Source organism: Culex pipiens, chromosome 3 (genome assembly GCF_016801865.2).
Source record: "Culex pipiens pallens isolate TS chromosome 3, TS_CPP_V2, whole genome shotgun sequence".
NCBI lineage: Eukaryota > Metazoa > Arthropoda > Insecta > Diptera > Culicidae > Culex > Culex pipiens.
In genome coordinates this window covers 150,610,496-150,824,591 of record NC_068939.1, presented here as the reverse complement: position 1 = coordinate 150,824,591, position 214,096 = coordinate 150,610,496, and the positions used below count along the sequence as shown (strand labels likewise).

General features: G+C 36.7%; 4 protein-coding genes across 8 annotated transcripts; 3 read left to right on the top strand and 1 right to left on the bottom strand.

The window, feature by feature from the left end:
* Nucleotides 1–400: 400 nt before the first annotated feature.
* Nucleotides 401–125,569, top strand: LOC120422245 (FMRFamide receptor). Of its 2 annotated transcripts, none has more exons than XR_008212515.1 (3): nucleotides 401–1,494; nucleotides 9,097–10,091; nucleotides 74,825–76,479. XR_008212515.1 is itself a non-coding variant. In XM_039585638.2 (3 exons), exon 3 carries the CDS (start codon nucleotides 123,294–123,296, stop codon nucleotides 124,704–124,706), a length of 1,413 nt encoding a protein of 470 aa, XP_039441572.1. In that variant the 5' UTR covers nucleotides 591–1,494; nucleotides 9,097–10,091; nucleotides 122,753–123,293; the 3' UTR covers nucleotides 124,707–125,569. The 2 variants fall into 2 exon arrangements, 1 of the variants encoding a protein (XP_039441572.1); XM_039585638.2 differs by lacking the exon at nucleotides 74,825–76,479 and adding an exon at nucleotides 122,753–125,569 and having other exon boundaries at nucleotides 591–1,494.
* Nucleotides 125,570–131,613: 6,044 nt separating this feature from the next.
* On the top strand, nucleotides 131,614–143,863 carry LOC120422244 (cytochrome P450 4d8-like). Its single transcript, XM_039585637.2, has 6 exons — nucleotides 131,614–131,887; nucleotides 138,308–138,691; nucleotides 138,758–138,827; nucleotides 142,493–142,799; nucleotides 142,859–143,102; nucleotides 143,164–143,863. The coding sequence occupies exons 1-6, from the start codon at nucleotides 131,731–131,733 to the stop codon at nucleotides 143,502–143,504; spliced, it is 1,503 nt and encodes a 500-aa protein (XP_039441571.1). The 5' UTR covers nucleotides 131,614–131,730; the 3' UTR covers nucleotides 143,505–143,863.
* Nucleotides 143,534–148,385, bottom strand: LOC120422246 (dnaJ homolog subfamily B member 14-like). Its single transcript, XM_039585639.1, has 3 exons — nucleotides 148,225–148,385; nucleotides 147,058–147,921; nucleotides 143,534–144,205 (listed from the first exon to the last, which is right to left on the bottom strand). The coding sequence occupies exons 2-3, from the start codon at nucleotides 147,876–147,878 to the stop codon at nucleotides 143,917–143,919; spliced, it is 1,110 nt and encodes a 369-aa protein (XP_039441573.1). The 5' UTR covers nucleotides 147,879–147,921; nucleotides 148,225–148,385; the 3' UTR covers nucleotides 143,534–143,916.
* A 3,862-nt stretch (nucleotides 148,386–152,247) lies between these two features.
* On the top strand, nucleotides 152,248–206,697 carry LOC120422242 (ATP-binding cassette subfamily G member 4-like). 4 transcript variants are annotated; one of them, XM_039585632.2, is made up of 8 exons: nucleotides 152,248–152,389; nucleotides 179,686–180,331; nucleotides 200,341–200,467; nucleotides 200,801–201,015; nucleotides 201,075–201,649; nucleotides 201,705–202,472; nucleotides 202,535–202,635; nucleotides 205,312–206,697. In XM_039585632.2, exons 2-8 carry the CDS (start codon nucleotides 179,919–179,921, stop codon nucleotides 205,810–205,812), a joined length of 2,700 nt encoding a protein of 899 aa, XP_039441566.1. In that variant the 5' UTR covers nucleotides 152,248–152,389; nucleotides 179,686–179,918; the 3' UTR covers nucleotides 205,813–206,697. The 4 variants fall into 4 exon arrangements, with proteins under 4 accessions (XP_039441566.1, XP_052566315.1, XP_039441569.1 ...); XM_052710355.1 differs by lacking the exon at nucleotides 152,248–152,389 and adding an exon at nucleotides 162,566–163,762; XM_039585635.2 differs by lacking the exons at nucleotides 152,248–152,389; nucleotides 179,686–180,331 and adding an exon at nucleotides 190,679–191,004.
* Nucleotides 206,698–214,096: the final 7,399 nt, after the last annotated feature.

The following is a 214,096-nucleotide window of genomic DNA, read 5'->3' as shown; positions in this document are numbered from 1 at the left end:
GCATCTAATTCCAGCGTGCCTCTAATGTTGGCAGGTCAGAACTTTGACATTCAATTAAAGCTAATTAAAAGCGTTTCCAACTGAAATCGAGTGATAAATAGCTCAATAAGAAGTGAGCAAGCAAGTTTCTATCAAAAGTTTTGCAAAATTAGTTGTTTAAATAGTGAAAATCAGCAAATTGGATGGAGTTAGGAGCGAGAGCTTAACCTGCCAAACATACGAAAATTTCCCCTAGTACCGGTTTTTCCGAAAACCGATCTAGACGACTCTTCTGCTGTACCAGTTCGACATGCGCACTCGACATTCCGGTTCTTCTAAAAAAACGAAGGCGCCCAGCCGGCTCTTCCACAATGCGTCCAAGAGCCACAAGTGTTCTCCGTCGCACGGAAAAGACATTCGACGACGTTTGGCCAGCTGATTGCCAGCAACGCGCTAACAATGGTCCCACGACGACGGTTGCCCGACACTCAAAGCCGAATTCGGTCACTCACAGGCCAAACGCCGAATCTCGCAGCTTTCACGGTCACTCGCCGTTTGCGCTCGTTGAGTGTGTTTCTGGTTATTATTATAAAATCTAGTGAAGTTTTTTTTCTTCTTCGAGTGTCAATCCGGCCAACAGCCAAAACGGCCTGGCAGCTATGGTAGTGGCTGTTGGATAGGTCTTGGCCTGGTCGTGGCGCGTTGCATCCCTCAGTTCGGTTTCCGCTAATCGTGTGATAAGACGTTGTCCCGGTCGTACACGTTACGGGTGCGGAGTTCACTGAACGTCGAGTACGCGCGGGAGGACCTCCGTTGATGATGACGACAGTTGTGGGGCAGAGGCTGTTCAAATAGTTTCGGTGATCCGAGAAATTTTTGACGAATTACGTGCGGCTTTGTAATTTTGCGGTTTGGCGGTCACCAGAGTTTGGTTAAAAACCGCGAGAAGACGGATACCAGACGGAATGGCCTGAGAAGAACCAGTAGGAAGAGGCGTAGCGAAGGATTCGTCTTTCCGTTGAAAGTGAAGGTGATTCGGGAAATTAAAGAAGAAGGAAAACAGCCACACAGCAAAAGTTCGCACACACAAGTGAAAGTGAGATAATAAAAAAGGCAGTGTGTATTGTCACAAAAATGGGAAAACATAAATAAAAAAGTGTTTAAAAAAATGTCACTGTATTTTTCCCACGCCTCCCTGTTTTCGTCGTCGTCGACGTCCTCTGTGTTTGGTAACAGGTTCCGAATTGGTGTGTTAAGTGTGAAATAATTGTCTATTTTTAAAACATCCCGGCGTGGACACAACGCCGCAACGACTTGGCGATGGATCTGGCGGGAAAAAGTGTCGATGCTTCGTCGTATGGGATTGTGTGTGTGTGTAAACGTAAATATAATTAAAATAAAATAATAAAAAGAATCTGAGGAAAAAATAAAGCGCGAAAAAGTTTTCCCGCAAATAAAAATAAAATCGGAAAAAGGCGAAAAATGAACCAGTTGGTGTACGTAATTAAACGACCAGTAAGTTGTTTTGTTGCTTTGTTGATGTTTCCCTGTGTGCAAATTTGAGCATATGTTTTGATACAGCCCTCATGGGAAGACTAATCGTGGTTGGATCGTTTCACCGTGAATAAATTCAGAGAAAGATCAGATCATAAAACTTGTGTGACAAAAATTGGTATGTTTACCCTATACTATTTTCAATAAACAAATTTAATTTCGCTTATTATTTTCATGCGAATGAAGATCAATAGAATAATAAATTGCGCTTGCTTTAACGTTTGCTTATCAAAACGTAAATTTTCTATCATTGCTTTGGAAACGATTTTTAGTTTATCCTTAAACAAAAATGTTGCAAATATTATAATGTTTGATTTTTTAATCACTTTATACTTATTTTGACCCCTTTTCTCTCAATTTTCTTCAAAAAAATATTTTTGTTTTCAATTACCATGCTTATGAATAAATACATTTTTCAAAACGTACAAGATTACACGAGGCCTAGATTATCCAAAATTTTGGTTATCCGAAGGTTGGTTTTGAAATATATATATATAGACATTAGGGTGTTTCATCCAAACAAAAAAGTTCTCAGAATCAGGCAAACCGAGGTTCCCCTAGTAGAGGATACCCATAGGGACTCCCATGCCAAATATCAGCCCATTTGGTTGAGAATTGGCCTGTCCCCAGCGGTTTAAAGTTTACATGGAAATTACTATGGGATTTTTGTGCTTTTCGTTCAATCGTTCCTACAGGTCTGGGGACAACATGGATTCACTCGGAATAAAGACAGGTGTGTAGGGGATGGTCCAATGAACACATTCCAGATGGAATTAGGGTTGTCCATTCTATCCCCAAGGTGCGCATTGGATCGACGTCCGGTGTCTCCAAAATCAACGATTCACCCTTCAAATGTACGCAATGTCCTTAGTATGCTATGACTGCTAGCTGAAAATTACGATGCCCCATGTCAGACGGTGAACCTGTCTTTATTCCGAGTGAATCCATGTTGTCCCCAGACCTGTAGGAACGATTGAACGAAAAGCACAAAAATCCCATAGTAATTTCCATGTAAACTTTAAACCGCTGGGGACAGGCCAATTCTCAACCAAATGGGCTGATATTTGGCATGAGAGTCCCTATGGGTATCCTCTACTAGGGGAACCTCGGTTTGCCTGATTCTGAGAACTTTTTTGTTTGGATGATACACCCTAATATATATACTCCTATATTTTACATCAAAACCGACATCTGTGACCACATTTTAGTCAAATTTGTGTGCTCAATTGCCTTTTAAATTAAAATATCCTTTTTGAAATTAATTTAACATTTTTGGTAGTTAAGGGGTCATTCATATGCTCGACAATCAAAAATAATTTAAAATATTATTTTTGTGACTCGATTATCAAAACTGATTTTTTTTCTTGACTATATTCTATATATCAACACTATGATGTTGATTAATCAATTAAAACAGTCCAGATCTCTCTTATGGGGTTACGTACACGTATATCGGCAAAAATGTCTGAGGTTTGTATGAGCACACATTTCAACTTTTTTCAATTCTTATTTCAGGCATTAAAATATACATTTTCAACTACTAACAAAACCAATTTTAAGATATTTGGTTGCATCATTGCTGAGGTATATCAATTTCAAGTTAGCAGTTTAAAAAAAACGGGTGCCACGATATCTCCACACTGTCTTGACCAAATTTTGGTGAAGTCTCGTATTCCATTCATTTTAAACCAACGGTCAGGATGAATCAAACTAATTTAATTTTATTTCAAGGTAACTGAAGATATTAAGATTTTTAGTTTAGTTCAGTGTGTTTGATGTATTTTATCGTCAAGTAGAACTTAGTTTTATTGATTTAATAAATGTAAAATGTGGAAAAATTTACGTAATAATTGAAATTATCTCGCAAATATACGCAAAAGATAAAACAATCTGGCAAAAAATAATTTGGAAACGAAATTTGTTGTATTTATTTCATACGATCTTTTCAAAAACCACGCGTAAACAATATTGACAGTGCCTCTGGCGGGATCTTCAAGAAACTGCATGCGTGTCAGATCCTTGGAAGAAGCCCGATTTTCAAAAAGTTTATTTTAAAAAAAGATGAAAATAATTTTGTGTTAGTTAGTTTTTGATTTTTGTATTTTTTAAAAAAAGCTAATTTAAAAAAATTGGCTTCGTCATGCATACGGGATACATCTTGAGAGTCTTCACCTCAAATTTCAGCCAATTTGGTCCGTCCCATCTTAAGATATCGTGGCACCCGTAAATCAACTCGTGGTTTAGAGAAAAACGTCAACAAAGTTTGACAGCCCGCTTTGCACATGGCAAAATTTTGAGGTTAAATCGTCTTTTACTCAGTTTTGTCATGAAACATCATCATGGAACTTTCAGGAGTGATTTTATAATCATCTTTTTAGTGCAATTAACAAATATTCTGTAATATAAAATTTTGTGATCTTGTAAGGGGTTACAATCTTAAAAAATAACTTCGGATAATCGAATCTTTTTTTTTCGTTGTCTTATTTTTGGTTGTTGAGCTTAAGTATGACCCTAATCTGAATTATTTTAGAATTTTAAAACTCAAGATGGCGGCCAAAATTGCGTTGATGAAATATTGAAAAATTTCATTTTATAATTTTTAAGACAACCCGCCATTCATATTTGACTAAAATGGGGTCGCAGATTTTGAATTCAATGTTAGAAGAAAAAAAAATTAAATACAAAAAAAATTTTTTTTTGGTCGCCCATACCAATCTTGGGATATTCGAACTTCGGACTATCGAGTCTGGACTGCACATTTTACAGTTGAAATATTCACGTGATTTGGCATTGAGGCAATATTCTACACCTGCACAATATCAAATAAGTGTACTTCAGTTGACTTTTTCCGGGATTTCGATGTCGCATGTATGAGAGAATCATGAAAAATCGGTACTAAAATCGTTAAAAAAGCGTAACTCGAAAACTGGCCTGACAAAGATTTTCATATTTCACGCAAAGGTTATACTAATAATAATAATGGTATGTTGCATACCGTGTTAGGGGATGAATCAAAAATTAAATTGTTAATTCCTCTTCAAGATACTGTTACAATTATTTTTTCAAGTTTGTTTTTTTTTCTCACCCTTATAAATTGACCCGAAAAATCAAAGAGTGAAAAAAATTTTTTTTTTAAGAAAACATCAAAATTAAAAAAAAAAGTTAAGTTAAATCATATTTTAACACATTTTAGTTTGCTTAAAAATATGTTGAGTTTTAGTCAACTTTCAATGCTTTTTTTCACAATTTTTTTTAAAGGGTTGGGGTTTTTTGAAAACTTATGATTGCATACCAACTGTACTGTACTGTATTTTTTATTGATTTTTGCCATGTTTAGAGTTCTCCCAAGCATGCCAAAAGCTACCTCTTTTTATTTGCTACTTCTCCACAACTAGATTGCAAAGCACCACAACAATACATTTTTTTCGGAATTCCCACTTAGTTTTGCAACCTATTATCCACTGATGCAAAAGAGTTGGATGCTATGTTTCCGAAAATGAAAATTGACGCGCGTGTTTGATCGGTTGTGGGCACGCTCGTCAAATCAATGTCTAATCATCTGTCTTCCCCGAAAAAGCAAAATTAAATTTCGATCCACCACACGTTGTTTCAATCGCTCGAACGGAATTTTAATGGGTTTACACTCTCGAAGCTCGGTGATTTGAACTTTGCTTAGCCAACTTAAAAGTGACATTTCAATGAGGGTTTAATAAACGACCTATCTATAAAAAAAAGTTAGACGCATAATTTCATAGCATTGTCAAAGTTGTATGAAACAGTCATGATTGGTTAGTTTTTGCAACAAAGTAAAAATATATAATTAAATGCAAAAAAATATCAACAAATCATTCTTTTCAATTATATTGAACTGAATGGAACACATACCTACTCATACCTAGGTAAAGTTTTTCGTTTGATGTTATTAAAACAAAAAGGTAGCCAATTAATGACACAATACGATACGTAATAGGTTGATTAGTAATATTGAAGTAATCGGTATGCTTAAACATAATTGCATTTTTTTTACTCACCGAACAATGTGGCAATCAGCTTTTTTATTATTCGGTTAAAACTCTTAACATAAGTTAAATTGCATTTTATTGGAGATTTCCAGTTACGCTTTCAGTGTTCTCGATGTCGCGCGTTAAAATTAATCACTTTTCCATTGAAAACCTCGCCAGCCAGCCACCAGTGTCGGCCGCTCGTGTCGGTTCCGGGCCAAACAATATTCATCAACAACAAGCCACGTCGAGTTTGCACGGTTTAAAATTGATTAAAATAGATTTTAATTAATTCAGTGTTGATGAATGCTTTTTTTATGTACTTACAAATTTGTAGTTTTAAGCTTTAGATTGATTCTCTACTAAATTGGCCGATTTCGACCATTTTTTTTGGTTTTTTTTATCTTGCTAAAATTTTTTGGGGACCTTCCCAAAGACATAAGAAGCTAGTCTTCATACAATTTTGGCAGCTGTCCATACAAAAATGGTACGTAAATTTGCAAACACGCTGTAACTTTTGAGTGAATTTTCTGATCAATTTGGTGTCTTTGGCAAAGTTATAGGTATTGTTGAGACCCGGGCAGACGGTAATAACAAAATTAATAATATTTCATTAACAAATCCTGTTAAAATAACAAAAAGTGTTATTATTTTATCCTGAAGTTCGACTTCAAGAAGAAAAAATAATAATAGTTTCTGATAAAATAACAAAACTTGGTATTGAAGTGATATTATATTGAAAATGTTTAATAACACGCTAATAAGAGGAAATGTTATACATTTCAAAAACTCTCCTAATAACAAAATTTGTTATTCGTTCGGTATACTGACTTAGAAATAAAATTACCATAAATCGCACAAATGGAAAAGTTTCTAAGTGTCCATAACACAATCTGTTATTATTTTTTCTTTTGTTAAATATGTTTAAATCTTTGGGATAATTTTGTCTAATTTCGTCGGAGTCTTTATTTTGGCCATGAAATGGGGTGCTTAAGCTAACATTATTCTAAAAAGTTGAAATTTTGAAAGATGATTTTTTTTAATTATTTGATATACCCCTTAAGGGACCTTAAAATTGGCTAGAAATATGGGATAATTTTGACCAATTTCGTCGGGATCATTATTTTGGCCATGAAATGGGGTCCTTAAGCTAAAATTATTCTGAAAAGTTGAAATTTTGAAAGTTGATTTTTTTAATTATTTGATATACCCCCTAAGGGACTTTGCTAAAATTGGCTAGAACTATGGGATAATTTTGACCAATTTCTTCGGGGTCATTATTTTGGCCATAAAATGGGGTCCTTAAGCTAAAATTATTCTAAAAAGTTGAAATTTTGAAAGTAGATTTTTTTTAATTATTTGATATACCCCCTAAAGGACTTTCTTTAAAATGGTTAGAACTATGGGATAGTTTTGACCAATTTCGTCGGGGTCATTATTTTGGCCATAAAATGGGGTCCTTAAGCTAAAATTATTCTAAAAAGTTGAAATTTTGAAAGTTGATTTTTTTTATTATTTGACATACCCCCTAAAGGACTTTGTTTAAAATGGTTAGAACTATGGGATAGTTTTGACCAATTTCGTCAGGGTCATTATTTTGACCATGAAATGGGGTCCTTAAGCTAAAATTATTCTAAAAAGTTGAAATTTTGAAAGTTGATTTTTTAATTATTTGATATACCCCCTATGGGATTTTACAAAAATTGGCTAGAACTATGAAATAATTTTGACCAATTTTATCGGGGTCATTTATTTCACCATGAAATGGGGTTTCAAGCTAAAATTAATCCGATAAAATTAACTTTTTATAGTTCATTTTTTTAAATTTTGTTTTATTTCCTAACGGAATTGATTTATTTAATGAGAATTTTTGATGTGTGAATAACAAAAACTGTTATTATTTTCACAGAGCCAGAAAGTCGGAGCTGACGTTGAAGTTGGAGTGAGACCTCGGAGACTGCATCGGATTCAGCAAATTTTCAGCAACTTTTACTTTGAGTCGGAATCCGTGAAGTCGGGTATTTTTAGAGAGCTGAAGTCGTCGTTGACGTCATATCCTGCATCCAGAGTCGGAGTTGTCTTCAAAGTATGGATTCAAAGTCGCTTGGAGGTACCCGACTCTGCAGCCCTGACTAGTACAGAGGAGTTATGGCAACTGCAGGTTTATTTGCAAATTACAAATAAACCAAAACAATAACTTTTTTTGTTATGGAGACATACCAGTTCAATAACATTTTTTGTTATTATGCTGCTCCACCTCTCCGCACAAAATAACAAATCTTGTTATTCCTTCATGATTCCTTCTGTGTTATTGGTTTGTTATTGCAATAACAACATAATAACAGTTTAAGTTATTCTTCGAACAAATCTTTGTTATTGATTTTTGTTATTTTAGCAACTAATCCGATCATCCCAATAACATATTTCGATCTTCTCACAATATCAAAAACTGACCTTCCCAAGTTATTTCCGTCTGCTCGGGGAACCATTGAGAAAAAATAGACCCACGGAAAAAAAAAATCGCGAATATTTTTTTTACCTTTTTTTTTTGCAAAAAAATGGATTTCCCAAAATGGGTGCTTTTTGATTTTCAAGATTTTTTTCATATGTTTTAGGGTACAAAACTCCGCAACTTTTGAGCCATACAGAATTATGGGCAAAACATCTGCCGCCAAATTATGATTTTTTGAAAAAATAGTGATTTTTGGAAAAAAAAATGTCATACAAAAAAAATTAGACCTGATTTTTTTTATGTAAAATTGAGTTAGCAATCGAAAAGTACTTTAAAATTTTTTTGATAAAGAGCTCCGTTTTCAAGATACTAAGTGGCTGTTTGTTTTAGCGAAATATTTGCTGTTTTAGATTTTTTAGGTTTGCTAAAAATATTGTTTTTAAAAAGTTCAGAAAATTTGCTATAAAATTGTCTAAGAGATATTGAACATTTGCCTTCTGGTTGCTTAAATACAGCGGCTTAAAGAAACAAAAACAGGAAAATTGCAGTTTTCTAAGCCTCACCCAAAACAACCCACCTCTGATGTTCTAATTGCGATCTTTTCTAACAAAATGTTCTTAAAATTTTTAAATCAATACAAACATTTCAAAAAAGCTAAACATGCAATATTACGCCCTTTTAATATGTTTGTATTGGTTCAAATATTTATACTTAATATTATTTTCGAAGAGATCGAAACATTTCACGAATGTTTCATGCTTTAACTGTCGGATCATAAGTTGCTGAGATATCGACAAATTAAAAATCCGCCCCTATGGATATTGTATTAAAAACTCAAAAATGCAATGACTTTCTTTTTTTTAAAATTTGGTGGTTACGAATTTTGTTGTGTTAAATTGGCCATATTTTTTCTCGGTGTTCCAAAGAACAAATTAAATCAGATGTTTTTCCCGCTCTCTTATCCCCACGCCAATCAAAAACCCTCCACAGAAGACGACACAGAAGAAGTTTAATTTTTTAATTAAAAACGTTTTTTGTCTGTCCAGACCGTGTGGATGTATTTTAATCCAGCTTTTTCCTTCTTTTTCTTGACTCCCTTTTTAATTGCAGATTGGAAAAGTCCTGAAAACATACCCCGCACTCTAGTGTGGTTGACAAGATCGGGAGACCATTCGCAGCCGGTGGTACAACGACGGCGTTTTTTTAAAGGACGACACGTAATTAAAAGTCGACAATTGTGTCCGGGATCGTGGAGTAGCGTGGCGGCAGAGGGGAAAGTTCGACTAGGACGTCAATTTTAGCATCAGTTGCGGAAATTCCCACCCCCGACACAGAGCTTTGAGCTGGAAAAGTGTGAATAAGAAAAAATACCAACTGATAATGTCAGTTGGTTCCGGAGTTTTCCGAAAAGTGTGCGCCAAGAATTAGTGGCGGAACAAGAGAGAGGGCTGCCTGTTGTAAAGTGCAGTGAAGCGTCAGAAGAAAAGAGAGAAAAGTTACAGCAAGTTTAATGTAAGAAAGGAAGTGGCTAGTGATTGTGCGAAAGAAAGTTTGTTGTGGGTGTACTGGAGAATGCAAGAAGTGCACCTAGAAGAACGTGCAGCCACGTGCACCATCTTGGAAAACATCGTATGCTAATGAAGGCTGGGCGTTTCTTGTAATTGCGCCTTCGAGGGGTGAAAAAGTGGAAAAAAATAAATAGTGGAAAAGTTTTCTCCCATCGTATCTGCTGAAATTGTTGAGCTAACAACTAATTAATAAGTCAGTGCAAAGAAGCTCACGGATACATCGGATCCCTCTCGCACAGTGAAGTCAATGTCGTTTAACGAGTGAAAAGGAAAAGTTTGCCGCCAGTCAAGTGCCAGCAGAGATAGTTAATTACTTTTTCGGACCACCTCCAGGTCCGCCGCCCGAAACCTCCGGAAGTGTTAAGAAAGAGAACAGATTAAATTAAACTTGAGGAAGGAGGCTGAGGCGACCCCTTCTTATCCAGTGTGGAGCGCAGAGCAGCCTAATCGTCCCTTTTCGTCGAGTGGTGAACTTGACCGACACCAGCCATCCCAGGTTCATCGGTGAGGAGCAAAAAAAAGAAACACATAAAAAAGGTAAAAGACAATAAAATGGAAAACGGGGAAAACTCTGTTTGTTTGGCGTTTTTTGGTTGTGCTGCACCGCAGTTACGCCAAAGGGATCGGCGTCAACAATACATTAAAGCGTTTTAACCAAATAATATTTTTTAGTTTATATCGTAGATTCTTTATTGTTATTTTTTTATATAAATTATATTAAATTTCAATAATAAATTGAAAAGAAAAAAACAAAGCTATCGTTCAAATATAATTCCGTTTATTGAATTTTGCACATTTGGGTTGACCGATAATTTGATGACTTATTCTCGGAATTGACAGGAAAGCCAGACAATGTCATGGGGTGTTGTTGGCCATGGAAAAATAAAAGGCTTTTCTTGGAATATATGTCATGTGTGAAACCAAATATTTTACTTATAATTAAAACCAATAAGTTGAATTTTCATTACCACGAATTGAACTTTGACCGCTTGAACTGCCGGTTGAGGTCAAAGCTGAATTAAATACATTTCTGGAAACTTTATTTATATTTTCGTGACAAATGACCACTTGTTGGCCCAAGTTACCTTATTAAAATAAACAACAACGAACTCTTCAAATTAAGTTTTGACAAACATAATTTGTTAAACTTTTGATTTTTTTTTGAAAACTTATCCATCCATACAAGAATAAAAAATATTTTCGAACAGATCAGAAAAAATCCTTTTCTGAGTTATTGTCTATTTTTCGTATAAGAGTTTTATTTTTATTTTTTTTATTTGGTTGAAACTTTGACCATGCATTCCCTATGTAAAAAGAATACTGGCGGTGTCGGGAGTTCTGAGGAGGGGGGGGCACGACATAAAGTTTGTTCTAGATTTGTCCGGGGGTCAATCACAAGTACTGTAATCAATTTTTTTCCCATGCGAGATTTCACCCTCCCCCGCATGCGAGATTCCACCCTGCCCCAGCTTTGCGAGCTGGTCAAACAAAATAAGCATGAGAATATTCGGAAATCTGTATCTTGAGTATGGATTTCTGATAGTTCTGGTTTAATTCACTTTCCATGATCATGTTTGGCTGACAATTATGTGCATTGTCCCGAAGTTTGGTTGAAGTTGGTTGCTGGAGTCCCGAGTTATAATTACCAATGTTTACGGTAGTCTAACTTGTAAGGGCGTCAAACGCGTTCTGATCTGAAATCTCTTTGGTCACTTGTCACATTTACATCAATTTTCAGGGAGTGACAAGATAGCACGACAAGATTGAAACTACTTTCATTCGTAAAGTGACAAAAATGCATGGTATTTTAAAAAGGTGAGGCATTGCGAGCAGCACAGCACGCGTTCTTAACTCAATTTGGCCAAAATGCACGTACGACAAGTTAGCACGACGGCGACGATGTGCTGGACCAAGGTTGACTGTCACATGCGTTGCTACTCCGGTATTGACAGATCAGCAGTGGTTAAACAATGAATAAAAAAATATCAGTGAGAGCCAACCATCCGTTCACTGGTTAACCCCTGAAAACTCTACTTTATTCGTCAATACCGGCGCCTTCCCAAGAAGCCTGCAGTTCAATAAGGGGACGAAAACGTCATATTTCTTTGATTGTGACGTGAAATTAAATAAAAGTTTGAAAATGTTTTATTTTTTATTTTTTTTAAACCAAGTCGGTCATATAGAAAATGCCAAAAACCACCAAAAATCCCGTTTTTTCAACATTTTTATTTTTAAAACCGCTGTATCTTCCCAAGGATTGGACATAGGACAATGGTCAATACGGAGATTTTTATGTAAAATTGTCTGGAGAATCGATTCCTACTACCGGTTTTTAAAAATTTTGACGTTTAGACCACTTTTCAAAAAAACAGTTTTAGTAAATGATTTTTGTATTTTTTTAGAAGAGACATACCATCCTGCATTTTTCGTCAGTCTTTTAGTAACATTTTAGGCTATTTTCTCAAAAATTTTGAACGAAAAAAAAATCGTGACATTTTTTTTTTTTTTTTTTTTTTTTTAATAAAATACAGTTTTATTGGTTTCGAAAATACAAATAGGTGGATTAATTTCCCCAGTCTGTGCAGGAATTGTACTTTTTCTTGCGTGATCTTCTCTTGGCTTGGTGGCTATTGTTTCCAGGTTTTGCAAATTTCGCTTCGTCGTCGTCGTCCTCTGGAGAAATATCCATTAGATTGGACTGGAAGTTTGTTTGATCTGTTGGTTTTGTGTGGTGCTCATCGTCCGAGGTCGTTGGCTCGATTGTTGTTGTTGCTATTTTAGGTGGTGTTTTATCTGGTGCTGTTTCTGTTGCTGTTGCTGATGGTGATGGTGCTGATAGTGTTTGTGATGGTTTTGTTGTTGTTGTTGGTGGTTGTGCTGGTGGTGTTGTTGTTGTTGTTGTTGGTGAAATCGTTGAACTTTCGGCACATTTCTTTCCGTGGTGAAGTGGTTTTCCACAATGGCGGCAAGTTTTAACTTGCTGGTTGTATACCACATAGGCTAATTCCCCCTCGACCTTAATAAAGGAGGGAATTGGCTTCTCCAAGTACATCCGGACAACTCGAACTCCATTCGGAATGCCTGGGAAATATTCTCGCCAGACCTCTTTCCGAATGGAGCTGACCTGCCCGAATGCCTCGAGATGGTTGATGATTACATCGCTCGGCATCTGTGGTGGCAGATCGTGGACGCGAATTTGAACGGCGTCGTCCTCCGGGAAAATAGGTATGCGGAAGACTTTTCCTCTGCATCCTACCTTATGCCGGAGGTTGTGCTGTTCGGCTAGATCCCATGCTTCCTCCGGCGATCCTAGCTCGATGATGACGTGGTTTCGAGAGTTGTTGAGTTGGATGTTGTTAACTTTTTTAAGGTCCAGTTCGAGGTTGTTGATGATGAATTTCGAAACTGATTCGATGTCCGGTCTCACCGGCAAGACGTTGTAGTCAATAACGACGGCGTTTCGGCGATATTTCGACATTGCAACCGATTTTTAACACGGCCCCGACAAGGGGAAAAAGAACAAAGGAAATTCGCAGAGGCTAGTGTTTTACGTCCGACAGCGGCAAGAACAAGTTATCGTCTGTTGTGACATCACCTTCAAATTTAAGTTTTAGACTTAAAAATCAAAAAATCTCATAGATGTGGCGTGTATTTTTGTTTCAGTGTATTTTTTTCAGAAAGCCCGTCCAATTTCCTACAAGTTTGTTTTTGACCACTTTTTGATACAACGCAACGGCTTCGAGACACAGTAATTTTTAAATTACAGAATACAAAAATATTTAAATACCTTACGCCCATCACAAATGTTATTCTCGAGTGCTATTTGCTCCATATGCACAAAAATGGCTTGTATAGGCCTAGGATAACATGTCTACAAAGTTTCATTGAAATCGGAGAGGGTCGGGTACAAAAGTATCAGAAAAAATTCTGATTTGAGCTGGAATTGCTCAATATAGAGGTGGGCAAAACCGATCTTTTTTAGGAGCCGCTCATTAAAAAGAGTCGTTCTTTTGAACGGCTCTTTCGTTCTTTTTCAAAATTTGAATGAAAAGGTTATTTAAAAAAAAATAAAACAAATCTAAAACCAAGGAGATGCCCTTGAAAACCAAAGGTTTTGACATAAAGGATTTGTTTTAACCTGCCAAAATTGAAATATTTTGCAAACTCTTTTCTACTTTCTGATTTATTCGATAAAGTCTATAAACATTCTTTTGAACGGCTCTTTCGTTCTTTTTCAAAATTTGAATGAAAAGGTTATTTAAAAAAAAAACAAATCTAAAACCAAGGAGATGCCCTTGAAAACCATAGGTTTTGACATAAAGGGTTTTTTTAACCTGCCAAAATTGAAATATTTTGCAAACTCTTTTCTACTTTCTGATTTATTCGATAAAGTCTATAAACACTAAAGTTTAATTGCGCAGGAGTAGTATGTTTTTTTAATCTCTATGCTATTTAGTAGATTTTCTGTAATATTTTTCAAGTTAACAATTTGACATGTTCAAATTTATTTATACTTTATTGTACGATCAGTACAATGAAAAGTTTTTTTTTATTTGGTACAAGTAAGAAAATGAAAATGAGTATGGTTTTTATAGTGGTGTTTAAATATTGACATCCATGCTATTTAGAGTCTTTTAAAATATCGATGCCTCTGTGCTCTATTATGCTAACTAGATAGGAAAACCAACAATCTTAATACAAGAGATCACAGAGGCATCATATATTGATGAGAAAGTTGCAATAGATTGCAATAGACAATTATATAAGACGATTCAGCTCTCAAAATGTCGGGAAATATCCCCTCTTTAGTCTGCCGCTTTTTATCCTAAAGTACTTGAAATAGTACACCGTAGGACATTTTTTTCTAAGCAATTACAATTTTAATTCTCGAAAACAAATTTAACACTACATTTTGTTGGAAATTCAATAAATTATATTTATACAGCAATTCTCCACGGAAACAGCATGATTCGAAAAAAAATTCTGGGGTTTCCTTGGCCGAAATAATTAGACCCGTATTTTTTTTGTTTGGCCATTAGGGTGACCTACGCCGTGTTAGGGTGGTCCGAAAAATGTCAATTTTCGTCGATTTTCGCAAAAAAAAACACTTTTTCAAAAAAGCATATCTCCGCGCCATTTCATCCGATTTTAGCTGTCTTAGGCGCAAAAGAATGGTGATTAGTTTGGCTATTTGGGAAAAATAGTACGAAGTTTCAAAAATCTAGCTTAACATTTGAAAAGGTCGTATGAAAACTTAAAATGCTGTTTTGAAGGTCTCGAAACCAAAGAGCCTATGTTTAAAAATATTTTTATCATTTTCTTCGGAAAACTTTACATAGCATATCAAAAAATGGTGAAGTTATGTTTTCAATACTCTGAGATACGATTTTTTGAAAATAAAAACTGGGTTTTTAACGCGCCCCGCGCAAAAATGGAAAAAATACGAAAACCTGAAAAAACGACTTTTTTCACTAAAACTGCGATAACTTCAAAATTTCAGCGATGACCTTTACATGTTAGGGTACCAAAAATTGCGTATTTCAATTACAAAAATTTTGGTATCCTAACATGTACAGGTCATCGCTGAAATTTTGAAATTATCGCAATTTTAAGGAAAAAAGTCGATTTTTTAATATGTCATGTAAAACTTTCCAAGGAATCTGATAAAAATATTCTTAGACATAGGCTCTTTGGTCCCAAGACCTTCAAAACAGCATTTTAAGTTTTCATTCGACCTTTTCAAATGTTAAGCTAGATTTTTGAAACTTCTTACTGTTTTTCACAAATAGCCAAACTAATCAACTTTCTTTTGCGCCTAATTGTCATTTTTCGGACCACCCTAACACGGCGTAGGTCACCCTAATTGCCAAACAAAAAAATACGGGTCTAATTATTTCGGCCAAGCCCAGAAAATTTTTGAGAACTTTTTTTTCGAATCATGCTGTTTTCGTGGGGAATTGCTGTATAACAAGTTTAAAAATCATCCCTTCTTTCAAATGACCGGAGGTTAAAAAAGAACCACGGTTGTTTTAGTTTTTAGTTTCATTACAAATAGCCAATCAAATTACAAAGATAATTAAAAGTAACAAGGTGTGATATTTTAATCAAATTGGATATTGTTCTGGTTTGCTAAAATTTTCAAAGGGAATTTGAGTGCAATCAACTTAAAATTAATGCATAATGCATTCTTCAGTGATAAGAATCATGTTTAGCATCTTTGAATTAATTCCAAAATCTTTTGAATTCTGTCGAATTTGCAATGTACAAACCCGTAACTGATTTTTAACAAAGCATTTTTCATTTTTTTCTATTGGAATGTTGAAATTGTGGTTTCCCCCCGACCTCAAGCAGAGCCGATGGACAAAAACTTTAAAAAATATTTGCATCGGCCTAGTTAAAATATTTCAAGAAATCTTAAAATATGGTTTGATTTGATAAGATATTTTTGTTTTGAGGGTTTAAAAGATAAAACAAAACAATACAGTATTTTTAAATTTGAACACGTCTTTATGAATTTTCTGTTGCATATTAGGACCTTTTAAATCGCCATCTCCAAAAAAATGGGGCTTTTTGTGAAGAAGCCGTGCTCAATGAAAGAATATTCCCTTTTATTTGGGTGAAGCTAAAGTTTACTCCGGGTATTTATACTGCAAGTCGGATTCTACGCCTTTTGTCATTATGTGTGTGTGTGTGTGAGAGGGTTTTCCTTTAGGAAAAAGAAAACAAAATTGATGATAATGAAGCGGACTCACGAAAGAATTGGTGGTGTGAGAGGTACTGAAAGTCGTGAATTGTTATGTCTTTTTTTGTTCTCGGACTTTTACGCGCCTGAACCAACAGAGTTAAATCAACTTTTTGTTGTGCAGTCCAACTGACCACTGTTGATCAAAGTTTTTATTGGGCGAAGTTTTTTTTTCGTCGGAGATAAAGATAGGGCTATTTGTGAGGTTTGTGCTAATTTGTGAAGAAACGAGATAGAAAATAAAAGAGTAATTAAACAAGTTTTATAGTAATCAGCAACATATCATTAAATTACAAAAAATGATAAGAATTTAATTTGGTTACCGATTGGATCGTTTTTCTATACGATAATTTGAATAGCTGGCTTTTTTCATCAATTGAAAAGAAAATAAATTACAGCATACTCTGAACTTGCTGGTTACAACGACATTTGCGTTTGATGTATCAATTTTACTGTTTGCTCCTTGGTGACATCGAAATACATACCTGTGTGCAATGTTTTTCGTGGAATATACGTCCATAACGTGCATGAGTTCAATTAGTTGGGTGGTGACGCGCGGTCAATTATGTGGCATTGTGTGTGAAAAGAAAAGAATTTTATTTCGTGTTTCATCCTGATTGGCTTGCCCACAAGCAGAAGAAAATCAGTTCAATTAGTTGGGTGGTGACGCGCGGCCAATTATGTGGCATTGTGTGTGAAAAGAAAAGAATTTTATTTCGTGTTTCATCCTGATTGGCTTGCCCACAAGCAGAAGAAAATCAGTTCAATTAGTTGGGTGGTGACGCGCGGTCAATTATGTGGCATTGTGTGTGAAAAGAAAAGAATTTTATTTCGTGTTTCATCCTGATTGGCTTGCCCACAAGCAGAAGAAAATCAGTTCAATTAGTTGGGTGGTGACGCGCGGTCAATTATGTGGCATTGTGTGTGAAAAGAAAAGAATTTTATTTCGTGTTTCATCCTGATTGGCTTGCCCACAAGCAGAAGAAAATCAGTTCAATTAGTTGGGTGGTGACGCGCGGTCAATTATGTGGCATTGTGTGTGAAAAGAAAAGAATTTTATTTCGTGTTTCATCCTGATTGGCTTGCCCACAAGCAGAAGAAAATCAGTTCAATTAGTTGGGTGGTGACGCGCGGTCAATTATGTGGCATTGTGTGTGAAAAGAAAAGAATTTTATTTCGTGTTTCATCCTGATTGGCTTGCCCACAAGCAGAAGAAAATCAGTTCAATTAGTTGGGTGGTGACGCGCGGTCAATTATGTGGCATTGTGTGTGAAAAGAAAAGAATTTTATTTCGTGTTTCATCCTGATTGGTTTGCTCAAGTCCTTCCTATATCATCGTTGATCGGGAGGCACGACGTCGTGTGAATTGTTGCATTAAAATAAGTTTAAGTATTACTGTAAATGACTGTAAAAAAGTCCATCCTATATCATCAATGTCGTCTGGGTAATCGTGATGAAAAATTACATTTATTCAGTATTTAAATACCTGTGCGCGAGTGTTTTGGTGTGCTAATTAGAAAGACCTTCCCATAGCATCGTTGCTCGGAAGGCTCGCCGACGGGTTTGTTATGAAAGTCCTCTCCATAGCATCGTAGCTCGGGAGGCATCGAAAAGCCAATACCTTATCCTACTAACCCAAAAAAAAAAATAATCACGTGATGCTTGAAGGAGATGCTGTGGATTCAACGGTCTCAAGCGGTATCAACAAGTATATAGCGAAAAACTATGTGCTTGATGAGTCTGCAACTTCAACTATCGGACTAACATTCCTCCCTTTTGTTGAACTGCAGGCTTCTTGGGAGGGCGCCGGTATTGACTAATAAAGTCGGGATCTTCAGGGGTTAAACAGTGAACGGATGGTTGGCTCCCACTGATCATTTTTGATTCATTGTTTAACTTCAGCTGATCTGTCAATAACGGAGTAGCAGCTCATTGGCAGTCAACCATGCTCATGCTCATGCTCATGCTCAATATACGTCCATAACGTGCACGTGGAACATCGGCGGTGCCCGTTAACTGTTCTTGGAAAACACACGAAACGCTTCCCTTTGATGCAATTTGACTCTTCAACCTTATTTTGGTAGAAATGGAACAAATCTCTACGTGTTCGGTGTTTGGAATATATATGAATTTCAAAAATGCTTATCAAAAAGTTGTTCTACCACTCGCTACCAAATCACAAAGTTCAGTGTTGATTCTTTCATAAAAAACACGAAATGGCCATCACTGGGATCATCTGGACCGTATCATAGCGTCCAAAAGGATTCCCTTGGTGGTATTCCAAATTCATTATCCATTGCCTGACTCCCCATTCAAATCAATTGCAACTTATCGCGACCCATTTCATTTGACATTCGTTCGTCTCGATGCACACATCTGCTTCGGCAATATAAAGATTCCAGTGGCAAAAAATTGGAATCTTCCCTTCGTAGACGATGTGATCCCTAACTTTCGCTGGGGGATAGGAGAGTCCTTTGGAAAAATATACTTCCATCTGGTCCTGACCAGAGAAAAAAATGGGGACGCGAATGGAAATGGCACAAATATGCTTCCCCTCAATCGCATTATAATGGGACTTTTGGTGCAAAAATAATAGCGCCCCAAGTAAATGGGAAAATTTGCCCACCTCCTCATCTGAAACTTCATCTATCTTTGGCGAAGGAGGACAATGTTAGTACAGTAAATTACTTTAGGGAATGTTGGTGATTAATTTTTGTTTATCGTTGGTATAATTGGTAGAGCTTTCCAACGGGTCTGAGATATTGGAGAACTTCAAGTCCTATCATCTTGTGGAAAATTTGGTATCCATGTTTTTGTCTACTGCCCACCATTGAAAAAACGGCTAATATCCACTTTTGACAAAAACGAGATATTAGCACCAGGTGATAGAGGATGTTCCAACGCATCTTCTGGAACTTGAATTTTGCTAAAATAATGTTTGTACTTGGCTGCCGATGCGAAAAACCAAACGGCTAATATGCCACTCTAATGGGAAATTGCCTTGACGCAGATTTTGTGACAAACACAAAAACGCGTTTTTCTCGGAATACTTGATTTGGCATAATAGCCGAATTTTCAATTATGGGCAGTCTATTTACAGCATTTTTTGTCTACATGATTTGATTCAATCCCCAGCCTCTCCTATACGATACGACTTTCCCTCCATTCACTTGGCGACATTTTGCCGTGCTTTATTGCTTCGATTAAAGTTTTATGGCCTCGTGCGTAAGAACCGAGTCATATCTAGCAGCACAGCACCACAAAAAAAAACTCTTGAAAAGTTCCGATTTCGGATTGGGAAAACAGTTTTTGCTCGTATTTGTAACAATTTATTTTTTCGCTTACTTGATTTCCTTTCTAATTGGAAGCATCTACGTCAGAAATACGAACCCCGCCACGCTCATGCTGGTTGGACCTGGTTCGATAAAACTTTACGGCCCCAGCGCAGATTATGAACGAAACACACAACTGGATCGAAGCTTCGGAAGAGCCCTTTGGGAGGGAAAAGTTTTTAACAAGATTCAGCCAGGCCTCGTGGCGTGGGCTATCGATATGAGAGGATGTCTGGAACCAGACCGAAATGACATAGAGAATAACTTCGGGCTGATTTAATGCTGACCACAGGAAGACAGCTCGGTATTGAGTTACCCGGCATTAGGAAGTGGACCGTGCTCCAATAAGGTTTGGTTAAGGTCGTGTTATTTTTTGTGTGTGTAGAAAAACAAGTCCCATGGGATGACAAGTTCAAGGAGAGTTTGACAGAGAATTGATGTCAGGAACGGGTCGTTAGGAAGTTTTTAGAGGGCGGTACAGTGTTTACTATAAGAAAATCATGTTTTTTCGGTCCACTGAGGGACATAATTTATTTTCGACCAATCCAAGCATAACCTTTTTTTTCAATAAAAAACACACACACACACAATTTAATAGAACAAAATCCAACCGCAACGATGTCATGGACCCAATCAAAACGCTGTTACGCTCCCAAGAACCTCATAACATCGTTGGAATCTTTAACCTTCCAGTTTATGACCTGCTTTCTGTGGCTTTCCTTCCCTCTAACAGCACCCAAAAGGAGCAGCAGGTTGCAGGTCGTAAATTGAAAATCCAACACCTTCGGAGTCAGCAGCATTAACCATTGTTATCGGGTATGGTTTGTAGGTCGCTCGACTTGGTTTATCGACGTTGGCCAGTTCCGGTGTGTGGCCTTTTCGAAAATCCGGAGCGTAAAGAAGTGCCTTTCACTTCCGATGGAGTTCTATAAAAAATATTAAAACGGATTTTTGGCACCTGTTTTGAAATAATCTAAAAATAAAAAAAATAAATAAAATTATGTTAATATTCATATTTATAGTGCAAAATACTTGTATTATGAGCATGAGAACCTAAATTTAAAAAAAAAACCATCGCAAAATCTTTATCCTAATTGCAGTTTACACATATTTTTTTGTAAGGGCGATGATTTTATGTAAGGGCGATTGTTGATTACAAATTATATTTAATAGAATAACAATATTACAAAGAGATTAATTTTCATAAAACTTAAAAATTTGTAAGGATTTACAAAACACTCAATGTTTGCAAACAAATCCAACTCAATGCAGATTTTCATCAATAAATTCTTTAATCCTCTACTAGATCGTCCAATTTCACGACCCAAGCAACACACTTTGTCAGATAAACGTATTTCCTAACTGGTTGTATAACCGAACGGTCTCGTTACCACAACTTGTTCTACAACTCCTGTGCATTGGAAAAAGCGCACTTTTTTCTGTTGTATAACTTGCCAGAATAAGATGCAAGTTATCAGAGTAAGTTGTACAAAGGTATTTGACAACACTGTGCTAGCTAACAAGAGATTCAACGAAAAAAAGGGGGCGTGGTTAACGGCTGTGCTGTCAAATCAAAGCGCACACTGAAAAGGAAAGATAGATAGACAAATCCAGCGAAAGCTCAACGCTGCTTTTTGATGGGGAGAGATTTGACAGCTCCCATACTAAATGTCTGGATTTTCATACTTTTTGTTAATTTTCTTTTAAAATAAAGTACTTAACATATGAAAACTATATATTTTCGGTGCCCAAAATTCCTGCTGAATCGAATGGTGTACTTATTTCGATTGCAAATTTTTCGAACAGTTTTTATTTTAATAATATTCTAGACACATTTTGTGCACCTAATCAATAACTACTTTTATCATAAATAATCATTTTATTGCTTAAAATTTAGTTTTCCTGAGCTCCCATATTCAAATACATGGAAGCTGTCATTTCTAACACCATTGGCCACCTAGCGGCCATTTCAAACTGGATTCTTCTATTGAAAACAGTTGTCTAACCGTTACCCAACTTACATGTAAACAAACAGTTCTAATTAGAATTTCAATCAACGACGAAGCCAATATGAATAGTATCTCTGACTATTTTGGTACGCTTGCTTCTACCCGATTTATTTAGAAAAAAAAATTGAAATTGTATGAAAAAAAATCAATCCTTCCGCGCTCTGTAACTGTGACTCTTGTGACACCCTCTTCATGGCGAACTTTTCGATTTTCCTTTTTTGATGAACTTTGTCTTTCCCAAGATTCGATCCGATGACTTCGACGATTTGTTGTTATCTCCACGGCAGGTCCAGGCGCGCTTCCACATCTCTCCACGAGGCTTCATAGTAAACAAGCTGGCTTAAACGTCAATAAGAAGGCTGCTGTCAGCTTTGTTATACAGCAGTGAGCTATACAACTTAACTCCAGAAAAGGCTGTCATTGGAAATTAAGTTATTTAAGTTTGTTTCAAGTCAGTTTTTATAACTCCATTATGTAACTTTGTTATAACAAACCGTTTCAACTGTCATTTCGATTACCGTACCACGGAGTAACATTGAAATTTGGTATGATTTTAATTTGCTGTTTTCTCTATCATGAACTCCGTCAGCTGATATTTTTTGTAGCTTTTCACGGCGTGTTTTCTGGGCATGCTTAAGGAGAAAAAATAGTCATCGCTACTTTCAAAAGTATCTTATAGGAAATTTTCTCAGCTTTCCAATGCTCCTAAGAGCGAAATGTTTCATCGGGAAATTTCTGAGATATCTATATTTTAAGTTTTTAGTTTTAAAATCCTAAATCATTTATTGGAAACTTTTAAATAACAGTCCAGGAAACTTGTCAATTGATGTGTTTCATGTGTCATTTACTCATCAAAAAGTGTAAAATAATACAAGAAACAACTTTGTAGAAGGTGGCAAACCGCTAAACGGTTTGAAAATTTAGTTTTAACCGAATTTTTGAATATGTGGGATTTATTCAGAAATTTTAATCATAAAACCGCATTGAAATATTATTTTTACAAGAACAAATAGATTATTACATAATTGTTGTTTACAAATAACACCGGTCTGCTCTGATTCAGCTTGGAATTAGCTGATACAACCGAATTTTTTACAGGTTTGAGATTGATAGGGTATTACATGATTTTTATAAATAAATAACATATTTCCTTTATCAAACATTAACCAGTTACATGAATACAAAACATGTTTAATACACGAAATTGAACTTCAAACTACTGTTGCAAGCTTTAGGGGAAATACTTTACATTAGTAGAAAATGATTGTTTTAGTTTTTTTTGTATTAAGTGATCAAGGAATTAGCAATATCCTTCCGGTGGTGGGGCGTCCTCCAAATGCTAATGCTAATGCTAAGTGATCAAGCAATTAGCAATATTTTAGAAGTTACTAAGACTCTCATCTTCAATCTCATCTTAAAAACAAAATTCTTGATTCTTGTTCAAATAGATGGGAAAGACTTTTTTTTTGTTTTTTTTTTTTTGTGAAAATAATAAATAATATTGTTCAAACCAAAAAAAATGTGACGGTGTTTTCAGCATTCTGAATTGAAAGACTCGAGTTTTATTACTACTTTTAAGTGCATTTTCAACAGTAAACATTTTATAAAATTTTATATTTATTTCATACTCATGAAAATATGACTTTTGAAGCTTGCAACAGTAATATGTAGTAAATTTTCGATTTTAAATCATATTTGTATTTATGTTCCTGGTTTATTTTTGCTTAAGAAAATAGCAAAATTAATTAATTAAAATTCAATAATACCATTAACAAACACAAACCTGCCAAAGTTTTGGTTGAACAAGCTAAATCAGAGAAGACACGTGATATTTGTACACAACAAATATATGTAAAAATTTAATAAAAATATATTTTCACATTGTTTGATGATTTTAATTTCCGAATAATTCCATATATATTCAAACATTTGGTTAAAACTTCATTTTCAAAATGTTTAACGGTTTGCAACCTTCTATAAAATTGTTTCTTGTCTTATTTTGCACATTTTGATGAGTAAATGACAAATGAAAACATCATTTGATAAGTTTTCTGAACTGTTAGTATAAAGTTACCAATAAATAATAAAAACATTTAAAACCAAAACACTTAAAATAGAGATATCTCAGAAATTTCCCGATGAAACATTTCGCTCTTAGGCGCATTGGAAAGCTGAGAAAATTTCCTATAAGACACATTTGAAAGTAGCGATGACTATTTTTTCCTGAAAAGTTTGTTCTAGAAAACACGCCGTGTTTTACTAGCGATATGTTTATAAATAATCGGTCAACAATTAAAATTATTGCAATCTTCGATAAATAAACATTATTGAAACTCTAAATACCTCACGTACAAATTTACACCACCTAACAACACGCAATGTCAAGTTGAATATGTTTGTTGAATATCAGTTATATAACCTATTCTCCGATAACATTTTTGTAACAAAGCGAGAAAACCGAAGGTTATTTATAGAATGGTTGTCCACGCCCATTTTTCAGAAGATGCCGTCACATGACAATGTTAGATAAGCAGTGAAACAAACAGTGCAATATTATTCTTATTCAACAAACTGTTTTCGAGGAAAACATTGCAGATGACGGAACAGCATCCTGGCATATCAGCATTGTGACGTTTAATTACATCTCATTAAAAGCGTTTTCGACTGAAATCAAGTGATAAATACCTCAAACGGAAGTGAGCAAGCAAGTTTCTATCGAAGGTGTTCCAAAATAAGTTGTTTAAACAGTGTAAATCAGCAAATTGGATGGAGTTAGGAGCGAGTTCTAAACCTCCCAAATAGGTGAGAATTTATCCTATGTTGTGTTTTAAAGTTGGAAAAGAGTGAAGTTGACTGTGTTTTAACACTTTTGTGGCACAAAACACGATAGTTACATAAGTCAGTTCTACAAGCAGTGAAACAAACTGTTATTTAAGTTATGTTCAGATTTTTTCTCGTATGTTTACCAAAAACAATTGTCTAACTGTTATTCAACAGTCGACAAGTTATGAGTGCTACTTGGGGGGGTTACAAAATTCCCAAGAAACGGGAAATTTTCAACAAAATTCCCTGGAAATTCCGGAAATTCCCGGGAAATTTAAAATTTATCGAAAATTGTTCTGATCCTGCTTTTGGTTAATATTATATTTCAAAATATCAAAAAATAATTATTAGTATTTTGTATTGATAAGAAGAAGCTAGGTACCATCAGTGGGGGTGACTATGGGTCAAAAAACGATACACCTCTTGTAATTTCTTAATAACAAAAACAATTTAAATAACATCGAAAATCTTTCAACGTAGATTTGTTCTTAGACAGTTTACTAACATTTTCCCAAAAGATGGGGGATTTTTATGAACACTACCTTAAATGCCAATAGTTTGAAAATTGACTCAATCTCACCCCTTAGAGGGGGTGACATTGGGTCAAATGAAACTAAAATGATACTCAAATACAACGATATGGTGAAAACAAGTCATCCAACAGTGTTTCTTGTTCGAGGGAATCGTATTGACATGCTACAATGTTTGAAGTGGAGATTTTCAAACATTTGGGTATACTATAGTTTTCGAGCAATTCCAACAAAAATATTAGAAAAATGATTTTTTGAGAGGTCATTTTTGGCCAAAAACATACCTCAATTTTAGACAGCTGTCAAAATAACAGGATTTGTTCTAGGAACGAGATTTTTTCAGCGAAGTCTTAAGATGTCCCCTACACAACCCTTTTAGCAGAATTCAGTTTCATTGAAGAATCTGAAAAATGGTAAAATCCGTAAAAAAATCACTTTGACCCAATGTCACCCCCACTGACGGTATATTTAGTTATACCTTTATACCAGTGTTTGGAAAGTGAGTAAAATGAATCCATGCTCCAAAAAGATAAAATTGCTTTTGAATACGTCTCTGTGATCATTTTGAGAGAATAAAAAAAATCATGCAGCAAATATGTTTTTCATGCCAAAACATTGAAATGAAAAAAATATATAAAGAAAAAATGTTTTCATGGCAAATATTGTATCCAGAACAAATCTTACTGGTAAGCATTGAATTTACCTTAAAAATCTGATATTAACCCGATAATACGAATTTTTATGTAAATACAACCATTTTCATGTAAATACAAACTCACAGTTTTCAAATGTTTGGAGCGCGTATTTGAAGTATGTTTGCATTTTTTGTAGTTGTTTTTTTTTAATGATTCGGCCTAATTAAAGACTTCGGTTAAAAGAATTTTCATAAAAAAAAGTTGTTTAGTAGTTTCAGACTTAAACCTTACGCGCTTGGTAGCTCTCTAGTGCTCTATAAAATTTTAACTTTCGACTGTAATTTCTCGTACACTTTTAAACAAATTAACCTATTAATTCTAGCAAGAATCCTCTTAGAGACATCTAATGATACCAATTCAGTTTTCTTCCAATTTTTTTTTTATTATTATTATAGAGACTTTACACCATTGTGCATTCATCTCTTCAAGGTGGATAGTGAAAGAGGAAAGATTACAGAGTTTAAAATCACTTCAATAATTATTACCGTGCCTTTTTTCTAACGATTTCTGTCTATGTTTCAAATATTTAGCGGAATATTTAAAGAGTGAATTATCAAGTTCTTCAAGTTTATCTTCGTCCTCTTCTTCCAGGGATTTAGAAGTTATCTCACAGCACTTTTTCTTATAATATTTTGCTTTTGGGTCATTCCATCTCAACTGTGCACGAAAAAGTGCAAATTTGAAAATTACCCTCTCCGATCCTGCTCAAATTTGGCAGAGCTGTTGATACTATCAAAACATGTAAGAATCCCGAATTTCATCCAAATCGGACCACCCCCTCCATTTTTGTACCTCCCCAAAAAATCGACTTTTTGGCGATTTTTGACCAAACCTCCTAGTTTGAAACGGCGATAGCTCAGGAACCACAAATCTTAGAGGGTCGGTCTTAGACTCAATTTTGAAGGAAATTGGACGTAGAATCCATTTCCGTGATCAAAATTTAGATTAATTTATTTTTTCTACCTGTATTGCGCAATTGAAAACTTTAAACGGCCGTATCTCAAAACACCCCAACTTATTTTTTTTATTTGACCTCACCATCGTGTTCCCCGGCCAATTTTACATAAGAATCACTTATCGACAGAAATGAATATATTTTGTTCCAGAGATATCGAATTTTAAAGTTTTGTGTTTTCGAGATTACCTACATTAGCTTCATTCGCCGCATCTGCTAGAAGCACACAGGCTGGCTGATCAATAACTGCTACCTGGTGTTCTGGGAGATAGTTAATTTAATTTATCTTTTTATAATTTTACGCAAATATTTATTCAAATGGCTAATAGGGGAAATTCTCGTATGTTTGGCAGGTTAAGTCAAAAAGCCGTAATTGCCAATGGTAAACAAAGCCTATTTTTGCATCGGTATCCGACCTACTTACGAAAAAACAAATTTCAAAAATGCTTAAGATTGTTCATCAACTCGTCTCTCAAGTGCCCCAAACTGAAAAAAAAATTAAATCTTGTTACAATTGGGAGAAAAACAAATATTAGTGTCGGAGGTCACGGTGGCTCTTACGGCTTTTTGAAAACTCCCCCAAGATTTTCACTATTTAAACAACAAATTTTGCAAAACTTTTGATAGAAACTTGCTTGTTCACTTCTTTCTTATTGAGCTATTTATCACTCGATTTCAGTTGAAAACGCTTTTAATCAGCTGTAATTGAATGCCAAAGCGCTGATATGGCAACATTAGAAGAACGCTGGAATTAGATGCTGTTCCCCTACCTTGATCAATCTATTTTTGTGAAAAAAATATTTATTGGGTTATTTTGAATGCACCGTTTATTTACGTGTTGCTAACCGTTTTAGAGAACCTCCGAGGCCATGACTAGGGCCTTTATCATGGGCGGTAGCAAAATGGTACCATTAAGCAAAAACCCCAAAACCTGCTTTATTATTATTATAGTTTATTATTGACACTTTACCATAATTTGGCAAATCTCATTTATGGGTTAAAAGATTGATCATATCAAATCAATTTTTATATTGTGAGCCAGCTCCATTTCATTAAAAGATGATTTTGGTCAAGGTACATTTTATTTAAAAAAAAATCCTTTATACGTGAGGACAGCAGCCGTATTGTGTTCCAAGAATCCAAGAATGACAGAAGAAAAAAAAACACTGTTGTTCGGACGATGTCGAAATCATCGCAACAAAATTAGCCGCTTTGCAGCAGATCAAACTTTATGATTTTCTTACATTTTTCAGTTTTATACTTTACAGAAATCCTTTTCCTACTCCTTGTGATCGTCCTTCACTAGAGTACAACAAATCAACAAATTTTATTCATTTTAATACATATTTTTAACTCAATAATGTATCGTGCACTTATTATTCAGTGTTACTAACAAGATTAATTGCATTTTGCATCGGAATCCAATTCTGCCCTTTACTGTGTGTCGTTATTGCTCTGTCCTGTGGGTTAGCACAGAAATTCACTTCATTCATTGTTTTTAACAGATAAACAGTCGCGATTAAACTCCAGTTTCCTACAGTGTTATACAGTTAATTTTTGCCCAATTTGATAAAGATTATTTATGATGAAATATTATTTCAATAAATGACCAGGTAGCAGTTATTGATCAGCCCGCCTGTGTGCTTCTAGCAGATGCGGCGAATGAAGCTAATGTAGGTAATCTTGAAAACACAAAACTTTAAAATTCGATATCTCTGGAACAAAACATATTCATTTCTGTCAATAAGTGATTCTTATGTAAAATTGGCCGGGGAACACGATGGTGAGGTCAAATAAAAAAAAATAAGTTGGGGTGTTTTGAGATACGGCCGTTTAAAGTTTTCAATTGCGCAATACAGGTAGAAAAAATAAATTAATCTAAATTTTGATCACGGAAATGGATTCTACGTCCAATTTCCTTCAAAATTGAGTCTAAGACCGACCCTCTAAGATTTGTGGTTCCTGAGCTATCGCCGTTTCAAACTAGGAGGTTTGGTCAAAAATCGTCAAAAAGTCGATTTTTTGGGGAGGTACAAAAATGGAGGGGGTGGTCCGATTTGGATGAAATTCGGGATTCTTGCATGTTTTGATAGTATCAACAGCCCTGCCAAATTTGAGCAGGATCGGAGAGGGTAATTTTCAAATGCTGTTCCGCTTCAAATGGAATGACCCTTTTATGACATCTTCATCTTCTTCATCTGTTTCTTCTGCAGCCATCTCTCTTCGTTTTTTTGTTAGGTCGTCTTCCGCGTCCAAATATGCCTGTAAGCGCTTCCGGCGGCGGGTGTGCTTAGAAAGCACGATCTCGAATCCATCGTTGTCTTCGTCATCAATTTCACTTGTTTCCATTGCATTTTGTTCTGGTTTACTGTTGTTGCTTTTACTGCTGCTGCTGCTTGGTTCGGGTTCAATGGGTAGTGTACTGCTTTTTTGGTTCACATTTTTTCTCGAATCCGCACATTTTTTGTTCTTTGCTTTGAGTTTGCAAAGCGATTTTTTGCCTATAATCGTCACTGTTGCAGCAGCATTGTTTACAGTGATTGATTTCGGCGTTGGCTGTTTCAGCAACATCCGCAGGGTCCGAACTCCATTTGGGATTCCTGGGAAGAAGTTAATCCAGCGGTCGTTGGTGATGGTCAAAACTTCGCCGTATTTACTCATCACTTTGACTACGTCATCATTCCTTATGCCTAGAGGTAGGTCAAGCACACGAACTTCCGTAGCGTTGTTGTCCAGGTAAATCGGGATTTTGCAACCCTGATATACCAGAGGTTTGTCGATGATGGACGAGGCCACTGCTGAGTCGGCGAACTGCAACACGGCTATTTTTCTTCTATTGCATAATTGCAATGCTCGCAAGTTTTCTTGGTTTACTTGAAGGCCTGCGAGAATTTTTTTTACAAGCTTTGGGCTTGGTTGGTTTTGGAGTTGACAAAAATCCAGAACCACACTGTTTTTGTCTACGGTGCACATTTTAAAAAAAGCGGCGACGCGCACACAAACTGCGGACTGGCGTTGAGAATGCGACTTGTACTGCCGTTTTACGGCGATATGATGTATACGCCATTTTGGACATTTTCAATTTTATTGTACAGTCTGATCAAGAATCTTAAAAGCTACCTCCTGACGAAAGAATTTTTCAAAAAACTGCTCTGGGGCCCATTTTATCAAGCAAACAAACAATGATGTATACGCCAATTTTACTCATGATGATGTATGTATACATTGAGAATTGCTAGAAGTCAAATTCAATTCTGTTTGAATGTTGATTTAAGGTTTTGGGACCAAATCAAGACATGGCAATATTTTATTACATTATTTCGATTTAATTCTTAGGGGACGTCCAATAGGCGTCATCCATAAAGTACGTCACGTTCTGTGGGAAGAGGGGGGTTTTGAGTAAGCGTGACATTGCGTGTTAAAAGCATAGGGAAATCGTGACAAAGGGGGGTGGAGTAAATTTTGGCTGATTTTAATGTGACGTACTTAATGGATGACACCTTATCCACATCCACGTAGATACTTTTTTGAAAATTCTAAACCCACCCACCTCCCTTGTGGACAATTGTTTATGCAAAAAAATGTGTTTATGGAGCGTAGACAATCGCTAAGGGAGCGTTCATTTATTACGTAACGCAAAAATCGGATTTTTAGACCCCCTCCCCACTAGTAACAAAATTTCCATACAAATTTTAAAAAATTTGTATGGAGCGTAACACGGCCTCCAACCCCCCCTCCCCCCAACTTTGTTACGTAATAAAAGAACGCTCCCTAATACCCTCCCCCCCCTTAAAGTATCCACGTGGACAATGCATCAAGGGATCCGCTCAGCTGTAAAAATAGCTGGCACAAAAATATAACCAGCATAGTAGTTAGCTTTGATCAAGCAATGTATACATACATCATTGGGAAGTAAAAGTAGTGATTTTTTATTGCTATTTTTTCGGCCAAATGATGTTTGTGGTTTAAAATCGTAGAGAATAGGAAAAAACAAGAAATTTTGTAGGGGCCACATTTTCATTGTACTTTTTAACAGTTTCTACAGAGCAGACCTTGAATTAGTCATTTTAAATTGAAAAAATGAACAAAAACAGAAAATCGTGTCTACAGCAAAATCACCTCGATGGCGTATACATCATATCGCCGTAAAACGGCAGTGTAAGGTCGGCGGTTACTTTGCAACTGTTTCTTCCAATTTGATCATGTATCTAATATCTAGTATGTAAGAAAATTGTCAGTAGTCTACATAAGCTTGACGAATTAACAATGAACAATAAACAAAACGTGAAAAAACAATTTTGTTATTGGCGGGAAGAGTTACCTTATTTTGAAATGAGTTAACAAGAATTGTTGCCCAAAATCAATTCCTAGTTGTGAATGCTTCAGAAATTAATATCATCTGAAATAAATCTTGGCATGAAACTTTCAGACGAACTGACAAGTTCAATAAGAGCAGTAAAAATTGAATTTAATAAAATAAATTTTAGTTCTTTCATTATTTTTTCTGTATGTTTAAAAAAATGTATCATAAAGTTAAGATAATGTATACTTTCGCTTGAACTTCGGGAATTTTCTGCGAATTTTTTTCCCGGGACGGAAAATTGGACGCTCTACCCTCTACTGCCCAAATTTTTTTTTTTGAATTTTAGGTTTTTTCCGTGTTTATTTTGAGCTACTTTTGTTCTACGAAAAACTTTACTTCTCTTGTTTTATGTTTTATGTTATGTTAGAATGAACAATTTGCTTCTATTTTCCAAACTGTTTTAAAAAGTTCTTCTGGACTAAAACCGAATTCAATTCTCTGGCAACTTCATTCTTGTTTTTAATATCAATTTCATTCATGTTTCTTAAAAAAATAAACTTAAATTTAGATTTAAGCTTTCTTCTTACATTTATAACCTACAATCTTTGTTTTTTTCATGTTTTCAAATGGAAAATTGCAGTTTTCATAAATTGCAAAAAAACTTATCAGTTTTCTTCTTTCATTCTTCGAAACTAAAAAAGTCAAATAAAAAACGATTGCCATGATTTTTACTGAGTAGATTATTGCTTACAAACAGTGAAAGTATTTTTCTTTTAAAAAGTCTAATATTTTGGAAGACACCATGAATAAACACTAAGTATTCTTTGCTGTATTTGGAAAGTTAGTCATCTTTATTTAATAATTTATGCTTAAATTCAAGATTTAGTTTTGTTTGCTTTTTGTGTTCAGTTTATAACTATACGTAAGCGGAATTAACATTTAGTATGCTTATAAATTCATGATGAAAACTTTAACACATGTTCTAAAGTTATATATTTTAAATTAAAAAAATGTGTTTATAATTTAATTTTTATTATTGAACCAAAAACTTAAAGCTCTTTTTTGTGAAAATATATATCAAAATTTCCTATAAAAAATTCAATACAGCATGTTCTAGATTGTCTATCAGCCAAACACGTGCTCAACCTCCTTTTACCGCCCAGGTGTTGCACATTGCCGAAAGGGGAAGACCAGTATCTCGCGTGCCACAACCTCACAAAACCCGATTTATTTACGACCGCCGACCCCGGCGCTTGGAAGCCCATTTTCGCTTCACCGATCTGCCGGGGGAGCTGCCATCACGTGCCCGGGTTTGCCAGCCCGTCATAAACGTCAATGATTCAATCAACAGCAGCAGAAATCCTGACGTTACCGCAAGACACCAAAAAGGATTATCGGTCGCGGCAAACATGGAGGTTTGCTTGATGGTGATGATGCTTTCGTGTACACCTTTAACGATGTGATGGATGAAGTTGGGATCAGTTTGGGAGTATGACCTTATAAAATTTGCACCTTTTAATATTGAAGGTTTGGATTTGATGGAGATTTTTATGAAAAAAGTCAATAATTTAAAACACTGTTCGTCTAAGGGTTAATCACATCCCGAAAATGGCATAATTCTTTCACATCACGCATTTAATAATTTTTGGATGGATCACTTACCGGTGTCAGCCAGTTGGTGTTGGCACGCCTCAGTAAAGCGCCGGAGGTGTTGCTGAATTAATGATGTTTAAAGTGGAACATCAAATTTCCATCATTGAACACGACCAAACGCGTCCAACGATGTTGGGGTGGCCCCTTAGCATTAGTGCGGCACCAGGTTGCTCCCAGCAAAGGTCAGCTCATGGTAATGAGATGTGTCTTGGTTCAACTTTGAAGGCCTTCGCTTGAATTTGGATGTAAAATTCAGATTTGTTTGGACAAAGTTGCTGATGGATTTATGTTTATGCAAGTCGATTTGTACGGAGAAAGGTGAAAAGTTTTTCAATTTAAGCAATATGATTCTGCTTTTGAATAAGGGTAATTTTTCTGGTTCTGCAGAGGTGTTTAAAATGTTTTGGCTCACCAAGCTGAATTAATTGGCCGGTAGGGAAATTATGGGAAAATACAGCTTGTATCAGACTTGAACTATGCTGATAAAGCTTATCATAGTCCCGGGTATTAGAAGGTGAGCGTTACATCCAACGACCAATTTCAGAATGGCTGTAAACTTGGCAGCCAAAGGGTGTTTTGATTCTTAGGAACAATTTTAGTTGAATTTTGTTCAGAATTGGCAAATCAAATGATGTTTCAATAAATATAAATATTTTGTTTAATAATAAATAGTATCGAATACTTAAGGACATAAACTTTAAACATTGAGAGATTAATTTCTATGATACAAAAGCAAAAGCACTTCAACTATGATGCTGATGGGATACCTTGCAATCTCTTCCGCAAATAAAAACATCCTACAAACCCCATAACCCGGTGAGGATAGACCGACCATTATCGTAACTGCCCTATATTGGATGGAAACTTTCGCCACATTTCCCAGCCACGCCAGCTTTAACGACACCACTGACTCCCACGTGGGAACGGGTCCGGAAATCTCATAAAGGCGAACCAGCTGCTCTCTGACAGTTGAATGGATTTCAATATTTAGATAGCTTAAATTAAATTGGCAGCACGTCAAGATTTAGAGCCACATTCCCGTCCTTCCCTGATAATGGCTTAAGTCCTCCTCGCTCTCTCTTCTGGGCTGATGCTGATTGGATTTGTGCCCCGGCTTTTGTCATCTGGGTGAGGATCCTTAAGGGGTGTCTCCTTTCCAGATCGAACGCATCCATCCGGTAAATATTAGCGCACTTTTCTTCTGCGAAGATCGCCGGTTTCCCTGGTGAGGGAGGGTCGGTCGTCTGCCGTCCATCAGGACGCGTAAACAAGATTTATCTGATGCCGTTGCCCAGTTCTGGCTAGGAATGCAAAAAAAAAAACGAAAGAAAAGCTGCTTGATGTTGCGATTAATCAACGCTAATGTGCCTCCATTTTCCAGCACAAGGTTCCTTCCGATACCATTTCTTGGAATGGCTCATTTCTTGAGTGATTTTCAAGCTAAAGTTTTTGAATTAAAAGCAACCCAAATTAGTGCAATTCGTTCCTTTCAATAAGCACACCAATATTTCACCAAAGTGAGGCATTCATCAAATTTTATACTTTTTACGATGCCAGTGAATGTCGCCCAGCTTTGCGTTAATATTTCAAGCAAAAAAAAGATCAACCTTCGAGTTGAACTCCATGCTTCAGACAGAACAAGATGCCAAGATTCCGACAGAGTGGGGATTGCTGGCAAGGATGCATCCTTTCATTTCTCATTTCCACTGTCCCACAGCAAAGGAATAAAAAAAAAAAAACAGATTGAAATATTTTTCCAGCTGCTGGTGATAACGGCGGTATTATTTTTTGTCATTTTTCTTCCCGGTTAGCACTTTTGTCCTGTAAATTGCTACTGGCAAGGGGATTTCCACTTGTGTGTTTTTCTCTCTCTCTCTCTCATCTACAATCTTCGGTGACACTCAATGAGTAATGACGCACTGTGCGGGCTTCAATCAATCCAGGCGGTGCCCTTTTTTGATAATATTGTCTCCAGAATGTGATAATATATTTGAGATGAAAAAAAAAATGTTGGCAAAAGTTTGCAGTGTTTGTTTCCAAGCTATGGCTAAGATTTATTTTTTAAATTACAATAAAATCGGCTTCTTTTCAATAATTCCATTCTGTTTTCCACGCTTTGACTTAAAGGGTCGTTGAAAGTTAACCCCCTCCCCCCCCCCCTCTTCTGGACAATGCACTAATGTTAACCATACCAAAAGTTGCCCCAATTGACCCTGATCATTTGTCCCGAAGACACCAAAGCTCTAAATCTTAACGTGTGGCCGCTATCAATTTTGTCACGCTAGATTTCGGTTTCGGACCACTGTGCAATGGTTGGGGTTGTTAAAATATCAAAATATCAGCTCTCAGCAACTACAATTCGTCACTTGTGTGCTATATTGTGACACGTCTGCTGTAAAAAGATAGGACGTGTCACAAGATAGCACACAAGAGACGAATTATCCCGCGTGAATAATCATGCCTCAAATACAACTGCTCTTCTCTTCTCATTGAAACTCTCAGCGCCGAACATAGCCGAACTCGCACAAGCCACAACAATCGTCCAAGGGGTCATTCTTATGCAAAATTAGCTGAACCTTCCGAAAAAAAAAATACTTTCAAAAGCACACGATTGAGTTTTTAGAGTTAAAAATTCGAAAAAATGGTCAAAAAAGGTCAAAATCATAACTTTTTTAAAAAACTTTTTTAAAAAATTCTGATAACTCGTGAAGAATACATGCAAACCCCATATGTCTATACTGCTCATGATCGCATAAATGTCCCATATGCATTTTTATCATTTTTGAGATATTGATGCAGTTTGGTTCAAAATCGTGTGCTCTTTCAAAAGAGCCTATAACATCCAGTACTTTGTTCTAGAAATCAGGAGGAAATCCAGTTTTTTCGGGAAATCTTAACACGTTGCCTTATGTGTGGGACAAACTTCAAATGCGTTTTTCTCAGCTTGCTGTTTTTGCATATGGGACATTTATGCGAACATGGGCAGTATATATATTTTTGTTTTTGTCTGCTCTACAACTTTGTACAACATTGTTACACTCTAAAATGTAACCCTGCAAAGTAAAAAACATGTAGTTTTAAAAAGAAAAAATTTGCTCTAAATGAAAAAAATATCCTTCTGGATTATTTAAGATTCGAAAAGTACATTAAATTTCCCATAAAATGACATGTTTCACGTTTTTTACAGTTGAGTAACGGGAAATGGCAGCGATTTCAATACTATTTTTAACTTTTTTGATGGAAAATACGTTTTTTTCCAAATTTTGAGTACGCCATCAAAACGGGTGTTTAATTTAACACAAAAGTCCCTTTGACACCAAATTTCTATCTCTTCACGGTTGCGAGCTACAAATCACTGAAAAACGTGTCTTAGTAAAAAACCAGCAAAATGAAAGGGGTCGTACCGCCCCACCGTCATGAGATATCGAAAAATGGACCTCAGATTCGTGATCACGGAAATCGAAGAGGGGTTGGGGCAACTTATTCCAATTTTGTGTGAGTTGGTGAAGAATTACCCATGTAACTGTGCCAATGTTGTGCTAAATCGGTTTAGGTTAAGGGGTCGCTTTTATCGTTGATGTTTATATGGAAAAAATCTCGAAAATGTATGAGGAAAAATATCGTATCAGAATTTTGGCAGCATGTGGCGCAGGTCTCGGCCATTTATTTCAAGTGTGAGAATTAGCATTAGCATTAGCATTAGCATTTGGAGGACGCCCCACCACCGGAAGGCTCCACAACGCTTATCCCACTGTTTGGTGTGGTTGTGTTAGACCCTCATCCGGAACAATAATCCAACACGGGAGATACCATGTCTTCATCCTTTGATGAGTGTGTAATACAGCCCAGGGCATAAGGGGGTCCACGCCGGGTCCAAGCTATCCTCGGGGAAATGAAGGAATGTTAGTAAACACCTATCTAAAGTGCGCAGGGACCCCTACGTCACCTTAGTGGTATAGATGTTTGTAGGGAGGTTTTGGACTCAATGTTAGTAGGAGAGGTATAACCCTAGGATATACCCCGAAAGGTATTGCGGGCGAGTCAAGTAGATTTAGTTTTTTGATTATTAAACTTATACAGATGATTGTACAGTAAAAAAGATGCATGATTTATATATATTCGATTTAAAGCCACGGCAGATACAACGCGACGAAGCCGTGCATGATTAAATTGTCTGTAGTCATACTAAACCAACCATTTCCTCAGGTAAAAACAATGCCGATTAAACACAGTTTTAACATGTCTGCTGTTAAACTCAAGCTATTGACTGTAAGAGTAAAGCGAAGTTTATATATTTTTCTATAAATTATTGTGTGTTTAAGCGAAATTCGAGGTTAAAAATGATTTAACGCATAATTAGAATCTTGAATTTAAACTCTTACAGCAATGCGGAGTGAACATCAAATATTTATTTATTCATTTGTTTTATTTAAATGCGAGAGTTAGAATTTAAATTTAAACGACCGATTCAAAAAGCATTTAATTAGTTAGAATTTAATTATTTTTGTGTAATGGGATTAATCAGCATATTAATATTTAAAAAAAAATCGAATTGATCGTTCAAATCCTAAAGTTTAACCGACGCGTAAAAAACTGTACTAATAAAAAGAAAATATTTGTCATTTACGTTATCCTGAATGACAATGCATAGAAATTATAGTTTGTGGCCCACTATCCACTCTCATTCAAACACGCATTTGCACACACACAACATAGAACGAGCTCACCAATTTTGAGGGATCCTCTTGCGTCGATGTTTGTTGGCTTTAATCAATGAAGCGATTCATGTTCAAAGACTCTTGAGCTGGCATTTCTTCTCTGTTTCATTTTTCAACACTTTTTCATGTCTCACTTTCCCTTCTCAAAAAGAATACAATTTGTTTAATTTCCTCGTCATTTTTTTAAAGTTAAAAACAAAAACTATTTCCACTTGTCTGTGGCAATCATCGCATCACACACACAACTTCACCCCATGACATTTCTTTCAGCAACACCCCTCGATCAGACGTCATTCCAGGGGCACTCTCACAACCGTTCTCTCTTGATTCCTCTTTCTGCTCTTCGTCCCCTCAAAACCACTCAGAGAGTTGCCGACTCTTCCCAACACCACAACTCTAACGGCTCTTTCTTTGTTTTGTTCTCCCGCTCTTCTCTTCCAAAGCGCTCTCTCAAATCTTTTTTTAAAAACTCGCCCGCTCTTCTTCTCTTCTAAATCACTCTCACGCTCTTTTTCTCGCCTTGCCGTTCGATTCTTTCCGCGACGCGCCCGCCATCTTGAACAATTGCGTGGTTTTCACAAAATTACAACATTTTGCAGCTGTATTTTAACAATGATCACTATCTCTTCCTAAATAAAAAAACTCAGCCCCGTTCACAGATCACCTGCTTTTACTCAGCCCCCAGAAACTAGCCAGAAATCCGGCCAAGGGGGTAAAACCGCCGTGGTCTGCGTTGCATGAAGCATTCGTGATTCCTCGAGAAAAAAAATACAACTTCTCTAATAAAGATGCACTTTCACACTTTTCACACCAGAAAAAATGTTCCTTTTTCACAACACATTTTCACACTTAAAAATCAACATAAAACCGAAAAAAAAACTGCAAAAAACCACTACGACCCGAGACCGATGTTGCCAGACGTCCGCTCTCGCCCGATGCTCAACGCCATCTCCTGCTGGCTTCCACAAATTTTAACCTAAAAATCCATCGTGTACGTCTTATTTCAAGTGTGAGAATTTTGTAGAAAATCCAACTCCCAAAACTTTGTCGAAGGGAACAAAACGATCCGAGTTTTTCTTGTATATTTCCTACACAGAAAAAAACCATGGTAAAATTTCATCCAAAAAGGGGTACATTTTCTATGTCAGAAAAAAGGTTTAATTTTATCTCTAATAATGTGTAAATTTACATCTGGCAGACGCTAGAGAAAAAATATCTGAAACCCCAAAACGATATCAAACCGGCGATAGTTATATCTAGCTTACAATGTCCGCGCCCCAAACCGCACGGCCAAATCGACGCTGTGAAAACTGTTTGATCAAAGCCAATGTACCTCTACGTACCTATAATATCTTCATTAAACTTTCAGGAGTGTTTGAAAATCATCTTTTTACTGGATTCAATAAATTTTCTGTAATATGAAATTTTGTTATTTTCTACATGTATGTAACCCCTTAACTTCAGCTGACCATAACCATGCTCATGATGATGCTCAATACTGATACGGAAAACAAAATGACTTATTACAATCAAAATTGAATATTAACCTAAAGATGAGAAGTAATCCTTTTTTAACTGCTTTTGTTTTTAGAAATGCTGCTTTTTTAAGATAAACTTTGGGCTCCTATGTTTTAAGGTTGTGTTATCCAAAATAGTTATTAACATTGCCATAGAAACATGCACGACAATCTTGTTTGTTTGCTACATAAAAAATGGGAAAAAGTACGTGCGGTTTGTTCTAATGACCACGTGTGAGCAGTCGAAAGTGTTTTGCTAAAAGTCACTTTAATGTACCATAACCAACGAGGTTATAATTTTTTGTAGATTTATGAAATTAAATTACCAAAAAAGAATTCCATTTCCAGAAAACGTTATACGAAGCAGGATGAAATAAAAAGTGCATCTACGTTGGATCGTCTGTATTTTAAGTACATCTGCGATATTTATATGCAGCGCATAGAAGATGTCTTTTTGTCATTCGGTAGGTAGGGTAATTTGACAATATCTGTCGTTTTGAATCTAAAAGCGGGTAAAAAACTTTGCCTTGTAATACAATTTGGAAAACAGATTCAATTGAACGATGGCACTCTGAACTGTCAAGCCATTCCACGTATTCCCCTATCCCAGTTTAAATCTCGTGTGGCATTTTCCCTGTGACGAGCAAATACACATTTCCTACTGGCTTGGCTTGCATGTTCCGGCGCCAAGTTTTATGCACCTGTTACGGAGCAGAAATGAAAGTGCACAAAACTACACAGGCACTGCAAGAGCGAAAGAAAAACGTACAGAGTGCACAACTCTCAAGGAAATTAATAGCTCGTTGGCAGGAAATTGATCCTTAGAGGTAATAAAAGGAGTGCTCAAACCGGCGGAAGAAAGAGAAAACGTTTGTCATACTTTCCATTACGGAAATCAACTGCTGGGAGTTGGATTCGCCTTTTTTATATCGTTGCCATTTTGTAGCTCCCGAGACTTGATGCGTGTCAGTCGTAACAAAGTATTCCGAAGCATGCATCTATTTGCTGGCCTTAATTACGATTTGTCGAAACATTAAACGGAGGCGCCGCCAAGGTCTGGTGAAAACGAAGTAAAAATTACAACCATCAAGTCACGCCAGTATTGCCTGCCTGATAAATAGCCTCAATAACGTCGATAATATTTCCTACAAAAACATAATTATAAATTGAGTGTCGACACATAAATTACGTCATGTCCTCGCCCCGGACTGGCCTGCGGATCGCTTACGGCAAATAGCAGTACAACAACACCCCGGCAGCAACCATCAAATGATGAAACATTATCGGCCCGGTTCGAAAAGCTAGGACACTTTCAAACAAGAGGCAATATTTCCGTTCTATCTGACGCGGTGTTTGTCTTTGTTTCGTGAAAGGTGAGTTTCTTTGCCGCTTGATCGAAATTTGATAAGTTTAAAAGTCGAGATAAGGTTTTGAAAATCCAAACTATGAATAGTGTAGGATAACATTTATTACTTTTATGTTTCAATAGCCAAGCGCTAAACTGCGTTAAAATTAAATAGATATTAAAACTTCAATATCAAACTCAAGTGAGTCTTCGAACTGTTTTAAAACTAAGCCATTAGTTATGCTTTAGTAAAATACACGTGCAGTTGTTAATTATTCGGATAAATCTCAATAAAAAATGAATAAAGAGCTGAATTGTATCAAAAAGTTTTATATTTTGATGCTATTTTAGAGTATGACTTCTCAAAAAAATCTCAATTTTAACGCTATTGTATTGGTTTGAAAAATTTAGTGAAAAATAAAAATGATAAAAATCAAAATGTCAAAAAGAGAGTTTTTTCATACAAAATTTAAATGTAATGCGCAAAGTGTAGACGCAACCAATCGGTCCCAAATTTTAGGGGGTTGTTTTGAGATCCAAAAGGCTTAAGAAAAACTTTGCTCTGGTTTGATTTGATCATTTTTTTTAATTTTTCCATAAAACGACGAGCCAGTCTAATGTGCATAGGGCCTTTTAAAAAAATATGCGAGATTTGTTCTTAAATTTGTTTATCAATTAGGCAACCTTTTTGCCTTCCTCACTGAGGAGAAGCTATAAAACAGCTAGAGGTGATGATCATGAGCAATTCTCTGAACTGAAACTTTTTTGGTGCCTTCGGTATGCCCAAAGAAGCCATTTTGCATCAATAGTTTGTCCATTTAATTTTCCATACAAATTTGGCAGCTGGCCATACAAAAATGTTGCATGAAAATTCAAAAATCTGTATCTTTTGAAGGAATTTTTTGATCGATTTGGTGTCTTCGGCAAAGTTTTAGGTATGGATAATGATACATGATAATGATACATGGTAAAAAAATTTGGTGATATTTAATTTAACTTTTTGTCACTAAAACTTGATTTGCAAAAAGCACTATTTTAATTTTTTTATTTTTTGATATGTTTTTGGGGAAAAAATGCCAACTTTTCAGAAACTTCCATGTTGTGCAAAAAATCTTTGACCGAGATATAAATTTTCAAATCAACACTATTTAAAAAAAAATCTAAATATTGATCGCAAAAATATTTCAACTTCATTTTTCGATGTAAAATCAAATTTTCAATCAAAAAGAACTCCAGTAAAATTTTCATAAAGTGCACCGTTTTCAAAAAGTACTCCAGTGAAATTTTCATAAAGTGCACCGTTTTCAAGATATAGCCATTTTTAGGATTTTTTTAAAAATAGTTGCAGTTTTCCATTTTTTTAATTAATGCACATGTTTGCCCACTTTTGAAAAAAAATATTTTTGAAAAGCCGAGAAAATTCTCTGTATTTTGCATTTTTGAACTTTGTTGATACGACCTTTATTTGCTGAGATATTGCCATGCAAAGGTTTAAAAAGCAGGAAAATTGATGTTTTATAAGTCTCACCCACACAACCCACCATTTTCTAACGTCGATATCTCAGCAACTAATGGTTCGATTTTCAATGTTAAAATATGAAACATTCGTGAAATTTTCCGATCTTTTCGAATACAATACTTTCAAAATTTTCAAATCAAGACTAACATTTCGAAAGGGCCAAGCATTCAATATTACGACCTATCCCTCATGGGTTTCCTATGCAGATAAGACCTTTTGAAAATTTAATCTAGATATATAAATATTTTGATCCGATTACCCCTCACAGTTTCTTTGTTCAAACATCAATCTACACACAAATTTTACTCGTTTAAATGTGAGTGAAAATATTTAATTTCGTCAAAATTGTCATCAAACTTTTTTGGAAATGTATTACAATACTTTCAAATTCGACTTCAGTAGAAAAATGTAATAATAGATAAAATATTCAATTCAATTCAATTCAATTCGGTTTTATTTGTGAATAATCAATTTACAATGAGTTCATTTAGGTACACAACAGAGTTTTGGTGTTCCTTTCAGCTGTGATTTACATCGTAATTCAATCGAAAAATTATTACGTATAACTATGGAATAGACAAGAGTAAGAAAAAGTTTTCAAAAAACTTACAGAAAGTGCAATGGGAAAAGGATAGATAGAGAGAAAGCTTAAAACTAGATCACAGAAAAAAATAATATCAATTATAGATGTGCTTGATCATCAGCTCCCCGAGGGCCAGAAATTGCTCCGCCTTGTTACGGCAGCTCCGAAACCGCGTCATCATCTCCCCCGCGAGAGCAAAGAACTCCAGCAGGGTAAAGAGATCTTCTCCGGTGACACCTTGCTGGGCCGCATCGCCGCTACCAGCAGCGACCACGCTGGCAAATGAACGCCCCCATCCAGGAGGGATCGCTGGGTTGTCCGCTGGAACCGTACGCTGCCCAACTACAGGAACGGCTGCGATCGTACTTCGCTGAGGAGAGTGGGACGCTGCTGCTTTCTTCTTCCTCTTTTCCTGCTCCTCGAGGTAAGCCTTGCGCGTGACGCATCCGCGGTAGTTACCCGTATGGTTGCCGTCACAGTTCGCGCACTTTACGCGCGGCTTAGTTTGTTCTGCGTTCTGCGTAACCCTGCCAGACGACCTTAACAGGGGGCTTCTCTGGGTCGTATGTGTAGAAGTTGAAGTTGCTACGCTTCAGTTCTTCAAGCACCAGGTCGAAATCTTTTCTGTTCAGTGTGATCACTTGCACTGCCGACTTACCGGAATGCTTATTACTGCATGAAAATATTGCAATAAAAAGCGTATGAAAAAAAAAAATGTTTGGCTTTTATTTTGGTTTTTAAGATTACAATAATTTTCAAACCAATTGATTGAAACCATTTTAATTTATTTTCTAATATTTAAATGACAAAAATATAAAAAATACCTGAAATTTAAAAAAAAAACTCTTATTGATCTTATTAATAAAGTGGCAACTTTTTGTATACGTATCGACTCAGTATCAAATTCTAAGCAAATGTCTGTGCGTGTGCTGATCAAAAATAAGCATTTGATTCTCTCGGCTTTGGCTGAACAAATTTTGTCCGGTTGAGATCTACTCGGACCAGTTTTGGGTCCTACTGTTTGGAATTGAAAATCGTAATGATTCGTTTAGTTGTTTAAAAGTTATGATTTAAAACTATTTAGATGATAATAAAATCGGGTGATTTTCAACAAAACCTTAAATGGCCGGGTCTGAGCCCAACAAAAGGGCCGTGCAGAGGGTTCCCATTTTTTCAGAGTCTGTATTTTCGTGACAAATCTGCAATTTTTGGACGATAATTTCCTAAAAATATTAGGGCACCAACCACTAAAAGGTGGATTAAGTACCGTTTTGAAATAAAACTCGAAAATGTCTTATTCCATTTTGGGTTAATTTTTCTTTGGAAAAACTTGTGTTTTTTCCGTATGGCAGAAAACGTAAGAGGTCATACAGCCTTGTGGTCACGAAAATCGAAAAATTTACCTAAATTTTTTCAACCAAAGACCAAATTTACACCTTAGGAAAAAGGTTAACGAAAATCTTAAAGGGTTGATAGTGACAAGGTACAACACAGGAACCAATAGTAATGGATGATTTTCGACTGGTATATTTGTTTTAATCGGGTTATGGCTTTCTCAGATCTTAAAAAATAATCAAGCCCAGGGCAGTTTAAAAAAAACATCGCTTGATTATTTTCAACGACTGAAAAATCCATATCCGATCTTGGTTTGTGAACTTTGAAAAATCACGTTAAAAACAGAATTAGACTTTTTGACATAGTATTTCTAATTAAACTTTAAAAACTTTCAATTTCCTCTACCGCGTCCTGCCGACTTTTGCGGTGCTCCGCCCGCCTGTCGACACTCTCTGGACACGTCCGAAAAAAAAGTACGGAAAACGGAGTGATTAATGGCGCAGTTCTAGCACAGGAAATTAATTGCACCGGACTCCAGGACCAGCATCAGCCATAGTCGGTTCAATGTAAGTTTCCGCTGCTGCTGCTGGGTTGGAAAAGCTGTCTACGTGTCGGTGACCAGATAGTGCAACTGCGGCAGCGGCTTCCTCCAGGTAATGTTTTCATTGTCCGTCGAGAAGACAGAAGCTTGGGAGCTTGACCGGCACGGATGCTGGCAGGAGGTAATCAACGGCTGAATGCATGTGACTGGTTGGCATAGCGTGGCCAATTTAACAATACTTCAGGGGGCTTCAAGGTAGTTGAAGCTGTGTAGAATACAGTAGGTTAGCAACTCTTGGATCGTTTCTGTAGCTTCCATCAGGCTACATGCTTTCGAAGAACAGTGAGAAGTCCCATGGATATTGCCTTTCATGAACGTTGTTGCACGATACGGTTGATAAACAGGTTTATGTCCCCCGAAGAACAATGTTCTCATTGAATGAAGCTTATATAAGGATCCTTTCAGCACAAACATAACAGTACAAACCCAGAAAATAATATCCCTAATTGGAGGGTTAGTCGAAGCTTATTTCAAACAAGATAAAGAAGAAAACAAATACTCAACGCTAAAATGATTATTTTTTTGCAGCTTCAAATTTTTAATATCTCGTGACGGAGGGTGACCTGGAATGGAATTTTACTAAATACATTTTCAGTGATTTGAATCTCGAAACCGAGAGTGGATATTTTTTATTTAGATCAAAAATTTTCATTTTAGGCTAACGTGTTTTTTGTAACGTGGAATTTTCCAATCTCAACTCTCTACGAAATCGGCCATTTCTATTACTTTTGATTTTTGTATTTTTTAATCCGGCTGAAACTTTTTTGGTGCCTTAAGAATGCATAAAGAAGCCATTTTGCATCAATAGTTTGTCCATACAATTTTCCATACAAATTTGGCGAATGCCCATACAAAAATGATAAAAGAAAATTCAAAAATCAGTATCTTCTGTACGAATGTTATGATCGATTTGGTGTCGTCGGCAAAGTTGTAGGTATGGATAAGGACTACACTGAAAAAAAATGATACACGGTAAGAAAAAAATGGTGATTTTTAATTTAACTTTTTGTCACTAAAACTAGATTTACAAAAAAACACTATTTTTATTTTTTTTATTTTCTGATATGTTTTAGAGTACATCAAATTCCAACTTTTCAAAAATTTCTAGGATGGGCAAAAAATCTTTGACCGAGTTATGAATTTTTGAATCGATACTGATTTTTTTTCAAAATACCGAAATAAAATAGGGGAACTATACCCTTTCTCAGCCTATTTCTATTATCGGCCTATCAGCACTTTGATCATGAATTACAGCTTTCATAAAGTGTTTTTGAGTGTTCCAAAGTTACAAATAGCTCAAATTAAAGTGAGCAAGCAATTCTCCATTGTTGATACATCTGAAAATGTTGATTTAATAGCGGAAAACGGCAAAAGTGATGAGAATTGGTCGAATGGCTTAGAGTGATTAAAATGGGTATATTTCCCCTAGAAGTTAAATCGAATTTGCAATCAAAAAATACTTTGGTGAAATTTTAATAAAATGCACCGTTTTCAAGTTATAGCCATTTTTAGGTAACTTTTTTGAAAACAATCGCAGATATTTGTTTTTTTTAACTAGTTCCCATGTTTGTCCACTTAAAAAAATATTTTTGAAAGCATTCCATTTAGAAATTGTGGATCCTAAAAACATCATTTTTATTGTTTACATTTCATTTATTCGATATATTTCAGCAACCAGTGGTTCAATTTTCAATGTGTCTTAGGAAATATTTTTAAAAATTGAAATACGGGTTTTTTAGTTGAAATTAGACGTTAAGTAGCTGTATCACTTTATAAAAAAAAATGTAGAGAATTTATCGATCGCAAATTTTATTTTACATTAAAAACTTAGGTAAAACATGTTTTTACGAAATTGCCGTTTTTTATCTAAAATCAAATTGGCGGGAAAAAGTTTGTCGATGCATCTCTAGAGCTCAAAATTTCCCCATAATCATGTGAAAAAATTCAGAAATCATAAAATGTGGATTTTGGAAAAAAAATTGATAATTTGAAAATCAAACAATTTTTTTCAATATCTTTAATTTTGCCGAAGACACCAAATCGATCAGCATATTTCTGCAAATGTTACAGATTTTAGAATTTTTACCTAACAATTTTGTATGAACAGTAGGGTGCCCAGAAATAATTACCCCCTGCTCCACAAGCGAAAAACGTGTTTTTGGGCTATTTTAAGCATCTGTGTAAATTTCGAACGAAATTGAATGAGATTAACCTATTGATACCCGAGCCTAAAGCTGACGAAAAAAAGTTTTTCGTACAAAAATTATATTTTTAAATCACTATTAACTTTTCAGGATCGAGTTTTACAGCTTTATATGTTCTACATATTTGTAGAACATTAAATTTCCAATAAGAATCCCACTTTTGGAAATATTTGGATGTAAGTAGCAAACCGTGCAGATCAAACAGTAAGAAAATTGGGTTTTTCATACATTTTTTCTCTAAAATTGCTCAAGGAACAATAATCAGCTTGTGGAGCAAGGTTTTGAAAAAAAGTGCCAAATTCTGGGCACCTTAATGAACAGCTGCCGACATTGTATAGAGACTTCTATGGGTGAACCAATGACTCAAAATGGCTTCAAAGTTTGAGCCAAATAAAAAAATACAATAAACAAAAATGGTTGAAATCGGTCAATTTCGTAGAGAATTGCTCAAGAGCAGTTCTCTCAGATTTCGGTCATTCGATTTTTTTTTGTATTTTTTAATCCGGCTGAAACTTTTTTGGTGCCTTCGGTATGCCCAAAGAAGCCATTCCCAAGTAACCGCGAGGCACTAAATAGCGGCATTAAATCAGCATTATATTGGCATTTAATACCAGCAAATAATGCTTCAAAACATTAAATCACCACTTTTCCCTTGAGAAATATTTCAAGTGGCGCACAGTGATGCCGATTTAATGCCTCACCGAAAGCTCTAACAAAAAAACTGCTTTATCGACGTCAAGGCTGGGGGAAAAAAAAGGACAGCTAGCTGCTCCACACACTTCGTGTTGGGCCTCCTTTGTTTTTTTTTTTTCTCCTGTTGCGTTTCATGTGTGAGTGTGACACTTTGATGTTATTCTTGCATTTTTCTCGTCGATCTCCAGGATGCGCGCCAGCCAACTGATGTATTCTGAAATGAGTGTTTGTTTTGAAAGTTTTAATCGATGTGGTTGATGCATCGAACATAAAGGAAGACTTTCTTTCTGCTGTTTCGAGTTTCTGGTTCATGAGAAAAACCCGTTGTCATTTTGTTGGACGAAAATTATTGACGAGTCACTCAGCAAATTGCGGCCATCCAGTCAAGTACAGTACAATCAATAGGGACGTGGCGTTACATAGTGCTGCCACCTGGTTTTTTTAAGCGCAAGAGTGGAAAAGTGCTGAGTCATCGTCCAAAAATAGACGGCGTCCTATCTCGCCCAGCAAAATGAAGTCGATAAAGTAGTCGGTTTCGATGAGAAAAAGTGGAAAACGTGGTCTAAAAATAGCGACGCCATCCCCCTATTACGGAAGGCTTGGTGTTAATAGGGACAAGTAATGGCTAACGGCTAACCTAAACTGTTTTTCCGAGGTGTGCTTGGTCCACGGTTGGCAAAATTTCACAAAGTGTATCAGACTTCCGGAAAGCAGCTTTTTGCTTGCGAGAAAAGTCATTTAATTTACCAGAGGACTTTTGATAATGTCCTTTGTGCTATGGGCATATGTTTTGAAAAATTTGGCTTAATTACAGGCTGCAGTTTTCCACAAAAAAAAATAAACAAAAAAAAACACTTCAGTCAGCGGGAATTGAACCCAGTTCACGCAAAAATAAAACTGTTGCACACTGGGGGAAATGCGCCTTAGCCCGCACGCTTATTGGAACAGTATAACGGGAGAAGGATAAAAGTCAATAAGAGCGTGACTGGCTGAAATGTTTCCCGTATGGATGGGTTACTTTGTTGATAAACATCAAATGCTTTGAAGCACATTTTCAAGGTCGTAAATGGTGATTTAATGCCAGTTGTAATGCTGCAAAGTTTTGGTACTTTGAGGCATTCGCAAAGCTTATTTACTACTTCAAAGCATTCGAGTGCTGATTTAGTACTGAATAAATACTTCAATTTAGTGCTTGTGGTTACTTGGGTTATGCATCATTAGTTTGTCCATATAATTTTCCATACAAATTTGAAGCTGTCCATACAAAATGTTGTATGAAAATTCAAAAATCTATATCTTTTGAAGGAATTTTTTGATCGGGAAAGTTGTAGGTATGGATAAGGACTACACTGGAAAAAATGATACATGTTAAAAAAAATTGGTGATTTTCAATTTAACTTCTTGTCACTAAAACTTGATTTGCAAAAAAAGCACTATTTCAATTTTTTATTTCATTTTTTGATACGTTTTAGGGTACATAAAATGCCAACTTTTCAGAAATTTTTAAGTTGTTCAAAAAATCTTTTACCGAATTATGATTTTTTTAATTAATACTGTTAATACTAATCGCAAAAAATTCTCTACATCATTTTTCGATGTAAAATCGATTATGCAATCAAAAATTACATTAGTGAAATTTTGATTAAGTGCACTGTTTTCAAGTTATAGCCATCGGTCAAATTTTTCTCAGCTTTTCAAAAATATTTTTTTTTTCAAGAGTGGGCAACCATGTGCACTAATTCTAAAAAAAATAAAAAAAAATAAAAATATTTTAAACTGTGACTATTTTCAAAAAAACAAAACAAAAATTACCAAAAAATGGATATAACTTGAAAACGGTGCACTTTATCAAAAATTCACTACAGAACATGTTGATTGCAAATTCGATTTTACATTGAAAAATGAAGTTTAAATTTTTTTCGATTTTTTGAAAAAATCAGTATCCAACTTGAAAATTTCTAAAAAGTTGGCATTTTATGAACCCTAAAACATATAAAAAAAAATGAAAAAAAAATTGCTCTTAAATGTAACTACAAAACTCATATGCTCAATGGATCATCTCAGTTGATGAAATCTTAAGAATCACTTAAAAAATGTCTATTTTAATCTACCTTAAGGGGTTAAATACATGTAAATCGGCAAAAATGTCATTTGTGGGTTTGAGCACACATTTAAACCTTTTTTTAAAATCTGTTTTCAGGGCATTAAAATATTACTTTTCATCTATTAACAAAACAAATTTGAAGATATTTGGTTGTAGCTTTGCCGAGATATAGCTATTTGAAGTTAGCAGTTTCAAAAAACGGGTGCCACGATATCTCAACATTGCTTCGACCAAATCAGCTCAAAATTTTGGTGAAGACTCGTTAAACCGGTCTCGTGTGCATGACGAAGGCCGATTTTCAGAAAGTTTATTTTAAAAAAAGATAAAAATATTTTTCTGTTTTTCATACAAAAAATCGCCAGGTTTTGATTTTTGTATTTTTTGAAAATTCAAAATTTCAAAATCGGGCTTCGTCGTGCACACGAAATATGTCTTGGGAGTCTTCACCCAAAATTTCAGCCAATTTGGTCCGTCCCATCTCGAGATATCGTGGCACCCGTAAATTAACTTGGTGTTCAGAGAAAAACGCTCAGAAAGTTAGACAGTTTACTTTGCGCATGGCAAAACTCTGAGCTTAAATCGTCTCTAACTCAGTCAAATCATGAAATACCTTCATGAAACTTTCAGGAGTGTTTGAAAATCATCTTTTAAGTTGAATTAATAAATTTTCTGAAACATGAAATTTTGTGATTTTCTACATGTATACAACAAAAAAAAATCAAACCATCCACATTAACGACCCCCGGGTCTTTTGTGGTCTCTATTGCAAGTTTCTGCTCGAACCTAGGAGTCCGTAGGCTTGAATGGGGAGAGCACTCAAACCTCTTATACTCCAAGGAACCTTCCACCCCAGTGTTTGAACTGACGACCTTTGGATTGTGAGTCCAACCGCCGCCAGCGATTCCACCGGAGTAGGCTTGGTTTGGTGTGTTGTTTGTACTTATGGCATGGAGACGACTCCTACACCTGAAAGGACTTAACGGCCAAACAACCAAGGCCGGGACCGACATTTTACTTCTTCATCCGATGGAAGGTTGCAGCAGATGGGAATCGAACCCAGAATCATCCGCTTACAAAGCGGACAGCGTAACCATTCGGCCACGCACTGCCACACTTTCTACATGTATGTAACCCCTTAAGCTACCGAGGTAACAAAATCGATCAAAAAGTCCCTTTTCAAGACACAGATTTTCATTCATTGATAGAACAGCAGAAATGCCAATCTATTTTCTTTTAATTTAAAAAATTTGATTGAATTCCTGCAACTAAATTGAACTTTTTTCAGAGCTTTGCTACTTCAACAACGGTAATACCTTGCGACAGCATGGCACAACTTCTCCTTCAAATGTCGTTTTTGCGCGCTGCCGCGGCAGGAATTCCGCGTTGCCGGTGGCAAGTGAAACTTTTCAATCTTCCGCTAATCCCAGAAAAGCTAGACCAGACCAGACAGTTTGTCTCAGCGGAGGCAAAAACAACCTGGTGGAGTGACACGATGCCGGGTAGCGTGGTTCACGTTTCTATGAAAAAGACAAAAGTTGTTATTTTGTCTTGCATCAACCGGAATTTCGTTCTTTTATGTCCCCAGAAGCACTCCTGAAAATTTGAGCCCATTTGGTAAGGTCTAGGAGCTTCAGTTTTAATTTGAAATTTGTATGGGATTTTCATTTATTTTCCATGGGAAACTATCTTTTTTTACATTGTATTAGGAATTTTTTTTATAAATCGATGAAATGACTTGATTCTTATAGTAGGAGATAGGTTTTGAACTGGGCAACAACTTTGTAGAACATACCAACAAGCTAGGAAGTGACCCTTTAAAGATACAGATACTTTTAGATGGTGGCTTTTGAAGGGGCCAGCCACCATCAAAAGTATCTGTATCTTTAAAGGGTCACTTCCTAGCTTGTTGGTATGTTCTACAAAGTTGTTCCCCAGTTCAAAACCTATCTCCTACTATAAGAATCAAGTCATTTCATCGATTTATAAAAAAAAATTCCTAATACAATGTAAAAAAAGATAGTTTCCCATGGAAAATAAATGAAAATCCCATACAAATTTCAAATTAAAACTGGAGCTCCTAGACCTTACCAAATGGGCTCAAATTTTCAGGAGTGCTTCTGGAGACATAAAAGAACGAAATTCCGGTTGATGCAAGACAAAATAACAACTTTTGTCTTTTTCATAAAAACGTGAACCACGCTATCCGGGGGATCTTGACGCTAGTTTCATCAACAGCTCCGTTTGTGGAGTACGTAAGCTCTCCTTCGCCGTCATGACTGATGAGTGAGTTGGATTCCTTGCAGCTCCTCTAGAAATCATCGTTGCGTAATAATTAATGTTTGGTTGTGGCCTGTGAGTGGCAGTGGGTTGTTGGAATACATATTAGCTTGGATTACAGCTTGGCGACCTTGGGCGTAAGGCTGGTGATCCATCAACAGCTCTGCTCAATCATGTGGGTTTAGAAGAAGTCACACGTGCAAATCAACTTAAAATCTTCATGCTTCACATTTTGCGGAGAACACGAGTGGCTTGAAAGATTTATTATGAATTTAATTAACAAACTGTGGCAATAAGTTAAACGTACTTTGTATAAGCTTTTCTGCAGACTGACCCCCTTGCAATATATCACTCAATTCAAATCATACCTTTTCTATGTTCCACTTTGCTTGCGTCCATTATCGCCATTCAAAATGATATAAACTGTTTCAAAGGGGGCTTCAATTCAATTTGTCACGAGCAAACGGCCACAATGCACTATAACGTCGACACAAGCCCCTTGGGCCAACCTCCTGAACTTATATGAAGACACATCGTTTCGGAAGCCATTAACTAGCACTTGGTCACAAATCATCCACTTGTCACCCACTTCACGACCTCAAGTAAGTTTCTGTCACTCTTCTCCAATTTTTGACAAAACTGTAGATGCAACTTTGCCATTTTGATGCAGATTGGTCCTTAAGTTGCCTTTTGCTTTGCGTTTGAGGTTACTCCGAAAAGAAAAAAAAATCATAAATTGCCCTCATCAACCCATATTGCAACGTTTAAGAGCCCACCCCTCCCAAAACTCGTCGCTCGTACGAAAAGTTGGCACCAAATTGAAGCCAATCAACGTTCCTGTCCGGCAGTAGCCCTGGTCGAGCCAGAATCGGGCCTATCCCGGAGTGGACCAGTCCTGGAAAACCAAACCAAGCCTTGGGGCGATAAAACTTCTCGTTAACGTCCGTCACTCAGTTGGCAGTGTGGCAGGCAGTGAAGTTATTGACCAACCGGCTGCAAACCGGACCGCCGGGGGTGACAAACTGTCCCAGCACCCCGATATCGGGGTAATTGCCACTCGGGGGTGGACGTTGATGGACCAAGTTTTTCGTGGGTGCACACGTGTGCACTACCGGTGGCAGTTTGTGAGTTTTATCTAGCTGTAGGGAATTGCAGAACCCACCCAACTTTGGTTACAGAAAGTTTGTATTTGCGTTATTACGTTATTACAATGTAGCCTGATAACCATTACTTTTTGGAATGATAGCCTGAGAAACATTTTGTACGAACACTAGTCAGTAGCATGTTGTAGTGCATTATGATATACTCATAACATTTTTTCACAACAATTCTTTCTCACTTTCTGATTTATTTTGTAACACTCAAAAAGGATTTGAAAAATGACGCAATGCATTACATGTACCATTGCGATTTTACCTTCGGATTTTTTGCCGCGTAATAGTTTGATAAACCCTGAGAAAAACCTTCATTCCAAAAGTAAACCCTTCACCTGACAGTTGCAGACATGCTTTACGATGATGATATGCTGCACAAAAGCGCTTCATAAAGTTAAATTGCGTTGCGAAGGTAAATGAGAAGTAACACCGTTCACAATGTTGATGGAATTGGTAACCACACAGAAAAAAATAATGTAAATTTGGAAGCTATAATTTTGGAAGGTTGAATATTGCCTCTTTTATGATGTAATTTTACCTCAATTTAGACTGAAAAAGTGACATTACACCAGAAAAGCGGTAAAATGACACATTTCCAGAGGTAAAATTACACCTTTTTTCTGACATAAAAGATGTACCCCTTCCCAGATGAAATATTACCATGATTTTTTTTTCTGTGCACGTAGAAATCTATACAATTTCTAGGGCTAGTGATTTTTCGCGATTTCACGGCAGCCGCGTAAATCAAAGAACGCTTAAGATATGATAGCTATAATCATTTTTTCAAATAATTTAGAAAAATATCTAGGAATTAGTTTATTTATCTAGTTGTAAGTATTACACTGTTTTAATTTTATTCAATGAAAAATCATTGAATTTTTGAATTCAATGAAAGTTAGATAAGGTTTTAATCTAACAATTTTTTTTGAAATGATTTAACTAAAACTTAAATCCAGATTTCTTGTATTTATTTGTTTGCAATTTCAATATTTTTTTCATGTTTTTTTTAAACGTAAAACAGTATTTTTAAACGAAGAACGATTGAATGTTTTATACAAGTTTACGAATAACTGAAAATCAAGCTTTATGTAGAGTCTAGAACATGGGACGGGAGTAGGCGCCGAATTCCCATATTGACACTTAAAAAATCGAACTGGTGACCTTTGAAATGTGAGCTCAGTGCGCGGTCCAATTGATCCACACGGACGGGTTGTTTTAAATTTGATGTTCTCTCTTGTTTGATCAACATCCAATGTTTGTTAGAATTTTTAATGTATTAAAAAACCTTTTCATTCTCAAACAGATTGAAATAGTGAAAGAAACCTAAAATTTAAAGTAAGTTACTAAAGGATTGAATTAAGTGATTTAATTTATAAATTGTACAAAATAACAGGAGCGTTTGGTACGGTATGTCCACGCATCCTTCCTCCCCTGTAGATTCTGTGAAATGTGATCCGTTCTCAGAATCCTCTCTGCGGGAAACACAACGTAGTAGGGCTGGCCGCTTTAATTTTTGCAATACATTTTCGGGTGTTCTCGGATGTACTGCAATTATTAATAATGTCAAGAAAAGTGCTTGTGGCGTAATCTAATCACAAGACTTTCCAGCATGCTTTCATCGGACTGGCTGCGTTTGTGTTAGATTAGATTAGATTAGATTAATTTATAAATTGTACAAAATGTTACAACATTATTTAAGAGATGGAAAATAATGTTCATACAAGTATGCTTGGGATTCCCGGCTTTTCTGGAAATTTGAAAAAAATCACAAATTTCAGACTTTTTCCCGATTTTTTTTTCGAATTCCCAACTTTTTCCCGACTTGAGAGGCCACCCTGGCCGATTAACAACTTACATTTAATGTGAGAAAAATGAGAAAAAAAGGTTACTTAATCCACCCTTTCTTCCTGGTTCCCGTTGTCATGAACTCTGTTCACGTTTACGCGAACTAATTTTTTTTAGTGTACATACAAATTTACATGAGGCTTTAGGACCCGATTGGTTTAAAATACAATACATCTTGAAATAAAAATTATAAGCTTTTTGTAATCTATTATAATTTTCTGTAATTACCAATAAATTTAATACTGCTTTTATGAAGTCCCTGTTGCTGTTAGTTTTGGAGGTCTGCAAATTAATTTTATATAATCTCAACAAAATTGAAAAGAATGAATTTTGACATCAAACAATTTTTACAAAATCAATCCAATGCAACCTTTTTTTGAAATAAATAATTTGTGTCTGGGGGTTTTATTTTGTATATTAAAATATTGATATTTTTTTAGACATTTTCAGTTCGTAATTATTCTTAAAAACACATTTTACGTAAGTTTTGTGCAGTTTTCACAGTACCATAAGCATAAGCATAAGCATAAGCATAAGCATAGGTGCCCACCCGCAGTTGCTACTCCGTTATTGACCAGGACCTCCAGAAGTTACATCCACGAGCCGTGGAAGATAAGTGGGAGCTATCTTTCCTCGCTTCGCAACTTCTCAAAGGCCTCTATTATGCTGATCAATACCGGCGCCGGCCACGACCAGTGGTAGGGTCACGGGGAAATGGATGGGAATGTTAGTCCGATACTTGAGTGATAGAGACCGCCCAATCGACTGCATCTCCGACAAAGTATCACATGAGTTTTGAGGGGGTTAGTAGATGGGTATGAGGTCAGGATTCACGAGTGGCAGTGATGTGACCATGAGCATTTTGTTTATCGGTTGAAAATTTTAAATCTTAGGCAGCCGGCTGCAGAAAGATAGATAATTGATCATTTAAAAAGTTTTTTTTATCGAACGCGTGCCAGCCGAGCAGTAGTGCTATGGGCTGGACTTATCAGTATATTTTTAGAATTTAGATAACGCGAGCAAATTTCAAAAATAGTAAATAAATGACGCTTTACTCTTCATAAAATCGATCGATGCGAGTTGGAATAAATTTTTACGATCATTTACGATGAAAATTATCGCGAAAAGAACAGGACTGCGCGTCCCCTGAAGCACTGCACTTATGATGTCCAATAAGTTATAATAATCAATCACCCCATGCACACAAACAGCGACATAAAAGAAATGAAAAAGAGCATGCAAAAACAGGACAGCGCGTCCGCGTGGTCAGCGCACTAATCTTTTGTGCAGTTTTCACAGTACCGTGAAATAACCGTGAAATTTCAATGTTTGTAATTGGCATGTCGCGAAATTTCGATTTTTTTGCCCTGAAAAATCACTAAGCCTAACAATTTTATAACATTACATCGAATTTGCAATCAAAAAGTACTTTAGTGAAATTTTGATAAGGGCACCATTTTCAAGTTATAGCCATATATTTACACCCAGAACTGGGCATCGGCATACGAGAGGATAAAGAGCACTGTTCGGTAGTAAAATGGTACTGTGTGCGGACGGAGAGGATAAATCCTGAAATTACTAAGAGAACTTTGCTCATGGGTTCATTTCCCAAAGTTCATCTAACAAAAAAAAAGTACCGGTGCCGAGACTCGAACCCAAGACCTTTGGCGAGCTGAACCGTACCTTTGCCGTATGGGCCACCATGGTTCGGTGACTAAGTGGCGGTCAATTATCCGTATAAGCCACTCAATAGAATGAACTGTTTCAATGAACGAATGAACACGCGAGAGGTCTATGCTCTCGCAAATTGGTACTTTCCTCACGTTTCTTTTCGGGAGGACTATCTCCTCGGACTTTAACTTTGAGTGTAGGTAATTTTTAGAAAATAGTCGTAGTTATCCAATTTTGGAAGAAAATATTTTTGAAAAACTAGAAAATTCTCTATATTTTGCTTTCATGAACTTTGTTGATACGACCCTTAGTTGCTGAGATAGTGTTATGCAAATGATTAAAACAGGAAATTTGATGTTATCTAAGTCTCACTCAAACAACCCGCGATTTTCAACTGTTGATATCTCAGCAACTAATGGTCCAATTTTCAATGTTAAAATATGAAACTTTCCGAAAACAACATTTTCAGCCTAAACCAAAAAAAAAGTTCTCCGATTGGGCTCAAAATTTTTCTGGGGGTTCCTTGGCCAAAATAAATAGACCCATATCTTTTTGTTTTGCCATTAGGGTGACCTATATCGTGCTAGGGTGGTTCGAAAAATGGCAATTTTCGTCATTTTTCGCAAAAACCACTTTTTTCGAAAAATCATATCTCCACGCCATTTCATCCGATTTTAGCTGTCTTAGACGCAAAAGAAAGGTGATGAGTTTGGCTATTTGAGAAAAATAGTAAGAAGTTCCAAAAGTCTAGCTTAACTATTGAAAAAGTCGTATGAAATCTTAAAATGGCGTTTTGACCGTGTCTGGACCAAAGAGCCTATGTCTGAAAATATTTTTATCGGGTTCCTCGGAAAATTTCACATTATATATTAAAAAATTGGCGATTGAATTGTTCCAAGATATGATTTTTTGAAAATAAAAACTGAGTTTTTCGACGCGCCACGCGCAAAAACATGAAAATTACGAAATCGGCAAAAAGTCAACATTTTTCACTAAAACTGCGATACCTTAAAAATTTCAGCGATTACCTATACATGTCTGGATACCAAAAGTTGCGTCCTTCAATAACGAAAATTTTGATACCCAGACATGTATAAATTTGATTTTTTGCTGATTTCGTCATTTTCCTGTTTTTGTTTTTTCGCGTCAAAAAACGTAGTTTTTATTTTCAAAAAATCATATCTCGGAAACGTACGGTTCGACATCGCCAATTTTAAATTGAAAATGTGAAATTTTCCGAGGAATCCGATAAAAATATTTTCAGACATAGGCTCTTTGGTCCAAACACGGTCAAAACGCCATTTTAAGTTTTCATACGACTTTTTCAATAGTTAAGCTAGACTTTTGGAACTTCTTACTATTTTTCTCAAATAGCCAAACTCATCACCTTTCTTTTGCGTCTAAGACAGCTAAAATCGAATGGAATGGCGTGGAGATATGATTTTTCGAAAAAAGTGGTTTTTGCGAAAAATGACGAAAATTGCCATTTTTCGAACCACCCTAGCACGATGTAGGTCACCCTAATGGCCAAACAAAAAAATACGGGTCTAGTTATTCTGGCCAAGGAACACCCAGAAAAATGTTGAGCCCGATCGGAGAACTCTTTTTTCGGTTTAGGCTCTTTTCAAATGGAATTGCTGTATATGTATCACTCTAAGTACTGACTTTTTTATCACTGTCAATTAACATCCCAACGCCCAAGGCTCTAAAAAAGTTGGAACGGTAACTTCAACTCAATGGTTCTCGGGCATAACTCAACCAATCAAGATGATTCTTCTTTCCAGTGATCTGTTAGGATGTCTAGATGATTCTAGACCTTTGCAGAACTTAATTTGATCAAATCTGTAATTTCTGCGACCGAAAACATCGTTCCAACTTTTTTTTTCGCGTGTAAAAAAAATCGCTGAAAATTCCGCGGCGGCAGTCGTTTAAAAAAAGTTGGAACGATGTTTTCGGTCGCAGAAATAACAGATTTGTTCAAATCAAATTCTGCAAAATTTTAGGATCATCTAGACATTCTTACAAATCACTGGGAACAAGAATCGTCCCGATTGGTTGAGTTATGCCCGAGAACGGGCGTGTTGAAGTTACCGTTCCAACTTTTTTGGGAGGCTTGGGCGTCCGTGTAAGTTGGACATGCGTTGGGCGTTCCAGTGTTAAAAAAATCCCAAACAGAATAAAAAAATATCAGAAAGACATTCCTAAATTCTAATCAAAATGCATACTTTTAAACATCAATCGACGAATGCCAATCAAACAATTGAATGTCAAAAATGTCAAACTTTGACTGGGTTGTGAAATTATTCATTCACGCACACACTTGTAGCAATGTTTATTAAACATAACAGCATTTATTTGAATTGTGCATGGATGACATTAAATTTTCACAACTAATAATAAATTTCAAATTCGAAAACACATTTTGCATTCGTAGTTCTGTCATGAAATTAAATGTTAGTTTGATTTATGCAACCGCCCTAATTGGAGTGCATCCAGGTCAGCCATATAACCAACTGTTTATGGGAAGTACAAGCTATAACCACTACGTCAAGTGTTTTCTGTTTAGTTCACGTGTCACACAAACACATTTATTTGCTCCATGTGCCTCCCATGACCGACCGACAACGCTCCCCAAACATATCCTGAACTGTGCAACACCTGCCGCTGCAAACCAGCAGTATTTTATTCGTCCATTGAATTGCAACGCGGAAAATGCACGAAATTCACTCACTCATTCACACGAATCTACCGCCATTTGCCCGTCACACACACACACATCACTCCTGGGTTGGCAGCCCGCGTGAATGATGTTGACTAATCGCTACCGGAAGCCGTCACTCATTTGGTGATCGCTGCTGTAATTGCATCAACCTCGTTTCCTGTTTCGAGGTTGTTTCACTGTTCCGAAATTGCATTGCAAAGTTCTTTTTTTTGTATGTTGTTTTAAACAATTTTAATTCGCGACATTTACACAATTTCAAAGTTGGTTGCTCCATTTTGATAAAATTTTAAATAATTTAGACATTTCAACTTTGTAAATATCAAAAAAACCAAAAATACAACAAACAAAGCCACACCAAATTATTTGAACAATTAAATCAAATGGTGATCCCACAAACACACGTGCGTTCTCACACCCACACAAAAACACACATACAATGGCACTAAACAATCAACCTGAAACTCATGTCTGGTGGTAATTGCTACAGAAATTATCCATCCCATCCACAAATGGGTTGCCATTTGTACCGCGTGTGGGCGGTACATGTAATTAGGCAAAAAGGCTCTGGTGCTATCGTTGGGCTTCATCGACAATGTCATGATTTGGTTAGTTTTCTTTTTTGTTGAATCCTGTCAAATGAGACGCATAATTGAACTTGGCTTTGAAGTTTAGAACTTTTCAGAATTAAATGAGCACGCGAAGTATAAATCTCATTTTTTATATCGAAATTTACCATATGATGAAATGAAATTAAACTATTAGAATTTTGATAAGTTTTTTAAAGAAAATTTGGATTATGATATTTCAAAACAAGGTAGGGGGTTATTTTTCGCTGAGATCAAAATTAAGGATTTTTAACGTTTTTTAACAAGACCAAATTGAATGAAAATTCAATTGGTATCATTGAATATCTCAAAAAGGGGTTATTTAAAGCCAAAACATTATTTAATCTCTAAAACTGGTCACAGAGACAAATTTAAAAACAACTTATGGTTGCAGAACATTTATTTCCAAACACCATGATTTGAAAAAAAAATAACTTTTCAACAAAAAAAAAATATAATTTTTTTTAATTAAAACACGATTTTGAAAGACAGATTATAAAATAAGAAAATTATTATTTTTTCTTGGAGTTGTATGAGTTCTACAAGCTGTCAAGTCATCTGTCATCGATTCTCACATTCACATTGACCATTAAAATTACTATCCCATACAATTTTGATGCTAAATATTTATCAAAAGCAGAATCACAATAATATTCAATAAATATTGAATTTCCCGTTTCCCGGGAATTTTGTAACCCCGAGAAATTGGACGCTCTACTAAGTTGCTATGGACGCGGATTCGATTCCCGCCTTATCCTCCTGGCCTTCTATCGGATGGGGAAGTAAAACGTCGGTCCATTTGCGTAGAAGATGTTTTGGGTGACTCACCACACATAACCTTCGGACCCCTAGAAATGAGCAGAAACTTGCAACAGAGACCACAAAATACCCGGGGGTCGTTAAAGTGTATTGCTTTGCTATTATTATTCTAGGCTTGATAGGTCTTGTAAACCCAGCTGATGGAATTAAAAAATAACATGATTTGAAACATACAATACACAAATCACTTCATTAAAGTAATGTAAGCCATATATTGCTTTAACCTAAATTTATAAACATCAATATCATTACCAACATCACCTTTAAGAGACAATCTTTACCAGTATTTAAAATTGAGGTGAAAAGTCACCGATTGTGATTGGATACTCAATATTATTTTAACTGAATAAAGGTACATGGAAGAAAATCTGAATAAATATAAATTAAAAAAAAATTAAATAGATTATCTGTCTAATTTGTCATGATATCAATACCGTAAACGTTGTACCGTAAATTTAATGTAAAAAATACAATTTTTAAACAAGAATGCAATGACGGTTGACAATCCATTTCCGCATAGCAAAGCATAATATAAAAACAAAAAAAAACCGTCGCTTCCACCCAAAAGGATCGAACGCGTTTGTGGCTCAGGACGTCCATTCACTAATTGGCAATTAGCAGACATTTTGCACGCCAAATCCTTCGATTTCATGTGTGAGCACCAAAGGTTCGACCGCTTCGAACGCTCTTGCATGTTAAATAGCAGTGCAATGATCTAATTGCAGACGAGCGTTGACATGATGCGTTCGGTGATAATGCGAGAAGGGCAAAGCCATCGTCAATTTGATTTTACCTCTGAAAAATAGGGGAAATATACCTTTCTAATCAAACACCTATCTTCGTCATATGGAGAGTTTGATGCTCGATTAAAGCTCCAAAAATACTTTTCAGGCTATAAACTTACCAGCAACAGCACCGCCTCAAGTAAGCACGCAAATTCATGTAACTTACTGGCCAAAAAGATCAAATTTAATGCATTTTTGATCATAATTTCTATTTTGCGAGACCATTTCTCATCATTCTGGTGGTACACACATCCACACGCAAGATCAGAGGTTAACTGCTTAACGAAAGTCGCCATCAATATCTTTTCACTTGCGCTAACGATTTCAAAGCGCTTAAGATATAAAATTGCTACCAACTACCGGCAACATGTTCTTTTGCACATTAGTTAGTCACTCACTAGAAAAATAATCCCGAAACATGTCAATAATTAGCAAGCACCAACAAAAAAAACAAACGCGCTAGGTCTTTTGACGCTTCAATTTTGAATACCGATTCTAATCGAAGGCTGAAGGCTGAAGCAAACCGAGCGAGAAGCGAAGGCCAATAAAGAACAAAGGGTGGCCACCAACACCACCAGCAGCGCCTGTTGGAGTGAGCCAGTGATGCCAGGAAATTTTCTCTTTAAATGCTACTTTTCGTTAGTGTGCGCTTAAAATTTCATCAATTTTGGCAGCACTAAGCAGACCCAAAAGAGCGCTGGAAGAAAAAAAGAACTAAGCTGAAAATAGGAAAATGGGCGTGGCCAAATGCACTTGACTGATTAGAATGCATTTGGGAAATATTGTTTTAAATACATGTAAAAGGAATAGCAAAACTTTTAATAAAAGTGAAAATAAACAGAAATGTTCACAAAAAGTTGCTTTACTCGTTGGTGTACTTGGTTTTAGTAAATTTCAAGGAACAATCCAGATTATCCAGCATCATTCAAACCAGGAAGGTGCTGTGTCCTATCCCTCGCCTAGACCAGACCAAAATCCATGATAAAGCTGTCAGACCAAATCTGTCAGACCAAGACTGTCAGACCAAAGAGCAAAAAGTAAACAATCTTGGTCCTCGTCGTAGGTGCACACAAATCAAGAAAAAAAAACTTGAAAAAGAATTTATTTTTTTCATTTCAGTGACTGGTTTTGGACTGCAAAATTGAATGTACGTCAGAAAATGATTTTAAACGTGCGGCGGCCTGTACACCGACAATTAAATAAGCAGTTAAAAGCCTTATTCTTCTAATTTAATTTTTGATCGCGTTTTCGGTTTACACCTGAACAATCTTGAAATTATTTATACGGATTTGTGATTCCTCTCTTTCCACCATTCCCTTGATTCAAACACGACCGCTTATTAGGCTTAAAATGGGTATATTTCCTCTATTTAAATTTAGAATTTTATCCTACCGACGATCTACACGAGCTGGCCGGCGTCGACACCATCGACGCAAGCATCGAAAAGGCAACGAGAACCTTCAGGACTTCCTGTGGGATGTCCACGAATCCGCTCATCGAAGCACTCCTCCGTCAACAACTGTGATATTAGTTTTTAAGCCAAACATAGATCTAGGGTATTTTCTCAATATTTATTTTCCCTAAAAGAGCACTCAGCTAGCAAAATCTAAACGTAGAAATATGTACTCTCCCTGCAAAGGCTTATGAATTGATCTCAGTAACAGTAACTGTTGAAAGGTTCTCCAAATCTCTGAATTGCAAATGTAACATCCTGGAATAGAACTGCTAAATTCTAATAAAAACACAAATTGAAAATTGAAATTTAGAATTCAACAAAACCAATGGCGATTTTTATTTTCACACAGAATGTAATTTATATCAATTAACGAGACGTGTAGAACAGATTTTCATAATGAAAAAAACTGTTTTGAAAACTCAACTACGGATTGGAAGGTTACACAGTTCAGGCACGGCGCGCGCCTTGCATCTGACAGGTGACTTAAAGTTAAATAAACAGTTATAAATAATGTGACTGTTAATTTCATTGTCACACCACTCGCCACCGTGCAGTGTCACCGGCTGTGCTGCACCGCGGTGGAAAACCCGGCCTCCAACATAACCTCTCTGTATGTGTGTGTATTCTTGCGAATGAATAACGTGCTCTTCGTAGTTGTGGCAGATTGGTTGATCTTCAAATGGTGCGCGTAAATTAATTTTTTTTTTATTTCAGCACCGGGAGAAGGGAACCATCCACAAATTCCGAACTTGTTTCACTAAAATACACAGAAAAGATATGCTAAATCTTTTATAGCCCCAAATATACTTTTGGTAAGACTTATTTTTATCAAATCATATAACACAACAACACTCCCCATGGAAATGTGAGTGTGTGCGAGTTTTGAATTGAAAGAAATTGCGATAAGTTGATTACCACGTCATCTGCGGATGGCCCACGCATGGAAAGAGTGGAAAATTGATTTATTTTTATACTCACAACTTGAGTCTCGTGTCGTAGGTTCAGGTGGTGGATGCAGTGTATATGTGAGTTTGGGCATGCTTGTGTGTGCAACGAGTGAAGATGAGGAAATTCTAGGCTGGTCATATAGAAGGTCCTATTAAATTTTATTTTTTTAATAAAAAATCCTTTATAAATTGGTTGTTACTTAAATAAAATTTTATTTAATCATTAAAATATTTTTCTCATTTCACAGTTTACCCTTACCACATAAAACTCGTGACTCAAATTTCCACCACCCAAGCTGTTTGCCTGAACCCTGGGCAGAGTGGGGTGAATAAATAAATTAATTCGGAAATGATAAATGTTTATTTCCTCGGGCTGGGATATTCACCGGCTTCAATCACGTCTCCCCGATTGGATTGAAGGGGGTCGGAAGGGGTTTGGTTTTCCGACTGTTGAGTGTGGCGGGTCTGCTTAATTCACTGATTTAAGCTTGTTTTGTTAACAACCTCTAATGGGATTTCCATTTGCACCTCGGACAGCAACGGGTTGTAGCTGGGGCAACAGATAAATAATGAACATACATTATGATGTGCTGACCTGCGTGAGATCATTATGAAGAGTTATGTTGATAGGGAAATACTCAGTGGAAGAACTGAGAGGTGCATTTGAATGATATAATAAATTATTTATCTTTTTTTAAAATTTATCTTGCCTGATTTGGGTTCATTCTCAACGTTCATTGACTAATCACACTTTACACTTTTTTTTTATATTTTGAACCTTGTCGACAACGTTACGTTCTATTTATCCCTTTTTTTCTCGTTTTGAATATAAACAAATCAAATTGTGCGAGAAATTCTATATTGATATAAGACCAAATTTGATTGAATTACAAGCTCCGATAATTCGATGATCTCAGAAATAATTTGGCCAAAAGGCCAAAAGGCGAGAAAGTCCCAAAGGACGAAATTGTTGTTCGCTGCAAATCCTTACGGCAAACAGCAATGCTCAGCGCATGCTGCCAGAACCCGCCCACACACTATTGTGGTTTAACTACGAGCAATATATCGGATTTCATACAGCAGCAAAATGGCAAACCACACAAAGCCAGCCACGCCACGGAAATTCCGGGAAATTCCATTTTGGATTGACATGATTTCGACGATATTGTGTGTATTTCGCTTTCACAACTGGATTCGCACTGTTGGGAAATCAGCAGAAACAATATTGCTTTTCAAAAGGTGACTTTAAGCCTTCTGTGTGCTGGCGGGGCTTTCCGGTGAATTTTTCACCGTCGATTGATGCGCGCGTTGAGAAGTAATCAGGAGTGGATTTCACCTTCTTCGGAAAAATGAATTAGAATAAATTTGACACTTGAGTCGGAATTGTTTCCAAGAAAAGAGAATAATTCAATACAAAATTTTTTAATAGTTTTGGTACAAGTAAATAATGTGACCAGTAGCTTAAAACTCCATTCAGACATAAATAAATTCCTTTTGAAGAAGTTTAATTCCATTTTTTGCCATGATATTCATCAACTGCGGTTGCGGTTTGTACACAGGAAAGCTAGAACATGTTGTTCCAGTTTGCGGTAAACTCCCGGAAGAGGTCAATTCTTTGTGTCTACTGTTTGTTATTTCATAGCTGAAACATGGTTCTAGCTGTACGATGAATAGAGAGGTTTTTTCAACAGATTTTTATCAATTCAAAAACAACAATTGTCGGTAGAAAAATTTTATCATTCAATTTACAAATAATTGAGATTTTTTTCGAATATGCTTTTAAAACAAGCTTTTGCAAAATGTTGGATGAAATACGGCTTTTGAATAATATATTTTTTGTCGTGAACTTTTTAAGCAACGATTTAAACTGATTTAAGGATTAAAGGTAGAACATTTTTTCCTATTTTAAAATTAGGGGCCAAACAAAGAAAAAAAATTTAAACGTTATAAAAAAACGTGAAAATTACCTTGAATCGAGCTACACGTGAACATTTTTTGCTTCAACTTTGAATAGAAAACAGTTAGAGTCCCACTTTTTGTATTAGGTCCTGTAGAAATGTTATGCATAGTTAACATCTAATCTAATCTAATCTAACACAAACGCAGCCAGTCCGATGAAAGCATGCTGGAAAGTCTTGTGATTAGATTACGCCCCAAACACTTTTCTTGTCATTATTAATAATTGTAGTACATCCGAGAACACCCGAAAATGTATTACAAAAATTAAAGCGGCCAGCCCTACTACGTTGTGTTTACCGCAGAGAGGATTCTGAGAACGGATCACATTTCACAGAATCTACAGGGGAGGAAGGATGCGTGGACATACCGTACCAAACGCTCCGGTTCATTTTCGCATTATTGTTGTGTAAGTTGTGTTTAGTGTAACAATATATAGTTAAGTGTAATATAATAAATGAATATATAAAATAAATTTATTTTATATAGTAAATTACCTTCATAACCAGCTGAAAAATAATAAATTATTAAATGAAATAAGGTAGAGCGTATAGTACAGCGTTTTGGTTTTAGTAGAAGGAATGTAGAGATTGTAAGAAATAATGGTAAGAAAAGGTATTTTAATGAGTGTTTCGATAGCTTCAATGAAAAATAAAATTATAAACAAGAGAAGATTTAACGGAATTTAGAAACGTGAGAAAAACAGTAAAATATTTAAGAAACAAATTTTAGTAATTTCTTTGAAAAGGATACAATCTGGAAGCACTGACGCAGCAGCTTCCTTCTTCACCCCGCGTCTCTGTCGAGCCGATTGCGTTTCAAAAAGACTGCTTCGTGCTCCCGCCAGGCAGCACATCAACACCGGGGTACGGTGGAGAGGGGGAGTCATCGGCTGACCAACACCATCTTATTCCACCGCCGCTCCTGCACAATACTTGCATGCAAGTTGACCACTTCGATGTTCAGGTCAGGTCACACTACCGTGTGCAATGCTCTCACTCGCGACGGCGCTCGCAAAAAGAAAAACAAAGGTGGCCAGAAACGTCACCACCGACCGCAAAAAAACGCTCAAAACGAACGAATAATGCAGAAAAACGGGCAAACTCCACACTTTTCGCGACAAACTCTTCACGGCCGACCGAATGACACCAAATAAGAAGGTTCAATCCTTCAAATTCGCACTGAAATCGCGATTTAAATAAAGCTGCCACGACACACACGACATCTCTCAAAACGCGCCCGTAGCTCCTCTCCCTTTCTTCATAAAACTCTCAAGAAATGTTATGCATAGTTAACAAGACCTAAACTAATCAGATTGTTTCGATACTTTCTTCAAAAACCAAAAAAAAAAACTTAGGAAAATAGCTATTTTTATTTAATACCAAATCTATTGCAAATAAAAAAACGTTACTTAATACACCTTTAGGTGATTGCTGCCTTCCTCTCATTTAAAGAGTGATTCTAACCTCCCTAAAGTGTCCACATGGTTTATGGATCACCCCTAACGTGATCGCAGCACCTAAGAGGTCCTAATAAAAATAAGTGATGAGTACAAAAACAGACCACCTACAGACTTTTTGTCATGATTATACAGACACCTCTTTTGAGGAAAATGGCATCCCTGTACTGTGGGGAAACAGATTGAGGTTATGTAAATTCAGACCATTTTTTTAACTGCTTGTAATTTTAGATAGGTACACCCAAAACTGGCAGCGCTAGTCCGAGAGAATGATGGTCTCGAGTCGAGAGAATAGTGGTACCATTTACGGACGCAGAGAACACAGCTCGAGATGGGCGATAGAACTATTCTCTCGAGGTTCATTTGCAAAAAAAAGTTCATCCGTCAAACAAAAAACCAAAATTGTCGACAACGGGAATCGAACCAGAGACCTTTGACAAACCAATCCAATGACTTAGCTGCTTCGGCCACCACAGCTTGGCGACCAAGGAGAAGTCAGAAGTCGATGTATGACACTTTTTGGAGATTTATTGATTCGACTAACGAATGAACTCATTTGTTATGATGGTGTGAGTTGGTACCATTATTCTATCGATTTTGGCACTGAGCCCTCAATAAATTTTGAGAGAACGATTATCTCGACTCTGAATTTTGGGTGTAAGTCAGATCTTAAAAATTCTTAATCCACAAGAAAGGTAAATTCAGAACCTTTCTAAAAACATATAATATGGCAGGTTTTGACTTTTGATGTGCTTTACTAAATCTAATAAATTTCAATAGGGACTTATGGGACCCTAAGACGAATCGAATGAGCTCAATACGGTCAAAATCGGTTCAGCCAGTGACGAGATATTCCAGTGACGTTGATTCGGTGCACATTTCTATATACAGCCAAACACACAGACATTTGCTCAGCTGGTGATTCTGGGTCGATATGTACAAATGACGGTAGGTCTAGTAGGTCTAATTAAAAAGCTAATTTTTCGAGTGATTTTATAGCCTTCCTCACCTGGAAGGCAAAACATCATGCAAAATATTTAAAAAGCTAGACATTTTTCGGATCTGTACACTTAAAAAAAACTAACTTAATCCACCTATGTGGTTGATGCCTTCCTCACATTTAGAGGGTAATGCTATCCAAAATAGATACAAAAGAGCGGACCTTTCAGTGTTCTATCAACATAATTCATTATACGTATCATCAGTTTGGGTAGTCAGATCTTCATAATTCAGGGCACTAATGGGCTTATAACTTTTGATAGGGTTGTCAGAACTTCAATATTTTGAAATCGTTGAAAAGGTCTTTTAATTACCTATCCAACGACAGGTCGCATGATAGATCCGGACAACGTTTTCTTCGAAATATTCGAGATCCGGTCTCTAAAAAGTGCATAAAAACACTTAAGTGCGTGTAACTTTTGATAGGGTCGTCAGATCTTCAATCTTTTAAACTCGTTAAAAAGGTCTTTCTGATACCTTTTAAAAAATGTATAACATGACGGAGTTTCTTACAAAAACCACTCTTTTTACAATCTTCCAGAATTTTGTTCAAATCGTTTTTGCGTCTGCCTGTGTGGATCAATCGGACCGCGCACTGGACTCACAATCCAGAGGTCGCCGGTTCGAATCCCGGGGCGGACGCAAAAAATTCTAAGTATAAATATAGGTATTCGGTGCCCTCTCCCCGTGCCCATACCTTCACACTTAGGAGACCCGGGAGGCGGAGTCTTGTCGCAAAAAGAACGATACACGCCTGTGGATCCGTTGACGAAACCGCAAGGTTTAAGAGGGCCACATTATAAGGTGTTACGTCGATTCCGTTTTTTTCCGTTTTTGTAGATATTACTATTTTAAATTAGTTTGTGTTAATGGGTGCCACGATATCTCAACACTGCTTCGACCAAATTGGATCAAATTTTGGTGAAGACTGTAAAAGGTTTAAAAAACGGTCAAACAGTTTGTCGGTTCACTTTGCGCATGGCAAATTGGTGAGCCGATGTTTCAGTTTGATAATGAAAAGTCTTCATGATACTTTCAGGAGTGATTGAAATTCATTTTTTATGTGGATTTTAAAAAAATTCTGTAATATGAAAATTCGTGATCTTCTGTAACCTCTTAAAATAAAAAAAAAATCTGAAAAAGTTAAATTTTCTGAATCATCTTTGCCTTTAAACACCCTAATTTTCAACCATGCCAAAGATGACACTTCCTATTTGCAACAAATCCTTCAAAACTGCACAATTTTTCAGAAAATCCAGTTTCCACTCAATTTTGCCATTGATTACGAATCAAAACTTTCAGAATCTGTAACTGATTTTTCAGACGTTTTTAAAATTTATCTGTTTATTTTTACTAGTATTCATTTACATCATTTACATTTCATGCATGGAAAAATTATGAGAATTGGCAGTTATACACAATTCCAACTGTATCCAAATTGCTTTTCTTTTTTGCTTTTATCTTTCACAAAATTATCAGCTTTTCGAGGTCGTTTGTCCTCCACCCATCATGTCCATACATTATACTGCTGTCACTGCTAATCAGCATCCACTATATATTAGCCGTGTCGTCTTAATTGCCAATGAGCAAAGCATTTCGCTATGATCGTGCTATATTGTCGCACGTGACTTTCTGGTTAAATATAAATTGAGTTGCGATTCTTTTCATCAGTTTCTACTACACTCAAACCCCGATGGTTTGACACCAACTGTTGTCAAACGAACGGGGTCACTTTTTAGTTTGACACCCCGTTTACACGAAGTTCACACACACTACCAAACGTTTGTTTTGATAGTGTGTGTGAGCGCCGGGTAAAATGTGACAGTTCGTCACTTTTTAGTTTGACTTTGACCAACCAACGGGGTACAAACTAAAAAAATGTCATACGAAAAAGTGACAACTTTAAAGGTTCACAAAACACGATTGTAAATCAACTTTTTACAAAATTTCTAACTGATTTAATTTTTTCAAGGAACCTTTAACACAGGAATCTAAATCCAGCTTATTCAACTTCAAACATTTGTTCAAAACGTCAATAAGCTACGTGCGACAAGATTGCAAGATTGCAACGATATATCAAACTTCTCCCCATGGCCCCGAAGTCAGAACGATGTTATTCTGTGACAATAAAGAAACATACAGAAACCGATTTTACGTCACCCGGATCGAAAAGCTCAGAAGTTAGCCAAATCCATCAAAGATGACCTTCATTTGTTCCTGGAACAGGGACAACTTTTGCGACGACGACGACGACCATCATCGACGTCATCCCAATTCTATCCAACCAAGAGTCAAGAGCCACTTTCGGGGTGGACCCGAGAAATTATGTTTCATTCCCCAGGACGAGATAGTTCATTGTTTGTGTGTTTTTTGTTAACGTTTGTTTAAGAAAAATTCCCAGGATCCACCTCCTCACAACGGGGATGTCTGGTGAAATTTGGTCAAACACTTGGCATGCCCCATTCACCATGTGTATTATGAGAACGAAATTCTCCAGGGGAATGAACAGAGATTCTGGGACGGGCCAAAGTGGTCTCTTGGGGGAATGCTACGGATTGGCATCAAGTGTGTAGGTGTGGAAACAAGAAAATAACAGGTTCAAGATGACACACTTGGAGTAGAACTTTCTGGGGGCGAAACATTCCGAGAGCTTCGAAAGACAGGAAACTTATTGACTTTCCGAGTGTGGCATTTTGTTATGAGTCATAAGAATAGCAATGTTTATCAGCTGAAAGATGTGCGACGAGCTGAACAAAGGGGCATTGAATTTAATGAAGAATTCACCTAAAATGTTATCAGTGAAATCCTTCTGAAGTCCACTTAAACCGCTCCCGTTCAAAATAAAGCTGTGAGTTTAAGCAACGCAGCAGAAAGCCTAATCCGTGGCCTAAAACGAGTCACTAAGGAAGCCTAGAAGGTTGCTATTAGCTTTTTCAAGCTAACAACGCGCAACAAAAGACCACCCGAAATGAGATTTTATTGGATTCCATAAATTCACCATTTTGAAGGTGGACTTTGCACGGGGATAAATTTTGGAGGCGAAGACCGCACGCATAAAGTGAAGCAATTGATGGCTTTCTGTATAGCCATTTGCTTGGAAAACTCAATTTGACCTGCTCAGTAGCCAGCAGCCAGCATGTTCCCTTGCAACGATCCTTGTGTCTGGAAATCCACACCACTGGAATTTTCTCGGTTGATTGAGCAAGCATGCTTTGCTGGAATCAATAGAATAAGTGCAGTGCATTCGGTGAAATTTAGATTGGCTTAAGCAAAAACCACTTCTATGATCAGAAATGCCTTTGAAGTTAGTCCCTGGTATATTTTGTCCTGTCTATCCGGACAGTTTCTTTGAAAGAATTATTTCACGAGAGTGCCATTTTTCTACGATAAAATTTTGAGCAAATGTTTCCAATAAATCGCCAATAAAAAATTAGTTTATCGGAAATAAGGCTACCAACTCTTGCTGAGCAAAAATCCGTACACGTGTTAATTTGAAATTTGTGACTTGAAAATTATAAAAAAACGGTGTCTTAGTTTACGAATTTCACTTTGATATCAAAGTGCTTATGACTTGCACGTTTTGAAAACATTCTCATAATAAAACGTGATTATCTGTTTCAAATCTTTATATTATTAATTTTTTTTCTTTGTTAAAAGATTAAGAAATATCGAAATGGCAATTTTATTTTACGCAAAATATCGAGTTTTCGAAAATTCTAAATTTCACAGGATTCCATAAGCCTTGGATTTTTTATTGGATGAAGCTTCAAGGAATTTAAAAAGAACAATTCTCGGATTAGTTTTCAAAAAGACGAAAGAGCCAATGGTTAATAAAGCCTTTTTTGCATCGATATTCGACCTACTCACAAAAAAACCAAGTCAAAAATGCTTAAGGGGTTACATACATATAAATCAGCAAACATGTCAGAGATTGGTTTGAGCACACACTTAAAGTTTTTCCAAAAACTGTTTTCAGAGCATTAAAATATACATTTTCATCTATTAACACAACCAATTTGAAGACATTTGGTTTTATCACTGCAGAAATATAGCTATTTGATGTTAACAGTTTCAAAAAACGGGTGCCACGATATCTCAACATTGCTTCGACAAAATCTGCTCAAAATTTTGGTGAAGATTCGTTAAACCGGTCCCGTGTGCATGACGAAGCCCAAAAGTTCGTTAAAAAAAAGATAAAAATATTTTTTTGTTTTTCATATAAAAAATCGCAAATTATGTATTTTTTTTTATGTACATCGATGGCAAAAATATTTTTTTTAATACACAAAATTTTCAAAAACTACGTGATTTTGAAAAGATACACAAACATCAAAACATTGTAACATTGAAAAATGATCAGTATTTCTCTTAAACAAAATGATTAGAAAAATTATATATTTTTTTAAATACACGGAAAAAAATCAAATCCCGAATTCGTGAATTGTGTTCATAAATTTAAGAACTACGAAGGAATATACTCACGTTTATAGTGCAAATGCACCATACTTATGAATAAACTCCTTCTTGGCTTTAAAGTTTTTTAACGCAATTAACGAATTCAGGATTTGATTTTTCCGTGTATTATAAAAAATATCTTTTTTTTTGCAAATCGTACTAAAGTTAAAACTCGTAAAGTGCACAGGTACACTTTGTATTTCTTCGAATAACTGTATTTAAGGGTGCACATCAACCAAGGAAGTTTTTGTCTTCTTATTAGAAATGGTCAAACTTAAGGAGCTATTGAACTGCGGCAAACAAACAAACTCGCGCTTTTTGACAGTTTGCCTGGATTTGTTTGTACAAACGTCAGCCTGCATACATTTTGCATTGTTTGCGAGTTTGCCGGAAACAAGTTTGCGAGTTTGTCAAACTGTCAAACACGAAAAAGTGCGAGTTTGTTTGTTTGTTTGCGATAGTGTAATGGCTCCTTTACAGAACCAAACCTGTAACAAACTGTTTGTAAAAATAGTCAACCTTTGTTGTGAATTTTAAAGAAGACGGCACTTTAGGGGATGCGTCAAAATATAGCGATAGTTCTGTAAATAAGAAGATACTAAAATATCTGCAATAAAAATTCTAATGCAAAATGTCTGGTTGATGTGCACCGTCAAGAGAAATACTAAACATTATAAAAAATATTAAAAAAGATAAAGATGCTCAGATCTTACGGGAATTGTTTTTATTTTCTGTACATAAGAATATTCAAAAGGTAATATAAAATTATTAATATTAGTAAAATCAAAAGTTTAATTTTTTATAACATTTTTTTTAAATACAGTCCAGACTTGATTATCCGAAGACCTCGACAAAATTTTACTTGGAATAATCGAATCAATTAAAAAAAAATCTTTTTTTCGATGTCTTATTTTTATTTGTTGAGCTTTAGTAGGACCCCTAAACCACTCTTAAGTGATATATATTTTTTAAATCCAAGATGGCGGCCAAAACCGCCATGGTGATGAAATATTGAAAAAAAGCTTTTTTTAGTTTTCTAGTCAATCTACCATTCAAATTTGTCTAAAGTGGAGTCGCAGAACTCGAATTTGATGTTAAAAGTGAGAAAACAAAAATATACGATTATTGAACCTTCTGATAAGCGAACTTCAGATAATCGAGTAATATAAAAAAAATCTAAACAGTTGGTTTATAAAAACGTAATGAATAGGGGAAATAAACCCATTTTCACACTAAGCTTTTCTGGCTAGCTATTTATTACTTTGAAATAGCCAAAAACACTTTATGAAAGCTGTATTGTGATCATGCTCTGTTAATGATAAATTTCTCTACTACCCGGGCAGACGGTAATAACAAAATTCATGCCATTTCAATAACAAATACTGTTAAAATAACAAAAAATGTTATGGAATATTCTTGCAAAATCCATTTTTGCATAAGAGCTTAATAACAGTTTATGTTATCATAACAAAATTTGTTATTGGTCTGATATTGGTTGAAAGTCAAAACAACTTGGGAATAACATTTTTTGTTATGGAAGAATAACTCCAATTGTTATTGGGATGATCGGATTAGTTGTTAAAATAACAAAAAATAATAACAAAGATTTGTTCGAAGAATAACGCAAAATGTTATAAGTCTGTTATTACAATAACAATCCAATAACAAAAAAATCATAACGGCGAATAACAAATATTGTTATAAATAACATGAAATGTTATTGGCCTAGTATTTTCAAATAACAAAAAATGTTATTCCCACGTTATTTCCGTCTGCTCGGGTATGGACTGATAAAACTAACTCAAGTTTCTTTGTCTGGAGAGCAAACCTCGTCACTGACTCTGATTTCTGTGGCTCCCATTTGATTGAACCAAAGAAAGTGTTTATATTTCCTAATGCGATTAAGAATCTTGAAATGATCATCACAATCCAGAAACTTTCCCTTTTCAAGAAATTCCAAGTCGCCTTTCAATTCACTCCAGAAAGTGCTGCAAAGGGGGCAGTCTCAACTAATCATGGCTTAATCTTTACTAACAATATTAGCACAAAACTTCCTTCCTTTCTCCCGCTTTGTGAAAGCTCTGCCTCAATCTCGCTAAAGATAGCCGGAGGCGGCGGCTGCCGTTCCATTTCCTTCTCACCAATCCAATCCGTTTACTTAGGATTATTTGTTCCGTTGCTTCGCGCCTGAGAGGGAGGGCAAGGATGGAAGTGTGGAAGGAGCTTTTCTTCCGTCGTGTTAGGTTGGCAGAGAGCTTTGAGAGTTTGCTGAGGCTGATCCTTTTCGAGAGCAGTTGATTCGATTGAATTTGAAAGTGGGACCATGAATTCGTACTAATCTGGCACGAAAACATTTAGAGTCCGAAAGTTGCTCAATTGTGGAGTTAAATTGATTTGAACCTTTGCTTTGATTAGCTATCAATAAGTAATCAAGGGTCTGTATCTCTCTCTCTTTTAAGGTACATGCTAGTGACAGGAAGCTTTGATCAACCAAATACACACAGTAAGTAACTCTGCGATGTTTAGATTAGATGAAAGGCACAAATCGCGTTTAATTACATGCCATTAGTTCTTCACGTGTAATTAAACCTCGCAATGGATCACCTAACATCCGAAACTACAGTAGTGCTATCGATTTTCTACCAAAAACAAATCGCAGTTCAGTCAAGCAATCGTAATCACATCCGGCGCTGTTTCATTACGATTTGGCCTACCCCAAGTTCGGCACCAATGTCGTTCGATTAATGATAGGATCAGCACAAATGAAACTTGTAATTTGTACTAACGAGTTTCAAGGCTGAATCCCCTTCCCGAGAAATTCGATGTTTTAATGCTACAAATAACACAGCAGGCGCCCCCTACCCTGGTTACGGCGCACGATTGAATTTTTATAGTCCATTGAACCGCCAAAATCTAAACACTAATTGCGATGTATTTGCATAAATCGAATCCACATGGCGTTCTGCCGCGTAGGAGTCGTGCGGCCTCGACAAGTCGACGTCCAAAGTGCCGTTTGGTGCGCCTTTTGAGAAAATACCGGAAGGACTGCTTTTACGTCCCCCCCCCCCCCTCGATACTGGCCCTGGTGGTGGGAGTTCGAGGGGGTTTTACGATCACATTCCGGCATCTGGGCTAGCATATCGCAGCAGCATCAGTTCTTCCTAGAGAGAGAGAGAGAGTGATTTGCGTGTGCCAAACGCCATGGGATGATGACACCATGGCATCGAGCCTGGTCTAGCTGGTGTACTACAATGATGCCGGCGATTTGTAGCGATACTTGTTTTTATGATTTTCATAAATTTAATATTCATTTGTTCGCGTTGGCGCTGGTTTTCGACCGATGACGCCAAGAGTTAGTACTAACGAGAGATTATCGATTTTGTTTGGGCTGGTGTAGGCTCAAGCAGGGCATCACAACTTTTGTTGGTATCAGTGTATGCAATTGAAGAAAACAAATCTACGACAGATAGAGTATGTATTTTTGTAAAGCAAACTGAAAAAATGGGACCCGCGGTGAAGGTGGCATTTTTCGAGACGAGATTTGTCTGACCACGCCTTCCGTCGGATGGGGAAGTAAATGTTGGCCCCGGTCTAACCTAGAGATAAGGTCGTTAGCTTAGGCCAGGTGCAAGAGTCATCTCCGTGGGTCCTGTCTCGGTGTAGTCGCTGGTAGGCAGTTGGACTCACAATCCAAAAGTCGTCAGTTTGAATCCCGGGGCAGATGTAAAAAGATGTTTGGGTAGATGTAAAAAGAGGTTTGCAATTGCCTCAACAATCAAACCTTCGGACACCTAGTTTCGAGTAGGAATCCCGCAATCGAGAACGCCAAGGCAATGCTGTAGAACGAATAATTTGATTTTGATTTGAAACAAAAAAAAAAGTGAATTACTTGTCAATATTTACTGTATCGTTATAACATACGCCATCCCCGCTTCGTGACTGTTCCCATACTTAATTTTATTTTTTCTTGTTTTTAACGTGGGTTTTAAAAATATTTTTAGGGAACTTAAAAAGGCATTTCTAGCGCTTATGTTTAGGATGGTGCAAAAACTGTTAATGGAGAAAATTTCAAAAATATTTTGCAAATGCAAAAACCCATACGTCATTGATAGCGACTTCAGCACACATTTATTGTTTAGATATTTATTTTTAATGTTCAGTTTTTCGTAATTTAAAAATATTTGGTGAAGGCTAAACATTTTTTTTTAAGCTAAGAATTTTGGTTTTACTTAGTGATGGGACTGCTATTTGTTGAGATACAACCTCTTTAAATCTAAATTGAGAAAAATTTGTTTTTCTCAGTATCGTCTAATTATTCCTCATTTTTAAATCACGGTAACTGGAAAACTATCGGTTAAATTTTCAATATTGGAAATGTAACGTTTATTAAATTAAAAAAAAACTTTAAAATTTCCGTTCAAACAAAGACAAAGATTCTGATATACCTTAAAATGTCAAAATAAAAAAAAATATCAAAAAAATTAAAACTTTCAAGATTTGATCATTTATTTTTTATTATGCGGTTCTAAGCTGAGCAGTTCTCTCAGATTTTGCTCATTCGTTTTTTTTTTTGTACTTTTTAATCAGACTAAACTTTTTTTGGTGCCTTCGGTATGCCCAAAGAAGCTGTTTTGCATCATTAGTTTGTCCATATAATTTTCCATACAAATTTTGCAGCTGTCCATAAAAAATGATGTGTGAAATAAGGACTACACTGAAAAAAATGATACACGGTAAAAAAATGAGTGATTTTGAATTTCACTTTTTGTCACTAAAATTTGTTTTGCAAAAAACACTATTTTTTATTATCATTTTTATGTGTTAGGGGACATCAAATGCCAACATTCCAGAAATTTTCAGGTTGTGCAAAAAATCTTTGACCATGTTATGAATTTTTCAATCAATACAGATGGTTAATTCTCCGCCAACTCACACAGCAGTTGCCCCGACCCCTCTTCGATTTGCGTGAAACTTTGTCCTAAGGGGTAACTTTTGTCCCTGATCACGAATCCGAGGTCCGCTTTTTGATATCTCGTGACGGAGGGGCGGTACGACCCCTTCCATTTTTAACATGCGAAAAATGAGGTGTTTTCAATAATTTGCAGCCTGAAACGGTGATGAGATAGAAATTTGGTGTCAAAGGGACTTTTATGTAAAACACTACTCGACAAAACAAAACTTGTGTCAACGGATTCACGATATCTCATCCGTTCCTGAGAGAAAAGGCATCCCCGAATCCGATGCAATCGACAGAATTTGATTTTATGTCCACGCGGACTGATGAAAAATTGGTACATTTTTTAACATAAAAAATCGAACAATTTAAAAAAAAACCATGCGTCTCCTCCCAATTATATGAGCCATCTACAAGAATATGGAAGCGCCTGGTGCATAGCCATTTCCTTTAAGCACAACGGAAACAACCAATACAAATGTATAAAAAAGTTGTCAAGTTCTCGGGGGGTCCATTTTTTGTACGATTATAAAAAATAAATATTAAAAGTTTAAAATTAATTTATTTAAAAAACATATTTTTTGATTTATTTGTTTACTAAAATTTTATGTATCTCAAAGATCTATGGGTACTTCGGGATGTCCATGGTCATCCAAGGACTGCCTGGAGTTAAGATCTACGAGTCTACCGCCGTAACAAGCAAGAGGTCGTCGGATTTTGACCCCGGATCATTTGCGTATAGCATCAGTGCATATGGTAGACTACTGTATGAATGTGTTGGGATGTTCATGGGCATCCGAGGACTCCCTGGAGTTAAGATCTACGAGTCTACCGCCGTAACAAGCAAGAGGTCGTTGGATTTTGACCCCGGATCATGTGCGTATAGCATCAGTGCATATGGTAGACTACTATATGAATGTGTTGGGATGTTCATGGTCATCCAAGGACTCCCTGGAGTTAAGATCTACGAGTCTACCGCCGTAACAAGCAAGTGGTCGTCGGATTTTGACCCCGGATCATGTGCGTATAGCATCAGTGCATATGGTAGACTACTGTATGAATGTGTTGGGATGTTCATGGTCATCCAAGGACTCCCTGGAGTTAAGATCTACGAGTCTACCGCCGTAACAAGCAAGAGGTCGTCGGATTTTGACCCCGGATCATATGCGTATAGCATCAGTGCATATGGTAGACTACTATATGAATGTGTTGGGATGTTCATGGTCATCCAAGGACTCCCTGGAGTTAAGATCTACGAGTCTACCGCCGTAACAAGCAAGAGGTTGTCGGATTTTGACCCCGAATCTTGTGTGTATAGCATCAGTGGATATGGTAGACTACTATATGAATGTGTTGGGATGTTCATGGTCATCCGAGGACTCCCTGGAGTTAAGATCTACGAGTCTACCGCCGTAACAAGCAAGAGGTCGTCGGATTTTGACCCCGGATCATGTGCGTATAGCATCAGTGCATATGGTAGACTACTGTATGAATGTGTTGGGATGTTCATGGGCATCCGAGGACTCCCTGGAGTTAAGATCTACGAGTCTACCGCCGTAACAAGCAAGAGGTCGTTGGATTTTGACCCCGGATCATGTGCGTATAGCATCAGTGCATATGGTAGACTACTATATGAATGTGTTGGGATGTTCATGGTCATCCAAGGACTCCCTGGAGTTAAGATCTACGAGTCTACCGCCGTAACAAGCAAGTGGTCGTCGGATTTTGACCCCGGATCATGTGCGTATAGCATCAGTGCATATGGTAGACTACTGTATGAATGTGTTGGGATGTTCATGGTCATCCAAGGACTCCCTGGAGTTAAGATCTACGAGTCTACCGCCGTAACAAGCAAGAGGTCGTCGGATTTTGACCCCGGATCATATGCGTATAGCATCAGTGCATATGGTAGACTACTATATGAATGTGTTGGGATGTTCATGGTCATCCAAGGACTCCCTGGAGTTAAGATCTACGAGTCTACCGCCGTAACAAGCAAGAGGTTGTCGGATTTTGACCCCGAATCTTGTGTGTATAGCATCAGTGGATATGGTAGACTACTATATGAATGTGTTGGGATGTTCATGGTCATCCGAGGACTCCCTGGAGTTAAGATCTACGAGTCTACCGCCGTAACAAGCAAGAGGTCGTCGGATTTTGACCCCGGATCATGTGCGTATAGCATCAGTGCATATGGTAGACTACTGTATGAATGTGTTGGGATGTTCATGGGCATCCGAGGACTCCCTGGAGTTAAGATCTACGAGTCTACCGCCGTAACAAGCTAGAGGTCGTTGGATTTTGACCCCGGATCATGTGCGTATAGCATCAGTGCATATGGTAGACTACTATATGAATGTGTTGGGATGTTCATGGTCATCCAAGGACTCCCTGGAGTTAAGATCTACGAGTCTACCGCCGTAACAAGCAAGTGGTCGTCGGATTTTGACCCCGGATCATGTGCGTATAGCATCAGTGCATATGGTAGACTACTGTATGAATGTGTTGGGATGTTCATGGTCATCCAAGGACTCCCTGGAGTTAAGATCTACGAGTCTACTGCCGTAACAAGCAAGAGGTCGTCGGATTTTGACCCCGGATCATATGCGTATAGCATCAGTGCATATGGTAGACTACTATATGAATGTGTTGGGATGTTCATGGTCATCCAAGGACTCCCTGGAGTTAAGATCTACGAGTCTACCGCCGTAACAAGCAAGAGGTTGTCGGATTTTGACCCCGAATCTTGTGTGTATAGCATCAGTGGATATGGTAGACTACTATATGAATGTGTTGCATCAGTGCGTATAGCATCAGTGCATATGGTAGACTACTGTATGAATGTGTTGGGATGTTCATGGTCATCCAAGGACTCCCTGGAGTTAAGATCTACGAGTCTACCGCCGTAACAAGCAAGAGGTCGTCGGATTTTGACCCCGGATCATATGCGTATAGCATCAGTGCATATGGTAGACTACTATATGAATGTGTTGGGATGTTCATGGTCATCCAAGGACTCCCTGGAGTTAAGATCTACGAGTCTACCGCCGTAACAAGCAAGAGGTCGTTGGATTTTGACCCCGGATCATGTGCGTATAGCATCAGTGCATATGGTAGACTACTATATGAACGTGTTGGGATGTTCATGGTCATCCAAGGACTCCCTGGAGTTAAGATCTACGAGTCTACCGCCGTAACAAGCAAGAGGTCGTCGGATTTTGACCCCGGATCATGTGCGTATAGCATCAGTGCATATGGTAGACTACTATATGAATGTGTTGGGATGTTCATGGTCATCCAAGGACTCCCTGGAGTTAAGATCTACGAGTCTACCGCCGTAACAAGCAAGTGGTCGTCGGATTTTGACCCCGAATCATGTGCGTATAGCATCAGTGCATATGGTAGACTACTATATGAATGTGTTGGGATGTTCATGGTCATCCAAGGATTGTTTGACCAGCATTTAAAACCAAAAGCTCATTTTCTATGTCACTATCCTTCGACTATCAGACAGTTTGGACCGCCAAGAGGGATTTGGACGATGCGTTTCGAAGCCTTCCACCGCAAATTAAAAACTTTTGCTTTAAGTACTGCTTCTCGTAGGAATATCTGTTGGACAATTGCCATTAAGAATGAAATGGTATCATGTAATGCACTTCTAGAATGCCTTAATTTAAATAATAGAGATCTATTTATTACTGGGACTCAGGAAATGGTCAAAATCGAAGAATTTGCAAGTTGGGGATTAATAAACCCTAATGAATTTGTAGCGAAATATAATTATATTCATTTATCTAATTTAAAAATAAATAATGCACTGATGCTATACGCACATGATCCGGGGTCAAAATCCGACGACCACTTGCTTGTTACGGCGGTAGACTCGTAGATCTTAACTCCAGGGAGTCCTTGGATGACCATGAACATCCCAACACATTCATATAGTAGTCTACCATATGCACTGATGCTATACGCACATGATCCGGGGTCAAAATCCAACGACCTCTTGCTTGTTACGGCGGTAGACTCGTAGATCTTAACTCCAGGGAGTCCTCGGATGCCCATGAACATCCCAACACATTCATACAGTAGTCTACCATATGCACTGATGCTATACGCACATGATCCGGGGTCAAAATCCGACGACCTCTTGCTTGTTACGGCGGTAGACTCGTAGATCTTAACTCCAGGGAGTCCTCGGATGACCATGAACATCCCAACACATTCATATAGTAGTCTACCATATTCACTGATGCTATACGCACATGATCCGGGGTCAAAATCCGACGACCACTTGCTTGTTACGGCGGTAGACTCGTAGATCTTAACTCCAGGGAGTCCTTGGATGACCATGAACATCCCAACACATTCATATAGTAGTCTACCATATGCACTGATGCTATACGCACATGATCCGAGGTCAAAATCCGACGACCTCTTGCTTGTTACGGCGGTAGACTCGTAGATCTTAACTCCAGGGAGTCCTTGGATGACCATGAACATCCCAACACATTCATACAGTAGTCTACCATATGCACTGATGCTATACGCACATGATCCGGGGTCAAAATCCGACGACCTCTTGCTTGTTACGGCGGTAGACTCGTAGATCTTAACTCCAGGGAGTCCTTGGATGACCATGAACATCCCAACACATTCATACAGTAGTCTACCATATGCACTGATGCTATACGCACATGATCCGGGGTCAAAATCCGACGACCTCTTGCTTGTTACGGCGGTAGACTCGTAGATCTTAACTCCAGGGAGTCCTTGGATGACCATGAACATCCCAACACATTCATACAGTAGTCTACCATATGCACTGATGCTATACGCACATGATCCGGGGTCAAAATCCGACGACCTCTTGCTTGTTACGGCGGTAGACTCGTAGATCTTAACTCCAGGGAGTCCTTGGATGACCATGAACATCCCAACACACTCATACAGTAGTCTACCATATGCACTGATGCTATACGCACATGATCCGGGGTCAAAATCCGACGACCTCTTGCTTGTTACGGCGGTAGACTCGTAGATCTTAACTCCAGGGAGTCCTTGGATGACCATGAACATCCCAACACATTCATATAGTAGTCCACCATATGCACTGATGCTATACGCACATGATCCGAGGTCAAAATCCGACGACCTTTTGCTTGTTACGGCGGTAGACTCGTAGATCTTAACTCCAGGGAGTCCTTGGATGACCATGAACATCCCAACACATTCATACAGTAGTCTACCATATGCACTGATGCTATACGCACATGATCCGGGGTCAAAATCCGACGACCTCTTGCTTGTTACGGCGGTAGACTCGTAGATCTTAACTCCAGGGAGTCCTTGGATGACCATGAACATCCCAACACATTCATACAGTAGTCTACCATATGCACTGATGCTATACGCACATGATCCGGGGTCAAAATCCGACGACCTCTTGCTTGTTACGGCGGTAGACTCGTAGATCTTAACTCCAGGGAGTCCTTGGATGACCATGAACATCCCAACACATTCATACAGTAGTCTACCATATGCACTGATGCTATACGCACATGATCCGGGGTCAAAATCCGACGACCTCTTGCTTGTTACGGCGGTAGACTCGTAGATCTTAACTCCAGGCAGTCCTTGGATGACCATGGACATCCCGAAGTACCCATAGATCTTTGAGATACATAAAATTTTAGTAAACAAATAAATCAAAAAATATGTTTTTTAAATAAATTAATTTTAAACTTTTAATATTTATTTTTTATAATCGTACAAAAAAAGCTAGCTGTGGACCCCCCGAGAACTTGACAACTTTTTTATACATTTGTATTGGTTGTTTCCGTTGTGCTTAAAGGAAATGGCTATGCACCAGGCGCTTCCATATTCTTGTAGATGGCTCATATAATTGGGAGGAGACGCATGGTTTTTTTTAAATTGTTCGATTTTTTATGTTAAAAAATGTACCAATTTTTCATCAGTCCGCGTGGACATAAAATCAAATTCTGTCGATTGCATCGGATTCGGGGATGCCTTTTCTCTCAGGAACGGATGAGATATCGTGAATCCGTTGACACAAGTTTTGTTTTGTCGAGTAGTGAAATTAGACGCCGATTTGATGGCGTACTCAGAATTCCGAAAAAAACGTATTTTTCATCGAAAAAACACTAAAAAAGTTTTAAAGTTCTTCCATTTTCCGTTACTTGACTGTAATTGTTTTTGGAACATTTCATTTTATGGGAAATTTAATGTACTTTTCGAATCTACATTGACCCAGATGGGTCATTTTTTCATTTAGAACAAAATTTTTCATTTTAAAATTTCGTGTTTTTTCTAACTTTGCAGGGTTATTTTTTAGAGTGTGACAATATTCTACAAAGTTGTAGAGCAACATCACGAGTTATCGCGATTTTACGAAAAAAAAGTTTTGAAAAAGCTGGTCGTCATCGATCATGGCCGTTCGTGGTCACCCGCGACAGACATGGACGACGAAACAAAGAGAAACGCAAAAAGTAACTTTTTCAAAACTTTTTTTCGTAAAATCGCGATTACTCGTCATGTTCATAAGCAAACCCCTTATGTCTATATATCAAAATTTTTATAATTGTCTGCTCTACAACTTTGTAGAATATTAATACACTCTAAAAAATAACCCTGCAAAGTTAGAAAAAACACGAAATTTTAAAATGAAAAAATTTGTTCTAAATGAAAAAATGACCCTTCTGGGTAAATGTAGATTCGAAAAGTACATTAAATTTCCCATAAAATGACATGTTCCAAAAAATTTTACAGTCGAGTAACGGAAAATGGGAGAATTTTTAAAACTTTTTAAGTGTTTTTTTCGATGAAAAATGCGTTTTTTCGGAATTCTGAGTACGCCATCAATTCGGGCGTCTAATTTTACATAAAGTCCCTTTGACACCAAATTTCAATATCATCACCGTTTCAGGCTGCAAATTATTGAAAAATACCTCTTTTTCGCATGTTCAAAAATGGAAGGTGATCAGGGAACAATGTTACCCCTTAGGACAAAGTTTCACGCAAATCGAAGAGGGGTCGGGGCAACTTTTCCCGATTTTGTGTGAGTTGGTAGAGAATTACCCAGATTTTTTTTAAAAAAAATCGAATTATTGGTCGCACACATTTTTTAACTTCATTTTTCGATGTAAAATCAAACTTGAAATCAAAAAGTACTTTAGTGAAATCTTGGTAAAGTGCACCGTTTTCAAGTTGTAGCCATTTTTAGGTAACTTTTTTGAAAATAGTCGCAGTTTTTCATTTTTTTAATTAGTGCACATGTTTGCCCTTTTGAAAATAATATTTTTGAAAAGATGAGAAAATTCGCTATAATTTGCTTTTTTGAACATTGTTGATACGACCTTAAGTTGCTGAAATATTGCCATGCAAGTGTTTAAAAACAGGAAAATTGATGTTTTCAAAGTCTTACTCAAACAACCCGTTAGCCTTATTGATTTTTCTTAAAAACGATCAAATTTTTAGTAAAGTATTATTTTCAATTTAAAAATGAATGAAATCCATGATTTGTCTAAGTGATAACAGTTCAATTGTTAGCAAATTAACATATTTTTATGCATTGTTCGTCTTGCCCAACTAGTTGAGTAGAACGTACGGAAAGTCAATAATTAAAAAAAAATTACAGTAAAAAACAGGACTTTTTAGAAACTTGTTCTATCTAGAATAGGATGATTATTTAAAAATCAGACAGTTTTTTTTTTTCACGTTTTCAATGGGTTTTAACGAGTCTTTCCTTAGCTTGTTACACTTTCATTTTCCCCTAATCCAGATGCGTGTAAATGGTCTTAGTGTAAAATAAATTTTGCATTATTTTATGAAATTATATGTACACCCTGAAATATGAAGCCTATCAGTACGGCAAACCTACTTGACCGAAATGTCAAGCTGACATATGCGTTGTCCATTCTATTCTCCATCGGCCTAATGGTTGAGCGGGCTAAGGCGCCAGTCCTTACTGCTGATGCTGGTTTTGAATTCCGTCGGTTGCAACTTTTTTTTTTGTATTTACAAAAATGGTACATGTAGTGCAGGCCTGCCCAACGTCCGGCCCGCGACGGCTTTTCAAAATAGTTCTATGACCGGCCCTTCATAAAATATTCAATAAATAAATTGAGTATCTAAGTAAAAAAAATATCTTGAGATCAATTTTTCAGATATTATAACAAAACATTTATTTGTTTATTTTGCTTTTGACATACAATGTTGCTAATTCAACGTTTGTTAGGATTATGCCTTTGTATTTTTTGAAATGATTTTATTTCACATCTAAACATTCATTATGTTTGAATTTGATTCATATCATTTCAATACTGATGTTATAAGAAATTATTATTTAACTTGAAAAATATGCAAAAAGATTGCAAAAGACACTGAATTCTAATTTCTTAAAGTTTTGGCTGTTTTTATTTCTAATTCAGTTGTTTCTTTTCAGAGAATTTTGATTAATAATTTTTTTTCAGAGCAACTTTTCTATGATAAAGTTTTGCTGAAAAAAAGCTTAAAAAAGGCAAATTAATCATATTGAAAATAAAGATCGCTGCAAATATTAAAAACCCGATTTAATATCACCAGAGGTGAAATAGAGCCTTTCTTACAAAATGATGAAACTCCGAGAAATGTATTGGTGCAATTATTTTTTCAAAAACATAATGATACCATCCAGTGAGAATTTTACCTAAAGCTTCGAATCTTTTAAGGCTAAACCTCAAATGCCATTTTTTTTAATTTCAGAAGTACATTATTTGTCGCAAGACATAAAAAATAAAATTAAGAAAAACATATTGGATTGACATTATTAGAAAAATAATAAAGGGTACTCAGTCTATAATGTTAGTCTATGATTAACTTAAAAAAAATATGTATCGCTATTGCACTTTGTCGCTCAATTATGAGAAGCCAGAAAGAACACTTTCACGCGCAGTGTAAAACGCGCAAGCGTAAAAGCGCTGGCGTTGTAGCTTCGACTTGACGACTTTCGAGCTTTCGAGCGAGAACGAGCCGGGAAAAATCATACAGCTATAACTTTTGAACCAACCGTCTGATCAATACCAAAATTTACTCGAATACAATTCATACCAAATGCTTTCGATCGAGAATGGGCTGGGACTTTGAATTTGATGTTCAGTATATGATTTTGTATATATCCAAAAATTTAATAGGAAAAAATAGGGTAAAAATAAGACGAAAAACACTAAAATCGCTATATCTCTGGAAATAAATTTTGGAAAAGCTTCAAATTTTGGACCCAAACAGTTTATGGCGCATGTTTTCGAATGGCTTTTTGTTTGAAACTGAATTCTTTAAATTTGATAGTGTTATCTGTAAAATAGTCCAAAAAATACCTCTAAAATAAAAATGGCTTTGACCACATTTACTGGTCGAAAATTGTGAATCGAAAAATAAAATGTTCGTCTCCGACCCCACGGCTACAGATCTGGCTTTTCAAAATTGTGGGTTTTACGAGCGGTTTTCCAGTGATGGAAGACACAAATTTTTAAGAGCGGATACAGACATCGGCCATGTATTTCAGAAAAAGCTCTCAAAAATCAGACTTTGAGTTCCGGGTTTCGGGCCAAAATTCAATCGAAAGAGCGCATCTAAACCTTCAATTTAGTAATAGGATTTTTTCCTGGGACGAATCCTCGCCGTGCACGTTTTTTTTTAGATTTCTGAAAAAAGCGTTTTTCCAAAAGCAGAGAAGAAAGGCAAAAAAGTTAAAAAAAAACAATCTCAAGAAGTTATGAAATCAGATAGCATTTTTTTTCATAATCTTCAATAATTCTAAGAAATTTGAAGAATGACGAATCAGATATATATTTTATCATGTCTCGTTGATTTTTCTAACTTGAATAAAAACTTGCAACGACGAAATTTTGATATTTTTTTAAGTTAATGATGGCAGGGAACTCAATTTCAATCGACAAAAACAATTACAATACAGTTTTGTCCAAAACAAAAAAAAAGTAAATCAAATAAACACATTTTTGAAAGTAATCTTTGTACTTCTTTCTTCAAAACAATTTTTTTGAATCTTTTTTGCAACACTTGTTTATGTATTTGTTTACTTGAAATAACCTAGTAAAATAAATTTTATGAAAAAAATGTTTGCTGTTTTTTTACTTTCACCAACATTAGTTCCGGTTCCGGCTTCTGTTTTAGAAAAATCAGATCTGGCCCGCAGGGCCAAAAGGTTGGGCACCCATGATGTAGTGTGTAATATAAAGTGTCTTTTTCACAAAGATGATGTGCATGCTTTTGCATGCGATTTTACCATCGGATTTTACTTCTGACCAATCTTTGATTTCACGAAAAAGCCGGATTTGATCCCCTAATAAAGGGGCTTTGTACAAGAAATATTCGTGGATTGTTTTTAGTTTTAAGCATTGAAAGGGAAAATTGTTTAATTCCACAAAATATCCAAACTCCACGAATGTCACGCTGTTCGCGAAATCGTGAAAATTCACTAACCCTACTGTTGTCATATCCATCTGCCAATTCAGAGTCAACTTGCTTGCAGTGCAGAAACGAGAAATCAGTTTTCCACCAAAGAGCAAATTGACTTTCAGATCATGTTCGCACAGTTGCAGCAAAACAGCTGCTGGGGGTTTTCCACCACTTTACGGATTAGAAGAATCTGAGCAAATACAATTGAGACCAGCGCTGGGCAAACTGTAGAGCGTTGTAAGTTTGAACATAAATTTATTTCATTCAGATTCAATTACGATGCGAGTTTAATATATTTAGCTTTAATCATGACTATCAGCCACCGTCACCGATAAGCAGCAGTAAATCTTTCACGACCTCAACGGTGGCCGTCACGGGAGCCGGCATCGATTCCATCACTATCTGCCGGACCCGGTTGCCATCAGCAATGCGACAGATCATCGGAACGCAGGTCGGATCCCCTTTTTTTTCTTTTCATTGGAGGGGTGCGCGCTCTGAGTAGGGTCAAACCAAGTGGAAATCCTTTTTTATTTCGCTATCATCGATGAAGGATGCCCGATTGGAATTCTTGGATCATCGCGCTGTGATCCGTCCGGTTCAAGTGGTGAGGACTATACGGATACGCATATTCAAATTACGAACCGAACGACTGGGACTGGCAGCTCGGAATTCGTAATCGTTTGTAAGAAGGGACGAGCGAAGAAAGCTGAAGCTGGTAAAGTTACGCGCTTGAAGAATTTCACTGCTGTTTAAATAGGGAGCTTACATTGTTGTTTGACATAAAAACTTTCGTTTCTCAAATAGTTCATTTTTTCAGTTATCATAGGAGTCCAACATTAGCTTGAACACAAAAAAAAACGATTCAAATGAATAGCAACGATTAAGGAAATCATCAGAATAAACAGCGCTTTTCCTTGTCAGCAAAAATTTCCAATTTGTCGAGTGCTGGATTACACCACGGCTGCTGCAGCTCGATCGGCAGTAATTAAGCATTTGAGCCAAAAAGTTCATTTCGCTTGAAACAGTTTTCCCCCGAACACACAGTTTTTGGCATTTCGTGAGCATCCATGAGCCGGGATGAGGGAAATTAATTAAATTAAGTCTCAACCCCGGCCGCGCGCTTTTGCCGAGTTGGTCGCTAAACCCTCATCACTGCTGCTGGGTATAGGCGCAGACACTGTTTGCAGAGGGGCACAAATATTTAGGATTGCTTTTTTATGTTTCCTCTACAGTTTTGAATTTTTTCTCATGTTTTGCTCGACTGTTTGTGACAGAAAACGTTACCACTGTTGTGATGGCCCGCGGCAGAACATGAACGCCGACTAATCTATTTGCGGTAGGATAACTAAAACTCCCAAAATAAACAACTCCACGTGGGCTTATAGCTTCTCTTTTAAATTCTTATGTGTAGAACTTTTTAGTAAAGCATATTTTCAAAGTTAAGGGAAATTCTCGTATGTTTGGCTTAATAAGCTCTCGCTCCTAACTCCATCCAATTTGATGATTAACACTAGAGCAACTCTCTACCAAAACCGGAAATGGATTTTATTTGCCTTCCCTATGACCAAATAAGCTATTTTGCGTCATTGATTCACCCATACAAGTCTCCATACAATTTTGGCTGCTGTCCATACAAAAATTGTATGTAAATATTCAAATAACTGTAACTTTTGAGTGAATTTTCTGATCAATTTGGTGTCTTCGGCAAAGTTATAGGTATTGTTGAGGACTATTGAGAAAAAAATAGGTACACGGGAAAAAAAAATGCCTATTTTTTATTAATTTTTTTTACAAAAGCTCAATTTCCCAAAATACATATTTTTTGATTTTCGAGATTATTTGATATGTTTTAGGGGACAAAAATCCGCAACTTTTGAGCCATAGAGAAACATGGTCAAATAATCTTCCACTGAGTTATGATTTTTTGAAAAAAATAGTGATTTTTGGAAAAAAATAAGTTTCATGCAAAAACAAGTTTGACATTACTTTTTAATGCAAAATTGAATTTGCAATCGAAAAGTACTTCACAGATTTTTTGATAAAGGGCTCTTTCAAGATATAGCCACCGAAAGATTGATTCAATCGAAATATTTGCAGTTTTTCGATTTTTAAAAATAGTGACCATGAGTGACCATTTCTAAAAATAAACTTCAGAATTTTTTTTATAAAATTGTCCAAGAAACATTGAAGATTGGACCTCTGGTTGCTGAGATGTAGTGGCTTAAAGAAAAAGAAATAGGAAAATTTAAGTTTTTTAAGTCTCACCCAAACAGCCGATCATTTTCTAATGTCGATATCTCCGCAACTAATGGTCCGATTTTCAATGTTAAAATATGAAACATTCTTAAAATTTTCCGATCTTTTCGAAAAAATATTAAAAAATAAATAAATCAAGACTAACATTTTAAAAGGGCCCAACAATAAATATTACACCCCTTTGAAATATTAGTCTTGATTTTAAAAAAATGTTTAATTTTTTTATTTTGCTCAACATTTTTAAATTTGGGAACCTGACTATCTGATTTTCAAAAATTCAGAGAGAGAATTTTAGGAAATTTTCTGAGTTTTTATTTTTTTATGGTGCTTTATTTCGAGAAGTATTTTCAAAATGCACAGGTATAACAACTTTAACTTGATTGATTGTAAATTAAATTTTGCTATGAAAAAAAATATTAATAATTTGTCCATCCTGGTTTTTGAATATTTTTCATTTTATTAACCATAAATTTGCACCATCACACATTATGGCTCAGAAGATTTCGTCACATTCGAAAATAAAAAAAAATGACATTACGCCAGAAAAGTGGTAAAATTACTTACTGTCAAAGGTAAAATTACATTTTTACAATTACATTACATTACATTTATTCTGGCATAAAAGATGTACCTCTTCCAAGATGTATTGTCCGTTTCTCTCGAAGGTACACGCCGCGCGGCATTTCAGAATGTGCCGCAGACACTGTTGCCAGCGATTTTCTGCACTTTTGGTGCAATAAAAAACATTCCCGGCAACAATGCCATGCAATTCGAAGAAGAAGATCAACAAAAACAAAACGTACAGTATGGGATTTGACAGCGCGCATTTGCCGAAAGTGCGGCGCGTCGTTTCGAGGCTGGTATGCCGCGTGTCTTTTTCAGGAATACGCGCAATAACATAGCCTTGATTTTTTACTGTGTTCCATCTGAGAGTGTAGACATTTTTTTTGTCAGAAAAATTGTGTGAATTCACATCTGTGAAGTGTAATGTCACCTTTTTTTACAAAATTGAGCTAAAATTACATTGATTTTTTTTAAACTAATTTCAATGCTTTAGAAATAATAATTACACATTTAAGCTTTTAACATGCTCCACTCAAAATAAAATTGTAACATAAACTACACAATCTAGCATTTTTTATAGCTGAAAAAATGTCTCTAGGGCATTTTCAAATATGAGTGTGTTTAATGTCACAATTTTTGTTTAGCAATTGCTGCTCTAACTGTAGCATAAGAAATTTGTTTAATTTGAAATTAAAAGAAACTGGTACAGCAGAGAGTTAATAAACAAAAAAAAAAACAATACCAAGAAAAGCTCCAGACCAGTGTTCATTATTTACCACTCCTGGAAGATGAATGGATAATTGCTAAGGCAACGGGATGGTGATTACGTCGGTTTTTGGTCGGTCCTAATCAAGTATTTCAGACAGTGCATGACAAAAGAAGGCCTTTTTCGTCTCGACAGGCTGGACAAACAAGGCCTAATGAAGCACATCTGAGGAATTTTGTAGACTTTTTGTACCTTTGTTTGATTAATTTCAGATAGTGCTGGAAGGGACAGGTGTGTTGAAGTATGAAACAAATTATTGTTATCAAAAAAAAAAACGTTAACTTTAAAAAACTTTTTTATGTTGTAATAAGCATTAGTGGCTCTCTAAGAAATGTCTTCCACCATCACCACAAGAAATTTCAATTTACCTCAGCAAGGATTAAAAAATCATACCCAACTCAACCGGCAAATGAATTCCTGTAGACAAGCAGAAACACGACGTGATTTCATCACCTGTGAGCCCAATCCCGCCAACAGGTCTCTTAATGGTACTCTAGCAAATGGGCACAGCTTTCAGCTTTTCAACGTCGTCGTTTCAAAATGACTTAATTCTCCCGGTCTCCCAAGCAACGTACGCCCAAATCTGACCTATCTCAGTGCCAACGTTTTTTTTTTCTACATTTGTTGAAAGCCATTTTCACAGGTGGGTAATTGGAGGGAGAATTGGTTGAGTCAGGTGGTTCAAATGGGGTGTTTCTGGAGGGTGGAGGTAAAGGCCCAAGAGTCGAGAGGATATTTATTACACCCTCGGGGTGAGAATAAGAATTAGGATGGCGTATTTTTCCTTCTTTTTTCCATCTGGTTTCAATTTGTAAGGACGAATGGTTCTTAATCCATATCGTCGCCGTCGTGCTAACTTGTCGGACGTGCATGTTAGGCCAAATTGTGTTAAGCACACCATTTTGTGCAGCTCACAATGTCTCACCTTTTGACTTTCACAGATCCCCAAAATTCGATTACAATTCTGAGATATTCTCTAAAAACTGAAAAAACTTCATGCATTTTTGTCACTTTTCATTTGAAAGGAATTTCAACCCTGTTGTGCTAGCTTGACACAGCCTGGAAATTGATGTAAGTGCGACAATTGGCCAAAGGGATTTCAGGTCAGAACGCGTTTGACACATGCACGAGCTCGTCTACCGTTAACATTTTCAATTATATTTCGGGACTCCGGTAACCAAATTCAACCAAACTTCGAGACAATACACAGAATGGTCAACAAAAAAAAACGTGTTTGTTATTGTTTACATTGCGTGCTCTTGTTTTTGTTTATTCAAGGTCAAACATTAAGACGCGTTTTCTCGGAACGTCAAAAAGCGACGTACGACAAGTTAGCACGACAGCGTCGGTATACCCGTTCATTGCTTAGGTTCGGAGAAAAAAAAAAAAACAAACAGCGGGTAAGAAAAGCGTCACTTGAAGGAAAGGTGAGCTGTGAACAAGTGTTGTCATCATAAATTATGCGGCTGTTGTTTTGGCAATTTCTCAAAAATGATGTTTCAAACGGAGTGAGTGAAAAGACGCACTCTGTGGGCAAAGTCGTTGACGTCATGCTTTTGGCAACAAGGCAGGGAAGCGTTCATAGAATCATTGTACACGTGATATTATATGTGATTAGTGAATAGTGATAAGGGATGGAATAATTGCAAAAAATCTATTGCGCTTGCGAACTTTCTTCACCAGCGAAACAGAGGAGGTAAATCACGCAAAAGTTAATCGATCCCGAACTTCTCGATTGAAATCAATCCGTAGCAACCAAGGAAATTGTTGTCTTCTTGTTCCAAAATTGTCAAACTTACGAACTCAATCCTGCAACAATCTGATTGTAAAAATAGTCATACTTTACTGTAAATAATTTTGTAGACAGTGCTTTAGGATATGAATGCAAAATTATATCGATAGTTTCTTTGTGAAAAAGCACTGGTTGATGTGCACGTGAAGACTTCCATCATTGTCATGATTTTTTGTTCAAAGATATAAATTTTGCGTCGCTTTCAATATTTTGACAAAATTCTTTCAACAAGTTGTTTTGAATAGTGCCCTACACATGGTGATTCCTTTTGGTAACGATTATCCCATTCCTTGTAATGATATGGAAATCGTCATTAATCAATGATTGCCAACTAGGACGTCAATGACTTTACCACAAAATTTTATAGATTTTGAAGCACAATTTATTTAGATCAAAAATTCTTTCAGTGGTTTCAAGAAGGCAATAACCGGCACATGCTGATTCTTTTTGGTGCTGAAATTCGTCAAATTGAATTTAATATAGAATATTTTGTAGTGATGAACAATTTTCTTCGAAAATGATCAACGGCTTCACCTTAATGATTTTCCATGCGCGAGAGAGGAGAGCCATATTTCCTTCCGATTGTGTTTCTGGATGAGTGACAAATGATTTTCTGTTGATGATTTTTCTCCAATGCAAAACCAATTTAATTTTTTTTTATTTCTAGGAGCTTTTACATGCTGCATCTAGATTTGAGATAGAATTTTTGAAAAATGTGGTTTGGTATTTGAGAAAGTAAACTTTATGAGAAAATTTATTGATTTTGCTTGCCAGTATAGATAAACATAAATGATATTTCAAAACTGAACCATATCTACATATAACTCGTCAACTTCGTAAACAATGTTCATCACGTAATTATTGAGGCCAATCTAGAATCCTTTGAGCGTTTCATATGCGTGGGATTCGTATGTTACTGAGCAGCGTTATTCATACTTTGTTTACCATGAAAATGCATATATTGACTTTTTTGCTCAAAATATGCTTTTAAGCTGACCACTGATTTGATTTACTTCGTAGAATTTGATGTTGCAGCCAGTTTCAATTCAATTTAATCTGAAAAGAAAAAAATAAATTGTTTTATTATCCCTCACCTCCAGCTTCCACCGTATTTCCGTAAAATGCCTGTACAGAGCTTAATCTTTATAACTCATTCGCACTGGCCAGATTTAAAAAAGGCAGAAAATTAAAAACCCTTTTGGCTGAAAAATCTGGATAAATGCCTTGATGAATGCAAAAAATACATTCTTTTAAATGTAAAAAGTAAAAATTACATGCGAAACGTCGTGAAGTTGAAATAGCTACCTTTTGTCAGTTTATTTTTAAATTTTATCCAGCAATGTTCATACTCCAAGTGAATCGTGCGTTACCAGCTCCAGCGGGAAAATTCTGCTGACACATGGTACATTAGGGTGACCAAAATACGAGTTTTGCATTTCGTGTAAAATATTCGATTTCCATAAAACTTTAATCCTTCATTCTGCAACATGAGATCAACGAGGTTATTTTATGATTTGATGTAAATTTACTACCCTAAGGGCACACCCACAGGAGGATGACCCTCGCCAGCTCGCTAAACATAGGTTCATGAATCACGGTACGGTTCGGTTCGGCCACCAACGTTACCGTAGGGCATCGGATAAAAATGGCTAGCTCCAGACTGGGATTTTTTTCCTTTGTCGTTACCTGATAGAATGGTTCATTGCAAAGCTAGGATGACGACAGGTGCCGGGTAAATCGTGCGGAAAATGTGGTTGGTCAGTCGATTTCGTTTTTTTTTTCGTTTAGGGCTGACTGGATTTGTTGGATTCCAGGAATGTGTCCAGGCAGGATTTTAAATCATTTAGGGCAAAATCTGCTTGATTGGTTTGAAACTGCTTTGAAACGGATTTATTTAACCGATTAAGTTATAATTCGATTCAATGTATAATTCGTCACATTCAAACACTTGAGGACCTAAACACGGTGTTGAAATGAAAAAGAGTCACCTGGAAAAAAATCGTAAAAAAGATCCAAATTTCCTCACGAAAAGTAGATTCGCCTTTATGCACTACTTGTTATTCAAATTGCTCCGATGCAAACAGATTGGCCAACAAGTTCGAGGATCGCAAACCGGTCTCTATATGGTAATACCGTGTGCCTTCAGCTACGGATGAAATGGCAGCGGTATTGGCAATATGTTCAGAAATTTCATTTCAGACATTAGCATGATTGAACAGCGGACTGGAAACCGTGAAGCTCCTCTACTCGTACAAATTTGAGTTGATGATTTTGTTGAGAGAAAAAAAAAATCACGAGCCACGTTTAATTTTGAATTAGCTGTGCCTATTCAACGCCTGAAATTCCCAGATTGTCTGATTCTAAAAAGTAACTGATTGCAAATTGTTTGTAGCAAATTTTTTGCTACGAAAGGTTCTGATTGATGTTTTACATTCATTTCTTTCATTTTTAAAGGTTTCCGAAATGTTGAACTTGATTTCAATTTTTAATTTTTCCAACAACTTTACTAATGTGTCATGTATAGCGTCCAATTTTCCGGGGTTACAAAATTCCCGGGAAACGCGAAATTTTTCAACAAACATCCCGGGAAATCCCAGAAATTCCGAGGAAATTTTAAATTTATCGAAAATTGTTCTAGTCGTGGTTCTGATTATATTTTGGAACAAAATGTATAGAATAGCAACTTTAATTAACATAATAAGTGTGCAGATCAACCTTGACAGCAAAAAAAATTTAATAACAACTCAACGTTTTCAAATTTTTGGAGCGAGTTTTTGAAATATAATTGTCGGTTTTGGGTACCTTTTAAATAATACGGAGAAGTTTCCTAATGATTTTTGCCAGATAAATGACTTAGGTAAAGATAAGATTCATAGCAAAACAAAATGTTTAGTAGCTTCATATTCAAACCTCTTGGTCCTTGGTCGCTCTAGTGCGCTACCAATTTTCAAACATAAAACTGTAATTTTTCGAACACTTTTAAACAAATTAACATTATTCTTCTTGCACAACCCTCATTGAGACATTTGATGATACCAATCCAAATTTCATCCAATTTGGTCATGGCAAAAAAAAAACGTAAATTAAACTCAATTTTGATCTTGGCGGGAAGAGAGTCTCCATTTTCAAATGATTGAACAACAATTTTCGTTTAAATAACTTACCCAAAATTAAAATAGTTTTTTTTCGTTCCACAATATCGTAATTTTGTTGCATGACAAATAAACAAATTTTATCTAGGAAAAAATATCATAAAGTCGGAAATTCCCGGGAAATAAACAAGTTTCCTAGGAAACGGGAAATATATTTTTTCGGAAATTCCCGAGATTTGTTTTCCCTGGACGGGAAATTGGATGCTCTAGTGTAATGTTTCGGACCAATACAGTCATGCCTAAGTTTAGCAACGCATACGAGGGATTCAAAACCAAGTCGTACATAACTGACGCACAGAGCTTATGGGATTCTGGCTATATGGCTATTGGCTAAAATCCTATGAAAAATCATCCAAACAATTCAGTTTCCAGTTAATCACACGAAAATACTTACAAAAATACGTTTTTTCTTGAATCTTGAAAAAAAAAATTTTCCTCGAAGAAAATCTAAAAATTATTATTATGCAAAATGCGTATCAAATGATCGGGATTTTTTTCATAAATTCGAAAGTTATAACCAGAGCTGAAAATGTCAGGGGTCCTGACGCGAAAATCGGCGACGCATACACGATTTTTTCAGATCCATTCACTGAACCGCAAAACCGTGACATAAACAAACCCGACTCAGTCGTGAGTGCCCTAGCTCACTGAGCAGCTGCAATTTGGCATTTTGGCTTGCTTCATGTGTACGCTGGGTTGGAAACATTTTGCAGGACTGGTTATAACGCTATTTTTGAAAATACTCAACATTTTCACAAAACTACGTTTTTTGGAAAATAATCTTATAATTAGAGTTTTTTACAATATGTGTATAAATGATCGGGATTTTGTCACACATTTCGATCGTAATAATATTTTTCGTGAAATCCTCAAAATTTTCACAAAACTATCCTGCCCCTGATCACATAAATTTCATAAATGTGTTTTTTCGTGTAAACTTACCACGTAGCCTTATGTGTTGGGCAAATTTGTTTTGCATATTTTTCGGCTTGCTGTTTTTGCATATGGGAAATTTTTGCGTAGTACGTATTTCCGAAGAAATACTATAAATTAGATGGAAAAAAAAGAAAACTGAAAACTGAATACGAAGTTTTGTGATAATATTTAGTGTTTAAAAAAATGTTTTATTACATTTGAAACAAATGAAAAAATCCCGATCATTTGGTACCCATACAGTAAAAATCTAAATATTTTAGTTTTTTCCAAAAAAAGATGTTTCACAAAAAAATATTACTAAAGAAATTCATGAAATATCCCAAAAATTTGATACCCGTGTTGTAAAAACTAAAAATTTTATTTATTTTTTTCAAAAATACGTACTTTTGTCAACATTTTGAGTATGTTGCCTTTCTCTTTTAAATTTTGACGAGGAAAGGTTCCCGTGGTTCTGATCGAGCTTAAATTTGGAATTTAAGCGACAAAGAACTTTTTAAAAACTTTTTTTACCCCTGAGTAATTCTCCACCAACTCACACGAAATCGAAAAAAGTTGCCCCAAACTCCTCTTCGATTTTCGTGAAACTTTGCTCTAAGGGGTAATTTTGGTCCCTGATCATGTATCCGATATCTTGTGACGGTGGGGCAGTACGACCCCTTTCATTTTTCTGGTTTTTTACTAAGACACGGTTTTCAATGATTTGTAGCTCGCAACCGTGAAGGGATAGAAATTTGGTGTCAAAGGGACTTTTGTGTAAAATAAGACGCCCAATTTGATGGCGTACTCAAAATTCCAAAAAAACGGAGCGAGTTGTGGCGCTATAACCACGGCAAAAAGGGCCAGGGCACCTGTGGAAATACAGTGTTCCATCCTCGAGGGTCCCGGGGCACCAAAACTTCTTAGCGTGGTGCTCCCAACGATTCATTGCTTTAATAACCAGGAACGTGAGCGGGGGATCCCCACGTTTCTTCCTCCCCTGTAGATTCATTAAATGTTTTGTTGTTTGAACATTCGTGCTCAAGCGCAATACATTTTAGCGAATCATCTTTGCGGTTAACTTTACGCAGTTGGCCTGGCCGCTTCGACGTTTGTGATGTTTCAATGCATTCTAATGCAATGGCGCACTGCAAACGTTGATAATGACAAGAAGATGCTAGGCGTCAATCAACCTAAGGCATTCTCCAGGATGCCCTCGAAAGACTGGCTGCGATAGGGTTAGATTAGATTAGATTAGATTAGTACCATTTCGCTGCCATTTCCCGTTACTCAACTGTCAAAAATCGTGAGACATGTCATGGGGAATGAATGTACTTTTCGAATCTGAAATAACCCAGGAGGATGGCTTGTGCACTGCTTGTATGTGGGGATTTTTCGAAAATAAAAAAAAAACAAACCGGATACACTCACTCACCACAAAAAAATGTTTTTGAAAAAATATCTGATTCTCGCAATGCTCTACTCTACATCTTTATAGAACATTGTTACACTCTAAAATGTAACCCTGCAAAGTTAGAAAAAACACGTAATTTTAAAATGAAAAGTTTTGTTCTAAATGAAAAGGTGACCCTTCTGGGTTATTTCAGATTCAAAAAGTACATTAAATTTCACATAAAATGACAGATCTCACGATTTTTGACAGTTGAGTAACGGGAAATGGCAGCGATTTTAAAACTATTTTTTTAACTTTTTCTGTTGTAAAAAAAATTTTTTTCGGAATTTTGAGTACGCCATCAAATCGGGTATCTAATTTTACACAAAAGTCCCTTTGGCACCAAACTTTTATCTCTTCACGGTTGCGAGCTACAAATCACTGAAAAACGTGTCTTAGTAAAAAACCAGAAAAATGAACCGTCCCACTGTCACGACCAAAATTACCCCTTAGAGCAAAGTTTCACGCAAATCGAAGAGGGGTCGAGGCAAATGCTGTGTGAGTTGGTGGATAATTACTCATTTATGGTTACTTCTTTTTTACACAGCAGGTTAAAAACATGTTTATTGCTTGTCCTGATATTTATCATAATTGATTTTCGTTCTTGATCAAATTTTCCAAAATCGAGCTTCCATGAATTCTCAAAAAAAAAAACAATTGCCAAATCCAGTAAACTGCAAAAGCAAGGCAAAGCTTTTCAGTCCTTCAGGGAGTAAAAAAAACCCTCCGAATCCATTATTCATAGCGCGTAAGCATGTTTGGCGGAAATTGGCCGTGCAAAAGGTCCGTGCAAAATCCGCCCAGCTTTTGATAGAGTATTTTCTGTTCCTCTGAGGCAGAACTTCATCAGTTTCAAAGGGGGCTTTTCTTTGGCCGATTCTGGGAAGTGCGTGTCAGTCGACACTGACCTGAGGAGCCCGCTCTATGGGTGCCAAATGTAGAGTTGAAGGAAGGACACCACCACCAGCCAACACAGCCATCGAGGGAAGACAAATTTGTCCTCTGGGCTGTGGAGTGTTTTATTTTTTGTCGTGTACTGCTTGGAGGAAATCTAAGAAGAATTGCTGATGGGAATGAGTAATGTGCGTGCATGAGACAAAGTAAGTGGGTTAGAATTTTTGGGAAATCGTGAGGTAATGGACTCGCAACATTTCAACATGTGAAGCATGTGAGTTGGCTGAGCATATTTGAACACGGAGAAAAACATGGTTTTAACGAAGATTTGAAAAAAACGCCATTGGTTTCAACATTCAAGCTATCAACTCATTGTTAACTTCTATCAAAGATGTCCCATCCCTGAAAGATCTCAAGAATGTGACCCTCATTTAGTGCGCAATCCGAAAGGGTCGTCCTTAACCGCCTCGCAACGATTTTTCTGCAACAGTTCATTTGAGTGTCTGTTTTTTTACCCCTCTTCACTTCCGGTCCAAATGGCATATCTCACTCGAAAGGGAGGACAGGGCGATGCTGCTGAAAATTGCTTTCCATTAGACTTGGGGACAAACTGGAAACGAGGAGGATCAACGATATCAAGATGGCTTAGAACGAGTTGGCAGCACCGCCCAAGGTAGTTTGAGAAATGGTTGATTCGTACGGCTGATTAACGAAGGGGTTGAACGATTGCTGATGAACAGTGGATATGGTAGGCCAGAAGTTTCACAGTACATATTTGTGCGGAGAAAGCAGTAAAACACAAAAAAAAACATGAAGTCGTTCAAATAAAAACAGTTTGCAACGTAAACTGGTTTGCTCTTCATTGCAACCCATTGTACTCATGAATCAATTGTGTAAAATGCTGGAAAAATGCAATATGATTATTTTTAACCACCACTATTCGTTGGGACTCTTTATGGATGAATAAAACCCAGCAGAACAATGCATTGCAATGCTTCCTGCAAAAATGTAAAGTATGAAAATCATCCTCCAGTGGAATGCTAATAGCTTTACTTGCCAGAAAAATTACTCCATAATGACCATGGAGATCAAAGCAACCGAAACGCGTGGGTTTGGGATTAGGGCAGGTCGAAAAGGTCAGCATATTTTCGTTTCATTATTCATCAATAGGGTCCTGTTATGCTATAATATTCCCCAAAATATGTTGCCCTCAATTCGCTATAGTTTTATTAAATATTTTTGACAGAAAATGGCTTCTCCCTAGAGTTGGTGTGTATGTTTGCAACCAAACAAACGGGACCACGCGGCCGCTTCTTACCAATTGAGTTGTTTCCATGTATTTTTAGATCTACATTCTATACATGCAAATAACTCGCATAGGCATTTAGATGGTGAGCTTCGGTGACCCATTTCTACGCAGGCTAGCCGTGCGCGAGGTACCTCAGCTTGAATCGACAAGCCCCGCCCTAAAGAACGTTTGTATCCACTGAACTCGAACGTTATTTAGAACTTCCGAACCCAGCGCATATATAGTTAGTAGTAAAAGTATTCCTAATTCCAGTCATAGCTTACCAAACCGTGACGGTCTAGTGGTTAGCATTTTTGCTTACCAATCCAAAGGGCTCAAGCAACTTTGATTTTTCGTTAGAATTCAGCACTTCAAGATTTTATATTTTATTAACATTCTCGTTGGGAGCCATCTTGTTATACATTTTTAGAAAATTATTTAAATGACCTTTCTAGCGAGTCCAAAACATTGAAGATCTGACAAACCTATCAAAAGTTAAAAGCACTTAAGTGTTATTTACACACTTTTTGTTGGCCGGATCTCAGAAATTTCGATGAAAATGATGGCCGTCGTTAATAAGATAATGGAAAGACCATTCAAATGAGTCTAAAACAATGACAACCTGACAACTCTATCGGAAGTTATTGGCACTTAAGTGTTAATTATACATTTTTTGAAACCAGAGCTCAGATATATTTTGATAAAAAAAAATATGTCCGAATCAATCATGCGAAACATCCTTGAATGCGGAATCAAAAGACATTTCCAAAAAGTTTCAAAGATTGAAGATCTGATAGCCCTGTCGATACTTATTGTTATATGAAGTTATATTTAGAGATCATTTGTAAGTTGGACATTTTTTTTTTAAACCTTTATCAATGTGAGATGATGTTTTCCCGTTTTCGTCATTTTCCCGTTTTTGCGCGGCGCGTCTAAAAACTCAGTTTTTATTTTCAAAAAATCATATCTCGGAATATTGAAAGCATCACTTCACCATTTTTTGATATGTTATGTAAAATTTTACGAGGAATCAGGTTAAAAATATTTTCAGACATAGGCTCTTTGGTCCCACGACGTTCAAAACAGCATTTTTAGTTTTCATACGACCTTTTAAAATGTGAAGCTAGATTTTTGAAACTTCTTACTATTTTTCCCAAATAGCCAGACTAATCACCTTCTTTTGCGCTCAAGACAGCTAAAAACGATTGAAATGGTGCGGAGTTTTGATTTAAAAAAAATAATGTCGTTTTTGCAAAAATCGACAAAAATTGCCATTTTTTGGGCCACCCCAACACGGCGTAGATTATCCTAATGGCCAAACAAAAAAATACGATTAATACGGGTCGAATTATTTTGGCCTAGGAACCCCCAAAAAAAATTGGAGCCCGATCGGAGAACTTTTTTTTCGAATCATGCTGTTTTCGCGGAGAATTGCTGTACATGCGAAAACAATTATTTAAACAATTTAATTGCGCTATATGGGACCTTTTACGAGTCGAACGCGCCCAGTTTTGATTGAAATCGGTTCAGCCAGTGCTGCGAAAAACTGTGAGACACTATTATACGCGCACCACCAAACCGAAGTGCGCATCTCTTCTGTGGCGCGAAAAGATCTGTTGCGCCGTACAAAAATTAAGCAGTTTGTCGTAAGCGTGTAACAGGCTTTGACAGGTTGCGCTCGTTATTTGGTTTTTGTCTGCTTTCACAATATTGGCGACACGCATTGTGCAGTTTGCAATTTTGAGTCAGCATAGGACTTACCTGAGCGAAAAAAAATAATGATGGTAAATAAAATAATTAGGAAACCGAACTTCCCCTTTGAACCCCATTGACCATACCAAGTTCATGACACCGAGTACGCCAAAGTTTAGCAAATCCTTTCAACAAGGCGGATAATAAGATGGGATATCTTTCTCCTCACCCTCCTGCGCCAAAGACCCGAGGCTTTCGACCATAAAACATCACGTTACTCCGCCACGAACAAACAAACCCCGAAAAATAAATATGACTAGAAAAAATTGCGAAACAACGCGCACCCTTAACATGGGGCGTCATAAATTTGTGCAGATTTTTGCCGCCAAAATCTTGTTATCGAATGTTTTCAGGCGGTTTTTTCAAGATTAGACTTTTTCCTTTTTTTGGCATTGTTTCAGCGAGTGGTTTTTCTCGCTTTTGTTTTTCCTCCTCATTGCATTTTCCCTTCTGGACCTGGAGGACACTTTGATGGCAAAGTTCGGAGGAACGGACGACACGGGAGGGGGAGGGGGTTTGACATAAAACAAACTTTTATATCGAATTTTCGGTGAGTTTTATTAATCACGTCGGGTGGGGGTGGTGGAGGCGCCAGGCTGCTTATTGCGATCCTCAGTGGGAGGTGATGATGAATCGGTTCTGATGTCGGTCAACGAAGCTGGATAGATGATGATGTATGATGTTCAGACTGGTAAAGGAGTGCGTTAATTTCGAAAGTCTACGCCAGAGTCAGCAATAAGTGAGCACTCAGATCACCAGAAACTAAAGGTAACGTTGAAAGTGCAAGTGTTTTAATTTGACTCTTTTTTATCGATCTCTACATTTGTTTTTTTTAATAATATTGCAAAGCTAAAACTTTTTTCCACGAATCGCTAAAGTTGATACCACCGAATTTGCTGGCATTGGTAACGAGTTCCTGAAACATCAACATTAATATTTCGTCCAAAATGACAAACAGTCAAACCGACTAATTTATCATCCCAATGACATATTGCAGAATCGCAATAGAAAGTTCATTAGCCGTTATTGTTACTTCCAAGAAGACATCAATTTCAACACACATGTCATCCTTTCGTGCAGGATTCCACCGAAAACCACAACGAGTCATGCTCCTTTTTTTCTGTTCTTTATAGAGAGTATATGAGTTGACAAAAAAATCACAATACAGTTGAAAAAACTCAACCGCTAATTGTTTGATTTGCCCCAATTAAGATAATTAGTGCTAACAAATGCCTAGAGAGCGCATTCAAACACCGCTAATCACTTAGAATTGGTAGCTTTTTCCGAAAGTCACTCCCCGCTGAACCGGAAAGCGGTCATTGGCCGAAAATTGGCATCAGTCCTCAGTCCCGAAAGAGGATCCCGCGTTGCTCACGCCAGGCAATGACGCCATAAATTTCTTAATCAAAACGATGATGATAGAGCTCGTAAATATTCCGGAGCAGTACTCAGATCCGAGGGTGCCCCGTCATGCCGTTTGTAGCCCTTCCTTTATTTTTCTCGGAAATGGGAAGCGTGCAATTATACCCGAAACCAATTTATTACTCAAGCTGCGCAGGATCGCGCAATTTTGGCCGGTGCCAGTGCTGGGAAAAAAAAGATGGAATCAATGAATTTCGAAGAAATTGATTTTCTGTTTATTTTTAAAATTTTACTTGAATGAAGCAGGTTTCAATTAAAAAAAAAAATTCTTTCAGAGCCACAATGAGTGCGCGTTGCTTTAAATTTAATTAAATTTTCCATCAAATTTTGTCAGCGGCAGATAAATAATGATACTAATTACAGTTTCCAAGAAACGCTCAAAAGTTCAGTCGATAATCAACTGTTTTTCATGTTCACAACCTGGAATTAATTTAAATTTTCTTGAAAAGTTGCCACAATAAAATGTTATTATTTAAACTTCATTGAAATGTCAATCAAAAGGCAATCAAGTTGTTTAAATAAAACACTACCATGAACATTTGGTCAAACTTTTCCCTATTCTCAAATATTGTGTAATCCGTTCACCCACACAGAAAAAATAAATGTGAATTTACTCGACACGGAAAAAATGAATCACATGTAAACTCAGTTGATGTAAACTTGAGATTCGTCGTAAACGGTTGAATCACACGTAAAATCATGCTTTTACGTATAATTTGTTGCAAATTTACATAAAAATGGCATTTAAATTTAAATGTTCAATGACGTGCAAAAGCGTTGCATCATAAATGATGTAACATTCGGAAATATTTTTTTGTGTGCATGCTCCATACAATTTAACAGTTGTCCATACAACAATGCAGGGAGTCGTGGTGTAGGGGTGAGCGTGGTTGCCTCTCACCCAGTCGGCTTGGGTTCGATCCCAAACAGTCCCGGTGGCATTTTTCGAGACGAGATTTGTCTGACCACGCCTCCCGTCGGACGGGGAAGCAAATGTTGGCCCCGGTCTAACATAGAGGTTAGGTCGTTAGCTCAATCCAGGTGTAGGAGACGTCTCCCTGGGTCCTGCTTCGGTGGAGTCGCTTGTAGGCAGTTGGACTCACAATCCAAAGGTCGTCAGTTCAAATCCCGCGCTGCATGGAAGCTAAGGTGTAAAAATAGGTCTGCATTTGCCTCAACAATCAAGCCTTCGGACACCTTGTTTCGAGTAGGAATCTCGCAATCTAGAACGCCAAGGCAATGCTTATAGCGAATAATTTGATTTGAAATCAACATACAAAAATGTTACATGAATATTAGAAAATGTGTATCTTTTGGAAGATTTTTGCACGGTTTTATGCCTTTGCCACAGTTGTAGGTATCGACGAGGATTATAATTAAAGAGTGGTTCCTACGATTATTTAACTTTTTATCACTTAAAGTCAAGTTTCCAAAAAACTATTTTTTAAGATTTGATTTTTTTTAATATTTTAGGAGACTAAAAAAGACACCTTCTGAACAATAGTGTGCGATGATGCAAAATCTGGTTTAGGAAAGATGATTTTTGAAAAAAATCTTTTTTTTCTATATACAGCAAATCCACACGAAAACAGCCAAGAAAACAGTATGGAAAAAACAAAAGTGCTCGGATCGGGCTTAAAAAAATGTCTTTGGCCGAAATAATCAATCCCGTATTTTTTGTTTGGCCATACGCAGTGTTAGTGAGGTCCGAAAATGGCAATTTTCATCAATTTTCTAATGTTGCTATATCAGCACTTTGACATGAAATTACAGCTTATTAAAAGCGTTTCCAATTGAAACGAGTAATAAACAGCTCAATGAGAAGTGAGCAAGCAAATTTATATCACAAGTTTTGAAAAATAACATGTTTAAATAGTGAAAATCAGAAAAAATAGAGAGAGTTAGGAGCGAGTGCTCTTAACTTTCTGAAGTGCCTTGGAAAATTTTACAGAAAGTTAAAGATGATTAGTTGGCTTTTTAAGGAAAAATAGTTAAAAGTTTAAAAATAGCCTTTCATTTGAAAAGGTCGTATGAAACTATAAAATGCCGTTTTGACGGTGTCTGGACCAAAAGATGTCTGGAAATGTGTTTTATTGGATTCTTATTTTACGTAACATACTAAAAATCTTCTTCTAAGACACTAGTAACCTATCCACCTATCAGTTTCATTTCTTTCTTCTAATTTCGAGAGTTTAATTTCACCGAAAAGTACCGATATGATCCCGAAATTCCAAAAATGGAAGGAGTTCATCATCAGGATTCCGAGATATGACTTTTTGAAAATAAAATCCGGGTTTTTCGACGCACTGCGCTCAAAACGGGAAATTGACGAAATCATCACAGTTTTAATTGAAAAGTAGATTTTTTTTAATTTCGTCATTTACCCGTTTCTGCGCGTTAAAAACCCGGTTTTTGCTTCAAAAAATTATTTCCCGGAATCCTGTTAATGAACTTCTTCCTTTTTTAAGTATGTTACGTTAAATGTTTCATACGACCTTTTCGAATGATGGGCTAATTTTTTGAAACTTTTAATCATGTTTCTATGAAAGGCCAACCTATCATCTTAAATTTCTGTGAAGTTTTCCATGGTATTTCATAAAGTTTGACTTCATGTTGCACGTACACACTCACACTTTTGATTTCTCCATTGTCAAATCGCTAAAAATTGAAAAATTGTAAACAAGATTGCAATAGCTTCTCTTTTTGTCTGAACGAGAGAGGGCGATTGGGAACCGACCAAGCATTACGTCTACGTTAAACTACGCTGGCGAAATTGGTTTTGTAGCGGCTTTTGTGGTTAGCACTGAAGAGCGGGGATGATTTTGAATACGGAAATGAGAGCGAAAATGAGAAAGTCAAACGTGAGTGTGTAAACACAAAAACGTGGTCTGCTTTATTCGGTGATGAGAGTATCGTGATTCAGGACTGGAAAGAAGAGCAGTGATGTTTGGGGCATGAATTTTCAGGTACGATAATTGTAGTTGCAGAGATCTGAACTTTGATTTTTTATAGGTCATTTTGAACAACTGTTCTACGAAGAACCTTACTTCTCTTGTTTTATGTTTTTCTTGTTTCATTTTTATTATTTTAATTTGCATTTATCTTGTTAAGTTTATGTTTGTTTTTGATAGTATTTGGAATATTCTACCACCTCCAATTATTACATTTAGCCTATCTATTTTTTATGTTTTACAGTCACATTTTCATTTTTTTGCTTGTTTTCACATTTTCTGCTATAAAATGGCAACGTTATTATTTAAATTGTAAAAAATGCGTAGAGGCATAGTCTGGGACCAGCGTCAAATTAAAATCATTGGATGTTCATCAAGAGAAAAAAATCCACAGAGAGCATGCTCTCCTCCACGCACGAAAGATCGGTAAAAGGAACACTACACTTGCAAGTGTAACGTCACACGTCGAAAAATGACCTGTCACTATTTGTAGATGGGCAATGTTTGTAAACAAAGTGAAATAAATAATTTTAAGTGGTGTTGACAAGGAAATTCACAAAAAAATCATCAGAAGATTGATATTCTGGGAGAATTTCGGGAACGATTTTCTTTTGCGTGATTTGCCTCCTCTCTCTTTCGCGGTTGAAGAAAGTTCGCAAGTGAAATTGATTGTTTTGCGATTATTCCAAAAATTGGTTGAAAATTTGATTTTTGACGATTTTTCGAATCGAAGCCCGCCTAAAGGCGAAGTTGGGTTGAAAAGGGTTAATGCATTTGCTGTTAAGTAACAGATTTCAAGTATTACTCAAAGACAGGTAAATTATTATTTCAAAATGTTGTGGATGTGAGAATTTGGAGCAAAAGTTAACATAATAAGATCTCATACACAATATTGTAATAAAATTAACAAGGATGGATGGAACGATTTAGCTTCTATCTTGATACTTAAGGAAAAAAAACTTCGACGAAAAAGTTAAGATTTTTAAATCTTTCGTAAACTTTGAAAAAAGTATGTTTTTTTAAAAATAAAATCTCAGGTATTTTCCAATATACTTTTTTTTAGTTCAAACTTTTTCCTAAGTATCTTACCCATCTCAGCCGACAATCGTAAGACTCAGCCAAAACGAGCCGTATAACTTGTCAAGTGGTATGGGAGGAGCCGTGGGTGATTGCTCCACATGCAGCAGGATTAGGATCCGAGATAGAGCGATAGGAACAGTCGAGGAAGACTGTGGCTGTACGGTGTGGTGTCCTTCGGAGCTGATTATATGGACTGCTACTGCGGGAAAATGCCATTCCATCAGACGGGTCGGGGTCGGGGGATAACGTAACGATTACGACCAAATGGACAACTCTTTGCAGCCCATAAAGCCAGACTAAGTGTTGATTTATTGCCTGTATGCACCGGAATGAACGAGTAGCTAGTTTACCGCTTCTCTGCACGTGGAGTGATCCATGGCGAACAGCTTTATTGAGTGGGGGAAAGGAGCTTTTTGGCTGGTAAACTTGATGGGGCTCAGGTGGGTGAAATGTGTTGATCGGTTAAGCTGTCTTTAAAGTTTTTTTCCTCACTATGATAAGTGCCCAAAATCCTTTCGAATGAAATAAGTTTCGCAGAAAATTCGAACTAAAAGGGTGATTTCGTATTTTCAAAAAAATATGTATGCAACATTGTTACTCGTTGCAAAATTCGAGGCATAAATCACCATTATTGACAGTAACACTGAAAAGGTTCAACATGATTTTGCAAATATGCCTAGAGCAATAGCTTTATTTTTCCAATCCAAAATCGCCAAGATACGATAGATTGATACGAATGTCAATAGATGGGAAGAAACCGAGGGCGTCTTCAATGAATCATCATTTAATGAGCAATAATCATTAAATCACGATCATAATTGGATGACAATAAATCGTTATTGCTGAGCGCAATATATTGCTTTCTTTCCTGTTTGCGTCTATTCTTGGTAAAGTAAATAGGTAAGATAAATAAATTTTGAACTTGTAGACGCAATCAATGTGATTAGTGCTTATTCTTTAACTGGGTGTGTGTTACAATAATACATATATTTTATGATGCCTTATGCACAACACTTTTTGTTCTATTTTCTACAGGTTTTTAAGATAATGTTATCTTCCAATTATCTTACTATTTTGAAAAATCAGAACAGAACAACTTTTACCAATCATATTTACTACAATTTATAAAAAATAGACCTTCATGAAGTGTTTTGTCGAATACCTTGAAACATACCGTTTTCCTAGAAATACACGCTTATTCTGTTTTGAATTGCATGCAAATTTCTCCAATGATTAATAAACACACCCTCCGCGAAATTAACAAGCAAATCAGCGCATTATATTATGGTAATTTTGCAAATTTTGCTCTTCTCCTCACTAGCTAACATAAAAATTGCCTTGCCAGACCAAGTCGACTGTGAATATCGATAAAAAAAAGAAGCTGGGAACGAAAACGATGGGAGAATCGCTATATTTATCGTTTCAAAAGTCAATCATGCCTAATCAGATACGATCTGTCTGGGAGAAATTTGAATCTCTGTGGATGACTCGTAGATTTTGGAATTAATGGATTGAAAAGTTATTGGTATATTTTGACTGATTATAATCCAATGATTTTATAAATATGTTTCACCTAAAAATAATTCAAACGCAATCGTCAAACAGCAACACCAAATATGAAACAGTCCAATTTCCCGACAGTGAACGGAAAACAAACGCCCCAATGACGTCCAAACGTGCATGATTGATGACTGCTTTGATCCGTTTATCGACGGTACTGGTCACGCATTTCGTCGAATTGATCGGAAAATTGTTACCACGCGTCATTCGCCGCCAGGCAGTGGCGGACCTGAAACGATCTGAAAAAAGTATTCAGAAGGGTTTCAGGAGGGCAACTTAAAAAACAAGTATAGAGCGTCCAATTTCCCGGGGTTACAAAATTCCCGGGAAACGGGAAATTTTCAAAAAAATTCCCGGGAAATCCCAGGAATTCCCGGGAAATTTGAAATTTAACGAAAATTATTCTTATCCTGTTTCTGATGAATCTTTTGCAACGAAATTGTATAGAACAGCAACTTTAATGGTCAAAATTAGTGTGAGGATCAATTAATGGCTTGACTGCTTGTAAAAAATCATGCAACTTTGAGAAAATATACAAACTTTCTAATTTTGAAATCTTTCAAATCGTCCCAAAGGAAAAAAAAAATAATATTAGTTGAGAAGGATTTTTTAAATCAATGTGTTTGGACAGTGAAAATCTATGCTCACAACCATAAAATTTGTCTCAGTGACCATAAAGTTAAAATTAAAAAAATCAAAAAAAATCAACTTGTGAATAAATAAATAATCATTGAATTTACCTTAAAAATCTAATTTCTAGCGCTTTTTAACCTGAAACACTATTTTTCAACTTGAAAATTTGATACGATGTTGTTTTTTAATGGTTTTTCATGGTTTTATGATATTACTTTAGTTATATGGTATTCAGCCTAATAAATCAATTAGATTAAAATAATTTTGAGCATTCAAAAGTGGTTGAAATTCAACAAAATTTTTCTATATATAACCCTCTTACGCCCTTGGTAGCTCACGTGCTTCATAAAATTATAACTTCAATCTGTAATTTCTCGAATACTTAGAAACAAATTCTTCTTACACAAACCATTTTTAAAAATTTAATTATATAAGTTAAATTTCCATCCAACATGTTCAAGATAAAAAAAGTCAAACAAATCTCAATGTTGATCTTGGCCAGAAGATGTAAATATATTATTTTCAAATGATATTACAAAAAAAAAAACATTAAAAAAGGTTGTCAAAAATAAAATAGCTTCTATTCATTCCATAACAGCGTAAGTTTTGTTGTCCAACATATAAGCAAACAATATTCCTAGTGGTGAATGCATCTGAAATAAATATAACCTGAATTAAATCTTGACATGAAATTTACAGACAAGCTGATTTGATAATATGAACAGTAGATGGAAATAAAAAAAAATCGAATCTCCAATTATTATTTTTTGTATAATTTCAAAACATTGGTGCCAAAAAGGTAGGAAAATGTATACTTCTGCTTGTATTTCGGGAATTCCCGGGAAATTTACAAATTTCCCGGGAAACGGGAAATATTTGTTTCCGGGAATTCCCGGGAATTCCCGGGACGGGAAATTGGACGCTCTAAACAAGTACAATTGATTATAAACTTAAAAAAAAAACATTATAATACGTTTATTTAACTATTTGAAATCAAATTTGCCATTTTGTACATATTGCAAAATTTTGAATTTTGTGCTCAAAATACCGTAATTTTGAAAAAATAAGCAATATATCTATCGATTTCGCTGGTGCAATTATCGAGAAACAGCAAATTTAAGATGTTATATCCGATTTTTAATAAGACCGTTGCAAACATTTTTTGAACTTTATTTCCCTTGACTTTGGCCAAAGTCGAGAGGGAGAGGGGGGGGGGGGGGGGTATTCACATTTTAATGCAATTATTGCTTTTTGTTTCAGACTATAAAAAACTTTTTTGCATTACTGTGCAACGGCATTTAAAAAATAAAATCTAAATATTTTTGGTCGATCCCAGACATGCTAAATATATTTTAAAAGGCAGAAAAATGCATTTCAATTAGTTTTCAGCTGATAAGAATTCTATTCCCAATAAAATTTGAAAGATTGTTGAAAACATTTTTTTTGCCCCCTGAATTATTCGGGCCGATTTTGAAGGGGCCGACAAAAACTTTAAAAAATATTTTCAACGGCCTAAAAAAGAAAAAACTATGTATTTCAGGATAATGGTGGTTTTTGGCTTAGTTTCAAAAGGTTTGTTGATATTTTTTTCGAGATAGAGCCACTTTAAATTTTGTTTCCGACTTATTTTAAGAAAATCCATAAAATACAATGTCAGCCTTTCACAGAATGTGTATTTTGAGATAATGATGGATTTTGCTTTATATGACTATCTATCTCTTGGCCAAGTTTCAGATTGTTTGCTGATGTAGTTTTTAAGATGCAACCATTTTAAAATGTTATTTCCAACCTTTTCTTATTGAGAATCGGAAACTTTGCCCAGAGATACTTGATAGTCGTCATATGAAGCCAAATTCAGCATTATCTTGAAATGCATGTTTTTTAAAATGATAAATTGTAAAGATTCAAAAGATTTTCTAAAATAGGGAAATAATATTTTAAAATGGCTGTATCTCGAGAACTACATCAACAAATCATCTGAAACTTGGCCCAGAGATACTTGACAGTCAAAATCAAAATCCACATTATCACGTAATGCATTTTCTTTGAAATTATGAAAGCTGTAACTTGAAAACGGTACATTTTATCAACAAAAAAATGTAGAGTAGTATTCTCTAACAACTCACACAAAATCGTGATTTGCGTGAAACTTTGTTCTAAGGGGTAACTTTGGTCAGAAATCCGAGGTCCGTTTTTTGAAATTTCGTGACGGAGGGGCGGTACGACCCCTTCCATTTTTGAACATGCGAAAAAAGAGGTGTTTTTCAATAATTTACAGCCTGTAACGGTGATGAGATAGAAATTTGATGCCGAAGGGACTTTTATGTAAAATTAGACGCCCGATTTGATGGCGTACTCAGAATTTCGAAAAAAACGTATTTTTCATTTTTTTTAAACTCTGCCATTTTCCGAAACTCGACTGTAAAAAAATTGGATCATGTCATTTTAAAGGAAATTTAATGTACTTTTCGAATCTACATTGACCCAGAAGGGTCATTTTTTTCATTTAGAACAAAAAAATAATTTTAAAATTTCGTGTTTTTTTCTAACTTTGAAGGGTTATTTTTTAGAGTGTATTAATGTTCTACAAAGTTGTAGAACAGACAATTACAAAAATTTTGATATGTAAACATAAAGAGTTTGCTTGGAAACATCACGAGTTATGGTGATTCTACGTAAACAAGTTTTGAAAAAGTTACTTTTTGTGTTTCTCTTTGTTTCGTCGTCCGTGTCTATCGCGGGTGCCATGATCAACGAAGACTAACATTTTCAAAACTTTTTTTCGTAAAATCGCGATAACTCGAGACGTTTACAAGCAAACCCCTTATGTTTATATATAAAAAAAACACACTTTAAAAAATAACCCTGCAAAGGTAAAAAAACACGAAATTTTAAAATAAAAATTGTGTTATAAATTAAAAAATGACTTTTCTGGGTCAATGTAGATTCTAAAAATTCATTAAATTTCCTCTAAAAGTTTTAAAAACTTTTTTAGTGTTTTTTTTCGATGAAATATACGTTTTTTCGGAATTCTGAGTACGCCATCAAATCGGGCGTCCAATTTTACATAAAAGTCCCTTTGACATCAAATTTCTATCTCATCACCGTTTCAGGCTGCAAATTATTGGAAAACACCTCTTTTTCGCATATTCAAAAATGGAAGGGGTCGTACCACCCCTCCGTCATGAGATATCAAAAAACGGACCTCGGATTCGTGATCAGGGACAAAAGTGATCAGGGACAAATCATATTTTCTGAACCAGTTTTTGCACCATCACACGCTCTGGCTCAGAAGGTGTATTTTTAAGGGACAATCCATAAACCACGTGAACACTTTAGGGGAAACTATCATTGAAAAAAAAGATAAATACACAATTGGATTATTTGTCTACCTATTTTTCCAAAAAGTCCTAATCATTACCAACAACTTTGCCGAAGACACTAAATCGATCAGGAAATCCCTTCTCGAGATACTGAATTTCATACATTTCCATACCTATCTTGTATGACCGGACCCCAAAATTGTATGAATGCTTGTGTGGAAAACCTAATGATGCAAAATTGCTACTTTCGACAATTCAAACAGTCGGCGCCCATGCCAAATTTCGAAGCCCACTTTTTCATGCGTACCACATCGGTCGCAATTCAAATGTCACCGAGGGATTTGAGGAATTGATTGCATTCGCGGTTGAACTTCCAGGCCGGGGTTCCTGGCACAAACATATGGGAATTAGTTGTTATTAATTTATCGATGCCGGACGGGCCGGCAAATCGAAAAACCCTCGTTTATCTTCCGGTAAAGAAATCATATTTGGATTGTGCATGAAATAGAGCTTTTGATCAATATCGCTGAGCCTCAAAACGGGCGAGGGTCTCCGTTTGAATCGATTTGGAAACGTCAAATTTGGCATTTTTATAACCGCTGACACAAGTGGGCATAAAGGTCCCATTTTTTTTTCGGTATGAGAATGTAAGATGTCATGAGGATAGCGGAGCTTTTCTCTCGATTATTATGTAAATTTAGCCTCACAAGATGACGACAATGACCTACATGAAAATAGGCATATGCGTGTGCGTTTGTGTTCAAATATTGAAGCGAGCGGCATTCTGGCGACGGTCCAAAGACGGTTCTGTAGACTAATGGCCGCCACCATCAGAAAGCAAATGTCTGGCAGCGATTTTGTTTGAGCGTTGGCGATGTCCGGAAGCCAAGTGAAAAGGGTCAACATCATCCTATGAGTAAGTCACTAAATTTAGCCTCTCGTTGACGTTTCTTAGAACTTTGTTTTGGGCAGTTCTTGATTGATTGAACTATTCCTATATTATTGGGATGTAAAATGAGAATTTCCAATATGCTGTGTTGAGCACAAAAGTGAGCCAGCATTTCCCAGTCCTTTCGTCTGTTTGACAAATTGAAACCAAATGCCGGTGAACGTTTTCAAAATCGTTGTGTGTATGCCTTTTGAGAATACTGATCATCTGAAACAGGTAAACATGTTGGTTTACATCGTTAACCGCTGACTTGTTGATTCCCGCAAGGAAGCTGCGAGCCTTTGATGTTTGTTGTTGGCGGCAACCTAACGAACCTGACTATCACCGGTGAATTTCTCATGATGGTGATACAAAAATATGTACAAAATATAGCAAAGCAGCTAAAACAAAAAAATAAGTCCTGATTGCGTCAATTACGACTGCAGCCACAATTGTAAATGAGCATTTAAGCTGCCGAAAGCGATGTGTTTATTCTGGAACCGTCATTAAAATCAGTGATCAAATAATTAGGGGGAGAGGGGGTAATATGCACCCCCGGGGCAAAATGCACCCATTGCTTTTCTCGGTATTTGGAAGAATTTTCCGCGGGGAAAATCATAGAAATTGGTAGCTTAACACTGCTAAACCATGCTGGAAAAATTTGAGCATCGTGGTATAAACACAGCTTAAGTTATTTGCAAAACTGTAAAATGTTGTGTTTTCATCTAATTTTCATTGTACTTTCATTATGATTTTTGGACAGTATAAAAAGCATTTATTGTTATTCTAAGTGTTGAGGTATATATTTTTTGCCATAATCTTCATTATTCTGAAGATATATGAGTCCAAAAACATCAAAAAATGCATTTTCAATTAAATTTTCTGCAAAAAGCGTGGTCGGGGCAAAATGCACTGCTGTGAAGCTCCTTTGTAAAAACAGCGGTGTCATCTAGTGGTGACTAGTGAAAACTGCTTTTACCCGGTGCATTTTGCCCCATTGTTGCGGTGCATTTTGCCCCGTTGTTGTAGTGCATTTTGCCCCAATGTTGCGGTGCATATTGCCCCGCATGGTAGTTTGAAATGAATCAAAAATATTTTTAGAAATCTGCTATTTTTAAACAATTTTGAGGTTTTAATGACTTTTTTCACTTGGATGAAGTTGAATAATAGTTATTTATGAACATCTAACGAAATTCTTTTACAGAAATGCTGTTATGGTTGAGAAATCACAGTTTTCCCTTAGGGGGTGCATATTACCCCCTGTCCCCCTACTTGTGTACAGGTATCCTACCACATTGTACATCTGATATTGATATCATTTTAATTGCAAAAGCTGTTTGTAATTGAGTAGTATCTAGCGATGATTATGACACTGACAGGTTGTGCAATCTGTTTACGAAACGAACTGGCCAAAGGCATAATAAAAATGCACCAGAATGATTATGGCTTTGACTAAATATGTTTCACAGAAGAGTGGCTTATTTATAGCACAACATGATGCCATATTTTTCATTTTTTTAAGTCATACTAATTTTTTAAGCGATACTTTTCCTTTTTAAAGTTTTTGTCCCTCGGTTCTGGTCAAGGTTGAAAAGAGGTAATCAAAATGTCAAGCCCAACTTCATACATTTTGAAGCAATAAGAGCCTTATTAACAATTTTTAGAATTATTTTCTTATGGTTTATGTAAGTTTTATGTCTTGTTTTTGATCTGAGGTCCCAAAAATTCAAAATTAAATTAATTATGAAAAGTCTGAAGTACCCTATTTGAAAAAAGAATTCAAAAAATTAACACTATACAAAGTGTATTTAAAAAAAATACAAAAACAGTCGACACTCTGGCTGTCGATCTTCTCGATATCAATATTGCTCCAGCTGTCAATAATTTTTTTAGTCCCTTCAAGAAGATTGCTTTGATTTTTCATTCTATCTTACCCTACTATCTTATCAATTTAAGGTATTGTTTTGATATTACAAAATTGCAGAATTTGTCAATGGTCGAACACCACATTTTGGTATTACAGTATTTAATCAAATTCCTCTGAAACTATGGGAAAATTTTGACCAATTTTGACAAAATAATTAATTTTGCGCTAAAATGATGTCTCAAAGCGAATGCTTTCATTCAAAACCGGAAATTTCAAACTTGATTTTAAACACTTTTGATATACCCCCTACAGAAATGACTTGAAATTGTGGAAAATTTTCTAGGTCAGGATGGCACATTTTGGTATTATTTGAATACTGAAAGGTTTCATCAATTTTCTCTGAAACTATGGGATATTTGTTAAAAAAAAATTTACGAGTTAATTAATTTTGCGCTAAAATGACTTGAAACCCAAAAATGTTAAAGATGATTTTAAAAATTAGTGTGATATGCCCACTAATATTTTTTTCAAAAACGTTGAAATATCTCTAAGTTGGGATAACCAAATACTTTGAAAAACGAGTCAATCGACAGATTATAGAATTTTGGTGAACTTCAATCCAGTTTCATTTTGATAACACTTATTTTTCAATCTTGTTATTTTTCAGAATCTTCAAGAACTTCAAGCACATGCCGTTCATCAATGACAAATGCATTCGATGTGGTGAAGAATATCACTAAGAACAATATGGAATCATCAGGTGAGTAGATTTGGTTGTTGCATATGGATCATTTCCGTTTTTTCACTAACTGCAACTGCTGCACTAAAAATGGTATGTAAATACCAAATTTTGGTATTACTTGTGCAAATAGATGGTAAAATACCATGAAATCATACCAAAATCATGTATGTGGAAGACCACAGGAACACCAAAATCTGATTTTCCAAGGGCGCGGGAATACCTAAAAATAAAACCATGGAAATACCAAGTTTTGGTATTCAAGCAATGTTCAAAAATCCTAAGGACCTCAACTTGGTATTGAAATGGTTTTTTTTTTTTGAGGTATTATTTTACCCTTTGAATAACATGGTTTGATATTGTTGTGCCCTTCCACGTATAAGACTTTGGTATTATTTTATGGTATTTTACGATCTATCACTGGGCAACCAAGGGCACATTTTGGTCCCTGTTATTTACTCAAGTAATATCAAAATGTGGTATACCCCTGCTCAGGTATAGGACTTGCAGTTGAAGTCAGTTCGGGTGTTTTTGGATTCGAAAAAGCTGTAAACAATTGGCCTATTTATTTTCCTAGCTTAGACATATTTATGTGAAGAGCCATAAGTATGACTAGTTCAACCCACCAGGATCAAGAGGAGATTATCTCCAAATGAAGTCAACCCCTAATTGAATATCCCTGCCAGCGTAGCACGTATTTACCTTCGCAGCTTTAAAATCCAAAGAGACCATCGTTCCGGGTATGGTCCGGCCACGGTTACACCCCATCAACAGCATATCTCTCTCCGAGGGCGATTATTTAAATTGTTTCATTAAATATTTCCCCGCAACTTGCCACATGATCCAACTGTTTATCGCCCGGTCCTCTTGGGCTGGGCGGCAAACTGAACTGTAGGGCCAGCTAATTAGGTGGATAATTTATGCTTGAATTTTCGCGTGCCTGCGGGCCTCAAAAGTGGCAGTTTAGAGATAATTTCACGCGGAATTCCAATTACTTTGCGAGAGCCACCACAGTGGAATGGGGTTTGGCACTTTGATAATGGAACGTTCGGTATTATTAAATTGAAACTCGCGGGAACGAGTCGGTGCTATTTGACTAATTTTGTCCGACATCCTACCGCAGATTCCACCGACTAAGAATAACTCTATTTTGGGTTGGCACACCGTCAACTAACAGGTATGCTAGAGAAGGAGGTTAGGACAACAAAGAATGTTCAACATTCTTCTATCCCTTTCACAGCTGATAAGTTGTGTGATGTTTGACAAAGCTTACCACAACAGAGGAAAGTTGGGAAACCAACACCTTTTTGTATGGAAATTTTTCGGTTAAGCGTCATTGTTGTGCAATGTTAGGAATTTTGTCTATTGTGCTTAGAATGGCGCCTTTACGTTAATCACACGATCATTTGGAAGTTAAATTGATATTCAATCTGGTTTATTTATGGCACTAAAAACTTTTATTTTATTCAATTATGATCCAATGACATTCTTCCAAAGCAGGTTTAATATGTAACAAGAAATATTCATGCTTTTGCCGATATTTAAATTAACTTTTCGTTTCACCGTGAATCGATTTCTCAAAATCCATATTCTATAAACTTTTGAAGTATAAACAAAAAAATGATTTCTGAGTATTTTTATTAAATGGCATGTTTTGGAAAAAAAACAGAAATCCAACTTTAAAAATCCGTAAATTTTTGATGTAAAATCAAATTTGCAAACGAAAAGAACTCTACAGAAAGTTTGAAATGGTGAGTCGGATTCGAGATAACGCCACGGTGTATTTTTCCGATAACATTATGATAAAAAATTCGGCAAGTCTTTTATTTGGCACCATGAAAGAAGGGCTCTTTCCCGCCATTTTGCGGGGTCCGGCGAAATATTTCGTAGGGGGGTCTAGAGCATCTTTTTTTTGAAGGTTTTTTTTCTATTTTATATGATTTTTCTTCAGAAAAGTCGATGGAAATCGATGGGTTCATGTTCAAATCCATCAAATTTCTTATGAATGTGCCTCAAGAGACTCTAAATTACATATTTGACCTCGGATAAAAAGTTTCCAACCCAAATTTACCACACAGAAAAAAAAATCATGGTAATATTACATCTGGGAAGGGTTACATCTTCTATGTCAGAAAAAAGGTGTAATTTTACCTCTGGAAATGTGTAATTTTACCACTTTTCTGTTGTAATGTCACTTTTTCAGTCTAAATTGAGGTAAAATTACATCATAAAAGAGGTAATATTCAACCTTATAAAATTACAGCTTCCAAATTTACATTTTTTTTTCTGTGCAGTTTTCTAGCTTTCTTTGAAATAACCCCAAAATTCAAGCTTGAAACCTCAAAACAGCTCAAAACGATCGAATAAAAATCTTTGTTTTGTACAATTTGTCATGAAAATACAGTAGCAATTTGCCGGATACAAATTCGACCATAACACATTGCTAAACTTAGAGTATTTCATTTAAAAGGTATTTATTACCTTAAAGGGTCCCAACATTACTTTTTACTGAACCCATGAACCCATCGATTTCCATCGACTTTTCTGAAGAAAAATCATATAAAATCAAAAAAAAACCTTTAAAAAAAAATGCTCTAGACCCCGACGAGATATTTCGCCGGAACCCGCTAAATGTCGGGAAAGAGCCCTTCTTTCATGGTGCTAAATATCAGACTTGCCGAATTTTTTTTCTTAAGATTGTTCTAGGAAACACACCGAGACGCAACTTTAAATTTGATATTTACAAAAAAAATATGTTTTTCGATTCCTAAAATAGTTTTCATTTTTGTCAATTTTGTCATTTTTGTAATTTTTGTAATTTTTGTAATTTTTGTAATTTTTGTCATTTTTTTTAATTTTTGTAATTTTTGTAATTTTTGTAATTTTTGTAATTTTTGTAATTTTTGTAATTTTTGTAATTTTTGTAATTTTTGTAATTTTTGTAATTTTTGTAATTTTTGTAATTTTTGTCATTTTTGTCATTTTTGTCATTTTTGTCATTTTTGTCATTTTTGTCATTTTTGTCATTTTTGTCATTTTTGTCATTTTTGTCATTTTTGTCATTTTTGTCATTTTTGTCATTTTTGTCATTTTTGTCATTTTTGTCATTTTTGTCATTTTTGTCATTTTTGTCATTTTTGTCATTTTTGTCATTTTTGTCATTTTTGTCATTTTTGTCATTTTTGTCATTTTTGTCATTTTTGTCATTTTTGTCATTTTTTGTCATTTTTGTCATTTTTGTCATTTTTGTCATTTTTGTCATTTTTGTCATTTTTTGTCATTTTTGTCATTTTTGTCATTTTTGTCATTTTTGTCATTTTTGTCATTTTTGTCATTTTTGTCATTTTTGTCATTTTTGTCATTTTTGTCATTTTTGTCATTTTTGTCATTTTTGTCATTTTTGTCATTTTTGTCATTTTTGTCATTTTTGTCATTTTTGTCATTTTTGTCATTTTTGTCATTTTTGTCATTTTTGTCATTTTTGTCATTTTTGTCATTTTTGTCATTTTTGTCATTTTTGTCATTTTTGTCATTTTTGTCATTTTTGTCATTTTTGTCATTTTTGTCATTTTTGTCATTTTTGTCATTTTTGTCATTTTTGTCATTTTTGTCATTTTTGTCATTTTTGTCATTTTTGTCATTTTTGTCATTTTTGTCATTTTTGTCATTTTTGTCATTTTTGTCATTTTTGTCATTTTTGTCATTTTTGTCATTTTTGTCATTTTTGTCATTTTTGTCATTTTTGTCATTTTTGTCATTTTTGTCATTTTTTGTCATTTTTGTCATTTTTGTCATTTTTGTCATTTTTGTCATTTTTGTCATTTTTGTCATTTTTGTCATTTTTGTCATTTTTGTCATTTTTGTCATTTTTGTCATTTTTGTCATTTTTGTCATTTTTGTCATTTTTGTCATTTTTGACATTTTTGTCATGACTTGTCCTATAAATAGTAAATAGTAGGGTCGACAGGAAACATGCATTTGGAATGCTGTTACGTTACATACAACAGCTTTCAATAATTGTTTTGCTTATTTTTTGAAAACTAACTTTTTGTAAATTGCTAAAAATTATGAAAAAAGTATTTTTTTTCTGGTTTGAATAGAGATATTTTTTCTGAAACATAACCTGAATTTAAATTTACCTATGAAAATATTTTTGGTAACAAATTGAATATCTATAAATTTCATAAGAAAACATGATTTACTGCTAGCAAGCCAATTTCAAAACGTGTTACACACAAAACAGGCTTTGTTAGCAAGACTTTTGTTTTCGCTTTCTGGTTTTTCCTCAGACTTTGCCCTATTATGCGCTTGCAGAAAAGTTTTTCCGGTCTGTTCAGGACCAAGTTGTGCGTTGTCGAAAAACTTTGCCACTTGTGCGAAAAACTTCAACCCACGACTTTTATCGTGTTTGTTCCGCCGCTTGTTTTACTTTTCGCATCCAGCTTAGAAGAAGAAGAATGCTGCGAATTGTATTGTGGTTTCATACCAGTTACACCTTCTGACATTGCCAAGTGAGTTTATCATAACGCGGAAAGTATTCCAGACGTTCCGGTACATATTTCAATGCAATTGTAGAATTTATGTTCTGTAAAGAAGTATTGCTTTTTGCAGTTGCATTTTCTTATTTATTGCATCTAGAAATATCAAATCGTCGCCGTCGTGCTAATTTGTCGTACGTGCATTCTGGATCAAACTGAGTTAAGAACGCCTTTTATGTGCAGCTCACAATGCCTCGCCTTTTGACCTTCACAGATCCCCAAAATTTATATTTTAATCCTGAGATATTCAATATAATTTGTCACTTTTCATATGAAAGAAATTTCAATCCTGTTGTGCTAGCTTGACACAGCCTGAAAATTGATGTAAATGCGACAATTGACCAAAGGGATTTCAGGTCAGAACGCGTTTGACACAAGAACGAGCTTGACTACCGTAAACATTTTTAGTTATAACTCGGGAATCCAGGAACCAAATTCAACAAAATGATCAATCACACAAAACGTGTTTGTTATTGTTTACGTTGCGTGCTCTCGTTTTTGTTTATTCAAGGTCAAACATTAAAATGCGTTTTTTTTGGAACGTCAAAAAGCGACGTACGACAAGTTAGCACGACGGCGTTGATATTTTGTTTTGCTGAAAAATAACATCTCTCTTTTGTATCAGAATTGATTAGCATGTCGACAACAGATTTATTCATCGGGGCATTAATTACGCTGGTAAAGTGTGTGGCTTCCAGTAAAACAAGTCGTCGAGTCACTTTCTCTTAACTCAATGGACATTTTTTTCCAAATGAGAAATAGGAAACGAATGACTAAACTCTTTCGTTTGATTTCGTCACACCATGATGATGTTGTTCAAGTTTTGATGTTGGATCAAGTTTTGCAATAAAAAATAAACACAAAAAAAAACGACTGCACTACGATAGCATGCAAGAGACACCCTGAATGAACCACCCTTACCCCAAGGGAAATAATTAGTAGACACGTGTTGCAGTCCTTGCCAGAGCTTCACAATACCTGCCGACTTCAATTCTCAGAAACTCACTAAATCAATACGATCATTTCCGTCGTGAAGAGCATCCTCAACTAATTTTCCCTCTTTTCCTTTCTCCATTTTTCTTTCCAGCGGGCATTTCCCCCCAAGGGGAACAACAACCAACCAGTCGTTCCAGGTGCCATGGTGCATCATCCGTCGTGTAATCCCGTGGAGACACATCCAGACATCGGCAGACCATGGTCCACGTGCAGAATCACGTGCAACAGCAGCAGCAGCAGCAGCGGTCAGTTCGTCGATTGCTCTCCGACGGTGGCACTGTAAGCCGTGGCAAAACTGGCAGACACTGGAAGATAGATGGCCTCGGCACGGCACGGCGGTGGAGGTGCTCTTGAATTCCGGGGCGCATTTCGTCGCACGATTTACGCGAGAGATTAAAAAGATTTATTAGCTGAGTGGGGGAAAGGAGCGGGGAGCAAGTGGGAGTAGTGGGAGTGTTTTCCCACCCCGGAAAGACGTTACGCTTTAAGAATCGACCAAGGGAGCTTTAATGTTAGCTGAGAGGGGGAGGTGGAAATTACATACAGAGAAAACTATTTAGAGGCTATTAGGTTGTTTCCACGTGTGCGTGGGGTTAGGTTAGAAAGCAAAGTTAGGTTAGGTAGGACCAAAAATGAACACGACGGATAACGATTACGATTATAGCATAACCATCGACGGGCGGTACGTCCTGTACGGGGGTGCGGCTACAAACTACTCCAATGGGACGTTCAACGTGACTGATTATTACAATAAGCCCACCTGCTACTACACGCTGGAGCTGAGCAGTGAGACGACGCTGTTCGAGTTCTTGGTCAGTGGTGTCTTGATGAACCTGGTGGCCTTCCTAGGGATTCTCGGTAACATTCTGTCGATGGTGATTCTGTCGAGACCGCAGATGCGTTCCAGCATCAACTACCTGCTGATCGGGTTGGCCCGCTGTGATACCATAGTGATCCTGACTTCGATGCTCCTGTTCGGCATCCCGGCGATCTACCCGTACTCGGGATACCTGTTCTACTACTATTACGTGATACATCCGGTGATTTCGCCGATGGTCTACCCACTGGCGATGACCGCACAAACCGCCAGTGTGTACCTCACGCTGACGGTGACCCTCGAGCGGTACGTGGCCGTGTGCCATCCGCTGCGAGCACGAGCTCTCTGCACGTACGGACGGGCCCGAATCTATGTGATAGCAATCCTTTTCTTTTCCCTCCTCTACAACCTACCACGCTTCTGGGAGGTCACCGTATCTTCCTTCGAACACCCCGACTACGGGGAGGCATTCTGCGTGAGTGCATCACCACTGCGCGGCCACGACCTGTACATAAAAGTGTACATCCACTGGATGTACACCGTGTTCATCTATCTGCTGCCGTTCAGCGCGATCTCGTTCTTCAACTCGATGATCTACGGCCAGGTTCGGAAGGCAAACCGCGAACGGCAGCGACTCTCGCGGTCCGAAAAGCGTGAAATCGGCCTCGCAACCATGCTCATCTGCGTGGTCATTGTGTTTCTGCTCTGCAACCTACCGGCCATGGTCATCAACATCATGGAAGCGGTCTACTCCGAGATCAACGATTATCTAGTCAAAACATCCAACCTGTTGGTCACGATCAACTCATCCGTCAATTTCATCATCTACGTCATCTTCGGCGAAAAGTTCAAGCGGATTTTTTTATTGTTATTTTGTAAGAACCGTCTAGGGCGAGAATCCCCGGATGGGTTTCTCCAGGAGGACTCATCGTTCTCGAACGGAGATGGAAGCAACCGAAATTCCGGTCGCTTTCAGCGGGTTGGCACGACCCGCAGCAGCACCACCAAGATCAGCAACAGCACGCTAGGCAGTATACGAACGACGCGGACCACCATCCGGAGTACGCGGGCGCCCTCGCCCGGCCCGATCGTTTACTATCCGGCGCGGGAAACCATGCCCCGGGTGCAGCCGCAACCGGTGATTCCACGGAGCACGTCCATGTTCCATCCGCCGTGCTGGGACCGCGAGAACGGCAACGGACTCATGATGGCCACTTCCGGTTTCTAGCCCCTGCTCAAGATTTCCTCGCACGAAGACGTAGGAGATCACAAGTTCTAGGCTGATTTAGGTAGCTGTAATTAGGTGACTTTCTCTATTCATAGCTTTAAACGATCATCGATACCTGAGGTTCGATGCGGAATCGGTACCACCAGGGTACAGGACAGAGCGGCGCCGAGCGTTTCAGTTAAGACGATGATAAAATTATCTGAAAATTCCATTCATTTTGTTTACTTCTTTATCTATAATTCCGATAGAAAAATTAATAACAAGAATTCTCATAATATTTTCTGCCAAACGATTTAAAAAAATATTCAGGATTGTTTTTCTTTACTACGAAAGTTGACATTTTTTAATTAGGGAAAGAATTGCCAATAAAATTCAGTTATCAGAATTTCGTATACTATCCAGCAGTTTTTTTTCTTTTTTGACCAAGTCGTCTCCAGCATGGTACTTTGAATTCGATTGATATACTGAATCTTAGAACCCTGATGATGGATATTCATCATAATTTGGATGAGTTACGAACAACATACTGAAAAGTCATACAAACATATTTTCTTCAGATAAGAGCTGATTGGTCTCGAGACCTTCAATCGGCAGACAAAGTTTTTATTTCGCATTCGCATGGATATGGTGATCTTAGCGGGTTGTGGACTGGATCTCGTTATGTATATGTGCTGATTGTTCAGCCCAGGTTGCTTAGTAATTGATTGAAGGGAATTAAAACCAACTCTACTCGAACAGGACAGGCAGCATCTAAAAAAAAGGGTTCATTTGACCTGTAAGTAGAGGGTGACGATTCTCGAGATTTTCAATTTCCCGGGAATCGAGAGAAGAGTTTGGACATTTCCCGGGAATTCCCGGGACCCGGGAGTTTTTTTTTAATATGCCAATAGTGCCAAAAATTCAAAATGAAAAGAAATATTTTTTTTATTTTTTTAATGAGTTCAATTACAAGTAATTCATACTTATTCTATAAAACGTTAATTTAAGTACCATCATTATTTTGAGGGACTTTATAAAACCTTTTGATTTTTTTTTTTTGAATCTGCAAATAAAAAATCATTTCTTGAGCATTTTAAGGCTCGAAATTGTAGTTTAACATATTTACGAATCTTAATTCGCACTAATGATTTTTCAAAATTTGCACAAATTTGTTATTAGATTTTTGTAAAAAATACTAACACAGTTTATACAGCTTATATTTCATTTCCCAGTATCGGGAATTCAGCAATATGATAACAGCGACTCAAAACAACAAATTAAACTTCATTGAAGAAATATTTCAGTTATCAGGAAAACCCAAATATTCAAAAAAAAGATAGATTATGAGGATTGATATTCTCGAGAGATGATATGGAATCGAAGTTAATGGCCTATCTACAATCACTTAGCTTAGAAAATTTCACTTAGCTTAGGAATTTGAATCAATGGAAATGAAGCCGAGCTTCTACAATGGAAAAGTAATCAAATTAGAAACTGACGTATGGTTTGAAAAAATTCAAAATCTACGGTAAGTTGACGTTTCAATATCAAAGGTAAACAAACAACTGCATAGCAACGTATATCAGCCCAGCAAAATTTCTAAGTTGATTGTGGATGACGGCCGTAAGTTGCGTACTTTCCTAAGTAACTACTTTACTTAGATGTTCTAAGCTAAGTGATTGTAGATAGCCCATAACTTGAAAAAGCTTGTCCCTCTAAGAAATAACTTAAAAAAATAATATTTGAAAATGAAATATTTGATATCATTTCTGGGTGCAACTGCTTAATGTTTTTAAGGTAAATTTTGGGCTCCACATTTTTTTTTGGCTTCTCTCAATAATAGTAAACTTGCTGAATAAGAAGATTAGAGAAGCATTGGTTTATTCGAACTTGAACATCAAACATTGAACATTCAATGTTATAAACAATTTTGAATTTTTCAAATGTTTTTTCTGATTAGTTGACATAATTTTGCTTCGATTATGTTTATTATGTTAAAAATTTCTCGGGAGTCTCGACCGAATTTCCCGGGAATCGAGAGGTCCAAAAATGGTCGATTTCCCGGGAAATTTTTCCCGGGAATTCCCGCTCGTCACCCTCTACCTGTAAGTGTATTTTACTATGTTATCAAATGTCTTAGAAAAATCGTTAAACACGCAATTTTTTAACCACTCCAAGTTTTAGGTCATGATAAGGACTTTTGAGCAGTTCTCTACGAAATTGGTCTATTTTTTAATTTTTATTTTTGTATTTTTAATCCGGCTGAAACTTTTTTGGTGCCTTTGGTATGTCCAAAGAAGTCATTTTGCATCATTAGTTTGTCCACATAATTTTCCATACAAATTTGACAGCTGTCCATACAAAAATGCTGTATGAAGATTCAAAAATCGGTATTTTTTGAAGGAATTTTTTGATCAATTTTGTGTTTTCGGAAAAGTTGTAGGTACGGATAAGGACTACACTGAAAAAAATGATACACGTTAAAAAAATTTGGTGATTTTAATTTAACTTTTTGTCACTAAAACTTGATTTGCTAAAAAGCAAAAAACACTATTTTTATTTATTTTTTCATTTTTTGATATGTTTTAGAGGACATCAAATGCCAACTTCTCTGAAATTTCCAGGTTGTGCAATAAATCTTTGACCGAGTTATGATTTTTCAATTTTTCAATCCTTGCTGATTCTTTAAAAAAAATCGAAATATTGGTCGCAACATTTTTCAACTTCATTTTTCGATGTAAAATAAAATTTGCAATCAAAAAGTACTTTAGTGAAATTTTTATAAAATGCACCGTTTTCAAGTTAAAGCCATTTTTAGGTAACTGTTTTGAAAATAGTCGCAGTTTTTCATTTTTAAAACTAGTGCACATGTTTGCCCACATTTGGAAAAAATATTTTGCTTTTTTGAAATTTGTTGATACGACCCATAGTTCGTCGCCATCGTGCTAACTTGTCGTACGTGCATTTTGGGCCAAATTGAGTTAAGAACGCCATATTGTGCAGCTCACAATGCCTCACCTTTTGACCTTCACAGATCCCCAAAATTCGATTTCAATCCTGAGATATTCAACAAAAACCGAAAAAACTCCGTGCATTTTTGTCACTTTATATATGAAAGTAGTTTCAATCTTGTCGTGCTATCTTGTCACTCCATGAAAATTGATGTAAGTGCGACAAAAGGCCAAAGGGATTTCAGGCCAGGAAAGTCAGGATGCGTTTGTCGCACGTACAAGCTAGACACCCGTAAACATTTGTAATTATAACTCGGGACTCCAGCAACCAACTTCAACCAAACTTTGGGACAATGCACAGAATGGTCAGCCAAACAAAACGTGTTTGTTATTGTTTACACTGCGTGCTCTCGTTTTTGTATATTCAAGGTAAAACATTAAAACACGTTTTTCTCGGAACGTCGAAATGGCGGGTGCGACAAGATAGCACGACGACGTCGAGTTGCTGAGATATTGCCATGAAAAGGTATAAAAACAGGAAAATTGATGTTTTCTAGGTCTCACCCAAACAACCCACCATTTTCTAATGTCGATATTTCGGCAGCTAATGGTCCGATTAACAATGTTAAAATATAAAACTTTCGTAAATTTTTCCGATCTTTTCAAAAGACATATTTTCAAAAAAATTAAACCAAGACTAACATTTTAAAAAGGCGTAATATTGAATGTTTGGCCCTTTTGAAATGTTAGTCATGATTTAAAAATTTTGAAAATATTTGTTTCACAATGATCGAAAAATTTTACGAATGTTTCATAATTGTACATTGTAAATCGGACCATTAGTTGCTGAGATATCGACGTTAGAAAATGGTGGATTGTTTGGGTGAGACTTAGAAAACATCAATTTTCATGTTTTTAAACCTTTGCATGGCAATATCTCAGCAACTGAGGGTCATATCAACAAAGTTTAAAAAAAGCAAAATATATTTTCTCAGCTCTTCAAAAAATTTTTTTTTCAAAAGTGGGCAAACATGTGCACTAATTTATAAAAATTAAAACTACTACTATTTTTCAAAAACGTTACATAAAAACGGGTTGAACTTGAAAACTGTGCACTTTATCAAAAAACGTTACTTAATCCACCCTAAGGTGGTTGGCGCCTTCCTCACATTTAAAGGTTGCTATGCAAAAAGTGCGTAAATAACACTTAGGTGCTTATAACTTTTGATAGGGTTGTCAGATCATCAATGTTTTGGATGCGTTAGAAAGGTCTTTAGAATACCCATCCTACGATAGGTCGCATGAGAGATTCGGACAGCATTTTTATCAAAATATCTGAGATCCGGCCTCTAAAAAGTGCGAAAATAACACTTAAATGCTTATAACTTTTGATAGGGTTGTCAGATGTTCAATGTTTTGGACGCGTTGGAAAGCTCTTTTGAATATCTATCCAACGATAGGTCGCATGAGAGATCCGGTCAACGTCTTAATCAACATATTTGTGATCCGGCCTAAAAAAGGCGTATAAATAACACTTAAGTGCTTATAACTTTTGATAGATTTGTCAGATTTTCAATGTCTTGGACGCGTTGGAAAGGTCTTTTAAATACCTTTCTGAAAATGTATAGCTTGACGGGTTTTCTTACAAAAACCACCCTTTTTACAATCTTCCGGACTTTTGTTAAAATTGTTTTTTTAGCATAACTTTTGAAGTACTTAACTAAACTGCATAATTTTAAATAGCGACTTATTGGACCCCAAGACCGATCGAATGACGCTATAACGGACAAAATCGGTTCAGCCAATGTCGAGATAATCGAGTGACAATTTTTTGATCAACATCCCACCACACACACAGACATTTGCTCAGAATTTGATTCTGAGTCGATAGGTATACATGAAGGCTGGTCTAGGAGGTTTAATTGAGAAGTTCATTTTTCAGTGATTTTATAGCCTTTCCTCAGTATCGTGAGGAAGGCAAAAAGGTTAAACATTGAATTTACGAGCCATGGTTTCAACATTTGAATGACCAAAGTGTTTAAAAATGCATTTTACACCTGCCCAGTTGTTTTGCAATTATTAAGCCTAAATATGAGGTACATAATGTGGGTCTCGTGGCGCAGGGGTAGCGGCTTCGGCTGCCGATCCCGATGATGCTATGAGACGCGGGTTCGATTCCCGCCTTATCCACTGAGCTTCTATCGGATGGTGAAGTAAAACGTCGGTCCCGGTTTCTCCTGTCTCGTCAGAGGCGCTGGAGCAGAAATCCCACGTTAGAGGAAGGCCATGCCCCGGGGGGCGTAGTGCCAATAGTTTCGTTTTTATGAGGTACATATGAAGTAATTTAATTTTAACAATCTGTGAATAGCTGACAGTCATTTCGTTAGTCATTTATTCAACCTCCACCAAAGAAAATTATGACAATACGTGCGCTATGTGTGTTGATCACCGTTATCCATAAATCTCATCTGACATAATTTCTGCACTCTTGACGCCAGCCCCTCCCGAGAAACTAGACGAGTGATAAATCTTGAATCTGGGGCGCAAAGGCAAAATTGTTTTTCCTCCGCCCTCTTCACCGTTAATTACAAGTGACATCAATCAAAATCAGGCATTCTCAAACAAGGCAGTCATAACACCTACCAACAGTCCTCTCCTCGTACTGCTCTGAGATGTGCACTGTCTTTGGAACAGCAAAACAAAAAAAACTCAAGAAGCTAGCGAAATCAGCGTGGAAATTATGAACGCTGACAGTTTGCACTTTCAGGGGAAATTTTAAATTGCTTTTCGCTTCCTACTTCTTATGTCCTCTTTACAATAATTGACACTTGGAGTGGTGGTCAAAACTGGAAGATTATCTCCGGAAATTTTAAGCCTGAGTTCCATTCCGTTTCAGCTTTACTTTTAATGAAGATTATTTTTTTGTCTAAAGTTATAAAATATTGCTGTCATGATAATTGAAATTTACTGAAACATGAAAGTAATCCCTTAAAAAAATAAATCATTTAAGATGAAGCAATTTTGCTCAAATAAAAAAAAACAGTCTCCTTATTAAATCACAATTATATTTTTATTCAACTTACTCAATGGACTATCCAAAAAACATTCAGAAAATAATCATAATCCTCTCCAGACTCATCGTCGTTTTAACTGAATACGTTCGTTCGCAGTGCGCAGAAAATGTATGGTACCTTTAGGATATCCATTTCACGGTCCAGGCGCCCCAATAATCTCACTGTAAATACGTCCAATAAGCATGCATGGAGTACCACGGTTCCTGTCAGATTTTATCTCCTCACCCTCCCCTTAGGGCTGCGCACGTGCACAACATTGAGATGGGCGAGAACGAGAGAAAGAGAGAGAAAGAGTGTTGTAAATCAAATTTATATTTAAAGTTAATTCTGATAGAGAGTTATATATCGCGTTGGATTTCAATTACACTAATTGTACATTCGATCGTGAAATAATGAACCACCCGCGGTTACGCAGAAGCTTCTGGATATAATAATGTTAAGTGATTAATATTCAGCTTCAAAAAGGCGCGAAAAGAAAATCGAAAACATACAATGTTACCATAATAAAAATGTATGTGCACAAATGAGACATTAATTGAGGTTATTAAAATTATTGGCCCGTGGGGATATCACACCACATTGCTGACTCCTTTGAATAAAATCGTCATTTATCGAAAAGAGTTCAAAATTTGGTTCCATTTTTAAACAAAAAAAATAATGCAAAAGTTTATTTGTAATGTGCTTGTTAGATTATTTGATAAGAAGTGCTTAGCTTATCAAAGAAAACAAAACGTTTTGAATGATAAGCTTTACACAGATATTCAGATGAAGCAAAACAAAGCTCAATTATTGACATACAACCATTTTCATTCGTCAAGTCCGTTACTCTATGCTACCCGATATACTTGGCATATTATTTATAGCCTCGCAAAAATGTTAATCAGCCACTCTTTATTGCACAAAAGTTCACTTAAAGATACCGCGCAGAATAAAGTCAATTCGATTAGCTCGCTTCCAGTTACATCCCGTCCTTTAAACCGACCAAAGCTTCCATTCCGAGAACGAAGAAACGGGTTAAAAATGCTACTGCAAGCCGTTCTTGCCGGGGTGGTTTCCTACGTCGTGGTAAAGTTTGTCCTCCAGAGAAATCAGCTGAAGAAAATTGCCGCCCACTTTGGGGGACCCAAACCGTTGCCGGTTATTGGGAATTTGCTCGAGTTCAACACCGATGTGCCAGGTAGGTTATATCCAGAGAATGGAAAGTTTGTCTTTTTTTTAAATCAAATGATGTCCCGGTAGACGGATCCGTTCTCGTTTGCCATGTTTGCGTTTGACTGTTGCAGTCGAGACAGGATTGATTGAGTTGCAAGCTGCCCCTTGATTTCAAAATGATTCAAACACCGAGAAATTAAGAAAGGATAGTCAAACAAACGATTCCCCTCTCGTTATATCTAAATAACAAAACCAATTCGAAAGCAAAAAGCTATCAAAAAGTGTTAAAGCAGGATTGTGCTCAAGGAGGAATTAGACTATGACAAACAAACAAACAAACTCGCATTTTTTCGTGTTTGACAGTTTGCCAAATTCGCAAACAAAGCAAAATGTAAACAGACTGACGTTTTGGCAAACAAATGTAGGCAAACTGCAAAACTGTCAAAAATGGCGAATTGTTTTTTTTTTATTTGTCACCGTATAACACCTCCTTCAAATAATTTATCAACATTTTCACAAAATATGGTGGAATAAGTAGTTTTCAACTACTTAAAATGCGAATCGTTTGAAAATTGGCCCAACCTCACCCCAAAGAGGCGGTGACATTGGGTCATATGAAGTTAAATAATAAGTCAAAACAAATCATCCAACAGTGGTACTTGTTCAAGGAAACCGTGTTGACATGCTGAAATGTTGGAATGTGGAGATTTTTGAGCATTTAGGTACTTTTTGAGCTATTTCTAAAAATGTAATATGAAGTTTGGCGAAAAACCATAACGTAAACGTAACGAAAAACGTGTATCTTAATTTTAGACAGCTGAGAAATTCTTTACGAAATCGGCCTATGTTTGTATGTTTTGATTTGGCTCAAACTTATCTGGGCATTTTCTATGACCAAAGAAGCCATTTTGTGTCATTGATTCAACCATTCAATTTTTGATACAGTTTTGACAACTGTCCATACAAAAATGGCACGTAAATAAAATGTTTGTTTGCCTTCAAATTATGAATTTAAAAAAAATTGATTTCGATTTTTTTCAACAAAAATTACATGTAAAATTGAATTTGCAATTGAAAATTATTCTACAGATTCTTTGATAAAGTCCTCGTTCTTTAGATTTAGCCACGGAAAGTTCTAATTCAGCGACATATTTGCACGTTTTTTTATTTTCAAAATAGTGACCATCAATGACCAATTTGGAAAATATTTTTAATGAAGTTTGTTTTAATTTATTGAATTTAAATTTAAATGCACTTCATCTTTATGGTGCCAAATTGGAGTTTTTATAGTCTAATCCACATTCCCACATTTTCTAAAGCCAATATCTCAGTCCAATTTTCAATGTTGAAAAATTTACATTTGTGGACTTTTATGGTCTTCTCAAAAAAATATTTTGAAAATTTTTTGATTCAAAACTGACATTTCAAATGGGCATATAAAAAATCTAGAAAATAAAAAATAGTACGGATTTTGTGAAAAAAGCTATTTTTTCTGAATAGTACTCTACCGAAGACACCAAATTGTTTAGAAAACTATTTTAAAAGTTATGAATAATTATCTACCAACTCACACGAAATCGGGAAAAGTTGCCCCGACCCCAAGAAGCCATTTTGTGTTATTGGTTCAAACATTCACGTTTGGATACAGTTTTGACAGCTGTTCATACTAAAATGGTCAAGACTAACATTTCAAATGGGCATATAAACAAATCTCGAAAATTAAAACTACGGATTTGAGAAAAAAAGTCAATTAAAAAATCGGAAGTTAACTATTTTCTGAATCTATTTTGTTCTTAATAGTACACTGCCGAATACACCAAATTGTTCTGAAAATTCCTTCAAAAGTTACAGATTTTCGAATATTTACGTAACATTTTTGTTAGGACAGCTGCCAACATTATATGGAGACTTGTATGGGTGAACCAATGACACAAATTGGCTCCTTTGAGCATAGGGAAGGCCCCCAAACAGTTTGAGCCAAATCAAAAATACAAATAAAATCCACTGCCGGTTTTGATAGAGAATTGCTCTTATTCAAAGTAAACCGGATTAAAGTTAAATTGAAAATGACATGAGAATTTGCAATTTGGGTTCATTCATAGAAGTCTCCATACAATTTTTGTAACAAAAAAGATGTGTAGACATTCGAAAAAAAAATGTTAAAAAGTAAACTGGGTAATTCTCCGCCAACTCACACAGCAGTTACCCCTCTTCGATTTGCGTGAAACTTTGTTCTTAGGGAAAACTTTTGTCCCTGATCACGAATCCGAGGTCCGTTTTTTGATATCTCGTGACGGAGGGGCGGTACGACCCCTTCCATTTTTGAACATGCAAAAAAAGAGGTATTTTTCAATAATTTGCAGCCTGAAACGGTGATGAGATAGAAATTTGGTGTCAAAGGGACTTTAATGTTAAATTAGACGCCCGATTTGATGGCGTACTGAGAATTCCGAAAAACCTATTTTTCATCGAAAAAAACACTAAAAAAGTTTTAAAAATTCTCCCATTTTCCGTTATTCGACTGTAAAAATGTTTGGAAAATGTCATTTTATGGGAAATAAAATGTTCTTTTCGAATCTACATTGACCCACAAGGGTCATATTTTCATTTAGAACAAAATTTTTCATTTTAAAATTTCGTGTTTTTTCTAACTTAGCAGGGTTATTATTAAGAGTGTAACAATGTTCTACAAAGGTGTAGAGCAGACAATCACAAAAAATTTGATATATGGGTAATTCTCTACCAACTCACACGAAATCGGGAAAAGTTGCCCCGACCCCTCTTCGATTTGCGTGAAACTTTGTCCTAAGGGGTAACTTTTGTCCCTGATCACGAATCCGAGGTCCGTTTTTTGATATCTCGTGACGGAAGGGCGGTACGACCCCTTCCATTTTTGAACATGCGAAAAAAGAGGTGGGTAATTCTCCGCCAACTCACACAGCAGTTGCCCCGACCCCTCTTCGATTTGCGTGAAACTTTGTCCTAAGGGGTAACTTTTGTCCCTGATCACGAATCCGAGGTCCGTTTTTTGATATCTCGTGACGGAGGGGCGGTACGACCCCTTCCATTTTTGAACATGCGAAAAAAGAGGTGTTTTTCAATAATTTGCAGCCTGAAACGGTGATGAGATAGAAATTTGGTGTCAAAGGGACTTTTATGTAAAATTAGACGCCCGATTTGATGGCGTACTCAGAATTCCGAAAAAACGTATTTTTCATCGAAAAAAACACTAAAAAAGTTTTAAAAATTCTCCCATTTTTCGTTACTCGACTGTAAAAAATTTTGGAACATGTCATTTTATGGGAAATTTAATGTACTTTTCGAATCTACATTGTCCCAGAAGGGTCATTTTTTCATTTAGAACAAAATTTTTCATTTTAAAATTTCGTGTTTTTTCTAACTTTGCAGGGTTATTTTTTAGAGTGTAACAATGTTCTACTAAGTTGTAGAACAGACAATTACAAAAATTTTGATATATAGACATAAGGGGTTTGCTTATAAACATCACGAGTTATCGCGATTTTACGAAAAAAAGTTTTGAAAAAGTTGGTCGTCATCGATCATGGCCGTTCATGGTCACCCGCGACAGACACGGACGACGAAACAAAGAGAAACGCAAAAAGTAACTTTTTCAAAACTTTTTTTCGTAAAATCGCGATAACTCGTGATGTTTATAAGCAATCCCCTTATGTCTATATATCAAAATTTTTGTAATTGTCTGCTCTACAACTTTGTAGAACATTGTTACACTCTAAAAAATAACCCTGCAAAGTTAGAAAAAACACGAAATTTTAAAATGAAAAATTTTGTTCTAAATGAAAAAATGACCCTTCTGGGACAATGTAGATTCGAAAAGTACATTAAATTTCCCATAAAATGACATGTTCCAAAATTTTTTACAGTCGAGTAACGGAAAATGGGAGAATTTTTAAAACTTTTTTAGTGTTTTTTTCGATGAAAAATACGTTTTTTCGGAATTCTGAGTACGCCATCAAATCGGGCGTCTAATTTTACATAAAAGTCCCTTTGACACCAAATTTCTATCTCATCACCGTTTCAGGCTGCAAATTATTGAAAAACACCTCTTTTTTCGCATGTTCAAAAATGGAAGGGGTCGTACCGCCCCTCCGTCACGAGATATCAAAAAACGGACCTCGGATTCGTGATCAGGGACAAAAGTTACCCCTTAGGACAAAGTTTCACGCAAATCGAAGAGGGGTCGGGGCAACTTTTCCCGATTTCGTGTGAGTTGGTAGAGAATTACCCAGGTGTTTTTCAATAATTTGCAGCCTGAAACGGTGATGAGATAGAAATTTGGTGTCAAAGGGACTTTTATGTAAAATTAGACGCCCGATTTGATGGCGTACTCAGAATTCCGAAAAAACGTATTTTTCATCGAAAAAAACACTAAAAAAGTTTTAAAAATTCTCCCATTTTCCGTTACTCGACTGTAAAAAATTTTGAAACATGTCATTTTATGGGAAATTTAATGTACTTTTCGAATCTACATTGTCCCAGAAGGGTCAATTTTTCATTTAGAACAAAATTTTTCATTTTAAAATTTCGTGTTTTTTCTAACTTTGCAGGGTTATTTTTTAGAGTGTAACAATGTTCTACAAAGTTGTAGAGCAGACAATTACAAAAAATTTGATATATAGACATAAGGGGTTTGCTTATAAACATCACAAGTTATCGCGATTTTACGAAAAAAAGTTTTGAAAAAGTTACTTTTTGCGTTTCTCTTTGTTTCGTCGTCCGTGTCTGTCGCGGGTGACCATGAACGGCCATGATCGATGACGACCAACTTTTTTAAAACTTTTTTTCGTAAAATCGTGATAACTTGTGATGTTTATAAGCAAAACCCTTATGTCTATATATTAAAATTTTTGTAATTGTCTGCTCTACAACTTTGTAGAACATTGTTACACTCTAAAAAATAACCCTGCAAAGTTAGAAAAAACACGAAATTTTAAAATGAAAAATTTTGTTCTAAATGAAAAAATGACCCTTCTGGGACAATGTAGATTCGAAAAGTACATTAAATTTCCCATAAAATGACATGTTCCAAAATTTTTTACAGTCGAGTAACGGAAAATGGGAGAATTTTTAAAACTTTTTTAGTGTTTTTTTCGATGAAAAATACGTTTTTTCGGAATTCTGAGTACGCCATCAAATCGGGCGTCTAATTTTACATAAAAGTCCCTTTGACACCAAATTTCTATCTCATCACCGTTTCAGGCTGCAAATTATTGAAAAACACCTCTTTTTTCGCATGTTCAAAAATGGAAGGGGTCGTACCGCCCCTCCGTCACGAGATATCAAAAAACGGACCTCGGATTCGTGATCAGGGACAAAAGTTACCCCTTAGGACAAAGTTTCACGCAAATCGAAGGGGGGTCGGGGCAACTGCTGTGTGAGTTGGCGGAGAATTACCCATATAGACATAAGGGGTTTGCTCATAAACATCACGAGTTATTGCGATTTTACGAAAAAGAGTTTTGAAAATGTTGGTCGTCGTTGATCATGGCCGTTCATAGTCACCCGCGACAGACACGGACGGCGAAACAAAGAGAAACGCAAAAAGTAACTTTTTCAAAACTTTTTTTCGTCAAATCGCGATAACTCGTGATGTTTATAAGCAAACTCCTTATGTCTATATATTAAAATTTTTGTAATTGTCTGCTCTACAACTTTGCCGATCATTGTTACACTTTAAAAAATAACCCTGCAAAGTTAGAAAAAACACGAAATTTTAAAATAAAAATTTTGTTCTAAATGAAAATATGACCCTTCTGGGTCAATGTAGATTCGAAAAGAACAATAAATTTCCCATAAAATGACATGTTCCAAACATTTTTACAGTCGAATAACGGAAAATGGGAGATGTTTTAAAACTTTTTTAGTGTTTTTTTCGATGAAAAATAGGTTTTTTCGGAATTCTGAGTACGCCATAAAATCGGGCGTCTAATTTTACATAAACACTTTGACACCAAATTTCTATCTCATCACCGTTTCAGGCTGCAAATTATTGAAAAACACCACTTTTTTCGCATGTTCAAAAATGGAAGGGGTTCACACAATACTAGATAGAACTCTGTTACACTTCGTTGCTTAAAAATGTTTCTTATAATTCTGAAATATTTGAAATCCACTTGAACGAAATACACAAAAAAGTATTTATTCATGGTTCAATTGAGGTTTACTTTCTCAAAAACATATTCATAATTTCCAGCGAAATTTTCCGTACTCGTTCATGATGAAAAAGTATTTATTCATGGTAAAATTTCCCAAAATGTATTCAAAATTTCCGTCAAAGTTTCCCGAACTCGCAAATGATAATTTTTCAGAGGAAAACACAAGTGGTAGCATGATGATAGCCTAATTACAATCTTCCCAGAAATAATAAATTGCCAAAATAACAAACGCCACCCTCTCCCCCCGTCAGGAATTTTCGAAAAAGGCATCCAGCTCCTCCACCGCCACGGACCGGACATGTTCGTGTGGGGCCTGCTCAATCAGAACGTGCTGGTGATGAGCAGTGCCACGAACGCGGAAAAGGTCCTGCTGGCCAAGGCCACCCAAAAGTCGGTCCTGTACAGCTTTCTGCAGCCGTGGCTCCGCACCGGACTGCTGCTGTCCAGCGGTGAAAAGTGGTTCCAGCGAAGGCGCATCATTACGCCGACGTTTCACTTTAAAATTTTGGACCAGTTTGCGGCCGTGTTCAACCGGGAAGCGGACACCATGGTGGGGAATTTGAGGAGGCACGCCGGCCGGGACGAGTTTGATATTTATGCGTACGTAACGCTGATGGCGTTGGACAGTATTTGTGGTAATTATTAGTTAAAATTTGATTTTGTTTTATGCATTTTTGATATTTGATGAATTTCATTTTTAGAAACATCCATGGGAATATCCGTGAATGCACAAAATGACCCAAACAACAAATATGTGCAAAATGTGAAACGGTAGGTTTACCCAGGAGCAATTCTCTACGAAAGCGGTCTTTTTTATTTTAATTATTGTCATTTTTGATTCGCCTGTAACTTTTTTTGTTACCTTCGGTAATTTTCCATACAAATTTGGCAGGTGTCCATACAAAAATGATATGTGAAAATTCAAAAATCTGTATATTTTGAAGGATTTTTCAGAAATTTCCAGAACGGCAAAATTTTTTGACCGAGTTATGAATTTTTGAATCAATACTGATTTTTTTTTTTTTTTCAAAATATCGGTGGCACAAATTTTCAAGTTTATTTTTCGATGTAATATCGAATTTCAATCAATAAGTACTTAAGTGAAATTTTCATAAATTGCACCATTTTCAAGTTATAGATATTTTTAGGTAACATTTTTGAAAATAGTCACAGTTATTCATTTTTTTCAATTATTTCTCATTCTCCACATTAAGCTTTTTTGAACTTTGTTAATACGACCCTTGATGTTTCCTGAATTCACCCAAACAACCCTCCATTCACGTTTTTTTTATCTTTTCGAAAACAGTTTTTTAAATCAAGAATAACATTTCAGACGGGCCAAACATTCAATATTATGCCTTTTTATCATAGTTTTTGAATTTCAACTTTTTTACAAAAAATTGCGAAAATCTACGGAAATGGCTATTTTTCGGACCTCACCTAAAACGGCGTAGGTCACCACCCTAAAGATACGGGTCTAATTCCCAATGAGAATTTTGGCTCGAGCATAGCAGGGAACACCCAGAAATGTTTTGAGCTAGATCCGAGCACTTTTGTTTTTTTTTTCATGCTGATTTTGTGGGAAATTTCTGTTTAGGGGAGAGTGGGGAGACTTGATCCTCGGGGACACTTCATCTCAAACCTGTATCTCTTCAGCACGAGGGTAAAACAATTAGCTTTGTTCTAGAAAGTTGTGCAATAATGACTCAAACTCGTTGTAGAAAAAAATAAATAAAAAAAGTGTTTGGCTTGAGTTACACTCGTTTTTTTTCTAAAAAATTGCTGCAAAACCACCACGAGATCTTATTTCTTTGTTTTGATATGTATAGAAAACATTTAAAAAACTTTTTTGTAAGATTCTGATAACTCGTGAAGAATACATGCAAACCCCTTATGTCTATATTTCAAAATTTTTGTCTGCTCTACAAATTTGTAGAACATTGTTACACTCTAAAATGTAACCCTGCAAAGTTAGAAAAAATACGTAATTTTAAAATGAAAATTTTTGTTCTAAATGACAAAATGACCCTTCTGGGTTATTTCAGATTTGAAAAGTACATTAAATTTCCCATAAAATGACATGTCTCTCGATTTTTGACAGTTAAGTAACGGGAAATGGCAGCGATTTTGAAACTTTTTTTGATGAAAAATACGTTTTTTTAGGAATTTAGAGTACGCCATCAAATCGGATGTCTAATTTTACACAAAAGTCCCTTTGACACCAAATTTCTTTCTCTTCACGGTTGCGAGCTACAAATCACTGAAAAACGTGTCTTAGTAAAAAACCAGAAAAATGAATGGGGCCGTACCGCCCCACCGTCACGAGATATCGAAAAATTGACCTCGGAATCGTGATCAGGGACTAAAATTACCCCTTAAAGCAAAGTTTCGCGAAAATCGAAGAGGGGACGGGGCAACTTTTTCCGATTTCGTGTGAGTTGGTGGAGAATTACCCAATTTTTATACGTTTTTATCATTTTTTAAAGAAAAATTTCAAAAATCCATGAATTCCACAAATTCGGAACATTTTTTTCTTACGGCTGTAAACAAACTTTTGATCTCTCTATGGGTAGGTACATATTTGTGTCAAAATAATGACTTCACACACTGAAACCAATAAAACTCAAGCTTTGTGATGTTTTATACATGGTCTGATAACTTTTTTTTTTTGTGAAAACTTTGGTCTGACAGTTTTGGTCTGACAGCTTTATGCTGGATTTTGGTCTGACCACGCGGGGGGATTGGCAGCCACACCCCCATGGAAAATATCAGTTGAATTCAGGTGTTCCACGATTGTAGGATACATAATAACATTCCTTAATTATGAAACAGGCAATTCGGAGGCAGTGTTTTGCTGCTGTGGAAAAAATAGTCCTGAATGTTGTTTTTTGTTCAAAAAGTACTACTTTTACTAGTGAAATGGCAAGAGAATGTCCACATGAAGGTCCTACTAATATTGGGGTCGACAGAAAAGCTACATTTCTGGAGTTTTTTTTGAAAAGGTCCAATAAACCAAATTTCCAGTTTTTGCTTTTTGAGTGTTTTTGAAACCGCCTTGAGTCAGGGATATTGAAAAACACTCAAAATGCAAAAACTGAAAATTTGGTTTATTGGACCTTTTCAAAAAAAACTCCAGATTTGGCATGCTGCTGTGGGTGTTCCGAATAACGTCATGATTCGAAATCCGGACACTTAGTACCATATTATTTTTGTTATAGCTGGCAAAAAATCATGTAATATGTTGGAAATGTAGAAATATCATCAGGATTTAGTATAAACAGTCAGTTTCAAGAGATTGCATGCAAAATATGTCTTTTCTAACAATTTTTCATCAGAATTTGAAAATTAAAATGACTTGTTGTGCTTCGAATCCCGGACACTGTTAAAAGCTGATTCGAAATCCGGACACTTTTGCTTCGAATTCCGGACACTCGATTTTGCTTATGAATCGCACAAATTTGGACTGAAATGTTAGTGAATTGCATTCTTTAGGTCTCAAATAAGCTGTTAACATCAAAACAATCGATAGTTTATATAAAAATCTGCTAGAAGTTAAGGAAATCAAAAACATAAATTTCTGCTTTGTCTTCCCGGTGCTTCGGACGCGTATGAAATATTTCAGTTGAAATGTTTCGCAATTTTGGTAAACTTATAATTTTATTTTATTTAATTGTTTTTTCATTAACTACAGCGTCCAAACGAACTTTAAATGAAAGTTGATGTTAAAATTCATCAAATAACACCGTTTTGACATTCATAATGCGAACTTATATCCAAATAATTGATAAAACAAGTTGAAGTGTCCGGGTTTCGAAGCGTCCGGGAATTCGAATCATGACGTTATGTGAGGTGACTGTAGTTGTGGATGACTAACTCTCGGATTAGTTTTCAAAAAGACGTAAGAGCCAATGGTAAACAAAGCCTTTTTTGCCTCGGTATTCGACTTACTTACAAAAAAACAATTTCAAAAATAGTTAAGGTTGTTCATCTACAAGCCTTTCAAGTGCCCCGAACTAAACATGAATGAAATTTTGTTACAATTTGGAGAAAAACGAATATTAGTGTCCGAGGTCACGGCGGCTCTTACCGCTTTTTGAAAACTCACCCAAGAACTGCAGTTTGAACCATTATTCAAATGTTTTGTAAACAAAAATTACCAGCTTTTTGGAGTCTGAGATTTCAAAAATTTGTCCACGTAGTTTATGGATGGCCCCATAGTTGAATTTTGAGCTTTCAATTCATGCAAAACGTTCATACTTTTGTGAGAAATTGACAGAGTTATGTGCGATACAAAAAATGGATCAGGTCTCCCTGCTCTCCCCTACCTTTATAAATTTATAAAATAAGCATGTCTTAATAATTCTAACAAAATATTTATAATGCAAAACTAAATGCACTGCACAATCCTAAAATGTTACTCCCTTTCTTTTCCCCAGCATGTCCGTTCTGTTTCTGCTCCAAGTTGTCAATATCCTCGGAGGATACCCGACGCTGTTCAGCATTCTGCACCCGCATGCTTACGAGCAGCGCCGGATAGTGCGGGAGCTGCACCAGTTCACCGACTCCGTGATTGCCCGGCGGCGACAGCAACTGGCGGATCAAACGGCAGATCTCAACCAACGAAGCGATGGCAGCGACAAACAACGCATGACTTTCCTGGATTTACTGCTGAACGTGACCTCGGAGGGCGAACCGCTGAGCGATACAGACATCCGCGAGGAAGTGGACACGTTCATGTTTGAGGTTTTTGGGGATTGGGGGGTGTGTTGCTTAACGTCTTTTATGATTTTGTCTGATTTTAGGGTCACGACACAACTACCAGTGGAATTTCATTTGCCATCTACGAGTTAGCTCGAAATCCAGTAGTACAAGACAAAATTTACGATGAAATCGTATCTATTCTTGGGAAAGATCCAAACTCCCACGAAGCTACATTCCAGGTTCTGCAGGAGTTCAAATATCTCGAAATGGTGATTAAAGAGACACTGCGATTGTATCCTTCGGTTCCATTTATTGGTAGAAACGTGGTCGAACCCATCAAGCTTGGTGATTTCAAAATCTTAGGTTAAGAAGACAACAAAAAACCATAAAACCTCCCTCCTTCCAGACGGCATCACGCTACCCCCCGGCCAGGACATCATCGTGTCCATCTACATGATCCACCGCAATCCGCGCGTCTTTCCCGACCCGGAACGGTTCGATCCGGAGCGCTTCGCGGACGGTGCCGAATCCCGGCGGGGTCCGTACGACTACATTCCGTTCAGTGCCGGTGCGCGCAACTGTATCGGACAGCGCTTCGCAATGATGGAGCTGAAGGTCACGCTGATCAAGCTCATTGCGGCGTATCGCATCCTGCCGGGCGAATCGATGGCCCAGCTGCGGCTCAAGACCGACCTGGTGCTGCGGCCGGACCGCGGCATCCCGGTGAAGATTGTGGCGAGAGTTTGAGTTTCGGATTATTAAATCAAGAGCTCACATAGATGATTGAAAGATTTTCTTTATAAACCGCGCAATATTGCACAAAGTGTCAAAAATCTTGTTTACCTAAATGCAACCTATCAAATAGGATTATAATGATTCAACCTGTCAGTTTCATGTAATCGATGCAGTAAAACCGAAAAACAATGCCCAAGCGAGTGCACAAACTGTTCCTACACGAGACAAGAAGGGAATGTCTCACTTTCACTATGCCACTATCTATCCTGGAAACGTTAGGAAATTTCAATGAATATAGTAACGATACTTTTTATTGAATAAACTGACAAATAAATATATAAAATCGCTCACACTACTGAGTAGAATCTAAACCGAATGCCCACCGTCCTTACAGAAACCAAAACAAAACTATAGAATACACAGACTAGTAGTTGACCCGGCCGACGCCCAGCTTGTACAGGGCGTCGCACGACGGCATCTTCAGCTGCTGGGCCTGGTTGATCTGGGTCCGGCTGCCGAAGCTTTTGGCTCGGGCCATCATGGCGTCCCGGTAGTTGCGCTCGTTGTAGCAGGACCGCTTCATGTACAGGATGTACTCCTCCTCGACCGAGTGCTCGAGCCGGCTCAGCGAGCCCTGGTACTCGGTGACAAAGTTCTCCTTCACGTAGTACGGAATCTTGAAGTTGAGCGTGCGCCGCTCGACCGCGTATTTGCTGCGGGGAAGAGAAATATTTAGTACAGGAGTCATGTGAAGGGGATCTCAGTTTTCAGATACTTTCCAATAGGGCGTAACCTTGCATTGTTACGCTCTATTGGAAAGTGATTGGAAAGTGAATTGAAATCTTTAAAAAAAAATAATTTCGAGATTTAAAATTTTGTATTTTTTATATGTTTTAGGGGACATTTGCGCCAGAGTTTAGTAAGGGACACAGTCTGGTATCAAAGCCACAAATTGAAAAAAAAAAATGCACACTGAAATAAAAAAAAATTACAAAATTCCTAAATTCTAGGAATTTTGCCTCCTTTTCTTATTAAGTAATCCAAAAAAAACCCGTTTACTATGTAAGAAAAAGTGGCAAAATTCCTAGAATTTAGGAATTCGGTACTATTTTTTTATTTCAGTGATTTCAGCCGAAATAAAAAATGCGGTCAAACTAAATTTGCGGTTTAGCAAAAACAAGTTTGCAATCGAAAATAACTTCACTGTGGCTCCTCAAGGAGGGAATTAGACTGGAATTCGCCAAAATCCGCAAAAATCAGGAAAAAAACGGGAATTTGAGGTGGTTTGGTCCAAATGTCTGGAAAAGTCGCATACATTTTGGAGAAATATTTTGTATCAAATGAATAATTTTAAAATGCCTTGAAAATTTTTAAAAAATAATGTGTTCAATTTGTTTGGGAGCTTAACCCCTTCCCGCCCAGAGCAAAATCGAGATTTTTTACGTTTTTCACCATAACTCGTAATAGGATCGACCAAATTTGATGAATTTTTAATGGCCATAAGCTAACAATCTATATAAACTAATGCAGGTTGAATCAGGTCGAAAAAATGCATGGTTGCAGAGAAATTTAGTTTTGAAGACAAAAATTAGTGGTGCTCTGGAGTAACCATGGGCGTTAGAGGGTTAACTAATCATTTAAAGGTTAATTACGTTATTTTAATCTATTTGGGAATTTAAGGACTTTAAAAAAATCTCAGGAATCCTGTAAACTATTATATGAAAACAGGTGACCAAAAGCAGATATTGTTTGATTTTTATTGATTGGTAAAACTAAACAGTCAAATAAAACAGGCGTTTTCTTCTTAAATGTAGAACACATGGAACTTTTTGAAAATGTGAATGAAACATATAAATTGCAATAAGCTAAAAAAAATAAATAAAAGAAATTTTCATTTCAATGACCCATTCCCTGGAAAAGTGAATGTATTACGTAATGTGCATTTTTTTTTTTTCAAAAGTTGTTAATTTGTAAACTGTAAAGTGTTAAGATTTCGCTTTTTTTCTTTATAGAAGAGAAAACTTTACTTGTGATTACTGCTGACAAAAGTTGAATTTTCCCTTTAATGTTGAATTTTTCTCCGCTAAATGGCATTAAACCAAATGGAAAACATGACATTATTGTTTTCATAGCGGAATGGGTCATTCTGGGGAGTGGGATTCTGGGGAATGGAATTCTGAGGAATGAGATATAACCAAAAAAAAAATGTAAAATGTAGCGGTATGAGGTGGACCATAAATTATTATTAAACTGGATATTTCATTGTAAATAAAAAGCATGAAATATCTGACAGCTGGATACATCATTGAGATTTTTTTAATTAAATTTCAAAAACCACAAAATAAAAAAAAGGTGTATAAAAAATTTATTCGCGCAAATTCCTAAATATTTTGTTTTTTATAAAAGTTTCAAGATTTTTTTGTGGATTTAAAAAAATATTAAAGTACTATTAAATTTTAGCACTCTCGTTAAATTGTGGAGAAAAACATAATGGCTTTCCGGAAAAAATATACTGACAGAAAAAAAACGCCACTTTTAAAAGATTTTCGGATTTTTAAGTTTAAAAATCATATTTGAAGGTGAGCCCACGATTTTTTTTTCGTTCAAAATTTTTGTGATAATAGCCTAAGATGTTACAAAAAGACTTACGAGAAATGCAGGTTGGAGATGGAAAATGGTTTAGATGGTTTTTGACAATTTTTATATGACAGACTTGATTTTTCAAGTCTCGTAAATATTTTAACTGGAAAGCTCGTTCAATTTACCATAAGATTGTCTTTGACCACATTTCATTTGGAAGTATGGGCTCACAGATATATATGGGCTTAAGCTTATCGCATTACTCATAACTGAAAACTGATTATTTTTTTCAGTGTGGTTAAGTGGATGGTAGGGGAAATTCTCGTATCTTTGGCAGGTTAAGCACTCGCTCCTAACTCCATCCAATTTGCTGATTATGACTATTTAAACAACTAATTTTGTAAAACTTTTGATAGAAACTTGCATGCTCACTTCTTATTGCGCTATTTATCACTCGAGTTCAGTTGAAAACGCTTTTAATTAGCTTTAATTGAATGTCAAAGTTCTGACCTGCCAACATTAGAGGCACGCTGGAATTAGATGCTGTTCCCCTAGTAACCTGGATAGCAAATTAGGTTGAATAAAAAAAACCAGTTATTTCGAAAAGTGGTCAAAGACAATCTATTGGGAAATTGGATTCAACAAAAACAGAAAAAAAACTAATCTAAAAAAACTATCATGAAACACTCTAAAAATTTCTGTAAGTGTGACAACGGTTTTGGGCAGAACGCGTTTGACACACGTACTTGCCCGACTACCGTAAACATTTTCAATTATAACTCGGGAATCCAGTAACAAAATTCAACCAAACTTCGGGACAATGCACAGATTGGTGAACCAAACAAAACGTGTTTGTTAGTGTTTCTATTGCGTGGAACGTCAAAAAGCGACGTGCGACAAGATAGCACGATTCGGAATTTACAATTTACCATTTATTTGAGAAAAAAAGCAATCTAGGAAACCCAAAGCGACAAAGTGTACTCACGGCGTTTGCTGCAGGCTGTACAGCGGATCGGACGCGAAGAACGTCGACAGCATCGACACAACGATGAAGCACAACACCAGCCCGAAGATCAAGCTCGGTTGGCTGCCCGAGTTCGACTCCTGCGACTGCCAGCGCGCCCTTCCCCGCTGGTGCTGCTGGGGCGAAAATCCACCCCCAAAGAACATGTTGAACAAATCATTCGGATTGATGTCCGACTCGAAGCCCCGCCCAAAGCTGTACTCGTAGTGATGGTTGTGCCCCGCCCCACCCGCGTATCCCGGGCGGTGGTGGCCACCGGTGCTTTCCTGATTGCCGTACAGATCGTAATCCTTTCGTTTTTGGGCGTCGGTGAGGGTGGCTACCGCGTTACCCAGCGCCTTGAACGCTTCCACTGATCCTGGGGCCTTGTTTTTGTCCGGATGAAGCTGAAGGGCTAGCTTTTTGTAGGCTTTCTTGATTTCAGAATCCGTCGCCTCTTTGGTGACTCCCAGAACTTCGTAGTAATCCTTGCACTTTTTGAGCCGCTTCACCACGTCTAGCTGTTCCTGGGTGTAATCTACGTTCAGCTTCGGTTCTTGAGGTTTCTCGTTCTCCTTGTTGGCCGTGGGTCGTCTGCGCGGACCAGCGTTGTCTTCTTGACGCGCCGACGAAGGACCGCTCGAAGCACTCTGGATCAATCGCTGCAGATCGTCGGCCGCCTTCATCGGAAACAATCGCTTCGATTTATCCACAAACTTGCGGGCCTTGTCCAGATTGCCCGCCTTGAAGGCAAGCAACGCGATGTCGATGCACCGCTGCGCTTCATCCTTGTTGACCTCCATCTTGGCGTCCACGCGTAGGAGTTGCACACCTGTCCTGTCGGTTCTATAAATAAACGGCACGTGATTAATGGTATTTCTAATTTTGTCACCCTCACGGGGAGGGAAACCCTTGTAGTTGACAGGCGGTTTGTGCTGACGCAATTGAAGAAATACAAAAATCTTGCCAAATTGACGGAAAAAAAACAAGTTAAAGCAGGTCATACGATTAAAACTTATGTAAAAATTATCTTGTACATCTCACGCACGCAGTAATAATTGAGCAGAGAAAAATCGATTTCCTGCTCAAATCACTGGAACACTTCCAATTTGTTCCAAAACTTTTGAACCGAATCTACATCCAACTCACCTTACAGCAATAAACTACCACACAACGCTTTTCATCAGAGTCTGCAAATTTTCACCAAAATTAAATACCGAAAACTGATTGCCAAAATCGATTTGCAACTTGTGGCCACTGCAGCAGTGTTATTATGAATGGAGTACCAATTGAAAATACATGTAATGAATGACGGACCATTACTTGGCCCTGACTTTCTGTGGCCTGGCTGGAAACACACGCACACTACCCTACTGGAGCTGCCAACCTGATTGTATCAATGAAACTGGAGAAATGCAGTACTAGAGCGGGACAGGCAGATTTGAATGGGATGTTGAGTTGGGACGAAAATTTAGTGAGTTTATGAATGAATGATTGTTTTATTTTACTGTTATTCGATATTTCAGCTTGGAGAACTCACGGCATTATGGCGATACATTCGAGCTGATGTATTGCCACACTAAAATTCAAAGAAAGTTGAAATCAAATTTTCATTTAAAGTGCCTTCAATATAAAATCAAATGTCAGAAAACTCTTTTTTAGCATAATCCTCATTTTCAAAATATTCGACAATTATTGATCTAATTAGCTTCATGTTGTTTTAAATTGCAGGTGATAATAGATGTTTCAACTTCTTAGTTAGGTTTTTTAACCCAACCTTTAACTGAACCCAGCAAATAGACGAAATAAAAAAAGAAACCATACAAATTTATACACCAAAAATTCAGAGTCGAGGGAATCGTTCGAATATCGAATATCGAGAGAATAATGCTGCACAGAAAAAAATCAATTCCCGTAATCGTGAATTAAGTTCACGAATATGAGATCCACGAAGGAATTTATTCATGAGTATGGTGCATTTGCTCCATAAACGTGAATATATTCCTTCGTGGTTCTCATAATCGTGAACTGACTTCACGGTTTCGAGAATTGATTTTTTTCTGTGTGCCAACTCACACCATCAAAACAAATGTATTTATTCCTTAATTGAAACAATAAATCTCCAACAAGTGTCATAGATCGACGTCTGACCACTCCTTATTCACCAAGCTGTGGTGGCCGAGGCAGTTAAATCACTGGGTTAGACTGTCAAAGGTCTCTGGTCCGATTCCCGCAGTTGACACTTTTGGTTTTCTATTTGACGGATGAACTTTTTTTTGCAAATGAACCTCGAGAGAAATCAAATTCTTGCTACCACAAAACAGTCGAGACTCGTGATTGAGACTAACAAAATATTTAAAACACCAGAATAACAAAACATAATTTAAATTCCAAAAATCGAAACTAAGCAGCACAAACGCACATATCTCACATTGTCAACAATAAATTATCGCAAACAGCAGAAACTTGCTAAAATTTACTTTCTTAACACAGATAAACACAAGAAATCTAAGTAAATTATTATCAAACCTAACTCTGCTATTCTCTATAGAAATTTACTGACTACCCCAAGATTCCTTTGTGATACTCCATCAACAGCCCTTTCCCAGCGCCCGACAAAACAGAATTAAGTACATTTCGATGCTAATATTTTACAATTATCAAAGTTTTATAAACAATTTTCTGCGAAGTGTGTCTGAAATTTGCCTGCATTAAAATATTAAAATTTTACAACCAAGCAAAAATTTGTTTTGTAAGCCATTTCCAAAAACTGATCAAGACTTGTACCGAACAATCATCGAAAGCGGGTTTTGTTTGAGGGGAGGACATTATCATCGTCATTGTCAGCAGGTTCTCGCAATGATTGTCTCTCACTGCTCATAAAAGTGCCCTTTTGCTGTACGGAGAGCAATTTATGCTCGTATCACGTGCTGTTCGAGAGAGGCGAGAGGAATAAACACGGAGAGGCCGTTTGTTGTTGTTTGATTTGAAGGGTTGAACTTTGCTTTGGGGTGTGTTTTTCTGTCTAGCATAAAAAAGATACACTTTTGGTGTAATAAAAATCATACCTGGCAACAATTCATGGCGATTCGAAGAAGAAGATCACTAAAATAAAAATGGGATTTGACAGCGAGCATTGGCGAAAGTGCGGCGCGTCGTTCCGAGACTGATATGCCGCGTGTCTTTTTCGGGAATACGCGCAATAATTGGTTTTGCCAGATTAGCCCATTACACTGTAACTAAAATTTGGACTAGGCTCTCCTTTTCGCACTTTTTTGTATGGGACCATGGTTTTCATTTGTTTTTGTTTATTTTTAAAATCTCAAAAGCAGTGATTTTTCAAGCCTATTATGAAGGGTTGGGGCATAACATTTAAAAAATATTAGGATATTTAGACATTAACTTGTCTGAAGATAAATTATTATTTTTTAATCGAGGTTTGTAACTAGTTACTTACAACATTTTTTGCAATTCCGAAAAACGTTTCTTGAATGGAAGGTTTTGTCAAACATTCATGTGTTTAGTCAATTCACCGTTCAAAACAAAAAAATATATTGAAAATAGTAGTTTATGCAACAAGTTGCAAAAAGAGGATTTTTTCAGCACGAGTCGTACATTTATCCAACGAGGTTCACCGAGTTGGATAAATACGAAGAGTGCTGAAAAAATCAAGTTTTACAACGAGTTCCATACAACATTTTTTGCAATTCCAAAAAACACACACTGAGTGAAATTTTAAGTCAAATTTTCATGTATTTTGTCGATAAATCGTTTGAATCAAAAAAATGTTGAAAAGTGTTACTTTTCGAAACAAGTGCTGAAAAGTTCAACTTTTCAGCACCCATTTGAGTGCTGAAAAGTAGAACTTTTCAGCATTTATTTAGAAAAGTGTTGCTATTCGATTCTGTTATTTTTGGTACAGAAAAGTAGGCTATTTCGTCGTTCAAGAATGACAGGAAAAGTAAGTAGTTTCACGACGGAATTGCAAAAATATTATTTTTCGATACTAGTGTTGAATAGTTGTTCATTCATCTTTTCAGCACCCATTTCAGAGCTAAAAAGTAGAACTTTTCAGCACTGGTATGGAAAGGTACAAATTTTCCATTCAGTTATGTTTGGTAGGGGACCATACATAAACCACGTGGACAGTTTTGTGGAAATCTCAACCCTCCCCCTCCTCGTGGACATTTGTCCGTACACAAAAAAAAAACTTTTTTTATCGATCGTGGACAATCGCCAAACAAACCCCCCTAAAGTGTCCACGTGGTTTATGGATGGTCCCTAGGGAAAAGTAGGCCGTTTTGTTTCTCCAAAAGGATAGGAAAATTTTACAGTTCTGGAGTTTTTTTTTTTTTTTTGAAAAGGTCCAATAAACCAAATTTATTTTTTTTTTGCTTTTTGGGTGTTTTTAAATACACCTTACTCAAGGCTGTTTATAAAACACCCAAAAAGCAAAAACTGGAAATTTGGTTTATTGGACCTTTAAAAAAAAACTCCGTAGTTTCACAGCCGAATTGCAAAAATATATTTTCAAGAGGGTTGTACACCATGCATTTTATTTGTAACTTGAATATTTCTAGCAAAACATTATAATAGGGCCGAAGCCGAAGTGTAAACAAAGAGTCTATCCTGCTCACGCCAGTTGATGTTTACATTAGGTACGAGCAGGATAGACTCTTTGTTTACACTCCGTGTCGTTATTCAAATCAAAGAATATTTAGAAAGAGAATCTTTAATAATTCAACCTTTTCCAAAACCACGTCTCTAATTCTCTCTCTCTCTCTCTCTCTCGCAAGTTTCCCAACAACATTTCACTCTCGCGCTCAGCCACGGTTTTCCACCAAACAGGGTCATCAACTCTGCTGCTGCAACTTCTAGGCCCCCAACGAAAGCAACCACCGCGACTCGATGACGATGACGGTTCAGTACACTCGCACCGAGCGTCCGGAACGGAGCTGTCGGAATCAGCTGTTTCAGCTCGCGCAAGTTCGTCTGCACCAGGCTGCTACGGGGTACGGTTTGGGTGATTCCCGTTTGTCTGTGGCAAAAAGGCACCCCTTCGCGGAATCGTCGGAGGAAAAGAGGAGGAGTGAATTTTGACACAATTCGGGTTGATTTCGTAAACATTTATGGTTGTGCAAGAGTGCTGGAAGAGAGTTCGACTGTGAGCGGGTTTCGTATCCATGGTGAATAATTCGTTGCTGAATCGCGAAGAAGAGTTGATGCGAGTCCGAAGCTCTAGCTGGCTAGTTGGATAGAGAGGAAGAACAAAGAAGGCTGGATCTATCGTCAGAGTACGTTCAGCGTTAAGAAGGTAGGTGACTCACTTCCAGATGTTGTTCACGACACTTTCATCACTAGCTGATATAAAAACAACCACGTCTGGCCTGCTCGGGTCGGCTGCTGCATTCGCATAAACTCTTTGTCTCCCTCTTTGAACCCGACCTTTGATACTGACGCGTCCCTCCCTCAGCAAAAAAAAACAAGCAAACATCCAAGACCCCCGCTGATTCGTTATCAATTAACCAATATGCGTCACTACGAGGACACACAAGCGATCTTCCAGCAAAAACAACAACATCAAAAATGGGTTTCAAAGGCCGTCGTAGTAGCCTTGAATGTTTACTAAATCAAGAAAACAACCGCGACGAATGCACTAAGCAAGCGCACGAGATGACACAGATATGCAATTACGGACTCAGCAGTATCAGATTTTGTTGCGTTTGTTGTTGTTTGTTGTGGATGAACGAGTTGCTAAGAAAAAAAAGTTACAGGAGGGACAGACTTGCAAGCTGATCATGCTGGGCAAACGATGCACTTTGATTGTCACAGAAAATCCAAATTGCTAGGATTGCATAATGTCTACTTACGGTGCACTTGGCCGTCCTTGACTGTTTGACTGGAAGCTGTAAGATTGTGTTTCTAGACCAACACAATAAAACTCAGGACACTTTGACAGTTGGGACTTCTTCGCAATCTTTGATCGGTAGTTTGTAATAATGCTTACCCGTCCATTCCAAATATCGAGCTAAACATTTCTTTAGGGCACAAAACCAAAAACCGCGATTCGTGAAAATCACTGGCAAAAAGTGGACATGTTTCAATTCCTATTTAAAAAGAAAGCTTGACTGGTGGTATTTTTACTAATGATACGATAAAACACTAAGTCGCTATGGGGCGCGGGTTCGATTCCTAGCCTTCTATCAGATGGGAAAGTAAAACGTCGCGTAAAAGAGGTTTTGGGTGACTCACCACACACATCCTTCGGTCGCCAAGAAATGAGCAGATACTTGCAACAGAGACCACAAAAGACCCGGGGGTCGTTAAAGTGGATTGCTTTGCTTTTTACGATAAAACATATCATTATAGAGGAGAAAATCGTGACGTCAGAAATGAACTCAAATCACTCAAAGTTCATTTTGTGAGTGACTTTAACATTTTGGCCTAGTTTGGCAGCTACCTTGTTCCCCGGTTTTCTGTGGGAGAGAAAAGGAGGCGAATACTTTATGAAAATCATACCTGTCAAAATTCCTAGCCTAAAAATTTTGTCGCGAGTTGCTTTTCTCCTCTATTCTCAACTTTGCTTTAATGCTTAATTTATGTTGATGTTTGCAATAAAACTAATAATTTTACAAAATCTCGTTATTGGGACCTTTTAACTTTCCAACTCTTGTTCATAATGGGCCCTTTCTAAATGCAATTTCGAAGAGAACTGAAAGGGCACTAAAGCGCTGTCACCTGATTGTTGTTTTTGATGATGTTTAAGTTTAGTTAGAAATAATGAGAAATTCAGCGGAAATTTTGATAATTGGTGAAGTTTTGTGATCGAATGGTATAGATAAGGTATGTGAAACATAAAAATTCTTCAAAAGTGTACTGAACAGCAGCAGCGGGGCCGTATTAAATATTGTATTTCGACGAAGTTTTTTCTGCAGAAATCCTTGGTGAAACGTAAACCAAACTTTGTTTTGGAGTGAATTGATGTTAAGAATGTATGAAAAGTTCACTTTATAACATAGAAAGTTCCTTAACCACGAAAAACTAACGAATTGAACTTTTTTATATTGTTATGTGTCCTTTTGTCTATTTGATTTTTCAATAAAAATTGATTGCTATCAATCTGATTCTTCGAGGGCAGGTAGGGAGTGTACTAACGAATGGAATAGTGGAGTAATCCCAAATGTTTACGTTTTTGCTTTGTGCCCTAATGAAATGTTTGGCTCGATATGACTCTAGATTTATAAATGTCTCAGACGTCTACACACTACGAAAAAATCGTGTAATTTTCCGTCAAATTAGATGCACATAACTGGAGCATCAAATGAGACGTAAAATTACGTCTAATTTTAAATTACACGATCCAACCCACAAATCGAGGTCGTGTAAAATTACATCTCACGCAATTTTTGTTCGACGATATTCTTATTGGAAATGGCAGTTTCTTATAAGACGAATAAACACATGTTTAGCTTGACCAAAACCGATGTTTTATTGGACCTCATTATAATTAAATACAAATTTTGTTCATTCATAACCAAAACAATTCTTTCCGGCTTTTTTTCCTTATTTGTTTGAAATCACTTTGTATTTTACTGCGTCCATTTACCAGATATTGTTGGTCACCCTGCTGAAAGGAATCCGCTGTTCATGGGAATCTGCTTCTACTTAGCAGCTTCACCACACCGTCACTTTTCACTGAATCTTTCACTTTAAAAAGGCAATGATTTCTTCGACCGGATAGTCCGCTTTAAAAACTGCAGATCCACGGCGTCCAGAACTTGGTTCCTGGTCAACCGGCTTTCTGTAAGATGTCTGAAAGAAAGTAAACAAAGCACCACCTGTAATGAGAACCCGAGTTAATTAAGGTTTAATTGATCCGATTAATACAGAAAAATAGTATATTTACCTTTGCTTACTGCTTGTAAATGCCTCCGTTGGTCGTTTGATCCAAGTTCCGTAATAATACCGGCAATAATTGAGGGGGAAATCTCCAGTCACAGCTACATCCACGATTTTCAATATGGCTGTCACTTTTTTGCACAACACATTCGGCACACGTGGAATGAAAAATGTGCGTGATATTCTGTTTTATCTGATGTAACATTACATCTAAAAACACGCTCCAATTATGTGCATCAAATTTGATGTAATATTATGTTAAATTTTATGCTTTATTAGATTTCGCATAATGTAATGTTTGGCAAAGGCATGACAGTGTAAATTTGGGCTTATTACGTCAAAACAAACCTAATTTCACATCAAATTCTCATTGACATGAACAAATATTAAAACAAATGAGTGGTTCCATTAAATGTAATATTCCAAATTTTTTAGTGTATACTAACAAAATAACATAAATTTGCAATTGAAATTTTTCCGAGGCCTTCGGATTATCGAGTCTGGACTATATCCTAAATTTGATTATCTGAAGGTTTCTGTACATACTTCGGATAATCGAAACATGAACAAAAATCTACTTTTAGTTTTGAAGTCAAATGTTGAAACATTTAACAATAAAATATAGTTCAGACTCGATTATTCGAAGCCGAAGTTTTGATTATCCTAATCGAAATCATATTTTAATTCAGAGATTTCGTGATTCGATTACTCGAAAGTTTCTTCAGATCGCAAAAGCCGCCATTTAGATTAAACACAATCAGATCATAAAGCATTTTAAAGTCATTATTTCGGTCAGAGACTCAAATGAAAAAAAAATAAAATAAAATAGGGATGGCGACATAAACTTAAAAAAAATAAAACGGTGAAAAATTGAGGAATTTTTGAATAAAATTGCCTAATAGACATTTTAAATATTGGACCTCCGTTTGCAGAAATACAGCGAATTAAAGAAAAAGAAACAAGAAAATTACAGTTTTTTTAAGTCTCATTCAAACAGCCTTCAAACCATCATCTAGATACTAACGGTCCTATTTTCAATGTGAAAAAAAAAATAAACATTCTCTCAAAAACATTTGTTTTTATTTTTAAATCAACTCTAACATTTTAAAAGGGCGTAACAATGAAAGATTGGTCATTTTAAAAATGCTAGTGTTTATTGAAAAAGTTTGAAAAAAATGTTTCCAGGGGTGGATAGTTATGGACACTTTACAAAAAATGATTTTTAGCTAAACATACACTTTAGGTGGATATATCTTGAAAACGGTGCACTTTATCAAAAAATCTGAACAATACCTTTCGATAGTAAATAAGATTAAAAAAAAATCATGGCTCGGTGGCAAATTTGTGCATAATTTTTTTATAGTTCTTCATAACAAAAGTCGCAGCTTTTGTCCCCTAAAACATTAAAAAAAATCAAATATTCAAAAAAAATTAATTTAGGCAATTGATTTTTTGTGCAAAAAAAAATAGTTTGCACCAATTGAAATTTTGTCAAAGTATTCAAATAATCTGAACGTTATTCAAACGCTTTAACTCAAAAACAAAACAAAAATGATTTAATCAAACAAGGCAGTCAACACTTGCAATAATCAAAAAAAAAGAATGTAAAAAATACACTTCTACCCTAATCAAGAAAGTAAACCCCGTACTCATGATAGCATAACATCGCTGGACGACCTTCGCGCGTTCAACCGACTTTGTCTATGCTAATCACACTCACCCAGTATGAGCAGTTCTAAGTACAGGCGGACCTGCTCGCGTTGACCCGTTGCTGCCCTAATCGTCAAAACCTTCGCGTCGTCCCAAGGTACCGGACGATTATGTCGCAACCAGTATCGGCCCTTTCTGGCTATTATTCATCGACTCGTTAATTCTCAAGGTGCCTAGAACCCTTAAGCTAGCGGCGGCTTCATAATCGCATAAGTCCTTCCCCAGTGCCATCGACAACAACGGACGTTGCATAATCAGGTCACTTCTGTACACCCGTTAATGGTGTCACTGACTGATTCTGGTGGACTCAAACGGTCACGACTACCAAGGGGAAGAACGTTCGCGGATATCCAGAACGAAACACGATCTACACCACCACCACAAGCGGCCGCCAGTTAAGGCAGGAGTCTGAGCAGAGAAAGAGAACCAAACCCGCGGACTTGCGCGCTGACGACCAAACTACAGTCTACAGTCGGAACATGAGACATTTCGGTGGTGTTGGTGTCGGTTGCTGCGCCGGGTTTGAGGTTTGGGTTGGGGTTGGACCGCTTAAATCTGAACCGATACACACATCAGTGGGCTCGCAATCGAAGTGAGATGGTTCAAATTTATTAACAGCTGACGCAAGTCGATTCAATAAGTGGGGCTGGAATGAATTGGAATGGTGATGATTACGACGATGTTGGAAGATGTTTGAAAGGGGGTGGAATGGAACAGAAGAGGAAACTAGCTTGCCAATTGTTTTATGAGACGATGGTTAGGATTTCTCTAAACTTTTTACTTTTTTAATTTTTTTTATGTTTTTTATCTTCAATTTTCAACAAAACATTGCGTAATTTTGATATTTTTTGATCTGGAATCTTTGTACGGTTCGTTCATACAAATTTCTATTCAGTTTTGGCGTCCCTAATTCAAAAGTTATGAAAAAATGGATTATTGACATTTATTTGAACATAGACAAATTAATCAAATTTGCTGAAATTTAAAAAATCGGAAGAAAAAATCCGCCTGAGTTAGTTTCTTATTTGCAAGGGCACCCTATCAACATATTCAAACCATTAATCCTCATTTAAGAATTTGATATGCAAATTACTCATGCACTCCCACACAGCTGCACTTGCAGATTTCGACCATCGTCGTATCGGCTCCCTCTCGATAAAAAAAGGATTGCCATTACGGATTCTCCCTTGCGATGGTTTTATCCAAGAGCAAACCCCCAGAACAGACCAACACACCGCAAAACCTGTTGTGCAAACTTGTAAAGGTGTATGTTTTAAACTGTTGTCGTCTTCCACACAGCTGACGGCTTTGTTTGTTTTGGGATGCTGCAACCGTTCAGCTTCAAAACGTCTACAACGAGAGATGACCAGATCCGCGATGACGTTTCAAAAAGGGCATTGTTTATCCCACCAAAACTGTCCATAGAACAAAAACGACCAAAACTTCAAACAAACAACCAAACGTTCTTACACCGATTTTGTGTTTGTTTGTTTGCATTCCTATTTGCACCAACACTAGTGCCGCTTCTGTGTTTTCATTGCGGTCTCCGCTTGTGTTGGTACTGGCACGATCGTCGTCGCGGGCCTGTGCGGGAGAAAGAGAATCTTCTGCTGGTTCACCACCCATCCACCCACCCTCCTTCGGCACCCGGCTTCTGCTGAAACACCACGGGTGAGCGTCAAGATGGTCCTACCAGCGTGGCCTGACCTGTGAGAGATTGCAGGAAATGTTTAGTAGCCTGTCCCATTTTGAGGTCATGTCGAGGAATTTCAGGTGCTCACTTCTTAAATGATAGATTATGATGTTAGGAAAAATGTTTTCTTAGACAAGAAAAAATAATAAAATACTTTCTCGCACCCCCTAGTCAATTTACTGAAAAAAGTCACTTTTTTGAACAAATTTTCTAAAATCGCTTGGAATCAATACAAAAACTGTTTCGATCAGGTGTGTATTATCTTCAAACGATAGGTTTTTGTCCATAGATTAAGATGCACTATCAATATTGGACCAAAATTTAAGTTTTTGGACTCTCCCAGGCGGATTTGTGTCGAAAAAATCGCATTTTTTCGAAAATTTTTTCAGAAATGTTCATTTAATTTAGGGTAGCCTATTTTTCCCAGTGAAACCAATGCATGCAGCTTGTAGGAAATTTCATGGCGAACATTTTTTCTTCTGAGAAAATCCAATTTCGACACTCCAGAGCCGAGATATTTGAGTTTTGGTGAGGAAAAAAGTGCCAATTTTCAAAATTTTCCAGAATTCAGAAGCAAGGCCTACTAATTACACGATGTAGCAAGCATATGTCTCAAAGGTCAGGGTATATTTTTTATAGTAATTTTGGCCGTTGAATTCGAATCTGAAATCAAATTTCGTGTAAACAGTGATGTTTTGGAGCTACACCCTTTTGGAATGTTATTTGCGTGTTTAAGAGGCAGTTTTTGTAAATATTGCTCGGTTCGTTCTAGAGGTCGTATCGAGGTGCTCCGATTTGGATGAAACTTTCAGCGTCTATACATGAGATGAACTCATGCCAAATATGAGCCCTCTACGACAAAAATAAGTGGGGTAAAACGGGCATTGAAGTTTGAATTTTCCGAGGATTTCGAATATGACGAAGTGAGACTAAAAAGTGCCGCTATGGTTTCTACAGGACAATAACTAACGTTGTAAAATGTTTGTTATAGAAAAATCGAAAAACTATGAGAAAAACTGCGATTGGCCAAAAAGTTATTACCGTAGGCTTATAGTCCATGAAATTCCCTAACGTTTGAACTAAAAGAGTATGGGTGTTGCTGGCTGTTGCAAAAAGATATTGAGGTTTTAAAAAAACCATTTTTAACAGTAATTTGCAAAAGCTATGAGAAAATGTTAAACCAATGATGGATGTCTATGGCTCATTTTGAAGTGCTTCAAAAGACCTTTCGAATGTATTTAAGAGAGTTGGAATGCATGAAGTTTTACTAAAATGCGAGCAATTTTAAGATTTTTATGTTTTTTGGACCTCAAACTTCAATGCCCATTTACCCCACTTCCCTTTGTCGTAGAAGGCTCATATTTGGCATGAGTTCATCTCATGTATAGACGCTAAAAGTTTCATCCAAATCGGAGCACCTCGATACGACCTCTAGAACGAACCGAGCAATATTTACAAAAACTGCCTCTTAAACACGCAAATAACATTCCAAAAGGGTGTAGCTCCAAAACATCACTGTTTACACGAAATTTGATTTCAGATTCGAATTCAAGGGCCAAAATTAATATAAAAAATATACCCTGACCTTTGAGACATATGCTTGCTACATCGTGTAATTAGTAGGCCTTGCTTCTGAATTCTGAGAAATTTTGAAAATTGGCACTTTTTTCCTCACCAAAACTCAAATATCTCGGCTCTGGAGTGTCGAAATTGGATTTTCTCAGAAGGAAAAATGTTCGCCATGAAATTTCCTACAAGCTGCATGCATTGGTTTCACTGGGAAAAATAGGCTACCCTAAATTAAATGAACATTTCTGAAAAAAGTTTCGAAAAAATGCGATTTTTTCGACACAAATCCGCCTGGGAGAGTCCAAAAACTTAAATTTTGGTCCAATATTGATAGTGCATCTTAATCTATGGACAAAAACCTATCGTTTGAAGATAATACACACCTGATCGAAACAGTTTTTGTATTGATTCCAAGCGATTTTAGAAAATTTGTTCAAAAAAGTGACTTTTTTCAGTAAATTGACTAGGGGGTGCGAGAAAGTATTTTTTTATTTTTTCTTGTCTAAGAAAACATTGTTCCTAACATCATAATCTATCATTTAAGAAGTGAGCACCTGAAATTCCTCGACATGACCTCAAAATGGGACAGGCTAATGTTTAGTTATCATAAATCATGTAATTTTAAAGATTGAATCATAAATTTAAAAAATCCACAAAATAGAATCAGATTAAAACATTTTCAGAACATCAAAGAAAATGTTTTAATCTGATTCTATTTTGCGGATTTTTTAAATTTATGATTCAATCTTTAAAATTACATGATTTATGATAAGTTTGGGTTAGGCCATTAATCTAATCTAATCTAACACAAACGCAGCCAGTTCGATGAAAGCATGCTGGAAAGTCTTGTGATTAGATTACGCCACAAGCACTTTTCTTGTCATTATTAATAATTGCAGTACATCTGAGAACACCCGAAAATGTATTGCTAAAATTAAAGCGGCCAGCCCTACTACGTTGTGTTTACCGCAGAGAGGATTCTGAGAACGGATCACATTTCACAGAATCTACAGGGGAGGAAGGATACGTGGACATACCGTACCAAACGCTCCTGTTAACAGTTTCATATGTGTTTTGTATAATGTGTAAAGTGTAAAATATAGTGTGGTTATATAATCAATTAAATATAATAATGCAATATAATAACCAAGCACCCAAGCACACAAACAGCGACACGAAAGAAATGAAAATGAGCATGCAGAAACAAGACAGCTTATATCTGTAAGCCCATACATCCAATTGAAATGTAGTCAAAGACAAACTTATGGGAAATTGGACGAGCTTTCCGGTAAAAATATTTTCGAGACTGAAAAATCAAGTCGCTCATATAAAAATTGCCAAAAACCATCAAAAAACTATTTTTTCAACATTTTTATTTTTAAAACCGTTGTAACTTCACAAAGATTGGACTTAGGACAATGGTCAATATGGAGACTTTTATGTAAAATTGTCTGAAGAATCGATTACCGTATTCGGTTTTTGAAAATTTTGACGTTTAGAGCACTTTTCAAAAAAACAGTTTCAGTAAATGATTTTTGTATTTTTTTAGGTGAGTTTTCCATCCTGCATTTTTCGTGAGTCTTTTTGTAACATTGTAGGCTATTTTCACAAAAATTTTGAACGAAAAAAAATCGTGGGCTCACCTTCAAATTTGACTTTTAAACTTAAAAATCAAAAAATCTCATAAAAATGGGGTGTTTTTTTCTTTCAGTGTATTTTTTTCGGAAAGCCCGTCAAATTTCCTACAAGTTTGTCTTTGACCACTTTTTGATACGATGCAACGGCTTCGAGATACAGCAGTATTTAAATTACGAAATACAAAAATATTTAAAACACTTACGCCCTTCTCAAATGTCATTATCGAGTGTAACTGACTCCATATACACAAAAATGGCTTATATATGCCTAGGATAACATGTCTACAAAGTTTCATTGAAATCGGAGAGGGTCGGGTACAACCGATTCCCTATTTAACATGGAATTGCTCCAAAATGCTTATTCGTCATTTTCTCGTGTTGCTCTAGATTTTTCGTTTCATATGGTCATTTGAAGAAAGAGGTTTTTTTTTGGAAAATCAGCGAAAAACGCCAAATCTTTGGGGTGGTGCCAAAAAAATAGGTGTGGTTTAATTTGGTCCAAAATTGCGATTGTTACATATTTTGCTTGTATTAATAGCTCAACCAAATGTGAGTATGATCAGAGAAGGGTTTAGGTCTTTTATTAAGGGTACTCTAAATAGAATTTTCAATTTTTGGTTTTTTGGTGTTATTAAAGTCGCTTTCAGTCAGGGGCATTGAAAAACGCCTAAAAAGCAAAAAAGAAAATATTGTTTATTGGACCTTTGAAAAACACCCGATTTGAGATCAGTAATTGAAGGTAAGACGACGAAACAGATTCAATTATCAGAAAATTCAGAAAATATATATATTTTTTTTTGCAAGAACTTCGAATAATTGAGTGTGGACTATTATATAAAATCTGTTCAAATTATCCAACCTCCACCCACTCGGGTCACCATCACCAACCCGAGCCTGCCATTCACAGACGAGGGCAGGCCAATTCATGTGCGCTCTTCTTCTGCTGCTGCTGCTCTACCAGTTGGTTCGTCGGTCGGTGGTCGATTCAGTCTGAGAGGAGTTTGCCAGACGAAAGGACGGACCGAAAAGTTCTCGTGCGCGGCCCCAATCGTCTGCGAAAACCGACTTGAAATTTGCAACTTTTTGGCCAATTATTCAAGTTGTGAAATTGTGTAGTTTGCGGGAAACGTGCATTTTAAGGAAGATTTTCGACTTTGAGTTGTGGTAACATTGTGGGGTGTTTTCTAAATTTGAGGATGACCTTTGTTGACCACTGCTGGGCTTCCAGGTATCGAACAAGTCGACGGAGTTTGGCCCCGTGAATTCTTCGAATTTTGGACCTTTACAAATCTGAGGATGCTGCTAATTCGACCCACCCAGCGGTGAATTATCAAACCAGAAGAAGCTTCAACCTGTATTGTGAAGGGAAAAAAGTGAAATAGACCAACAAAATTTGTGAGCGAATTTAAAAATAGAAAATAATAATAATCTGAATTCCGTAAACAGTGCTGCACCAAACGACGCTAATGACGTGTTAATCTGTTTGAAAACAAGATTTTCATCTAATTAAGAATGCTTGCTCGTGCATGTTGAGTGAAAATCTTTTTGAAGGTTTCCGAAAAAAAATGAAATCTTTATAGAAATCGATCCTAGACTTTCCAGCAAAGTGCGAAAGTCAGCGTTTCGAGAGCGAGGAAAATCCAAACAATTTTCCAAATCGAAGAGAGCCAGAGAGTGAAAAGTGCGCGTGAGATAAAGTTTTCCACCGCGCGCTCTCCAGCGGCAAAGGTGTGTTGGTGTGCCAGATGTGACGACCACAATCGAGGAAAGATTCAGATGTTCATCGGACAAGATCTGCTCTGCCCGACTTGTCTTCCGGTGACAGCAGCCGCGGCGTCAGCAGTTTGTTTTCGTTGCGTTCTGATAACGTAATAAACAAAAGTCAGTTCGCCACACGCTCTCTCCTCTCTCATCCCCTCACACTCGCTCTCTCTTTGTTTTCACCGTTTTCCCTCACCATCGCCCTCTCGCGTATAAAATTCTCACGCTGATAACGACGACGACGAGTAGGCGGCGGCGACGGCTGCTAGTGTGTTGGTGTGTGTTTGTTTGTTGTACTTGGAGTTCCGAGTGCAAGCGACCTCGGTGCGGCAGCATTTAACAAGTTGGTTCAAAGGGAAAACCCGGAAGTGTGTGGCGCACCGGACCGGAGGAGAGGACGGGAAAAGAGCATTTCGATGTAAGTAACTTTGTGGTGACACAACCAGACGGGACACAATCTAATCAACTTAGCGGGCAGCAACGAAACAAAAATGATGGAAACAAAACCGCGGTTCAGCGCGGAAAATTGGTGCTAAATTGTTTGGAGGATTTTTGCGCACATGAGTCATTTTTATGGCATTCTGTTTCACTTGGGAAAGCACTCAGAAAATTGAAAAGTTTTGAAATTACTAACGAACCATTTATGTGAAACGTGCAAGCAGTCGATCTTTATTTTCAGTATTAGGAAAAAAATAAATAAATAACTTATGTTCATCTTGAGAACAAGTCAAAAAAATAGTTCATAAAAAATCATTCACCAAATATGCCAAGAGAAATTATTGACGATTGCAGTTAAGGCTAATCAACTTACCCAATTGTCCAATTAATCTTCAAAACCCCATCCTTAAAGTGCTCATTGAATTGAATTAAGGCATGAATCTTATTAATAATTCAAACAATTGAGTTCTAAGAAAATCGTCTAATTAAAATATCACTTGATAATTGATCAAAATTTCATGCTTGTTGTCAAACGAATGGAGTCACTTTTCAGTTTGACACCCTCATTACGCAGAGCTCACAGTTACTACCAAACGTTTGGTATGATAGTAAGTGTGAGTTCCGTGTAAAATCTGACAGTTTGTCACTTTTAAGAGACTTATTGGAGTTTGCAGATTATCTCCGAAAAAAAAGCAAAAAGAAAAAATATGTTATATACCACACAGAAATATAAAACAAATGTTTTATCCATATGAGGTAGTGGTATTTGTGTCGAAATTTCGTCAAGTGTGAGATTCTAAAAGGATTCTCAAATTTCAAAAGTTATGTGCAGTAGTTGTTCGGTAACTGGGCGTTGTTTAACTGGGCTGCTTTTTAACTGGGCGCTCGATAACTGGGCTGTAGTCCAGTTAAAAAGCAGACAAACGTTAGAATACCAAAACAAACAGAAATGATCGAAGGGTTAATGGACGCAAAATCATGTTCAATAAATAAAAAAATCTTTTTTAAAAGTTTTATTAAATTTCAAGTCACAAAAAGAAACACGAAAAGTAAGCATTGTAAACAAAATTGGGTTACTTTTAATTTTATATTTCATCAGGAAAATATTATGCATCGATAGTCCCCTCGTTATTTTTTGTTCAGCCCAGTTAGCGAGCAGCATTCAGTGACTGGGCTAAGTTCTCAGCCCAGTTACCGAACAAGTAGTTATAACAATGTGTTTTTACATAAATCCGGATCCCACTAAAATGCATGTAAACTATGGATCCCACTAAAATGCATGTAAAATGCATCATCCGACCCACCGTTGGTTAGGTAATCGAGAGACCTTTCCAACTAGTCCAAAACATTGAAGATGTGGCAACCCTGTCTCAAGCCCTTGAAAATACTGGTCAAAAGTATATCGTCGTCATCGTGCTTACTTGTCTTACATGTATTTTGGGCCAAATTGAGTTAAGATCGCCATTTTGTGCAGCTCACAATGCCTCACCTTTTAACCTTCACAGATTCCCAAAATTCGATTTCAATCCTGAGATATTCAACAAAAACCGAAAAAACTCCGTGCATTTTTGTCACTTTACATGTGAAAGTAGTTTCAATCTTGTCGTGCTGTATTGTCACTCCCTGGAAATCGATGTAAGTGCGGCAACTGGCCAAAGGGATTTCAGGTCAGAACACGTTCGACGCACGTACAAGTTAGACTACCGTAAACATTTGTAATTATCACTCGGGACTCCAGCAACCAACTTCAACCAAACTTCGGGGCAATGCACATAATGGTCAGCCAAATAAAACGTGTTTGTTATTGTTTACATTGCGTGCTTTCGTTCTTGTTTATTCAAGGTCAAACATTAAAATGCGTTTTTCTCGGAACGTCGAAATGACGGGTGCGACAAGATAGCACGACGACGTCGATATGACATTGGACGATTTGTCAAACCTAACTCAAAATTCAAATTGCTGGTGTTCGCTCGTGTTTTGAAAAACCTTTTTTGAAATTTTAAGCATAAGCAGTTCGGAATGTCTACTTTCAGATGCTTTTTGTAAAACTTAGCTACCTATTATCGTTTCAAACTTTTTGACAAACATTCAATATTACGCCCTTTTGAAATGTTAGGCTTGATTTTTTCTTGAAAATATTTTTTTCGTAAAGATAGAAAAAATTAACGAATGTTCGGACCATAAGTTGCTGAGATATCGGCATTAGACAATTGTGCATTGTTTGGGTGAGACTTCGAAAACATATTTTTTTCTGTTTTTTAACGTTTACATGGCAATATCTTAGCAACTAAGGGTCTTATCAACAAAGTTCCAAAAACAAAATATAGAGAAAAAATGGGCAAACATGGACACTAATTAAAAAAAACTATTAACACAATTATTTCATAAAAGTAACTTAAAAATGGCTATAACTTGAGAACAATGCACTTTATCAAAATTTCACTTGAGTACTTTTTGATTGCAAATTCAAATAACCGTCTCAAAATGAAGTTGAAAAAATTTTGGCGACCAATATTTCGTTTTTTTTTTTGAAAAAAAACAGTATTGATTAAAAAAAAAATAACTCGGTCATAGGTTTTTTGCCCGTTCTGGAAATTTCTGAAAAGTTGGCATTTGATGTCCCTTAAAACAAATCAGAAAATAAAAAATAGTGTTATTTTGCAAATCAATTTTAAGTGACAAAAATGAAATTAAAAATCACAAAAAAATACTCTGTATCATTTTTTTCAGATCAGTCCTTATTCATAACTATAACTTTGCCGAAGACACCAAATCGATCAAAAATTCCTTCAAAAGATACAGATTTTTGAATTTTCATATAAAATTTTTGTATGGACAGCTGCCAAATTTGTATAGAAAAATTATATGGACAAACTAATAATGCAAAATGGCTTCTTTGGGCATACCGAAGGCACCAAAAAAGTTTCAGACGGATTAAAAAATACAAAAAAACTCGAATGACCGAAATCTCAGAGAACTGCATAGGGGTACTTGAACGACCTTCAAAATTCCCGGACGCTTCGAAACCCGGACACCTCATCTTGTTTTATCAATTGTTTGGATATAAGTTTGCATTATGAATGTAAAAAATGTGTTATTTGATGAAGTCTAGTATCATTTTTCATTTCAAGTTTGTTTGAACGCTGTAGTTAATGCCAAAACAATTAAATAAAATAAAATTATAAGTTTACCAAAAATTTGAAACATTTCACTGAAATATTTCATAGGCGTCTGAAGCACCGAGAAAGCAAAGCAGAAATTTATGGATTTGATTTCCTTAAATTCAAGCAAATTTTTACATAAAATATCGATTGTTTTGATGTTTTCAGCTTATTTGAGACCTAAAGAATGTCACTCACTAACATTTCAGTCCAAATTTGTGCGATGCATAAGCAAAATCGAGTGTCCGAATTTCGAATCAGCTTTTATCAGTGTCCGGGATTCGAAGCGCAACAAGTCACTTTAATTTTAAAATTCTGATAAAAAATTGTTAGAAAAGACAAATTTTGCATGAATTATTTTAAAACAGACTGTTTATACTACATCCTGATGATATTTCTACTTTTCCAACTTATTACAAAAATGATATGCTACTAAGTGGCTGGATTTCGAATCATGACGTTATAAAAGATCCAAGATCTGGCAGCTCTGTCAAAACTTTTTGAGACTAGATCTTAATTGAACATAATTGATTCCACAACTAAAATCATATTGTTGTTTCCAAAAAGTGACCCATTTTTGGTTAGGAGTGAGGAATGCATCAACCATGTAGGTGGATTGAGCTGGTTTTTTAAATGCGGTTTTTCCGAAAATAAACAAATAAATAAGGGTCTAATTATTTCGGCCAACGAACCCCCAAATTTGCATGAAATCCACTTTGTTTTTCATGGTTTTTATTTTTGAAGCATTATGAAATTTGTATTTTTTTTTTTTCAATAAATATATTTCATAAACTTAAAAAGTTAAATAATTATTTGAGTTTTTTCTTTTCTATTTACATACCTCCAAATATTAGGCATTAATTACAAATTCATAAAACCATGCTCAAAAATATAATAACAAGTGCTGTTGTGTTAGCAGACAAGCTAGGCTCTATTGATACTATAGCACAATCTTTTCCTAACAAGAAAAATCCAAGTTCTATAACGTTAACGCATGGGTTTACACAATTCTATCGATTCGAACCGTAGTCGATCAATTGCCGATTAATTGACCTAGATTGGGTGTATAAACACTGCTTTCCATGTTCGAACCTTGTATCAATCAGGGTTGTGTTTCGTCTATATCTGCGATGGTGTGTTGATTTTACTATTATTATAACAGCCAGTGGAAACCGTGGTTGGCAGCCAAGTGGCTACTTTCTTTCCACCATAGTATGTTTATTAAATATTTAATCCCTTCACTGGCCGATACAGAACCCCGAATCAGATAAGGGTGACAGCGACAAACACTTCCGACAACAGATTACCATCACAACAGATTTATAGATCAACAACAGTCGCTTAGTAGCAATGACTAAACTCTGGCAAGTACACGAGCACCTACTAGTAGGGTTGGGAGGTGTTTGCTGTAATGGTGTTACATCAATCTCACTTCGGCCGGAGACTCCTTTGGCTGGGTGGTGGTGGGTGATTCATGCCTTTTGTCAGAAGGACAACTTGCGTCTCTTTGCGTTTGACAACACGTGCAATGTAATGTAAACATCGGGAAAAAGTACAAAGGAATATGTAGCAGAATAGGGTAACACAATTATTTTGAACAAATCGAATCAAATTTATTTGACAGTCTATTGTATGTTAGAACAACTCTGAAAGATCCTCAATGTTCATGGAATTTGAACAGAGTTATGTATTAGATTTCCAAGAATCATTTATTATTAAATGGAATGCGCAACCCGTCCCAATCCCTGTCAAATTAATACCAATCTTTGTCCTCGTGATCCCCTACTTGACACACGCCGGCGCGACGTTGACGCACGGAGACTTGAGCAGGATTTATGGACGGCGTTCTACTCGCCCGATAATTAATGGCAACCATAGACACGGAAGGAATGCTGTTGCATAATTAATGTGTACCAGAAGGACCTGAAGAACCGCTTGCACGCTGGACGAGAACAAACTTTTCCCAAAGAAGCGTTTCAGCGAAACATTGCCGATTGCGCAAATCGTATATTTATAATTTACCACTGGGGAAGTACCATGTTATGGTGAGAAAATAAAAACTCGATAACCACACTCACCGATATTGATTGGCAAGGCACACGATGAAATTGCATAAATTTTTCATCAGTTGCCGACACCACACCCAAAGAAAGCATGCGGCGTTGCAGGGAGTTCCAAGGAGGAAGCACACCTGTTTGCAATCTCACCGCGGGATAATGATGGTGCAACACTTTGACCTGATTTTCATGCCGCGTTCGACGTTCATTCCAACTTCTGCTTCTGGAGAGCGAAATGCATCACCCAGTTGGAGGGAGTCAGAAGCCATAAGAGAGCTGCAGACTTTAATTATTCAGCAACTGTCTTCGGTGAATGGAAGTGGAATTCATCTCATGTATAGAAACGCATGGTCCCTTAATCTGCTCCAACAAATCGGTGACATTTGCTACTGACCCAACTGTGTACTATCCTCCTATAGCAACTAGAACGGCTTTCAGCAGGGTGGCAATTAAGGTGATGCATTGCCAAGGACGGAGTTCATCAGAAGAGAGGTCTATTAGTGCTTGTTAATAGCACAGTGTGGTAATGATTGTGAATCATTAATGATGATGGTAATTTACCCAGTTGTTGTTGATGGGCTCTACCTGGGATGTTTCGAAATAAGACGTGGTAAAGTATATTATACAAATCATGTAATGACAGAGTGAAGTACAGAGTTTGAAGCGACATTAGGGTGACAATAAAAAAAATCGACACAAGGGATACCCCTGATTCGATTCCTTATGCAAAAATAAGCAACTGTGCTAATTTTGAGCCAAATCGGTTAAGGTTCGGGGTTCGCTTCAGAATGAATGAGGCATCGTCCAGAATTGCCCAAGGTGAGATTTTTGTAGACAATTCTGATTCAAAATTCAGTTAATCAAAATTTTAGTATTTCAATTTAACAAGAACACCACCAAGTCTACTGGAACAATACCAGACTATGCTATTCCTTGGCTATTCCAACCTATATTTTGTTTTTTCCTATTTTGAAGACATTCGAGAACAAAAATATAGTTTTATTGAGGTATGTATGATCTTGAGATGATAATGATTGAAGATTTCCATACGGATATACAGCCCATGTTCGCATAAATGTCTCATATGCAAAACCAGCAAGCTGAAAAAAACGCAAGGCAAGTTTGTCCCACACATAAAACTACGAGTTGAATTAACAGGACTTTCTCATGATCCCTAGAACAAAGTACTGTATGTTATAGGCTTTTCTGAAAGATCACACGATTTTGAATCAAACTGCATCATTAACTCAAAACTTTAACTTAATTAATTAACTAAAAAAATTACATTTTTCAAAACATTGGTCACAAAAAAAAACAAGTAAAACTTCCAACCCATAAATTTTCTAAAATGTTAAGCGTTCTTCTTTCCAATGCATTTTAAAGATCAAAAATTGGTTGAAAAATGGATTTTTTAAATCGAAGCCCATCTAAAGGCGGGGTGGTTTGGGTGGGTTGTAGAGGGTTGACTGTAAAAAAAATTGGAACACGTAATTTAAAGGGAATTTTCATGTACCTTCGGTATGCCTAAGGCTACCAACTATACGGATTTTTTCCTTACCATACGGATTTTGACCCTCTTCGAGGACTTTTAATTTTTTTTTACTGAAATACAGTAAAGTTTTACTGAATTTTCATCTACTGAAATTTCAGTAAACGATTTAGTATTTTAGACTTTACTGAATTCTCAGTTAACTGATATGTGTCACTTTGACAGATAATTTACTGAAATTTCAATAAAATTGTTGTCAAGACAACTGAAATTTCATCAAAAGAAACGTCAAATTATTTTGCTGAAAATTCAGTAATTTTCTTGAGGCAGTTTGACAGATCATTTGCTGAAGGTTCAGCAATCGTTGCTGGTATTTCAGTTATCAAAATTTTCATTTATTTCATCAATCGTCCAAACTAAAAAACAGGTGGTTAGCATCGAGGCATTTATTATTACCATTTTCCTTACTTTGATTTCTAAAGATCACAATACAAAATAATTAAAACAACACATGTTTGTTGTTTGTTTGCAACATGTTTGAAAGAGGATTTTCTTTCGGCAGCATCCAAACAATAAGTCATAAGTGAAAGTGACATTTCAGTTTGACAGATATGCAGTTACTGATTTTTCAGCAATGTTTTTGTTCATTACCGAATTTCAGCAAAAGTGATGATTACTGAATCGCATTCAGTAAATTATTTTACTGAAATGACAATCCAAAATTTGCTGTGTACGGATTTATATGGAATTTTAAAAATTTTGAACGTTGAATTGTTAATTAGACATTTAAATTTAACTGTGATTTTGATTTAAAAAGGGAGAATTTAATATTTTTTTATTTTTTTTTTCTTTCATATGTTAATAGGACCACATTTCAATTGGATGTAAGGGCTTACAGATATAAGCTTAATTACATTGCTTATAACTGAAAATAGAATATTTTTTTCAGTGTGGTAGAAACCAGGATAGTAAATTTGATTACGTAAATATAAAAACGATATAAATCAAAAAGCTGTCAAAGGCAAACTTATGGGAAATTGAACGAGCTTTCCGTTAAAAATATTTACGAGACTGAAAAACCATGTCTGTCATATAGAAATTGTCAAAAACTACAAAAAATCCCGTTTTTTCAACATTTTTGTTTTTAAAACCGCTGTAACTTCACAAGAATTGGACTTAGGACAATGGTCAATATGGAGACTTTTATGTAAAATTGTCTGGAGAATCGACTCTCGTGTTCGGTTTTTGAAAATTTTGCCACTTAGACCACTTTTAAAAAAAACTGTTTTAGTAAATGATTTTTGTATTTTTTAGGAGAGACATACCATCCTGCATTTTTTGTCAGTCTTTTAGTAACATTTTAGGCTATTTCCTCAAAAATTTTGAACGAAAAAAAATCGTGACATCACCTTCAAATTTAAGTTTTAGACTTAAAAATCAAAAAATCTCATAGATGTGGCGTGTATTTTTGTTTCAGTGTATTTTTTTTTTTCAGAAAGCCCGTCCAATTTCCTACAAGTTTGTCTTTGACCACTTTTTGATACGACGCAACGGCTTCGAGATACAGTAATTTTTAAATTACAGAATACAAAAATATTTAAATACCTTACGCCCTTCTCAAATGTTATTCTCGAGTACTATTTGCTCCATATGCACAAAAATGGCTTATATAGGCCTAGGATAACATGTCTACAAAGTTTCATTGAAATCGTAGAGGGTCGGAGTATCAGAAAAATTCCTGATTTGAGCTGGAATTGCTCTATATGCAAATTAAAAAATCTGGAGGAATTTTCTGATCTATTTGCTGTCTTTGGCAAAGTTTCTGGTATGGCTATAGGGCTGAACTGAAAAAAAATGATACAGGGTAAATTTTTTTTGTAATTTTAAATTTCACTTTTTGTCACTAAAACTGGATTTACCAAAAAAAACCACTATTTAAATTTTTTTCTGATGTTTTTTATGGGACATCATATGTCAACTTTTCAGAAATTTTCAGAGTGTGCCAAAAATCTTTGACCGAGTTATGAATTTTTGAATCAATACTGATTTTTTTCAAAAAAATCGATCGATTGGTCCCAAACAAATTTCAAATTAGTTTCCGATGTAAAACTATTTAAGTGAATTGTTTTCAAGTTATAGCCATTCTATGGTATGTTTTTTGAAAATAATCGCAGTTATTGATTTTTTTAATTAGTGCCCATGTGTGCACACTTTTGTTAAAAATATTTTTGAAAAGTTGAGTAATGACTAACATTTCAAAAGGGCGTTATATTGAATATTTGGCACTATTGAATTGTTAGTCTTGACTTAAAAAAATAAGTATTGGTTTCGAAAAGATCGGAAAATTTCACGAATGTTTCATACTTTAACTTTGTAAATCGGACCATTAGTTGCTGAGATATCGACGTTAGAAAATGGTGGGTTGTTTGGGGGAGACTTAGAATACATCAATTTTCCTGTTTTTAAACGTTTGCATGGCAATATCTCAGCAACTAAGCGTCGTATCAACAATGTTCAAAAAAGCAAAATATAGAGAATTTTTTCAGCTTTTCAAAAATATGTTTTTCAAAAGTGGGCAAACATGTGCACTTATTTAAAAAAAAATGGAAAACTGCGAGTATTTTCAAAAAAGTTACCTAAAAATGGCTATAACATGAAAACGGTGCACTTTATCAAAATTTCACCAAAGTATTTGTTTTTTTTATTGCTTAATTGGCAAAGGGAGCGCGTGGTCGTAAAAAATATTCGGAGTTAAAAGTGATGTTTTGTGATTTTCAAAGCCCTTCCTATATCATCGTTGATCGGAAGGCACGGCGTCGGGTGGACTGTGTTAAAATTTTTCGAATAAGGTTTTATTTTTTAGCGGTGAAAAAGCCATTTCCATATAATGATCGAAAGACGCACTAACAATTTGGATCGTCGAGTTAATAGTGGAGCAAAATAACTGTGTGTGAGTGATTTTGTGTGTTAACCAAAAAGACCTTCCTATAGCATCGTTGCTCGGAAGGCTCGCCGACGGGACTGTTATGAAAGTCCTTCCCATAGCGTCGTAGCTCGGGAGGCATCAAAAAGCCAATACCTTATCCTACTAATCCGAAAAAAATATTAATCACGTGATGCTTGAAGGAAATGCTGTGGATTCAACGGTCTCAAACGGTATCAACAAGTATATAGCGAGAAACTATGTGCTTGACGAGTCTGCAACTTCAACTATCGGACTAACATTCCTCCCTTTCGTTGAACTGCAGGCTTCTAGGGATCTTCAGAGGTTAAACAGTGAACGGATGGTTGGCTCCCACTGATCATTTTTGATTCATTGTTTAACTTCAGCTGATCCGTCAATAACGGAGTAGCAGCTCATTGACAGTCAACCATGCTCATGCTCATGCTCATTTCACCAAAGTATTTTTTGATTTCACATCGAAAAATAAAGTTGAAATTTTGTTGCGACCAATATTTCGATTTTTTGAAAAAAAAACAGTATTGATTAAAAAATTCATAACTTGTTCAAAGATTTTTTGCACAACATGGAAATTTCTAAAAAGTTGGCATTTGATGTTAGTCCTTATCCATACATACAACTTTGGCCAAGAACCATATCGATCAAAAAATTTCTTCAAAAGATACAGATTATTGAATTTTCATAAATCATTTTTGTATGGAAAGCTGCCAAATTTGTATGGAAAATTATATGGATAAACTAATGATACAAAATAGCTTCTTTGGGCATACCAAAGACACCAATAAACATTTCAGCCGGATTAAAAAATACAAAAAAAAATTCGAATGACCGAAGTCTGAGAAAATTGCTCATATGAGACATTTATACGAACAAGAGTAGTACAGCATTTGAAGTCTTAGTAATTACGACAAAAAGTACTCACTTCAAACAAAGTTCGTAGACCACCCGTTTTGTTTGCCATTTGATTTATATTTTATGTTCTGAAATGAAGCGTTAATCCTCATCCTCACTTTCATTCTGTATCAATAAGTCCCCAAAAACTAAACGACCAATCGCACCGGATTATCCAAAGAAAATCTGCTCGTTAAACGTAATGCGCGGCTCTGCCGATGATGGCGCTCGACCATAAATAATAATAAACATCACGAGGGGAGGAATCAATTCCACGGATTCGATTATATTACCCGTCCATCCCGTCGTCAATCCAATCTACCGCCCAAAGTCGGTTGCGGTATTTATCGATTCAAAACGCACCCACCCCCGTCGCTTCATTTCGGTGCTTGATATGATACCGGCGTGACGTGTATTCTACTCTGGTCGGGCTATTTTTGGACTGCTCAAATTTCGATAGATTGATTGAAGAAAGGAGGCACGGAAGTTGGAGTTTGGGTTTCACAAAGTAAAGTGTCAGTGTTTGACGTTTGTTTGCAGGAATCTAACGTTAAGGGATGTTTGACAGGATTTTTGAGGTGTATCTTGCTTTGTGCTTTATAAGGTTGGGATTTACGACCTTACTTACGAAGTTGCATCAAATAGTAGAAGCTTCATGGGCAATTTTACGGTCGTCATCGTTTTGCTGCCCACCATCGAAAAAACGGCTAATATCCACTTTTGGCAAAAACGAGATATTAGCACCAGGTGATAGAGGATGTTCCAACGCATCTTCTGACCCTTGAATTTCACTGAAATAGTGTATAGACTTGGCTGCCGATGCGAAAATCCAAACGGCTAATATGCCACTCTTATGGGAAATTGCCTTGACGGAGATTTAGTGACAAACACTAAAACGCGTTTTTCTCGGAATACTTGATTTGGCATAATAGCCGGATTTTCAATTATGGGCAGTTTGGACGCACGTACCAAGAATTGATAGTTCAATGTGTAATCAGTCTAAACTTTCTCAAGATTTTTTTTTCTATTTTTATTAAACCATAGTCTTTAATGGATTATCCACTACCATCGAAATTCACTAGAAAGAATCACCGGTGCAGTTAACCGGAAAATCGTCCAAAGAATGTCTTTCCCTGAAAACTAGCCAAAAATAGTCTGCACTAAAGCAACACTAGCAAAAAAGTTTCAATGGAAAATCACTTCCCTTAGAGCTGCAAAATACATACCTACGGATGAGTGGATGGCGTGCAGGATACGAACTTTGGAGCAATCCAACCATGTACTCATGTATAACACCAAAGCATTATGCTCCAGGCGGGTTAAAAAAAAGTCAGGATAAAACACTGTTATTAGCATATTGATTCGAGCGGACAACCTCGACCTAGCACTTTGAACTGTGTTTCTGCCCCCCTTTCAGACGGTACTTGGACAGTTTTAAACAAAACCATAGTTTTAAAACGAACTACCCATGTATGAAAATAATCCAAATAGAGTCCACCCTTCATTTGCATCCACTTTTCCACTTTTCCAATGCAGTATACCTAACTCTAGAGAAACGTGCACCAGAGGACATCCTTGTCGGATCATATTTAGAAGCTGCCATGTTTCGAGCAAAGTTTTCCCATTTCCTCAACAAGAGTCGTCGTCGTCGTCGTCGTCGCGTGGACCCCCAGTTGAGCTCAAATGGTTAGGCTTGTTATGGTGGCACTGTTGTTCAGTTTGCTTTTGCACTATTTTTGTTCAGTTTTAGCCTAAATGTGACCATTTGTAAGGAAAACAACTTTACATTGTAAAGCATTTGCACGTTATATGGGTTCAGAAAGTTTTTTTGTTTAATTTTTATTATTTTATTTTTAAGCTTTTTTTTATTGTGATGAAACAGTTTTTATAGATCACTAAAGTTGATTCTAAACTAATCAAGGATTTGAATCCATGTAAATTAGTCAAATCTTATACAAAAAAAGCTTTCAAGTGCTTTAAATACGTGAACTTAATGTAAGATTGAATTATTTTTTGTCGTTAGTTACTTTTTACTTTTTTTATTTTCAATTCAAAAAATCATGAAATTAAAATTTTAGCACGTTCTGTACATTTTCTTTTTGGTGTCCTTTGCAACCTTTAATGTTAAGAATGAAAATTGAGAAAAATTATAAACATTTTTAGAACAACAGCAATGTTTCCTGAACCCTTGAGACAACCTACTTCGGCATAAGTTTTATTTGTTTTTTTTTTTCCTTTTCTTCATTACAATAAGACTTGCAACTATTTTGCATTTCTTAGTCAGAATTTTAATGGAAATCTAAGTGCAATCAGCTGAAAGCAATTTTATATGTAATGCACGTTTCGAATCACTTTTAGCATGTTTGGTTTTATTACACAATTATTTGAATTTTAGTGATTTTCGGTATGCCGGTAATTTTTTAAAATTTATGATTACAAAACAAGTGGACTGGTTTAAAATGCATTTTCAACTATCTTTTCGTTCAACTTTGGATAGTAACTTTATTTTTCATTTTTTTTTGTTTTTAGTTTTTTTGCATTGTTATTCTAAATCTGTTAAAAAATATCGAAAAGTCTTTATTTGTTTCAAAATGCATCATTTACGTTATATTTTCTGATCGATTTGGTGCTTTGAACAAAGCTGCAGGATTTGAATAGGACATTTCAGAAAAAAATACACGGATTTTGCTTTGACAAAAAGAGATACACGAAGAAAAAGAAATGCACCATCAAATTTAATACTATTTAAAAATACTTTATGTGAAGAAAAAGCAACCCACAAATAAATATTTAAAAATCATTATTCGAAAGATTAATGCACAATTTACCTTCTAATAAACGATGATATAGGAAGGGCTTTTTTAACACCAATAACTAAAAAAAGGACGCTCGAAACACAAATAATCCTGCAAGGTTAGCGCGCTGTTCCTTCGTCCATAATCGACTCTCGATTACAAATTTGATTTTGAATGTTTAAACATTTTTCGGAATTTTGTTGGGCGTTGTTATAGTTTTTTTTCGAATATTACATTTTTTTCAAAAAATCATAACTCCGGTTTTTTGTTTCTAGCAAGCAAACTTCAAATCAGTACAAAGTTGCTGCCGGAGCTTTTTATGGAACCTTTCCTTTATGTTCCTGATTTTTGACACTGGCATGTCTATCAGCAATTCCCTACGAAAACACCATGGAAAAAAACAAAAGTGCTCGGATCGGGCTCAACATTTTTCTGGGGGTTCCCTGGCCGAAAAAATTAGACCCGTATTTTTTTTGTTTGGCCATTAGGGTGACTTACGCCGTGTTAGGGTGGTCTAAAAAATGGCTATTTTCGCCAATTTTCGCAAAAAACACTTTTTTCGAAAAATCAACTCCTCGCCATTTCAACCTATTTCAATTATACGCAATTACGAAATTTTTGGTGTAGAGGTCATCGCTGATGTTTCAAAATTATCGGAGTTTTAGTGAAAAAAGTTGATTTTTTGCCGATTTCGTCCTTTTCCGGTTTTGGAGCGCGGCGTCGAAAAACACGGATTTTATTTTCAGAAAATCATATCTCGTTTTTTTTGTTTTTGGGCTTTAGTTGATGTTTTTCGGTGAGAAATGAAACAAAATTCTTCTTCGTTACGTTTCGGCCTACTTCTTGGTTTCGGCCATCTTCAGACTATATTTAAACACAAAAAAATACAAAAAATAAAATCTTAATCAAAAGGTCACAAATATGAAAAACACTTAAGTTACCACAAAAACTATTCCAGGCCAGGCTACTCCTGCTGGAGTGTCTGGATCGTGTCAGCTAACTGAGAGTCGTGCCGTGATTTTTTCGGCTGACTCTCTTTTAGTTTTAGCAGCAGCCGATTGTACGACGACGAGAGAGAAGCCGACTCCCGTTGGAGGTTCACAGCCTCCGTCCCCATCATTTTGATGTGCATCATCTCGGTCGTACATCTCGCGTTCTCCTTCTCGACCTTCTCCAGAATTTTAGTTCTGGAGAAATCGAAAACGTGTCCTATTCCCAGTGTGTGTTGCGAGAGGCCAGAGTTTGCTGTGTTGTTTAGGACAGCATCTTTATGCTGCTTAAGCCGCTTTTCCAGCTTCTGCGATGTTTGCCCAACGTAAGCCCTGTCCTTACACACACTGCAAGGGACACTGTACACGACATTAGTTTGCTGCATTATTGGTACCTTGTCCTTCAGTCTGCTAAAAACTGTGTTTTTTATTTTGTCGTTAGGTCTGTAAGCAGCAATTATATCGTGTTTGCGTAGCGCTTTCCCCACTTTTTCGCTCAAGTGTGGGATATAAGCCACCGATGCGTAAGTGGCAACTCCCTTGTCCCTCTTCTCCTCGCGCTCGAGAGAGTTGTACAGAAGGTGTACTCTCTCTCTGTACTTGCCACACGAAGCACGCCGGGTAGTTGTTCCTGTTAATGAATTCCTCCCATTTTTTAGTATGTTATGTAAAAATGTTCGGGGAATCCGATAAAAATATTTCCAGAAATAGGCACTTTGGTCCAGACACCATCAAAACCGCATTTTAAAAGTTGCATACGCTCTTTTCATATGTTAGGCTAGATTCATTAAACTTTTTGCTATTTTTCTTTGAAATGCCAACTTATTACCTTTCATTTGCGTATAAGACAATTGAAATCGGTTGAAATGGTGAGGACTTATGATTTTTCAAAAAAAGTGGTTTTTGCGAAAATCGCCATTTTTTAGACCACCCTAACACAGCGTAGGTCACCCTAATCACCAAACAAAAAAAATACGATTCTAGTTATTTCGGCTAGGGAACCCTCAGAAAAATGTAGAGCCCGATCCGAGTACTTTTGTTTTTTTTCATGCTGTTTTCGTGGGGAATTGCTGAATAATAATGTATAAAGCATTTGGTGATAACTTTAGCTTACAGTATATGAAAATCCGGCTAAAATTTGAAATCTCGTTTATTTTTGCTTGTTCCTTTAGTTTCAAATAATAAATACGTTTTATTAAAGGAACCTTTTTGATGTGTTTATTTTCATGTTCCTTTCAACTTTTGGGATGGTTTTTTTTTTGCAGCTTTCATATTTCCTCCTAAATTATACCTAATATGTAGCTTCAATTTCGCGAACATTCGTCCCCGTTCGTTTCGCAGCAATTATCTCCAGCACGACACGACTCACACGCATCATCCCCCGTACATCAGAGGAAAGCTCTCTCTAGCGTTAAACCACCTAATTGATGTGTCCCCTCGAGGACCATATAATTAAAATAATATTGAAACAGGCGAAACCCTATCCGGTGCTGCGGTGTTCCCTGGCTAAATTCATGTCAAATTAACGTATTCCGTTTTCTCTCCATGTTTTTTTGCAGATCTGCTGAAACACACACAGAAAAAACTTGAGCTCAAATAAATTGCGCTAGAATCATCACCACCGGAGTGACAAATCTCTCTTTTCCCGAGTGGAACAGGTCAAATTGGAATACGCTTTGCAGTCAAAATGAACTGAACGAAAAGCTTTCGCGGTTACGGTCAACCCTAGCCACACTCGCGGGAGCTCTTCGAGGACAGAAATCCGTAACAGTCCGGGAAAAGAATCTCCAAAATGGCCGATTCCGTCAGGACAATCCACCGGAGTGACAGTGCCACGCTGATGAACGCCGGTGGCGGAGTCATGGGGCCAGGAACCGGCGGTGGACCAGCCCACCACGGCCACTACGAGCTGACCGAGGTATCCGTGGTGGACATTAACGCATCGTTGGCCGCCTCGGCGCCCCTTCTGCCGACGCCACTGGCCAGCGCAGCAGCGTCGTCCTGTCCCGTGCCACTTCCGCCGTCATCCGGAAGTGGTAGCGCAACTACGACTGGAGGCGCCACGACCGCGACGGGCTTCAGCAATCTGTTCAACCTATCCAACAGTGCGGACCTGACGGCGGTGGCGTACAACTCGTACACCCAGAACGTGCGCTGCAAGTCGCCACCGACGCTCGTGGACAATCTCAAAAACGGGACCATTGGGTGAGTTGAACGGAAGGTGAAGGGCGGTTAAGGGTTACTATTCTAAGAATTTTGTGGATTGGAATTTCTGGTGAAAGTCGTCGAAATGGATTAAATGCATTTTTTCTCAAGAGACAAATTTGCATCTGAACTAGTCTTTACTCTCCCTTGTCAAGATTTTGGAAATTATCGTGATATCTATCTATATACCGTAAACTGGGGTGACTTTGATAGCCCGGGTGACTTTGATAGGTTTTTCAAATGCCCGTCAAATTAATATCTAAACATTTTTGAGAATTTTAAGTATGTAAGCATTAAGGGATAGCTTATTATCGAACATATATGCAAAAATGTGACTGTTACATTGGATGTATCAAAAATAGTGGCCAAATCAAATTTCTATCAATGTCACCCCGGGCTATCAAAGTCATCCCAGTTTACGGTATATAAAAAAACTTCGACGGTTTTGTTCGAACGCGAATCAATTCAACACGGAAGGTCGGATCGAGATGCTCTTTGTTGCGTTGGGTTCGTATAAGACCAAGGAAGGTTTATACACTAACTCATTGACACTTTGGCCACTCCGGAACCGATTCCGGAGTATCGGCAAATGGTATGAAGAAAGTTGCGTAAAAACAAATTTTGATCACAGGAGGCTGAATTAGCAAACAAGCAAGAAACGTCAGGAAACCAAAAAAAGGGCAGGACGAAGTTTGCCGGGTAAGGCTTGTTTTATATGTTTTAATGGACTAAAAAGCGCTAGAGCACAGGATGATGCATTATACAGATATAATATTGCCATTTTTTGACTGTGTACGGTTAGGCTGGTACAAATTTTATTTAAAGATTTATTTTCGATGTTCATTTTCGTTAAATCTTACATTTTTTGAAAACTAATCTTTGCAAAACAACTTAACTAGTGTAAAATGCATTTTTAAAACACTTTTTCCATGCAAATGCTGAAACTACGGCATGTATTTCAATATTTATGTTTTTAAGAAAACCCATGGCTCATTGATTGTTTTAAAAATGTAATCTAGAAATCATCTATTATGGATCCACAGTTTATTAAAAAAAATGTATTTTTGTAAAATCATCAATTTTTTTGTATTTAAATATGATATAGCTAGGATTTTTTTTGCAAAATAACAAATTTTCAATCGTAATTTACAGTAACGCCAATATATAAAAAATTAGTTGCAAAAAAAGTCCTAAAACATCAAATGTTACATGAAAACAAGTCCAAAAAGTCTTTTGAAAAATGCTACAACTGTTAAAAAATGCTGTGCTTGTGCTACAACATCCTCCTGCTTTGTTATTGCGGTTTTACAACAACAACAAAAAGAAGTGGAACAATGCTTACCATTCTTTTTTTATGAGTGGAAGGTTTAGAACTGTGGCACTGTCTTTGTAATATCAAAATTTGAATTAAAACTATAGAAATTATAGCATAAAATTGCGTTAAGCATAAAACCATAAAAAGTTGCTTAAACCATAATGGTGCTTATGAATTATTTTTCACATTTGACATTGTTATGTGTTTTTATGTTCAATGCTAACTTTTAAACCAAAATCAGTTAAAAGTTGTAAATCTAGAGTTGAAAAGAAACAATAATTGACAACAAAAAATCGAAAACAAATTGCTAGCACACAACCCAAATAAACAAAACCATCAACAACATGCTCTTCGCCTGGCCGATCTTTTTGCTGTTATCGCCTCGGTTCCTTCCTGCGCTGTCATTCGCGACGTTCGGGCCGCGGGGAACCTCGCTGCAAACTGGTTTCCGGCTGATTTTCGCGAATGTGTCAGTGCGGTGTCACGCAGCGGGATTGGTGGTGGATGTTGTGTTTAGGCAACAGAACATAGAAGAAGCAACAAAACAGCCGGCAAGAACTATGTGTACATAAAAAAAAAACCTGATGAATCGCGAATTTCGAGGAAACCAGCTGCTGCACGACACTTCAATTTCCGAAGCCGCGACTTGTGTTTAGTCTCGGTTTTATGGTTTTAGAATCGCGATGATGGTGTTGGTTTAGAATGACATGTTGTTAATTGAATGTGATTAAAGCTGTTTAAGTATTTAATTATATTTTAAATAAGAGTCTACCATTTTCTGTACATTTGGACAATTTTTGTGATAGCGGTATCGTTATTTTATTGTATTTATTTCTAGTGAAAGAATAATCTAAATTTAAAATTAATCAAAAATCAGGCCATCAACGTAAATCCTTATTTGGGACCTGTTATTTCAACCCCGCAAGTTGTCCTGGAAAGAGTGAGTGAAAAAAGCGGTCGAGATCATGGGAAAAAGTTTATTTGATTTGATTACTTCACTTTGTCTTCCAACTATTCACTCCCGCTTTCTGAACCCACACTCGCACGTCAAACACTTAAACCACCGGGTTCTGGTTGTATATACAAACGGGAATGGAAACACATACACACACGTGCATCGTGATTGTTTGCGGTACCACTTTACGGGCACCAGCGGTGACAGTAGCGAAAATGCAACCGACCGTGTATTTTATCAGGCTATCCCTTGGAACTAGCTGTCCAGTTAGAAAAACAATCTTGAAAAAAACTTAGTCTTTAGTTGAGAATTAATATGAAATAAAAAATAAATGAAATATTTTGCCACTAGTGTCTAAATCTGCGCGAGTCCACGAACAATCAGGACACAAAATTTAAAGGTTCAAAAACGTCGAAAATCTTGAAGACTGTAACTAACGCAAACGTCCTTTAAATTTCAGAATTCAAAATGCATCTAAAAGGGCTTAAAAAATGAGTGAAGCATCCAATTTGGTTAAACTTAAAGCGAGTTTTTGGCGTTTAAGTGAAAGAAAAGCCCAATTTTTCACATTAAAAACATGCTTAGATATATTTCTATCCATTGTAATGCTTCAATAAATAAAAGTTGAAAAAAATAAGATGCACCTTTTTTCTGGTGACATCTAGGGGAAATATAAGTTTAATCACTCTAAGCCGTTCGACCAATTCTCATCACTTATGTAGTTTTTTCGCTATTGAATCAACATTTTCAGATGTATCAACAAAGAAGAGTTGCTTGCTCACTTTTATTAGAGCTATTTATTACTTTGGATCAGTCAAAAACACTTTATTAAAGCTGTAATTCATGATCAAAGTGCTGATAGGCCGATAATAGAAATAGGCTGAGAAAGGGTATAGTTTCCCTAGTATCCTTGGAAACGAACCAGATTTTCAAAAAAGGCAGTGTTGGTATTCTCGCGCTCTCGCGAAAAAGAATTCTTTCTCTCGAGTTCTTACCGCGAGTCCCGTGCTCTGCAGAGAGCAAGTCACAGATTGGCCGTGTTCTCCTCCGCTCGCGAACGGGCTAGCTCGTGAGCCGGAATTGCCCGCGAGCGAGTAGTAGAACGTAGAGCGTCCAATTTCCCGTCCCGGGAAAAAATTTCCCGGGAATTCCCGGGATTTCCCGAAAAAATTTATTTCCCGTTTCCCGGAAAAATTGTAAATTTCTCGGGAATTCTCGAAATTTAAGCAAAGGTACATTTTCTATACTTTTTGGGACCATTTTTTTTAGATGCTCAGAGAAAAATAAATGAAGATGATTTTATTCAGTTAAATTTATTTTATAGCTCATATACAATTAATCTGATTATCAGACACTTTGATAATATAAATTTTTGAAGCTACGCGAAAATTAGGTAAGCTTTTTCAAGAATATTTGGAGTTATTTCATAAAAAATATATTAAACTGAGAATTTTTACGTTTTTGTTTGCCATGATTTAATGAGTTGAAAATCAAATTGGTATCTTAACATTTTTAAAATAGTTTTGTGCAAGAAGTATTATTTAAATTCGTTAAATACCTGATATACAAGAAATTACAATATGTAGTAAAAGAAAAATGGAGCACTGGTGTAACAATGAGTGTTAGAAGGTTAAATATCAAAACAAGTAAGACTGATTGTGACATGATGTTAATTCCAAATATTTGAAAATATTGAGTTGTTTGAAGTAAAACAAACAAGAGAAATTTGATTTTTGCTTTGCCATTTTGTCCAAGAACTGAAACCATTATGACTTTTTTTTAGAAAAGTTACTTGTCATGAAAAACATAATTTCTGCATGTTTTCTCCAACTTTTTGTATCAAACCACACTCTCTTTTACTGGTCACAGAGGAAAGAAAATAATTTGTATGATTGTGGAGTATGGATTCATTTTAGGGGAAATTCTCGTAGGTTTCGCAGGTTAAGCACTCGCTCCTAACTCCATCCAATTTGCTATTTTTTCCTACAAAAATAAGAAAAAAAAAACATTTTCTTGCAGTTTTATGATTCTTTTCATGCAGTTATGCTGTTAGTTGATATTCACACTTGTTTTAGCCTTTCAGTTGCTGTTCTAAACAACTTAGTTGCAGCAGAACCAAGATCAAAACAATTTGCAATTCCCGGGAAATTGGTTGAAAATTTCCCGTTTCCCGGGAAATTTGTAACCCCGGGAAATTGGACGCTTTCGTAGAACGTGATAGAAACAAAATTGTTTTAATAATTAAGCATTTTCGTCGATCGCTGATTAGCTTTTCAGTGAGCAAATACTATTTACAGGGTCAAAGTATTTGGTACAAAGTTTGAAATAATAAAAAATACCCTTGTAAACCTTATTGCATTGTTTGAGAGCAATTAGGAATGAAAACCTTAATTGTAATAAGAAGTAAAATCAAAAGGCTTTCCATTTTCAAACTTTTATAAGGTTCTTGGAAATATTTTTCAAAGTTTTTGTCGTACAACAAAATGCAAAAAAAATATAAAATTTTAATTACGATCTATGTTTTCAACATTTGAGTGAAAATAAATGTTCTGAAATGCATTATACAATATCTTAAATATTGACGCAAAATAATAATTTGCGAAAAAATACATTTTTGCGGTGCAGTACATCGATTATTTTTTAATCCAAAATATTGTTATACGAAACCAAACATGCTAAATTAGATTTTCAAAGTAGAAACATGCATTTTAGGTTGTTTTCAGCTAATTAGATTTTTTTTAATGAAAACTTGAAGCTTTTTGAAAAAAAATTCTGCACCCTGATTTATCGGCACAACTTGGAAAAAATGTTGCTGTTTGACTTTTCCTTTTATTAAAAATCTACAAAAAATATTTGGAGCAAAGTTGGAAAGCTCTTCCAAATCTTTTCAAGTTTTTTATTGTGCCCAATTGTTTTTGAATATTTCTGCCTCCTAATTAAAAAAAATCATTAATAATCAATAACTTTTAAGTCAGGGGTGCTCAAAGTTTTTGGAGGCCGGGCCAAATTTGAAGCTCAAATGAGGTTGTGGGCCAAATTTAAAAAAAAAAATGGTTATTAAAAAAATTAAATAACGTTATTTTGATTTAAAAGATTTAATTTTTTTATTTAAAAAAAAATGTCAATTCAAAATAATAGAAAATACAAACTAACGGTTTTCTATCGGTATTGTTGATTTTATTGTTATAGGTATTTGAAAAAAAAGTTTTTAGCTGAATGTACTTGTGTTTTCAAAAAAAAAGTTTTGTTTTTATATTTCGAAAATGGTGACATAACATGTTGAACAATTTATCTAAAGGCGTAATTTTATCTATAAGTTTAGTGTGGCTTATGAAAAATCGTTGAGAGCCAGAATTTTAACATTTCAATGAAAAAAATGTAAGCTTCCGTATGGTTAAACTGCAATCATTATTAAAAAAAAAGATTTGACAAAAAAAACATTTAACAAAAAAAACATTTATATATTTTAACGAAAATAAACTTAAATTTAAATTATTTTTCATAAACCTTAACATGTTCAAATGATTCTAAATGCTAAGGAATGCATATTTAATTAATTTCAGCTGATTGCACCTAAATTTAAACTTTTTTAAGTTTTAAAGTTTATAGGAAATATATTTTTGCTCCGAGCCAATTTTTTTAAAATGGTAGAGGGGTGGGTTGATTTTCATCGACGAAAGCTTTGACAAATATTTGCAACAAACTTGATCCTCAGATTTCCACAACTTGTCTGCCTGAATCAGTTGGTAGTCAATCAGATACGTTATCTAACTGTAATGAGTTCAAATCCCGAAGGAAGTGCAATGTATGTTTCAGAGTCAGTTCATAAAAGGGTTATTATGACTTGCAAATTAATAAAGAAAACTTATATTTTGGCAAATATTACAGAATTCTACCTAAGTCAAACTTGAACTTTTTTCTGATATTTCTAAAAATGTTTGATGAAAGTTTTGACGATTTCTACTAGTTTCACTCACATTGAAACCTGTGACATTGTTTTAATTATAAAATATTATGAACAATTTTTTTGTATCCTAAAGTGGGGATCAAAATATTAATTAATCATTAGTTTTGTTTTATTAACAAAAAATAAAAAAAGATTAGCATATTTATAAAAGTTTAAAATAAACCTTAACTTTGAAAAAGTATAAAATAAATATAAATAACTTTGCAAGTGGTCAACGGGCCATTTTACATGATCATTCAAAATGGGCCCGCGGGCCACAAAATATCACCTCGCGGGCCACGTTTGGCCCGCGGGCCATACTTTGGTCACCCCTGTTTTAAGTACTGTGTAAAAGGAGTCCAATTATTTTAGGTTATACTTCTTTAAAAAATATGAAAACTGGGTTTTCTGACGCAGTTAAGCTGTAAACTGTTAGGAAATATGCATCATATTTTTAATTTTGGTCTATTGCTTTAACTTGCGTGTACGCTTATTACACTGATTCGAAAAACTGATATGCAACAGTAAAAAATATATCTACATACAAAAAAAAATGTTTACGATAAAATGTTAACAGCAAAAAAACTCAGCAAAAGATAGATCGAATTACAAATTTAATGAAAGCCAAGGGTTACCGTCCATCACTTTAGCAAAGTCCGGGGGGTGGTGAAGGGGTCGGAAAAGTGCAATCCCATTGATTCTGCGGGGTCAGGTTTTTTCACCCCACTCTCGTGTACTACACGAGCAAGGGGTAGGTGGACTATCCACCCCAAGAGAGTGGGCTGTCCAAGTCGTGGCTATATGTTCCCACACAACATATGTATCCGTACCGGAGACAAAGCCCACCCGAACAGTTAAATTAGAGCAATTGTTGGTTCATACTCTCTCGCTCGCCGAGTGCATGGGAAAATTGATCGGTTTCAAGTGCAGCAGGCAAATGTCAATTTATCGCCGTTTGAGGTGCTTTGTGATTTATTCGTGGAGATATATGTTTTTTGGGTGGAATAAAATGCTGAAAGTAGATTATAAAAACGTGGGTTGAGTTTTTTAATTGATTAATTCTATAACGAATCGCCGACCCCTGTGGTTATGCAATTTAAGCATACCTTTAGGCGGGGCATTCATCATGGTGCTTTTTTTATCGGTACGATCTCTGCATGCCTGACATGGAGCGGCTCTACCCAACCGGTAAATTCGTTTCTGATTGAACTTAATTGACATCTTGTTCTACTCAGAAAGCTGTGATCAGTGCCGCGAATGTTGTGCTTTGTGGCAAACGGTGCATTTGATTTGCTTCGTAAAGCTGATATGAAAAGAAGATAACAAGACAAATAATTACCTTTTTTCATTAAATTTCAGCAATTAAAAATTATGAGCCAAATTTAAAAAAAAAACAAAGCGTAGGGGAAAGTGGGGCAAGTGTAACAAGCTAAGGAAATGCTCATTATAACCCATTAAAAAGTTAAAAAATCTGTCGGATTTTATTATAATCATCTTATTCTAGGTCTTAACTAAGACTTTGTCAGAGCAAGTTTTTAAAAAATCCTGTTTTTTAATGTAAAAAATTGATTTTAAAAATTTTGATTTTCCGTACGTTCTACTCAACTAGTGGGGCAAGACGAACAATGCATGAAAAAAAAATGTTAATTTGCTAACAATTGAACTGTTGTCACTTAGATACATCAGATTAGAATGTATTTGAAAGGTTTCTTCCATTTTTAGATTAAATAATAATGTTTTACTAAAAATTTAATCGTTTTTACGAAAAAAAATATTGCTTTGACGAAAAAAGGAAATTTTTATAATATCACTGTATTTTGCATGGGCAATTTTTTTAACAGTTTTTTTTATCAGTTTTTAAGTACTTTTATGTATTTATTTCTCAATGAAATATGTTGTTGCAGCAATTCGTATTTTATTCCATACTAAAAATCCATATGGTACACTTGCCCCACCTGAACAAGATTTTTTAAAAGCTCTCAACAAAAATAACCATAAGTTAAATCATACTTTGTAATAGGTGTATGTCATTGGTAGGGACACTACTGATCTAGGAAAAATAGCATTTTGATAAAATGAGTCTTAAAACGAACCCTAAGCCTTATTTTGTACTTTCCAAATCTTATAAGAAAACAAAGGTTTTGAAAAAACGTCATTAAATCTTATGCCCCGTGGCGTTTACGTCGTTTTGGCGGTTATGTGGTAGTAGAATCAGCTAATTGCATTGCTAGCAACAATTTCTCATACTGGAAATAATCAAAATTGTAAAAATTACGGCCGTACGAGCGATTGTTCCTCTTGCCCCGTATGGTCGTCTTGCCCCACCTTCCCCTATTTTAAAAAAAGCTGTTGTGCTACTATCAAACATCTACAAAATAAGAATGAATTCATGAAAATATTTGTTTTCCCCAATCAATGTCTAAAGTCTCAAAATTCAAGATTTTCAATGCAAAAAATATATTTAAAAATTAATGGGAAATTTTTGAAGGGGCAATTTTCCCAGAACTCCGGATTTGGATTTTATTTGTAATTTTTGAAGGAAAAAAAACCTTTTAGTGTCTTTTGTTCTCCCAAACAAGGCTCCATACAATTTTGGCAGTTGTCCATACACAAATTATACGCAAATATTAGAAAATCTGTATCCATTGGAGGAACTTTCTGATCGATTTGGTGTCTTCGGCAATATGTCGGTAATATGTCTTCGGTCGATTATCCGAAGGCATCGGAAAAATTTCTCTTCAGATAATCGAATCACGAAATTTTTTTTTTGTTTTCTAATTTTTGTTTGTCCCTAAACTACGCTAAAGTGATCTAAAAATTTAAAATCAAAGATGGCGGCCAATATGGCGTTAGCGAAACATTGAAAAAATAATTTTATTTAATAATAGGCAATCAACTATTTTTTTCAAATTTGACTAAAATAGGGTCACAGAAATCGAATTTGATGTTTGAAACAAGAAAAAGAAATAAAAGGAAAAAAGTTTTTTTTGTTCGTGGTTCGATTATCCGAAGTCCCATACAAACCATTGGATAATCGAAACTTCGGATAATCGAGGCTTCAGATAATCGAGTCTGGACTGTATTTAGAAAAAATGACGGATTTTTTTTTCGCAGATTACAAAACTTATTTTTCACAAAAGTCAATTTCCCAAAAAAAAGTTCAATTGATAAAATATTTATAACTGGGCCAAAAAACCAGCAACTTTTAAGCCATAGAGAATACAGACCAAAATTTTGCTAACGTGTTATGTTTTTTTTTGTTTTTTTTTTTTTTTTTTGGGAATAAAATCGAAATCTCATCCAAAATTGTTTTTTGACATCAGTTTTTAATGTTAAATTTGCAATCGAAAAGTATGTACTTTACATGAATTTTAATGCGGTTTTAAAGTTGAATTTTGACAAAACCAAAAATATTTTTTGATTTATTTTTTCAAATAGTTTGCATGAGTTCAATTTTTTTTATAAATTTGACTAAGAAACATTAAAGTTTTGCCTTGGATATAGCGGATGAAAGAAAAAAAAACAGGAAAATTTAAGTTCTAAATCGCATCCAAACAGCCTTCATTTTATAATACCAATATCTCAACAACTAATAGTTCAATTTTCAATGTTCAGAATTAAAAAAATTGTTTAATTACAAATCATTACAAAAGGACCAAATATTCAATATTACGCCCTTTTAAAATGTTAGTCTTCATTCCAAATTTATCAAAATATTTCATGTTAGGAGAGTTCAGAAAATTTCTCTAGACCTGCGATTTTTTTAAATTGAAAGAGAGTGGAATCTTTTGATTGCAAAATCTGCATTGGCATTATTTTTTTTTTCATTTTGCATGAAAAAATCGGAAATTAAAAAATAATAATAAATAATAAAAAATAATAATAATGTAATAGTATGATTATTATGACAAAGTAAGATTTGAAAAACATCACTTTCCAAACCCTCCTCTATAATTCCCCCCGTTGAACTATCTCCACCTCTTTTTGTACCCGGTACGTTGAATGACACGACAAACTAAAAGCTCGATCATCACCAATTAGTACACGTTAGACCGGCCAACGGTACAGATCACAACTCGCCGTAGTCCGCGGTTCTAAAGTTCGATTCGCGTTGTTTTTGTTTTTCTTTCTCAAAATTGCCTCAAAATGTCCAAAATCATCAAACGGCTCAGTGCCAGCCTCGAGGACGACGACCCTCCGTACGAGGAGTTGGAGGGCGGCTCGCCCCGAACGACGTCACCCCGAAGGGCTCCGATCGTCCGGCTAAGCTTTGCACCGTCGTCCGGGTCGAGCAGTTTGGCAGACCGGTTGGAGGAACTGTGCGATCGAGGTGGAGATTACCACCTGAGCAGTGACTGTGATAATAGTTTTAGTTTGAGCTACTACGCTAATCTGCGTGGCGCCAACGTGCGGGAAGGTGATGGGTTCGAACGAGACGATGCCATCTGGGTGAGAAGGTGGGTTTGACGGTGGTGGAAAGTGTGATGAGCTAAAAGGTTCTAATGTAGTGAAAAAGACTAATTTAAGTTAAAATATTTAAATTTTCTACAAAAAATAGAATTGAAAATTAAAACTTTTCCTTGATTTTAAAAAATATACTCTGGAAAATATATATTTAAGTTCCAAAAAATCCAAGCGCACCCACCGTAAAGTTCATCTCAAGTGGCACACCGTAATTTCACAACCATAAAAATGTCACCAAGTAAAAAATCCACTTGGCCCGCCGGAGAAAGTAACCTTTCGGCAAAGGGTGCCACTTGGTGTGACCCGGTTTTTTGTTTTTTTGTTTAAGCAAAACGAACAAGTTAGAGGGAGGTCAAATACATCTTCGTGGAACAAACAGCTGAGAGCAGGCAGCAGAGACAGCAGAACTTGGGGAAGCATATTTTCCCTGGCTTCAGACAGTCACACTCGACTTGGCACTGCTTCCCCTGCGTCTATTAGCCTAAAGGTTGCCAATTGACCCCTGGAAATTTAATTTCTACAACCAGCTGCTGTCACTGACTGCACAAAGGGGGAGAGGCAGTGAACACCTTTCGGTGCGATTTTTATTAATTTCAGTATAAGATAAAATGCAAAAAATAAGCAATAAAATGAAACTGTTTGTTTCAAATCAAATCAAATCAAATTATTCGCTCTACAGCATTGCCTTGGCGTTCTCGATCTCCAGACTCGAAACTAAGTGTTCGAAGGCTTGATTGTTGAGAGGCAATTTGCAAAACTCTTTTTACACCTTAGCTTCCCATCCACCCCGGGATTTGAACTGCCGACCTTTGGATTGTTAGTCAAACTGCCTACCAGCGACTCCACCGAGGCAGGACCCAGGGAGACGACTCCTACACCTGGATTGAGCTAACGACCTAACCTCTAGGTTAGACTGGGGCCAACAATTACTTCCCCGTCAAACGGAAGGCGTGATCAGACAAATCTCGTTATATAAAATGCCACCGGGACCTTCTGGGATCGAACCCAGACCGTAATTTATTTTTTCACAAAAAATATCAATTTACCGAGATTTAGTTTTTTATTTTTGAATTTTTTACTTGTTTTAGAGGACAAACCCCGCAACTTTTGAGCCATACAGACGTATGGGCAAAAAAAATTGCCGCCAAGTAATACTTTTCTCAAATTGAAAATTTTACCCAGCAAAATATTTTGACTTAACTTTTTAATGTAAAATTCAATTTAGAATCGGAATGTACTACACATATATTTAAAAAAAAGTGCATCATTTTTGAGATATGGCCACATGAAAATTTTGAGATATGGCCACATGAAAATTGAAATCCTTTTGAAATTATTGTCTTTAAAAAGAATACTGTTTCGAGAACATCAGAAAATTCCACAGGTGTTTGTTGATTTGAAAATTCTATAAATTTGAAACAATGCCATTCCATCGTGAAACTACTTACCTAATTTTCCTGGTATCTTTCAATATCAGTGCTGTACGTTCAACTTTTCAGCACTGAAATGGGTGCTGAAAAGTTGAACTTTTCAAAACTAGTTTCGAAATAGTAACTTGTTGCATAGTTGCAAAAAGAAGATTTTTTCAGCACGAGTCGTACATTTATCTAACGAGGTTTACCGAGTTGGATAAATACGACGAGTGCTGAAAAAATCAAGTTTTACAACGAGTTGCTTACAACATTTTTTGCAATTCCAAAAAACACACACTGAGTGAAATTTTATGTCAAATTTTCATGTATTTTGTCAATAAATTGTTTAAATAAAAAAAATGTTGAAAAGTGTTACTTTTCGAAACAAGTGCTTCAGCACGAGTCGTACATTTATCCAACGAGGTTCACCAAGTTGGATAAATACGAGTGCTGAAAAAATCAAGTTTTGCAACGAGTTCCATACAACATTTTTTGCAATTCCAAAAAACACTCACTGAGTAAAATTTTATCTCAAACTTTCATGTATTTTGTCAATAAATCGTTTAAATCAAAAAAAAAATGTTGAAAAGTGTTACTTTTCGAAACAAGTGCTGAAAAGTTCAACTTTTCAGCACCCATTTGAGTGCTGAAAAGTAGAACTTTTCAGCATTTATTTTGGTACAGAAAAGTAGGCTATTTCGTCGTTCAAGAATGACAGGAAAAGTAAGTAGTTTCACGACGGAATTGCAAAAAAAACAACATTTTACAATATTTAATAGATTTGAAAGGTGAATTTACTTAACACATGAATGTTTGATAAAATTTCAGTTTAAGGAGCATTTTTCGGAATTTCAAAAAAAAATGTGACCAAAAAATGAAATGTTGTGAGCAACTCGTAGCAAAACTTGATTTTTCCAGCACTCGTCGTATTTATCAAACTCGGTATACCTCGTCCGATAAATGTACGAGTCGTGCTGAAAAATCTTCTGTTTGCCACTAGTTGCATAAACTACTATTCAGAAATGGTCACTTATGGGTACTGTTTCGAAAACGAAAAACTTCTAATTTTTAATTAAAATCAAATTTTAAGTGGCCATATCTCGAAAACGATGCACTTTATCAAAATTAGGTAAAGTACTATTAAATTGCAGCATTTTAAACTGTAGTCAAAATGCATTTTTGGGTAAGCTTGTCTAAAAGTGGCCCTAAAACATATTAAATGTTTCAAAAATTAAAAAATAAATAAACGCATTCGCGAGAACTAAATTTCTGCGCAAAAAGCACAAGTAGTTTTAAATTGGCAAAAATATCCCGTTACTTATTTTTTCTGGATTGTAATCATCAATACTTACAACTTTGCCGAAGACACCAAATCGACTAATTTTTTTTTCAGGAGATACAGCTTTTTATCAAACTTTTCAAGAAAAAGAAAAGCCACAAATGTTTTGCAGTTTAAATCTTACTTTAGATTTTTTCATTGGTCCAATTTGAATCGTAGTAAAATAACCTCTCTTTGAAAAAAATAAAACTTAACAAGATATCATAAATTAAAAAAAGTTATTAGTGAATAAAGCTAATATTTTTGTTCCATAAATGGAAAGCCAATTTAAACATTATAATTAATCATATCAGAAAAAATAGTGAAAATAACTGCTTTAGGGGAAATATACCGTTTCTCGGCCCATTTCTATTATCTGCTTATTAGATTTTTGATTAGCTTCAATAAAGTGTTTTTTTTTAAATACATTTTGAAGTGATAAATACCTAACTTAAACAAATGTTAGCAAGCAACTCTCTAAATTGATGTTCGAATAGCGGCATACTACAAAAATAACGAGAATAGGTTGAAAAGCAAAGTGTGATGAGTATATCTCCATAAAACAACTCAATTTGATTTTTTCCAATTTTTGGCCAGCTGAATTACGTTTCGGTTTACTCAAAAAATTTCTGGGTGTTCCTTGGCCAAAATAATTAGACCCACATTTTTTTTTGTTTGGCCATTGTGGTGACCTACATCAATTTTCGTCATTTTTCGCAAAAAAAACACTTTTTTCAAAAAAATCATATCTTCGCATCATTTCATCGTCATTTTAGCTGTCTTAGACGCAAAAGAAATGTGATTACATGTTTGGGTACCATTTTTTTGTAATTAAAATACGCAACTTTTGGTACCCTAACATATATAGGTCATCGCTGAAATTTTTAAGTTATCGCAGTTTTAGTGAAAAAAGTTGATTTTTTGCCGATTCCGTCATTTTCCTGTAATTGGCGCGTCGAAAACTCAGTTTTTATTTTCAAAAATCATATCTCGGAAACGTACGGTTCGACATCGCCAATTTTTTGATATATAATGTGAAATTTTCCGAGGAATCCGATAAAAATATTTTCAGACATAGACTCTTTGGTAACTTTGTAGACATGTTATCCTACGCTTATGTAAACCATTTTTGTTTATATCAGGGGTGACCAAAGTATGGCCCGCGGGCCAAACGTGGCTCGCGAGGTGATATTTTGTGGCCCGCGGGCCCATTTTGAATGATCTAGTAAAATGGCCCGTTGACCACTTGTAAAGTTATTTTTTACTTTTTCAAAGTTAAGGTTTATATTAAACTTTTACATGCGCTAATCTTTTTTATTTTTTGTTAACAAAAAAAAACTTTTGATTTATTAATATTTTGATCCCCACTTTAGGATACAAAAAAAAAGTTCATAATATTTAATAATCAAAACAATTTCACAGGTTTCAATGTGAGTGAAACTAGTAAATATTGTCAAAACTTTCATCGAACATTTTTAGAAATATAAAAAGTTCAAGTTTGACTTAGGTAGAATTCTGTAATATTTGCCAAAATATAAGTTTTCTTTATTAATTTGCAAGTCATAATAATTATATGAACTGACTCTGAAACATACATTGCACTTCCTTCAGGATTTGAACTCTTTACAGTTAGATAACGTATCTGATTGACTACCAACTGATTCAGGCAGACAAGTTGTGGAAATCTGAGGATCAAGTTTGTTGCAAATATTTTTCAAAGCTTTCGTCGATGAAAATCAACCCACCCCTCTACCATTTTTAAAAAATTGGCTCGGAAACAAGGAGCAAAAATATATTTCCTAAAAACTTTAAAACTTAAAAAAATGAAATTTAGGTGCAATCAGCTGAAATTAATTAAATATGCATTCCTTTGCATTTAGAATCATTTGAACATGTTTAGGTTTATGAAAACTAATTTAATTTCTAGTTTATTTTCGTTGAAATATATAAATGTTTTTTTCTGTTAAATATTTTTTTTGTCGAATCTTTTTTTTTTTTGAAAATAATGATTGCAGTTTAACCATACGGAAGCTTACATTTTTTTCATTGAAATGTTGAAATTCTGGCTCTCAACGATTTTTCATAAGCCACACTAAACTTATAAATAAAATTACGCCTTTAGATAAATTATTCAACATTTTATGTCACCATTTTCGAAACAAAACTTTTTTTTGAAAACACAAGTACATTCAGCTAAAAACTGTTTTTCAAATACCTTAAACAATAAAATCAACAATACCGATAGAAAACCGTTTTTTAAATAACAAAAATTAAATCTTTTAAATCAAAATAACGTAATTTAATTTTTTTAATAACATTTTTTGTAAATTTGGCCCGCAACCTCATTTGAACTTCAAATTTGGCCCGGCCTCCAAAAACTTTGAGCACCCCTGGTTTATATGGAACCAGTTCCACTCGATAATAACATTTGAGAAGGGCGAATGTTTTTGTATTTCGTTATTTAAATATTGCTGTATCTCGAAGCCGTTGCATCTAGGGGAAATATACCCATTTTAATCACACTAATCCGTTCGACCAATTCTCATCACTTTTGCCGTTTCTGCCATTATATCAACATTTTCAGATGTATCAACAATGGAGAGTTGCTTGCTCACTTTTATTTGAGCTATTTATTACTTTGGATCAGTCAAAAACACTTTATATAAGCTGTAATTCATGATCAAAGTGCTGATAGGCCGATAATAGAAATAGGCTGAGAAAGGGTATAGTTCCCCTATAAAACAGTGGTCAAAAGTGGTGATTTTTCGAAAAAAGTGGTTTTTGCAAAAAATTACGAAAATTGCAATTTTTTAACCACCCTACCACGATGTAGGTAAAAAAAAAATACGGGTCTAATTAATTTAGCCAAGGAATCCCCAGAAAAATTTTGAGCCCGATCGGAGAACATCATACTTTCCATGGCTAGAACTAACTGTAACGTAATGTTTAACCATTATTTGAAAATTATTTTACGATTCACGAACAAAAAACTAATATATTTAGACAGATTTCACTCCTATTTGCCCCATCATTGAAAACCGTTCAGGATTACGGAGTACATTCCCATATCATTGCGCTAACATTCTAACCCAGGAGTCCCTGTACCCTGTAATTCCGTTCGCAATGATACGGCACATTGAACATTGAACCGCGGAAAGAGATCGTTACAATTCCATCGTTGAGGCAAACAAAAAAAAAAGTTCAGTTTTACCAACAAACTGTTGGCGGGGGAAGAGGGTTTGGGGTTGAACAAATGAAACCCCACCTAAAAATGCGGGGTAAAATTGCCCGGTGCAAAGTGTAATTAAGCCGAATGGGGCACCTCACTCAGTCTACGCTGCTGTCGGTCGTAATGACCCATCATCGCCGTCGTCAACGGCATCGTCGTCACAGGTGGGGCATTACAGCAGTAGACACTTTGCGAGTGCAGATATACCGGGAAATGTTCCGATAAGAATGTTCTGTATGAGGGCAGAAGCGATGATGCAATGACAGTTGTAAATAAGAATAGTGATATTTGGATTGAATAAAAGTATTTTTACAAATAAAAATTCAAGTGCTAAAGTGAGAAAAATTAAGAAAAAAGGAAAAATGATAACTACAAACTTAAAAACGGAAATAAACTAATATTTGGGCACTTGAAGGTTCACAAACCTAACATCAGCATACTTTCGCCCGATTAATCACGCGATTAGCGCGCAAATTTCGCATCCAAATATTCTGACGGCGAGCTCGAACATCCACATGGTCACTATCGGTTTGCCGGTGGCGGTTAGTACTAATCTGGCGGTCGAGTGAGAATCACCTGTATAGGCGCTTCGGTGTTGTGCTTCGGCCTTTATGATGTGGACCACCGAGGAGGACCAAAGTGACTGTGGTGACGTCAAACGGGAAGAAGAGCTTGGCATCGGAAAACAGTGCCGCAGAGCCAGTGTGAACGCAGTGCTGCAGCTTAAGGAGCTGTTGAGGGTTTCGAAAATGTGAGAAAAACTGGTGGAATTCGTGGAGTTTACACAGTGAAAACGTTTTTTTTTACAATATTTATTTTTGACCACATTTCAATTGGAAGTATGGGCTTACAGATTTAAGCTAATTACATTTCTCATAACTGAAAACAGAATATTTTTTCAGTGTAGTTCACTGGATGATAGTAACCTGGATGGTAAATCAGCTTTAATCATAATAAAACGAGTTATTTTGAAAAGTGGTCAGAGAAAATCTTATGGGAAATTGAAAAATCAAGTCTGTCACATAGAAAATGAAAAAAAATATCCATTTATTTTTATTTCTAAAGCCTCTGTAACTTTACAAGGATTGGACTTAAGATAGTGTTCAATATGGAGACTATTGAGCAAAACGCTGGGCCTCGTGGCGCGGTGGTTAGCGGCTTCGGCTGCCGATCCCTAAGTTGCTATGGGGCGCGGGTTCGATTCCCGCCTTATCCTCCTGGTCTTCTATCGGATGGGAAAGTAAAACGTCGGTCCATTTGCGTAAAAGAGGTTTTGGGTGACTCACCACACATAACCTTCGGACGTCTAGATATGAGCAGAAACTTGCAACAGAGCCCACAAAAAAACCCGGGGGTCGTTAAAGTGGATTGCTTTGCTTTTTTTGAGCAATTCTCTACGAAATCGATCTTTTTTTTTTGAATTTTAATTTTTGTATTTTTTAATCCGACTGAAACTTTCTTGGTGCCTTCGGTATGCCCAAAAAAGCCATTTTGCATCATTATATTCTCCATATAATTTTCCATACAAATTTAGCAGCAGTCCATACAAAAACGATGTATGAAAATTCAAAAATCTGTATCTTTTGAAGGAATTTTTTGATCGATTTGATGTCTTGGGCAAAGTTGTAGGTATGGAGAAGGACTACACTGAAAAAAAATATACACGGTAAAAAAAGTTTGATGATTTTTTATTTAACTTTTTGTCACTAAAACTTGATTTGCAAAAAAATACCACATCAAATGCCAACTTTTCAGAAATTTCAAGGTTGTGCAAAAAATCTTTGACCGCGTTATGAATTTTTTAATCAATACTGTTTTTTTCAAAAAATCCAAATATTGGTCGCAAAAATTTTTCTTTTTCATATTTCGATGTAAAATCAAATTTGCAATCAAAAAGTACTTTAGTGAAATTTTCATAAAGTGTACCGTTTTCAAGTTAAGGCCATTTTAAGGTAACTTTTTTGAAAATAGTCACAGTTTTTCATTTTTTTAAATTAGTGCACATGTTTGCCCACCTTTGAAAAAAATATTTTTGAAAAGCTGAGAAAATGTTCTATATTTAACATTTTAGAACTTTGTTGATACGACCCTTAGTTGCTGAGATATTGCCATGCAAAGGTATAAAAACATGAAAATTATTCAATATTACGCCCTTTTAAAATGTTAGTCTTAGTTTAAAAATTTAAAATATTTTTTTCGAAAAGATTGGAACATTTCACGAATGTTTCATATTTTAACATTGATATCGACGTTAGAGAATGGCGGGTTGATTGGGTGAGACTTAAAAAATATCAATTTTCCTGATTTTAAACCTTTGCTTGGCAATATCTTAGCAATTAAGAGTCGTATCAACAAAGTCCAAAAAAGCAAAACATTGAAAATTTTCTAAGCTCTTTGAAAATATTTTTCTAAAAAATGGCAAACATGTGCACTAATTAAAAAAAATGAAAAACTGCGACTATTTTCAAAAAAGTTACCTGAAAACGACCAAGTCCAGTCACATAATTCTGCTCGCTAACTGGGTTTAACTAAAAATAAAGAGGGGACCACCGATGCATAATATTTTCCTGATGAAAAATAAAAATAAAAGTTGCCCAATTTTGTTTACAACGCTATCTTTTCGTGTTTCTTAAATTGTGCAAAATGGCTTCTTTAGGCATAGAAGGCACCAAAAAGATTTAAGTCGGATTAAAAAATACAAAAAATAAAATTAAACAAAGACCGATTTCGTAGAGAACTGCTCATATGTCAAATGCTTCTACAAACAACACAAAGAAACCCATTTTTTGATTCAAACATGCAGAATCAACATTTGAATGTTTTTCTAAAACAAACATGGCCGCCAAATGGCCGATTTGGAATGATGCCTTTCAGAGCCTTAAGGTTTAAATATCCAAAAAAGTGTCCACGTGGAATCTACGCAGCAAATTCGGATGTTTATTTTTAGTTAATATTTAAAACTGCACTTCTGGAATTTTCATTCAGTTTTTCGCTGAACTTCAGTTAAAATTTGTATGGTGCTGTCGAAGTTTGCTGAAATTTCAGCAATTTTTCATTTACTGAAAATTTCATTAGTGCAGATTTCAGTAAATTTAAGTGATTTGAGTAATGAGGGATTGGTGTGTACTCAACGTTTTTTCAATAATTAAATTTTTTGCCCCTCATTTTTGAAGAAACTTTGAAGGAAAGAAACTTGAAATACAATTTGCAATGGTCTTAATCCAAATTTCATTGAAAATTCCTTATAAATAAAAAAAACTGTGATGATATGAGTATTTTTTGTAAAAGCGTTATGGGATGCAATCTAATTATGAAAAAAATATCAATTCCATAAATAACCGTTTCATACATTCTTTCATTCTACTTGCAGAAACTCCCAGAGTGCTCTCTGCAACGGGGCCATCATGACGAACGGCCAGACCAAAGACTCGAACCTACCACACGGGCTGGTACGGAAAGTCCTCAACAACAGCGAGAACGGCCAGAAGAAGGGCATGGTGAGTAGTTAGTTGGTTGCCAAGTGCTTTCCCAAATTTTGCGACCACCAAAAATGTGCGTGAATACCTTCTTGACTGATTGATTCGCGAAACGCACGATGTCATCAATCACAATTTCGAGCGCGCCATTTCCTTCTTTTATTCGTTTATTGAATACACCATAAAGCCACTGTCCGCCTTATCACCTACGGTGAGAGCGCTCAGTTTAAGCCGAAATTCACCGTTATCAAAGGAATACCCCCAGATTAAGATAGGCCGCGTTGTTGGGCGTGAACAAGGTTCAATCGAGGATTGCGTCAGCTTATCGTTTGTGTGTGTTCCGTTTCCTTGCAGGTGTCCCTCACCCATCTACCAAAGAGGCCCCCGATCGACATCGAGTTCGCCGAGCTGGCCTACTCGGTGCCCGAGGGTCACAAGGCCCACAAGCGCAGTTACAAGACGATCCTCAAGGGCATCAACGGCAAGTTCCGGTCGGGCGAGCTGACCGCCATCATGGGCCCGTCGGGGGCCGGCAAGAGCACGCTCATGAACATCCTCGCCGGTTACAAGTGAGTTCTTTAGGCGGTTAGGCGATATCGTGAATTGGACTGACTTCTTCTTCTTGCAGAACATCCAACCTGATAGGATCGGTGCTGATCAACGGCAAGGAGCGCAACCTGCGCAAGTTCCGCAAGCTGTCCTGCTACATCATGCAGGACGATCGGCTGCTGCCGTACCTCACCGTACGGGAAGCGATGATGGTCTCGGCGAACCTGAAGCTCGGCAAGGACATTTCGCTCGAGCTGAAGCGCGAGATCGTCGAGGAGATCATCGAAACGCTTGGTCTGCTGGAGGCGGCCACCACGTTGGCGCTGAACCTGTCCGGCGGCCAGCGGAAGCGTCTTTCGATCGCACTGGAGCTAGTAAACAACCCACCTGTAATGTTTTTCGACGAGCCGACCAGCGGCCTGGACAGTGCGACCTGCTCGCAGCTGATTAATCTGCTCAAATCGTTGGCCCGCGGAGGCCGCACAATCGTCTGCACGATCCACCAGCCGTCGGCACGTATCTTTGAGATGTTTGACAATCTGTACGTGCTGACGGAGGGCCAGTGCATCTACCAGGGCATGGTCAACGGACTGGTGCCGTTCCTAGCCTCGCTGGGACTCGAGTGTCCCGGCTATCACAATCCGGCGAATTATGGTAAGTGTTGCGTTTCGAAGCTAACTTCATAAGCTTATAAACTGATTACCCACAGTCATGGAAGTGGCCTGCGGCGAGCACGGTGACTGGAACAGCAAACTCGTAACGGCGGTCAACAACGGCAAGTGCAACAACTACAACCAGCCGCTGCTAGTGAAGAGTAAATCCCAGAAGAATGTCGCACTGGAGCGAGACACCAGCGTCGACCAACCACCGCCGGCGGAAAAGATCGTCCTATCGCTCGGCGCCGGCGAGGACGATCTGGTGAAACCATCCGCCAAGGAGTTCACCACGATCAACATGCCATCTGCGGGCGCCGAACAGCCGCTCAACAACGACGGCAACAAGTTCTCGTCCGTACCGAGCAGTAAACCGGCGATGGTCACCACGGCCACGATGACGGAGGAAACGGGAAGTTCCGTCGTCACGAGCACCACCGCCGTAGGTTCAAACGCATCCACAGCCGGTCCCGGATCCACCGGGATGCCACTCTCGGTGTCCTCGTCCAAGCCCACGTGCACCACGTCCCTGCTCGACTCGACCGAGAGCGTCAGCATAGCCGTGCCCAAGAAGCTGACCGGCTTTCCCACCTCGGGCTGGATGCAGTTCTGGATTCTGCTCAAGCGCACCTTCATCACGATCATGCGCGACCAAACGCTGACCCAGATGCGCCTACTGTCGCACGTGATCGTCGGCGCCATCATCGGCATGATCTACTACGACATCGGGAACGACGCGGCCAAGATCATGAGCAACGCGGGCTGCATCTTCTTCACCACCATGTTTACGATGTTCACGGCGATGATGCCCACGATTCTAACCTGTGAGTGTTTTGTTTTGTCAATGGTAGACACTCAAATCTATTACAAATTTCTTTTTTTTTAGTCCCAACGGAAATGGCCGTCTTCGTGAGGGAACATCTCAACTATTGGTACTCGCTCAAGTCGTTCTACTTTGCTAAAACGGTCGCCGATCTTCCATTTCAAGTAAGTTGAAGGTGTTTACAGTCAAGTATCTTTTTGACGAAACACCCTTTCCCATCTCGGGACGTGCTATTCAAGGGTCTGAAGTTCTTCGTCGTAATGGTTACTCTGCAACTGCACCTTTATTCAATAAGAGTTGTAACGTTTTTTTGTTTTGGAACAAAATGTTTTAAATTTATGGTGAAACTTTTTCATAATAGCTTCCTTTTGAGGCAATTCACAGCTCACGAAGACATTTCAGGCGTCGTTGTCGACCGTAATGGAATCAATTTGCCATAGATCAATCTTGAAACGATTCAGTAGTTTTAATAATTCAACTTTCGTGTTAATCACTGTCTGGCTGACTTTTAACTTCAAGCAAGCCCAAAGTTCGGGTGACAATTTTTCAGTCACGAACAAACTGACAATTGGCAACTAGAACTCCTCGCCGTTTTCTCGTTGCCGAATAAAGTTTTAGACAAATCATTCTTTCCGTGACTTCTAGTGGAACGAAATCCTGTAAAGTTCACCCGTGTTGTTTTGAATGATGCGTCCAGCATTCAACACCTCCTCGAGAGTGGAGGATTTTCGCCACTCCTGTTTTTTTATTGGTAGGTACTGGAAGACATAGTTTATTCCATTGGACATTTTGGGAAGTTTCGAATCCGACGGTTTGGTAATCACTGACGCAAGGACAAGTTCTCAAATTTGCTGAGGATGAATATCCCTTCAAATGCCATTTAAAATTTCTTATTTTGGGGACAACAAAATCTTTTTGCAGAATTTGCATTTTGGGGAGGTTGTGTTTATGTCTTCATACTGTTCAAACTTTCGGGGTGTCTTCTATACAGTTTCGCTACAAAACTAAATTAATAAATTCATAACAGTACAATTACCGGTGCTCTCGCTTGCTCAGATTGTTTATAACGTTTCTGATTGATTTCCAAGCGACATGTCAAAACAATAACAATCAACACAAAGGAAACGAGGGGCTTACTTTGTCGCAACCAACCGGACCCTAAGATGGCAGTTTTCGTGAGTTGTGCATAATCACCGACAGATGGCAGTTGACCCTGTCGGAGTCCGCCCAACAAATACGCAACTCCAAATTTGCATAGGAATTTTTTTTCGTGACTGCTTTTGCGGCATGCTCACTTCAACTGTTCTAGACTAATATTTGAACGTGGCGTATTTCTGAACATGTTTTTAAAGAAAATGAAACAAGGCAAAAACTATATTTATTTAAACTATTCGCCATTTTCAAAAGTTTGGCTAGATAATATCGAAGGCCGCCATCTTAATCCCACTGGGCCCACAAAACGGGGTACGCTCAGTTTGTATGGGAGCTGTCAACATGCTTCGCGGTAAATAACGTAGTTTACGTTAATTTAGTTCATTGAATGGTTCGAGATAAATAATAATGATTTTTGATAAGCGCGTCATTCTCTGAAAAGTGTTTTGCATTCTGCAGGTACTTGAAGTTCACATCCGTGTTAGGGAAACGCTGTTTTTCTTCAAAGTTATACTCGATTGGGGTAATTATCTACCAACTTACTCGAAATCATGACCCCGCTTCCATTAACGTGAAACTTTGTCCTAAGGGGCAACTTTTGTCCCTAATCACGAATCAGAGGTCCGTTTTTTGATACATATTACCTGACGGATGGGCGAACATTCTAAACAGACATGTTTTTGCTGCCTGAAAAGGTGATGTGCTGGTGTCAAATGGACTTTTATGTAAAACAAGCCTTATGGCCTATCTACAATCACTTAGCTTAGAACATCTAAGTAAAGTAGTTACTTAGGAAAGTCTGCAATTTACGTTCGTCATCCACAATCAACTTAGAAAACTTGCTGGGCTGATATACGTTGCTATGCAGTTGTTTGTTTACCTTTGATATGGAAACGTCAACTTACCGTAGATTTTGAAATTTTCCAAACCAAACGTCAGTTTCTAATTTGATTACTTTTCCATTGTAGAAACTCAGATTCATTTCCATTGATTCAAATTCCTAAGCTAAGTGAAATTCTCTAAGCTAAGTGATTGTAGATAGGCCATTACCCGACAAACTTCGTTCTGCCATTTTTTTGTTTGTTGAGGTTTTTTTGATTTTTTGCTTATTCAGCCTCCTGTGATCAAAATGTGATTTTACGTAACTTTCTCCATACAATTTGCTGATGCTCCGGAATCGGTTCCAGAGTGGCCACAGTGTCAATTAGTTGGCGTATAAACCTTAAGATGACACGAAAAGCTTTTGGATTTTCGTCGATTTTGTGGGCAATTGACCGATTGTATCCAGCAAAACCTGCTGAATTAAGTCTACTGACCGGGATGATCCTGATAAAGCGAGACCGGATCCACAGGAACACCCGAGATGCTCCTCAGTTGCTTACTTCGCTGTATAGTCGACCAAAAAAAATCATGCGGCATTCGAGAGAAAAAAAAACGATTTTATTTGAAAAGAACTTAAAAATTTGAATCGGAACGTTTGGTACGGGATGCACGCGTACTTTATCCCCTGTTGGTTCTGTGAAATGTGGTCCGTTCACGCCATCTTTCTCTGCGGTTATTGCATCGCAGTAGGTTTGGACGGTTTAATTTTTGCGCTACATTTTCGGGGTTACTCGGATGGAATGCAAGATTTGACTTGCTTCATGTATATTTTACAAAAATGAACACGAAACTCAACTCTTTCGCAGGTCCTCTTCACCAGCGTGTACGTGATCGTCGTGTACTACCTGACGTCCCAGCCGATGGAGCCAAAGCGGGCCGGAATGTTCGTGCTGATCTGCATCCTGACGTCGCTGGTGGCGCAAAGCTTGGGCCTGCTGATCGGGGCCGGCATGAGCGTCGAGACGGGCGTCTTCCTCGGCCCGGTGTCAACCATTCCGATCATCCTGTTCAGCGGGTTCTTCGTCAACTTTGACGTCATCCCGAAGTACCTGCAGTGGCTGACGTACGTGAGCTACGTCCGGTACGGCTTCGAGGGCGCGATGGTCTCCGTGTACGGGATGGAGCGGGCCAAGCTGCAGTGCACGGAGATTTACTGCCACTACCGGAGCCCGCAGAAGTTCCTCGAGGAGATGTCGATGGACAAGGCCGAGTACTGGATCGACGCGACCGCCCTGTTTGGCTTCTTCATCGGGCTGCGCGTCATCGCGTACTTTGTGCTGCGCTGGAAACTGCATTCCATCCGTTAAGAACCTACCTAACTAATTATTAGCCACACTCTATAGAGTATATAGAATAGAGAATTTGCAGCAAAGCTAAAAGACGCGTGTCGCCACCTATGAACAAATAGCGTAAACCTATGATTTTTAGAAAAAATGTGTTTTTCCCTTCCTAATCAACATTTTTATAAAACTTATGCCGGATTCAGATGAGAAAAATTATTTCCAACAATTTGGTGTATAACTTTCCAATATTTGTTTGATTTTTATATGAGAAAACTGTAAATTTAGAAAAAGATATTAATTTGGACTATTTGGCAAGAAAGTCTGTCAAAAATCAATACAAATTGTTGAATATACGTTAACACATCTGTTATCAACTATATAACTGTTTATTTCATTGGTATATACGGGGAAACTCATTTTTTCGTGTTCCAAAACATGTTTTTTAAAGAAAAAGGTCACAAATTTTTGCGCGCCCAAAAGTTGATGTTCATTATTTTAAAGCAAAAAATTTTTCTCGTCTTTTGGAACCAGTTTCATTAAGATTGATGCAGGGAATCATGAGAAATAAGCGATTTTGTTCTTCAATCCAGCAGAAAGGAATGCGATTTTTGGCAAGTAACCTCATTTTGGCGCCACCTACATTTCAAACACAGTCGCGCTGCAAAACCTCAATAGCAAGTATATCCCATCTCTCTCTGTCTGTCTGTCTGTGGTCATGTGTATTTTCACCATTTACAAAACCTATAATATAAGCTCGTATGTTTTTTTGTAAGCGATATTGTGCGCCCGATATTAAGTGATTGTTAAGAAACATGCTAGTGCAACCATTCGATAGCAGTATATCGAAAAAATGCTTTAACTTAAAGGGGGATGATCAATTTATCAAACATGATTCGGAACAACCATCAACTGCATGCAAATCCCAGTGTGTGTAAATCGAACATCAATTATACTGTAAATAGAGAGTTGAAATTATGAAAACGTATACTCCTCCGTACGACAAGACGCAATGTGCTGCCATCCCTCGATGTCTCTATATATCTCTCTCTCTATTTAAAAGATAATACACAAAAATAGCTACCATTCTTCGTAAAACCATTAGTAAAAGTATAACCACTCAGATTGAAAAACTGATTATCCCTGTGTGTGTGCAACCTTAAAAGCTAAATATTAAAAACCAAAACGGTGAAATTTATATAAAATATACACACAAAAGAAGACCTCACATCACCACACGGAGCATACGAACAAAGACACACATTCACAATCACACACACGAACCACTCTCGAAAACAATGAACTCACCCACACGAAAATAGCGCGCCCACACAAATAGATGAAACCACAAACACGAAAACAAACACACACACACACGTTTAGTCAAAATTTATCCATCTCTAGCGGCTAGGGCAGCAAAACTGCAAATAAAAAGTAAAAACCACATAGAAATCAAACCAGCTGATATCCAACAGTAAGTGTAGCGATTAAGCGCGAAACCTCGGCGAGAACCATTCAGAAGCGAGAGATCCAAAATTAAAACAAAGATCATGCTAAAATTATACACCCAATTGAAAAGAAATCGAGCTGCGTGATAGAGAAAGTATCAATTAAGTTGCATTTGCCCCTGATTGAATCAAAAAGTTCATATATTTTACCAAAAAAAAGTTCAAGATGGTATGTCAGAGACATAACCGAAAGACATAGGACCAAACAATTTGAAATTGTTGTTGGATTGCTTGTGAAATCTGGAATAAGATTATTTTATTTTGTTTCATAGATTTGTCGGCAAAATTGTCATAAATGTTCTCCCAAGGTGAACCTTCCATGAGGGCACCGGCAACTCCAGGTTGTGGCCACTACTGTCGAAATGTCAATTTTCATGTTCAGTATCAAAAACCATGAATTTTGATACCCATATTGCCACAACTCGTATGGTTCTGTAAAAGACCCTCGAGGCCCCGGGGGAACCTTCTTTGAGATCACCGGCCACTCCAGGTTGTGGCCACTACTCTCGGAATGTCAATTTTCATGTACAGTATCAAAAATCATGAATTTTGATACCCATAATGCAACAACTCGTTCTGTAAATGTCCTCCCAGGCCCCGGGGGAACCTTCTTTGAGGGCAGCGGCCACTCCAGGTTGTGGCCACCACGGTCGAAATGGCCATTATCATGTTCAGTATCAAAAAATCATGAATTTTGATACCCATATTGCCACAACTCGTATGGTTCTGTAAATGTCCCCCCAGGCCCCGGGGGAACCTTCTTTGAGGGCACCGGCCACTCCAGGTTGTGGCCACTACTGTCGAAATGGCCATTATTATGTTCTGTATCAAAAACCATGAATTTTGATACCCATATTGCCACAACTCGTATGGTTCTGTAAATGTCCCCCCAGGCCCCGGGGGAACCTTCTTTGAGGGTACCGGCCACTCCAGGTTGTGGCCACTACTGTCGAAATGGCCATTATTATGTTCTGTATCAAAAAGCATGAATTTTGATACCCATATTGCCACAACTCGTATGGTTCTGTAAATGTCCCCCCGGGCCCCGGGAGAACCTTCTTTGAGGGCACCGGCCACTCCAGGTTGTGGCCACTACTGTCGAAATGGCCATTATTATGTTCAGTATCAAAAACCATGAATGTTGATACCCATATTGCCACAACTCGTATGGTTCTGTAAATGTCCCCCCAGGCCCCGGGGGAACCTTCTTTGAGGGTACCGGCCACTCCAGGTTGTGGCCACTACTGTCGAAATGGCCATTATTATGTTCAGTATCAAAAAGCATGAATTTTGATACCCATATTGCCACAACTCGTTCTGTAAATGTCCCCCCAAGCCCCGGGGGAACCTTCTTTGAGGGTACCGGCCACTCCAGGTTGTGGCCACTACTGTCGAAATGGCCATTATTATGTTCTGTATCAAAAAGCATGAATTTTGATACCCATATTGCCACAACTCGTATGGTTCTGTAAATGTCCCCCCGGGCCCCGGGAGAACCTTCTTTGAGGGCACCGGCCACTCCAGGTTGTGGCCACTACTGTCGAAATGGCCATTATTATGTTCAGTATCAAAAACCATGAATGTTGATACCCATATTGCCACAACTCGTATGGTTCTGTAAATGTCCCCCCAGGCCCCGGGGGAACCTTCTTTGAGGGTACCGGCCACTCCAGGTTGTGGCCACTACTGTCGAAATGGCCATTATTATGTTCAGTATCAAAAATCATGAATTTTGATACCCATATTGCAACAACTCGTTCTGTAAATGTCCCCCCAAGCCCCGGGGGAACCTTCTTTGAGGGCACCGGCCACTCCAGGTTGTGGCCACTACTGTCGAAATGGCCATTATTATGTTCTGTATCAAAAAGGATGAATTTTGATACCCATATTGCCACAACTCGTATGGTTCTGTAAATGTCCCCCCGGGCCCCGAGGGAACCTTCTTTGAGGGCACCGGCCACTCCAGGTTGTGGCCACTACTGTCGAAATGGCCATTATTATGTTCAGTATCAAAAAGCATGAATTTTGATACCCATATTGCCACAACTCGTATGGTTCTGTAAATGTCCCCCCGGGCCCCGAGGGAACCTTCTTTGAGGGCACCGGCCACTCCAGGTTGTGGCCACTACTGTCGAAATGGCCATTATTATGTTCAGTATCAAAAAGCATGAATTTTGATACCCATATTGCCACAACTCGTATGGTTCTGTAAATGTCCCCCCGGGCCCCGAGGGAACCTTCTTTGAGGGCACCGGCCACTCCAGGTTGTGGCCACTACTGTCGAAATGGCCATTATTATGTTCAGTATCAAAAAGCATGAGTTTTGATACCCATATTGCCACAACTCGTATGGTTCAGTAAAAGTTCCCCCAGGCCCCGGGGGAACCTACTTCGAGGGTACCGGCCACTCCAGGTTTTTTCCACCACCAATTCGAAATTTTTCATGAGAACCGCCGCATCATAGTGGCTTCAACGCAGTCCGCTTCGCTCGAATTTCCTCCTTCTGCTGCTGGTGGTTCTTCCTTCTGGTTGCTGGTCCTCTTCTTCTATTGGCCGCTGCTGCTGCTGCTGCTCCGCGCCTGCCCGACGTGCACAGTTCGAGTGCTCGTTCCTAAGTGTCTTGCTCTGTGAAATTTTCTGCTTAAATAGCGGCACAGCCGGAGAACGGCACAAAAGGGGCGCGGTCTCGAATGCATACGCTCGCTCTGATTGGTCATCTGTCCGATTTGTACTGAAAAATTACTCATTTTGATTGCATGTTTTAAGTGCTTTAACTATGTTTAGTCAGACTATCTATGTAGTTAAACAATAGCTGAAGTCTTCCTCTTTCGATTGGTGGTCCAACCGTCTGGATTGATTCACAGGGAAAAAAGATATAAGCGTTCAAAATGTCCCCTTTTTTAACGCTTAAATGTGACGCTTTGGATCGAATTTCTGAACTGGCCCCCCAATATAGTAAGTAAAGACATAGTCCTATGTCAAAAAACAAAAACAACAAGAAAAGGAAATCGTATCAAATTACACGCCGGCAGAACGTGTCATATTTAAGTTCTATATTTATTCTGCTAAACAGTGAAAAAGCCAGACCGTGCTTTATGTTTACCGCGGGGGGTGTGTTACACTAACAAATTGGTGATTTTTGGTAGTTTGTAGATTATTTGCATTTGGATTTGGGAGCAGAGAGATTCGAAACAGGAACAATATCAGAACATAGTATTTATATACATCTTAGGTTCGGTTTAGTTTACAGCGCTCCACGCCCCACACAATCCACTTTAGGAGCTACATACGGAAGAGATGCGAGGCGATACGTGAGCGATGGGTGGATTCGGAGAAAGGGGAAAAGAACAGCGCGGGAAGAGAAAAAAGGGCGAAGTGAATTGAGGAGCGGAAGGAAGTTAGGCAGAAAGAAAGGAAAGGAAATCAAATAAAACATTTTGTCTGGTGATTTTTAGCTGCGAATTAGTGTGATATGAAACTTGATTTCACCAATTTTTAAAATAAGAAAATGCGGTTGTTTTATTCGTGGGATAGAACGAAAAGAAATTTCAACAGGTACGTTCGGATGATCTTTTTGTCATCGGCCGATTTCTTGAATTGGTATTTTTATATTTTTGCCATTCTTACTAAAGAAAGGTGAGCAGTTCTCTAGGATTTCGGTCATTCGATTTTTTTTTTTTTTGTATTTTTTAATCCGACTAAAACTTTTTTGGTGCCTTCGGTATGCCCAAAGAAGCCATTTTGCATCATTAGTTTGTCCATATAATTTTCCATACAAATTTGGCAGCTGTCCATACAAAAATGATGTATGAAAATTCAAAAATCTGTATCTTTTGAAGGAATTTTTTGATCGATTTGGTGTCTTCGGCAAAGTTGTAGGTATGGATATGGACTACACTGGAAAAAACTAATACACGGTAAAAAAAAATTTGGTGATTTTTTTATTTAACTTTTTATCACTAAAACTTGATTTACAAAAAAACACTATTTTTAATTTTTTTTATTTTTTGATATGTTTTAGAGGACATAAAATGCCAACTTTTCAGAAATTTCCAGGTTGTGCAAAAAATCATTGACCGAGTTATGAATTTTTTAATCAATACTGATTTTTTAAAAAAATCGAAATTTCGGTCGTAAAAATTTTTCAACTTAATTTTTCGATGTAAAATCAAATTTGCAATCAAAAAGTACTTTAGAGAAATTTTGATAAAGTGCACCGTTTTCAAGTTATAGCCATATTTAACCTTCCCTTGGTATTAAAAAAAAATCACACATAAGGTATTGGGGTCCTTTTCGACCCCAAACTTTAAAAAATTGTCAAAAATCCAGTTTTTGACCGATTCCGGTTCTTTCGGTCACAAATGAAAGCTTAGAACGTCTCCTTTTCGAAACCGACCTGGAAACCCGGATTTGGTCACTGTGGCCACCGGGAATCGGCTACAACCGAAACATGACCTTTTTGAGACCCCAACTTTGACGACCTGTATCTCCGGCAAATTTCAACCAATCAGGATGCTCTGGGTTGCATTGGACAGGTATTTACCTGTACTTTGACCACAAATATTAATATCAGGGCCAGGTGACCTACCGGTTCCGGAAATCCGGAACATCCGAAAAGTTCATGTTTTACTGTTTTTCACATATATGTGATACCAATACTCTCATGATAGTTGAAATTGATCCATGAAACTTACTAAAAACACAATACACGATTGCCAGAACCACTCTGGAGTGTTAGTGGCCACTTCCGGGTAACCTGGAACCGGTTCCCGGGTACCCGATGAACGGCCAATTTGACTTTTTTGGTGAAAACCCATCATGTTGCACATCAAACTCCATGAAATTGAAAGATATGTCCATCTTTGGTAATACCGTTGTTCACTGACCCATTCTGGCCAATCTGGAGCCGGTTACCGGTGGCCCCTTGGGGACACTTCCGGAATATGAGAGAAACCCTATCATCCGACATATCAAACTTCATGAAATTGAAAGATATGTCAATCTACGGTCATGCCATTGTTCCCTGATCCATTCTGGCCATTCTGTAACTGGTTCCCGGTGGCACTTTGGGGACATTCCCGGAATATGAGAGAAACCCTATCATCCGACATATCAAACTTCATGAAATTGAAAGATATGTCAATCTACGGTCATGCCGTTGCTCGCTGATCCATTCTGGCCAATCTGGAACCGATTACCGGTGGCCCCTTGGAACACTTCCGGAATATGAGAGAAACCCTATCATCCGACATATCAAACTTCATGAAATTGAAAGATATGTCAATCTACGGTCATGCCGTTGTTCCCTGATCCATTCTGACCATTCTGGAACTGGTTCCCGGAGGCCCCTTGGGGACATTCCCGGAATATGAGAGAAACCCTATCATCCGACATATCAAGCTTCATGAAATTGAAAGATATGTCAATCTACGGTCATGCTGTTGTTAGCTGACCCATCTTGGCCAATTTGGAACCGGTTACCAGTGGCCCCTTGGGGACACTTCTGGAATATGAAAGTAACCCTACCATCAGACATATCAAACTTCATGAAATTGAAAACTACGTCAACCTACGGTCATGCAATTGTTCGTTGACCTTTGGTTGACATATTCATGAATCTCATGAAGTTTGATTCGTCGGATAGTAGGGTTTCTCTCATTTTCCGGAAGTGTCACCAAGGGGCTACCGGTAACCAGCTCCAGAATGGCCAGAATGGGTCAGCGAACAACGGCATGACCGTAACTTCCCAAGTAACATTTTTTTCCAGGAGTTCTACAAGAGCTCTTCAAGATAGCTACAGCATAGCGGTTTGGACCGCGGTAGGATAAAACTCTCTTCAAGTGCTCTTCCAAATTTCTGAAGAAGTTTTGAAGAGAATTTTATCCTACCGCGGACCAAACTGCTATACTGTAGCTATCTTGAAGAGCTCTTGTAGAACTTTTGGAAAAAATGTTACTTGGGTTGACATATCTATCAATTTCATAAAATTTGATATGTCGGATGATAGGATTTCTCTCATATTCCGGGATTGTCCCCAAGGGGCCACCGGGAACCAGTTCCAGAATGGCCAGAATGGTTCAGGGAACAACGGCATTACCAAAAATGGACATATCTTTCAATTCATGAAGTTTGACATGTCGGATGATAGGGTTTCTCTCATATTCCGGAAATTTCCCCAAGGGGCCACCGGGAACCAGTTCCAGAATGGCCAGAATGTATCAGGGAACAACGACGTGACCGTAGATTGACATATCTTTCAATTCCATGAAGTTTGATATGTCAGATGATAGGGTTTCTCTCATATTCCGGTAATGTCCCCAAGGGGCCACCGGGAACCAGTTCTAGAATTGCCAGAATGGATAAGCGATCAATGGCATGACCGTAGATTGACATATCTTTTATTTTCATGAAGTTTGATATGTCGGATGATAGGGTTTGTCTCATATTCCGAAAATGTCCCCAAGGGACCACTGGTAACCGGCTCCAGATTGGCCAGGATGGGTCAGTGAACAACGGCATGACCGTTGATTGACATATCTTTCAATTTTATGAAGTTTGATATGTCGGATGATAGGGTTTCTCTCATATTCCGGGAATGTCCCCAAGGGGCCACCGGGAACCAGTTCCAGAATGGCCAGAATGGTTCAGGGAACAACGGCATTACCAAAAATGGACATATCTTTCAATTCATGAAGTTTGACATGTCGGATGATAGGGTTTCTCTCATATTCCGGAAATTTCCCCAAGGGGCCACCGGGAACCAGTTCCAGAATGGCCAGAATGTATCAGGGAACAACGACGTG

Bases quoted from the DNA above. Each gene is read 5' to 3' on its own strand.
- LOC120422244 (XM_039585637.2), top strand. From the start codon at position 131,731: ATGCTACTGCAAGCCGTTCTTGCCGGGGTGGTTTCCTACGTCGTGGTA. The intron at 131,888-138,307 runs GTAGGTTATATC...TCCCCCCGTCAG, and splicing joins GTTCAACACCGATGTGCCAG to GAATTTTCGAAAAAGGCATC. The intron at 138,828-142,492 runs GTAGGTTTACCC...TCTTTTCCCCAG, and splicing joins TATGTGCAAAATGTGAAACG to CATGTCCGTTCTGTTTCTGC.
- LOC120422245 (XM_039585638.2), top strand. From the start codon at position 123,294: ATGAACACGACGGATAACGATTACGATTATAGCATAACCATCGACGGG.
- LOC120422242 (XM_039585632.2), top strand. From the start codon at position 179,919: ATGGCCGATTCCGTCAGGACAATCCACCGGAGTGACAGTGCCACGCTG. The intron at 201,650-201,704 runs GTAAGTGTTGCG...GATTACCCACAG, and splicing joins TCACAATCCGGCGAATTATG to TCATGGAAGTGGCCTGCGGC. The intron at 202,636-205,311 runs GTAAGTTGAAGG...ACTCTTTCGCAG, and splicing joins TCGCCGATCTTCCATTTCAA to GTCCTCTTCACCAGCGTGTA.
- LOC120422246 (XM_039585639.1), bottom strand. From the start codon at position 147,878: ATGGAGGTCAACAAGGATGAAGCGCAGCGGTGCATCGACATCGCGTTG. The intron at 144,206-147,057 runs GTGAGTACACTT...TCTTCCCCGCAG, and splicing joins TACAGCCTGCAGCAAACGCC to CAAATACGCGGTCGAGCGGC.